The following is a 288,358-nucleotide window of genomic DNA, read 5'->3' on the forward strand; positions in this document are numbered from 1 at the left end:
AGGCTACGATAAAAAAAGATTTATAGTCAAATTAATTTTCGTAAGGACTGTTTCACCTCTTGCTAATTTCACTAATTTGCCTGAGCATTTATGCTTCATTCAGACGAAGCATTTCAACAAATCAAAAGGACATGTCCATCAAGTACTCACACAGGGTAATGGTTTTAAACATTTTGAACTGAGCGCGCCAGAAGCCGAAGCGCCCTGCGAACGTTCCCTTGCGTAAAGTGGAAACTGAAACCTATGGAAGAACAGAAACAGTCGGGTAAATTATGGAGAAATGTGGGGAGCATAATAAATTGTTTGGTGAAAACTGATATATCAGTATGACGGTATAAAGTACATACTAATTCAAGCTATAAAAAAATCAAAATAATGCTCACACATGCAGTGCATAATTAACAGGCTACTCACCTTCATAATGAAAAAATGGTTCTAGTGGTCCAATGCTTTTCTTTACCGCTATATCTAGTGTAAATGCTAAAGTTTAATTGACTAAAGAGGCGAAGAAGACGGATAAAGTGTCTGGACAGTGTAGTCCAGCTATCCTAAATGTGTCTAATGTCTCTCGGGATAATGAATCATGTGTGGGCTCCTCTATTCTGCAAGGAATATTTTCCCACACAGACTCAAGATTCAACCACACTGAACAAATTAGATTAGTGAGCTTTAGTATTCATTAACATACCCAATTTTCGTCAGAATCAATCATTTCTAACCACTCATTTAGGCTATGACTTTATCCTTCTGGCTATCAGTGCAAGCATTCACTTTTTTCTGTTAAATTTCTATCACTTTATTTACTTGTTTCTGCCTCTTTAACTTTCAAAATCGTAAATTCTGTATAGCAAATGGATAATGCATCACTTACCAAAGATCCAGTCACTCACTCTGACCGGTCTGCCGAGAATCTGGTCTGGTTTTATAGGCTATAGAAATCGAAAGAATTCATGATGGTGATGCATTAAACCACAAAGTTTCCGAGGTTGTCGGCCATGATTGATGTATGCTATGAAAAAAAAGGCACATCTTTATCTCCATCACAGGCCTTTTATTGTGAAGCTATGCCTATAGACAGATTTTTTTTTTTTTTTTTTTTTTTTGCTGTAGACACAGCATATTTATTAATTTTAACCTCATATCCCTCTGTTTCTTGCGGTTAAGATCAAAAGGCTGGTCTATACAAATTCTCCTCTTCCCTCATATCACATGACTTTAGCATTAAAGCTGGAGCCTGTGTGAACATGTCAAGTCTAGTCTGCATCCTGCATGAGATGCTTTTGACCATGCTTGCAAAATGTGTATAGGTAACCTAAAAACCTGTTTCTTCTTTCTTAACTTGGCAAAATACTAAATAATGGTCTTCATCAGGGTGTTAATTATATAATTATAGTCTCGATAAACGTCTTTACTTTATATATATATAAATAGTTATATAAATATATATAACTACACTACACACCTTGATTCTTGTCTACATTCTTGATTCTTGAAAAGTTTTTTTTTTATTATATATATATAATATATATATATATATATACATATATATATAATTTAAAAAAAAACTTTTCAAGAATCAAGAATGTAGACAAGAATCAAGGTGTGTAGTGTAGTTATTGTGTAGGCTATTTTGGTAAATCACGATACGCGAACAGAACTGTCTCGCTTGCCTGAAGTATCCCAGTAGACTGCTCGAGCACTTTTCTAATTTGGACGGTAAATCGACAAAAATAACGCCATATGTCTTTATGTATCCCTGTAGGCTATAGATTTGAATTGTAACAATATAATAATTTATTGTTTAAGATAATTTGGATGAACTGTGTGGAGAGGTTTGTGGCCTATTGTTCTCATAGCACATTTCACATAACGTCTTCACATTTCACACAAAGCACGCTATAACACTATTACTCCTGTCTGTGTGTGTGTGTGTGTGTTTTACTACAATAGCTCTGGCTGAGCTGTTCTTTTTATTTCATCATCAGCAAAGATAATTGTTGTGTAGGCTACAGGTAGCTATGTTTTTGAAGATTATTACCATTATACACTGCTCACATCAAACAACTATTTAATATCAACTTGTATTCAAGGTTTGACTGATGCTTCACAATATTGTTGTTGGGTAGGCCTACTGCAGCTTCTATGAGAAGATCCACATCTGCTGACTGTCAGTCATCATATTCTGTTTCATTGAGCTCTCAATAAACACCCTGACACTGAATGTGCTTCTTGTGGTCTTATATTTTTTTCTCATAAACAGATTCCATTTAGCCGACACTAACCAAGCTTAAGAGCAACAACCACATATCCTGTGCTTGTACCAACCTGCAGATAAACATATCCTGTTTGTTTCTTTCTATATCTCTTTAAGCTTGACATCACCATGGCATATACTGATAATGCAGGTATTTGTTGGTTTCGATGTACAGTTTTTAATTAATTATACACTGAACAAAATTATAAACGCAACACTTTTTTTTGCCCCCATTTTTCATGAGCTGAACTCAAAGATCTAAGACTTTTTCTATGTACACAAAAGGCCTATTTCTCTCAAATATTGTTCACAAATCTGTCTAAATCTGTGTTATGGCGCTTTTCCACTACACAGTACCAGCTCGCCTCGGCTCGGCTCGGCTCGACTCGATTCGACTCGCCTTTGTTTGGTTTTCCACTGTGTAAAAGTTGTACCTGTACCTGCTTTCGGGTACTTTTTTTCGTACCACCTCCGGCGAGGTTCTGAGCGAGCTGAGGCGATACTAAAATGTGACGTGAAAACAATGCCGACTGCTGATTGGTCAGAGAGAATCGTCACTATTCACTGCGTCATCATTGCACGCGCCAGATGGAGTATCCAGAATAACCCCGCACCGCCATTTTTAAATAGTTTGGCCAGAGATAGTTACTAAACTTACTACTATTATTATGGCAACTCGGAAGAATACGCCGTGGTCAAACGAGGAGGTGCAGACATTCCTTTGTTTGGTTGCCGAAGAGAGGATCCAGCGAGAGCTTGATGGGGCAACGAGGAACGAAAGGCGTCGCTATGACGACCGGGTACTATTTGTGGCGGTACTTTCTGCAATGGAAAACGGAGCGAAAAGCGAGCCGAGTCGAGGCGAGCCAAGGCGAGTCGAGTCGAGTCGAGCTGGTACTGTTAATGGAAAAGCGCCATTAGTGAGCACTTCTCCTTTGCCGAGATAATCCGTCCAACTCACAGGTGTGGGATATCAAGATGCTGATTAGACAGCATGATTATTGCACAGGTGTGCCTTAGGCTGGCCACAATAAAAAGGCCACTCTAAAATGTGCAATTTTATCACACAGCACAATGCCACAGATGTCGCAAGTTTTGAGGGATCGTGCAATTGGCATGCTGACAGCAGGAATGTCCACCAGAGCTGTTGCCCTTGAATTGAATGTTCATTTCTCTATCATAAGTCGTCTCCAAAGGCATTTCAAAGAATTTGGCAGTACATCCAACAACCGCAGACTAGAGGTCTGCTACCCGACCCGAGCCCGACGGGTCCCGAAAAATGTGCGGGTTTCGGGTCGGGTTCGGGTTAATGTTAATGAACAGCCTCGGGTTCGGGTCGGGTTCGGGTTTAACTAAGAAAAACTAAATAGGCTAAAGTTTGCGTGCCGTGTGCTTTGCCTGCTTGCTGTGTTGTGGTGACCGGCACGCGAGAGAGAGAAAGTATAGGCTACTTGCGCAGATGTGCAATATGTGCATACAGGGTCTCTCTCTCAAATATAATGATATATAAATATAATTATTTAATTTTTTAATTATTTGTTTTATTTTATCATATCATTTATATCACAAAACTGTTTTGCGCATGTGCTACCGCTCTCGCGCGCTATTTCAGTCACAATACAGACAGCCGACGACAACAAGCAAACCATGAGTCTGATAAAGCAAAAAATTACTTGGTAAGTTTTTTCTCTTACTGCTGTGCTGCCTGCTGATAGGGCCGCTGCGCCATGTATTTGTTTAATATGTCAAGCAATCATTAAATACAACATAGCATATTGCAAAAATGGTATTGCTGTGAGAAACAGAATGGACCTTGGGTTGGGGTCGGGTTCGGGCTTAATATGTAAATGTAATTGTCGGGTCGGGTCGGGTCAGGTTAAATGATCGCGGGTACGGGCTGGGTTCGGGCTTCAGTTTAAAGCCGGTGCAGACCTCTACCGCAGACCACGTATAACCACACCAGCCCAGGACCTCCACATCCAGCATCTTTACCTCCAAGATCGTCTGAGACCAGCCACCCGGACAGCTGCTTCAACAATCAGTTTGCATAACCAGAGAATTTCTGCACAAACTGTCAGAAACCGTCTCAGAGAAGGTCATCTGCATGCTCATCGTCCTCATCGGGGTCTCGACCTGACTGCAGTTCATCGTCGTAGCCGACTTGAGTGGGCAAATGCTCACATTCGATGGCGTCTGTTTTATCAGATCAAATTTCCCAGATCTCAATCTGATTTGAGCATCTGATGTTCTGGCCCAACAAATCGGATCCATGGAGGCCCCACCTTGCAACTTGCAGGACTTAAAGTATGTCAATTGTCAATGCCAATTGACTTAACCCTTTAACTGTCACCCCCCTTTTTGAGCGTTGACGTGAAAATGCACTACCCAAACTTAAACGGTTGTAATTCATGAACCCTTTAAAAATATATAAATTAATATAGGTTTCAGCCTAAAAATGACAGAAAGTCAAAGCCATATATCTAACCAAGTTGTGTTCCAAATTTGAAGTTGATATCCCAAACATTGAAGTTCCCATGAGATTTTGTTTAGGCGTAATACCAAAAATACCCACCGGGTGACATTGAATTTCATTGTCATGATTAGAAAAGGTTTTGATCATAAATTATGAAACATGATGATGCCCAAAAGGGGTGGAGCCTGATAAAATAATTTAGAGTACCGTTTCTATGGTAACGCAACATTCAATTCCAATTACGGGCAGGTGACAGTTAAGGATGTCTTGGTAACAGATACCACTGCAGGACACATTCAGAGGTCTTGTTGAGTGCATGCCTGTTTTGGCAGAACAAGGGGAACTACACAATATTAGGCAGGTGGTTTTAATGTTGTGCATGGCTGATCTGAATTCGAAAGAGAAAGTGTTTCTCTCATATTTTAGGACAGGTTAGTCAACAAGTTTGCATTTCTTGTCAAGGCATGTCAGCAAATTGTTTTACTTCCTTGTTTAGTCTTTGAATATACCTGTTGTCACGGTTGGTAGATCCACGGTCTCTCTCTCGTCTTGTGTGTGTGTAGTGTGTGTGCTGATTGTTTCATGTGGGCGTTACCACTGATTACCTGATTCTCTCATCAGCGCCAGCTGCATTCCATCAGCCAGCTTATTTGATGCCTTATCTTCCGTCTTGTGTTTGTCAGATCGTTGTTGGAGCTTCCCCGTGTTGTTTCCTGTTCCTGTTCTCCTCGTGTGATCCCTCGTCTGCCCAGAGTTCTTGGTGATTTTCTGGATTCCTGTTTCCAGTTCTGTTGCGAATTCTACACGTTGTTCATCACTCTTCACTCCGGGATTCTCCTCGCACTGATCATCACTTGGCACACTGGTTGGCTCATCGAAGTCCCTGCGTCACACTCTCCTGCTGCCTGTGGCGTTCTGGACTTGTGTGCTTGTGTCAAATAAAGAGATAATTTTACTTGCATCTTGCATCCACATATACTTTATGTAACAGAACGTTCTGACCAACATTATGGATGCAGCAAGTTCCGCTTCACTGACTGAGTTCGTCAACCACAGTATCACTCGTATGGATCAGCAGCAGGAGAGTATCATCGGCACGGAGCGCGCCGTGCAAGCGCTCGTGACGCAGGTGTCCGAGCTCACCCAACAGTTCCAACTCCTGAGAAATCCCACTGCGCCACCCACACCGCCAGTTCTCCCCACACCACCGGAGCCGAGCAGTCGACCTGAACCACGCCTACCTGTTCCTGAGAGCTACGCTGGTGAGCCCAATTTTTGCAGAGCCTTTCTTACTAGGTGTTCCATGCATTTCTCCCTTCAGCCCAGGACTGTTGAAAGAGAGGAGTCCAAGGTGGCGTTTGTGCTCACCCTTCTCACGGGTCGAGCAGCTCTATGGGGAACGGTGGTGTGGGAGAACCAAGACCTATGCTGCGCCTCGTTCCAGGCACTCGCTGCCGAGATGAGGAGGGTCTTCGGCCGTGCGGTGGCGGGCAAGGACGCTGCCAGTCTCTAAACGGATCTTAGACAGGGTGATCGTTCGGTCGCCGACTATTCCATCGAGTTACGCACGCTAGCTGCAGAATGCTACTGGAACGAGGAGGCGCAGTGGGACATGTTCCTGCATGGGCTGGCCGATCGTGTCCAACGGGAGATAAACATCTTGGTCGGTCCCGTCGTCAATCACGAACCCATGCAGGTGGGTAGAGCTCGGCTTTTCCGAGAGGAGAGAGAGAGGCGGAGATCCCAAGGACTTTGCGTTTACTGTGGAAGAACGGGCCATTTCATATACTCTTGCCCGGTAAAAGAGCAAGCCCGGTAGTAATGAAGAGGCTACTATCGGGTGGGATCTCCGCCGAGAAGTCCTCACCATCCACTCTCCTCCCGGTAAGACTGAGATGGGCTAACCACACGCACACCTGCCAAGCATTGTTGGACTCCAGAGCTGAAGGTAACTTCATGGACCTCCATTTTGCTCGCAAACTTCAGCTCCCCATCACACCACTCACCCGTCAAATCTCAGTTAATGCTCTTAATGGACAGGAGCTCCCCAACATTTCCCTTACCACCGGTCCCATAACTGTCATTACGTCTGGCAACCACACAGAAATCATCACGTTCCTTCTCATGGACTCCCCGTTAGCACACATAGTTTTAGGTCACCCCTGGCTGGTGCAACACAACCCGAGAGTGGATTGGGGCCTGAACTCCATTTTCAAATGGAGTGAATGATGTTATGAGTCCTGTCTTGTATCTGCTTGTTCATCTGTGTCTGGTTCAGTGTTTCAGGAGAAGGCAGCGGATTTATCAAACATGCTCGTGGAGTACCTCGACCTGAAGGAGGTGTTCAGTAAGTCCCGTGCTGCTTCTCTTCCTCCGCATAGTCCCTATGACTGTGCTATAGATTTACTGCCAGGTACGTCTCCGCCTAAGGGCAAGCTATACTCTCTTTCTGTCCCTGAGAGGGAGGCCATGGAGAAATATATTTCTGATTCTCTAGCAACGGGGTTCATCCAACCTTCCTCTTCTCCAGCGGGGGCGGGGTTCTTTTTTGTGGGGAAGAAGGATGGTTCCCTGCGACCTTCTATTGATTACCGAGGGCTTAACAACATCACGGTAAAAAATACCTATCCTTTGCCATTGATGTCTTCAGCTTTCGAGAGGTTGCAGGGAGCATCGGTCTTCACGAAATTGGATTTACATAATGCCTATCATTTGGTTCGCATCAGGAAGGGGAATGAATGGAAGACCACTTTTAACACTCCCAGGGGGCACTTTGAATATTTGGTTATGCCGTTTGGGCTGTCTAACTGCCCAGTGGTCTTGCAGGCAGTTGTCAACGACGTGCTGCGAGATATGGTAGATCAGTTCATACATGTCTACCTGGACGACATATTGATTTTTTCATCTTCTCTCCAGGAACACGTGCAGCAGGTCCGACGACTACTTCAGAGGTTGCTAGAGAATGGGCTTTTTGTCAAGGCGGAGAAATGCGATTTTTCATGCACAGTCTGTTTCTTTTTTAGGATACATCGTCTCATCTGAGGGAGTACGTATGGATCCTGACAAGGTTAAGGCTGTGGTAGATTGGCCAAGTCCAGATTTCTGTAAGGCCCTACAGAGGTTTCTGGGGATCGGCAATTTCTATAGGCGTTTCAACTACGTTCAGGTGGTCCGATACAGCTGAGGCTGTATTCGCCAAACTGAAAGGTCGCTTCGTTTCGGCTCCCATCTTGATAGCCCCTGATCCCTCACGTCAGTTCGTGGTGGAGGCCGACGCGTCAGAGGTGGGGGTAGGAGCAGTTCTTTCCCAACGTTCTTCCACCGACGACAAGATGCATCGGTGCGCGTTTCTTTCCCACCGTCTATCCCCCGCCGAACATAACTATGACATTGGTAACAGAGAGTTGTTGGCGGTCAAGCTAGCGTTAGAGGAATGGTGTCATTGGTTAGAAGGGTCGGGGGTACCTTTTATCGTCTGGACCGATCACAAGAACTTAGAATATATCAGAACTGCCAAAAGACTCAACTCCAGGCAGGCTCGGTGGGCTCTTTTTTTCGGTCTGTCTTTTTTTTCTTTTTTTTCTCTATCGTACCGCCCAGGTTCCAAGAACATCAAACTCGACTCTTTATCACGTATTTTTGACCATTCAGAACGTCCGTCCACTCCTGAATGCATTTTAGCAGAGACCCTATTTGTCTCCACACTCACATGGGAGATCGAGTCAAAGGGCAAGACGGTCTTAGAAGGGGTAACGCCCCCGCCCGGTGGTCCACCGAATCGGTTATTTGTACCGGAGGGATTACGGTCCGACGTTATTCGATGGGTGCATTGTTCTAACGTGGCTTGTCATCCAGGGGTTAATCGCACCAGTTTTTTGGTTAAGCAATGATTCTGGTGGCCATTAATGTTTTGCGACATCCGCAGTTTTGTTTTGGCTTGCTCGATTTGTGCCACTGGTAAGACTTCCAATCGACCCCCAGATGGGTTACTCCAACCGCTGTCTGTCCCTTCGAGACCCTGGTCCCACATTGCGCTAGATTTTATTACCGCCCTCCCAGGGCAAGACGGTCGTTTTGACCGTAGTGGACCGGTTCTCGATGGCGGCTCATTTCATCCCCTTGCCTAAATTACCCTCTGCCAAGGAAACAGCGGTGACTGTCGTTGACCACGTCTTTCGTTTTCATGGCCTCCCGATGGACATGGTTTCCGACAGGGGGCCCCAATTTGTGTCCAAATTTTGGCGGGAGTTTTGTAGATTACTGGGAGCGAGTGTCAGTCTGTCCTCTGGGTTTCATCCCCAGAGCAATGGCCAAAACCGAGAGAACCAACCAGGATTTGGAGAGAGTGTTGCGATGTTTGGTATCCAAGAATCCTTCCTCCTGGAGTCAGCAGCTCTCGATGGTTGAGTATGCACATAACTCGTTGCCAGAAGACATCCACAGGCCTATCTCCGTTTGAGTGTAGTTTAGGTTACCAGCCACCTTTTTTTCCTAGTCTGGAATCCGAAGTCGCGGTTCCCTCCACTCATGCCTTAGTCCAGAGGTGCCACCGCACATGGACCAGAGCCCATGAGACTCTGCTCCAGGTGGGGGCACACACCAAGGCTGAGGCCAATCGCCACTGGTCGAAGCCTCCCGTATACGTCGTTGGTCAAAAAGTGTGGCTTTCAACTAAGAACATTCCTCTCCGCTCCGTTTCCAATAAATTAATTCCCAAATTCATTGGCTCGTTCACTGTCACCAAGATTATTAGTCCGGTGGCAGTCCGACTCAAACTTCCTCCTGCGTACAGGAGAATTCATCTCGCCTTCCATGTATCTAAATTAAAGGCCGTGTTTCATTCACACATTAATCCGCCGGCCCCCGGTTCCCCTACCGCCGCAACTCGTAAGTGGGGTACCTACTGTTGTGGCAAACTTTCATCTCAAACAAACATCACTGCGTAAGAGACACTCAGAGTCAAATTATATAAAATAGAAGTATTTATTCTTGCAAGAATAGGAGCAGTCTAATACACAGTTGTTACCCTGTGCAGAAGAGTGACACACCCCCAGACAGACTGAACTAGCTTTTATCTTAGGTTCAAGGCCTTCTTCCCCCCAGAGCCTTCCTCCCAGTAGTTTTCCATAGACGTCACTAGTTGGCCCACTAAGCTCCCCTGCACCAAATGGCCTTCTGACATCTAGGTCAGAGGTCCTTGTTCGTCTGTTCTCTGGAGTGTCTCCCTCTTCTGCCTCCCCAGGTACATAAACAGAATATTCTCTCACTACAAGTGAGAGACACACATGTGACATTCTTTGAATCATCTATATTTAACTAAAGATCAATGAATATCATTAAAATTGCCACCACAACTCCTCACTTTTTATCATTCTGATTACCCATAATCACAATAATAAACAAAAAGACAAATTTTAAGTCATATCATCACACTACTCTTCATCTCTGTTTTCCACATAACTGATCACTCTTCTTAAACATTTGTGAAATAACATTTGGAAAAGTAAAAAGCTTAGGCTGTTTTTTTTTGTAAGGATAGGCCCTTAATTTTATAGCAAGCAAAGATAAAGGTTTATTCTGAGACCGGGCTAGACGAATAAGCACTGTTATTGCATCCCCAACCTAGGTCGGACCCTCAGTCATCTCAGAGTAATAAGAAAAGTTTACAGATTAGTAGGAAAACCCATCAGTCAAAATATAATGAATAAAAGTAGAATAAAATCCCTCATTTCAAACCCTGTCCTTGTACGCCACCTCGTAACACGGATGACTGCTGTTTGTAACCTTCCTTAAATCTTTCGCCCTTAATCTTTCTCAGAAAATAAAAATAGAAGAGAAACAAACAAAACATACATACATTTAACACACATCTTACTGTAGCTTCTGCTACCTGTATCGTCGCATAATTTTGTTCATCCTTAGGATAGACTGTCATTTTCACCAATTGAACAGACAGCAGGTTTCACCTGTCTCTGTTATCGTATTCCCCCATGAATAACAAAACTATCATAACACATACAATCCTAACTCCTACCATTAAGCCTTTTCCATTAATCTATGCCCATCTCCATATTTTATTCACCTCTAATTCAATTTAGTAAGCTCTATTGAACGCTGTTTAACAAATCTAACCAGAGAAGTCTTATAATTTTTTTCCCATTCCTCTAACCAAATTAGTTGTTCAAAATTAACTCTAATATCTCCATTACGGTCCGTCTTTTTTGCTTGTTACACATAAATTAACCCTCTGGGGTCTGAGGTGTTTTTGGGGCCATTTGGATGTTCTGTGATGCCCTTACATTTGTGCTTTTTTCAGTTATTTATAAACATGTTAATGGCAAAGGTGTAAATTCACTCTATATAGCACAAACAGGGCTACCATAATCTGTGAGCAACTTGTATGTACATTGTTTGTATTTTTAAGAGAATATTGTTTATGCGTGGTTATTGAAAAAAATTAAAATGAAAGCTGCTGAAATAAGACCACAAAACAAATACTAAATATGTGTCCACAAGACTTTTGACAAATGGATGTTGACGCTTCGAGTTCTGGCTTCAAAATGATCTGAAAATCATCCTTCCTAATCATTCACATAAACCAATAGATTGTTTTAAATTGTGAAAAAATTTTTTTTGTTTGCCAAGGCAATATGCAGATGGGCGGAACGGCCCAACCCCTATCATGAATATTAAGTGGTTCTCAGACAGTGACCCTACATAATAATGAGCCTTTCATTCAGGGGTGTCACACAAGAAATAATGCAAGGACAATATATATATATATATATATATATTGTCATTGCATTCTTTCTTGTATATATATAGCCTAAATATATATATATATATATATATATATACACACACACACACACACATATATATATATATATATATATATATATATATATATATATATATATATATATATATATATATATATATATACAAACAATCAAAATATAAATGAAAGCCAAAAGCACATTTTTAGTCATACCTGGAAACAAATTCTAGTCAAATGCTATATGGGCCATTCTACAGAATCTTGAAAAGAAAATAGTCTTTTTCCATAAATGTCTTATAAAGTATTATTTTTTAAAGTAGACCAATACAATAAAAATAAACCAGTCGCATTTCAAAGTCGTTCGCGAAATGACCGCCAGGTGGCGCAAAGGGACATTTATCAAAACGTAAGTGGGGCTAATGTCAATTAACAGTAAGGATGAAATTCTACAAGTTATGGTAATTTGCAAATAAGCCTACAACAAACATTTATTTTTAAACAAATATTTTTAAATATGCAACATGCACGTTTAAACAACAAACAATACAATCTGAACCAGCGCTTCTGCTCCTGTATTGAGACATGCAGCGCGTTGCAGTTACGATCCGGGTTCCAGTGGCCTTAATACATTCACGGCTTTTTAAAATGTCACAAAGCGTTTTGAGATGGTTTTGAATGAAATATTGAAGTTTATAATTAGGGTATTTTGGCACACCACGCCGAGTGGCTATGCATTATTCTAAAATCTGGCTTTATTCTGGCATGTTGAATTAGAGTTTGACAAACGCGGCGGCGCGTTCATTTGAATTTATTTTTCTCATAACAGCTAAAAGAACTTACTGCGTAATTGTTGGTCATACAGATAAGATATCATCTTTTAAAACTGTAAAAGGTCTACTTTTATTCATGTAGGCTAAAGTAGGCCTACACTCACAGGCTAACGACAAAACGTTTTCTCGCTCATGACAAACAAACGTTTGGGCATTTCTCAGTGAGAAAATTCATAGCCGAGTGGTAGAACTTACGGTTCGATCATCAAGATGACACGGGTTCAAATCCCGAACAAACATGGTCTATTGTAAATTTTATATTTATTAATGCAGAGAGATTTGTGTAGCTCTAAAACTCTGGTACACCATACAGTTTTTTGCTTATATTTATAAAATAAAATTACCATGCATTTCCATTTTACACTAAGGAACAATAGTATCCAACAGAACGACTTTGCATCTGTACCAATCGTATGAGGCCAATCGTAATTTCAAAAGCAGTTCTGTAAAAAAAGTAATTTTATATATATAGCCAATATATATATATATATATTTTATTAGGCCTATTATTATTATTTTTTTTGATTCCCTACAACCTAGAGTTTTTAAAAACATGGTTTTAAGTAAAGTGTGATTTGCCAGGGGGACGGGGATTTCCTTCTGGTCTAAACATCCCTGCTTCTGCTGAATTATTTGAATCCCCACACCCCTCCCTCCACAGTAATCAATGCTATAGGCTACTTCACCAATAGACCATATCAAATATAAAATAGAGATATGCAACAGAACAAGCACGTTTAAACAACGATAAACAATAAAATCAAAACCAGCGTTTCAGTTGTCCATAGTTCAAGTGGCCTTAATGCATGCACGGCTTTTCAAAATTTCACAAAGCGTTTTGAGATTATTTTGAATGAAATATTGAAGTTTATAATTAAGTGTTTTGGCAGACCACGCCGAGTGGCCCTATGCATTTTTCTAAAATCGGGTTTTATTCGAACTTTTGCTAACGACAAAAGTTTATCTGTCGTCTCTGTCTCCGGGAACTGCGCGTCACAAAAATGAACCGAAAGCCACTTCAGCTCAGTCACTATAAGAAATCGGCTCTGTCTAATGCCTTTAAATGTCTAAATATTCAGGCTAATAAATGTTATCTGATTATGTAATCCATATGAAAACGAGAGGTACAGAGGATCTACTCAAACATGTAGCCTATGTAAGCGCTTCCCAATGAGAAAATGACAAGGGTGAAAATCTCGCTCTAATGAAATGTAGCAGGCTAAATCGCCCTGAATTAAAATGTAAAAACAGATCAAATAATGTATTTGTCGAAATGTTGCGATATTGTTTCATTTAAGTTCATAATTATTCTATAGGCCTACATGTTATTTAATTTAGCAGCATTACCACGAAGCACCGTGGTTCGATATTTATTTGAATAATAAAAAAAATAATAAAAACTTAATTCACAAATTGCATGCCTGGTTGAAAGGACACAAAGATCCCTGTAGAATTTAATATTAAGTTGAACATTTTGTTCATGACAACAAATGAACATGCGTTTTTTCAGATTATATTTAGTTTTGCTTGGAAAAAGCTGGCCCAAACCAGTTTTATTTCATCAATTATTGAAATAATGAAATATTTAGTAATAAACTTTTATGACAGAAATTTCACTAGGCTACATGTAACTTAAATCATTTAATTCCTTCATTATCAACACTGTCTAGAATAGCGATTTAAGTGTGAATTACGACTTCTCTTTGTGTTAAATCAGCCTCAGACTCCGATAGCCTGTGGGGGGTTGGGGGACAGTTCAGTGCTGTGCGCGCAGGACAATAGGCCTAGGTGTTAATGTTCCTCTTTCATATGGAGAGCGAGGGAGACTAAATAAACTTGTTAAAAAGAGATTCAGCGCGAGAGAGGCAAAGAAAAACGCATGTTTTAATTTAATTATGTTGCTTTGGACAATTTTCGTTTTGTAGGCCTACTGTTTTAATTGTTTAATGTCATTTATTTGGCAATACAAATTTAAAATGTCGCAAGAATAATATTAGCCTAGTGTTTCTTATTTTGCATCGCAAAAGAAATAAACTCTAAACCCGATGCAACCCTGTTTTAAATAAAAAAAAACACTTTATTTAAACCTTGAAATGTTCGAACTTGGTTTCAAACTTAAGTAATTTTAGTGTTCTTTTATATTACACAATAATTTAGCAGACTAAAGACGAGCTTCTTCATTTTCATTTTCTGATGCAATCGGCTGACAATCTTCCTTCATCAGTTTGTGTCCTTTGTGCAGCGGCTGCGGTTCTACTGGAATGTAGCAAATTTATGTTGTAATGATAATTAAACAAAACTCTTGACTTTAAATAAGTAAACAGTTATAAACAGTTAGCTATTTAAGCATCAAGAAGGTAAAATATAAACGCTGTTGGCCAACATCGGTTAACAACATGTATGCCACATTGAGATTCGATCTCGGGTCGATTGAAGCTCCCTGAAGCTCGTGTTGATGCGTTGATCACTGAGCCACCGTTTGTACGCTGTTAGAGTTAAAGTCTTATGCTTTTGTAAAGCTTCATTGATGTAGCCTAAATGTTTTTATTGCAATGTTTTATGTTTTCATTATTTATTCAATTTCATTTCAGTATTTCAGCCTAATTTCAGTATTGTGGTAATGAATTATTTTAACTACGTTTCACTTGTTGAATTCATCTGCTACCAGCTTTCAATCGCTCTGAATGAGCAGCAGATTACGCATTAGAGAGAATAAACGAACACTTTTCAGAGTCTATGATTGTAGCGCCTCTTAGCGGTAAAAGGTAGCAAATACACCCCACATTTTACCGCCGCGGTGGAACAGCTGATGTGGGCGTTGTCATGGCTTTCCTCTACATTTGCGTTTGAATAGCGCGCGTTCTCCGTGGGCGTGTCAGATTAACGCGTAATGAAGTGTAATGAGCTGGGGAAAAAAATTCTGACAGCACTCTCTTTTCATACAGATTACATAAACTGAGAATATTTGTTTTTTATATAAATTACTTCATTGAAAAGAAGAGAATTCAAGCTTCATAAAGAAAAATCTCTCGTGCCTGTGTGACAAGTATTTGCAGAGTTAGAGTTAATTTTTCGGACGCGTTTCAGAATGGACTGCACTGACAGAGAGAAGGCAAAACTCGCATCATGTTTATTTTTCTTCATTTGACAAAAAGCACAACACTTTGTTTTTATTGTGAGTATACAGAAAAATAATATACACTAAACAGGATCGACTGATGTATAACACTTACATGTAAGATTAAAATCAACAGAGTATTTTGAGTCTCTTTTGCACTGATAAGAAAAAAAGTCTGCCTATCGCGCCGGCGCGATAGCCGACCCCAGGGGGTTAATAGATTTTCTACATTTGCACCAATCAAATCAATACCTAGTTTGATTCAATCAAACAAAATCATCAAAATCATCACAAAAACAGATTCTTCTGTTAAACTTAAACCATCAGTTGGTTCCTCCAGGTGTGTTGATCATCTCGTTCGCCCCACGGACGTTTCGTGTTCGCCAGGGTGACACTTTGCGTGCCGTTGCAATCAGGGGCGCCGCTAAGGGGGGAAAAGTTAGGACGATTCTAAGGGCCCACACACTTTTAGGGGCCCCAGAAATCGATTTTATTAATTGAACGGGTGCAGCAGTACCTATTTTTTCATGGGGCCCAAAATCCCTGGCCGCACCCCTGGTTGCAATGGTCTTTCCCTCGTAGGTTCGGGAGGTACGTTACTAGCACGTCCTTGAATCCCTCACTTTGTGCTCTATTGGATGGTCGAGGCCTGTTGTTGTTGTCTAAGGTGAGAGGCTTGGACCCAGGTGACACATTCTCCAACCATTTTCTGATCCTTATAAGGTTTTCCCTTAAGTCACGACCGCACCCCCACTGGAGTGAACCATTTCTTGCCTGCTTTCACCTGTGAATGGAGAATGGAGACCTAAAGTATTTTGTTAGTGACCGCTTGTCTAGTCGCTCGTCCCTTTTGGTGTGACCTGTGGAATCAACAACCTGAAACATTATCACCGGATAATCTCTTGCTCACTTAATAGCACTCAGGGTCCTTTTCCCCAGAAAAAACTTTGGTCATGTCCACAACACAATATTTATACATTTGGAACAGAATCAGTTCTGTTTGATCCAATCCATCCTGACATTCTGTAAAAGGAAAATTTAAGTTATGCGCTGCGCAGGTGTGGCACCTTTCTGCTACAATAATAACCCAGGCCAGGATAGTTAGCCAAATTCATCCATAGCCATCATTTTATTGGGCACATTTTGCCCTGTCTCCCAATCCTGCATGCTCTCTGTAAAGAGAAACAAATTTCGAGGTTATTGTCAGATAGTAAAGTACGTAGTTTCTTTTGTCTACTGTTCTCCCGTGGCCTTCGCTGCCCTGGCGTTTCCTGTTGAAACAATCTTTGTTATTGGTGTGTGCGGCACACTCACAGACATCAATTTTGTTAGGCAGAAAAATGGCTTCTTTCAGGGCTTTTATCCAATTACCCCTAGTGTTCTCCCAACATTTATTCAGCAAATGTGAACCCCTTAATAAACCATATTTGGCAATTGTTATACCATCTCCCTCTTGATGCACGACACAACTCGAGCATCAATTTAACATAACATTTAACATAGTGTTTTTTATAAAGTTTGCCATCAACACTAACCCAAACGTTGTCCTTCAGACAAATTTCCTCCAGACATCTTTCTCTGCCTCTGAAACAAAAATATTACATTCTTCACTTAAAGCCACAATCTCATCTTCTTATCGAAGTATTTGAAAGGCAACGGCCCTCAGTCTCACAGCGTATCCTGCTTTTCAGGCCTGTTGTTTGGTCTCTCAAGTCAGTCATCTACAAACATTTCCAAAGTCATCAATTTTCCCTAACAGGTCAGGTCGTGCTGTACAGACTTGGTCAATGTCAGTCAATCATTTTTCCCCCTTTGTTCACAATAATCATAAATCTGAGGGGCTCTCTTGATAATTTCATGTTGACTTAGCCAATATGTCACTTTGTTGTTGCCATCAAATCTACAACATTTTCATTTATCTCAGCCCATGCCAGATGGTGATCTACAACTACACAATTCCAATTTACACAAATACTTAAAGTGATCCAGAACGTAATTCAAATCAACATCATAAAAGACAAAAATAATTAATATCAGACAGAGCTTGATGGCCAATCAACTTAAAGCTCGTCCCATGTTCTGTATCATCTTTTCATCAGATTCACTCAGCATTTGCCTTCTTTAAAATTTGTCATTTGCCTTAACCCATCTGTAATGATAAACTCATTCCAGAGGTTAATGACGCAATATACACACTAGTCAGGCGGAATATTAGTGCCCCAAACTAATACATACAAGACATAAAGTGCTGTCACCATCACACGCACTCACACTAGACACACATATGTTAACTGCTCATTCTCAATGTTCACTTTTCTTTATATTATTGCTAAAATATTTAAATTTTAAATAAGATTTTAAACTTCCCATTTTCCTGTAGCTTCTACCTAATTTTACATGGTCTCTTAACCAATTTCAAAGCATGTCTGTTCATTATTCATTAGATTTTCAGACAAGTCAGCTGGGTTGTTTTGGTTCCCTATCATTATTTTTCTTCAGCTTGCTCAGGCAGGCCGATAACAGAAAGACAGACACAGTTACCATCCCTTCCTCCAACTCAGGCAGTCTCTCTCACTATAAACAAATAATTTTTCCACCAGCCTCCTAAGGCTGTAACTTAGACAAAATTTGTATTCATTACAATAACCTTTGACCATTCACCTTTGTCATCCAGACTTTCCTTAAATCAAAAGCTGTCTTCATCTTTAGCCACCACCATGTCTAACGACCTTCAAGAGTTAAAACTATGTCATAGACCTATTAGTTCAAAATCAACACTATGATTTTCCTTTCCCATAAGGCAACCAGTACATAAAAAGTTTTGCTACTGTCTCCACAACAACTAATGGGAATCACTTCATGGCCTCAGCTGGCTCTTGAAAGCCCACTCCTGTTAGCCCTTTATCTATAATCTCCATCAGGGTGTTTTCCCCTGGCATATTTGCAGACGCTTGTCACAATAAAAACAAGCCATACAACTAATGCGCTTTCTTCTGGCGAGTGGTATATAGAGGAGCTTTGCTTTATGGGGCAGACATGCCGTGACTCGTCACAGCTTCATCTCCCTGTAACGGCATAAGGACGCTGCTGGCCTCACAGCTCCTGCTCAACCCTCATACCTGTCTCACATAACACACTTCCATTCAGGAGATGCCCAATGACTTTACGTGACCCCTCTGCCTTAGGTTGCCCCCTGTCTGGCCAAAGAAGGTCTTACCCGTCATAGAGATGGTCACTCGTGCCCACTGGTGACCGCTCTTTCCCATCACACAATCAGTTCTCTTCAACAGAACTCAGCTGTTTTCTGGAGCTCAGGAAAGGCACGTTCAAGAGTCACCAGAGCCATTCCGATTGCCTAATAGTGTTCACACAGGGAGACAGGTTAATAACAGCAGTATTTAATCACTTAAATCCATTAACCATCTTAAAAGCAGAAACCTAGCTGCTTAGATTATACTCAGTGAATTTAGATCACAACCCTACATTCAGTGTACTTCATAGCCGGAGCCATCGGTCCTGAATGGTGGAGACTAAATGAGACAAAGAAGTTACTGGTCCTAAAATAAAATAAAATGTCTTCTATCGTTTAAGATCTGCATTATTATTTTAAAGACTTCTTTAAAGTCATTCAGTTTTACTTTTAAAGCAAATTGCTCTCTAAATGGTTTCTTTTAACATCTCTCTGTCTATGATTCTTCAACTGAAACACTGTGCTTTACTTATTATCACAGATAACAGCTTTTAGCTGACTCATTGAATGAGAGAGACTCTGAGACTCTATTGGATGGTACACTGCTCTCTCATATACTTCTAACATCAAACTTTTATCTATCATCTTTTAACTCTATCCCAGCTTAAGGCATCTTTGCCAGAAATTACATACGGTTTCAAATAAACATATTATTTATATTTGTCTTTTGCCCACCTCAGGGAATTTAGACATTACAAATTTCCACTCAGATTGAGTCTCTGTCGCACTGGCAGTTTCAGGCACAGCACACATCAGATTTAGATAAGCAAACTGTTTCATTACAGCCAATAGCAAACTTATCTTTTGAAAGCAAAACTTCCAGCTTCTAGTTCTTTCATGGCCAACTTTTCAAGCTGTTTGTTTAATCAGCATTTAGCAACTGTTAATCCAGTACTGCTTCTGCTTATTTGTTCTTACATTCCTCAATCTCAATTACCATAGTTTAATCTCTGACTTCAAAGTTTTCTCTTCTAGGAGTTTATCAGTCTCCAATCAGGATTCACACTAACTTTGACAAGGCTACTCTGCATCTTTTGCAGTTATTATAAATCATCTTTGAGATCTGTCTCTCTATATTACCTGAACCCTTTTAAAAATCTTTAATTAAAACACAATCATCCTTCTAGTTACCTCTACATATTTTGCAACTCACATTTGTTGGAGTCACAAAAGGATTCACTTTAAGACTTCAATCTTTTGACCTTGTTTTTTATCTCTTATTTCTCAGACAAAATGTTAATGTCGTCATTTAAACACTGATCTACTTTCAAACCCACATTATTATCAGAAATGTGTCATTTCATCACATTTTTAAACACCTTCTCGGTGGGCATTTACAGTTGGGTCATTATCCGACAACGTGCCATTTCCCACTTTTAATGTTTGATTTTCAAAGTACTGTTTTGAAAATCTTTAAGCCCCTTTTTGGATGAAGTAGATCCTTACCTCTCAGGAAAATATGCCGTGCCATCTCAGGCTATCTTATTTTTTTTACTTTTTTCATATAACCAACGTAAATGTGTGTGTTTGGTCAACCCTGTTACCGACATAATAATTACTTTTTGAAAAGGTTTTAAATACATAAATAGAACAAATCTGATATACCGTGAAAGATAAACCCCCCCTTGTTACATTAAGAGTTTTTGTGAATTGAGAATATTGAAAGTTTTATTCTTTTTAGTGGATGAATACGTTCGTTTGAAAATGACACTCTCCCAGCATCTTCTGTTTTAAGAAAAATGTATGGAAACAAAAATAAAACACCTCAATTCAACTTTGAGTGGATTATTAGCCTCTCTTACTAAACATATACAATTAGTTGATTACATTTTTATTTTCATTTTTTAAATGATATTAGAATATTATACAAGTAACAGGGTTGACACATCACTAACAGGGTTGACAAGAGTTACCGTATTGGTTCTACTGCTTGTTTGAGTTACAGTTATGGGTGTAATGGAGTCTTAATTGGACATTCATAAACCTTTAATTCAACATGACTAATCAGCATATTTTGGAGACAGATCTATTGAGATATTTTAGCATAAAAACCAATTGTTTTATTAAAACATTAAAATTACATTGCAATTAAATGATCAATTGAACATGTTTGGCCTTAACAGAATAAGCAAAAACCACTAACGATCACTTACTAAAGGCCACTATAAAAAAGTATTAAAAAAACAAAATGCAGATCATATAATGATTATGTAGGCATTTGGTGAGTGTGTTGTAAAATAGAGGAAGTAAACAGGTTAAAAATCTTATGTCTAGAGAAATTGGGTTTAAAGATTAGACACATTTCATAGTGGCCATTTCCTGCTTCTATCCTGAGGGTGAGTGGTGATGCAGCGATTTATTTTGTTAAAAGGATAGTTCACCCCAGAATGTAAATTCTGTCAGTAATTACTCACCCTCATGTTGTTCCAGACCCGTAAGACTTTTGTTCATCTTCGGAACACAAATTAATATATTTTGATTAAATCTGAGAGCTGGATCACTCCTCCATAGGCTTCTAAGGGATCGAAACTTGCCGGCCAAGAAAAGTTATGAAAACATCGTTAAAATAGTCCAAGTGACTGCAGTGGCTCAACCTTAAGTTTATCAAGCGATTTTTGTGCATAAAAAAACAAACAAAAATAACGAATTTATTTAACTATTAATTTCCTTCTCTGTGGGCCTCGAGTGAGTTCACGTAGTGTAACAGCGCAACGCTTCTGTGCTGCTGTACGTCACACGCAGGCTCACTATTGGCCGACGCTGGTCATGTGTGTGATGCGTGTGACGTTCAACCAGAAGCGCTGCGCAGTTCCACTACGTGAACTGACTCAAGGCCCACAGAGTCTTACGGGGTTGGAACAACATGAGGGTGAGTAATTACTGACAGAATTTTCATTTTGGGGTGAACTAACCCTTTAACCATTCCCGCCCAGCAGACAGTCGTTAGTCCTCAACTACGTCCACAACAACGTTTTAAGTACTGGCGCTTAGGACGGGGAGAAAAAGGACTCGGTAAAGGAAAAACTAACTGTTGAAGATGTTTGGCCTTAACAGAATAAACAAAAGCCACTAATAATCACTTAATTTAACATTCCTGTCTGCCTACCCAACAAGTTGACCAGATGTCTTTCCATATTTCTACGTGCCGTGCTGTCACATTAAGAGGAGCAGGAATCATTCTTAAAATTTCATCACCAGATGCAGTCCTCACGGGCTGGCCAGAAATATCTATTCGGGCCGCTTTTTCCCTGTGTCTCTGTCCTTTCTCCATTTTGCCCTCTCTTTTCCTAAATATGCTTCTTGTCTCTCAGGATCAGCATCTCTACGTTGTCTGTATCTGCGATGTTTCTCCAACCCGATCTCACGGCAATTCGTACGAATTTTACGAGGTGGCTAATTCGTAACAATGCGTACGACCTCACTCGTACGAATTAGTAAGATTTTTGCTAAATCGTACATATTTTACGAGTTGCCAAATTCGTACGAATGACCTACCCCTGACCCCGCCCCTGAACCTACCCATCACGTGAGGTCGTATGAATTCTTACGAATTAGCCACCTTTTAATGACTCGTACAAATTCGTACGAATTGGTCGTCAGATAGCGTTGGTTTCTCAGCTGCAGAAAGAGGCATCCTAACAAAATCAAATCAAATACATAAAACACTTAAACAGCAACCTTGTTCATTTATTGACTTCTCATAATAAAAATAATAATGACTTTTGCTTTATAAAGCACATTTATAAAACCCAATGCACTTGTGTGTATCAGTATAGATCAGTAACCTCAACACATTTTAGCCTACCTATCAGTAGAATAAATAAAAAACATGATTTTTAGGGATGAAACCTGTAAAAACATGTAGAAACACATAAAAACATATATTATGTAAATACTATTAGTAAGAAAAGTACGTCTGTGAAAATTCTCAGTCATCCAGGTCATAGTTATCCAAGAAGGGTTGGCTCAGGGGTGACAACCCCACAGAGGTTCAAAAACCTGGCACTCCCCATCAGTCATTTAGAACTGAAGAAACCCTTTGGATGAGAGGCAAAATATCTTCAAATATGGAAGTACCAAGTCCAGTTGCCCTTGATTTAACCCGTCTTGGGTATACAACATGGGTAAGACACACAAAGCATATACTTTCGTCAACCCTGTTACCCTAGAATGGTAACAGGGTTGACGGTAACAGGGTTGACGGAAAATGTTATTGGCGGCCATTACTAGCCATGAGGTATAGGTAATAAGAATACATTATGTGCCTTAATGAGAGGCTTAAATGTTGTTATATATGTACATTTTTAAATATGTACAAATAACGTTTTAACGTATGCTTTTCTGGTAACAGGGCTGACACAATGAGCGTGTCCCCATCTTTCAGACGTTACATAAACTAAAAAAAAATCATTAAAAGAAGAGAACACTTGTCTTCTACAATCAACTTCATGAAAGGCAGATGATGTCATTTCCTGGAACTGATGCAACTTTTGGAATAGTCCATTATCTTTAAAGAGGTGTTTTCATAAAAAGTAACAGGGTTGACGCGAACCTAGGTACCCGACTAAATTGTGTTTTTTTTCTAAATTTGACACGTTAAGAATAAAATCCATTCATAACTAATGAACTGACACTTAAGGCTTTATATAAGTATGTGTTTTTTTATAATAGTTTGACTTTTTTGGCCTTGATAGCAAGTAGAAGTAGAAAAATCATACTGAGGGACAGGCCATTTTCAACATTTCTGCAAGATGCTTTGCACAAAAATGTGATTAAAATCCTATAAAAACAAAAGAAGCAGAAATTTATTTATTCTTATATTATGAGACATATTATGGAAACTAAATTATAAAATATTTTACTTGTTTTATGGTTTATTGAGATTTACAGAGCTTTTTTTTCTGAGGGACACAAAATGGCACGTTTTCGTATAATGACCCAGTTACGTATTAAATGGTCCTGATGACCACCATTAAAACACTCTCTGTCATCTAGTGGGTTCATGTGTCAGGCTCAACTACAGCATCAGACACCATGTCCTTGACTATAGTTTGATCACTGTGAGCTTGCAAACGGCTCCAACTAACTGCACACCCTTGAAGCAGTGTGTGTCCCATTCAGGAATGTAAACAGAGCCACTGATTAAGCAGTTCTCTGTATTCTTTTACAGTCCACCAGTGGCGGATTTAATCACAATAGCCAAATCATAATCTTCATCATTATCATTTGGCAGCACATTCATTTTCATGAGCAGCACAGAAAATGCTCAAAATATTCGAATTTGTTTTCTGTCTTTACCTTACTAATTTGGTATTATCATCAACAACACTAATTACAAGTACATGTTTAACATCCGGAAGCCGGGCGAATAAGCAAGCACTGTTGCTGTTATCCCAGCTTATCTTTTACAAAACATCATCTGCAAATCTCTTCAAAGTGAGATCTTCAGAGCAGAGCTGTTTACAGCATTTGCTCTCTTCTGTCTCACTATTTATTTATTTATTTATTTATTTTCCCGGACTGTTCAGTTACTCTTCATAAAGTGTAACAATTTGTACATCATTATTTTCATTACAACTGGTTTGAAGCCTTTTTTCTTCCATCACATGGTTAGTCTGCAGATTCAACTTAATATTATCATTATTGTCTCAGTCTTATCTCTACTGTTTCTCCAAAACAGATTAGATTACTCAGTCCGTAAATTACACAGACAACCATTATAGCTACTTGCTTCAATACCCTTATTTTCTTAACATTAATAAAATAAAGCAGATATATCATCATTTCAATCTGTAACGAAGGGTTGAAGACGTTCGGATCCATGTGCAGTAACTTTATTCACAATAAGTAGACAGAGAGAATGCAGTAAACACAAACTGGTAAACAGGGAAGATCCAGGCTCAGCAACAATATCAGGCAGGGGTCGAGGCAGGCAGCAGACAGAAACACGGAGACCAGGAAAACAGGCAGGGATCAGGAAACCAGGAAAACTAAGGAATATAAACGCTCAGAGATGTAGGCCGTGGCAAATACAAGACTTCACAATGGTGTAGTGAGTGGAAGTGGTTTATATGTGTGTGTGAATGAGATGCAGGTGTGTGTAATCAGCACAGTGCAGGTGTATGGTGTAATCAGTCCAGGGAGATGCATGATGGGAAATGTAGTCCGTGATAAGCCAGGGAGTGCATGGCCAAGCGTGACACAATCATTATTTTATCAAAATCTAGAATTGTTCCCCATTCTGCTTAAAACATTCTTCATATCATGTTAATCCCTGTCAATCATACAATGCCTTATTTTATTCTAAAACTTTTCATATCATTTAAACAGTTAATTTGACTTCCATAAATTCTGTCAGACCATGTCTATTTTCATCACATATAGCTTTCTACTATATTTCTCCTTTCTTTTCCCTACATGCCAGTTCCTTCATTATCCTCTCCTTTCTTTTCTCAAACATGCCAGTTCCTTCATTATCTAACCAGTACATGATTGTTTGCGCAATCCCCCCACACACATGTCTCACACACCAACCTTTTTGTTTTTTCACTTCCCTCTTCCACCAAGTCTCACTTACAGTTCCCTCTATTTCACAAAGACTTGCTTCTTGCTACTTCAATCCTTGTCATATAAATTTAAGTTCTATAGACATCTAATGTCATGCATCCATTTACTGGATGAAGAAGTAAAAAACATTATTTCTCCTGGCAGTTCGACATTTTATCTTCAAGCCAACAATCCATTATCTGTTCACATTTTTTACACACATGTTGAACGCAGCCACAACAACCTTTTGTCCCGCTGCCCTGTTCCACTGATTCTCGCACACTCTTAGTCATTTTGTGCTCAGTGTTTCCTCCCTGGGGAAATCATGGTATTTTCTCAGTTTTTTCAATATCTAAAACATACATTTCCCCCCATACTTTCCTAGTTCTACAGAAAACCGGTGTATCAAATTTGGCATGCTTACTCTGAGATTTTCCCATACTGGCTGTTTTCTGTTCCCTGTGGATTTCTCTTCAACGCGCGTTTTCTCTAATCTGTTAGGCGTCCCCAACAGACCCGATTCTTTCTTTTAACCCAAATCGGTCGGGTTGCACTATTAGTGCCCTCCTAATTATGGTTTACCAAAAACAACTGTTCTGGTTCCCCCTAATTAGCCTCAGCACCTAAAAACAATTTGCTCCGTGGTGGAACAACTAATTTTCAGGTTACCTATCTGTTTGAAATCTCTTGATCTGTCACAGTTCTCACTTAATCCCAGATTATTTATCTGCTTGAAATTTCTTGTTCTGTTACAGACTTCAATTAATCTCAGATCATTTTCCCTCGTATCTGTTTGAAATTTCTTGATCTATATAGATCTCAATTAATCTCAGATTACGTACCACAGAAACAGCCTTCAGCCAATATGGTTCAATTTCACTCTTCTCCCCAATTAAACTGAATTTAATTAACTTACCCAAAAGAAAATAAATTGAACGGTCTCTTACCAGAGATGCTTCTGTTGCCACCGGGTTCTTTCAATTGATTCCAGTGGAGTTTCTCCTGGCCCTGATAGCGGTCGGCCCCTCTCTCTGAAATTTACGAGGTAGAGCTGGAACTGCTCAGTCCAGGTGGCCAAACACCGTCCGCTCTCAGGTCCAGAAGGCACTTCCAAGGAATCCCACTATTCTGACACCAAATTGTTGTGGCAAACTTTCATCTCAAACAAACATCACTGCGTAAGAGACACTCAGAGTCAAATTATATAAAATAGAAGTATTTATTCTTGCAAGAATAGGAGCAGTCTAATACACAGTTGTTACCCTGTGCAGAAGAGTGACACACCCCCAGACAGACTGAACTAGCTTTTATCTTAGTTTCAAGGCCTTCTTCCCCCCAGAGCCTTCCTCCCAGTAGTTTTCCATAGACGTCACTAGTTGGCCCACTAAGCTCCCCTGCACCAAATGGCCTTCTGACATCTAGGTCAGAGGTCCTTGTTCGTCTGTTCTCTGGAGTGTCTCCCTCTTCTGCCTCCCCAGGTACATAAACAGAATATTCTCTCACTACAAGTGAGAGACACACATGTGACATTCTTTGAATCATCTATATTTAAATAAAGATCAATGAATATCATTAAAATTGCCACCACACTACATATTCGGTAAACCGTATTCTGGACTCGAGAAGAAAGGGGACGCGGATTCCAGTATTTGGTGGACTGGGAGTCTGGGAAGGTTACGGTCCGGAGGAGAGAAGTTGGGTACCTGCTAGGGACATCCTGGATCACTCCCTTATCGATGATTACAATCGCCAGGAGGCGTTTCTAGGAGGGGGGGGTACTGTCACAGTTGGTAGATCCACTGTCTCTCTCTCGTCTTGTGTGTGTGTGTAGTGTGTGTGCTGATTGTTTCATGTGGGCGTTACCACCGATTACCTGATTCTCTCATCAGCGCCAGCTGCATTCCATCAGCCAGCTTATTTAATGCCTTGTCTTCCATCTTGTGTTTGTCAGATCGTTGTTGGAGCTTCCCCGTGTTGTTTCCTGTTCCTGTTCTCTTTGTGTGATCCCTCGTCTGCCCAGAGTTCTCTGTGATTTTCTGGATTCCTGTTTCCAGTTCTGTTGCGGATTCTACCCGTTGTTCATCACTCTTCATTCCGGGATTCTCCACGCACTGATCATCACTCAGCACAGTGTTGGGCGATCATTTTACTTCCATCTTGCATCCGCGTATACTTTACGTAACACCTGTAGTCTCATGTTTTTGTTTCCAGATTTCAATAAATGTTTATGTCTACTCCATGTATATCTTGTTTTTTGCATTTGTTTTAAAATTAATAGATATTACAAATTATATATACGATATTGATCCTTGTTTTATTTCTCCGTTTTTCCCAAAGCCTGCTTGCCTAAGTTGACCTATGTTTATGTTTTTTTTTCATTTTCTGTACTCGCCAATCTATAATCGTGAACCATGATGACTGAACGACACAACAGCGGTGTGCAAGATATTGTATCATAGATATGCACATAGATTCCTCATTAGCGGCTTTCAGCGGCCCATTAAAACCATAGACAGTAAAAGAAATGGACACAGCGACCCCATAGACTTCAACGGAGAAAAGTGAAGTCAATTAGAAGCACCCACTTCCTGATTGCCAAGCGCACTGTGCAGGCTCAAACTGAGCTTGATGACGTAGATGTGACGTGAGCAACCTGACTCACAGTTGTACGTCTTCTAGTAGCTGTGCCAAGAGGAATCTGAATCATTCCCTTCCGAATCTTGCAAAGCCGGAGATCGTGAGTATTAGCTGTCCATGAGCTAGCAGCAGAAGCAACTTTACAACTCTCTATGGGCTTGTCCCACTTATGCCTCAACGTCCCTCCGATTGCACGCAAGCTTCTACGTAAGATAGGGGGCCATAACGTAAGATACAAGGTTATGGAGCTTTTATACATTGTCGTGTTTCTTTAGAAATAAACAATGGACAAATGGAGTCTTTAAACGCCTCAGATGTAAAGTTATTCGCTGTCAAAGTGACGCCAAAATGAATGGGAGTCAATGGAATGCTAACAGCATGTGAAGGCTTGTTAGCCAAAGGCGGCCCCCGGGGAGACTTCAGTTTCCGGCTGGTGGATTACCCCCTTGATTAAAATGGCCGCCAATGAGATATCTATGTATTGTCTATGGTTTTTACAAGCGGAAACCGAGGATAGTGCGGATATTACGTCATTGGCGACAATGACCAGGGACGAGCATTATTAAAAACTGGAATTTCTCTGGATTTACAAACTTTTGGTATAATGTAACTGAACACAACTGCATGAAATATATCACACTGTGAAAGTGGTTTTTGAATATTTTATTTAAAAAATAGTGCGTATTGTACCTTTAATTACTCACCCTCATGTCATTTTAAACCCGTAAGACAGAAATCTCTCAGGTTTCATCAAAAAGATCTTCTTTTGTGTCCCGAAGATGAGGACGAGTAAAAAATTACAGAATTTAAATTTTTGGGTAAACTATCCCTTTATATCGTGAATATAGGTGTGTTTGCATTAGTGCAAAATATAAATGAGCTGAGAGGTAAATTCTTTTTCTTCAGTCTCAAGGAAGTAGGGTAAGGAAAAAGCATCAGAAACGGTTTGGGGGATTCCAGTGTAATCAAAATCTTTATGCTTTACTTAAAAATTACTTTTAGTTCAAGTTTTATTTTCTCTTTTGTGGCCTTGCTAAAATGCAGTTTCCACTGGATGAGGATGTGGAGTGATGTATTTCATCATCATGGGTATTATGCCATTGTCACACGAGACATGTTATGCACCTAAAACCTACAAATCAAATAAAATTTTTGAATTTCCATAATATTTTGCTAATGTGTGTCATTTTTGTTTATCATAGATGTTTATCATAGAATCAAAACACTTAGTTAAAAACGTACGTATACAAGTTTTCTTTAAACCTTTAAAAAATATATTTTCAGGTTAAAGATGACTAAAATAGTTTTCATTTAGATCATGTGTATATGAGTATAATAACGACTTTTATTATGAAAGTCGCTTATTCACGACTTGTATTTTGAAGCAACTCACTTGCGTAGGCAGTGCAGGAAGTTCTACTTGTTTTTGATGCCACGTTCACGTCGCTCACTACAATTCAAATTCATTTATTAATAGAAAGGTCAGTTCATCCCTTACTTTGTTTTGAAACGTAATGTTATGGACAATTTTCTTTTCTTTTTTTACTGTACTTTTACTAAAGCCTTTAATTAAACAGAACGGTTGTGATAGCTAACTTAGTAACGTTAGTAGGAAAACAACGCCAATAGTGAATGTCAATAGAGCTGCTGCCATACTCATGTTTAAAAGACAAACCGTGACTAGTCTACTGTTTATTTTGACATTATTTAGCTTATTTCTTCATATCCAGCTCATTTGCTTGGCCCTTTGAATTTAGAAAAACTGAAAGCCAATAAGCTTCATATATTAGCCTAACAGACATAGTCGTGTTTCTAATCGTAGCTTGTATATGGAGCTTTTGAAACATTAAACTCTGCTGTGGTATGTTGTTTAAAGGTTTGACATCATGTCGAAGGTGTCTATGGGTAAAGTGCTGCTCCGAAATGTCATCAGACACACAGATGCCCATAACAAGGTGTGAACCTTTATGAACCATTTTTATTTCAGATGTATATCAGCTGAAATCTATCATGAAATTAATCATGGAATGATTAAACTTCTAACTGCAGATTCAAGAGGAGTCTGAGATGTGGAAATTGAGGGATCTTGAACGACAAGCCACGTCCACTCATTTCCCAAAGCACAGGTGATGATTGATGGCTACAGGCATCACAACCTTTGTTTTTTGCTCCTGATGTCTTTTTCTCTTTAGTGACAAATGTAATTCTCACTTAGGGGCCGCATGCACTGTGACCGCAATTTGGACGACTCGGAGGGATCCATGCGAGACCGGCTTGGAGACAGGAAAGATGTGATGTCCGAAAGAGATGAGAGGAAGGCACAATACTGGACGCGAAAACTATATGAGTTTGAAGCCAATGATCCTGACAGGTATTGCTGCTTGCTTTTGTTCTAGTGGTGTTTTCATTATTTTGTATGTTTGAAACATGAAACAAGAGGCTGTGATCACAAAGCTATGTTCTGTCTCCTCAGGTGGGGCCACAGTGGCTTTAAGGAGCTTTATCCTGAGGAATTTCATTCTGATGGGTAAGGAGAAGCTGTCCTTCCACCTCATAAATGTTTAGCATATTGTTGTGGGGTTTTTAAATAGCAGGGGTCCTTAACGTGGTCTGTGGTGTTATTGCAGGGGGTCCATTGTTGTTTGATTATTACATTGGCATACATTGTTGATCTTGGATTAAAATTTGTGAAACGATTGTACTTTCTTTTTTTTAAATCAATTAAATTTAATTGAAAGTACAATTAAAATGCAATGTACAAATATCTCTTTACATCTGTCATTATTTTCTCACCCTCATGTCGTTTCAAACCTGCAAGACATCGTTCATCTTCGGAACACAAATGAAGATATTTTTAATAAAATCTGAGCAATTTCTGTCCCTCCATTGACAGCCTACACAACTACCAATTTTAAAGCCCAGAAAGGTAGTAAAGACATCATTAAAGTGATCCATGTGACTCCAGCGGTTTAACCTCAATTTTATGAAGCGACACCAGTGCATTGTTTGCACAAAAAAAAACAACTTAATTTACCACTTTATTTACAAAATATTATTATCCAATGAAAGCACCATGCATGTTGTTTTGACGCGAGAGCAGACGCTGTTGCGTGATCGTGCATCAGAGATTAATATTTTGTAAATAAAGTGGTAAATTAGGTTTGTTTTTTGCCTTGAAAGTGGTAGTTACATACATTTTATTAAAAATATCTTCATTTGTTTTCCGAAGATGAATGAAAGTCTTACGGGTTTAGAACGACATGAGGGTGAGTTATTAATCCCTGTTATAGTCATTCATTTTCACTTGATCTTAAAAATAAATAATTTTCCTAGCAGTAAAATTAAAATGTAGTATACAAATATATGTACATTCTTAATGATTGTTTTTGATGGATTTCCAATACAACCATCATGATAAAGCATTTAAATACAAAGGTTAAAGACCCCTGTTTTCATTCTGATGTTACATAATTTGCATCTATAATCTAAAGAATTAAATTATCTTAAATAATGAAATATAATTGAATTATTGATTTATAATAATTTTAATAATATAGATATAAAATCAAATTATTATAGAATTAAATTATTTAATAATCTAAATATATTAATTCTTGAAATATTCTAGCATCATATTTTTTTGTTTAATAATATATTATATTCATTTATTCCAGAAAAAAAGCCTGCAGCGATGGTAAACACAGAAGGAAAAAACACAAGAACAAACTACACGATGATATAGAGAAATCTTCCAAGAAGTCATCTAAGAAGAAGAAAAAGAAAAAAGAGAAGAAGAGTAGTAGGAGAACTGTGGCCTCGGGCTCTGAGATCTGCAGCGATGCGGAGGACACCGCGAGGAGGAAACAGAGGAAGGGAGGTAAAAGCAAGCGTAGGAAAAAGGAGCACAAAGACAGAACAGAAGACAGCAGCACGGAGGACAGCCGTTCAGACATCAGGACGAGAACGAGCAGGAAGAGAGACTGCCCTGAAATAGACACACTGGCCGAGCCTCAGCGGAAAAAGCGGAAAAACTGGAAAGTGGCGAACGAGGAGAGATCAGAGGAGAGCTCTGATGCTTGACTTTTCAATCCACCTGGCTGAACAGCTAGGCTTACTGTAGACACATTTTTGTAATCGTGCATCTCATTCATATTTAGGAGACTCTGATCATGGGTCTGGAGTCAATAACTTCTCCAAACAGACACTTGATGGCTTTTTCACCATGTTTGCATTCGTGCAAATTTGTCTAATTTTATAAGGTTATATTTTCTGAACATTTTAAATATCTTTGATTGTTTTTTATTCCTTGTGAGACTGAACGATTTTTATTGCCTTTGAAAAAACTCAGGTATTTTTCTGCCATGTGTGAAATTGAATTAAGTGAAAAGATATTTTTTTAATATACTTGTATTTTATCATACCTTATTCTTGAACCTACCAGTTACAACAATCTTAAAGATTTTTTGTTGTTGTTGCCAAACAGCATTTGTGTGTTAAGTGCAAAGTTGCCCAGAAGGTGGCACGTTTGCACTATCTATCAGAGGACAATCTCAAAGCGTATAGCAAGCCATTTTAACATTTAATCCTTAATATGTACTAGTATCTATTTTCATGCTACTAGTACTTAATGGAATAGATACTAGTATCTAAAAATTAAAAAAATAAGTTTTCGTACTGATTCATTAGCTACTAGTGTTTATTCTTTAGGTACTAGTACCTTTTTAAAAGATAGTACTTATTCATTAGATACTAGTGCCTATTAAATTGGTACTAGTACTTATTAGATACCAGTACTTATTCATTTGATACTACTTATTTCGATAGTGACTATTACTATTCTATTGTGACTAATAACACATTTCAAATGTTTGCTATTGACTTATATGGGAATCTGTCATTCAGATATCAACTATTCAGTTTTGACTAGTATGTATTCCAATTATGACTAACGAAATAATAGTCGTAAGGTAAGTTACTAGTACTAATTAATAAGCAACTAAAGAATAGGCATTAGTACCTAAAGAATAAGCACTAGGCCTACCTAAAGAAATAAATACTCGTATCCTTTCTAAAAATCAAGTAGGCTACTAGCATGAACATAGATTTGATTACGTATTAAGGATTAAATGTTAAAACGGCTTGCCATACAAAGCGAGGCTGCCTGATTGTCCTTTAACGACTTGTTTTGCGCGTTCGCTTGTAAACACCTAGCTACAGTAAATGGAATTTCACTAGGCTACTGTTTACTTCCGACATTTACGGATAATGGCTACTTCCCCTTGCTAATGTGTTTGCATTAACTGATTAATTTGCACTAAACTACCAAAGGTCAAGCATTCATATATTAATGAAATTATATAATTAAAGTTGCCTTTGGAAGCAACGGTTATATTAACCAGTAGGCTAGTAAGTAGAGTTCACTTGTTGTTTCAGTGTTTACCGTTATTGTTGCTCACTTACACCGAGTCCACGTGCGTTGTTAGAGAGGTGTGTGTGTGCGTTTTTTATGTATATGTATGGGTTCAGTCAGTGACCGCTCATTATTCTGATCACCGGCTGCTATCTTCCGCTGTAAACATGGAGCAGTCGCCGTAAAGAACATTGCGTCTCTATGGCAATGAACAGCGCCCTTTCCTATCAGCCTGGCTGCTGGCACGACGACTCAAAACAACTCTGAAAATGATCAAACACTTCCAAGCTGCCAAGCTTCATAATTAAATCAAATTAATTGTGGCTAGTCTAGCTTTCATCAGCCGAGATTAAGCTGTTCCGTGTCTTCGGTATAAACGACCACTAACACGCAGCTCAGGGGAACACGCTGTTCTGACAGTTCATTTTGCTGAGGGGAATTTCATTCAGGCTAATCCGTAAAGGTTGTGCCGTGCCCTTTTGGTCTCTTCCGATTTTACTGCGATGTGTTTTTTTGTCCAATTTAATGCCCCTTTGACATTAAACCAGAAATATATCAGATATTAGGATGGTAATAAAAAAAATTACTGTGGAAGGAAAAACAGACTAATCAAGCAGTTTCAAACTGCAGCAGTTTAAATTGTTTTTCTATTAGTTTAATCATTTTTAACATTTGATGGGGTGAAAATGGGAAGGAATGTTGTTAAAGCTGTTGAAAAAAGTGTCATCGTCTATAAAAATTAATGGTAACACTTTAGAATACAGTTCCTTCGTTAATTAATAACTACACAGGAACAAATGAGTAACACAATATTAACAATCTAGGAACTACTATTAACTAACAAGAAATTCTGATTAACGAATTAGTAAGTAACAGTGCACAGATGAAAGTGGTAGTTCACTATTAACTAATTGATAACTACTTTTTTTTAATGCTTCCCAGATAACTACTGAAGAAGATTAATAGTTCATGCAAAACTAATCAATAACTAATGCAGGACAAATGACTAGCACTACATTAACATTAATAACTGCTGTAAACAAATACACAAGGTTTATCAATATGTAATAGCATAGCAGACTTATGATTTGGGAAATAATTAGCATATGCTCTCTCCTAGAGAACTATTTATCAACTGAATAATTTTAAAGAAATGGCTTTTTAAATGCAGTTGTCGGGACCTTACTTGTCCTGTAGTGATTCAATGCCAGTCCAGAGGAATGCCAGAAAATTGGCCAGAGTCACGGTGACGGCTGGAACATATTGAGTTATCGGCCATCCAAATACCATATACAGTGATTTTATTATTTAACCTATACCTCGCAAAAAAAAAAAAAAGATTTTATTAATGTCTCCTACCTCATACGTGTGTGCAAATATCTTGTGAAGGATTAGAAGATTCTACACTTTAGGATTGGCTTTTCATGTAAGAATCATGATAACTAACTAGTATGACTCAAGTGTTACTACATACTTCTAAAGGAATGACTAATTATTTGGATCCGTATTCTAAAGTGAAGATCATGGTAACTAACTAGTAATTACTCAAGTGTTACTACATACTTCTATGGGAATTACTAATTATTTGGATCCGTATTCTAAAGTGAAGATCATGGTAACTAACTAGTAATTACTCAAGTGTTACTACATACTTCTATGGGAATTACTATCTAAAACTTCACCAAAAACCTCAAAAGCTTAAAAGAATTAGTAATTCCTTTAGAAGTATGTAGTAACACTTGAGTAATTACTAGTTAGTTACCGTGATCTTCACTTTAGAATACAGATCCAAATAATTAGTCATTCCTTTAGAAGTATGTAGTAACACTTGAGTCATTACTAGTTAGTTACCATGATTCTTACAGTAGTTCTCTGGGAAGCATTAAAAAAAAGTAGTTATTGATTAGTTAATAGTGAACTACCACTTTCATCAGTGCGCTGTTACTTACTAATTTGTTAATCAGAGTTTCTTGTTAGTTAATAGTAGTTACTAGATTGTTAATATTGTGTTACTCATTTGTTCCTGTGTAGTTATTCATTAACGAAGGAACCGTATTCTAAAGTGTTACCAAATTAATAAATAAAATTAAAGCACATTGAAATATTTCACAAAAACAAATGTTTTCATAATGGATAATAGCCAAGAAATGTGTTTCTTAAAGGTTCTCTAAGCGATCCTGGGTGACGTCACTTCTTGTTGACGTTCGAACTATTGTCAAACAAAACGGAGGCTAGCTAGACCCTCCCTCCTCCTCATCCGCACACTAACCCCCCAAACCACACCCCCAAACCCTTCTTGTCGGTCATTGGCTGGAATAGTTTATTATGTTTCAGGGAGCGGGTCGCTGCAGTTTGCTTTTGTTGCTGTTTGTGGAGCCTGGGCTGTCTACAGAGATCGCGTTTCTTTACAGTGTGTTCAGGGGGCAGGCAGCCAGCGGTTAGTGAGGAGATGTTTGCTGTATGTGACAAAAAAATTTTTGCCCTAAAAACGCGTGACATCGCTTAGAGCACCTTTAAGCAGCAAATAAGCATATTACAATGATTTCTGAAGGATCATGCACTGAAGATTGGAGTAATGAAGCTGAAAATGTAGCTTTGCATCACAGGAATAAATTACATTTTCAAATATATTAAAATAGAAAACTGTATATTACTGTCTTTACTGTATCAAATAAATCCAGGTGAACATTTTAAACAGTATAAAAACATGTTCAATCTTTTGACATAGCTAATGTTTTGATTAGTAAATAATTGATCTTTAAGTTTAACAAAGAAAAATCTTCCCCTGGGGGATCACTTGCATGCTTTCTGTTTGTTCAGTAAAAGTCTGCACAGTTGAGGAAGAACCTCAGTAAGTTTGCCTAGAAGGAAGAACACTGATCTCACATGTTTTTATTTGATACATTTCACATTACTCTTCAATTACACAATTGGGGTATATTCCTTCTTTAGGTTAACAATGTCAAAACCATCTTAGCCATGCAGGTAAATCTAATAGGCCTAATCATTCTTTATTGAGTTCTGCCGGCAGAGTATTTCATATTTACGTCATTTGGCGTAGAAAGAGATAAGGTGGCATTACCAGACATTAGGTTGCATTATGTCAAGCTATTCCTTGCAACACTTTTGAGTTATATATGTATGATTGGTTTGACAGGGATTATGTGACGTTAGTTTCCAGAGGATCTACTGTGTGCATCACTGTGTAAATTAGATTCAACTAAAGTGTGCATCTGATTTTAGCTCTTCGCCTCTTCCTTGACATCATATCTGTGAGTCACCAGTCATGTGATAAAATCCCATTCAGGTTCGTTGTTTGGCGGCGGCTGATAAGTATAGGCTATCATTTTTCAGACCTAGAAAAAGATCACATGACTACAATAGGCCAAACAGAGGAAGTGTGATACATCCTCAAAGTTGGTATTGAAATGTGTTGATTCCCTCCAGTAAGTTTCATTATGAATGAAAACCGTTTGAAAACGACTCGGTTACTAACGTAACCTCGGTTCCCTGAGAGGAGGGAACGAGTATTGCGTAAGCTTACGCTATGGAAAAACTCCTTTTCTCGAGAAATATTGAAGTCTTTATGTAAAACGCATTGCAGCTGCACAGCATACAGCAATGAGCGAGGCAGCTCGGTCATTGGCTGTGCTGCGGCAACTTGCACGAACCAATGACGGGGCGACTCTGAACCCGCTTCCAATGAGCGTGCTTCGCGCCCACGCGCGTCAGAGCCCGCCAAGATGGGCGTGGCCAAGGGCTATATATTGGGCGCCCCGTCGTCTGAGTTCTTTAGGTTCAATCGACTGAAGCAAACTGACCAAGCACAAGCACGGCAGATTACGCAATACTCGTTCCCTCCTCTCAGGGAACCGAGGTTACGTTAGTAACCGAGTCGTTCCCTTTCGAGAGGTTCCTCTTATTGCGTAAGCTTACGCTATGGGAACGCCATGTAAAACGCCGTGCGTGCTGACTTCGCTTCTATTAAGCCGGAGGCCGGTGCCTGAGCCTTTGAGCGAAGTAATTATCCAACGAGCCAGCCGAAGGCGGGCTTTATAAAAGGACAACGTGGAACGGCCCGATGGGCGTCCAGAGACACACACAAGCACATTTTCATGTACTGTCATGTATGAAAAATCCTCCACATCAGTTTCAAAGATGTGATTCTATGAGGGAGGAGACAGTGCTCAGCATATACACACCCCAGCCTATGCATAGTTAGACCGACAGTATGTTAGAGTGCAATGAGGGGACCTGTAGGTTATAAAACCTGATAAATGTGGACGGTGAGGCCCAGCCTGCAGCCGCACAAATATCTTGAATGGGTATCCCACTCGACCACGCCCACGAGGAGGCCATGCCTCTCGTAGAGTGAGCTCTGATGCCCAAGGGGCACTGAAGGCCCTTGGCTTCATAAGCCAGCGCTATAGCATCAACTATCCAGCGCGATATTCTTTGCTTTGACACAGCCAGACCTTTAGTGCGGCCGCCAAAGCATACGAACAACTGCTCTGTCTGTCTGAACAGGGCAGAACGTTCCAAATATACTCTGAGTGCCCTGACCGGGCAGAGTAAATTAGCGTCACTTTCGTCTGCTGGGGACGATAGCGCGGCCAAAGATATCACCTGTGCTCTGAAAGGAGTAGAGAGCACCTTAGGAATATACCCGTGTTTTGGCCTGAGGACAACCCTGCTGTCGTTAGGTCCAAACTCCAGGCAGGTAGCGCTTGATGACAGCGCGTGCAGGTCGCCCACTCTCTTGACCGAGGCGAGAGCCAGCAAGAGAGCAGTTTTGAGCGAGAGCTGTTTAAGGTGCACAGTTCGGAGGGGTTCGAACGGGGCACGCTTAAGTGCGTCCAGGACTGTGGCCAGGTCCCAAATCGGCACCGAGGGGGGGCGTGGGGGATTTATCCTCCTGGCGCCCCTCAGGAAACGAACAACTAGGTAGTTTTTCCCTAGTGTGCGTCCTTCGACCGGTTCATGTGATGCCGCTATGGCAGCCACATATACTTTGAGCGTGGAGGGGGTGCGGCCTGCCTCCAACAGCTCTTGTAAGAAAACGAGCACACTCGGTACTTCGCATGTCTCAGGATTCAGGTTCCTGGATTTACACCAGTCACTGAACACCTTCCATTTCTGGGCATATAAGCGCCTCGTAGAGGGCGCTCGCGCCTCAGTGATGGTTCTCAACACTCCACTGGGGAGGTTCCCGGGAATCCGTTGAGGGGCCACGCATGGAGGGCCCACAGATCGGGGCGGGGATGGAGGATCATCCCGTTGGCCTGCCTGAGGAGATCTAGCCTCAGTGGAATCGGCCATGGGGCAGATTGCATCATCTGCATCAGTTCTGGGAACCACGTCTGGTTCTTCCAGAGTGGGGCTACCAGGAGCAGTGCACATTTCTCCTCCCTGATCCGACTGATGACCTGAGGTAGCATCGCGACCGGAGGGAAGGCATACAGCGGGCGGCTCGGCCAGACTTGGGTGAGCGCGTCTGTGCTCTTTGAAAAGAAGAGAGGGCAGTGCGCATTTTCCTTGGAGGCAAAGAGGTCGACCTCTGCTCTGCCAAAGGTTTGCCATAACCACTGAATCGTCAGGGGGTGGAGAGACCATTCTCCTGGGAGAACTTTGTCTCTGGACAGCATGTCCGCTCCCTGGTTCAGAACACCTGGCACATGCGCTGCTCTCAGCGAGCGCAGGTTGCGCTGGGACCATAGGAGGAGCTCCCTGGCCATCGAGTGCAGGGAGCTCGATCTGAGTCCACCCTGACGATTTATATGCGAGACTACCGTCATGTTGTCCGTTCGGACTAGGACGTGCTCGTCCTTCAGGTACGGGAGCAGGGCTCTGAGAGCCAAAGCGACCGCTTTCAATTCCAGACAGTTTATATGTAGGCGCTTCTCCGGGTTTGACCACAAGCCGGAGACAGGCCTGCCCTCGTAAAGGGCCCCCCAGCCTATTTTGGAGGCATCTGTCGTGATCATTTTTCTCCTTGTGTTCACGCCCAAACTCACGCCGGACTGATACCAGTCGACAGCTTTCCAGGGCGTCAGGGCTTTTATGCAGCCGTGATTTGCTCTGATTAAAAAGTGGCCCGAGCGCCACGCGTGAGTGGGGACAAGGCTTTTGAGCCAGCGTTGGAGAGGACGCATGTGCAACAATCCTAGCTGGAGTACAGCTGATGCTGAGGCCATGAGACCGAGCATCCTCTGAAATCGCTTGACGGGGGCGCGCGCACCCGCTCTGAACGATGTTGCAAGGCGCCGGATAGTGAGCGCGCGCTCTGATGAGAGGCGCGCCGTCATCTGCACTGAGTCTAGCACTATTCCCAGAAAAGAAATATTCTGGCTGGGGGATAGCATGCTCTTTGCAAAATTGATTTTTAGACCCAGGCACTCTAGATGACTGATAATCCAAGACCTGTGTGTCACTAACTGGCTCCTGATTGTGCTAGGATTAGCCAATCGTCGAGATAATTTAGTATTCGCACTCCCCGCTGTCTCAGGGGGGAAAGTGCTGCATCCATACATTTCGTAAATGTACGGGGTGCCAGTGACAGGCCGAATGGTAGTACTGTGTACTAGTATGACTGTCCCTCAAAAGCGAATCTCAGAAATGGCCTGTGATGAGGCGCTATTGGAATGTGAAAGTAAGCGTCTTTCAGATCCACTGACAGAAACCAATCCCCCGGGCGAACTTGCGCGAGGATATGCTTGGCTGTTAACATTCTGAACGAGCCATTCATTAAAGCTTTGTTCAGATGTCTGAGATCTAGAATGGGGCGGAGACCGCCATCCTTTTTCGGGACGAGAAAATAGCGGCTGTAAAAACCTGCCTCGCTCATAGAGGGAGGGACTCTCTCTATAGCGCCTTTCTCTATCAGTTTGAGCATCTCGGTGCGTAGAACATGTGAAACATCTTTTCTCACTTTCGTCTCTACTACTGCTGTGAAGCGGGGCGGTCTGCGAGCGAATTGAAGCGAGTAACCGTGTTTTATTATGTTCAAAACCCATTTCGGCATGCCGGGGATATTTTCCCAAGCTTTCGCTCGCACAGATATGGGCTGAATGCTGGCCGGGGGCGTGTCGCAGTGACGTATGGCTCCCGCCAGCGAATCGTTCTGTGTTAATACCGAGCTTACAGCTCTCAGCGGCGCGGGCGCGCGCTGAGCAGCTCTGTTGAATGCCGAGTGCAGGGGTGCGTGTGAGATTACAGGCACGCTCGCTGTAATGCTCACAGAGTGAGATGGGGAAATGTTTAACACTGTGTGTATAGTGCTTATGGGTGGGGGTGCATAGACTGTGGTAGGCACGCGCGCCACTTTCATAGGAGGAGGTTTTTGGCCATATAAACAGTGTTTGTGAGTTGGGGTGCGTGCATAACAGCGGGCACACGTGCTACTCTTATACAACTTCCCGCTTTTACTGGGGAAGTGTTTATAACTGTGGGAACAGTGCTTGTGTGTAGTGGTGCATACGTGACAGTTGGCACACAATCTACATTTATGGCGCGTCCAGCCTGAGCTGGGAAAACATTTGGCACTGCGTTGACAGTTTTGATATGTGGGAATGCGCACTTTGGTGTGGACACGTGACCCTTTAATGACACAGGCAGAAAATAGCTCTTTATGTGATTTCTGTGTGTCGCCGTAAAAACGGCGTTTGTTTGCAGGTGGGCGAGCTGTGTGGCTGGCACATTGGCTGCTGTATAGACATTTCCGGCCGCCTGTAAGGGGACTGGGTAATGCTTTAAACGTTTTGGAGAGAACGGTCCGGCTCTTGCGAGACACGCGCTCTCCCTTTTTCTCCCTGTAGCTAGGAGGACTTACGAGGCTCTGGGTTCAGCACAATCCTGGGCCGAGGTCCCCGTCGCTCGGGCGGTTGTTTCCTGTTGGCAGAGCGCGAGCGGCGTCGAAAATCCGTTTCAGGTTTGGGCTGAGAGACGGGGGGCGCCGTCTTAGCTCGCTGCTGCTGAGGCGGCCGTTGGCGGCTCTGCGATGAGCTAGATCGCTTGGGCAGGAAGTGACGCATAGCCTGTGAGTCCTTACGGGCTTCGGTGAAGCGCTCGGCGAACTCCTTCACCGCTGGTCCAAACAGGCCGCTTTGGGAGATAGGCGCGTCGAGAAATGACGCCTTATCTGCATCCTTCATATCTGTTAGCGTCAGCCACAGATGGCGCTCAAGGACAGTCAGGTTAGCCATAGCACGGCCGATGGATTGGGCGGTGGCTTTTGTAGCTCGCAGCGCTATGTCAGTGGCGCTGCGTAGGTCCTTAAATGCCTCAGGATCGGGTCCAGACTCGTCCATACTGCGGAGAAGTTTGGCTTGAAACACCTGGAGGACAGCCATAGAGTGAAGCGCTGATGCAGCTTGGCTGGCGGCGGCGTATGCGCGACCGGCGAGAGCTGAAGTAGACCGGCAAGGCTTCGAGGGATGAGAAGCTTTAGCTTTCCATCCAGCGTTGGAGGGTGGACACAGATGATTGGCCACAGCCTCCTCGAGGGGCGGAGTCCCCTCATAGCCTCTTTCTTTCGCGCCGTCCACAGAGGAGAGCGACAAAGAAAAAGAAGGCTTCAGGCGAGCGGAGTGCGGGGCTTTCCACGACTTCGTGAGTTCGTCGTGAACTTCCGGGAAGAAGGGGGAGGGTCTTTGTCGAGGGGCCTGTCGGCGCCCCTGCAGGAACCACTCGTCCAGTCGGCTGCGGGCGGGTTCTTCCGGGGAAGACCAATCGAGCCCGAGGTCTTCCACGGCCTTAGAGAGAATGCGGACGATCTCCGAGTCCATGCTGGAGCCCGCGGACGAAGGACGAGCCCGGCCAGTCGTCGGATGCAGCATCACAAGAAAAACTGTCATCCTTATCCTCGTCATCCCCTGACGCGCCAAACGAGACGAGCCCCATCGCTCCGCTGGAGGGGTGCTGGTCCGCCTGTGTGAACTGGATTGGTGGCGGGGAGTCTTCGGGTGGTGGTGAAGCACGCGGGGATTGGCCCGGCGTGACATCACTGCAAACCGCGTGCTCCGGCGGCCTCTGTGAGCTGCGTTTTTTCTTTCGCGGCTCGACTAGAGGAGACGGCAGCACGGAAGAGGTGGGCTCTTTCGCGGTGAAAACGGCGAAGCGAGCGCACAGCTCGGTGAGGCCCAGGGCGTCACACTCGGGACATCCGCCTCGAGTGAGGGCAGCCTCTGCGTGGTCCGGTCCCAGGCAGCGGGCGCAGATGATGTGACGGTCCCCGTCCTGAAGAGGGCCTCGACACGAGGCGCAGGAAGGCATTTGAAACAACGCCTTGTTAAATTTGCTCTTTTAGAAAAGTGTCGCGGGGGCGAACACTGATAGCTTTGAAAGGATATTAGATGATGCGCGCCGGATGGCTTAGCAGAAGGGCGATCGAAGGCGGCTGAAGGCGCCGGCGTCCTCGAAGCAGTCCTGCTGTAGGCTTGTCGACGGCGGCGGCGAAAAGACTCCAACAAATCCGGAGGATCCAGCGAAGAGAAGGTTCTTTGCTGAAGGAGATTAAATCTAAAGAACTCAGACGACGGGGCGCCCAATATATAGCCCTTGGCCACGCCCATCTTGGCGGGCTCTGACGCGCGTGGGCGCGAAGCACGCTCATTGGAAGCGGGTTCAGAGTCGCCCCGTCATTGGTTCGTGCAAGTTGCCGCAGCACAGCCAATGACCGAGCTGCCTCGCTCATTGCTGTATGCTGTGCAGCTGCAATGCGTTTTACATAAAGACTTCAATATTTCTCGAGAAAAGGAGTTTTCCCATAGCGTAAGCTTACGCAATAAGAGGAACCTCTCGAAAGGGAACCGCGGACTTGGCAACAATGCAGACAATGCAGACCTTTTTTTGCTCGCAAAAGTTCGCTACTGTGACCAGACCAAACAACGGTAAATGTGACCGCAATTTAATACCTACTTATTAACTTACTATGTGCTACGTCCGACTGATTGCACTGTATTTGATTTTTGCATTCTTATTCTAAACTTTTTAAATATATATTATATATTTTTTTAATTCTCACCATGTTATTTTTTTATTACTTTAATTCCTTCTATGTAAAGCACTTTGAATTTATATAGCACATTTCCAGTGTGAAATGTGCTATATAAACTTGCCTTGCCTTGCCTTTCCTAATACTATTAGTATCAAGATGGTCATAAGTAGGCTTTCTAAAGTGCAGTAGTGAATGCAGATAGTTTAGTATAGAAAACCCATTCAGACTCTTATTATACTGTTTAAAATACCACATTTATAGCGAATATATTTCAAGGTGAAGTCAAATGACGTGGTTTAAGCATGTTGGACCCCATGGTGCTCATTAACATGCCCCTCTGCTGAGAACCTTTCAAGGTTAATCGACAGCTCCTGCAGCCAGTGCTCTGAACATACGCTATTTCCCGGATTGCTCTCCAAATCAGTTGTGCATCCAGGCTGACCCTCTCACAGACTTTACTTCAATTAGCCACCAAGTGAATCATGGGTCAATCTGCTCCCGTTGCCATGGCAACCTGACGTAAAGGATTTGGATTCTCTTGACACTACTGGAGGCTACACCTCTTTTACTGTCTATGGGCTACACCAACATCTCTGCTGAGGATGTGCATATTATGTGGGCACGCGTTCAAATGAAGCATTCTCAAAATGATAATATTTTGAAATACTCAAAATGAGTGGCATTTATCTATAGCAAAACTAGAAAAAGAGCACTCACTCAAGTGTCCTCAAGTATTCATCATTAGATGTGGATAAATATTGAGCGTTAAACACACAATAACTTGACCCTGACATCAGTTAGAAGCTCCTTCATATAATTTCTTCAAATTTGATTATAGTAACTAACCTAATTCTGAAAAAAAACTGATGGTAGAATATTTAGGTTGCCCTATGTGGTTGCTAAAGTGCTCTAAGTGTTTGTTTTTTTAAATGTTACTATCCAGTTGCTTGGGTGTTCTGGGTGGTTACTAGGGTGTTCTGACTGTTTTTACCTTTTTTTATGCAGCTACAGTGTTCTGAGTGGCTAAGATGTTGCTAGGGGATTGCTAAGGAGTTCTGACTGGTTTTTGGCATGTTGATGTGCAGTAGCTAGGAAGTTCTGGGTGATTGTGAAGGTGTTCTGAGTGTTTTTTAGTATGTTTCTACGTGGTTTCTACAGTGTTGAGTGGTTAGTGTATTGTTAGGTGGTTATTGAGGTGTTCTGACTGAGTGTTTTTTTGTCTTTACTATGTTGTTAGGGTGCTTGTTAAAGCATGGGTGGTTGATAACATATTTTGAGTGGTTTTAGCATGTTGCAGTTGCTGTAGTGTTCTGGGTGGTTAATTCGTTGCTAGGGGGTTGCTAAGGAGTTGCTAATTGTTGATGTGCTGTAGCTAGGGTATTCTGGGTGATTACCAAGGTGTTTCTGAGCATTTTTTTGCATGTGGTTGCTTTGGTGTTCTGGGTGGTAAACACGTTGCTACTAGGGCTGGGTAAAAAATATCGGTTTCTTGATTTTAATCGATTCTCATTTTTGAAGAACAAATAAAAAAAAAAAAAATCTCAGTCTATGCTGTTTTCAGTTGATAATGAACAAAACTTTGCAGTGCACATCCCATCTAATCAGTCACAATAAGCTTTGTGCTTCGTTACTTTTGATATGAAACAACGTCTTAACTTTCAAACTCTGTACATTTTATTACAAAATTCAAACAATAAATACCTTTTTGGCGTTAATGTGGCGCGACAGATAACGGTCACACCAGCATGGACTCCGGCAGCGGCACGGACACGAACTTTACTTCTCTCATAATAGCTTTGGATTGACCATGCCGTGGTTTCCCTTGTACACTTTGTCACTTATCTAAAGTAACATTAAATTAAAACAGAGAGACACACCCAGATTTAGGTTGGTCAAGCAGCACTTTTGCTGCCCTAAACGGAAATTAAATTCTTGTCTTTGCAAAACCAAGTATAGGCCTACTTGAATTAGTGCCAAATATTAGTCGTGACTAATCTGACGCAAAAATTGCGGTAACATACGAATTCGTTTAATCTACTTGGGAAAACAATTTCAGAGTCAGTCGGAATAAAATCAAATGTAACAATTTATAATGTCAGGTAAATGTATCATGCCAATTTCATAATCAGTTCAAATGTAATAAATACTAAACATCAAATGCTCTGGAATAAAGAGAGAAGATGTGTATCTGACATTATAAAATACATGATGCGGATTGCTCACTCTGCATCACGGGCTAATTTAAGTTACAAATCGCCACGAGCCTTCTTCAGCATCTCCCTAAATACTCAGACCAAGGCAGAAACATCTTTTTAAATGTAAACATGAGTTCACAGTGGGAATTTGCATTAATCACCGTCCCAGACTTACTGGGGGCAGAAGTTGCTTTACATGGGGGCACACCCACAGCAGTTAACAAGATATCTCTAAATCTCCACACCTTATTACCTTTTCGGTTTACTTCTGTTGGAATGAGACCTTTGTACCAGTCGCACTGAGACATTTTAAATGATACCAAACATGTATAATACTGTATGATAATTGTTCATATTAAACCATATAGATTTTTGGGTGAATTCAGGTAGGGATGGGTGAAGGGAATGATGTGTAAATTGGGAGGTGATCAATTCAAGTGTGATCGTGTCTCGAATGGGGATGGTAATATAACAAGAGAGTTCAAATGTTAATTTCCTTTGTTTTCTCAGAGAGTAGCCCTCTCTTCCAGTTTTTCCAGTCTTACACTTGTTAAGGCTGGCTAATATAAATGTTTTAAATTGTGTAATGAAGGTCTACTGTAAAAATTGGACCAGACCGATAACCTCATTACAGCATGGGTTTCATAACAGCACTTGCATGACCTTTGCCTCAAAGATCACACTCAGCTGTGTTGTTTCGTAACATAAAAGGTTTTTGAGCAAGCAGTCCCTTGTGTTCAGACAGTTCAAAGTAATCCAGGGCACATTCAGGCCCAAAAAACACCATCAGCACCATGCTTCTTTATCGTTCACCTTTGTTGAACACTCATAGGCCTCACGCCGTGACGTCAGTGCAAGTCTTTGCCATACTCAGAAAAAGGAGGAGGAAATGGATGTATGATCCAGGGGGGAAAACAGCTTTCAGAGCTTTCAAGAAGGTTTGATTTGAGCAGTCAACCCCCTGCCCTCCCTCACATTCACATCCCTGCTATCACACCTCCGCCTGCACAGCCTTATGGGACGCAGGTTTGACGTCAGCGAGTGTCAGCTCAGCCCATAGTTTGCCTCTGCTGCTAAATGACTGCAGTAATTGATTCAGAAGAGCAGAACGAGCCTCAGCTAATTGGTCTGTGCAGCAGCTGCTCCGTTTCTGGTCTCTCCTCAAATCTTCCCCCAGTTCGCGTCAAACATAGCAACGCACTTTTATAAGCTTTGCAAATATGAGGGGGAGGTTGGCCGTACATCATCTGATGGATGATTGAAAAGTGCTTTGCTCTGGAAGGTTCTGCAGTTTCTGTTATCAGCACGTCACTGCGGAGAAGTGACATTTTTCTCAAAAATCCTGTTGTTAAGTCACAAAATAGTTGCAGAATGGTTTGTGTTACCACTAGTGGAACATTCTTTTCAAAAAACCTTTTCTGGTTAACCAAAAATTGTACATGGTAGGCCTACACTGAATTTAATTTGCAACCTTGTGTCTTTTTTATAAACACCTCTTTTTTTTCTTCTTTTTTTTAGTGCCGTTGAAAGGCCATAATATGGATTAAAGGCCTGTTCACACCAAGAACAACTATAATGATATATTAGCATCCACACCAGCGGGCGATATCGTTTTGTTTATTCTACGTGAGTGCTTGTCTGCCGCTTTAAAGGGTCAAGCTTGTTACAGCAGGATGGCTTCTGATTGGCTGTCAATGTTTTTATTGTTCATCAGCTGAATAAAATCGTCCTGAAAGTGATTCCAAAAATATCGTTTCTCTGTGCCGTTATAGATGTGGTGTGAACTCTGACAAAACCTTTAGACAAAATTAATTTGCTTAATAATATTTGTTGCTATCAACGAGTTTCAACTAGCTGTTGCATTCTTGAAAATGGTTATCTTACGACGTAAAAAATGACATAGTGAATCTTACTAGTTTGCTGTTAACATTACAAATGAAAACGTTTAAAACTATTGTTGTTTTACATAAAATAGAAATAATATACTAACCTTGGTGAGTTACCGGTAGGCTACACAATTTCTTGTTGTGTCCTTTAACCGCCACTTCCACCAAACAGTAAAAAAAGAAATCTCTCTTGCTATTGGTCAGTTATTCGCGGCCAGGTTCACTACTGTAAAATAATTACTGTAGTGACCATATATTTTTACATAATCCTCTGTTTACACTACCTATTGTACATATTACAGTTTAAATTTAAAAAATCTTTTCCTAAATTCTTTTTTGTAAAAAGTTGCAAAATTACAGAATGGTTAAGGGAACTCTCTTCTTAATTTCTGTGAACATTCTGTTCCCCCAAAAAATTACAGTGGGATAAATTTACTGTGGAACTGTGTCTCAAAAAGACCATTTTCAAATCTGTACATCGGAGCTGGATGCTCAGGATTTGGTCTAGAATGAAGAAGGGTTGCAACAGCAAAGGTTATTTAGAATAAGTACTACCACTAACTCCAAATGTTTTGTTCATTTCACAAACGGACCATGTGGCAAGTCAAGCATCCTCTTGCCTGAATCTGTCCTTCTTTTTCTGTGACCCTGAGCCACCGATCTCTTCCTTTGCTTTGTTTTTTCCTCACTGTGCCTACATCCGTGTGCTATTTGAATGGTGATCTCCAGCACCATTCACTCTAAATTGTAACCTGTCACCAGCCCACATCTTCAGGCATGAGTCATTCATTCTAAGTTGGTGGTCCGTGGTCTAGAAGTTGAGCGAACAGTGATGGCTGTGGTTGAGGTGTGAGACTAAATGTATTTCCACTGGATGAACATTCATCCAATTACCTGCTGACATCATACCCACCGGATAGGTTCATCTGCTTGCAGTTAATATGTTTATGCCAGTTTGGCACATGTACTGTGTTTTTAGCAATCTTTTTACTTTCAAGGTCATCAGTGTATATATGTGGTAATTTCCCATACACTAAATGAAATCTTAGCTGTGAAAATTGAAATGTAAAATTGCAGAAAATTGCATGTTAGGAATGGATTCTCCCATGTATTTTTGGAAGAATACATCAGGGAACAAGACAGCAAACGGAGATTAATTCAAAGAACAAATGTTCTTTTCCAGGTAATGACTATACTTTTGAAGCAACAGTACAAGTATAACATCTAATCAGACATGGTGAAGTAATTTATGCAAATGCAGCTTAGCCAAGGCGCTGATATATCCTCATATAGAGAGAAGTAAAAATGGAAATACATTAACAGATTGTCATGTAGGCGTAATGTAATGCTGCTCATTAAATATAATATCAGTAATAATTTATTGCACAATACAGATCCTTTGCTAAAATTCAAGGTGCCCAGTACCAATTTATTATTATTTTTTTAAAATAAAATTTTAGTCCTAGATATAGCCAAATATTTTCTGAATAAATTTGCAAAAACAAGATAGTGTCATTATCCCTGCTATCCTGTATAAAGTTATATTCTGGTTTTCTCATACAGGTATGTGAAACAGGCACCGACACTATGCACACAGGCGTAAGTAAGTACTTCAAGATCATGTTTATCCTTGAGATGAGGGTGTAGGGGGTGCAGGCTGAATCTCTTTCTTCTTGGGGCTTCCTAAAAAGCGTGGAGTACATGAAAGAGCTTAGCCTGATGTTATATAAACAGCAAGGGCCAAGGGTGGTCTGCACACACCTGGAGGGGCCTGGAGCTTTGAGGAGAGAGTACAGGAATCATGTTCTAACATTAATAAGCTCAGAGTGGAAAATATGAGGGAGGCATCTGAGGAAAGAGTATACAGGCGATCGGAGGCAGGGCTGGATCTGAGAGAGCCTGATGTGAGCGAGGAATGCTTGACGTCATTCGGAGTGGCCTCCAGCTACTTGATTATTAACAGCTGACAGCCCCCCTCTGCATGTTCTTTAGGGTCATATACCGAACCAAACAGAATGTAGATTGCCCAGAATGTGGATATTTAATAATATTTTTGTTTTAATATCATTGGACTGGATGGAAATAATAAAGCTTTGTCAAAATAAAGAATTCCTGATTTTATTTTTGTATAAATAAATAACACCAATATATTTGTGTTTTGGAAAATATTAAATCAACAATAATGATGTGTTTCCCCCTAAGATTTCCTGGCACTATTTAACAATAACCTTGAAACCTTTCAATCAATTTCTTGTAAATTTTTAGCAATTCACACACACACACAAAAAAGACATTCTGTCACATTCTTTACTCAACTTCATTATAAAAGTAAGCTATTCTAAAAATACTACTACAATAGTAGGCTACATTTGATTCATGCACTTGTACATTCCAATTATTCTGAATCCTTCCCGTCAAGACCAGAAGCGCATCGGAATTTCAAAGCTGTATTTTTTATACAGTCTATGGTATTTAGTTGCTTACAAGTTTCTACAAAAGATGACAACTACCACATGAATTTAATTGTATGTGCTTCGGGAATCAGATGAACGTTTTAGACCTAACCAATTTATTAATAACATAGGATTTTAAGTAGGCCTAAACACTGATTTCAGAATTTACCTTTGAAGTAGCCTATGACTATCTGAAATTAATGTTGTAAATCAGCTCCATATTATGTTACTCATCATAAATCCAAAACTGCCTTTCTAAAAACCTAATGGAAATTCCAGAAGGAACCCAATATTAATTTGCCTCTGACTTTAAATATATATGAATCAATATTATTTATTATATTACAACCAATATAGGCTTTTTTGTTATTTTTATTTTTGAGGGTTTATTTTTATGTAGGCCTATGCATATGTGGTTATAATTCGTTCTCACTCTGTAACTGGACTTTAAATTTGTAGGGTGTTTTCCCATCAGCCTTTGTTTCGAGCGGAAGCTTCTCTGAGTCTGAGGTGATCATCATCATCATCCAAGTCTAAAATGGCAGGAGCAGACGGAGACGATTCGCTTTATCCCATCGCGGTTTTAATCGATGAACTGAGGAATGAAGATGTTCAGGTAGACATCACTCTAAGAAAATTTGTGTTTGATTCATATTTATATATAAATCGCGCTTTATTAGCATCCTCTATCATTACGCTAACCGAGTTTCTCATACAGCGAATCATTTACAAAAGAACTCGCTTTTTCTTCTCCTTATTGTTTCCTCCTTGTCTTGTAGTATTTTGTTTTTGTGGAGAAAATGCTCAAATTGAATGAGACAGAATGAAACCTGTGTGTGGATAGAAGTTGGCCTTCATAATAATCATGAAATTGACCGGCTGTGTTTCAAAACGTAGTGGGCTGCCTGCATACTATGCGTTTTTGGCGGCCTGTTAAAAGGTGTACACTAGGATGCGAGTTTGACACCAATTTTTTTACAGTCTATGGTTTGACATGATCCAGACTATGGGTCTAGATACTGAACCGACAGACCCCAGGCACTGTATATTTTTTATGTCCCCCTTACCTGACACACCCAAGGCAGGTCTTGAAGCCTTAATGTGAGTGAAGGAGTCATCCAAAATGTGCAGTGTTGAGGTCCTCAACTGTCCTCCAGTACTATGAATTAGAGCCACTGAACTAGATCTCTATGCTTAAAGCAATGAAACATAATGTAAGGCAGGGTTGCATCTTTTTTGTGTGACTATTAATGTAATTCTGTGCACATCCTCAGTTGCGGTTGAACAGTATTAAGAAGTTGTCCACTATTGCTCTGGCACTGGGTGTGGAGAGAACACGGACTGAACTACTGCCCTTCCTCACTGGTAAGAATTCAATTCATCCATCTGCATTTGCTCTGATTCAGAATTTTTATAAAAAATAGTATTTATGATACAAATTAACTGCTAAATAGCTTTTGTTTTTTAATCATTGCACACATTTTTTCTTCTGATCTGCTATTTTTTTTTACTATTAGATGGAATATATATTTAATATTTTTTTGCTATATAATTTTTTTAACAAATATTGTAAAATGCACAAAAAAAATTAAATTTGCAACAATAGTCATGATGTAGCGGAAGTAGTGACAAACGTTTTCTTCCATAATCCGAGTGAAACGGATTATCAAAAAAGACTTTTTTTTTCATATTAGATTTTAGAATATATTTATATTCTTCATGTTTTTTTGCTATATAAATTATTAAATTAATATTGTATCAAATTATAGGGTTTTTAGTTTGCAATAATAATCGTAATGTAAGTAGCGACATCTTTTCTTTTGTATTGTGAAATGGTTTATCGAAAAAGAAAAAAATGATTGGATGGAGGGAGATGTGAATGTAAACTTGCAGCAGATTGTAAGAAAGAGACGGGATTCAAAAGTATTTGAAATGAATGGTGTACTAAATACGTCACCAGACCCGAGTCTGTTTCACCAGATCAAGTTATGACATTTTAATTATATTACTAGTTAATGTTATATTCAGTGCATGAATGAATAACTATAACTGTATTATTATTATTATTATTTATTTAAAATGGAAAATTAATTTTATACTAAAATATCATACTGGATTTTCTTTTGGTTCACAAGCAAACTTTTGTTATATTAATTGTGGTTTTATGTTTGTTTTTTATAAAACTACTCTTGCATCCAAAAAACAAACAAACCCGTACAACCAAATATAATGAAATGCACAGGAAGAGAAAAGCTAGAAAAATAACTTCTTCTTTTTTTTTTTTTATGATTGATACTTTATTAATCCTGAAGGAAATTCAAGGATTGTACTACGTACTGTTATTTATTTACCATTTGATGTTCTTTCAAAGATCTTGACATCAGTTACACTTGCTTTTGGTTAGTATTACTTGCCAAAATAGCTAACTGACATCCCTTCATCTGTAGACACCATATATGATGAGGATGAAGTTCTTCTTGCCTTGGCTGAGCAGCTCGGGAGCTTCACTGTACTTGTTGGAGGTCCAGAGTTTGTGCACTGTCTCTTGGTAAGTGATAAGAGGCAAATGAATCGGTTAAATAATTAGATGAGATGAGACCAGATGAGATTTTAGCCATGGGTTATCTGGTGTGGAGACGCACCTTACTGCATGTTTTCATCCTGCACTTTTCCTCCTCAGCCTCCCCTGGAGAGTTTGGCCACAGTGGAGGAAACGGTTGTGCGGGACAAGGCCGTGGAGTCTCTGCGAAAGATCTCTCAGGAACATTCCCCCGTAGACCTAGAGGTGCATTTTGTGCCACTTATGAAGCGTTTGGCCAGCGGCGACTGGTTCACCTCCCGAACGTCTGCGTGCGGGCTGTTTAGCGTCTGCTACCCTCGTGTGTCCAGTACTGTTAAAGCGGAAATCCGTCAGTAAGTTCAAATGATGCCTTGTTTTTATGACATATTCTTTCAACATCACCTTGATCACTGTGGTCATGTTCAGTATTGATATGGTTGTCTTCACAGGCACTTCCGCACACTTTGCTCAGACGACACTCCCATGGTGCGCCGTGCCGCCGCCTCTAAGCTAGGCGAGTTTGCTAAGGTTCTGGAGCTGGACTATGTTAAGAGTGACATCATTCCTCTCTTTACAGCACTAGCATCTGATGAGCAGGTACGCTGGTACACATTTGCTTACAGAAAGACTGTTTATTGGGGCTATTGGTTGGTCAATGGCATGATGCTTGCTCTTTTTTTTTTTTTGTCCAGATCTATTAATTTATTTTAAAGTGCGATTCAATTTAATACATACTTAAACTATACATAACTATTTAATAATTTTTTTTAAATTATATAAATATATTTATTGAATTTATTCATGTAATTGTGGTCATGTGTGTTTATAATATATATGTATAATAATATATTTTGCCTGAAGACCCACAAAAATGTCCCCATTGCATTATTAAACATTATATTCAGCATATAGTAGTTTAATGTAGTAATGTCACTGAAACTCCGTAAACGTTAATTTTGTTCCTCACACAGTACTCGCGCTACTTCAATGCAGGCATTCGTTGGGTCTTTTACACCGATAAGCCGCGCACACATACTCTCCTGGTGCTCGGTATGCTATTAAAACGTGTCATTACCTTTTTACTTGGTTTACACCACACATGACATTTTTAGAGTTATTAAATCAAAACTTTTCCTAATGGTATATGCACTTTTCAAACCCAACATGAATATAAAGATACAATTTTCAAGAACTTGGCACATATGTTTGAAACAAGATTTTTAAAAGATTGTTTTTTTCTTTCCTTCCTGTGGGTGGAAATAGCATTCTTATGTCATTAACTCAGACGTTTACTTTTCTCTGCAGGACTCTGTGCGTCTTTTGGCGGTAGAAGCTGGTGTCAGCATTGCCACTCTCCTGCCGCAGGATGACTTGGAGGCTCTGGTCATGCCCACTTTACGTCAGGCAGCCGAGGACAAGTCCTGGAGGGTGCGCTACATGGTGGCAGACAAATTCTCAGAAGTGGGTACTTATGAAACGCATATTTGGCCGTTATCCACATTTCCTCTGAGACTTAGACTAAGTGGATGTTTTTGTGTTTGTGTAAAGTTGCAAAAAGCAGTTGGCCCAGAGATCACCAAGAATGATCTGGTCCCGGCCTTCCAGAACTTGTTGAAAGACTGCGAGGCAGAGGTCCGGGCTGCTTCTGCCAACAAGGTGAAAGGTGAGGTGTCCCTCTGCCAACTTCCCAAAGCTTGATTTCTCTATGAAAACAGCCACACAAAAACAACATTATTTCATGGCCTGTTTATCTCTGCAGTATTCTGTGAAAATTTGCCTGAAGACAGCAGGGAGACCATCATCATGACTCATATTCTGCCATGCGTCAAGGTACACATTTTAATCTCGCCCACTTGTTTATGAAATTGCGTGTGGCTGAACAGTTATGCTGCACGGTGCTGGCCAAGTTCTCAGGAGGGGGTACTTCGAAAACTCAAGCTTGTTTTTTGATAATGTGATATCAGATCTGGGAAGGTGTCCAGGTTGTCTCTGCAAGAGATCTTGCAGTAGGTCTGGTTGTTTTTGTGTTATTTTGGGGGTGTTTAGATATTTGCCATAAACAAGTGATAGATTTCTTAATTAATGACAAAATAATTGCAGTAAAGTAGCTCATACTTCAAACTTGCATGCATATATACTATGAGTTTAACGGTTATCTGTAAAAAACTGAACCATTCTCCACCCACGGTTCGGCACGCACTTGTCATTAGGGCTGTGACTTTTGTGAAAAAATCCTGATCGATTTTTGAGACATAAATGTTCTTTGAATCGATTGTAAAATCGATTTTCCATGTCTAAAGACGTTTCCATTTTCAACGCCAAATATAGGCAAATCCACGGACAACTAACAGGCGTTAGGACGAGGGTAAAGAGTGCGCTTGAGACGCGCACAAGTCAGCAATATTTCTGATGATTTATTGGCATGAAGTTTCATGCACAATGACAAAGACAAACAGGAGTGCAAGATTCTCGAAAAACAATAAGCAGAGTGGACTGCCATAACATCAATGAAAAACATTACTGCAGGCTTCAACATATCTGTGTTTACGATTAGAAATGTCAAACAAGTTTCGCCTACGTAGGCGATTGTAGGCTGAATCTGTATGCATGGGACTGTCTGAATACCGGCAGAATTCACATTTTTGTTGTAAAAAGAGACACATTATGCAGAAGGATAGTATAGTTTGTATGCGTGTTTGTCAGAGCCTGCAGTTGCTGTGTGACGCGCGTTCGCTGCGGGCGTGTCGTGACGAGCTGGACACGCTCCGAGAGAAGGCCGTTAAAATCGCTTCCCTATTTTCGTTTTCGATACTTGTGTTGGTTGGTCGGATCGATTGTGCAATCGATTTTCGAACGTAAAGTGACAGCCCTACTTGTCATCAGATTTAAGATGAACCGTGGTACATCTATAATATGGATTGTTGAAAATAACAACGTGTAAAACAGACTAATGTATGCTTCTGTTGATGGATACGTATTCTGCCTTCCCAATACATTACAACAACGATGGTAAAAAAAAAAAAACCTTTAACAAAACAGTCACTCTTTGTAAACTTTGTTCAATACAAGTGCTGTATGCTTTAACCCTTAAAGACCTAAACGGCCGCCGGCGGCATAAAAATAACTGTTGTTCTTAACCCGTTTAATCCCAAATTTTTTCTTGCAACTTGAGTACATGCATTTTACTCCTTAGACCTCCCTAACACTCAAACATTATGCCTTTTTTGATTTTATGTTGGTTAAGTTAGTGAAATATTAGGTTTTATACTCGGTCACAATAGTGACCGGTGGGAAACAACATAGTCAGAATTCATTCAAATTCTTCAATTAGACCTATTGACACAATTCATTCCAAGACATCCAATATCTCGTTTTGTCATTTCGTGAAGAAGGCTTAGTGAGGTGAAAAGGTTGTCATGTACAAAGTTACACCCTGGAGGAACTTCTGCTTGTTCGGCTAGACCCGTATGGGCTAGACCATGACTACACTTGGGCCCTGTCCTAGGCCAATTTCAGGAAGATGTGTGTTCACTCATTCAGTGCACTGAAGATGGGCCGTACGTTGTAGAAAGGGTTGTTTGTGGTCATGTGTGGGGCACACCATTTGGTTCTCATGAACATCTGCCCAATCCTCCAGATAATTCACCTCTGCGTCGCCATTCAATAGTCTACTTGGCAAATGGGCTGTTTCACCCTGGTACTCCCTATCTGAGCCATCACTATCACAGTCACTTTCAATTTGGGGTGGGGGTGGGGGGGAAGGGGGTCACGTACGTCAAGAAGGTCCAGCACATTGACCGTTTCTGGGACACTCATCACTACACTGAACAAAATTATAAACGCAATACTTTTGTTTTTGCCCCCATTTTTCATGAGCTGAACTCAAAGATCTAAGACCTTTTCTATGTACACAAAAGGCCTATTTCTCTCAAATATTCTTCACAAATCTGTCTAAATCTGTGTTAGTGAGCACTTCTCTTTTGCCAAGATCATCCATCCCCCTCACATCCATCCATTCAGTGTAGGATTGCCAAAACCTGCCAATACCAGCCAATACCTCTGTTTTCAATTGAAGCACTGTGTTATACTACCGGTCACAATTGTGACCGTAAACAAATTTACAAGTCTTACGAGCAAAATATATATGCAGGAGTATAATTCTCAAAATATATCAGTAGTAGACCCTTTAAAGAATACATGTACAAAATATGATAGTTCTATATGTAAATTAAGATGTTTTATATACTACTTTTTGTAGTAGTCTGAGGAAGACATCTTCTTCTAGATGTGCAAGCAGAAAGTGAACTGATCTGGTCATGTGACCTTTCACACTAGTCACATGACATTAATTGATTTTAATCAAGACAATCTATTTTGTCATTTAAAAGTTGAATTTCTTGCCCAAAGTCAATAAAAACATTTTTAGAGCTTCCAGAAATAAGAAAAAAGCTGCGGTCACAATTGTGACCGGTGGGATTAAACGGGTTAAATGTTTAATAACTTTTGAACCACTAATCCAATTTGTATGCTTTAAAAAGTCCCATAAAGAGGAGATTCGCGGCTTTATTTTGGTATCGGGTTCATCGCGATTGGACATTCAGATGCTCCGTAGTGAATGTGATTACATCAAGTTTTGATCAGCATTGATTCGTCAAAGAAACCCATGTGATTTGTTCCTCTGAGCCAAACGAGCAGTTTGTTGATGCTTAGTCCCACCCCCAAGCCCAGATCGGTTGAAACTACATAAATATATATAAAGTCACATTTGCTTCAGTGCTCTATTACAATGTTTCTATTTATTTTTCTTCCTGAACTTTTTTGGACACATCTACATTGTAAATAACACCAGATTTTATAGAATGGCTATAACTTGCTCAGGGATTGTTACATGTAGTAAAAATTTCATCTGGAAATCTAGAATATCCAAGTACAACTTTCTAAAGGAAAAAATCCAAACTTCAGGAGGATTTGTTTGACCTGAGTAAAAAAAACCCACAAGAAATCTGCTGCCGTTTTTCTTAAATCTGGTAAATTTATCCATTCTAAGACAAAATAAATGTCAAATTGGTCATTTAAATGAGCTAGATTGAAACATCAAGTTCTCTTGTTTAAAATGATATATGGTACTTGATGCTGACTGCTATAATGGGTTAGAAAAACAAAGAAAAGAGCAGGCGAGTCATGTGCTCCAAAAATGGTCTAGGTCTTTAAGGGTTAAAGGGACACTTCACCCATTTGCATTAAGCTTTCCATTGTTAGAAACCCAGTCATACTATTGAATGGTCGTGCAACACTCTCATTTTCCCCTGAGACGAGAGAAATCCACTATTTACCTTTTTCACTTCCTCCTACAATGACGCAAAAATCGTCATTTTACGTCATTGTAGGAGGAAGTGTAAGAGGGGGGGATTTCTGTAAAGACTACAGCACTAGATCCCACCCTTTCAAACCCGCCCATAGGGGGTTGGACCTAATGCGCTAACAGAGCTATCACAGATCAGTGGGTGGGACCTATCTTGTAGATACTGAAATCAAAATCAGCCATCTTGTTTATAAGCTAAGCTAACAAGCGCTGTGGAGATAGGAAGTTATGACAATGACGGAAGAAACTAAACATGATATGGAAGAAGAGGATTTTGAAATTCTGCTGCTCGAATCCGCTGTTCGTGGCTATTTTTACGAGCCGCAATATAGTGAAGAGAAGCTGAGGCTGATGGAGGAACAGGAGGCGGCTGCTGCGGCTTCTGCAGCCGAGTCAGAAGACCTGCCTGTCGTGGACGAGCCCGGACTGGCTCGAGCTGGTGCCTGTGCTCTCGCTGTGCGCTACGGACACAGATAGAGTCCGTCTGCTGCAGAGAATTTCAACGATGGCAATTTCTCCTGGACTAAATCTCTGAATCAGACGAGCACACGGACGTTTGTGTTGTGATGTGAACCATCCTAGTTTCGCACCGCATATGTTCTGACTGGAACATCCAGGTATCATGCAATAATTCACCATATAGAAAGAAATACAAACGAGGAGTAATTCGCTAATGAGTTTGCCAATGTAACGGGTTCGTTGTTGTGGGAAGAAGGGGGCGGGAACGGGCGAACATTTAAACATTTAATAGTAAAATAAACAAATACAAAACAAAAGTATAAGCCAGCTGGCCACACACAACAGAAACAAACAAAACATAACATAAAATCAGCCCTGTTCCTTTTATGCCTCCGCTCCTCCGTGAGAGATATGAGACCGCTGCGTCTCACAGGTGTCATTCATTATCACTCACGCCACCGGCCTCGCGCCGTCCTCTTACGTCCCTCGCCCTCGTCCTGCTCGCCACAGCCAACTAACTAGACATTTTGTGTGAAATGAATTTCAAACTCTTTTGGCAGCTAGCCTTGTAGACGGAAGAGTGATTTCTTTTCTCTGATGTTTGCGCTGTTCTGGATTAGTGGGAGTGGCTTGCGGAGCTGTGCAATGTGGTGCATTGTGGGAGTTGTGATCATTAGAATGATCAGCCCGAGTCCGACCCGAGCCCGTAAAAAAAAAAAAAAAAAAAATTCACAGCCTGCCCTATGTTGCAGTCAGTAAAACTGATATTTTTTTCTTCTCAATGGCAAAGTATTTACCAGTAAGTTTATTTTCATTTCTTTATAAAGTTAATTTAGAAAAATGTTTTTTTTTTTTTTTATGACGACCAAGCAGCCGACAGTGAGTTAAACATGTTTGATCCATTTATAGCCTCTCAAATCAACACTTTACTTGGCTACAATACAATCCATATATATAAAACAACTTAAGCATATCACACAGACAGTTAACGTTTGTTTAAACGTTTATTGTCATTTTTGAAAAGCTGAGGCAAACTGCTCTGCTGCTCAGTCGCAACAGCGCTCGCAAACTAAATGAGTTTACAATACAGAGAATGCAATCTAAACAAATCAAATAAATTACATTAAAAACAAACATGCAGGTTATCTTACCTCAAAAATCAAGTCTTCACTACAGAACATGGCCATTCTTATTTCCAATAGTTTTCAACAGACTCATGAAAATAAAGTCCAATCAAACAAAAAACAACCTCCTAACATGGCTAAGAACAGTCTCAGAGCATCGTGAAGAAAAAGCACAGCATCCACAGTGGAAGGTTTTAATCCAGTCGTACTTTTTCCAGCTGCGCTGAAGTCACGCTCGCCACCGGGACACTAAACACAGAACGAGCCGGTCGCACGAATCTCAGATCGCGCCGCCGGGAAACCTGTGCGTGTGCGTGAGCAGACTGTCATGTGTCAGTCATGTCAGTGTGATAGGTTATAAAACGTCTTTCTATGTTTGCTTTTCAATCGTCATCTTCTCATATTTTATTTTAATTAATGTCTAAAATAGGCTATAAAAAAAGATAAGCCTAAAACAGGCCCGAGGCCCGGCCCGCGTGTGAACTATGACGTGAAAATTGGCCCGAAGCCCGGCCCTAGAAGCGTAAATAAGTCGGGGCCCGTCGGGCTCGGGCTGAAATGCAGGCCTCTATTATGTCTTAAGTGAATGTAAGCAGTCAAGACAGACAACGCGTGTGTCAGTATTTTGGATCTGTGCATTTTCTTAAAGTGACAGCAGCCTAATATTCCTGCTGTCTGTGTTTTTAATGTTAATGAAACAACAAAAGTCAAGAATCACTTATTGCTCTTGACTGAATAGCTTTTGTAACTTTAATAATGATTAATCCTTATTTCATTTATACTGTGAAGATTATGTGGGTATTTTACTTTTTATTACTTTATTCAATTTCTGTACCTGAAAACCACTGTTAGTAGTGTTGCTTTCGTCAACGAAAATTATGACTAAATGTCGTCGTCAACGAACCTTTATCACGTGACGAAAACGAGACGAGACGCAACGTAAATGCTGGTCATGTGACGATGACTATAATTAAATGTATAATGCATTTTCGTTGACCAAAACGAGACGAAATGTTAACGTTATTTCGTCTCGTTTACTTGCATTATTATCATTATGCAGCATTTCTGTTTCCTGTGTCACTTCAGGGGCTGCATCAGATCGCACTGCGTAGACGCAGGCGACTTCACATCCTCAAGCCCCACTCGCGGCATTATTTAGAAGATGCAGCTGCGTGAGTTACGCCTGTTTCACACATATTCCGTGTGTAGTGCGTATGCGGTGCGTGTTGCGGTGTGTATGCAGGAGCAGCGCGCGCTATTGTGCTATTCGCGCTGTTGAGGTACTGTGTAGATCTCTGCTCTGCTGTTATGCACGCACCGCTCCTGGAGCGCATTGCCGGACCGCATCCGCGTGCGGTGTGAGCGCCTCTAACCATAGGCTCTACATGGCCATGGGTGCGGGAAAAAATACGCACCACATACGCACTGCAAACGGAGTATGTGTGAAACAGGCGTTAGCATAAACGACAACAAACAAAGTTAAGGCTGACACAGAGAAAGGGATTCGTCTTTGGGAGAAAAAGAAGAAATGACATTTGGTAACTTTCATTTCATCATGTGTGTAGGCTACTTCTAACATGTTTGGTTCGTAAAATAAATATGTTAAATTCAAATCAGAGCGTATTCCGTGTCTAGAATTGATGTATTCTTGAGTCTATAAGGTAACAATAATATAATAAGATAACTATAAGAAGATAAGATTGTTTGAAATGGGTTTGGCTAAAAGAAAATTTTGGTTTCGTCTATACTACTAGGTACTTATACTATATTGACTGGGTTAAATAGAATTGCATTACTAAAAAGAGACTAAAATACAATTTGCATTGACTAAAACTAGACTATGTCGTTCGTCGACTAAAACTAGACTAAAATGTCATCAGTTTTCGTCGACTAAAACTAGACTAGACTAAAAAGAGTATGAACGTGACTAAAACTAATAAAAACTAAAATGACAGCTTGACACAAAGACTAGACTAAAACAAAAATTAAAACAGGCTGCCAAAAACAACACTAACTGTTAGATGCCTAAACCTGATAAGCACCATTTATTTTATTTGTATATTTTCTCTATTGTATTTATTTATGCTGTTCCTTGTAGTTTGATTATTTGTTCTTATTTTTTATTTTTTTTGACAGTAGTCCTTTTTTTTCCCTGAACATAGCACATATCGAACCTTACCGAAACCGTGACCCTAAAACGGTTTAATTACGGTTCGGTTTTTATTACTGTTACACCCCTAATATATACAGACTATTATATATTATGCCCCATCTATACAGATTATCAGTTCACTCATATATTTAGGTCATCATCAGCAGGTGTCTTTGAACTGTCCATCCTTTCTGAGGTCATGGGCAGCAGGGGTCACTGTTGTTATCCGTTACACCCATTAGTGATCCCATGTCAGCAGTCTGTCTCTAGGTTTACTGTAGCATCAGGCTAGGATTAGGTTTTTGTTATCTTTATTTCCTGGTATATGCATGTGACTGACTAAATCATGGTTCTAGAGGGAGTGAGATGGCATTTTATAAATGCTGCAAGCCTTTTAACAAAAGCGTGAAAGAGGGACCATATTACCCCTGTACTGCAGTCCTTACATTGGCTTCCTGTTAAATTCAGGAATGATTTCAAAATGATCCTGTTTGTTTACAAGGCACGATCAGGTCTTGCCCCCCAGTATTTTAGTCATCATCTTATTTTCTACTCTTCTTCTAGAGTTCTCAGGTCTTCATATCAACTACTTTTAAAGGTACCTTTCTGTAATTTTAAATAGAAAGGAGATTGTGCTTTTTCCGTGGTAGGTCCCAAACTCTCCCATTCCACGTAAGGTCAGCTCCATCAATTGCCACTTAAGTCTTATTTAAAAACGTATTTATTTTCTTCAGCTTTTGTCGTGTTTGCTATGTTGAATATAATATTAAATGTTGCTTTTAATGGCATCATTGTTGTAAAGCACTTTGGGGAAATGTCTGTTGTTTGAAAATGTGCTATATAAATAAAGTTGCTTGCTTGCAGTTCAGTACAGTTTTACTGAATTAAGCCTGAATTTACCAGGCTGAGTCTACCAGAAGAATTAAACTAAAAATGTGTTTTACTGCTAAATAGAATTTGTAAAAATGCTGTATTGTCTGGAGAAACAAATGAATCAAAGAAATTCTAATTTAAATATTTGTCTTTCTTCCCTAAACCAATTCACTTAATTAAGACTAATACAGCAAGTCAAGATGAATCAAATTTAGCAAACAAACAACTAAACAGGTAAAAATGATCTGATATATTAACTTGATTCATTTGGACCTTTTGAAATTATTCTTTTATTTCCCAGAAGTCCTTAATAGCAGGGCCTGAATTTCGTTTTGGAGAATGGGGGGGAAATCCCCCCCTTAGATGATTCTCATGGGGGGGATTTTTCTTGTTTGAGGGGGAGAAAGGGGGGGCATTTTTTTCCAAACAAAATTATTACATTTATCTTGCCTAAATGTTTGCGCTCATTGTATTTTTACAATGGGGTAATATTGTTGTTAAGAATTTACGTCATCACAAGGAAGCTTGATTTAAATTGTTTAATTAAATTGAAAAAAGTAGCACAAATAAATACAATAGAATAAACATACAAATAAAGAAAATTAAAGAGAAAAGTTTTTCAATGGGTCTAACACTAGTCATCATATACAGAAACTGAATAAAGTAATCAAATGGAAAATAACACTGGGTAGTATTTTAGTCCAGCTAAATTAAATACATAGGCTATTAATCCTGATTCCTTTAACTTAAAGCTATCTTTTGTTGTTTTGACAACAAAATTAATGAGACACATATGTCTGCCGTCACTTTAAGAGCTAGTGCGCGGATCCTGTGTTCATTATAGTACTGGCATGCGTTTTATGCTTAGGCCTATTAAAGACAAAACCGACTATGTTTAGAGTATACTCACAAAGACCGAAATTGACAATTTTGCGTGTTAAAGCAATATAATCCAGCTGTTTTTGAGGCAGATTTTCTATGAATGTGCGCATAGAAAATAATCTCTCAGAGAGCGCGCGAGCACTGATTAGTTTTAAAATCGCTTGAATGTTTAAACTGGTAAGACTTTAAAAGACTTCAGTCACGATGCACTGCTGGCCCGATTGTGCAAGTGAATATTCCGTCATGTCCCGACCTTACAGTCTATGGTCCCGACTCCAAAACGCGAGTGTGTATTATCGCTGCAGCGCTTGATGCCTGCCTTGCACAACACATTATGAGAGAAGAGATAGAAGACGCACGGCACCGCTGAACACTCACGCTGTTGTGAAATTGCGTCTGGAAGATAGTTGTTAAAAGAATGATTTAATTTTATTATCTGTGTGGATTACGATTGCGGGAATTTCCCGCATTATAAATGGGAGACCTGCGGGAATGATTAGAATTATGCGCAATACCCACAATCCCGCACCGAAATTCGAGCCCTGCTTAATAGGCATTTTTATCTGTGCCACATGTAGTTAAATACATTTGTGGCTAAATACTGCTGTTTATCATGGTTCTAATTAAGGGATAATCATGGTATAAGCGGTATAATCCACAGCTAGCTGTGCATTAAACGATTTGAACTCCGCTTCATGTCGGGTGGTTCTTTGCTTCCATGTCGTGCATTAACATCATTTAAAGGGTTAGTTCACCCAAAAATGAAAATTATGTCATTAATGACTCACCCTCATGTCGTTCCAAGCCCGTAAGACCTCCGTTCATCTTCAGAACACAGTTTAAGATATTTTAGATTTAGTCCGAGAGATTTCTGTCCCTCCATTGAAAATGTATACACGGTATACTGTCCTTGTCCAGAAAGGAAATAAAGACATCATCAAAGTAGTCCATGTGACTTCAATTCAATTCAAAATTATTTGTATAGCGCTTTTCACAATACATATTGTTTCAAAGCAGCTTTACAGAAAGTGCATTTCAGAAATGTACATAGAAAAATACAGTTAGTTAATCATGTATTAATTTAGGGCATAACATATTGCCGGCGTTGAGTCGTCTCTTCACAGGCGTCGAGTCGTCTCATCGCAGGTGTTGGGGCATCTGAAGTCTCCGTGAGAGGCTGGATACAAACTGGAGCTGACGAACGCTATTTACCTCGGGACTAGCGTCCCGAGATAACAGCAGAAAAGCAGATGGGAAATAATTAGCATAGCTGCTGTTCATAATATTAATGCATTCGATCTGATTCAACAGTAGTATAAAAGGTAAGCATTATGTAAATGCTTGGCTAAAGAGATGCGTCTTTAATCTAGTTTTAAACTGGGACAGCGAGTCTGAGCCTCGAACAATATCAGGAAGGCTATTCCAGAGTTTAGGAGCTAAATGTGAGAACGCCCTCCCTCCTTTAGTGGACTTCGATATCCTAGGCATGACCAGAAGCCTCGAATTTAGTGATCTTAAAGAACGCGATAGATTGTAGGGTGATAGAAGGTCCATTAAATACACAGGAGATCAGTGGGTTAGTTAGAATTTTTTGAAGCATCGAAAATACATTTTGGTCCAAAAATAACAAAAACTACGACTTTATTCAGCATTGTATTGTCTTCCGGTTCTGTTGTCAATCCGCCTTCATGAGTCCGCAGTGACGCTGATGACGTAAGACGCTGCTGACGTGTATCTGGTGCGTCCGTGTATTCGGGTTCAAATAAATATGGCTGAGCAAAAAAAAAAGTCTACCTCTGTGTCAAAATCCTTAGACATGTTTGCGAAGATTGTTTTGTTTACAGCGTGCGTCTCCCTCAGACTGTAAACGAAGCTAGGGCGCACCAGAACGTCAGCAGTGTCTTACGTCAGCAGCGTCAATGAACGCGGCTCAACAACAGAACCGGAAGACAATACAATGCTGAATAAAGTCGTAGTTTTTGTTATTTTTGGACCAAAATGTATTTTCGATGCCTCAAAAAATTCTAACTAACCCACTGATGTCACATAACCCTTAATGTGTACCCTGTACCCTTAATTTATACATTAAATAAGCTACCATTGTTCACAGTTTATGAAATGAACACCCGCCATCCCGCGGTAATTTGTGTGTTGCGCAGTGGCGTGCGAAATCGTCTTGGAAACGAATGCCTTTGTTCTGCCTTAGACACAGTTAACCAGTTTAAACATGCTTGCAGAAATATACAATTGATTACATTTTGGAGAACAGACGGAAGAAGATCTGTCGATGTGCATTTGATCGTTGTTTGTATTCAGTTGCGGTCATGAGCGCGAGCACATGTGAAGAGTTTTAACTTTCTTCTGTCATTGTTCCCTGCCTTTGAATGCAAAACTCTGCAGATTCACTTTATATCAACATTGTCATTGTTTAATAATCCAAATATAGTTGTATAAGTTACTATTATACAAACCAAAGGACAGGCAATGATTTTCGGGCTACAGATGGCATAATAGTAATTTAAAAATATCTAAATAATATCATTATTATTATGTATGCATGTATGTATGTATGTGTATATATATATATATATATATATATATATATATATATATATATATATATATACCAATACCAGAGTTTCTGCTAGAAAAAAATGGTGCCGGTCAAAGTGACCGGCAGAGTTTCCGTTTTACGGACATTTTGATGATATGCCGGTCAAATATCGCCCCTTAATTAGTCAAGTTGAGGAAAACTGGAGGCAGGCTATGTAACTTAAAAAATGCAACATGTTTATTAGCCCAACTTTCAAATAGACAGAAAAAAACATGAACGTCCGATTGGTGTCAATCAACGGCAATTGTTTTTACTATGGTTTCACATTCATAGTTTAACAAACCAATTCCCCTTCCCCACATAAAATATCTGAATAGTAGCCTATTGTTTTTACTCAAGCGAACTTAATTATACACTCTCAGTATGTCTCATTAGCTGGTAACATTTAAATTGGTCACCGTGAAATGACTCCTTGTCAAATGAACTGGAACAAACAAATGACTAGGCCTAAAACATTGTCTCGCGTCATTTTAGGCTACTTTATACGCTGTTTTGCAGTGCTGAATTGTGCAGCTGCCGACTTAAAATCAAAACTTCCCAGTGTCTCTCCACAACTTGCAATGCGCATAAGCCGCGTAAGGGCCTGTTCACATATGGCGTCTTTTGCGCGCTCAAGTTCGTTATTTCAAATGTAGGCGCGCGGTATGCACGCTCATAATGGAAACGAAGCTTTCAAAAACCGGCAATTTTTTCCCGTTAGACTAAGATTTTTCGTTAAATAAAAATGGCAGCCCTACCTCAATCCACACCGAGATGTTTTTATCTCGATGCGGCGCGGACGTGCTTGGAAAAAACTAGCGCGTCACACCACGACCGCGCCGCATCGAGATAAAAACATCTCGGTGTGGATTGAGGTAGGGCTGCCATTTTTATTTAACGAAAAATCTTAGTCTAACGGGAAAAAATTGCCGGTTTTTGAAAGCTTCGTTCAAACGGATTCAGTGTTTTCTTTTTGTCATCTTAATTTGTTAGTTAAAAAATATATATTTAGTGTTGGCCAATTTTATGTTTTTTATTTGTATTTTATTCTGTTTTTCTCTGTTGTCACTGTCAGAAATGCTGCAAGTGTGTGAATTTGATCTGAATCCAGGTTTTGTTGTTGATCTGTTCTGTATGCTGCTGTTTGCACTTTGCACGTTAAAATAAATTATCTAATATTTTTTCTAATTTATCTAAGAATTTCTGAAAAACAGCGACGTTACCACCTCCTTGCTGAGTAATAAAATGGGGCAATTCAATAGCGAAGTTAATTTAAGTCGCTGGACAGCGTTGACAAGTTTCTGTGTACCTCTGTGTGTGCTAATGAAAGCTACGCATTAATATAGAACTGTGATTTAAACATTTGAATTGGCTGGAAGGTGTGCAATAAGCCTGAGTATTCAGACAGGCCATGGTATAATTAAAATATTAGATCAAATGTACAGTTTAACTATTTTCCGCCAAAAATACTTTGAAACTGGTATCCCCCTACCAAAAAAGTTTAAACAAAAAAATGACGACAAAGCTTCTTATACATTTTAAAGATGCCATATTAATGTATCAAGATTTTACTGTAGTAACTATTGCTGCCATGGTATATTTTGTAAGGCTGTAGTTCAGGCAATTTGTGAATTTAATCAATCAGTTTGTCCAGAGTTCTGGTTCAATGATTCACCTGCCACATTTACATTTATTTATTTATTTAGCAGACACCTTTATCCAAAGCGACTTACAAATGAGAACAATAGAAACAGTTAAACTAACAATAGGACAACAATGTGCAAGTGCTATGACCCTTCCCAGTTTAATCTAACGCAGTACAAATAGAAGAGAAAGTGTTAGTATTAATGGATCAAGTGTTGCCAAAAAAAAATGTTGATGTTTCTGCGAGTGGCTTGTATGGATCACATATGGTGTAATAATAATGATTGGCCCTTAATTTTTCTATTTGTAGTTAGTGTCTTATGGAAATAGAACTTGAGACTAAGCAGTCAGTTTAGGACAAGCCTTTTTTCTGATTTGGACTACAAAGAACAGTGAAACAGCCTTCGGTGTGCTTGCTTGGGCTGCACAAGGCGTTCTTTGCTATTAAGTGGCCTGAGAGTCTCATGACCTGATGTCTGTTAATAAGCTTATGCAAACGGATTCTTCCTCACAGATACAAACAGCTTTCTGCTTACTTTGTCAGCTGGTGTGATCGGCAATTAGCTTATCCATACAAGGCAAGCCACTCGCTGAAACATCAGATCAAAGATAATTCAGGTTTTTTGACCCTCTGCAACGTTTTACAAGCAAATAAATGTCCAGGTTTGCAGGCTCAAATGGATCCCACCCTGGTGCTGCCTTTCTTCAAAGACTCCAGTGATTGGGTTGGAAATGTTAGGCACCAAATGAGAATCAGTATAGGGAGCCATGGTATGATTCTAAAACAATTTTAGATGCATTTTTTCAGCAATAGTGTAGGTGAGTAGTATGATTGACTTGTTGCCAGATTGTCTGTAAAGTAGACATAATTAATTATAAAATGTTTTGATTGATTTGTATTTTCTGAAGATTTATTCCGAATTGAATATTTTTATTTTTCCCCTATCCTACAATCACCATCTCTCTGATTACAGCTTCTTGTAAAAGATTAGCTTGATTTCAAAGCCCTCAAGCCTCGTTCTCTTCCCTTAACAGGAGCTGGTGTCTGACACAAACCAGCATGTGAAGTCTGCCCTGGCTTCTGTCATCATGGGTCTCTCTACCATCTTGGGCAAGGACAACACCGTAGAACATCTGTTGCCTCTTTTCCTGGCCCAACTGAAGGACGAGGTAACCAACCTGGAGCTCGGCCCAGTCTCTCATCTGTTTGTCTCTCTTACTCCTGTGGTCAAAGCTCCTTTTGATTTTTCTAGAGCAGAGACAGACAACAGATGTTAATTTTCCAGGTCTGATAGGTCACCTTGTGTTGAGCTTAAGGGATGTTTCCTAAATGATCTTCACTAAAGTCCTTGATTGATGTTCCTTTTATTGGGCTCTCATCCATGAGCACTCTCTGAGACGTATTAGCTTTTAAATTGTAGTAATAAACTCTTAGTCTGTTTTTAAATGAAGTTGAACTTTGGCCTCAGCCTTCATCTAGGCCATGCCAAAACCAAAACCCATCCAAACGCTTTCCTCCTGTGTTTGTGTTCCCTTCTGTTTTATTGGACTCCTCTCGATTGTCAAACACACAATCTGAAAATGTTAAGAGCTGGGTTCTGTGAATTCTGTCCTGAAGTGTATTTCCATTGGCCGCTTCTCCGTCCGGCTCTGTTTGACTAACAAACTTTGTTGTTTGGATTTTAGTCAGTCATCACCAAAGTGCACTTGCTCAAGCAAGTCATCAAATATTTGGCAGCATGTATGCATACGCTGTAACAATATCACATGAGTGTGGCGTCCTCCTGGAGCCTTTTAAGGAAATATAAAAAGAGACCTTTTCCTTTTCAGTAAAATTCATACTTGTGACTTTAATTACAAGAAATAATGACAAGAAATTATGATGACTTTAAAGCCATGAAATGAATGTTGCCTATGTTGACTTTCTTCAAGACATGTTTAATACACCAATCTTATTACTGGTCTTATTGTGCTTGATTCATCTTTCCATGTTATTGTAAAGGGAAATCTTTGACGTTCTGTTACCAGGCTAGCCTTGTTTAATCCTTTTTTGAAAAACAAATGTATTTAAATAGAAATTATTGTATTAATTTAAACCAATTAAATGAATTGATTCATTAAAAAATATATTTAATTTAATTGATTAATTGCTAAATTATTTAAAGATTCATATATTTATTTCATTTGATTTAATCATAAATATATTGTGGTGTACTATTTCCCTGTAGTGCCCTGAGGTGCGTCTGAACATCATTTCTAATCTGGACTGTGTGAATGAGGTGATCGGGATCCGGCAGCTCTCTCAGTCTCTTCTGCCAGCTATAGTGGAGCTGGCTGAGGATGCCAAGTGGAGGGTTCGACTGGCCATCATTGAGTACATGCCATTGCTGGCTGGCCAACTGGTGAGTCTGCGCCACTCTCGCACTTGCTTAGAGATTAATTAGATGGATCTGGACTGAAGACTAGTCTGCTCTCTTCCTTGGACTCAAAAATAAATATTCTGTAATTTACTGACTCTCATGTTTCAAACCTGTTAATGTTCTTTTACTCTGTCCTACTTTGTTGCTAGGGAGTGGAGTTTTTCGACGAGAAGTTGAATTCCCTGTGCATGGCGTGGCTCATTGATCACGGTAGGTCTTCTGGGTCCTCGTTTTCCAGTGTATGATGTAAAAAGATGTATTGAGTTATTGACAACAATGAACCAAAACCGTTAAACTGTAAGTTCAAGCAGATGCATTTGCTTACATTTGAAGACAGCACAGCCAAGACGTGAAACAGTTGTCTCTGCCTCTCTTCTGTCCTGCTCCTTCCGCAAAAGGAGAAAAAGAAACGCGCATGTATCTCTAGACTTTTCTGCTCTGCTCTCTTGGACAATTACAAGAGATTGATAAGACTCTATAACTCTTACCCTTCTCTCTCTTTTAATTATGTGTGTCTGTCTGTCTTTATTAGGGGCCTTTCTTTTTATTATTATTCTGCTTTTGAGTGTATGGCAACCCATAAAACAGCTTGTGGGAAAGTTATACAATTTGGCACATAGGTAGAGGACAGTCTGAACATTAACCACATTTTGGAGTCTTTAACTCAATCTCTAATGCATGCCACCAACTGTCCATAGTTGCGGTCATGTTTATGCTAATAACTTTTGAACCATAAGGGATAGAAACAAAATTATTTTGCCCTGAAGGTACTGTTTCGAGACAGCGCCACCTTACGGTCAAAAATGATAATGAAATTTAAAAAACAATTTATAGCTTTTGATTTAAATGTTCCTATTGTAATGAAATGGGGTCTTAAATGGGTGGTTGACTGATTTCACTTTTCTAAATTTAGTTAGTGTGCAGACTGATCTCATGAAATGGCGTATGTATGACACGCCAATTCGTATTTCCATTTTTGGCGTGCTATCAACACGCATAATCGCTTTTCAGCGTGTTTATCAACGCCTTTGACTTAACGTTATATTACTGTATTATGTATATATAAATATATGACCTACCCCAACCCCGTCCCTAAACCTACCCGTCACTGGGGTTAATACCATTTATGAGTCTTCTCCTACCATCCTAGGAAAAGAAATATCGCTCCACAGATGTAGATATAGATTTTGCTTCGTTTCGCTCGGACATTTAACGGCGTACGCATACACGCGGAATCACTCGGACATTTAATGGCGTAGACATACACGCAAAAGATTTCGGCGTGGACATACACGCGGATAGCTCAAAATGCGTATAGATAACACGCCACTTGAATTGAAAGTGGCGTGTATGTTTACGCAAAGTCATGATGTCATGTTGTAGTGTGTAATGTTGCTGTTTGAGCATAAACAACATCTATAAAGTTACAATGCTCAAAGTTCAAAGCAAAGGAAGATATTTGCTTTTAAAGAAATCAAACGGCTGGTAGGGACTACACGACATTCCTCCCGGGTTAGTGACATCACTAACCCTAAAATGTACATAAACCCCGCCCCCGGGAACATGCAGTCCATGTTGAGAAGAGGAAGAGTTGTTGTAGTACAGCACATTTGTGAGTCTGCTCAAGCCGTCGCATCCGTAACACAATGTCATTTTGTAGGCATCTTACAACAGTTCCCACACGAGCGATTTATAGATTTTCATGACAAAATATGCTAATTGAAGATAGTTAACTCATCAACTAACCATTCAGAAACGTCCTGTTGCATTCTACATGTTGTCACTTCTTGATTCTCTCCATCATTGTCCGACTCCAGTGTAAACATAAAGGCAGAACAGTTTCTGACATTTTAGTGCTTGTCTGCCTGAGGTTATTAGAGCTGCTAACACACACACACACACACACACACACACACACGAGCTCTTGCAGCTCCGCCCTCTGTGCCGGGAGCAGCAGCTCATTTGCATTTAAAGGGACACACATGAAATGACGCGTTTTTACTGAACCTCAAAAAGGGACAATTTTAACATGTTGTAAATTATCTGTGGGGTATTTTGAGCTAAAACTTCACATACACACTCTGGGGACAACAGAGACTTATTTTACATATTGTAAAAAGGGGCATTATTCTACTCCTTTAATAGTTTCCTTGGGTAATGCCGAGAACATAGATACCAATTTCGGTTGAACTTCCTGTCCGCCATTTTGTTTTTCTTTAAAAACCTTCTTTTTCAAACTCTTACCGTTTGTCTGGTTTTCACCAAATTCGAGTCAGGTCATCTTCAGAACATGCTGGCAAAAAGGTAGGGATTTCATGTTGATAGACAAAACCTTTTTCGTATACCGCATCAACGAATTTGACTGCATAATGCCAAACTGCATCTGAGGCTGTATAGATTTGACATTGCCACCAAACTTTGTTTGTAATTGCCACCCAACACAGACCACATCAGATCAATTTGTTTTCAGTGCCACGTATTGGGTCAAAAATAATAAGCAATTATCACATTACAAGTGATTGTATTGATGGGCTTTCAACTATTTTGCTTAAAATCGCCTCAATGTCTTTACTAGTGCTGTCAAAATTAATGCCTTAACGTATGCGATTAAATATTTTTAACGCATTAAACTGAAAAAAATTAATGTAACGCAGCATCTGTTTTTTCCTGGCATCCTTTGGCTGGCGTTACATTATATGATCACGCCATCATTCGTTTAAGGCGAGACACTACAGGTGAATAGGGTAATTTTTTTAACTAGCAGATATCACCATGAATCTTTCCCAGTTGATTACCTACATTAAGATGAGAAGAAAATGTACAGTTTTCTGTAATTTAATGTTGAAATATGCAAATTATGCATTATCTAATTAAAGTATGTGCTAATTTGCATATATTTTAAAAAGTCATTTTGAGAAAACGGGCTTTAAAGATTTAGCATCAGCCAATGAGATTGCGCATTTAGAGTTAAATTCCCCCTTTTACTTTCACGATTGTTTGCTGATAAAAAGGAAATGACCACATTTGGATCTGACAGCATTGTACAGGAGAGAGAGAGCTTTCTAATGGTGTATGTGATGACAGGGTGCAGACAGCGATCGCGGAGCAGCGGGATGATTTAGAACGCCAATTTTTGATGAATTTATGAGAAATCTACAGACACAAACGGACATTGTAGTAAAATAAAGACCTAAATGTGTATTTCAGACTTTTTTTCACCACAAGTCTGAAAGAAGACATGTTATTGAAGACAAATATCCCAAAATTGACCAGTGGAAAAAAAACAACGTTGTTTTTGCCTGCCGTGTCTCGCCTTAAGTGCCATTAAACAATTCAAGCACGATAAGATGCAAAAAAAGAACTCAATAATCTGTACTAGTGCGCTGTCTGTGAAGCGGCTCTCTGTGAACAAATGCTTGAAACGCGCACACAGAATGCTGCTTCAGACAGCACGGCAGTGCCGCATCGAGTTCTCTTTCGCACTTGAATGGACAAAAATGCACATGATTATGCTGAGATGCCCGTTATTGGCTAGTATCCTCGTAAGCATGGTCTTAAATTGGTTAAGAAAGTGTTAAATGAATATAAAGAGTTGTGAGAAAATGGAATGTGCATCAGATCCGGATCATGTGCAGGTCTTAAAGTGACAGCAGCCTAAAAAACCTACTGCTGTCTGTGACTTTAATGTTAATCAAAGAACAAAAGACTGAAAAAATCACTCACTGCTCTTGACTGAATCACTTTTGTAGCTTTAAAAAGGATTAATCTATTTTCAATTTATAATTTATGCAGCGAAGACTGTGCTGTGTTTATTAACTGCACAGATGTACCTATACCTGTTAGACCTAAAAACTTAAAGCACTGTTTACAATGGTACATGGGTCAAAAACAATGAAAACAATAACCTTTTTTTTGTGCATTTTAGCAGGGAAAAAATCTGAACCGGTCTGACTGGGCCAATAAAAAAAAAAAACTCTTAGCGTTGAACCTTGATATATTTAAAAACATTTATTACAATGGGTTTACGTAAAGAAGTTTACTTTAAATGTTTTTAAAAGCCTATGAAATGTTACAAATTATAGCTTTCTGTTATACTGTAATGTTGATTGGCTATAATTAATGGCTATATTATTTATTATTATTTTAGTATTATTATTAGTATTATTATTTTGAAGTAGAAAAGGTAAATTGCACAAAGATCTGAATCCACTTGTTAGTCCAATTAAAGGTGAACTAAGTAACTTTTTTTACGTTAACCAAACAGCTTTGGAGTCATTGTAATGTTTATATTACTGATTTCGTGTTGAATGGTGGTTGTCTCGCACCCCCCTGGTGCCTGTGAGCCGCAAAACCACCCTTGCAACTTTGGGTCGGCGAGCCGCCGGCCTCAGTGTTAGGAAGTATCGTGTGATATCAGGTCTCAGATCTGATAAAATGAGCATCAAACAGAAATAACCCGGCGCCGTATAGGTAGGGCGCGCGCAGCTCTTAAAGGGGCCATACCTTATTTCCACTCGTTACAGCGTCCATCCTACTGAACAGGTACAGGTGTACAGGGGGAGGGGATCCGGCCGTGAGTGCGAGCCATCTCTGCGTGAGTGCTATTCACGACAGTACAAGTGCTCCACAGCGACTCTAGGGGTCGCTGTTTGACAAAAACGGAATTCCTACTTAGTGCTGCTTTAAGTACAGTCTATACATACAGTAATAATAGACTGCAAGTTATTGAGATTCTGTTTTTCATGTATTAATTAAAATTACACATTACATATACACTACCTTACGAAAGTTTGGGGTCAGAAATAATCTTATACAACAAAGGTGCATTGAATTAATCAAATTGACAATAAAGTAAAGAATTCTGAAAAAAGCACTAAATCTGCATATGTGACCCTAAAGATTGGAGTAATGGTTGCTGAAAATTCAGTTTTGCCATCACAATATCTAATATACAGCTTCGTAGCTTCTTTTTTTTTTTAACAGATATGAATTTTAAACTGCCTGCTGATCTTGAGTGGCATGTCGATGGTAATGAATGTTTCAGATTGATGAGCCTCTTAGTAAATCTTCAATTTAATGGTTGTCAGAATGGTTATGATCTTACTCTGAACCATGCGCTGAGTAGATCCAGCTGTTGAGGTGTTTTGCATGGTGATTTTCAGTGAGGAACTTGACCACACACGCACACGCGCGCACACACACAATTAAACTCTGACACAGTTGTAGACAAAGGGCCAGATGGGTTACATCACTGGAATGTTCTTGTATATCCTGTGCTGCTGGGCCAGTGCTGTCGTCTTGCATAAGAGCTCAGAGCCGAAGCGGCGCTATTATAGGTTCTGTCATGTGTAAATATGAACTCATCTTTCTGACAAATACACACAGGCACATATGCAGAAGGTACGCAGTGTCAAATGGATTGTCTCATTTTGTGTGTTTTATAATCCCCTTTTTAAAGGTTGACCTACTTCGTGAAAGTGCTCGTCACATTTTGGCTGACTTGAAGCATTTCCTTTTTTTCTTTCATAAGCTCTGTGGGGACTATGGGTGGGGGATTTGTCATGAATTTTAAACTTTAAATAGGATTGTCTCAGGCAAATTCCCAGCCTTTTGAGAAAGGGGGTTATGTCATCGTCAGACTGATTTGAAAGAGCCGCCCGTCTGATGTTAAGTAGATTTGTGATGCACAATTTCACAGGATGTTTGTAGATATTTACTAAGGTAAAATGGCTTAGATTGTGATCTCTATTGGGGTTATTGTGAAGTCTGGTGGAATGTAATCTGTGGAGGTAATGCTGAGCACCAAAACAACGTTGATTTAACCCCACTTAGGTCCAAATCTCACGCCAGAAATCTGATCAAACAAGCGGGGAAAGCTGAAAATAGCAAAGTAAATATTACAGAAGTAAACATTTCAGAAGTATTTATTTCATGTCAATTCGTCTTTGAGGTGAAAAACAAGGGAAATGATGGACCTCTGTTGGATAAATTGTGTGGTGTACTTTAGCGGATAAAAGCTGGACTGGTAAGGTAAAGATTGTTGTCTTCAACCCTTAAAGGGACAATCCATAAATCACTCTTGTGATTTTAAATGGGGATTTAAGTTGTACATGAAATAAAATTTCACATACTTTACTTAGAATTTCTTAATAAAAGTTCTTGCTTTTATTGTGTGAAATTAATGCTAGCAGGATACTGGTGAATCTTGCTCAGTTTAAAAACAAATCTAGTTTTCACAATCTATTCAATATACATTGTAAAAAGTCCCATTTTATTTATGTATACGTGTGTGTTGTGTATGTATTTATGTTGTTTTATTTATTTGATCAAATTTATTTAATGTATGTATTTTTAATTAAATTTAATACATTAATTCATTTGTTTTTAAAAATATATATTTTTACATGTAATTTTATTTGGGGGGGTTTTTCCTTCTTTTTCTCAATTATTCTGTTTAATGTCACATTTTGGAAGGAAAATGGTTTGTTAATGCTATTTTATATTAAATTTAAGTACCTAGACATAAGAGTTGTGGTGTAGTGATAGTAAGGTTTTGCAATAAGATTTTTGTTCTGTCACTTTAATGAGTGAATTGTAAGTCACTATTTGGATAAATGTCTAATGGATAAGTGACTACTTGCTCACAACACTAAGGAATGTGTGTTTTCAGGTTGTATGGCAGTGGACTAAATCTGGCAGCATGGACTGAAATATTTGTGATTGCAAAGTATCTAAATGGCGTTGGCCCACAGCATTGATTTTAGTATGCGCGTTAACAGAAGTATCTTTGCCGTGTTTTGCAGTGTATGCCATTCGAGAGGCTGCCACCTGTAACCTAATGAAGCTGGTGGAGAAGTTTGGAGCAGAATGGGCCGAGAACACCATTGTGCCCAAAGTCCTTGGCATGGCCATTGATTCCAACTACCTGCACAGGATGACCACTCTTTTCTGCATCAATGTAAGTATGGACGGTGCCTGCTCCAAGTGCTCATCCAGTTGCTAGTCATTTCATCAGTACCTGGTGTGGCAAGATGGGAATAACTGGAAGCCTTTTTTTCCTTTTCTTATTTTGGGTCAGGCTCTGTCTGAAGCATGTGGGCAGGAAATCACTACCAAGCACATGTTGCCTGTAGTCCTCAAGATGTCCACTGACCAAGTGGCCAATGTGCGCTTCAATGTAGCCAAGTCCTTACAGAAGATCGGGCCAGTTCTGGACAGCAGGTTTGTTTAAATAATAGCTGCAGCCTATACCCTATTGTTGTTCATGGTGTAAGCAAACATACAGCAATACTAACATTGATGTATCCCATAGTGCTCTGCAGGCAGAAGTCAAACCAGTCCTGGAGAAACTAGCCACGGACCAAGATATGGATGTGAAGTACTTTGCTCAGGAGGCTTTAAGTGGTACATATCCCTTAATCTCTTTAACCTTAAGCATACATTTACTTAGATCATTTTCATTCTCTTTTTTTTTTCTTCTTCTCTCTCCGTAGTTCTTGCATTGGCTTGACTGACTTCCTCTCCACATCCAGTGAAAAACTGACAACACAAAACCTGTTGCATTCTATTTATTGTTCTTTTTGAATGATTAAGTATTGTCTGTTACTTTGTTTACTCTCAAAGATATTGAATGTTCAAAGGATGGACTTTTGGTTAAGTTTTACTTCTCAAACACTGTTAGAGCAGCTCTCAGTTCTGCATGCTTGTACAGTTTGAGCTTAGATCTTCTCAAACATCACCCGTGAGCCATTCCTGTACATTCGTATCATAATCTGTACATGCCTGCTTCAGCATGCCTTTTGCTTTTCTTAGACCGGAGCTCATCCTGCCAGTAGCAGATGGTGCAAAATGCCTGTTTATTTGCTTTAGTAGAATTGCTAGCGCACAGCACATTGTTTACATGTGTTCCCTCTCCAGAGGGGAAAAAAAATCTCATGTGCTCACACGGTTTAACCGCAGAATCCTCTTTGTGCACAGGGTGAATGGTTAATTACTGGCTCTCTTGAAATTTGCTTTACGCAATGATGTCACACCTTTATCACAAGCTTTTTCCATCTAGGGACCATGTAATTGAATCAGTTGTGCTCTAACACAGGATACACGTCTTAAACGGCATCACTCATTTAATTCACAGTTTTGCCTGCAGGTTTGTGCCCATGTTGGTCCTGAATATCCCCCTTTATTGACTTGTAGACTTGCTCTAACTTTTGTGCCAATGAAATGCCTAGTTCTAGTACAATTTCTAGGTTTGTAAGTTTTCTTTTATTATCTTCTTTTTATTTAAGTGGAGGGTGTTAAAAGTGTGGTCATGTAATCATTAGGCTGGCAAGGAGGAACTTTGTCTCTCGTGGAAGGTTATAGACTTAAATGAACACTATTCATTGCTCCAAACAACTTTCACCTACTGCATTCTGAGGAAACCCTTCGTTCATGGTCAATATCATGAGAACTTGTAGCTCTGTTTTTGTTTAATTAGTTTGGGATATTGGTGTACCTTTAGGACTAAATAAAGTCATTTAAACCACGCATCTTGCTGTTGTCATCTTTTGACGCACTCTCACAGACTAATCGTCGCATGATTCTAACTGGAACTGGGTGTGCGTCACACCTGTTAGATCAAAGAGTAAACTCTAAGAGTTTGTCATCCTATATAATTTTAAAGATTAATGTGGAATCAGGTTTTTGGTCTCCTGATGAACCGTTTTCTACAGTTACCTGGATAGTGATCTTATCGACCGCATTGGATTGCGTGCTTTCGTCACTGAATTTGGCAGGAACTGGTGGTGCCGCACTTCTCCTGAAGTATCAGGTGGCTTATTTAACCCGCATTCTTTTGAAGACTGTGACAAAGACTGGATTTCTGAATAGATCTTAAAATTTGAACCAACTGCATAGTTTAGAAGGGTAACACTATCCTGTATCATTTGAATTTAAACCCTTGCAACTCTGAGGGCATGTAGTTGTAGATCAGGCAGACTTTAGCTCAATGGTTTGCATGGGTATTTAATACAGTCTCATTACCTGAACCTAAATGTGGAGACAGTGGACCATTAGTGAGCTGTCTGAACCTCAAAATAATGCCTTCGGCAATTATGAGAGAAATGACCACATGGAATATCCTAGCATATAGAGCAGAAATAAATGTGATCTGTGGACCTCTGTTTTGAAGAAAGAGGATGTGTTCAATTCACTCATCTCTGTTGTGATAAGTCTCTACTAGTTGGAAAGGGTCATGTGGCCAATTGTTTTCAGATGTTCCTGCTTTTGCTTGAACAGGATTATGCAACGGCAGCTGTGCTGGAGATGGATAATAATCACTTTGTTTAGTTAGGCATATCAAGCTGAATTTCAAAGACTGATGTCATGGTCATCTACTCACAATATACTGTTACGTCTTGTGTTTAAAGTGTCCAAAAATATGACCTCGTTCAAATGCTTCTGATGGGTCTTTGATGAAAGGACAGATCTACCACTTCTCTCCTCTTACATAAGATGTTCCCCAGGGTTCAGTACGTGGCCCACTTTTCTTCACTTGCATTGATATCAACTCTAATTACTATGCTGATGATGAAATTCAGATCTCACCACCGGCTCTGAAACGCTACTTCCTTACAGCATCTATCTAGACATCAAGTACTGGATGGGCTCTAACTTCCTGAAACTCAACTTTAATAAAATGAGGTGATGCTAATTGGACAAAAACAATGCATGATTTTTTTTGTTCATCAGCAGTTGAGTTTAAGTCCTCTGAAACTGTCTGTAATTTAGGTGTCTCGTTAGGGTGATTCATCCCTCCCTCTTTTTGATGTTACATTCTTTGAATCTACATGCCATTGTCTCACTCACCTAACTGCAGCATCAATAATATACTCTAGGCCCTAGGGTTTCTAAATTCTGTCCCTCAAGATCTACAGTCTTGCAGAGTTTAGCCAACCCTGATCAAACATACCTGAACAAGCTTCCTGCATCAATGTACCATTGCTTGTTTAAGGACATGTGCAGTGTATCTCTGGATACACTGCACATGTGTCTATAAATAGAAACATTTGCTAATTTAGTTGTTATAGCAAAATGTACAATATTAAAAGAGGGCTAAGATGGCCCCTGGGATTAACTTTTGTAGAATGTATAAATTACTTGATATCATTATCATTAATATTTATTAATAAAATATTTTTTTAAAGTGTCAAAAAATGTTATTTTGACAATTTAGTTAAATAATTGAATAACCAATGACAGACAAAGCAGTAAAAGATTCCTCTAAAAGGTCCAATTAATTTTTGCATATTAAATTGCCCATATTTAAATTGAAGATATGTCATAATAGCAACACTATGGATGCAAATTTAAAGATTTCATTTTAACCTATAGGTTTCAATGAAAGCAAAGATGTCTGAACTGTACATCTAATTCATGGAAGAATGAAATAATAACCCCATTAATTACAATAAGCATTAAATTGAAAATAATAACACTATAACAAGATGCCACTTGGGGCCTTCTGTGCCAATTCTGAAGGGGTCATCTTACCCCAAGGGTCATATTTGATCGTTTTACTTCAAACTTCAACTTTTACTCCACACATCTACAAACATGAATGTGTCCACAAATCCCTCATTAACAAACAGACACAAAAACTTTGATATTCAAAATAATACAATGTCATAGATCACTATTTTCCAGAGACAAAATTGGATCAGTTAACCTGTTAAACTGTTTCAACTGACTAAATCTCACAAATGTTGATATTCAGATGATTCGAGATTAAAAATAGTGTAGCCATCAAAAGTGATGTGAGATGAGATTTTGTGGCATTTATGGTCAGGAGAAAAAATTAAGTTGGTACTCTGAGTAACAATTCCACCGTAAACCTGGCTGCCATTGCAAGACATCAACAATATGGATGGTGTTTATGCTTTATGGAAGTTGATCAGTAACCCAAACAGAGATTTTATATACCTTAGTTTTACACTTGCTCATTGTTCCAGATAATAATGAAAAGAAACAGATTCAACTGAACAGAACTGCAGTGGGCACTTGTGAAATAGACATTTTCCTAACAGCTGGAACCCCCTTTCACCCACAAAAAGTTGGGTAAGAGAAATATTTAGTGGTTGTTGATTTCGAGAACAGTGGAAAAAAAAACAGCAGTTTCTCCGCTTGTGTAATTTGTGAGCATTCTTCTGTGGTGAGCTGTCTGGAAATCGGGCTTTTGCCTCATCTGTGATCAGAATGAGTGAATGAGAGTGAGAGGGCGAGAGTGTACATGGAAGTGTGAATGAGAGCGAGTGAGCTCGGGGTCATGTGAAAATCACAGCTGAAGAGGAACCTTCCTTTGGGAGCGAGCTCTGAACGCTCTGCTGAACGCATTAATTGAAATGTTCTAATAGATAATTGAAAGTTTGGTGAGCATAGATGCACATAATTAAAGCCATGACCTGTCTCAGACACAAAAACTACTTTCATTTGTTTCATAGTCTGAAATACTCTATCCCCAGCTTCACAGACAAGGATTAAGCCTAGTCTTGGACTAAAATGCATGTTTGAGCTTTAAAAAAATTCTTAAAATATGTCAGTGCCATTGTTTTGTCTCAAGATGCACCTTAGTAATGTTTTTTTCTAAGGCACATTTATAAAAGCTACTTATGTCCTTATTAAACTAAGAGCTAATTCTGGCTTAATCTAAACCTCGTCTGTGAAACCAGGCCTATATGATATTTAATGTAAACACGACGATTTAACATTTTCCAGGGTGTTCACAGTTTTTGATCATTTTCACAAAAATGTCATGGCCCCCAGAATATTTAGTTGTATAAATATCTGAATATGCAATATATCAAAAGAACAGACACACACACACACACACACAAAAACGTTTTTTTTTTCTAGTTTCATTCAACACTTGAATATGTTTCATAAAAAAGCAACATTTTGAGCAAAAAGGTGAGAAACACGCATGCACGGGCGCGATTACCTATTAGGCCTACATTATCCAAATTATATTATTTTATAAAATCTGTATGACATGCCATAATGGCTATAGTGGATGAATTTAAAAATTTTACATTATGGCCCATAACATGTTTTTCCCCCTATACTGGCAGCTTCAAAGATTTGCAATAGCCTGGATATGCATTTTGTAGCCTATTTTATCTCCAATGACACTGCCCAAATTAGTGCTATTATCATCCATTATAGTATTATTGTAATCCATACATTTCACGAAGCACTGTAGAAGATATGCAGAAGTTGCAATAGCCTAATATCCATCACTCTGACGGAGTTAGTTGAGTTTAAAAACAACTCTCTTTTTGTCTGTTTTTATCCGTCATGTAATTTCCCATACGTAGCCTAATGCCATTCCATTTTGTGTCGTTTTTATATCATTCTAATAGCTAAAGATAAACATTTTTATCAATTAAAATTACAATTAAAATTAAACAAAAGACGGATTCACATGACTAATAACGCCTCAGTCAAGTAAAATAAATTGTATTAATATTATTACCTGACATTGTCCCCAACAGTTTGTGAATTTGTTGGACATTGGGATGCTTTAACAGATCGGATACAGAACACTTGAAGACTATATAAGACAGACTATGAGTGGAAAAAATAAAGACAATAGTTATATATATATTTTCAGTCTATTTGTATTAATAAAGGACCAAATTAAACAAATAATAATAGGTTATAGGCTATTCAAAACACTATGCCTTAGTTTTAAAAAATGTAAATACTTTATAGCTAGTAGTGTCTAACGAAACAACCAATCTTTAACTCGGGATTACAGTTTAAATTACATTAAATATGAGATTAATACATGCGTGTTAAACACATCCTATTCCGCGCATGCGTGTCGAACATCAACTACATTTTGATTAATCAAGTAGCCTACGTCATGTTCGCGCTACAGTCAGGCTGCTGCAGCGAGGACAGTCTAGAAAATTCCGTGTTTGGCAGGGAAGCGTTTTCTCAAAAACGGAAAATTCAGGTTTGGCGGCCATAGAGTTTAAAAATAATCTAAATTTTTAATTCATGGTGACTAACTTAAGCACCGCATTTTTAGAACATGCGTGCGAAGCCAAAAAGGCGCGTTTGAGTTTCGAAATGCGCTGTTCACACAGCAGCAGCTGGAATAACTGTCTGAACGAGTAACCGATGTGACTAAACTACAGTTTTATAGACGTTACCATCTTTGATATTAACGTTAAAGTCTTAAGACATTTGGAACGCATTGAGTCGCGCAGACCACGAAAGTGGCGGGAACTCCGTTGGCTATGGCAGTGTCAAAAACCTTCAGATGACACAGCTCGGTGACTGCGACTCTGCAAGTTACCGTGAAAATATGCTAGACACGCGTCTTTGTCTTATGACGCAACAGACGAATAGTCCAGTGGTTCCGTTCACACAGCAGGACTTCGTCGAAATCAAGTTGTGAGTTCGGTTCTAGAATGCGGTTGTCACTCCAGTAAATAACCGAGCTGTGTGTGAATTGTATTCTGCTGTTGTGTGAACGAACAGCCCCTAAGAATGTGATTTTTGATTGTGAACATCCCACCAGGAAATAAAGACACAAAACGCGAGTTCAATAAACCTTTTTTAATCTTAATAACACATTAGCTTATGTGTGGTCAACAACCATGTTGAAGGTATATGTCGAATAGTAGAATGTCCATGGAATGGTGTTTGCCAGCAGGTGTGATTATGATATGGCAACACATCCACTAATCTGTTCTTTCTGAACTATTCATAAGAACTATTGCTATTAATACTTTTCAACGGCATATACTGATTGACAAAAAGAAAAAGCACATTTACGAAGCAGTCCAAGAAGCTCCAAACTCCACATGGTGGGGTTATACAGGAACATTTCTGAGGGGACTTTGGTTTTGTACCTTTGTAAAACCTGGGTCTACATATGTCCTGTAACAATACAAACAGAAACAGAATCAAACTGAAAAACAAAGTTATTAAAGAATAATTCACCCAAAAAAGAAAATTTTACTCGCATTATTGTCATTATTTACTCGCCCTCGGGTCGTTCCAAACTCATATGGGCCACTTTCATGATAGTTATATGTCCTTTTTGACGCTTGTGAAGTGTTTCATGGAAGAAAGTCAGCCATTCAAGTTTGGATCAAGTGAGTAGAGAGTAAATTCACACAGAATGTTCATTTTTAGGTGAACTATCCCTTTAAGATCCTAACTTAAAAGAACGAAGAAAAAGGCACACGGAACACTATCACATTAAATACAAAATTTGTTGCATTTTGAAAGCACTTCCAAAGTTTCTAACCCCTATGTTACACAAAACAATCGCTAAGTCGCACTCTCTCGGAATCCTTCTTTGAGAGAGCGCCAGCTTGCGGGGAGCAAGTTATTGGAAAGAGATGAATTTTTATTTGACAAAACTAGCAGAGCAGGTTTATCTTACCAATCTGCCGTCTCCTCAGCTACATTAGCTTTAGCTTCCATGACAAAGTGCTCCAGTATATTATCTGCCTTAATGCGTGTTCTGTTAAAAGTCCCGAACCTTGCGATCAATTTGCTTCATGATCGTTCTCTGTAGAGTATCTGATATCTGGGTTTAGTCACAGACTGTCATTTCAAGTAGAACAGATTTACTAAGTGCTGCTAACAAAAACAATCTTTGTTTTGTCTGTCGTAAATGCAATGAATTGGCCGAACAATCCAGTGTCTTGTGAATAAACGTGAATGCCGATGTATTCTTTAGTGTAAAGGGGTAAATACCACCAAAATAATAATTGAAATCTCTAAATCATTAAAATGCATGCCGACATCGCCCATGGAGGTGATAATGTCACCTGACATACAAGAGTCATGATGACACATCCCTTCACAGTGCACCAATTTGAGTGCAGATTCTGAAGAACTGCAATATTAGCAAACAAAATAACACTGTTGTGGTTTGAGGAGAACAGTTTGTTATTTTCAGGGCCTTTAGGATGAGCGTGAGGAGGAAATCCAGTGAAAAAAATAATCGAAAATCACAGCTTCCTCCACAAGTATCTGTGGATTTAGACTTGAGCCGTTTAGAAGTTGAGAAACATCCGGTGGTAGCAGTTTTGGGTGGTGCAGTTCCTACTTGTGGCTTCATTTTTTTGTTGTTTTTTGTTTTTTCAGTTCTAAATGAATTAGTATATTGCTTCAATATTGCCATGTGTTTTAAACTAACATTGCACTTATCGAGTGTGCACGACTAGTCTTTCGTAATCAAAGTCAGTCGCTTCGATTGACTTTGTTCAGTACAAAACTTGTCAATATTAAGTTGTGCTGTCGATCAGGCTCTGTATTGCAGATCTAGGCTGTCTTTGTGCTACATATGGCGCGTAGCGAGCAGCTCCTATCCTGCGGTCAGCTTGGAGGCGACGAGGTGAGCCTCCGACGCAACTGGCCCGAACGCCACGCCATCCGGCACTCTATTGTGAGAGAGCAGCAGGTGGGACCACTGGAGAACGAGGAGGGAGGTAGGGAGGAGTTTCGTTAAGTATAAAGATCACAGCTCACGTTCGCAACAACCTAAACGTCGAACGTACAAAACTCAATCCGTCCCTGTGACGTCATCTCATCCGTCAATTCATCCGTAGTGAGTCAGATATCAAGGTAATACTGGTTATTCGAGTCTCAGCCTAGTTCACCAGTACGAAACCGTGCTGGGGGTCCACGGTCTCCATCATTTCGCTGTCCAGAAATGGGTCGGCCAATGCCAACCCTTCGTACCCAGCCGCGCCGCCCTCCGCGGGTGGAGGCGGCTGCCCGGGATCAAGCGGATAGTCGTATTGCTCCGGGTACAGTGCTTCTCCTGAGGGGGAGTGGCTTGGATCGCAGGCTGAGTAGGTGTAGTTGAGGGGTTCGGGCTGTTGGGGCTGCAGCTGAGCGGAGAAGCTTTGTGGTAGAGGCTGCATCTGAGAGTAATGTCCCAGGTAGGGTTCATATGCTAGGGCTTCTGGGTTGGGCTCCATTAGGTGACCAAGTGGCTGTGCATGTGCAAACAGAGGTGAGGTCTGGGGGTTCTGCGGCTGCTGATGTGCTGCTGCGATCAAACCCGGTGGCTGAGGTGGGGCTCCGGAGTCCTGGTGGCCCATGGTTGCACAGGGAGCGTAAAGGTCCTCCACAATATGCATCTGGTTAAAGTATGTCTGCATTTGAGATTGTTTATGAAGATATAGACGTTTTTGTTGCAGCCTGCGTATCGAACAGAAGGGGTTTAATAGACGGAACACTTGTTTGACATCAAGAAAGACCGCAGTAAAGGGTAGTACCTGTGTTCCTGCAGCTGCTGCTCCAGACTGCGAGGAGTTTCTTTGCAGAACATCTGACAACTGCTGGGGCTGTTGGCCATCAGTGTGGCTTTCTGTGTAGAGATGCACAACATCAAGGATTGTGAAATGCAGAGCTCTAACAATCTTTCAGCACTGCCATGAAAATCTTGAGAAATACTGCAGTGAACTTTTGGTCTTTTATCACTTTTATTGATAGAGATAGCAGAAACAGGAAATGGAAAGAACAGAGCTAAGCACCAACAGCAGAGAAGTATTAAATAATATATTTAAGCATCTTTGCAAACGTCAAGGCTTACAGCAAAACTTATTGGCCAAAGGTATTGTGTGGCTGCTAACATGTTTTTATGTGGTTGCAAGCATTTTGGAATATATTTGCTAGGGGTGGGAATATTTTGGTACCTCACGGTTAGATTCAAATCGATTTTTAATCAAATTTTGATATGTGCATACTGCATAGATTTGATTGTTATTTACTGTTTTGTGTTTCTTTTCTTATTTGACTGCGGTAGACAGTTTAATAGGTCTAGAAAAAAAATCCAACTGAATTTAGTTTTTCTTTCCATTTTAGTCAATCCAATATTATAAAACAAATGCCCTTTAAGCTGACTTCAATCATTACACAGTCTTTTGTAATAAAGCAAGGCAGGCAATTTTATTTCATTTTTTTTTATATTAAAAATAGGAACAACGCAGCAAATTACAAACAATAGGACAAATCCAATAGAAAAAAAATATACAAATTAAACAAAACTTTTCCAGGTACAGTAGGATGGATTACTACTTTGTCTTCACTGTATGAATTGTATGAATATAAATTGATTCATATTAAAGAAAAAAGTGATTCAGTCAAAAGCAGTGAGTTTTTTTTTAATTGACTTTAATGAAACTGATGGCAACAGTTTATGAGGCTGCTGTCCCTTTAAGAATGAATGCACGGATCTAATAAACTGTTACACATCCGATTCTCGTAGGAAAAATAGACTCTGTTTACAGTAAATACTCCACAGTCCACAGAATGTGCATTTTGACAATTATTTGTAGCTGTGAAAAAGAACTGAATGAGCCTTGTTCGCCGCTTATTGTGATTAACGTCAATAACTAAGTAGTCAAGTGCGGTAACTTTAAGTAGTACTGCAAAGTCAAAGAAGTGTAGCACTTTAGAAAAAACGATTTTTGACATTTGTGAATCGATGCAAATCGATTTTTTTAATATATGAATAGATTTTTTCCCCGAAAATTGATTTTCTGGATGGTTGCTAGCATCTTGCCATGTTGTTCATCAAGGTAAGAATGTCTGAGCAGTAGTAATATTTATGCTTGTCTTAAACTATCATTACTAAGCAACTATTGTAGACCATGAAGCCTAAAAAAATGTGCTTTGTAAGTGTACACGCATCTCAGATGGGCTATAATGTTCATTAGCTGGATGACGTTGGCAGAAATAAAGGTGCGTCACCTGTATTCTGTGAGAGAGGTACTGCGGCTCCAGACTCTGTCTCCTTGACAACAGTGCGGGGTGTGTTCCACCTGAGCATAGAGCCATGTCATGCTGGTGACCTCTTTCCTCCTGCACAAACCATACATACACACAGAAAACATGTCAGCGCCTCAAATGTCACCTCAGCTGTGGACTCAAATGCATACATTCATTACTTGGTTATGAAAAGGCTGAATAGCTGTCCGGTGACCCAGAGGAAAAAACATGTTGGGAAAAACATGCCAGTCTGCTCCAGTAGCTGATCCTACTCAATGGCACATGCTTCTAATGGAAGATCATTTTTCACTGTTCTTTTTTCTACTATATTAGCTCAGTAAAATGAACATGATTTAGAGCAGATTTTCTTCTTGGACTTCATCTAGACACTGGCGCCTGCCCTGTGCGGTACCCCTACTAGTTATTCCCATAAGTGTTTATTCATGGATTCATACTAAATCTCTGTCTTCAGCTCGCATGGAGCAATGGGCACCAGCCACCAGCCTGTTACTCAACAATGCCCGCATTCAGCGGGCTTACCGGATGGACAGTAAACAACTGACAATTGGCTGCTTCTTCTCCAGTCATTACATAAGCGGGCTGTCTGTGTGTCAGTAGGGAGGTTAGAAGGGTAGAAGAGTTCAAGTCAGGGTGTTCTGGAACTTTTTAACCAAAGTAACTCGCAGTGCTTCTCGGAGTAATACATTTCACAATAACGTTTTAACGCGACACTCATGGTTCAACTATTTCAACTGTGACCTTTTTGCCACCGATGGAATGCAGACAATGATTACTGAGGGTCTCTTCATGAAAACAACATGGGAAAAAAAACGTTAAAAAATTGTTTGTATGTTGTTTGTTAATATAATTGTTAATATAATTAATGTAATTGTTGTAATTGTAATGTAATTGTAAAATAAAATATAATTAATGTAATTGTTTGTTAATATATGTTTGGATTTAAATAGGCAAATGCTTAAGAGTCTATGATTGGATCATTATAGCAGTGATGATTACGTTTCTAGCATGTTTGGCAACAGTTCTTTTCTAACCCTAATTGATAAAGTGTGTAGCTTTTCATTTCTTAATCAACCATGTAGGAAGACACATCATGCCCATATTTCCAGGATGACAATGTCAAGATTCATTAGGCTCAAACTGTGGAAGAATGGTTGACAGGGAGCATGAAGAATCATTTTCACACATTAATTGATACACCTCTGAGTCCAGACCTTAAATTAATTGAAAGTCTTTGGGATGTGCTGAAGTAGACTTAATAGAGTGCTTGACTCTAGCATTGTCAGTACAAGACCTTGAACAAAAATGAATGCACCTCTTGATGGAAAAAAATGTTGTGATGTTATTTCTATTCTATTCTTGTCAAGATCTTGCATTGACAATGCACGTGTACCAGTGTATCTTTTTTCTAAACAATATTAGAAGAGTATAAGATGTATAAATCAAATATAGAATTGTTTATCATTTCTTGTTTAATATCTTATTGTGAATAATAATTTTGCCCAGTTTTGAAGGCAGAATGAAACCGTAATATCATCTAATTTGGTAACTGCTTAAAAAACCAAAACAAGTTACTGTTAATTTTGATAGCCTTAATTTGTTTTTGGTTGCAATTTTCTGCAGACTCCAGTTTGAAAACTTCTGCATTGGTCCTTCCAAATTGTAATGCCCAGTTCAGACTACAGGATTTTAGCATGATACATTTGACGTAGGGTGTTACAACAATGGGCGTCAGGACACAAGAATCCATCGTTTTATCTCGTATAGTAGACGACAACTGATGCCACATCTGTGATGCTTCACGACATCACGAGTCACGACAGAAAGACTAGCATGTTTCATTTTTTCCGGTCTTCCAAGACGGGTTCCATCACATCTGTGACATTGACCAATAGGAGCACAGAAGCTCTTCTGTACACAGCTTTCAAACATGCCGAAACGAAAGAGAGACGACAGTATTGGTGCAATGGAGGAAAGATTCGTGGAGCTATTGCAGTACTCCTGTCTTTATGGCCCTGTTTAAACCTGATATTAAAGGCCCCCTGAAATCAAAATGTAAGTTTTTCAGATTTTAGCATGAATAGGTTAGCCTCAAGGTTATGAATAAGCTGGTGTGATCCAAAACAATGACAAAATTCGCATTTAGGAGATGTAAGCATTCAAAACTTACAGTCTCTCACTTCTGCTAGAATGAAATCACGGATTTTTATGACATCACCACGGACTTCAGCTTCTCATCGCATCTTCTGTCCAATCAAATGCTATCTAGAATCTTAAGCGTCCCGACTCCTATGCTATAAATACCACCTGGCCAAAGCGACCGTGGCTGTACCTGTACGTTCGGTAGTACACGCATCAGCTGCTTGTGCTCATCAGTTCTCTCACCACAACATGTCTCAGTTAGTGAACTGTTGGAGTTACTGGAGTGACATATACTCCGGGATATTGGTTTATTTTGAGTCGGAGGGACTGTCAGGCACGTCCGAAAGCGAGTAACTTTAGAAAACTGTGGATCAGCGCTGACTCAAGACGCGAACTGTTTTGAACGATTCAGTTCGATTTGGTGAACTGGTTCGACACGTTCACTAAAAAGAATGGGAAGCGAGCTAGCCAGACAGATTTTAAACTTTGTCGGGCTGAAGACTCAAGTTTGGTTTGAAGATGAAAAACGCACGAAGCACAATGATGTCTCACCATTCCTTATTTCTAACACCCACTCACAGCATTTGTCATGGTCTTGCGCTGTCAGAGCATGTGTTTTCCCGTTGTCTCCGGGCACGTTCTTATGTAAATTGCGTGAGCTTATTTTATCCTTTATATCGAAATATCTGAAAAAGCCCATACATTTACCCACCCATAGACCATCCCCTCGAAGAAATCAGGACAGAAGTGGTTGAAAGTGGACAAAATAGACGGATTCAAACACCAGGTTTAAACGGGTATGCGTCTGCCTCGTCTACTTGTGATCCGATAGACCAAAACGCATCTTAATACCAGGTGTAAACAGGGCCTAAGATGTTTCCTTGAGGGACTAACACGACAGAGTGAAAAAAGATCAATGCTGGCGAACGATAGCGGAGGTGCTTCAGCAACCCGGTGAGTACATTTATTTTTACTACTGGCTAAAAATAAAAATCGACATTTTACCTAAAGTTCTCTTTAGAGTATTCCATACTGTCCTCTTCGTGCAATCTAGAAACATGTCCACTGTCATGCTTTCTTTTTGGGGCTTTTCTGATGACAAGACATCCCGTTCAAAACACTGCGCTTCGGTAGCCATTGTTTGTACGCTCACAACACGTCAGTCGATAGCTCCTCAATCTCAATGACATTACACATGTTGTTAAAGACAGCAAGCAATAATTGGTCGGGAAGCAACGTGTCTGACATGTTTTTTGTCCACAACATGATTTTAGGAGTCAAAATTGCATATCTGACACAGTATTATCGTGTAGTCTGAAACCGGCATTAGAGATACTACAAAAACAATTTTAGGCTAGCTCAAATCTGTGCTTTCTAGTAGCTCCCCTGGTGGACTGACCTGAAGTGCAGGGTCCAATAAGCCATGTAGATGTGCCTGAGGGCTCAGCAGCCCCAGGGAAGGGGTTTCTCCAGAGCCCATCTGCTCATACACCTTATTTAGCTCCAGGATACCTTTAGTCCGTGCCAGATTCTGTAGGTGCTGTCTAAAGGCCACCAAGCCTACATGGAGAGAGGAGTAAGATTATGAATAATAGCACTGTTATTTCCAAATGATTTACAGATCATCAGATGATATTCCACCCCCTGTGTCATCATGAATTCTTACATGGGAGTGTCAGAACAGAGGAAGTGACACACATTCCCTCAAGCCCACGCCACCTCTGCCTGCTCCTGTGAGGTTCTACCATGTGACCTCTATTAAAGTTGCTAATCAGTCTATTTCAGGAGAAGATATGTTCAGGCATGGGTGCAAATGCTTTATTCATCGTTCAAGTGTACATTAAAATGCTGTTTAGTGGCTCTTGACTTCTCTGCAGCTAAACGGAAGAGGGTAGATGGGTTGAAAAAAGGGACTCTCAGGTTATTTTAGGGCTTCAAGTGATTAAGGGTAATTATTCAGGCCACAGGATGAGAGAACTCAATAGGACAGAGTTGGCCTAATCTTCAAAGCGTTCCCTGATTCACTCAATGAATCATCTGACGGGGGGTGGGGGGTGCATTTAGAGGAGGAAAACAAGAGAGAAACAGGGAGAGAGTGTGTGAAAAGAACAATAAGTGCGAGAGAAGACAAGAAAGAGCAGAGAAATGTTTTAATCTAATGCATGTACCACAGTGCGGTTCAGACGTCTGAGACCACTTGTAAAAACTTGTGCACCTTTTTAAATTATTTAATATTTTAGTTTGTTTTATTTTTTAAAAAAAAATGTATTGAAATGATATCATCAGCATAACAAATTCAAGTGTCACATGATCCTTCAGAAGTCATTCTAATATGCTGATTTGATGCTCAAGAAACATTTCTTGTTATTATCAATGTTGAAAGCAGTTGTGCTGCTCATTAATTTTGTGGAGACTTTTGTGTAGATTTGTTTCAGGATTCTCTATGAATAGAAAGTTTTTTGTAACAATGTCACTTCTAATCAATTTAACGTCTTTGTTGAATAAACCTATTAATTTCGTAAAACACAAAAGTGTAGGGACAATAAGAATTTTGTTTATTTATTCTCATGGACAGCACAGGATGCTGCTCACCTTGTGTGAGTGAGGTGTCTGACGCCCTGCGGCCCTCGCGGAAGCTGATGGGAGAGCGGTTGTGTGTCTCTCTCCTCTGGGTGCTCAGCGCTTGCATGGTGGGGTTAGCGGGACGAGCGCTGATGAAGGGCGGAGTCAGGCGGGTGACGGGTGTGTTGGCCAGGACCACCTCGTTAAGAGAGGGCGCATCCTCCAGCAGACTGAAGTCACTGTGCCCAGAGCCCATGTCATACTCTGTGTCCACGCTACCCAGAGAGGGGTTATGACCCATGCTGAACAGTTTACCTGGGTAAAGAGAATGAGATGACAATCATTTATATTCTTAATTATATTATATTCTTATATATTCTATATTCTATTTATATTCTTATCCCTGTGGTGAAAATCAAGCTTTTAATGTTGTTTATATGTCTATGTGGTGTTTTAATATGCATTAAGACAAACCATGTGCAAATGCATAAGTCAACACCATTGCTGAGTATTTTCTCCTTAAAACTGCAGTGAACCAAAGACAGTCTCAAAAACGCGGTTTGAAATCGCTGGTGATTCTGACGCCACAGACTACCTTGTAACCAATTACGACAACGTGTGATCGTCAACGAGTGGATCTCTGAGCTGGTGTGAGTGAGTGGAGGCAGGGCTAATTTGCAAACTCATAGAACCGCGTTTACTAAATGAGGCAAGGGTGTAGTTACATTTAAGCTATTTTAAAGCATGAAGAATTTTTTGTCAAAGAAAAAACGTTTAAATATGTAATTTTTGTGATCAAAGATGAATTTTAAGGGATAAAATTATTGACTACAGGGGGCCTTTAACAGTTTTGAAATAGTAGATTATTGTGAATTCATTGTCATTTTTATTCAAATTGATTTATTGACAATGAAGTGGGGTTTGAACCTATAACCATAGCCACAACCACCTCCACTGGTCACGATTCCTGGCTGGTTGGTGACCTCAGACAGCGTGTGTCTGCGCTGACCAAAGCGGGCAGTCTGATAGGCGTTGAAGACATGGGTATGATCATCCTCAGTGTCCAGCTCCTCCGTCTCGATGCCCTCGTCTATAGACATCTCCATCATGTTGCTGGGAGACGAGGCGCTGGATTTGCGAACGGCCACGGGGGGCAAGGGGTCCAGCATGCAGCCGTTGACCTGGAAAACAATGTAAAGATCTCTAAATAAAATGTGGCGAACAGTATTTGAATGATGCTACTGCCATCAGCCATGTTGGTACATCTAACACCTGGTACACATTGTAGGATTTTGGGCCATCCCAGATGAAAGATGACCAATCGTGGTGATTTCTGTGATAGTGGGTCCTAAACAGTGGTCCTACATCGTACAGTGACGATGTTGCGACCAAATATTGCCTGTGATAATTTTCTGACACTGTCAGAAATTTAGCATTATCATCTCACAGTGTGTTTGCTGCTGCGACCTACGTCTACTGACTAGCCAATCAAAATGCAACATAAAATGGTGTATTGATCATGGCGCTAAAACTTAAAACTACTTGCCTCAAACATCATTTGCAAAATTGGCATGCCAAGTTGTTCTCTTTTCCCAAGCCATGACAGTGTCCTCTTTCACTTCCTCCTCTTTTTTTTCACCGAACATCAAAACAACAATTGCCAAAGTGCGATTCATCTGCTTTCATTTGTTTACCACAGGCGTATGCTGACGACGTTTTATTCTTCTATACTAACTTGTGTCGTAGCCTACAATTCAATAGGTGTCATCATTGTACAGTCTACATACATGTCGTACCCAAGTTTATTACATCCATGTCACATAATGTGAAATCACACAGTCTGTAGAAGGCATTATGGAAAGCCTTCCCTGAAGATTTGATACTGCAACTGGCAGGTACATTTTTTTTTAATGAAAAATAAAATGTAAACTGTGAAATATATTAAGCCACATTGTGAGACATAAAGTTGTTTCTTTATTACTCTGAAGTGGAAGTGGAGTATATTCAACACTAAACCGACTTGAGCTGAATGATGACACTATTATCTTGCTATAGCTGTTTTACAGCAGAATTTGAATCTCATATTTGATTAAATTTACATTATTAGTTATTTTATATTCCTGCTTATTACTGTAAAGCTGCTTTGAAACCATTTTCATTGTATCAAGCGCTATAAAAAATAAAGGTGACTTGACTAGTATATTTGCAATTTATATATTTCCTTTAAAATATTTGGGAGATGACAACTTTTCAGGATGTTTCTTTCTAATACTTTGCATGAACTCTCAATTACACTGGTGTTGTAGATAAGACATTTCACCCACATGCCTCCCAGCACTGTATTTCCTGTAAACTTGTTCTAATCTCCCATCAGCCCTAACAAGTCACCCACAGTCCTGAGGCACATTTCCACTCAGTCAGCACCATGCACATGTACTTTTACGTGCTGTACGACAGGCAGAACTTGATGAACACATTCCCTAATGATTTGGGGACTTAGTGAGAGTAAACAAAAGCTCTGCAGTCTCTCCCTTTTTGCCTCTTTTTATTGCTCCCTCTCTTTCACTCCTGCATTTCGTTCAAACGAATGAGTGAGCTGAAGAGGAGGGGGTGGAAGTCTGGAATGCAGGGACAGGAAGTGTGTTTTGGCTGAGAGGGCTGTCAGAGCCTCATGCAGACAGAGTACACTGAGAGAGACATGCCATCAAACACACACACACACACACACACACACACTCAACCAACATGGATCATCTGGATGAGTTGAGTTTCCTGCAGCATGCTGGGCCAGGAATGCTGTTATCCCAACATATGGTTAAAGAACAGCCACAGATCCTCTTTTATTATTTCTTCTTTTTGCATTTCAGCCCATCTTTGTGCCCGGCCCCTCTGTTATTCACACACAAACAGTGTGATCATTCGGACTCTGAACAAATTATGTAATCTCAGCCGTTCCCTCCCCACCAGCGGTTGTGTTGTACTTTTTGAGATCAAGCTTCAGATTTGATGATCTCGTACAGGAGAGAGTGCCACAATTCCCCCTCTGATCTTTTAGGGGCCGAGTGTCATTTTTTTCAATGCTAAAATATTGAATTCGATCTCATGTGGAGAAAGTGGAGACTACTATAAATAAGCCATTTGTAGGTTGATTTCTCCAAAAAGTGTTAAGACAATCGCTTATTGACTATCTCAAGTAGTACGTTTGGGTGGGGGCTATCTGTTTGTTCAGCCAATGGCACACAGGGACATGTTTAAGAAACCTGTGTGGAAACATACATTATTATTATTATTTTATGCAATTATGTTTTGTAATCTTTCAACACAATGTTGAAAAACGACTTTTTTTGTTGATGTCACAAAAAGTTCTCCCATCCATCCTCCAATCATATGGACTCACAAAGATTTTTTTTATGACCTGAACAATTCTTGAACAGGGTTAATATCATTAACTAAAACTAAAACCATAAAAAAACATTTACTTGAAACAAAAATGTTACCTGAAATAAAATAAAATAAAAACAAACTTATTTCCAAGGCAAAAATTCTCATGTTCATTTAGTTTAACTTAAAGTAACAAAATAACTTAAAACTAAAACTAAGAAATAAAAAGGAATAAAAACTATAAAATAAAAACAAAAACACAACAAAATGACTAAAACTAAATTTAAACAAGAGGATTTTTTTTACATTGTTTATCAAACACAATGTTAAAGAGAGGAATTAGCTAATGCAATGTTCAGTATGAAAGCCATGAACGCTCAATTACTCCACATTTCCGAAGATGGTAAAATACCGAAACACACAAAGCCAGATAGTCTGTGGTGCGCAAGTGTATGAGAGTGAAAGAGAGAGAGAAGAAAGAGTGGAATGACTAAGCCGGAGCGAATGGACAGCTGTCACGTCCAATGTGTGTCACTGCCAGAGACGTCTACAGTCTGACCCCGCTTATGTAAGCCAAACAGCTGTGGACGGCCTCAAGGGGAAACACTCACAGAGTACGTCTCACCTCACCATCAGATACATAAAGACAAAAATGACTAAGGCTACTAAAAACCACCAGCTTTTCCCTCATCGACACAAAATGCAATACAAACAGTGCGAGTGTGAGTGAAAGAAGAGTCTTTGAAAGAACAGATTACTCCTCCTCAAAGAGACAGATAAAAATGAAGACAGCGCAACTAGGTCTCGAGTGAGTGAAGTAGATACGAGTGGCAGAGCTGGCCGGCTCCTGTGCTGTTATTCCTGTTCTGTATGCCAAGCTGGCAGCCGATCTGGCCGTCTGTCAGGATGGTTCTGAACAAAAGCTCCTCGGGGAGCGGGCGTGATGAGAAGGCCTGAGCAAACAGCCAGGCCCACTGCCTGACCTTGGAAGGACTAACGTTGCTTAACAGCAATGTAGGGAAGGAGTGTAAGAGCACTCAGCGTGCAGAAGTCAGATTCAACTCTGTAACAACAGCTGTTTGTATCAGCGTCTCAACAGCCCTGCAGCTCGCTGCACATCAATGTAGAAAGAATGTCTCAGAAGAATGGGCTTATGGGAGATTTTGTTAAAATGCATTTATTTATTTATAAATATATTATCTATATCTATCTATCTTCTAATATATGGCTTGCTTAGTTGGGGTCACTTAGTATTCAACAATGTTATTGATCTGACTGTACTGACGCTGCTGTATGAGAACTGAACAGAGCTGGACAATGACATCACTGTTTTCTGCAGAACTGCTTTGTAGATGAAATTAACTAATTAAATAATTGATGATCTTTACAATGGAACTGAATCAACGCTGAACTGACTTCAGCTGAACAACAGCCGAAATTCAAAAATTTTCTGTTATCACTGTAAAGCTGCTTTGAAATCATCAGTATTATATAAAGTGCTATATAAATAAAGGTGACTATATCTACCTCTAGCTACCTACCTACCCATCTATTTTAAACATTTGCTACGCTTCAGTGAAAACTCTAGTTTTCATAGAAAAATCAATGCCTAAACAAGCAACAGAGAGAAACACGAGCTTCCTTCCCCTATAATTGAACATCTAATCCATTTCTCACTCACTTTGGGAGTCCCAACCTCCTCCTCCATGAGGCTGTGCTCAGTAGCACAGGTGGACTGTGGGAATGTGAAGGAGTCCGCAGAGGCTTGAGGCATAGCTGGGGATCGCAGGAGACGCATGTTCTGAGGCAGGAGGCTCACCTGAGGAGCAGCGCTGCTCGCCTGCGGTGCAGAGAAAAAGATCCGGAAACAGTCAACAGTTTGGCCAACATCATACTTGCACTGCTGATAACATTTTAATTTTTGGAGGCAATTTGAAGAGTTTTACCTTAACGACGGTCTGCTCTGCAATCGTACTGGGGCGTCTCTGGCGAGCGTCGAGTCGGGGCTCAACTGGGAAACTGCATCGGTGGGCCTTTAGCCTCTCAACCAGCAAGTAGTAGATAGCAGCAAAATGATTGTAACTCTTATTCTGAAGAGACTGCAGAACATATGGAGAAATTATTAAAAAGAAGGGCCATTAGTCAAGCTTGTATGAACATTAAGAGCGCAATTTCATTTCTTAAAATCAGTGTAATTTCTCACCTCTATGGTCTTGTGCTGGTCGATGCCTAGGCTGTGCATCAACCTGAGCACCTGTTCACTGTATTCTCCCACACCAGCCTCCCCCTCTGCAGTCTGCTGATATAATATCGGCCGCTGCACAGGCACCTCCATCAACATCCACTTGTGCTCCTTTATTTGTCCTATAGACAGGCGTTTAGAGGGGTCTAACACCAACATCCGCCTGATCAGATGCTCACAGTCTGCACATGAAAAGAGAGGAAAAGAAAAAGATAAACATGACACGTCCCGTACCCAGGAATTGATGGGGAACTTTTTTTTTAATAAAGTTTGGGGTCATTAAGATTTTTTTTTAAAGAGATTAATACTGTAATAAAAACGCATTTGAATGATCAAAAGTGACTGATAGTGTTACAAAAAGATTTATATTGAAAAGAAATGCTTTTCTTTTTGACGTTCTTTAATTAAAAGATGAACATGACATGAACAGTGGTGTATGTTGGAGGGGAAAAAGTCTTGGGGGAAGAACTGTTTATTCTGATAACAGTTATAAGTAAATTATTATTATTATTGGTCAAGTATTATCATAATTGTGGGAGCAGTAAGAAAGTTCTGTGCTTGTGTCAGCAGTGAGAACAGCAGCTCTGTACAATCTCAACCTGAAAAGGTCACAGTTTGTTTGCTTCACAGTAAACACTACTGCATCTGAGACATACACTCAGCAATGGTGACAGCCTGTACCCTCCACTGCTTAGGACAAGATTTGTCTACAGTCCCTGCCGAAAACTGCCCAACAAATGCTGCACTGTCAGACCAACACAAACCTTAATTACATTATCTCATCCGAGAACGCACAAGGTCTTCGGTCTGTCCCTGTGTCCTTGACTATTGACCATGTCTGACTCACCCGGGCTGAATGAAACTGACGTCACAGGGCTGGTGGTGATGCGGGCGTGCTTAATGCTCCTGTTGCTCATTGCTGACTATTTTTTTCGAGACTTGTTCATCCTGTTAATTTGTCGCATTTATGGTTGCTGGAGAGCCTGTGAGACACGAGAGCAAACAGAGGGAGTCGCACGGCTACAGTAACACTCCTTGTGCTAAAACAGTGGGATGTGTGCTTGCTGGAAACATCCTCCTCCCGACGGCTCCCTCACTTCAGCAGGGGGAATCAGAGAATCTTATTAATATATTCATGTAGAAATCATAAGCATAAATACAACTGTGAAGAACTCTGGCTATACCTTGATTTTAGGATGAATGGTTCTGCAGATGCAAACTGATCTGAGATTTTACACCATTATCTTTACTGACCATTCAATTTAAGCTAGATTTTTATACTGATATTAATAGATTTTTACTATTATTATCACTGCTTGCTTTAAAGACAAAACTTAAGACAAATTGTATGAATTAAAAATTTTAATTCGGTCATCATTTACTCGGGAACCGGAACTGTCTAGCACCAAAAAGCATCCTTAAAGTAGTCCATTTGACTCGGGCACTACAGCAAGTTTTCTGAAACTAAACAATAGCTTTGTGGAAGGAATAGACAAAATGTAAGTTTTTATTCACTGAAAAACTCAACAGATTATTGGGAGAAAGGGAAATTCACATTAATTTGTATACGCCTGGCTCCAGAACAAGACATCTACAAAGAATAGTTTTATATCACACCATAGGCCCGCCTACTGTGTCATGATTCTGCCCTTGATTTTCCCTAGTCGTGAGGCAGGATCATGACAGAATCATGTTTTGTGTGCAAGCACATGGCTTAGTGTTCGGCCGTGTGCTTGTGTTGTCTCGTTATGTTACTCCGCCCCCTTGTTACCCTCGTCTTGTCATTATTGTCTAGTCAGTTTCACCTGTCCTCGTCATTAGTGTTCCCTATTTAATCCCCTTGTGTTTGCTGTCTTGTGCCGGTTCATTGTTTGATGTTGAGACATACTTTGTGTGTGTTCAAACTGTGAGTTACTTGTTGGAAGTCTTGTTAAGAGAAGTGTTTGTTCCTGTCTTAGTTGTTTGTTTATTGTCTTAGTCTATCCTGTCTTGTTTTGCCCCATCGTGGGTTTTGTTTTCTGTTTTGTCTTTAATAAACCCCTTGTTTAAGTTATCTGCTGTCTGCAATTGGGTTCATCTGCTATCCACATAACAGAATGAACCGGCCAGTTCAGGACTCAGCAGAATGAGCATCAAGATCCTGCCACCTGCTAACATCCAGGAGAGAATGTCTCGTCATCGTGGTCTCACTGCTCTTCGCCAGGATGGCTTTGAGGTGGGGGGTTTTGCCCAATTCTTTTGGACCATGTCTGTGGGGCTAGATTATAATGATGCTGCTCTCAAGGACATTTTTAACTCCTGCCTGGATGACCCCTTGCCTGCATGGGAGATGGATTCTCTCCGTATTCTGGATTTCTGGGGTTTCTCTAGGTACCTTGGTAATCGCAGTAAGTGGGGAATGCCGCCAAGTCCACCGGAATCTGCTTTCAACAACCACCCTGCCCTTCCTCGCCTGTCTCGTCACATTTATGATCCTCCTCTGGCTTCCACTAAGAAACTAAGATTCAGACGGAATAGGACAGTTCAGTCCACCACAGCTACCCCAGAGTCAGTCAAACCTATCACCATCTCTCAGACATCCAGGTCAGTCCCAGTCACTTTAAGAACTGAGTCAATATCTGTTATTCAAGACACAGTCAAATCAACCGCTGTCTTCCCTCAGACCATTACGTCAGTTCCAGCCATCTCTGAGTCTGCCGACTTAACCTCTGTTTTCCCAGTGACAACCCAGACTGTTCCTGTTACCTCAGAGTCTGCTAGGTCTGTTTCAGTCACTGCTGAGTCGACGGTCACTGCTATTCTGCCTGGTTTGGCTGAGTTAGCTGTAGATTCTACAGAGGCTGTCCACCACACAGTATCAGCCCGTCGAAGGAGGAAGAAGAGAAAGGCCTGTGCAGAACAGTCTACAATTCTCCATTCTCAAGCTCCAGGTCCAGTCGTTCCTGAGGTATCAATTCCAGTAGAACCATTTTCTAAGTCATTGACTAGTAATGTCATTCCCTCAGAGACAATTTCTCCCAGTCCTGTCATGTTCACAGAGCTCATTCCCAAGCTGCCTGTTGTCATTGCCGCAGAGGCCTTCTCTGAATGTCTTACAAGTCTTGTCAAGTCCCTAGACATTTCTGCCAAGCCTGTCAAGACTGCAGAATGCGAGCCCGCTGCTGTGAAGGCGGTCCCCGAGCCCGCTGCTGTGAAGGCGGTCCCCGAGCCCGCTGCTGTGAAGGCGGTCCCCGAGCCCGCTGCTGTGAAGGCGGTCCCCGAGCCCGCTGCTGTGAAGCCGGTCCCCAAGCCCGCTGCTGTGAAGGTGGTCCCCGAGGTGAGCGTTGCTCCAGAGAGCGCAGTCCCTGTGCAAGCCAGCGCAGCCCAGGAGGGCGCTCCTGAGTCAGTCCCCGCACCTGATTCCAAGACCTTCACCAATCCTGCTAGTCATGTCTTTGCCCCCAAGTCTGTCAAGCCCAGTTGGAAGTCCAGACCAGTTAGGCCAGTTCCTGTGTCCAAGAGTACCTCCTATCAAGTTCCCACTCCCCCCATCCCTCCCTCTGTGTTTCCTGGTCAGTTTGGGACTTCTATGTTTATGCCCCACCCGCCTCCCCAGTTGTTGCCTCCTTGGACTTCTATGCCTGTTTTGGACGCCTGGAGGCGTCCATTAGATGGGGGGTACTGTCAGGGTCTTGCCCTGGCAGCTTTGTCTGTGTTGTCTTTGTTTCATGTCTCTATGTTTGTGTTGTGCTTGAACATATGGTTGTGTTTGTGTTGGCCATGTGCTCCTCTGTTCCTGCCTCCTTGTTTCTCTGTACCACGCCCTCTTGTCTAGTTGAGTCCTCGTTTGTCTGAGTGTTGTCACCTGTTCCTCATGTTCTCTGCTCCCTTGTTTCAGTCCTCGTTTACGTGAGTGTTCACCTGTTCCTTGTCTAAGTGTTCTCACCTGTTACTCTTGTTAACTCCCTTTATGTGTGCTCTTTCCCTCATGTGTTGCCAGTTCGTTGAATGTTGTGCTACTGTTTAGATCTGTGCTACTTAGCTAGTTTCTTGTTACCTAAGTCTATTGTGTTTTATTTGTAGAAGTTTGTTAGTGCTTTAGTTCTGCCATTGGTCCTGTCTGTCTTGTCTTCTGAGTCTCTAGTTCCAGTCCTGCTAGCAGAGCGTCCCTGGCTGCTTGCACTCTGTGCTTTGGTGCAAGCCTGGTGCTTAGCCTGAGATCCCTGAGTGCCTTGCTGTTGTCCTTGGAGGTTCCTGTCTGGCTATTGCTAGTACTCTCAGGTCTCTTTCTGCTCTGCAAACACTACTCTCCAGCCTACAGTCTTCTTGTGCTAGCTACAGCTGCTGCTCTGCAAGTTTTGCTGCAACGGCTGTCTTTGTGTCTGATCCCTGCCTTTTGTCTGGACTGTTCACCTCTCCCACCACATCTTGTCTACTGTTTGTCAATAAACCTGTTAACACTCGTTCTGCATTTGAGTCCTCCTTCATAGACCCGTGACATACTGGCGTTCAGTCACTTAAAGGTAGGGTAGGCAATTTTTGGAGAGGCTAGCAATAGCAAGCTAGCTTTGAAAGCATAAGATCCCACCCTCCCTTTAGAGCGCTTACTAAAGCCACGCCTCCTTCAAAACACATGAACACACCCTGCCAGAACAGTCTGCAGAGAAAGAGAGACGGCGTTAAATTGCCTCATATCTCAAAGTACATAACATTACAATAATAATAACCATAAACAACTTAGAGCTTTGACTTGTACCACCCGACTGCTACAGATTCATTTTGGCATTGATAGTGTTGCCACAGAAATGCATAATTCCGAGTCCGAGGACGTGAACAGCTCTAAGTACGAATGTCACGGGTTGCCGTCTCATAACTACGGTTATGACATAGCGTGAACGCAGCATAAGCTAATTTTTTATGGTTTTAATTTTAGTTATTAACCCTGGAGTAAATTCAAAGACATTGCATTAATAAATTTGATCTAGCCTTAGTTTTGTTAAGTCAGCACAGAAGACTATTTTCAAGGCAATAACAAGGAAGAATAAAATGTAACGCGGTATGTTGTTCATGGAAGGAGGCGGGAACCGGCGAACATTCAAACACTTTAATTATACCAAAACGAAAGTAAAAGCGTCAGCCCCTCACGGACGACTGCCGCACACACATAAATAAAATATAACGTAAAGACTCTCTTGTCCTTCACTGTCGTCGCTCCTCCTTTAATGCTTCTGTAGCTCTTTCGTGAGATATGAGGCTGGTGCGGCGCACAGGTGACGCTCTATTAAATCACGTCACCGGCCTCGCACCAGTCTCTCACGGCTCTCGGTCCCGCCCTTCTTGCCACAAATAATAATAATCTTAATTAAAAAAAATAAAAAGATTTTTTTTAAAAGACTTTCAAATGTACTTGTGATAGAAATTCTAAAATTCTCTCTAGTCACACCTCACTAAACACATTCTCCTAATTTATAGTAAAGGTAAATCTTCCTCAATCATACTTTTATTTCACCTCAAAGTATCAAAGGGCAGAGAACTTGCAGAGTAATGGCATTATCTTCTAGGACATGTAGGACAAGTTCCTGAATGTTCCATGTCATCTTGAGTTCTCATTAAAGCTACCAGGATAATTCTGGAAAAGTGCTTTTCCTTCACTGAGAAATAAGCCAAAGTTCCCTGTATAGCACACCAGGCTCTCGTAATCTTCACTGTTTGACGTAGTGTGAAGCATGTTGTGTGTGGTGTGTGCAAGCAGTCTTGGCTGAGAGCAGACTGAGGTGGGGTGAAATCCTGTGTGATGAGAGCATTTGAAAACAAAATGTAAAAGGAAACCCACACACTGTTCTCATTTTGGGGAGTAACAGTTTCACTTGGGGACCCGCAAGGACATGAGTTTTGGGCTAACATTCTCAACATGGCTTAATTGTCTTGAACAAAGTCAACTGACCCCCTACTACCGGCCCCCCTCCCCCCAAATCAGGGGCCATCCCGGAAAGACAGGCAGGTTAACATGCGTTCGCTCTTCCTCGGGTTACCCGATCCGTGCTTAATCACAGTGAGCAACGCTTTTGAAAAATGAACAAATGTGACATTATGACTCTTACGTCAAAAGCGGACCACCCCTCCCTCTCTCAGAGTCTGGCATGAACTGGCTCCCTGCCATCAGAATAGTCTGAACTGTCTTGCGTCTCAACCTTTGCCCTATCACTTTATCTCTTTCTTTTCTTGCTCTCCTTTTTTTCCTCAAACACAATCCTGCCCTTCACGGCTTGCGTTATTCTGTCTAAAAAAAAAAGAAGAGTGGAGCGAACGTTGACTGCTTTGATTTTACTCTGCGTAGGACAACAAATCAGGTTTAAAGAAGCCCTGTATAACTAGATGGCTTTCTGGGTCACCTGACCCTGATTGGAATGGTTTGATTAGGAGCATTTGACAAGTGGGCTCATTTAGCAAGCATGTTCTAGAGATGCATTTCCTAAGTACTATTTATTATTTGACACACTTAAAAAAAAACAATGGTGGAACCAGTGATAAAAATATAACAAAAAAAATTCTAATAAACTTGTCAGTAGGTATGCTTGATAATCAGCACCATATTAGTGATATTAAAGACTTTGTTTAATAGATTTATGAATTGCTAATTTACCATATTTTTACATTACATTTTTACACTACTATTCAAAAGTTTTTAATAGTAAAAATATTAAGCAGCACAATTGTTTTCAACATTGATACTAATAATAATTTCTTGAGCACCAAATCAGCATATAAGAATGATTTCTGAAGGATCATGGGAGACTAAAGACTGGAGTGATGATGCAGAAAATTCAGCTTTGCCATCACAGGAATAAATTACATTTTAAAATACATTAAAATAGAAAACAGTTATTTTTAATTGTAATAATATTTCACAATAACTGCAAATAAATGCAGCCTTGGTGAGCATAAAAGACTTCTTTCAAAAACATTAATCAATCTTGCCCAACCCAAACTTCTGAACGGTAGTGTAGATGACCTTTTTTGGCGTTGTCTAACATTCACTTAAATTTTACTTTTAAAAACAAAAAGAAATTAATAACACTGTTAAATGTAATTTAGCAAATCTCAAAATTAATATACACATTATAATGTTGTGATGCCAAAATTCACTTGTAGCATTTAAAATGTATTGGATATATTTGGACAAAAACAGTAATTAATGGTTTATCATCAATAGAATGAAAATAATTAATCGGCTTATTGGTATCGACCAGAATTGTAATATCAGTGCAACAACCCTACCAGTCAACCTCACTAATAGGCTATGATGACTAGTTTACAAGTGGACCCTCATAACTAATTTCAAAGGGATATGTTCCACTGCTCAATGTCTCTGAGCAGTTAGAGCCATTCCTCTTTATCCAGTCCAGACACACAAACTGTAGCCAAGCACTTATGGAATGTTTTAATTGACCAGGCTTGAATTTCATGACAAAAAAAAAACAAAAAAACCAGCAACTGCCGCCAGAAAACCTCTCCTGGTGGCGGCTTCGTGCACTAGGAGAGCGTCTCACCTTCTGTCATGAAGTAAGGGATACGGAAACGGCCCTCCAGAACACGCTGCCGCAGGACTGGGAGAGAGGGCCCATCGAAGGGCAGGGCACCACACACCAGCACGTACAGAACCACCCCCATACTCTGCAGGAACACACACACAGCGTCAGCTCAATGGTGAAAAACAAGATTATAATGTGCAAATGTACAGGTGGCATGTGGCATCACTTACTTCCCCTCATGTCGTTCCAAACCTGTATGACTTTCTATTTTGTGGAACACAGAGTGAGATGTTTAACAGGAGGTATATGCTGCTCTTTTTTTTCCATTGTATGTGAAAATTTCACCTAATTAAAAAGCCATATGGGTTTGGAAACGACTTGAGGGTGAGTAAATGACTTCCAATTTTTGGGTGAACTCTTCCTTTAATGGCAGTAAAAAGCGAGCAAGAGAGATTTCACATGATCTGATCTCTATCTCTCTCACACGAACCGCAGGGTGTTTGGTTTACGCTTTGACGTCAGTCGAGTTCTCAAAGGTTGAATAGGTGGTAACACAAACAACTGTCAGCTGACTTACTAATCATTTACTGTCAAACACACTGCAGTGTGGACATGCACGGATACATTGGCAGTGCAGAGTGCCATTACCCAGATGTCTAGCTGAGGTCCCTCATACTGCTGTCCCTCAAACACCTCCGGGGCTGCATATGGAGGACTCCCACACCATGTGGCCAGGGGCTTTCCCGACTGGAAGAAATTTCCAAAGCCAAAATCTGCAAAGATGGAAAAAAAAGAAAAAAGAGAACGGTGAAATAAGAATGAAACTGACAGGCTTGGCTATGGCTGTGCTCAATATTGATTGTACTATCAAGGTTCCCACACCAAGTGACCGTTGAACTTTTCCAGTTAATCATGACTGGTGTGTTTAAAAAAGCATTTAATAAAGACTAAACTCACTAAAAAGAGATATTTCTAGCTGATTTTCTAACTTATTGAATTAAAAAATATATATATTATTACAATTTAAAATAGCTGTTTTCTAATATATTTTAAAATGTAAATTATTCCTGTGATGGCAAAGCTGAATTTTCAGCAGCCATTACTCTAGTCTTTAGTGTCAAATGAATAGAAATGTATTTATTTGAAAAATAATAATAATAATTATTTATATATATATATAACATTATAAATAGCTTTACTTTTTATCAATTTAATGTATCGTTGCAGAATAAAAGTATTTAGTTCAAACAGAAAAAAACACTGACCCCAAACTTTTGAATAGGACATTTCCATGACTTTACCAGGGCTAGAAATTACAACTTTAAAATTCTTATATGAATAAATACATTTATTCATAAAAATAATGCCAAATACAGTTTCATGACCAAGACGTTAATGGCGGTTAAATGTTCTCATTTTACCTGATTTTGGCAAGTGTGGAAAAAGGTGAATAATGGATCCTGTAAGTGTGTGGATCATTTGTCATCAATTGTCAAGAGTTGAGAAATATAATATCCTTCCAACTACATACCATAATTTCTGTGCAAAATCAGTTTTCTAATGAAACAGAGGTGCAATGTTTGCCTTAAATTACCCATGCCCCTGACAATACAGACACTGCAAAAACATCCTTCTCCAATATCCTAAGCCAAAAACACATTTCCTCCACACATCCTCAAAGCTCACAGAATTATGCTTTTGCAGCCCACTTCTTTCTACTTTGATGACTAATATTAGTGTTCTACTTACTGAGAGGCCATTACAAAAACAACAAATAATCATTCCCACACAAACTTTGCTGTTAGAGTTTAATTTGCCTGTAGTACAGTCAGACAGCATTTATATATATTTTTAGATCCCATTAAATCAAAAATAGAGTTTTGTGACTTAGCCCATGTGTGTTATGTATGAGATCAGCTAGATACAAGTGAAAATTAGGTAAAGCATTTCAAATTTAGTCTTCCTCAGAGAAACAGAGCAAAAATACAGATGACTCATTCTGCACTACACAGATTTTTGTCCAATCAAATGCCTTCTAGAATAAATATATCAGTTTATCTAATACCGCCTGCAACTGACTAGAAGATTATGTTCATGGCTGTGACTTAACTAATACCTAGTGCCTATTTTGTAAAAGCGACAAGCCCTTTAAAATGTTTCATCTGAACTTCCTGTTTCAATAGGAAATACATCAACACAGAAACAAAAACAATTTCTTGATGAAAGGAATAAAACATGATTCTGTGATTTGATTTACACTTTGCCTAACAAGCTGTAACACTGTGTGAATGACCAGAAAATCAGACTGCATTACATAAGGTCACTTAAATTTTCAAAGCGACTAAGTTGACATTATACCACACTATGTCAAATTTGAATAACCTGGTATGCTGACAACATTCAATGAAGGAACAGAAGGATGCTAAGCCAACACACAGGCTGAGCAGCAACTGTAACAGGGCTTAGTGGATCATGCCGTGCAAACCTTGAAGACGGAAACCGTCATCACCACCTCACCCTTGCTTTAATGGGCTGGAAAAGCTTTATAAAGTGCTCTGAGATTAGATACAATGGCCACCACTGCCAGAAATCTAAGACAGTGGTGCAAGATGGCCAAATATGGCTTCAAATATGGCTCCAAATATGGCTCTAAGATCTGATACTACTTGTGTATAATGGTCAAAATTCCTTTAAAGCATAGATCACAAGTCAGTATTTGTTCATAACATTGTACAAATTCAAAAGCACAAACCCGAGTAAGTTGTTTATAACAAATAAGCTTATAAACAGAATAACAGATCTAACTTAAAACCGGGGGGAAAAAAACAATCATAATTGTATTATGATAATTTCACCCTGAATTACTAAATCCACCCTTATAATTATCCAACACAGCACAAATTTTCTTAATATACGTGTATGTGTGTGTATATATATATATATATATATATATATATATATATATATATATATATATATATATATATATATATATATATATATAATTATTGTATATAATTGTATTAATTATATAACCTTACATTTATAAAAAATTTAATTTTTTACTGTGTAGGATTAGCCTGGTTAAAACCAGACCATTCTCAGTTGTAACTGAGAATGGTCTGGCAAAGCTTCATAGACCAATCATTTCCAAAGGGGCGTCACCAACGGACATAGCTTAAATGCCTCTAGGCAATTGGATAGACCTAAAACCAATCAGAATGATGAAAGAGATGACATATGCAGAGCGACGTTCGTCTGTTATAGAACAACTTGAATCAAGGAATAAACGAGCAGACACTGATTAGCTACTTGCTCTACGTTTATTTAAAATTAACAGCAAGACAACTAGAAGTGAATGTACTTTCCATTAAATAAATCACACACAGTAAACAAAGCCTTAACAAAAAAACTTTGCAATGAACTTTGAAATTTTGACGCGCAAACTGGGTGCTGGTGCGATGAGACGTACATGCTCGGGCAGATTCGGCTTGAAGTCGTTCATCCTCGGACGCGGCGCTATTACAAAAAAAGCCGTGCACACAGCCAAGCGAAATGGGGTCTTGCCGGTGTTGTGCCAAATTTCGACCCCCGCCAAATTATTACCCCCCTTGCATTGGTAGGTTTAGGATTAGTTGTGGGGGAGGGGGTATGATTAGGGGCGGGGTTGGGATTAGGCAATCAGGTACTGACTTCAACGAGGGGGGTAATAATTTGGCAGGGGGTCGAAATTAGGCATAACACCGGTCTTGCGCACCGAACGCGTCATTTTTGCCGCGCGCACCTTCGCGCTCGTGCAGACGCGTCGAGTATATAAACCATAGGTATAAACAAGGCTTTACTCCGTGTCAGCGTGTAAGCTGATATTAGTATTTAAACATTCTCTATGATAAAACATTTTTGTGAAAAAAATATTTTTATAACATGGTTTTGGCGGTTATAGAGTTCTAATGAAGGTGTTCAACTATAACCGTCACACCCCTAGTTCCACGGCGGCATCCATCTTTGTAAATGTAACGTTACAAAATCTGCTTCACCGTTGCTGTGCTGTCGTCATCGTGTAAAGCCCCGGCCCCAACGTTTCTGATTGGTGCCGCGATTTCGACGGATTAGAAATGGGCTTGAATGAGCTCTTTGCCAGACTAACTTGCAGAGCAAATCTAAATTTGCCGGAAGTTGTCTGGGTTTTCCCAGGCTAGTGTAGGATGTCAAATCATCTGATTTCATTTAAATTCCGGTGAGTATTGAGAGTTTGTCTAGTTTGTCTAGAATCTGAGCTTCAGGTACCTCATAAAATGAAAATGTGAACCTTAAGGACAGATAAAAAGCAGCCGTGGTTACATTACACTGTGACTGTGATGTAAGAAGCCGGTATGATGAGTCCATATCAGTTGAGCTGACCCACTTCATGAGTTGAATGCTGAGCAGGAGGAATTGACGTCAATGCTCTAGGCAGTACAGCGGCAGACATTGCAGGAGTGAGCCTCAACATTCAATACAGGAATCACTCAATATCATCCGGCCCCAGAGCTTAACTCCTGCAGCTTGGAAAACAGTGGCTAGTGCCATATTTACATGCAGGCAGACCTGATCTTTTTGTTACTTTAAATAAAAGCTTTTATTGAGGTCAATAGCTCTGGCTCTCATAATATTGTTAAGCAGTGGATATGCGTAACACACTGTGCATTGGATTTGTGCTGGAGGTTGGTTGTGTAAAGGTCTCTAGGGATCCAATCCTAACCATTTTTTATCCGGTTTCCCAATCATTGGCCTACCCCAGGAAGTCTCCCACTCCCACAGGTTTTCTCATTCAACACGAATTAACGTAAAAACAGATGTACACTCTTTTCTTGCTTCAAGCGTTGACATTTTAATCTGTCATATAATCACAATGCAAAATCACTGTGAAATGAAATGTATATATTGCTTTGTATATCTATACAGTATGGGGAAGGGTCTTCATGGTTAAAAGATTAGAGTTTCACAGTGTCTTCTGTTTCATCAAAATGTCTTTTTTTAAATCATGATGAGACAGGTACAAAAATGTTTGAAGTGGAACATAAAAGGCTGATGACCTTTCTTTGAGTGACCCAGCCCCGGCCATCTTCTAAGAGGCTGACTGTGCATCAGTGTGAGGGCTAAAGGAAAAAGGACCTTTAACAAAGCCTTGTGGGACACCCCTCTGTGACTGGCCACTGCATTACTTGCTGTGCAAAACATCACAATCTACCATCATGACAGTGGAGTTTGGGCAGAAAGCAGGTTGAGGTGTCAGAAAAAACTGACAGTGTTTGAATATGTGTGCACATATGTGTGTGGGAAGCTCTCCTTTCACGGAGAGCCTTGGATGGCTGCGATACTCAGCGTCTGGCTCACTTTATATTGCAAATTGCAAATGAACCTTGGTCTGCATGTATGGCTCAGCACAGAATGCACCTGTGTCCTCTAGACGCAAGTCATGGCTTTGCCAACTGAGCAGTACCTGAGTCATCATCCTGAGCATTACAGCTTTGATTATATAAACTGTCCATCACACCCTATAATTAACTATAACTATTAACTCACAAAAATGTAGGTGACAATTTTTTAAGGCAAGGAAAACTCCCCCCAAAAAAGTACCAAACCATTTTGATGAAAAATTTCAGCTGTTTTGTGGTGTTACAAACTTCTAGAAACAATCTAGTCTCCAAGTCAGTGTTGCTGACACGCACATTTTTTTTTTAATTTGTGCTTGTTATTTGTGCATTTACTCAGTTGCACAAATAAAAAGCATTGATAAAACAAACCAAACTAAATTTAATATATTTTATTTGTGCATTTATTATATTATATAAAATTATACAATATATAGTAAAATATAATTCATTATAGCCGTAAAAAATAAATAAATTATATATATAAAAATATAATATAATAAATATAATATATAGCAGATAGCAGTTGTTTTTTTGTATCAGACTAGTAATGGTCCAAACGCAACTTTTGGATAGTGTAACTATGAACTATTACCAGCAATCTTGATGTTCATGTGTCCGTCTAGCAGTAGGTTCTCCGCCTTTAAGTCCCGGTGAACGATGTTACGATTGTGGCAGTACTCAACAGCAGACAGAATTTGCCAGAACTTGCGTCGTGCCTCTGGTTCGCTCAGCCGTCCATGCTTGGCTAGGTAGTCTAAATAAAGAGGAAGTGGGGTTAACTAAACATCACAAAATACACAATCAATTAAACATTCTGCATGGGTACTGTAGTGTAATATGGGTCATAATAAAATGTGACTGGACAAAAAAAAAAAAGAGCAATAATTTGAAAGCCATGACCACACGTTGTACCGGGAAAGGCTCTGGTGGTGTGGTGTGGCTAGTGGCAGAAATTGATGAGCCACAATAAGGAGGCTCTGCGGTGTGTGAGTAGGGTAAACATCCCCCGGATGGTGTAATCATGTGGTCACCACACCCTAGAGTGCTGGGTCAGCCCCTGGGCCTTGGCCCGTGGCCAAACCTACAGTCCTCACACATTCCATTCCATACTCGCCCTGGGATTATTCTGAGGTGGGTTGGCAGAGCGACTGTGTGTACATGGCAACATGTTTAAGGCGTCATTCTCTGCACAAGTTGTTTTTCTAATAGCAGGGGAAAAACAATTTTCAAAAACAGACAGTTACTTATGATTGCAGAATTACCTTGCATAACCTAGTCTAAAGAATAGAGAAGAAAAACATGGGTAACTAAAACAAGTTATATACTTCATTCTATTTACGTCATAAATTTGCTGTGTGATGCATGCATTTTAAAGAATGTATTGTGTGCAAAGAATGCATATTAGATAGCTACTAACTAATTGCATTTGTACAGGGTTCACGTTTTAAATAAATATATATTAATGATATATGATATTTGTATAATATACTTATAATAATATAATACTATTAATAATGATATAATAATAGGGAAGAATTTATTTTAAGGGGGCGTAGTTACACGTTACTACATGCACTTACTATAGTAATAACAGTAAATTATGCATAATTACGCATACGCATTATGCATAAGTAAGTAACTAACCCTAAACCAAACCCTAACCGTAATTCTATAGTAAGTACATGTAGTTCAGAAACTCATTCATTACCAAGTACTTATTTGAGGAAGTACAATTTAACTACTGTATGTCACCTTAAAATAAAGTGTAACCTAATACATTATATACATTGTAATACTACAATAATAATAATACATTTACAGTAATACCAAATGTAAAATTCATTGAGCAAACCAATTAGATAACAGATGCAACATTCTGAAATTGTGCTCCGTTTAAAAAGAATTTTTTAGGAGTATGTTGCTAATCAAAAAGCACACCTGATATAGGAATGTCTCATATTTGTGTCAACTGGCCGGTGGGAATCTTCTCCGAGATAAGGTGTACATACACTCTGCTCTATACCCCTCAACCGTCTGTAATCAACCCCAATAAAGCACAGACTGTGGACTTTGGCCAACAGAACACAATATCAGTCTGGTGCCAGCATACCAGGTACATTGGTGCTTGTTATCCTTGCATTTCTCTTCTTCTGATTAGCCATGTGAGCATGAACAAGATAGACCTGAAAGAGCCTGAGTTGGCCAGCTGACCTAATAAAAGTTGCTTCGACTTTATAAGTTCTACAACTGAATTTTTTCTCCACTGAACCTTACAAACCAGAGAAGCAGTCACACCACAGTTGCATGACAGACTGACTAACTGAAGAGGCACACGAAGAGGAGAAAAAGCATTTCTTCTTCCCAGCAAGATGCATTATCTGAAGGGCTTGTGTACCAGGGGTTTTATAACATGAACTAGCTGAACCTTGTCCTAGCAGTATTGTCACTTACAGATAGGGAATATTAGGTTCAACCTCTTTAATTCCCTGAAATAAAATATCTAAAATATTTTAATAACAACATGTTAGTTTAATAAACAAGGTATTTTAATAATAAAAATCAAATATTTCATATAGTCTGCATATATGCATTACAATAGTTTAAAAGATTTAGAAAAAAAAGCTAAGGACAATACTCCAAAGAATACCATGGTATTTTCTAATTCTTCTTTACTTAGATTTCCATTTATTTTAAGCTTTTTACCATCTTTCTTTTGCTGTGTGAATTTTTTTAAATATAAAAAAATCTATAAACTAATTAAAAAAGATTTCAAAGAGTCTCTCAATTAATGAGGTCATACTAACTACATATATAATAATTTAAAAAATAATTAAGAGTATTAAAAAAATACTATGGTATTACTACTACGGTAAATTGTGGTCATTTTCCGTAAGTGGATTCCTGCACACATATTAAAATAAATTAGACTTTTTACAACATACAGAATACATTTCTTCTGGTCTTGAAACACAAGTATACTCTTTCTAGTGTCATACATTATCTAGACAGGATTTATGAATTTTCCTATACCAGCATTACTAACGCTAAAACCTAAAATTGACAGACTAGGAATAGAGCCTATTACACATATTGAGATTGAGGGTAAAAGGCAGGGATTGAGACGCTGAGGGCAGACACGGGTGTCAAGACTGATCAGCTGACATGTTGAAAAAGAACCTTTTCTCCAGCTCTGTATTTTTCTAAAATATGCATGGCCTACATTTCTCCTCTCCACTTCCAAAATTCAAATCAATGTCCCTTAGCTTTCCCTCTCTCTCTCTCTCCTGCTTTGCCTGTGCGTTTTGCAGCTCCTGCTTATTCGAAGTTGACCCAGTTTCCAGGTCCCTCTAAAGCTTCGGCTCTGATCTGCGGTGCTGGTGGAGCAGACAGGCTCTCGTGGTGGGCTTCTGCACTGCTAAGCTCCACCACGGGGGACCGAACCCAGCACTTCACAACACCAAATGCTGCTCTATCTCTCTCCTCTCTTTTATCCTTGTGAAGATTATCTGATGGAAGTGAGTGCCTGTGTTATGTTAGGATAGCTTAGGTTTAGTGTGAACTAATCACTAATCGGGTTCTGTTTTGTGGGATGCAAGCACACATCACTCGGTCTTAATTTAAAAAAAAAGTATCTTTCATAACTTTGTCTTTATAGCAATGGAACATGCTGCAAATAATTTGCATAATTATATTGTGCAATCAGAGAATCACAAAAGCTGGACAACATGGCCTCTCAGTACTACCAGTAATTATAGGGTAATCTGGACAAAAACTGTCATGCAAGTATTTGTCATGCTATGTTGACAGATCATTTTATGTGTTTTTAGTTTTTTATTTGCTTGACCTCTGCAATCTCATTTCAAGTCTCTATGGGAGTTTTGGCTGTTATCTCACCCTGTAGCACACTTGGGCAGGAACAAGTAATTTGGTTTGCCTCAGCCACGACATTCCTCTTTATATCTCTTTCAAAACAGACGCTGTTGTCACATCCAACACCAGGGTCATGGTGTCCACACAACGTACACCACAACCGCGAGATGGATTTAGCATCACGCTAAATGTCTGTTTGTTGTCTAGTAATAAAGCACAACGTGCTGATTGGTGGCTGGACAAGCAGAATTTCCATGACAAATACATTTATAAAAAACAACATATATCCGAAGCAAAGTCGTAATTTGTCTGTCTACAATGAAAGCAGACATGTTGCACAATGCAGAACAACAGCCAATCTGAACATATTTGATGTTGAATATACAGTTTTGGACTAATAGGATTTAGCTTTGGGTGGGGCTATATATACAGGCTATTTCCTGTAAAGTGCATCAAAAAAAAAAAAAAACTGAATCCTTAGGGTAGGAACAATTTCTTGGTAGCCTCATAGGTAGGTTTCTTCATATCACATTGCCGTGTACTGTGAAACAGACACTGTTATGTAAGAATAATGTGTGAGGATTATGTGAGTTTTCACAGGTGGTGAACAGCAACTGCTGCTACAAAGTCAAAAGGATCAGTCAGTGGAAGTGATGTAGTCTGCTCTTAGAACACTTTCAAGAATCGCCAACAAGGGATTTTTAAATAGTTCAACTAAAAAAATTCTGTAATCATTTACATCCATGTTGTTCCAAACCCACATCACTCTCTTCTGCGTGAACAGGATTCTCCTGCCTACTCTTTTCAATATAATAAAAGTGAATCACTATAGTGATGACAATCACTATTTGCTGTTTGTTAGCTCTATAACAGGCAAACCACAGCATTTTAATCACAATCTAAACAAAGATGCTACATTCATGTAGCATGAGCAGTTGTTTTTGATTTAGAGCAAAAACAGACTTCATATTTGTGAAATTATGCAACATTAAAACATACCTGAACAAAACAAAAACAGCAGACAGATTGAATGAAAACAAATTCACTCTCTGACAGTAGGTGGGGCTTATGGAACAACAGCTGTTTTTTATAATCACTACTTTATACAGAGGTAAGAGGAAAAAAAAGAAAAGAAAAGACAATCAGTTCCCTTAAAGGATTAGTTCACTTTAAAAAAAACTTTTGCTGATAATTTACTCACCCCCATGTCATCCAAGATGTCCATGTCTTTCTTTCTTCAGTCGAAAAAAATTAAGGTTTTTGATGAAAACATTCCAGGATTTTCTCCATATAATGCACTTTGCTGGGCACCAAACGGTTCAAGGTCCAAAAGACAGTTTCAGTGCAAACTGCAAACTGTTCAAATGGCTTTAAACGACACCAGACGATGAATAAGGGTCTTATCAAGCGAAACGATCGCTAATTTAAAAAAGAAATAACAAAGTTTAAGTTTTATAAGCTCAAATGCTCGCCTTGCTCTGTTCTGTGTGACTCTCCTGTTCGAACTCGTTCATCAAAATGAACGAATCTTTTTCCGAGTCAATTTGTTCATTTCGTTCATTAAATGAACCAAATGACTCGAAAAAAGATTTGTTCATTTTGATGAACGAGTTCGAACAGGAGAGTCACGAACGTGCATCACAGAACAGAGCAAGGCGAGCATTTGACATTATTAAACTTAAACTTTGTTATTTATATTTGAAATGACCGATCGTTTCGCTTGATAAGACCCTTATTCATCGTCTGGAATCGTTTAAAGCCCTTTAAACAGTTTGCCTTTTGCACTGAAACTGTCTTTTGGACCTTGAACCGTTTGGTGCCCAGCAAAGTGCATCATATGGAGAGAAATCCTGGAATGTTTTCATCAAAAACCTTAATTTCTTTTCGACTGAAGAAAGAAAGACATGGACATCTTGGATGACATGGGGATGAGTAAATTATCAGCAAAAGTTTTTTTAAAAGTGAACTAATCCTTTAAGAGATACATTCATATAAACCCCCAATTCAATATTTATATTTTTCTTCCTAGATTTCAAGCATCACGAACCGTGAGCTTGTTGTATCTGGAACAGTATTTTCTTTGCTGGCGTGTCTGTGTTCTCCTCTTTGCGTCCGTCTTCAGAGTGTCCCGTCTCTGGCCTGTGTTAATGTCCTGTTTACAGACTTCTTAATATTTCCACACAAATTACATTTTGGGAAATGATTGCAATGCAGTTTGTGTGCAAGTCCGGAATAGAATTCGGTCAAAATAAAACTAAAAACCGGTTGCCGATCATGTGTTTGCAGCAAAAACAGCCCGGTTCTGATTTAGGCTGTAGCGGGTCATAGGCCATGTCTACACTAAAAAATATCATAAAAGTGATCTATATAACTCCTTCCCTGTTTTCCAATTCTTATAAAATCCTACAATAGTTTTGTAGGAAGAAGAGACTGTCCTAAATTTCTGTCCTAGCTTTCATTGGCATGTTCATGAGAGAAGCAGCAATGTCCGATTTGGGAACAAACTGTTCATTTAAAATGATATTTTTTCCATTTTTGCTATGATAGGGCATTAGAAGCAGTGACAGGAAGTGATAGGAAAGAGGGAAACAGTATTGGAAAAGAACCATGGGCCACTTCCCACAAGGCTATGTTCTTTTCAAATCAGATCTTTTCTAAGATTCGGTTGATCTAAGTTACCTCACTGACTCAATGATTGGTATCAACAGTTAACAGGTCACTTGGAATAGAAGATTAACAGTGAATAATGACCTAAATTTCAGTGTGTTTGTCACACAAATGATCATATGACTTTGAATATAGCAGATATGGACTGTTTTTTGTTAAGCTTTTGCATTTTTTTTGAAGCATTAACACTTCAGTCCCCATTCACTGTAAAAGAAAAGGTGGACCAGTACCTTCATATTTTGCATGAAATTTTCCTTTAATTTTCTTTGACCTTCAGTTTTGCTCTTAGCTTCCAGCTTGTGTGTCAGACACAACAGAACTCCAACGCAACGGAAAGACAGACAGCTGACCCGTCAGAATATGATCATCATTCACTGACACATTTGTTGCTTGTGACCATGATGGTTATTCACACAGTCTGTGTTTGTCACGCCTGAGCTAATCTCAGCCTGACCTTTGTCACTATCATCTGAAACCAAGATGTTAGTCTGAATACACACTTTCTCCATGTCAGTGATATGTGGAATTAGGATATTTCAGTGAAATAAGGGGTAGATCTGGCTGTCATCCTGAATCAACAACAAGAGCAACAACGACGACAACAACAACACTATTGAGTAGTTATGCCCATCCCAAAGTGATAGTCAGCTTTGTGCAAAAAAACAACAACCAAATAAAAACATAAATAAATCGTACAGATTGTAAATTATGTAAATCATCTCATGTAATGCTTTGCTAACCATCTTTTATGCAACATTCAGCCAATAATTTATAGATACTGTGAGTGTTAAGATTTGTTTTTATAGTAACAATTATTCATAATGAGATATTCAATGCATTTGATTTTTATTCTCAAATCATGCATTGTTGCACTTGTGTACTTTGCTTTCACACTTCACGCCACTGAAATTTGCGAAACAATTGTATTGTACCATTGTAAATGTTTGGTACCACAACATTTTTGTGCCAATATACCATGCAACTCCCAATATGAACAAACAATTTTTACAAACGAAATAACATACAAATCAATTGTAATTTGGTCAGTGATGGCTGGTGTGTCATTAATACTAAAAACACTTACCAAAGATTTCACCGTTCTTGGCGTATTCCGTCACAAGGTACAGCATATTCTTGGTCTCCATGACCTGCGTAGGGATGAAAAATAAAATGCATGTTACATGTAAAATCCTCTATACGTCTGTGACACTATGGTAGATGGCCTACATAACTCCAAAATATACATGAAGCACTTAGAGAGTGCAAAAACCATTGAGAGATAAAATGACTGCTACATTAAGATGAAATCTGAAGTATCCCACTGAGTTCACAGTATTATAGTGAAACACACATGAATCAGAGTGGGACGGTAGTTTACTCGTAGCCTCGATTCATAGTGCAGTGTCAGAGCCAACGATGTGTGGGAGGACTCCAGAATTAGCCAAAGCAAACAAAAAGATGAATAGACCTAAATGTAGTGAAGAGAAGTGGCATGCTATAATTCAGAAACATTCAAAGAGTCCCACATAAACACTACCATCGGCCAATTAAACAGTCAGTTAGTTTAGGGTTTACTGATACATCAGCCTCATCTGTACCAAGAGGCTTTTGTGTAAATCAGCCTTATCTGGGCTCAACTTGTAGGGGATTTTCTGCTCTTGCCATTTAAAGGCATTATAGGGTTGACTAATAAAATCAGCAACTAGGCCAGAATATGAATCATCTTTTAAACTCCTCAACTAATTCTCCTTTCCAGAAACTTGTTTTAATGGAAGCTGTGATCTCAGAGCTGTTCAGAACACAATGATCACAAAGCACGTCTTATCCCAATCAGCTGCCAAATAAGCAAATAACTGGAAATAACTCAAATTATCTCATGCGAATAGTTGATTCTATACTAGTTGGCTGTCGGTTTATGTGACAAACTGCCAGTAGTAGTGAGTCACATTAAGTCAAGGGATGGGTCACACTGTGGTCAAAGATAACCGCAAACAAAGTAGGGCTATCATCAATCAATTAGAAATGACATAATATGCCTATTCGAATGTATGGTGTGTAGATTTAGTGCAGTTTGTTTAATTAATTGCACTACATTTATGCATCAACTATTTATCTATTAATATTAATAAAGAAATCACAGTATAGAATACTACAAAATAATATATTTTTTGTCTCATTCTGTGATAAGAAGCCACATAGGATCACAGAAGTGACAGTATTTCAAACACTCGAACTGACGTTATACGGTAACTTGAAATAAAACATGGTATTTAAGCTCATACATTTTTGCATTAATGCTATGCTAAGATAACATGTTATAAATGTAGAAAAATAGAATTTAATAAATATGAAGTATTTAGTATTGAGTATTTAGTGTATATTTGAATATATTAGATATTTAGTGCATTTTTTAATTAAATGCACAACATTTGCACATTAGTTATTCTATTACATTTAATAATGAAACGATATGTGTGTGTTCATATAAACTACAATATATACGCAAATTTAAAGAAAATGTTCGCACTAAATTTTCGTGTTAAATTGACACTGCTTAAAGTTTCAACCAACAAATCATGCTACCTAGAAACCTACATGAATGATGCTTGAAGAATTGATGGCAGTGTGCTTGAAACGCATGTGCACTGCATATGCTCCATCTGATAGGTCCAAAGAAAAAGCTGACATGTAATGCTGCTGATGAATGACGTGTGAATAGAGCCAGATTACCGCAGTAAATATGGAGCATTTGCTGCTGCGTTACATGTACGTGAGGGTGCATGTGCGGAGCAGCTGCTTGGTGTTAGGACCCTGAGCCGTGGCAGATGGGGCAGAGGGAAACCGGGGGTTAGAGATGAGATGGCAGGGCCTGCAGAGCTGCCCTCTGTTTATGATGACTGAAAGGAAATGACTAATTGACCCATGCAGTTTGAGTGGAGTAACCATTGGAAATAATGATACACTATGATTACACGGCAAGGGGCTTGGACTGGTGCCGGTACGTTCTATAATAAGGAAGCGCTATTCACATTCCCAAAAGCCAAAGTGACCTAAAGTCTTACATAATGCTGCAGTGAAGTCACATTGAGGGAGAAGTTATCTCATCATCTAAGTGTTTGTTTGACTTTGAGTCCAGAGTGTGAATGATCCCCTGTTAAAAACAGGCTTTTTCCAGCTGGACAACTTTAATGTTGATCATGTGAAAGTGTACAGTGAAAAGTAGTTAGCCATTAACTTTAGACAAATGGCTGGAGGTAATCTGGCGAAATTTGCTCAGGTAAAATGAGAGAAGTGCATGATATATCATATAATATATGATATATCATGTTTGCTTTGGATAAAAGCATCTAAATGTAAATGATGGCATTTTTTTGTACTATAACCAGTCTTGTGTGTCAATGTCACCTGCGGTATATGTGTGAAGCTGCCTTTCCACTATCTCTGAAATTCACAAATGTTTGTCACATTTTGCCTCTCTAGTGGCATTTGCATGGATCTTTCAAATTAGTTGTTAAACAGCCATTACCCTCTGCTTATTCACCATGGCAAAATGAATGAATAATGAATGTATGATTATCCACTCAAAACAACTGACCACCAATAGCTCTGAAACTTATTTAACGTAAATAATAATTTAACACTTATAAAATAATTATTTCTGAGATAATTATTCATAAGAAATAGTGTTTAAAGAATAACTTGTTCTTCACTAATCTCATAGTTTTGATTAGAATACATCACATCCGGTCTGGTTGTTGCATTCTATATAGTTGTTACAAAAGTTCAAATATTTCAACCCACCCGAAGCTCAGATTGGATCCAAAAATTATATGTGGGCATATGATCGGAACTCCATGCAGGTTAAAATATTTTGAAATAATGGTTTTCTATTTTAATATACTTTAAAGTATAATTTATTAAAGCTGAATTTTCATCAGCCTTTACTCCAGTCTCACAGGATCCTTCAGAAATCATTCTAATATGCTGATTTAGTATCAAATTTTGCATGGAGTACATCAGAAACTGAATGCGCATATTTGTACTGTATCCAGTGTAGACAGCATCTGTGATTAAAATGGGTTCTATTGCATTTGACGTGACGCTCACATCCAGTGTGGGCAAATCTCAGCCATTAAGCGACTGAATGCCAGTGGGTCCTATGGTGCGGTGATGTAAAACTATTCGTCAATGTCTTGTTCTGGAGGAAGTCATATATATAAATGCATTTGCCCGTGTGACATCCCAAATCCCACAATATTCAAACGAGACTTTTTTGGAGCTTGATTAAATCAATTAGGGCTGCCCCTGAACTGATTTTTTTTCTAGTCAACTAGTAGTTGCTCATTTAAGCCATTAGTCGACTAAATTGCACGTTTATATTCATTTAAATACTTAAATATACTGTATACGGAGGAGAATACTAAACCATAATGAGCGTTTAATATAGGAATAGGCGTAATATATCATATTCCACACTCAAGGACAAGCACGCATAAAGCTTGGAGCAAAAGTAAAAATATCAAGGAGACTTTATAATTATTTATTAATAAACTAGTGTTTTCTGTGTCAGTATTGGCTGCAAAGATTATGTTGAGGATGCTGACTCATCTCCACAGTGTAATGTATGCGCTTATATAGAGAGAAATGCAACTTTCATACGGATTACATTAGCAGAGAGTATTTCTTTTTAATTTGAATTGGTTTGTTGTATGAATTGTTTAGAATTGGTTAGACATTTCAAGCATTCTATAGATATATTTCTCATGTCTGTGAGGCAAGTAGCCTATGCTGAGTTTTGGTTCATATGTGACATACTTCAGTTTACGGAAACTGAGACGGCAGAAAGCGCATCCTGTATTTTTTCTTTATTTTACAAAGGCACAATGTTTTTGTGTTATTGTGAGTTTACACAAATACAAGTAGACAGTTTCAAATGATGTATTACTCTTATCTGTATGAGCAAAAATGCCAGAGTATTTTAAGTCGTTTACGCTGTTGTCAGGGAAAAAGGCAAGTGATCGCGTCTGCGCCTCCATGTCATGCAGTAAAGCACGCTATACTTTAGCTTCTACACTCCGCAAAAAAAACTTGAGCTGCTAATTTCGAAGGCTGCGTCCTCTGCAGGTTGCATTTGTCGGCCGCATACGTCATAAAGGATGTCTTATTTCACAATAGTAACAATTATTAAATTGATTGTTATTCCTAGTGAAGCATAAATTGTTGTACTTTCTTAATGACTTTGGAATGTAGTGGTCAGTTTACTGGAATTAAGCAGCCTCAATGACATATGCAGGACACAGGCGAACGTTTGGATTTCCTGCCCAACATACTGTAATTACCAAAAAGAACCACCACAAGGTTTTTTGTTGTTGTTGTTGTTCTCCGACTCTTCTAGTCGACTAACGTTTAGTCAACAATTAGGGGGCAGCCCTAAAATAAATGCTTTCTTTATAATGAGGAGGATATTTTGAGCTATGAAACTAGCGGGATGTTTTAATGATACAAAGACCTCTTAAATGTCAGCAGATCAAGGCAAATTTGATTTCTCATGTCATGATGACCCCTTTAAAGTAAAATCATTGATCATTGTACCAGCTGTTGATTGTCGGTTATCAGCCCAGAAATCCCATATCGGTACATCCTTCTTAAAACCTTACTATTATATCAAGTATTTTATACATTTAGAAGATGCTTTTATTCAAATAAACTTACAAATGTCAAACGTCAACTTAAAAAATCATATAAGAGCCAACAATAATGGAAGCAAATGGCCTGGGCAGGCATTACCTGGTACAGTTTAATTATGTGCGGATGGTCCAGCATTTTCATGATCTGTACTTCACGATAGATCTTCTCCAGGTTTACAGCATCTAGCTGGGTCTTATCAATGATCTTTATAGCCACCTGTAGAATTAAGGGCACAGAGACACACTTTCATTGGTACGGAGCCTAATGCCTCAAGCTACTCAGTGAAATTCATTAGTCTTGTTGCTGTCAGCAGTTTAAGTTGATCCAGTCTTCACAAGCCCCAGCGCTGATCAAAGGCACAATACACACGAGCAAAGCTAATACACACTTAAGTGTCTGGTTAACAGCTTAACTACTGAAGTAGGCTAATGATCCAAATTATCATTTTCATCTTTTGCCAGACAAATGGGAGAAGAACACAAGTAATTCACCATTTCATAACAACTCATACTTTAATCCCCCTTTTGACTGTATAGTAATAATAATGTTCAGGTAAGTACACAGAAGCAGAGAAACCAGAACATATATTCCACAGTTAAAGCTGAAGTCCGGCATTTTTCCTCTTTGTCGCCATCTCTGTTCGAAATCTGCAATTGCAGTCATTCGCGGAATTATCAACTTTACGTGGGTTGTAGTTCAACACCCTCGACACGGCACAGCGCGGATGAACACAGTGTTTGAGGAGAGTGTGCAGCTGTCAGTCACCGCGCCGATGTGGATATTGTCATTCAGAATCACAGATTATTCTTTTTGGAAGTATGACCAACATAAGAATTTTCACCGGGAAATGTCATCTGAACTAGTAAGAAAAATTCACTTTTGTTCTGGTTCTGACATTGCAGTAAATCGCGCTGATTAAATCTAACAATTGCTTATAAGTTATCATTTCACGCAAAACCGTGCAAAGTAGCTATACTATGTTCTCTAATTGTTAATGTTAACAACGTCAGCAAGCATTGCGTGACTACATCATGTAATGTCCTTCCGATATTATCCTTGTTTTCGCATGGGTCCGGTTGCAGTCTCTTTTTTTCTGTAGCCACTCCGAAGTCCGAACGAAGTCTTCTGCATTTTACAGCGGGTGAGTCTCTAGTTGTCACTGATGATGATCGTCGTTTGAACCTTTCTGGATCCGCCATCAAATTGATAAGTTTAATGATATCAAGTGCTGTGAGAAAAGGCTATAAATCTCTACCTCCAACATCCTCACACGCAATATAGCTTATACTAGCCGAGACTCCTTCTTTATGTGTACAGATGTGACGTAATGACGCAAAGACATGCTTGAATCTCCCGCGGAAATCCACCAGTACCACTAAAATTAAAAACATTATTACAAGCTTACCGTTTTGCATCGAGCTAAGGCAAGCAGATAGTTTTGAACACTGGCTGGTTATGTATTTTATCAAATATGTATTTTGGATAATTTTTAACCCAAAAAAAGCTACGGACAGCAGCTTTAAAGACTTTGACCTTTATTTTATATTATTACAATGATATAAAACATTTTTGTTTTGAAGATTTATGGTACCATGGTGGTACTTTAGCATGCTTCCTGCAGTTAGTATAAGTAATATTTACAATGCCAAAGTAAGGCTCAACAATAAGGATTCTTTTGTGTGTGTGTGTGTGTGTGTGTGTGTGTGTGTGTGTGTGTGTGTGTGTGTGTGTGTGTGTGTGTGTGTGTGTGTGTGTGTATAAAACACACAAACAAAATTACATTAATATAATATACAATAATTTAGCACAGTTATAATCAAAAGTTCATTAACACTTGAAAAGATGGCATATGGTGCCAAAAAATTGAATATAATTTATAAAACTGATGCTTTCTTTCACACAATTTCAGAAAGACTACATTATCTTACTGAGATCGGAATCAGCAGAACTTGCAAAACAACAATCAGTATTTCACAGAAATCCAAATGTTTATGTTTGCAAGGCATTAAAACATATGTGCATGATAAATGCATGTAAGAAAATTGGAATGTATTGGACAAGTGACAGTTCTGTCTCCTGGCCTGAAACGCTGACTCCGGGCCAAAATAATGGTAACTGACTGAAAACATTACAGCACATCGCCCCTTATGAATCAGCTGTCATATGTGAATGTGGTTAGTCATTCTCATCGGCAGTAACAGTGATCCAACTGTCCGTTGAAACCATGAACAATGCAGGCAAGAGGCAATAGTGGAGCAAAAACACAAAGCGGTAGACACATGGTACCAGAGCATGTGTATTCTGAAGAGAGCTCAGAGGGAGAACAGAGAAATCACAAAACACAAGAGAGGCTGATGAGAAGCTCTGGGAGCCGAGACGGTGTCGTCCCCACAGAAATGAAGCCGCCTCAAGGCAGCCACTGCAGAGATGCATCAACTCTGTACAACATAATCCTGTTACATATCTTAATTCCCTCACATTCTGCTCCAATGCTCAACTCTACATCTGCACACTTGCAGACAGTTGGACAACCACAGCTCTCAGAGCAAGCATAAATTACAGCTCGACGCTTCGCACCTATAACATCCTGGACCAAAACTTCACTGCAAAGCAACACATTCACAGTGACACAATGTCACCAGAGGTCATGAACCTAGGATTTTTAAAAATCATTTGATAAAGACTGCACTCAAAGAGCAAACATTTTAGAACTTAGTGTAACTAGGAAAATGCTAAATCATTTTTAAAAATAATTTTCTTGACATTTCCCTGATTTCCGTGACCTGTGTCATGCATTTGGTGCTCAGCAGGTTTTCTTTGCAAGGAATGCGAGACTAACATCAGCTCAGGTTTTGTGATGAGACGACATCCATTATCACAAAATCACCCATGTTGCTTATGCAACCACTGCACAACAGCATGGCCCATAAAAGGGCACCAAACCAGCATAATTTCTTGCTATTGTACACAGCCTTTGGCTTTGTCTTTCTTTGACAACTAGTTTCAGACACAATTAGAGCTGACAATGCTTGAATACTCTGCATATTTCCATTGAGGCATTAGGCTGCTGGACGTGCATTTATCAGTGCATGCAAAGCTGCACAAAGACTTCATCTAATTGTAGACTGTAACACTTTGGATCAGAAAAAAAAAACTACAATTTAACTGAAAATGACAAAAATGCTATAAACATGTTATAAACATTCATATTTTCTAGATATAGGTTTGATAATGATTTTATTTTATAATGAAAAACAAATAATTATTCATTTTAATTAATTGAAATATTTTACATAAATGTTGACAAAATGGTTTAAACATTTTTTTAATCAAAAATCAGCCCAGATGAAGTTATAAAACATTCCAGGTGGTTCCTTTAGCAAAACAATGCTGATACAGCTTCAGACAAACAGGTTGTTTGTTTATTACCCACAGATAATAAGTTCTCACATAACTAGTGTCGACCATAAAATAATATTATCAAGCCAGTGTGAGTAAAGCTTCAGAGACTGTAACTTTGTATCCAGTAGTTTTGCAGTGCATACACAAGGGTTAGTTCATATATTTAGGTTAGCTCATATATTCTCAACTCACCTCTGTCTTGGTTATACGATGTCTTGCTAGTTTTACAACAGCGAAATTCCCCTTTCCAAGAGTCCGCTCGATATCGTAGAAGCCCACTCGGACAGGACCCCTGAGCACTGGCTTTTGGTGACAGTCAGCCATGACCATGCTGTTTGTGAAACACTAGGGTTTGGGGTGAGAAGATAGAGACCTGCCACTTGAGCCTCAAGATAACGAGGTCGGCAGAGGCTAACGCGTGTAGAAATGCCAGTGTGCCGGCCACGGTGCTCGCTGACGGTCCGCTCCAGTCTTACCAGGAGAAGCAGAGTGTTTCGGAGCGCGGCGAAGTGTCACGCCACCTCCTCCAATACAATAGAGCTCTAATATTTCATCTGTGTTTGCGAGAGTACACGAGTTGACTGGCAGGAGGCATCATGTTCTCTGGTTGACGTGCATTGACGTCAGAGCCTATGGGGGTATTTGTACAGGGGGCGGGGCTTCGAAGCGCTTCCACACAGTGCCAATTCGTTTCCAAGACGACCAGACCCACCTCTTACGTCAACGGCCAGAGCGCGTCGCTCTCTTTGCTCGAGCGCTGGCTGTGAGTGTGAGGCAACTTTGATAAAGTCTCTCGAGTACTTCAATTTAGTCGAGGAATGAGAGCCTAGGGGGGACGTGCTCGGTATTTGAAGGCTGTGCGTTTTGTTTTTCTCTCTTTATTGTATCTTAATATCAAGTCAGGGCAGGGGTTTCAATCTTTTTAAATTTAGACTGTGTCGCTGACCCCCGATGTGACGATCCTCGTGCGAGGGAGTTTCTATAAATACTGAAAAATCAATATTATAAACAAAATTACATAATTAGGAAAATATTTTCTGTTTAGTTAAAAAATGTTCTACTCATTGTGCTGTACTATAAGATGGATTATTTATGTATTCACACGATTATTTACCTATTTAAAGATATTACATATTCATTTAAAGCTAACATATTATTTATTTTAATCTTCTTATTTATTTAATGTTTTTTTTTATTCTAAACATTTCCACGAACACCCTTTAAGTAGAACCCCACGAACTAAAGGCTTAGTTCACCCAAAAATGAAATCCTGTCATAATTACCCTTTTCCAATTACTCACCGTTTCAAACCCGTAAGACTTTAGTTCATCTTCGTAACACAAATGAAGATCTTTTTGGTGAAATCTGAGAGCTTTCTGTAGGCTACTCTCCATAGACATCTGCTATGGAGCTACCATTTGATGCTCCAAAATGTTCATAAAGAAATCGTAAAACTAATCCATGAGTTGAGCGGTTTAGTCCAAAGTTTCTAAAGAGACACGATCGCTTTATATGATGAACAGATTGAATTTAGGCATTTATTCACAAATAAACATTCATCAACTCACACATCAGTTGTGGTAAATGAAAGCTCAAGCATGTTCACTTGATGTACAAGAAGTAACCAATGAGGTTCATTCTCTTAGTTTGTTCAATCTCGCGCATCAAGCAGGTTCGGTTGAGCTTCTGTTTATGTTCGCTGATTAATATTTAAATGTGAATAAAAGCCTAAACTAAATCTATTCATCAAATAAAGCAATCGAGTCTCTTCAGAAAATTTTGACTAACCGCTCAACCCATATGGACTAGTTTTACAATCTCTTTGTGAACTTTTTGAAGAGTTAGTTGTGTAGCTGTCAATGGAAATTACAGAAAGCTCTCAGATTTCATCAAAAAGAGCTTCATTTGTGTTCCGAAGATGAACGAAAGTCTTACGGGTTTGGAACGACCTGAGGGTGAGTACGTTAATTAATGACAGAATTTTTATTTTTAGGTGTACTATCCCTTTAAATTATCACATTCAGAAACATGACATGACATCTAGGACAAGTCAAGGGTTTGCAACCCGGCCCTGTAGACATCAAAGCAGTCGTAGCCTACCACATATTTGGTCAATTACATCATCATATAGGCCTAAAGCAGATTTTCGTTACAAACTTTGCATGTGTCTAGAATCAGATGAGCGAGAGTGGTATATGTACTACACTGAACATTTTATACAACAGTTCAATAAACAGGTTAATATCAAGTAAGGGTAAAAAAGCACTAAAGACAGCGTACGATTTGTATTGGAATTTTTATTTTAAACAATATGTATCAACGCTGCAAGCGATTCAGCCTATCATATGGCGACATCTCCTGGACACATGCTGTACTGCAGTACTAATAATACTTCACTGCTCCTGCAGCTCTGGCGTCGGAGAATTCAGCAGAATAATAATGCATTTTCAAATAGGGTCAGACCTTTTAATCAATCCATTTCCATGTCTTTTGTAGTCATTACGATTTTATAGAATTAAAATCTAGACTAGAAGTAACTAGAAGAAAAAATGTATATTCACTATAGAAATAATACTCTCCTTTTCCATGCCTGATTTTAAAATTACCAGGCTTTCCATGAGTGTGGAAACAATGTAGATTAACCCCAAACAGCTATTCTGTTTAAGAAAAAGACCAAATAATGCGACAGAGTTATTATTATTATTATAAGGACAGAGAGAACATATAATCATTTACAATCCAAATACATTTTTCTCACAATTTCATACCATACCCAAAAGAAAAATACATAATCAATATGTTACAATAATGTTTTATGCATACAAATCCTTTAGCTAATACCTTTAATTCTGTTTTTTTTTTTTTTACACAATGGAGCTTACAAAGCAACTACATATCCTTCAAAAACAAAGGAACATCAGTAGATATCCTTTAGAGAGGCCATTTTCAGAGACAGAAGGATGTTTTTGAGATGGGCTGAGAGGTCAGCGTGTTTTGTGGATTTCCAAAAGGGAAGGTCCTGTTCCAGGATACCAGCTTCCACAGAGGAAGCTCTCACAAGCCGATGACACCTTTATGCTTCTTTGTATAGTCAGTTATGGGAATTTGAGCTTCACTGTGCTGTACACCCCTGCATTAGACCCCACTGGCTTCCCAATCCTTCACACTAGATCACAGAGGGCACATCAAAGAGCAGGCATACAGACTGGAGAAGAGATCAAACATGGTGCCACACTAGTGGGAGAGAGATCAGTATATACTGTATAGTGTTTTAGTATCCATATATGTCATTGTCCACCCATCCGGCCTCCCCTGCCGAGGGGCTCCGGCAGGTCTCGTAGATGTCATTAGTGACAAAACCACACCGTGTGGGGCGGCTCGGAACGTTCTCGTAGTCCTCAAACTGACTGTTTGTGGATGTCACGCTAAATGTTCTGTCGATTTCAGAGCTCATGTACTCCAGGTGAGCTCCGGGCTGGTTGAATTTGTTGGCGTGTTCATAACTATTTTGACTTTTTGGAGCTACTGGACGCACCCACTGTCCTGGCACGGCATAGATTTCATTCTGTTCTTTTCTCCTTCAAAGACAGTCACAAAGTATATTATATGGCAGGGTGACAGACAAAATAGTTCATGAAGATAATCAAAGTATGAATTGATGAAAATGTTTGCACTGCATTACACACCTCCTTGACATGACTCTGAAACAGAACACCCCTGACACCACCAATATCAACAGCAGCATCACAGGTAGAATGGCCAGGAGGATGTAGTAAATATTAATCGTGTCATCTGAAATAGAAACTAAGAAAGGCTTTAGTTATTGAATGTTAAAAATAGAATTATTAATAAAATATTATAAAATAATAATCATAAAAAGAAATTATATATATTGAATATAATTATTTTTCCTTAAAAAAATTGGGATCATGAATTGTAAGGGTTTTTGCTGTATTTATTCCTGTATTACCAGATGACTCTGAGAGTTCAGTTTTTATCCTGTCATTGTCCACAGTAATGGGCGGGTGCTTTGGCACCAGAGTCAGGTCATCAATACCTAAAAACAAGAATGACAGCGAATGAGAAATAAGCGCTTATAATATTTGGTCTTAAAGAGATAGTTCACCCAAAAATTCATTTACTCACCCTCAAGTTGTTCCAAAACTGTATGCATTTCTTTCTGAAGAATGTTGGTAAGCAAACAGTTGATCGGACCCAATGACTATAATAGTATGGGAGAAAAATACTATGGAAGTCAATGGGGCCCAACAACTGTTTGCTTACCCATATTTAGCTAAATATCTTATTTTGTTTTCAGCAGAAATAAGAAATCCATACAGATTTGGAACAACTTGAGGCTGAGTAAAAGATGACATATTTTTTTGGGTGAACTATCCCTTTAAAGATGATGACTGACCTATTATGTTTGTGAAAGTATTATTCCACTTCCACCTCTAGAGGTCATCATCAGCATTATTATCCATACAAAGTTGGAATGTCTTTTTAAAGGAAGAATTCAACAAAAATTCATATTCTGTCCTTTTATTGTGTCCACATTTACACACCCTTGTGTCGTTTTAAACTTATATAATTTTCTTTCCTCAATGTGGAGCACCAAAGAATTTTAGCAGAATGTTAACACAGTTTTTTTCTTTTTTTTTCAATTAAAGCGAACAGGTGATTATTATTTTAGTATTTTTAAATACTATTATAGCATTTATTAATATCTTGAATAATTTATTTATTTATTTTTATTATTATTTTTACTTTTAAGTTTTGGTCATTTTGTTATGTCCTTTTTTCATTTTTATGAATTTTTGTTTTTAAATAAATATTTTTTATTTATTTAATTTCAGTTTTAGTTTGAGTCATTTTAGAACTTCAACTTAAACTTGTGAATCTCATTTAGTTGTTTTGGTTTCAGTTAATGACAGCAGCACTGGTATAATTATGAGAGAATATTAATTTTTTTGAGGAACTATCCCATTAATCTAATTTTATCTGAGATTAAAGGTACTATAAAAATGCTAATATCTCACACCAATTTAGACACTCTCACTTATTAATATACTGTATATTATTATTAATAAGTAAAATATATAAAAATTATTTAACACACCAGATAAAACTTATGGATTTGTTTACCTGTATGTGTGGTGATATTTCCTGCTGGAGTGGGGACAGGATGCTTCTCTAAACACATACAGGAGTTTATATTTGAAGTCCTTTTACATAATATGTTTACACCAAAAGATGCTTGACTGATATTTGTTCGCTATTAAACATCTTAATGTGACAGCTAACCTTAACATAAGCAAAAGCTTACCGTCTGAGTACTTGCAGATGAAATTATTCTTGGAATTGCAATTGTAGTCCATCCACTTGAACAGGTTGCGTTTCTTCTGGACAGCAGAAGACGAGGGCCGGTAGAATAACGCCACACACTGATCAAGGCCACAAGAAGGCTCCGTCACCAGCCAGTTCCTAAACACACCGCACATTCACTGAAAATTCTCACATTTTACATTCACTTAAAGGGACAGTTTACCATATATTGAAAATTATGTCATCATTTACTCACTATTATGATTCATAAGACTTATGATCTTATGATAATATCAATTAGCTATTCTTTTTATTATTATTACTTTAATTCTAGTTTAAACTATTTCTATAGCCTAGCTTTAATTAATTTTTATTTCTGTTTTAGTCATTTTAGTACTCCAACTTATTTATTTCAGTCAGTTGCCAAGTTGCCAAATTTCTTAGTTCCGTTAAATTTTTCTTTAAGTTTTTCATCTAATATTTATATTGTATTTTATTTCAGCTTTATCTCAATTGCCGGATACAATTTTGGTACTTCGATAGTTTGGAGTTTTAGTATAACAGCACTGGTATATAGAGGACTTTTATTAATCTTTTGTGCCCATTTTGAAGCTTGAAAACTTCAGTCCCCATCTATTGTAATTGCAACCAGAACAATATTTAAAATATCTCATTTAATGAAGAAATAAGAATGACATGAGGATTAGAAAAAGATGACAGAATCTCTAAAACCAAACATACAGGGGGGGATCATCAGAAAATTTCAGAATGTTGTTACTGCAAATATCTTACCTAAATGTGGCCTGACTGTAATCCAGCCAGTAATACTGTGCTGAACAATCAACATTATATTGTGGGCTCCTTCGTAGCCCAATCCAGAAGTCTCCATCCGAGGCCCTGAGCTCCTGAACAATCCTCTCCACCAGACGCTGCTCATTTTCGGTCTCAATACTAAGCAGCTCCCCATCATCCTCCCTGCATTTCTCTCTGGCTGCCTCAAAGCTCGCTCTGAGCCTGCTGTCCTGGAAGCTTGTGATCTTATAGCAGGGCTTCTCTGTCCCTCTCCGGCATATCCTGTGTTCTGCAAACCACATCACCAAAAAAACTGATGAGAGTGTTGAACCTAAAGCACTATTATGGAAACATTGTGGGAACCGTTATAGGAAAGTTGGCGCAGGGAATTCAGTGAGCTAAGTGAGGAAGAAACCAGGAGAACTTCCACATTTGTCAGGCGCAAAATCCTCTCAAGCAAAGTCATGTGTGCTACAGCCATCAGCCATGTCCTCTCTGACTAAAAAACAGCTGTGACCCAAATTTAAAACGCTTCTTGTCCGAAAACTGAACATAATCACACCACTTTAACATAAAAAGAAAACTCAATGAAGCTGTAGTTGAACGTTTTGTTGTATTATCAGAAGTATATTCGTTAAATGGTTCTGCCAAAACGCTTCAGAAATCTTTATTTGAAGACACTCCAGTTCGTTAACCGAAACTATCGTTAATATTTTGACTGTCAGTGTTGCATATTGTGCACTCGAACTGGACACTAAGGTTTATTTCAACGCATGTAAGAGGCAACCACAATCTAGCGGAGTCCTTTCGTTTGAATATCACTGTGCATGAACCGACATTTTATATAAATAAGCACAAACTCACCACCGAACGCGCTTGATGCGCAGCTGGGATGGAAACAAACTGCCAAAACAGTTCCGATCAGTTTCATGAACTCCATCTCTACATAGTTTCTAAAGGCGTGTGATTGCCACGACACGACTGTTTCTAGATCCTGGTAAAACGTCCCGCTGTCAGACGAAACAAACACAGGCAAAGTTTTCGCTCAACTCAAGAAAGGCTGCTCGGGTCTCCGAATGAATGTGCTTGCCAGCAGTAACTGTTGTAGCTGTTTTTGTGCTGACACTCTTTGTGTAAATGTAAACAGTGTTCCGAAGAATTTTCCCACGATGTCGTTTCTTGTTAGCTACTTTTTAAATAAATAAGCTAATAATAAATTAGTGAAATGTAAGAGTAGGCTACACAATTTTCTAGATTGAATACTTTTCGATGCTTTAAACTTTTAGTCACCATAACATCAGAATTGACCATTTTTATTTTTGTGCAATATTGCAGTAGTATAATAAATTATTTACGCACATCATTATTTTATTAATGCAGGCGCCATCATAATATTTAGTCAAGCTAACTTCCCTTCCCTTTTGCAGTGACATCTCATCTCTTCTCTGATGACGTGTTTACTGGCGTGAGGGCGGGACAACCTGTCACTCACATGAGATCACAGCAATAGTAAACCACAACCATCCAATCAATTCCCTATGGACAAAATCAAGTCCCGCCCAGCGCCCTAATTTTTTTCTTGTTCGAGAAGCTGTTTTACACCACAATAGGTAAGAAAAGACTAGCAAATTCCAAACATGCAACCAAAAAATTATTGTGCTTTTATATAATGGATAGGCCTACCATAATTTAATTTTTGGGGGGTTAGACTCCAAAATAAAAATATGCAAAATTAGTATTATTTTCTTTCTTTTTTTCTCTAAATTGTTTTATGATGTAGTGCTTTTGTATTGTAAATATGTTGCAGGAGATAAGTGATGAGTAACCGTGTTCTTCATCTTTTAGCACAATTTTCTACTTTTAGTGTATGTTAGTGTAACACATTGCATCAATCACTGTAGTTTCTAATTCACATAAAATCAGTACAGAGACATGTGCAGAGGGACCAGTGTTGTTTGGCTCACAAGCAAACTGAGAGAGGAAGTAAGATGGGTGACTGGTTTGTGCAAGTCAAAGGAGCTCAGTCACTGCTGCTGACCCTGCCAGCTCACAGTCAGACACACACTATCCCCAGGAATAGGAAGCCAGTCAGGAAAGAAAGCAGTTTTCCAACAGGCAGTTTCCTCTTCATCTTAGTGGGGTTTAAAAAAAAAAAAAAAAAAAAAATTCCAGACATTTTCCCCTTGCCCTGACAAAGAAAATAAATTCATTTTACAGAGCTTCAGTTGGGAAATATAAACTGTAAAACTTATTCTGGTGTTCGTGACAAGAAGCCCAGTTACAACTTGGGTTAAATTCATGGAAGAGGAAAACTCCTACTGTGTAATCATATATGCAGTGAAATCTGGTATTATGAACAGATCCTGCAGATGTCATGAGGTTTTGGAGAAGTAAGGGTGAGGCCGTGAGGCCATTAGACCAGTGGCATTGCATGTGCAGTTTGTTTGTGCTGATCTCTGGCAGGCTGCCCGGACTCATTGCCCCTCCTCTGTCATGTCCCTTTTATTAGGCTCAAGTCACATCTTTTGAGAACCACTAACCACTGAATTTATGCTTGACATTTGTATTGAAAGCGTTCGAAAACAGCATGATTGTGAGTGTGTTATTGCTTTAATTTTTGTTATATTTACATTATTGAGTGTTTAAATGATTTACATTGTTATTTATATATATTGTATTGAGTAACTTATATTTTAGATTTACATTTCATTGCAGTTAATTTGTCTGTTTTTGCTCCACCACAAACAAAGCCACAGCACAATCCCTGTGTTCCTGAATGAATCATTTGTAAGTTAATGATGACTAACTCATAAAGACGGAGGCTAAATTCAGAATAGAATACTCGCCATTAAAAGATATTGAAGAAATAAGAAGTATGCTAGTGCGCTATTCCAGTGCCGTAGATAGGGTATACGGGGCCCTGGTGCGGGTTGTTGCTGTGGGCCCCCTTGGTTCAAATCACTGGGGCCCTCTAGCTACGACCCTGTGATATTCTGTGTTTTTGAATGAATTGATTGAATGAATGATTCAATGACTCATTCATAAAGACCTGTTCATCCAGGTACTTTTTGCTTACTCTTTTCTGAGTACTGTGAATTCTGACATTTTGTCACATACTGTTTTTTCGTCTAGTATAGGCTATAGCAGGGAACCATTCTATTTCAGATGCAGCCAAAGTAACCGGTGTTGTCGGCACAACATTGGTACTCCGGTAGGCTTAGGCTATATCAGCTCTTCTGGGCAATGTCCAAAAGCTTAGGCAATGAAGCAGCTTTTGCGCATGAAGGTATAGCGTATCTCTCAAAACTAATTTTGCACTGGCTTCTGAGGCAGAATAATGCTTTATTGATCAACAATAGAGAGAGCTTTGGTGATAACTAAGCTAATATTTAATTACTACTATACTTTTCACGCTAGAAATGACATAAAAAATGAAGAAAGTTGGTCACGTTTGCACACAAACTGACCACTTGTGCAAGTTGTTTAGGTATGTTCGGCTTGTGTCACCTTGTGTGGATGGCTGTTGCCGTATATTTATTGCGCATGCATATAGAATGGACATTAAAGTTTATCTCACTGAATGCAATGCATTTTCTATAACCTGGATGCAGGAAAGTATTTATGTAGCAGCAGGCAGATAGGCCTACGCATACTTAAAAAGTACAGACTGACTCTTGTAATAATAATAACTGAGTTTGAGAAGACACCAGATCTACTGCCACTACTTTCAATCTCATCATAGATAGATACAGTATGAGAATAGATTGAAAGTCAATATCTGTTAAGAATTGTTTTGCGATCGGACGCTCATGTATTATTTGGGTTATATTATTCTGTCTGCTTATTTTGTGCTCTGAACCATTAGCAATAGTAAGATAATAATATTTTTGGCATTAAAGCTAACATAAATTATGATTATTATGATTATAACTATTATCTGGTATTAAGACGACTGTCAATAATCATTGCTCATTTACTGGCAAAATATTTGTGTAAACTTTTGAACCAGCAGGTGGTAGTGTTGTACTATAGTATTGTTCTGGTTTTCTGAACCGGCTCCACTGTTCCTTGGGTCTGTTCTGATGTTAGGTACACTACTCTAATCCGGTCACAATTGTCCTTTAAAGGGAATCTTCTTCTTTTTTCCAGTGGTAAAATTTCCTATATGATTATGAATCGCATGATGAAAGAAGCAGAACACCAACAACAGTAGGAAACAAATTTTCAAGCAATGTGATTGTATCTTACAGGGCTTTAGGCCATTAATCATGAAGGAGTCATAAATCATGATTTGACAACAGAGTTCTGTTCTTCAAAATGGTCTTCCCTCACTGTATGTGAATTCCCAGTATATATTTTTACATAATCGAACAGGGATGTTAAATTAGAATCTAATAACCACTATTTTGTTCCCCACAAAAATATGATTAAATTACAATATTAGTATTGCTGGCACATGAGATAGGACACAACACACAATGACAAATTGTTTTGTTTGGTTCTCTTTCTGTTCTTCTTATTATAAAAAATAGAGGAGAATTGTGTGGCTTTTATTCTGTAGTTACAGGATCAGAATGTGAAGTTGTGGAAAATTCATATTTATAGAGATGTTGCCATGCAAATGTATGAATTTTGGCTTATGAATAAATAATACAATCCAAATAACCTCACTGTGCAGGTGGTTTGACTTCTTGAACAAGTATGGTTCTCATACTTCATACTATGCATTTTACCTCCTCTCTGAATCAGATAGTGACCACTGCAATATGAATTAAACTGTGAATACAATGGAAGAACACAGGGATTAAAATTTATATCACTGTTAAGTTGTTTTGTCCAGTGGAGAACAACTGAAAATCATCAAGGTGTGACACATTGAAGCATAATGTGAAATATGTTCTCTGACCAAGGGGCTTTTTGGCACAAACAAGTGTACCTGCTTCATTCAAAGTTCTTTGTCATATATCACCATCACTCAGTCAAAACCGACCCTTTAGCCTTTAGCAGGGGTGTCTTGAGCTAGTCTTGAGATAACTGCTCTTAGAATACAATAGACGATGCTTGCATGCGAGCCAGACGAACAAAAGCTATTTTTGGCGTCCTGTGTTTCATACCTTGTGGCAAATTATCACATTTCTCATATTCTCATATATACATGTTCTATTCCCTGCAGGAGATGATGCAACATTTTCATGTTTCAAATGATTTATACGTAATAGACTCTTAATTTATTTTACAAAGCTTTGAGATTCAATACTGTTGGATAACAGAATGCAAGAATACAGAACTGTTTTTACTGCTGGTTCACACAGACAACAACACATTTAAAAGTTTGAAGATATGGTTTGTCATGTTAATTTACAACATTATAATAATAACATCAGTCTCACAATAACCCTGTAATAATGTGTATGAGTATACGTTGTTTCAAATATTTTACCCCTGAAGCCGGCTAATCAACCAACACTATTTAAAATTAATATATTGGCCAACAGGATTTCATTTTTAGATTGTGTGCTATTCAAGACTTTATTTTATTAAAAGAAAATATCAGTGAACAGATTAACTGAATGCATTTCATGTTATACATATAAATGACAGATGTCAATATCCTTTCCAGCTTATACAAAATCAATCATAAAACCAATTCTAATTACAACAGTACAGTGGGTATAATTGTAAAAATATAAAAACCGTGTAAAGGTAAGATACTTTATTGTTATTGAAGTACAACAACATTTAGAATGGCAGCTCTCAGAAGCAAGAAACATTTACCCATAAAATATTAACATACACATTAAATTACATAAAAGCCCCTGATGGCATATTGCACATTATATTAAAAATTAAATTAAAAATGCATTTGATTATAAAACGATATAAACATAAACTTGTTAACATCTACATATTATATTCATGGTCATTATCACAGTTTTATTAGGATTCATTTATATGGACTTATCTGAAAAGTGTCTATTGGATATGTGTCAAATCCCGCTGTCACTGTCATTGTTAACCAGAGCCAGAGGATTAATGTTATAATCTGTGAAGGAAGGAACTGTTCGGTAATGTAGGAGGAGGAGGGATGAGACACTCCCTGCACCTATTGAATCACGCCTGGGGTCTAACGCTATATAAGAAGCATCATCTCATCACCTTCTTCAAACAGTGTCCATTCAACTCCCTGGGAGTTAAACAGGTATGCTGTACTGTTTCTTTACACTGATATCTTCTGCGTTTTTCCCTAAATTACTATAAAATTACAATTAATTCTAAATAATTACCTTCACTGTTATTGTAACTGTTACAGAGGTTAAGGTTGTGATGTTGGATGACTTGGCTTTTAAATAGGTGACTTTTGGTCATGTTCTGCCTTTGCTCTACAGCAGGAATGATGCTGTGCTTCTGCTTATGTGCACTGGCTCTCGTCCTGCAGCCCATTCACTCGGCCTATAACTGCTCCTCGGTGTATAACAGGGTTCCAGGTGAGTCTGTGACCTTTCAGATTTTACGACAGTCCTCCATTCTCTGCAGTTTGCTTGACAGTAAGACCTCCCTTTTTGTTTAGACAACAAAGATCTGGTGGTACACTGTGGCACCAGCATGATCACTCTGGAGGTAAACCTGTGCACCGCTGAGTGGGCGGGCTTTGACCCCAATGGCCTGGCTCTTAACGGGGAGCGCAATAACGCCCAGTGCAAGGGCACCATTGACCCCACTGTGGACCCACCTGTCATCCGCTACCTGCTGGCAGTCAACCACAGCCAGGAGAACCCATGTAGACAGTCTCTGCAGGTGCAAAGAAAAAAACAATCTTTGTTATCATTCTCGATGTTTAACCTTGAAAACATAATTTTCCTCCTCTTTTTTTAATCACAGTTGTGATGTGGCAAATTCAAACTAAAACATTATTAAAAGCTGCATACATATAGCTACATTTTAAAAAAAAATAGTTAAACATAAAAAATGGAGGAAAATGTGTAAAAAATTATATATTTGAAACCATTTTTATACCACTTGCCTAGTGATTAAATGGTGTTAGAAAATACTAAATGTAATTAAAATAAAAAATGAATAATTTAATATTATACAAAAATAGTAAGATATGTTAAAATGCTAAAATGTAATATATAAAATATGTATTATAGTAAAAAGTTAATGAAGTATAAATATTTAAAATGTTTTAGATGTATAGCATTTTTGTGTAGCATTTTATTGAAAAAATTAATAAGGTCAAATGTGATACATTATATTGTAATTATAAAAATGTACAATGAATAGGTGACAAAAGCTGAATACATACTTTTACCAATTATAAAAATTGTCAAATGAAAAAAAAAATTCGAATTTGTTTTAAATTTGTTTTAAAAAAGTAAGGATAAAAAGGTATTTAAAAAAATGTTTATATATATAAGGTTATAAGGTCATAAAAGCTACAGACATAATAATTATTTAAAAAGTTAAAAGTTGTTTTATAATTATTTTAATTATGTTTAATAATTAAAAGTAGTGAAAATACTGTAAATGTATCAAAAATATATTTTAAAATATATTATAATTATTAAAAGTATATAAAGTATATATATAAAAGTAAAATAGTTGAAATTTCCCCTTGTGCATTTTTAGATTGTGGATGAGGTGCCCAGCTCCTCTGGTCCATTCAGCATGTTTTCCAGCATTCAGGCCGTCATTATCACAGGATATATTGATACGCCCAGCTCGGCAGAGGGCATCATCAGTTACTCCACAGACCTCTACTATCACTTCTCTTGCCGTTATCCACTGGAATACCTCATCAACAACACTCAGATCGTAGCGTGAGCATTAAGACATTCACCCTCCACTGCATACTTCACCAACTACAGTGTGACAACAAGAGGATTGACTTGATTTATATTTTCTTCATGCAGATCATCAGTGTCAGTGGCCACTAGTGACAACAATGGAACTTTCATTGACACTCTCAGCATGAGTGTCTTCAATGTAAGTGTAGATTTGTGTTAAAATTCTTTACTCTGAATCCAAAATATGCCACATTTTTAAAGATATTTTTGATTATTTTCATGTCAGAACACAGATTATACCAGCCCTTTGGTGGTTCCGCCTACTGGATTAGATCTGCGCACTAAAGTCTATGTTGAAGTAAAGGCTGTAAATCTCACTGGAAAGTAAGAAAACTGCAGTTTCACTGACAGCGAATAGCATGTTTCTCAAGGGTTTTATTGAGGAATGAAAAATAATTTTCTGCCTTTAGTTTTCATCTGTTGTTGGACCACTGTTTTGCAACCCCATCTCCCTATAATCACACCAACAACAACCAGTACAACTTTTTCACAGGGTGAGTTACTCCTGATTCAGAATTCATGGTAACACTTTACAATAAGGTTCCATTTGTTAACATCAGTTAACTACTTAAAGTTAAAGTCAGCATGAAACGGAAGTTGCTATCATCTTTTCTTCCCTATTGTGACATATATCCTAATGAAGTGGTTTCTCAAACAAGAAGAAAAAATGTAGGGCTGTGATGTCATGTGCAGCCGTCACGTCAGTGCAACTACATCAATGTCTCTCTATTGTTTCATCACAGGTGCATTGTAGAGAATCGGACAACGGTGCTTTATAATGGGTTTTCCAAGTTTTCACGATTTTCATTTGAAGCCTTCCGCTTCGTGGAGCACCGTAATCAAGAAAAGTCTACTATATACCTGCACTGTATACTGCGACTTTGCGAGCCAAACAAGTGCCAAGAATTACTTAATGTAGGAGTCTTTTACCGTTCGAATAGAATGAATTGAATAGAGTACCAGTACTGGCAATGTCAGCCAATTAACATGTCACTTTATTTTACTTATGCAGTCTTGCAACTCTAATAGAACACGACGGCGAAGGGCCCAAGAACCTTACGGATCTCAAGCCAAAGAATCTGCCACGGTGTCTGTGGGTCCTCTGTACACCACAGCTCTGAGTGAGTCAGTCACGTTCACACATGAATCCAGAATGAGACCGATCTGAAACCCAGCTTGTTGAGAAACACACTGAATTCCAAATGAGAGCCATGCCTGACTGTTTCTTTTTGATCCTGTAGAGAATGATGTTCCCACTGCATCGGCCTATGGTATGAGACTCTTTTTGAAAACTTTATTTCAATCTAAATATTGCACTTTGATGTGTCTGAAATTCAGATGAAAGTACTTACAAATGAATAAAAGCTAGACAGTAACAGCACAGCTTGTTTTCTATTTTGAATCAGGAGGCAGTGAGCCATTGGACAGGGACGATATGAACGTGGCTGGAGTGGTGGTGGGGGTCATTTTTGCCACCGGCGGTGCTGTGTTGATGGTTATGGCTGGACGGTTTGTGCTGAAGAAGTTTTTCTGGGCCGGTGGGCTGCCTCAGGCTTTCCACTAAGAGATCCATCAACTCGCCATCTGTTTTGCGTTGAATGAAGCTTAATTTGATATGCCCGATAAGACGTCTGATCACATCACGGCATCTGCACAAACCAGCAAAGAACCACTTTGCATAATGCCTATTTAGCATATTTTAATCTATTTAGACAGCACTGTGTAGACCAGTCACCATGCGCTTGGAAGAAAATGCGAATGCTTATTTGTTTGATGTAAATGCAAATACTGCATTGTCTCATGTGTTTTAGATGTTCATTATCTGAGTTATACTGTATTATTGAGAGGAACAAACTGTGGATGTAATCGTTTTGATCAAACTTTGCTTCTTATACACATTGCTTGTATATAGCCCAGGGGTTTTCAAACATTTTGATGGACCCTCTTCCTAAAAAATAAAGGCAGCTATTTTGTCATGTTTAAAGACCTGTTTAAATTGAGTGAAAAAATATTTTAAGCAATGTTGTTTTCTGAATTAAATAATTGGCTTTTAATTTGAATATTAAAAGTAAATCAATTATTAAAATATTATGTGGAAATATTTGTAAAGTTTTCTACCTACCTATATTTAGATGTATGAAATTAATAACAATAAATATTTTCAATTCAATTCAGATTTATTTGTAAAGCACTTTTTTATATTTTGTGTTAAAAAATATTTTAGTTAGTTAAACATATTTGATACATAAGTTAACTTTGACAGCCCTAAAAAAAATATTTAGTAAAATAGTTTTCTTTTACAGTTTCTTTGTGTATAATTCCTCAAATTTTCAACAGAACCCTTTGCGGGCCGCAAGCCTTAGGGGCCCTAACCAGTTTGAAAACCCCTGTATTAGCCAATAACTTGCTGCTTCTCTATAATTTAATATGATATAACAATGGTCTAGATGTGATGTATTTAGAAAGGAATAATTTTATTAATATACTGTAGTTGAGGCAATAATCAATGAACAACATTCATTTCAAATTTGTACAAATTTTTTTATTTACATGCTTTTGTCTGTTTATGAAACAGTATATCCACACATTACACAACATATCTTTAGTAAAATGAAGAAAGGCATTATTTTCTGTCTTTCACTTCAATGGATTGCGCAGTACATAATATAAAGTTCTTTTTGAAAACTGTACAAACAACAATATTGTTCTACAAAAGTTACAAGTCACAATGTACAATCCAAATATAAGAGTGGTTATTTACATTACAGTTGTATTTCTGATAGGACTGGAGGTGTGTTTAATTGAGAGTGTGTACGATGTCTTGTAACAGGGCTGTGAGTCTAGTGGAGAAATCCTCCTGTATGGACTCTATGTTTGTCTGATGGAAACCAGATGACTCACCATGACTCTGGTTTTCTTGGAGAGCTATCATCTGTAGGTCTAAGTTAGAAATAAACTGTTGATTCCGAGCTGAGGAATTCTGGCAGAACTGATCCACTTTTGATGCCATCACATCCCTTGGAGGCTGTGCTGAGGCAAGATGGCCTGCCAAAGCTATCTTCAGTGCTGCCACCTTCCCTTGTACCTCTAAACTGAAGGTACACAATTCCTGTCCCAGTCTGGCAGTGACTTCCTCCCAAAGTTCCTTTCCACTGCTGTCTCTTTCCTCCTCTACCGCCTCAAATGCTTTTGTTTTAAAGTCCTCAAAGGCTGCTGTCCTTTTCTGGTGGCTTTCATCCAGAGCTTGTGTGATCCTCTGCACTGCCTCCTGGTAGAGTGTGGCTTCCTCTGGGTTCAGTTCCTGGAGGTTCAGATTGAGCTTCTCACAGAGTTCCTGAGTATTTGACTGGAGGGCGGTCTGGAGCTGCTTAGTGAAGGGGGCCAGGAACTCCTTGACACTGGCCATGGTGTGTTTTGGGTGGCTGGGGTAAGGAGAGAGTCTCTCCCTCAACTCAGCAAGCTCCTGCTTTAGACGAGCCCTCAGCCGCTCAGACTCCATGCTCAGCTTGCGTCTCAGTTCAGCTGCCATGGGGTTGTAAGAGTCCTGGGAGTAAAGGTCACTGCTCACCACATGGTTCTTCCACATACCACTGCAAAACAGTATCAGGGGTCAATGACTTACAAGAGCCTTCATGATAAAGAACTCTTTGTACTCATGTTAATAAAATAAAAAAACATATTCAAGAAAAACTCTGTGGTATAACCATCAAGTAAAATATAAATAATATTTTCCTTACACCTTAAAAACATATGAGAGTACACATCTTAATAATTACTTTGAAAATTGTTTTTTTGTGTTGTTATGTTTCAATGTAAAAAGCATTTTTTATATAATAATTCATAAATATCATTAGTACGTTTTTGGGGAGTATGTGACATGACATGAAAACGATATTTTCTATGAAATAATAATTTTTATTAAGGCTTTTTTAAATTTTAGACCAGGCTTTTTGACTATATGTCCCTGCCCCAAATTCTGTTTTTAATAAATGAAAGTAAACAAAATATCTTATGAGAGTAAACTTACTTTGAGTCTTTGCCAACATTTTTCTTGTCAGTGGCCTGATTGTCTCTCGGTAAACTAAATGCTTCTCGACTGATCTCATCATTGAGTGGAAATGCTGAAAAGGAGGATAGTTGCATTAGATCAATGTAATAAAAGATCAAAATAACCGTTTTAGATTAAATTGAATTTGATAATAGAAATTGGAGAGGCAACAAACCTGTTGTGGTAGCAAAGGCCAGAGCCAATGTAACAAACTGCAGATTCATTTTCTTTTCTTTTTTTTTTTTTACTGATGAAGGTTATTCTCTGTAAAAAAAAAAAAAAAAGATACAAAGATTTATGCAATCAGATACATTTAAATGTTATTAGCTATCAATATATTAAACAGGACAACTCAAACGCCATTAAGTAATTAATCTATGCAAGTGGACATCTGGCCCTTACCTGTTGAAGACAAAAAATGAGAAATTCTTCCACTGAGTCCACATTTAAAGCAGTTCCTTATCAGATGTTGTCGTGCTTTTCACCTGTGTCAACACAAACCACGTAGAGGGTCAGTTTGATAACGATGGGCGTCAGGAACATATAGGTATTTTGCTGATCGCCTCTTCAAAGCTACTCTTTTCCAACAACGCAGATTCAGAGTAGCCACTGTGATGTCACACCAAGGCCAATTTTGACGTCATTTTCGATGTCAATACTGGGATATGTTTACTACTAACCAGAAGTGTTTGGACAGCTCTTACTTAGTGAACAGGGTTGAACTTCGATAAATGACCTCTATTTAAATTACAAAAGCGCATTTTAACATTACGATATGGACTTCATACTTGATACTCTGTCCCAGGACTTATGTTGCCTGTGAAGTTCACTCAGTGAACCGAACTGCATGAAATTTGGCTTAGTTTTATCAGTCGTGTTGAGTCCTACTTGGCTTTCCAACAGAAATGACATAAGTCACAGAGAATGAGCCCTCCAGCCTGTGCTTGCTTCATTATCTCTGACTCTGTGAACAAAGGTGCTGTTTGTTTTTACTTTACTGAATGGATCCTCTTAGATTTGCTTTGAGTCTACATGGCCAAAGCTAGTGATAAACAAAGCCAATAGCGGGATACTTTGAACATTTGATTATTTCAGTTTAGACCTGGCCTACTTTCTGGCAGCTGCATGTATAAGCGAGTATTAGACTTGCAAAGGGAATTGTGCCATAAAAATATGCACCATTTTAGTTACCAAATATGCTATTTTGTTCCGGGTAATGTGTTGCTGTTGTGCAAATCTCATAGCACTAACGTTACATCATTGTAACTTGCCCCATTGATTTTACACCAGTGCAGTCTGAGCAATAACATGATTTAACAAGAGATGTTATATAATCGTTCAATTCTGGTGACTTTGGGAGCAGCATTTTTACATTTTGTTGACTATTATTGGCATTTGAGTTACCTAGTCAACTAACATATAATTGTATATATAACTTAATATAACTTTACTTAATATAAATATTATACTTCACTGACCGCAAAATAAACGGAAACTAAACAGAACAGGCTTTCTACACTTTGCAGAACTGGATCTAACTTAGGCCTACTGCATTAATTCACAAATTTAGCAACCACTGGCGTCGAAAAGGCATTGCATTTTAAAGGTAATTACATTGTTTGTTTAAACGGACCATTGATAAATATCCAGTAAGCTTTTGTTGTCTGTGTTCTAATGTTGGCTTTGAGCGATTCAGTTCGTGAGTGAACTGTTCGAATGCCGTATTCATTGAAAATTAATAGAGCCGACTCTGGGCGATTCATTAATTCGCGCTTCAGTTCAGAATTCATGCTGTAAAATTAGCCTACCAGGTAAAATGCTTCTCGGGCAATCCATTCTCAGACAATGATTTACCACAGCAGTATTTTATCGTGTCTCGAGCCCCAGGAAAAAAAGCCTAGCGAGTCGTAGCGACTAGCGACGCTTTTTTTTTTTTTTTTACAAATGCGTCACTACTGAATAGATCTCTAAAGACGGTCAGACACAGTAGTTATAAGAGTTCAGTTCTAATGAAGGAATTGCAGGACAACTCTCCATGTTTGGAAACATGATATTGCAAGGTGTCTTACGGATAAGAGTAAATGTGCAATAAAAAATTTGCAAAAGGGTGTTTTGTGGACTTGGGTATCAGTTAGGTTAGGCCTACTAAATAAATGTAATTCAAATGTCTTTATTAGTATATTAGTTTTTATCAGACATTTTGCATTATTGCAACACTAAAACTACTTTGTCATTTGAGTTCATACTTACGTAGGCCTAAAAGTGTGTGAAATGTCAAAATATAAGTCACCATGAGGTCAAAGTCCACACAAACTCTGCTAAGTAGCCTAATTCAGGGTCCAAGTTCATTGATTTTGAAGCACTATAAAAAAATCTGAGGTCATTATAGCATGTGTGTAATGTGTACAGATTCATGCTTTTAAAATTTTATAAAGTTTTATGACCCGTTTACATAATATTATATTTTATTCAGTTGCACAGTTCAAAGATTGTAACAATTTTAGCTTATGTAAGCGTTTTGTGTTAATTCACCCTTGTGTAGTGATTTAGGGCTCTGGATCCTGCAGATTCAACTTTAACCCAGATAAAGCAATTGGTTTACTAGGCTGACCATGACCTTCTCGCCTATGGGGTGCATCAAAGGAATGAAGCCAAGGGATGTGAAAAACAAGGTTTGTTGTTTTAGTGACCCTTTGCTTGTTTGAATACAGAGTGCCTGCAATGTTCACTTCTCCTGCCAAACTATTTGAGAAAGTGTACACTAGTAGAAACTGTCTGATGGGACTTGGATTTTTCTCATAAACCTGCAACTTGTGAATGATTGCTGAAAGACATTTAAAGCACAGCCAAAATTAATCAGTTTCATGGTTTCACTGTGGCCTGGCCTGTAATCTAAACTGGCAGCATCAGGTTGCATCTTTCTACCTATTGGCATGTGTGATACTTTATCTCTAGACGGTTCATGAATCATTCAGCATGGCAGGGAAAGAGCTTCCTGTATGCCTTCAGGCTGTCTCTGAGCCCTGGACAGCATAATGAAATGATGTGCTCTTTCAGGGTTTGCCTCTGCTGGCCTTCCCTACTTTGCTGGTTCTTCACCCTAAGACTGAGCCCTGCTGATGGATCAAACATTACTCTAAGACTTCCTGAAAGATCTTCCTGCAAACCAGGTAACTTGCACTTTTCTGGGACATGACGAGGTGAAAGTTCATCAAGTGGGTGTCTAGTCCCAGAGGTTATTTATTTATTTTAATGAACATTACATTAACTGTCTTAAATTCTTTACCATGCTTTGATCAACGTGTTTTGGCTACTTTTTAAATACCATTTATGTATATGTTTTATTATTATTATTAATATTTTATCCTTGTTCTAAACCCAATCTTTCAATGTTAAACTGTAAAAATGCATTGTAAAAATTATTACTGAAATTACGATGATATAAAAATAGTGAAATAATTATAAACCATTTCAATATTTATTGTTAAAATTATGCAAAAAATGTCCCACCTCAATTGTGGCTTTATTTCCACCATAAATGCATTTTTCCCTAAAATGGGTTATAAAAAAAGTTTGTTTACTTGTTCACCAAGATGAAATATTAGATATGTACTGTATGAAGAAAATCAAGGTAAATATCACCTTTTAACAGAATATTTATTATGGTAAGCCATTTCCAACCAGGCTGTAATTATGTGAAATTATGGAAAAAGTGTACAAATATTATTTTATTTTGTATTTATACAGTACTAGTTATGAAATTAATCAAGACAAAAAAGTGCTTTTATCCCAAATTATTTTACATGTTATTCCACCACGGTAGACAATGTCAGAAGACAAATTAAACTAGTTGGAGTGCAAAATGTGTTTAAAAAAACTCATTGTCTAGAAGTCCACTGGGTCCAATTTACATAGTTGAAGAAAACCTTAAATATGAAATGTAGGAGTATTGGTTGGAGAACCTTCTACTTTTATGCACTGTGAAGGCTTTTACTGCCCGGAGGGAGATGAGGGTCCAGTTCCCTGTCCCAAAGGAACATTTGGACCGAGTTTCTGGGCCACAACCATAAACAGCTGTATCAGCTGCCCACCACATCACTATGGACCTAGAGAAGGCATGAGCAGTTGCCAGCCTTGTGGGCCATGGTCACAGCAGCCTCTGCCTGGACATGACAGCTGTACTTGTCAGCGAGAGGGTCAAATCTTCCAGGTAAGAACTTATTGCATTGTTTACATAAGTTCCCAAGCATTTCTAGCTAATTGCATCCATGTAGAAAACAATCTGCAGACCTCTGCTCAGACAGAAGCTCATGTTTCAGCCCAGTGGGAATCTAGTTACCACTCTCACTGACTGTTGAATGATCTTTTCATCAGTTACTACCCTAGGGAAATGAGTCAGGATTTGTTGTCTCTAACGGCTGACATCTTCCCAATCCTGAATGTAGGCCAGTGACGGACAGTGTCCTTGTAGTTTAGGATACACACAGAAAGGAGAAGCCTGTGTGTTGAAGGTCTATGAGATCTGCAAGGATGGAAGAACACGTAACCAGCATGGAGAATGTCTGGACCACAAGCAATGGAAGCAGTATTGCTCACAGCAGGTGAGCGTCCACATAAACTGAGAAATTTGTACTACAATCATGCTGTTTGCACAAAGATGATGACATACATGCTTATTCGGTCAATAGCATTGAAAATTTTATGAATGGTGCGTGACGACATTCTTATTTTGCTCATGAAGGCCATCCAATATGGGATGTTTTCTTAGTGTTGAATGGTTGACCAGTTGCCTCTAAAGTATAAAATACCTTTCTCCGTGAACTCTTACTATGCACATAAGGGGCCTCACATGTACTGTACCTCTGAACGTGACATGTGACTCACCCTTGGACTCTTGCAGCCCAATGACCCCGTTGATCAGTAGGTCAAATTTTGTACCTGCTTGCAGGTGTGTCCATCTCCTGAGCTGTATGAGGGCTATGATGGGTCTCTGGGCCTGTGTGTGTGCAGAGGTCTGTCCAGGCCTGAGCCAGACAGGGTTGAGTGTGTGGGCTGGTGCCGGAACATCCCGAGTCCAGTTCTGCAGCTGGTTTGCACTGGAAGCCTTTACCTGCTCTACACAGAGTCTAATCAACAGGTCAGGTCATCTACATCATGATTTGGTGTAAGGAGGCCCAAAACATGATAGTAGTGTCTAGTCTTGGGGCTAAAAGGCCTGTTCACACCAATGACTATAACTACAACGATAAAGATAGTTCTAAAAATCATTCTAAATATAAAAGAATATCCACACCACAACTATAAGGATATCGCACAGAGAAACAATATAGTTGGAATCACTTTCAGAATGATTTTTTGCAGCTGATGACTGATAAAAACATTGAAAGCCAATCAGAATCCATCCCGCTGTAACAAGCTTGAGCATTTAAAGTGACAGACGACCAAACTGCAGTGCACGCATATCGCCCGTTGTTGTGGATGCTAATATAGTTATCGTTAGTTCCCTATCAGTCGGTCACTCTCGACGTAAGTCGTTACCGACGAATAGGAATCTCGCTAGAGAGGCCAATCTACTTCGAGTGAAACTAAACGAGCCAATCCTGCCCCGTGGAACCAGGTAAGTGTTGCAAAGCACACTCAGACCCCGTTATGGGCTTCCTCCCAGAGAGAGACTCCCGAGCCGCGTCCCTGCGTTCCACCTCGCGGGTACTGCGGGTACGCCTATGGTCCCTCTGGTCCCGCTTGTACGGTCTCTGCGAGCCTGGTTAGCACTCCCCAGTCCGTCTCCCTGGCTCATTCGGACCATAAGGCTTGGCTATGCGATTCAGTTCACCTGGCGTCCCCCCAAGTTTCGGGCCATCCACTCCACTACAGTGAGAGCAGCCGATGTCTTGCGGGCAGAGGTCGCAGTCCTACTGGCGAAGGTCGCGATAGAGTTCGAGGGTCGAGCACATCAGTACAAGGTCCTGCCCTTCGGGCTGTCCCTGTCTCCCCGTGTCTTCACGAAAGTCACGGAGGGGGCCCTTGTTCCCATGAGAGAACAGGGCGTTCGCATACTCAACTATTTTGATGACTGACTCATACTAGCACACTCTCGAGATCAGTTATGCGAACACAGGGACCTCGTGCTCAGGCACCTCAGCCAGTTGGGTCTTCATGTCAACTAGGAAAAGAGCAAACTCTCCCCTGTGCAGAGGATCTCTTTTCTCGGTATGAAGTTGGATTCGGTCGCACAGACAGCACACCTCACAGAGGAAAGCGCTCAGTCGGTGCTGAACTGCTTGAACACGTTCAAAGGGAGGACGGCGGTCCCACTGAAATATTTTCAGAGGCTCCTTGTTCCTTGGAACAGGTGTCCAGGCATGCTGTGGTGTTCACAGATGCCTCTGCCACCGGCTGAGGTGCCACGTACAACGGGCATGCAGTGTCAGGGGTGTTGACGGGCCCCCAACTGCATTGGCACATCAACTGCCTCTAGTTGCTAGCAGTACGTCTCGCTCTGAGCCGGTTAAAAAGGCCGCTACTGGGCAGGGACGTACTGATCCGTAGCGACAACACTGTGACCGTTGCTTACATCAAACGACAAGGTGGTCTACGCTCCCGTCGCATGTCGCAACTCGCCCGCCATCTCCTCCTCTGGAGTCAGAAGCATCTGAGGCCACTTCACGCCATGTATGTCCCCGGTCTGTTCAACCGCGTCGCCGACGTGCTATCACAAGCTGTGCTCCCAGGAGAATGGGTACTCCACCCCCAGGCGGTTCAGCTGATCTGGAGAGAGTTCGGGGAGGCTCAGGTAGACCTGTTTGCCTCCTCAGAGACCTCCCATTGCCAGCTGTTTTACTCCCTGACTGAGGGAACACTTGGCACGGACGCACTGGCACACAGCTGGCCCCAGGGCCTCCGCAAATATGTGTTTCCCCCAGTGAGCCTACTTACACAGACCCTGTGCAAAGTCAGGGAGGACGAGGAGCAGATCCTTCTGGTGGCTCCCTATCCCGGACTTGGTTCCCAGAACTCATGCTCCTCGTGACAGTCCCTCCCTGGCCCATTCCTCTGAGGAAGGACCTTCTGACTCAGAGACGGGGCACCTTATGGCACCCGCGTCCGGACCTCTGGAAACTCCATGTGTGGTGAACCTGCTAGCGCTACCCCTGGAGGAGGCAGACCCAGCCCTGGCTTTGCTCCGTCCCATCCGCACTCTGCGTCTGTACGTGGACAGAACTCAAAGTCTCAGGACCTTAGACCAGCCCTTTGTCTGTTACAGAGGCCAGCAGAAGGGAAAGGCTGTCTGCAAGCAGAGAATGGCCCACTGGATAGTGGATGCCATCGCCTTGGCTTACCAAGTACAAGGCGTGCCCTGCCCGCTCAGGTTGCATGCTCACCCCACGAGAGGCGTTGCATCCTCCTGGGCGCTGACACATGGCTCCTCGCTAACAGATATCTGTAGAGCTGCGGGCTGGGCGACACCTAACACGTTCGCTAGATATTATAGCCTACGTGTAGAGCTGGTCTCCTCCCGTGTTCTCACCCTAAACGGGTAGAAGCACTGAGAGGCCCGGCTCTGTCGGCTTGCTGCACCCTACTGTGCACCCTTATTGCTCCAGAGTGAAAAACCTGTTGAGTCCTCCAACACCCTCGGCCCGGACGTAGCGGAGCGTCCGGGGCCAGGCCTTTATCCGTTGAATCCTTGAGAACCGGGTCTAGGCTGGGTCCCATATGTGTGACCCTGCGGGGATCCCATATGTGTATTTCTTCCATGGCTGCTCCTAAACGGAAGCCCGTGTCTTTGCCTTGGGCTAAGTCACCCAGTATTTCATATGCAGTACAACCTTCGGGTTAGTCCATTATGTACATCTCCGCATAACTCATTCGGGGAAGAATGTGGGTTCCGCAGCGTTCTCCTTCCTAACAGAAAGGGCACGCTTTCCTAGTGTTATCCAATAATCTCACTGTATGGGTTATCACGGAACAACAGTGACAGATACACTCTGTGTAAGCCCTCTCCTATCGTCCTTCCAGGCAAGAAGGGGCAAGAGGCTCGCACAGGGCGCTGGATGGGGTTACGTATGGTAACCCTCGTTCCCTGAAGGAGGGAACGGATACGTTCGTCCCGTCGCCAAATCTGCTGCGACCCGCCCGGCCAGCCAGCTCATCGGCTCGGCTCCTCAGTAAAAAAACACCTGCTGCTCATTATATACCCGCGCTGCGTGGCTGAACAGTTGATGCAAATGATTGCACGCCAATATGCATTGGCTTGATTAGTTTCACTCGAAGTAGATTGGCCTCTCTAGCGAGATTCCTATTCGTCGGTCACGACGTACGTATCCGTTCCCTCCTTTAGGGAACGAGAGTTACCATACGTAACCGAGATGTTATCGTTAGTTATCTTTATAGTTATCGTTCTTGGTGGGAACGAACACATTACAAGCAATATGCAAAATTATTTTTTTCAAAAAGAAAAACCGCATGTATCCATAATATCTTTATTTACTGACAAATACAACTGAAAAGCTCTCCCTTTTTCATGTTACAAGAAATATGGGTTTATTTAAGGTGCATGCATTTAAGTACTGTTAAAAATACAGCAAAGTAAAATTGTTTTGTTAAAATTGTAAAATTGAGTGGTTGTTTAATGTAATTGTTTTTTCAGTATAAAAACAAATTTGGCGCATAAATAGCCTATATTTATATGTAGAATTTTTATAATTTTATGCAAACTGTGCAGTTATTTTATTTTTATTTTATATACAATTATGTATTTATTACAAATTTTGATATTTTATTAAAAAAACTTTCACGTTTTTGTCTTTTTTTAATTATTTTTTAGTGTTTTTTAAACATATTTCTATTTAGCTTTATTTTTTATTTTTTATTTCCATTTTAGTTTTAGTATTTTATTACCAATATTTTTCCAGTTAATTTTTCATCTAATATTTACATATTATTTCAAATGAAAACGATTTTGAATAATTTAATTTATTGTGATGTTTATCCAAGTTAAACAGCTTCTTGAACAAGAACAAATGTAGGGCGGGACTTGATTTTGTCCTTCAGAAATTGATTGGATTGTAGAAAGTTGGACGTTGCTAACTAAATGGAGGCAGATCTGAATGCCAGTTTGCAGTTAGTTGTGGAAAATATTTAGTCCCACTCTCCGCCGCGTCATGCGTCATGAAGAGAGCATTCACCGCTTCGAGAGGGAGGGGATGTTAACGCTTTTGATGAAAGATTATGATTTCAGATTAATTTTTAAAACAACAATGTTGTGCATTGATAAATCATTTATAATAAACACTACACATTCTGTAAAAATTAAGAATTGCTCATTTTGATTTCATGGTGACTTTTACAACACTGCTGTGTCTGGGTATAAACATATGCAAAAAAACAAAACAAAAAAAAAGTTGAGCAAAAAGTTACTTAATACATTGCTTCTCATAAAAAGTAACAATAATTAAGTAACATAATTTAAAGGTGCAGTGTGTATTTTTATCGACATCTAGTGGTTCGGTTGAGTTGCACTAAGGGCTCAGCCCACTGCTCACCCCTCCCTTTCGAAGAAGCTACTGTGGCTAAAACGGGACAAAGATATCGTCGTCTGAGGCCCCGTCCACACTACTTCGTTTTCGTTTAAAAACGGAGACCTTTTGCTACGTTTGCACCTCCCGTCCACACTAAAACAGCAAAAACGGAGACCCAAAACGGAGAAGTTTAGAAACGCTGCCGATCCGTTTTTCGTTTTGAATCTCCGGAGGGCGTTTTAGTGAAGACGGGTCAAAATGGAGGACTTTAGAAACGATGACGTAGTAGAGGCTCACGCTCGGCTCGATGATTGGGTGTCATCAGTCATGGCGTATATCTTTGCTAGCAGCTGTTGTACAAGTAAATTCTGCATTTTACAACGCTATAACTGCCTACATGCGCCGGAGTCAAGCTATTATTCGAGCGATCTGTGATTAATTCCCGTGTGCAGCGGCGGCGTTGACCGTACATGGAGCGTCGGTTTGGGGTTAACCCAGAGCATGGTGGGATAATTTTATCAATGAAGTTGTGTTTACACCGGCACGCGCATGCCCAGTGTTGGTGAATGGTCACGTGATCCGCGTTTTCAGTCGTTTTAATGTGGACGGAGATCAATTCTAATACGCAGCTAAAACGCTGGTGTGGACGGAGATCATATTCGTTTTAATTATCCGTTTCTAAACTAAAACGCAGTAGTGTGGATGGGGCCTGAGACAGCAGAGAATAGCCAGAGTAAGCCAAGAGTGTGTAATATTGTCACTGTTTCTGCACCACAGTCCATTATAAACCACATCATGGATTAAGTTTACAAAGCCATAGTCAGGTGAGGATCAAGGGTCTTAATATATAATATAATAATAGTAATCAGCTGATTGTCTCACAAACGTAACCAGCACATTTCTCCCCACATAGCAAACTATACCGAGGGAGAAGAACCACATGAAACTATGCAACTATATATTTTTTTCTAACAGGGTAGTAAAAGTTTAGTTGGCTAAATATGAGCTGTTACTGTGGCTGAGCTGGTTAAATCGTGAAGTCTTGTTTATACTCGACGCGTCTGCATGAGCCCAAAGGTGCGCGCGGCAAAAGTGACATGATTGTGACGGTACTGATCCACTTGTCCGTGCAACACTTCAGTCGCGCCGCGCTCCGCTTTAAGGCCAATTTATACTTCTGCGTCGGGTGCGCGCAGTAGGTACGGCGTAGCATACGCACAGACGCGTACCATTCGCCGTACCCTTCGCCGTAACCTGACGCGCACCTCCTCAAAAATGTAACTACACGTCGCGACGACGCGGACCGCAAGATCTGTGATTGGTCGGCTTGTAGCATCGCGTTTCCTCCTATGCATTTCCGGCGTGTTCTTCTGCACCGCCCGCCATTTTTAAATTCTAAGTACAGCGAAACTGTTAAAAAAACTAAAAATTTACCTTTTCCACCTCGATAAGCTCCAACTCCAACATGATCTGCTCTCTTTCAGTCGCCATTGCTTGTAGTAACCTAAACTCAAAACAGCCGTGAGGAATCTTCTTCTTGCCGCGAGGAATCTAAACACAGTGGAACATTAAAACCCTCCGCCGCCAACTAGCGTTTCGGCGCTGTACTGCAGAGCAACGCAGACCTAAACGCAGAAGTATAAATGCTCATGACGGCGTCGCCTACGTGCGTAGCCTACGCCGTACACTACGGCGTACACTCGACGCAGAAGTATAAATTGGCCTTTATTCCTATGGGTGACATCACGCGACTTTAACGCGCCCGCAAAGCATCCCGGGAAGGCAGCGCTTCATTTGAAAAAATGCTGCGCGTCCAAAAGCTGGCTGATGCCCAGCTTTATGCAAATGAATCCGTCAAACGCGAAGCGTCTATCCAATAGAAGCAGAGCATATGTAGACGGGGGGAAGTCTCTCGCAGGTCCTCTGTTCTAGACTGGCCGCTGGCTCAAAACCACGCCCATAGCGGTAAACACGAGGAACGCCCATCAAAGTACAAATGTGGGGAGGCGTCGCGACACCACGCTTCAGTCGTGTCGCACAAGTGGATCAGTCCCGCCGCACTCCACTTTATTCCTATGGGTGACGTCACGCGACTATAACGCGCCCGCAAAGCATCCCGGGAAGGCGGCGCTTCATTTGGAAAAATGCTGCGCGTCAAAAAGCTGGCCGATGCCCAGCTTTATGCAAATGAATCCGTCAAACGCGACGCGTCTATCCAATAGAAGTAGTCTCTCGAGGGGCCTTTGTTCTAGACTGGCCGCTGGGTCAAAACCACGCCCATAGCGGTAAACTTGAGGAACGCGCATCAACTTACAAATGTGGAGAGGGTGCGACACCATGCTTCAGTCGTGTCGCAAAAGTGGATCAGGAGCGCGCGCGCCTCCGCATCCCCTAGACACCATTTACTACACACAATAGGCATTTTTTCTCTGATTTTGAAAACTCTTCGCGATCGACTTAAAATGCTTCCAAGATCGACTTGTCGACCGCGATCGACGGGTTGGTGATTCCTGTAACATACTGTTTTACGGTCAATGACAAGAGTACAAATCAGCTGTCTCACGAACGTAACCAGCTCATTTATCCCCACATAGCAAAGCCATAACACAGCGAGGGAGAAGAACTAAGTTACATGAAACAATACAACTACATATTTTACACCACTGACAAGGGAAAAGTGAAAGTCACTACTCACTTTGGCTAGCTTCTAGCTTTCTGCTGCTTCTCTTTCAAGGTAGTGACGAAACGCGCTCTGTAGGGCTGTTTGTTCGCTGTCGGCTACGGTAGAAACATGACGTCACAATATGTCAACCTTCATAGGGGGTGACCGCGGTTATGTAGATATAAATGTCTCATTCTAAGGTAATAAAAAAAACATTACGGTTTATTAAGTAAGTTCTTTATACACCACTGAACACATAGTTATGGATGTCATATTGCATTTCTGTTAATAGATACTCGAAATTTTTACATATGGCACCTTTAAAATATAAATGTCATAATTATTACTAATAAAAAAAATATTGTAAATATTTCGATTTTTTTTTTATAAAGAGTAACATAATGGAAACACCAAATGTACTGTCACAGTATAATATGACTGTGTATAGATCCTCAACAACAAGCGAAAAGTTGATCTAGTTCTTTTAGTATCATAATTCATAGGATGATTAACAGCAAAAAAGGAAGGAAACACTGGATAACTTTAACAAAGTACACAATGTGAGGGACTTGCACAGGACATTGAGAGTGTAATACAGCCCTAAATACACAAGTGAGAGCTCAGCACAAACAGCGGTAAGATAACACTCTGACCTATTTGCCATTAAACTATCCTTGTGTTTTCTTAAAAGGTGAGCATGTCGGGAAGCATGCTGGAGACCGTCCTGAAGCACTGGGACTCCAGTGGGAGCTTGGAATGCAACGTACAGCTCAATTTCTCCAGGCCTGTGTACACGGTGCAAACAGGGGGTGAGTGGCCAGAGACAAGGGCAGGAAGTACAGAGGGTTTCATGACCACGGTTTATCAGCAGCCTGCTGTTTGTTTGCTGTGGTACAGAGGCGGGCTTCTTTGGTCTGCTCAATGCTGTCCCCATCGAGGTCCGGAGGTTGATTCTGGCCCACAGCCAGGAAACCAACAGCCATTTTGAGCCACTAGATACAGACAGAGGTATCTAATACATCAATATGTATATACTGTATATATTCCAGGCAGATACCGTATTGGACATCTAATGAGATTTGTTTTGTTAGGAAACATCAAAGACAAAGAGGAAGATTGGGACTCTCACTGGTCCAGCAAATCATCAGCGTTCGGTACATCCGACATGCGGCCTGGAGGAGTCTTGAACCCAACAGCATGTCTACATCCTGGGGATATTCTTCTCTTTACTGTGACCCAGCAGCACTACCCTCAGTATGATGTGTAAGTACATGCTGACATGTGATTCATGTGCTGCCCATTCATTTTCACTGTCCCAGATTGTCACAGAGGGAATCTTGCTTTTTTCACAGAGACAGCTTGTACAACACTAATGCTGCGTTTGACTGGGGACCCTTCAGATTACTGGCACAGGACCAAGAACTGGCAAGATCTGCACACTCCCTTTTCTCCATAAGTCTCCATGAGCCTGGGGTGTACGCCTTCAAACTCAGCAGCCACCAACATAGGCACATGGTATTGTGATCTGTTTTTATGTTGTGGCCGATAACCACTAAATATCCTATAATTCTATACTATTCACTCTAAATAACTTTAAAAAATAAAATACTAAAATCAATTGTTTTAAATGCTACAAGTGAAATAGGTATCACAATTTGCTTGGGCTAATTTCAAAGTTCATTTTATGTACATAAATAAAATACAGTAAAACTGTAATATTTTTGAAAATGTATTACAATTGTTTTCTATGTTAGTATATTTTAAAATATAATTTATTGCTTTGATGGCAAATCTGAATTTTCAGCAGCCATTACTCCAGTCTTCAGTGTCACATACATAATCCTCCTGAAATCATTCATTCTAATATGCTGATATGGTACTCATGAAACATATAAAAAATATTATTGCTAAGATAATACACTCAGCTGAAAATTGCATTTTTAAGTTCACTTATCCGTTCAAAAAATGTGATGACGTCATATATTTTCATACTGCCTGAGGTGCTGCTTTACGGCAATTCACTTCAGCACTTATATAACGATATGAAAATAAAAGTGCCCGCAGGAAAATATAAATACAGTACACAAAAATGAACGTCGACAGAAAGTCCTCCTTAAGATAATGTTTCTGATTCTGCTTTAGCTTCAGGTGCCATCAAACGGGGTCTCTGGTCGTAGTCAGTCGCAAATCCGTCTAGCACAGGAGTCACCAACCCGTCGATCGCGAAGCGATCACAAAAGCGATCTTCTTGGAAGCATTTTAAGTCGATCGCGAAGAGTTTTCAAAATCAGAGAAAAAACACCAATATTTGTATTCATTATTATTTATTACTTAAAAATGCACCATGTGTGAGCCTACTGTGTGTAGTAAATGGTGTCTAGGGGATCCAGAGGCGCGCGCGCCGTTACAATGACGTCATTTTGGGCTCATGCGGACGCGTCGAGTATAAACAAGGCTTCACGCTTTAACCAGCTCAGCCACTTCACACTACGCTCACATCAAGCTCTTCAAGCTAACGATACGCAAGCTAACGAAACGATGGCACAACGGTGAGGGAGTAGGCTATTGCTAGTTTGAAATCTGCAGGGGTTTTCCTGCATAAACAATTATGAGGCGGCCACCTCCGTCAAATTTATAGTTAAGAAACAATATAACGTTATAGACTACACACGACCAGAGTGCTGTTTTCCTGAATGCAAGCACGATTGAAACCAAGATATTGATTTCACAACAGTTCAATAAACAAATAGCCTAGTTAAAATTAAGTTACTTACATTTTTAGACGCAATTACTGTTTTTGTTCTGTTTCAGCAGCGAAAATAGTTCCAAACAACAGAACCAGCGCATCTCACAGCAACACTCATCCATTATTCATCAATCATCACTGAATGATTCAGCGTTTTGACCTAATCGCTCGAGTCAAAGATTCAATTAACGTTACCCATTATTAAACCGCCTCATTCTGAATCAATCAGCCGTTTGAACGAATCGTTTGAATGAATGACTCAATGACTCGCTCATTAAGACGGCCGCCTGCCACTTCTACTGGCGGTTTAGTTTCAAAGTATCATTCTTTTCAGCATTCCTTATTTGTATATTCAAAAAATATTCAAAACAATCTCATAATCTCATTTAATACAGTTATAATTTTTCAATGTAAATTATTTAATTTGATTGGTAACAGCCTTGTCTTATTATTTTAATTGAATGTATTGATAAAATGTAAGAATTTGAAATGAAATTTAGAGCATACCAGTACATTAAATAAAATTAGGGGGAAAATGCCCTTTATAAAGGTACAAAAAATTATTCCGATAAGAGTGTTTTCAAAAATGAAACATTGACAATTTAAGTTTAAAGGGATAGGCTAAAGCCTCTGTTTAGGCTATAAAGGAAATGTAATTTTGCCAAAAGAAGAACTTTTAATTTAAATAAATGTTAATTTTAAATCAGCCTACTTCAGTGTGATATGTTACCATATTATCATGCTTAATTGAATAATTGTAATGTGATGATCAGATGCAGATATCTAAATCAAAGAATATGGGTGGTTGGCAGGTGGATTATTTTTTATTTTTAACAACAGATTCGAGTGACTCAAAGTGCACCAGATTAATGAATTTATCTTTAAAATGTACAAATTTTTCTCACGGGGGGGGGCATGCCCCCGGACCCCCCTAGTGTTACGATTTTACCAACTCCGCCTCATTTTGAGCCAGGAAAAACCCTTTATTGGCTATTGTTAAAAGGAGATCTGTGTTTTATGTTGTTGGAAAAGGGACAGAGAAGTGCTGTACATGACTGTTTTAGGCCTGTAATTGATTGATTATTGAGGTAATGAATAGTAGTAGGTCTGTAATTTGTGTGAAAATATTTTTGAAGAATTGAAGGATGACTGTTGTTATAATATTTTGTATGCTAGTTGCACTTACCATTTTGATTTGAAATAGCCTATGTTTTAAAAGGGAAAATGAAACAGTACATTATTGGCTTAGGCCTGTTATTGACTGATTATTGTGTTTATATATGAGTAATAAGCCTGTGGATATATACTTAACAATGTTATATTACTGTTGAAAATGTTGAATTATAGTTGACAGTTTGTATAGTTATATATACTATTTGTATAGTTAAATAAATATTTTGCTAGTGACTAACAGGCAACAAAGAATGTCAAAGTAGAACTACATTGTGGCCTTGTTTTTTCATAATTTTCTGCAAGTGGTAGATCTTGGTTTACATTTGGACTTGGGATGTGATCTTAGGCTTGAAAAGGTTGGTGACCACTGGTCTAGCAGAAGGCTAGCGTGTTCCGGCCAACAATGGCCCAACCTGTAAGAAATCGAAATGACATAAGTACTCATTCATTCGACTTTTGGCCTATAATCTATATTGAACTTGTGGAATCAACAATAAAATCTACGTTAATTCAACGAAAAGCAGGAGAAAGAGATACATTTAGCTGTCTAGCTCCATAGACTCCCATTCAGTCTGCACTCGCCCGCGATCACCTCCAGTGGAATTCTAATGGAACTGCAACCAAGATGATAAAACGGGGCTAAAAGGAAGTGCCAAGGCTCTCCATAGACGGGCTCTGCTATTGCACATAATTTTACTTATTCCCGCAGATTTTGTGCTCACACACCCAAAGTGCGTGCACATAGAGCTGCCTCAGCGCTTAAACAGTCAAATACACACAAAATAATGTCAAAAGGCCCGTCTTGGCGAGTATTCACCATAGAGGTATTCACGTAAACGCAGTCAGTTATGCTGAGAAAGAAAACACAAGTGTAACAGTACAATTATCCGTGCGTCAGGTCTTAAAGTGACAGCACCCTAATATACCTGCTACCAAATTATGAGAAAATATTTTAAAAATCTATCCCCATAGTATCGATGCCAAAATTGTGGCCAGTGAAAATGCTGAGTGGTTAGTAACTTTGGAAAACCACTAGCCACTGTAGCTGATGGGCAAACATTTTTTAATGTCAAGCCCTGGTTGTAATAAAATAAATCAACCTCCATGTCTATTTATTGGTAGATGTTGTTGTTTGGTTCTTTCAGTATGTGAAGGTAGTGCCTGCAGGTGGAGAATGTTATGACACTGGAACCTTCTTCCCATCTGACCCACATCATTTGACTCGCATGGGCATCGCGCAGAGGCGCCAACTGTTGCTCCGCCCCGACTGGGTGATGATCGGTGGGCTTTTAGCTGGAGCTGTGGTAGTCTTGTGCATGTGCGTGACAATATTGGTAAGTGATAACGGAGGCTTAAACAAAAACTTTGGGGTTAACAAAGCTTGACTTATTGAAGTGACTTGTCCTCACAGATCCTGTTCAGGGAGTACGGCTGGCCTGAGAAACTGCCAGCTCAGGCCAGGTACCGTCATCTGCAGCTCAGGTACAACATGGATGACTATTCATCGAAGGGCTCCAGGGTGGTGGCTGTGAAAAAAACACACCGAAACCTGCAGGTGGGGTTGACAGAGGATTCAGTGCAGAGAGGTAACCTACTATAGACACAAGTAAACATGCCACATTTTCACACAAATAGACCTGTTATCTCTATCACCTCTGAGCCTGTACATCCCGGGATCCTTGTCCATAATGCCAATATCATATTATGAGTTGAAAGATTACAGACTTCACATAATCTATAACAAACATTGCTAACTACAATAATGAACTAACAATGAACTGTACTCTAGGTTATTGTTCATTTTACATAAACTACAGATTTAAAAAAAAAAAAAAAATGTTTTGAAAGAAGTCTCATGCTCACCAAGGCTGCATTTATTTGCTAAAAAATACAGTATATTTATTAATATTGTGAAATATTATTTCAATTTAAAGGAACAGTTTTCTAATTTTGTATATTTAAAAATGTCTTTGGTGTCACGTGATCCTTCAGAAATCATTCTAATATGCTAATTTGCTGCTCAAGAAACATTTCTTATTATTATCAATGTTAAAAACAGTTGTGCTGCTTCACTTTTTTGTGGAAACTGATAAAAAAATCAGGATTCTTTGATTAATAGAAAATGTAAAAGAACAGCATTTATTTGAAATATAATGTTTGTAAAACTATATACACTCCCCGGCCAATTTATTAGGTACACCTGTCCAACTGCTCGTTAACACTTAATTTCTAAGCAGCCAATCACATGGCGGCAACTCAGTGCATTTAGGCATGTAGACATGGTCAAGACAATCTCCTGCAGTTCAAACCGAGCATCAGTATGGGGAAGAAAGTTGATTTGAGTGACTTTGAACGTGGCATGATTGTTGGTGCCAGAAGGGCTGGTCTGAGTATTTCAGAAACTGCTAATCTACTGGGATTTTCACGCACAACCATCTCTAGGGTTTACAGAGAATGGTCCGAAAAAGAAAAAACATCCAGTGAGCGGCAGTTCTGTGGGCGGAAATGCCTTGTTGATGCCAGAGGTCAGAGGAGAATGGCCAGACTGGTTCGAGCTGATAGAAGGGCAACAGTGACTGAAATAACCACTCGTTACAACCGAGGTATGCAGCAAAGCATTTGTGAAGCCACAACACGCACAACCTTGAGGCGGATGGGCTACAACAGCAGAAGACTCCACCGGGTACCACTCATCTCCACTACAAATAGGAAAAAGAGGCTACAATTTGCAAGAGCTCACCAAAATTGAACAGTTGAAGACTGGAAAAATGTTGCCTGGTCTGATGAGTCTCGATTTCTGTTGAGACATTCAGATGTTAGAGTCAGAATTTGGCGTAAACAGAATGAGAACATGGAACCATCATGCCTTGTTACCACTGTGCAGGCTGGTGGTGGTGGTGTAATGGTGTGGGGGATGTTTTCCTGGCACACTTTAGGCCCCTTAGTGCCAATTGGGCATCGTTTAAATGCCACGGCCTACCTGAGCATTGTTTCTGACCATGTCCATCCCTTTATGGCCACCATGTACCCATCCTCTGATGGCTACTTCCACCATGTCACAAAGCTCTAATCATTTCAAATTGGTTTCTTGAACATGACAATGAGTTCACTGTACTAAAATGGCCTCCACAGTCACCAGATCTCAACCCAATAGAGCATCTTTGGGATGTGGTGGAACGGGAGATTCGCATCATGGATGTGCAGCCGACAAATCTGCGGCAACTGTGTGATGCCATCATGTCAATATGGACCAAACTCCCTGAGGAATGCTTCCAGCACCTTGTTGAATCTATGCCACGAAGAATTGAGGCAGTTCTGAAGGCAAAAGGGGGTCCAACCCGTTACTAGCATGGGGTACCTAATAAAGTGGCCGGTGAGTGTATGTATTTACTGTAATTTATGATCAATATAATGCATTCCTGCTGCATAAAAGTGTTAATTAAAAACAATCTTACTGACCCCATACTTTTGATTAGTAGTTTAGAACCTTATTGTAAAATGTTACCCAAACATAGATTTGAAATGTTCTGATTAGATTAAAAATATTTGTATTATTATTAGATGCATACGTACATTTTTATATTTTAATTTTCCCCCAAGTACAAACATGCAATTTGGTAGCAGGTAATAACACATTTTATATTAATGTTATATTATAAAATAGACAATTGTTGTATTTAGAATTTAGAAATTAAAAAAGACATTTGTAATGGGTGCCCAACAACCAGAAAAAAGGAAATGTTTTATTAATGAAAGTTTTCCTATAGATTCCATGTTAGAAAATAAACAAACATGACATCTACAGTATTGTTTATTGACCATTATTAAATTGCAAGGAATCCCCATATGCTTCACAACAAAGGAGAAAACAATTACACCAAGATGTCAAAAGCTCTTTTATTTGCTCCAAGTAGCATTTGAACATCCATTGACAAGATTCTTCTTAAGATCTGCTTAAGATAACCATGATATCAGGCTACATTTGTGACGGCAGTAGTAAACTGACTCATTTTACACTGATGTCAAGTTTTTAGGATATCCCTGCTGTTTTGGCAGAACTACATCTCTGTTTGACAACCACTAAAAGTCTTTGACAGCATCGTACACAGTTACCAAAGATTACTCTTTGCTTTCAAAGCAGTAATTGTCAAGACTTATTGGGCTTGACACATTTGGCTTTCTATCAGCTCCAGAGTCCAGAGTTAGAATTCCCACAGATTGTGCTCGCATTGTCCACAGCGGTGGCTCTGGTGTCGAATGAGTTCTGGGACTATGAAGAACAAGTGGATCTTGAAGCCTTCAGTTCCAGCACCTTCTACGACATCCTGCTCAAGCACAGCGTGTCTGTCACAGTACGCCTCGGACAGCTCAGAGGAGAGGTGAGACTCCATGAGAACAAGTCTTAATTCCCACCCCTCAGAGCTTCAAATATCACCCTCGTAAAGTTCAAACATATTTATAACATATTTTGAATAGCATCACCGAGATTCTCGGTTGCAATTAACAGTCTCTCTTGGTTTACTGTTTAGTATGATACTATGTTAGGATACAGAAGTGAATTGTTACTTCCCTGGGGCGAAAAGTGCCTGGGTTAAGTTGTAAAATGAGTTGTAAGTAGCGTTCCTTTGTAAGCTTGTTTCATTGAAGGAAACGTGCACCCTGTCTAGGTGAAGCAGCTCTACCAGGGGGTGCTGGGGAAGTTGAGAGAGCTCCACCCTGGCTGGAGGATGTTTGGAGGGAAAACTGAAGGTTTGGAGAGACAGGTGGAGCAGGAGATGCTGCGACGAAGAGCGCTGGGGAATCAGCTGACACAGCTACTGGACAGTCAGCTGCAGATCCTGCGGGAGGAGATGAGAGCGCAGCAGGCCATGCAGAAGACCTTCAGAGCGCGAGTCAGGGAGAGCGCCAGGCTTCTAAGACTGCTGGCTGAGGGTCAGACCTCGCTCTGGGAAAAACACATCAAGCAACAGTATGTCATGGAGAGGCATATGTATCTGTCTGGTTTTATCTCTGCTTGAAAAAAAAAAAAACCTCTTCAAACAAAAATTGGTTCATAAATGCTTTTCTGTTGATTAAAATCTGCACACAATTGTGATCGTTTTTCAGATCCGATCTTTAGGATTGATTGTACTGTGATGATATTGGACCTGTATTTTAGAATGTGCTGTCTATATCCGATATATATGCCTGGCTGTAGTAAGATTTATACGTTATCATGATATGAAGAGAGTTTAAAGAAAGTAGGTTTTATTGGAGATAGAGAGGACTGGAAACTAGACATTTAGCCTTAGTTCATGTCTATGACCTCAGTGTTGAACTCATGAGGCACATCAGATAACATAAGCATCAGAGACAGCAGCATGGTGTCCTTGAATCCATGAACTGCATGACACTGCCAGGCCACCACAAAACCAGTGTTTGTCTGACTTCTTATCTCTGGATCTACCCAGCCTCTGCACAACCCTTCAATTCCCTCAGCACCTCCATGTTTTCACAGTACATATCACATGGGCACTTCAAAGCCCAAATCCTCTCATCCCTGTGTGTTGGCATTCCTTAACCTTAGTTTTTGCAAAAAAAATATAGTATAGTATTGCATATGGTATACAATAGTAAAACCATAATAAAATAAGCTTTATTTGATTATGATTTTACTATTTAAGTAAATTAATTATAAAATGTGTAAATTATATACTTTTACAAGTAAAAAGCCTCTTTATGGTATTTTCATTTATTTTTTGGTAGCTTATATATGTTACAATAGTTTTACTATGTGTGTGTTTAAACAACTGAATACAATATTTTAAATAATACTTATATTACTTCCTTAGAATCTTTCTTCATCAGTTTCCTTGGGTATATGTTGTGCATTGCAGTGTTCTGGAGCGAGTAGCTGTGCTGGCTGATGAGATGACTGAGATGGTATCAGTGGAGAGCCAGAGGCTGGGAGCCTGGGTTGTGCTTAAAGAAGGCACTGGAGCACAGCTGTTATGCCCTGCTACTGGATCGGTCCTCAGTAGGGAAGACGCCATTGGTAAGAGAACTATTTAAAACATTTGTGTGAGAATGGACAGATACCAAATGTTATTGTATATGGTGAGCATGCATTCAGTCAGTGACTGTGCAATCACGCCCCCTAGTGGAATTCTAACAGAAAATAGTCAGCTACACCACTAGGTGGAAGTATTTTACAACATAGCACACGTTTGGCTGGTCAAATCCTGACAAATATCCTCTGAGGCTCAATTTGGCATGTATGTGGCATGACTGATTGATTAAGATTGCACTCCTTTTCCCTCCACAGCTCCTGACGGATCTGTTAGGGCTTGTGATGCCGTTCATGTAGACCCCCTCACAGGCCTCATTCAACCCAACTCTAATGCCCATATGTTACTGGCCAGTGGGCACAGCATGCCAGTGCCCCCAGACTTCTTCCTGCACCCCCAGACAGGCAAACTACTGCCTGTGGCGGGAAATGTGGGCTTTGATCCTGCTTCCTCCACCCTTGTCTTTACAGCTGATGCTTGTGTGGGTGAGTCACTTAATATGCTAGTTAGTATGTTTAAATAAATATTCTCAGTCAGCAGCACTTGATTACCAAAAAAAAGAGAGAAGACTTGTTTACTTTAAATAAACCAAAATTGAGGTGACACTGACAGTGAGGCACTTGAAAGTAAATAGGAGACATAAAAGCAAAAAATGTGAAGCTTATTATTTTACAAAAGTACTTGCATACATTTAAAAAAAAAGAGTATATATGGCTATTTTAGCTGTACTGTAGAGTTGTTCTTGTAATTTTATGGTCATTTTAGGTGTTATGTTGTCATAGCAATGAAGAAAAATGGTAAGGAAGTAATATAAATATAAAATTTAAAATATTTTTTTCATTAGTTGTAATGGTTATTAGTTATACAATTTTTAAAAACGTTTTTTCACATTTTTATTTTTATTTGTAATATATTATTTAGATGTATAAAAGGTTTTTTTTTGTAAGTTTAACGTTTACAGTAGTCTGATTAAAACTTTTTTTTACTGCTTTTTGCTAAATCAAGTTTACGGTGAGGCACTTGCAATGGTTTTCTCTTCTTAGGTGAGGTGGGAAAATGGGAATCACCCCTGCTGCCTTTCATTCCTTACCCTCCATCCCGGCATGCTGAAATCCATGCTGCTTCCAAACTACGGGGGCTTCGTTCAGGCCAAAGGCTGGTGCTTGGAGGACCCATGTGTGACTATGACACTGGTGTTCTGGTGCCTATTCTGGCAGTCACCATCCATCCACAAACTGGACTGGTTTATCCTTTGGGCGGCGTGCACATGTGCCCCATCTTGCGCCTGCGGCTGCCCATTCAGATTAGCTCTCCCATGCTGGACCCACGTACAGGCAACCTGGTGCTCATCACGGGGGTCAGTCTTGATCCCCACACAGGTCCGTTTTTTGTATGTTGAAAAAATCTCAGCATGTTCAAACAGCCTGATTGATGATTGTGTCTGTTCAGGGGCTGTACTTCCAGTTGGGGGGCTTCTCCTGTGCGAGTCCTTCATCGAGCCCTTGAGCGGCCGGATGGTGCGGGTTGGTGGAGGCAGCGTGCGAGGAGGGAAGGTGGTGCCTCATGCTGGGGGTTTCCAGGCTCTGTTGGACAGCCAGGCTCTGGGCGCCTGCTTGCGGGTGGCAGAGCTCATGCAAGGTTGCTGTGATGAGTGGAGCTCAACAGCCGCAGATCTACAAGGTGACCTCGATAGACTCTCGGCAGGAACATCTGAGCTGGAACAGGCCTGGAAAAGCAGCCAACATTGTATGTTGCAGCTGCTGTGTCGTCTGGAAGCCGTACAGGACCAGGCCAGGGATGTGGCGGAGAATGGTGGTACTGTGGGTGGGTAGGAGCTGTTTACTACAAAAGATCTGTACAAAATCTGTATATTAATATTAAGGTTAGGTCAGTACAAAAATGTTCCATTCTGCCAAATGGTTACTGTTGATACTTTGGTAAAATCATGATCGATTTACCCTGCGCTGAGCCCCGCCTTAAAAACATTAATAAACAGTTGTAGATAAGCATCTGACTATTTTTTAGTTCACAGATTTAGTGGAAATTATCCAAAAATGTTATGTCCAAAGTAACTTCACAGAGTTCACAGTACCAAGATGTTAGAAATATTAGCAATATTTGTAAATTCCTTTATACTAATGCAATCTGTTTTAATCTAAAAAAAAATTCTTATCTGTTGACTGTGAGTGTGTGCTGAAGTGTTTTCCTTCATTCTGATTTGCAGTCTTTGAAGTTTTAAATCAAGTTACTGCGTAACTGAACAATTTCTTTAAAGTAAAATGGCAAATAAAAATACTTTTCTATGTCACAATGTATTCCAGTCCATGTAATAATAATATCCAATAGATTTTTACCACTTTATGAGCAAATTTTACTGAAAACCATGCTGTTCACAGACATCTCCAGTTCATTCTTAACCAAGGGGGCAGAGCTTAGTGAAGGGTAATTTAATATGGGATGGGATCTCATTCAAACAGTGCAAGATCTTTCAGAATGATCTTTTATGATTACAGTCGTGTTTAATAACTGTCAATAACTTTAGGTAATGTAAAGAAGTGTTAATAATATTATGAGATACACTACCATTCAAAAGTCTTTTATTTAAGATATATCAAGGCAGAAATTATTTGATAAAAAATACAGTAAAATAGATAACTGTTTTCTATTTTAATATATTTTAAAATGTAATTTATACTGTGATAGAAAAGCTGAACCTTTTATTTAAACTTTTTATTATTTTTGCATTTTATTTATTTTTATAAAATATTTTTTGTATAATTTTTTGGTATTTTATTTGTATGCTTAACATTTACACTAATCTGATTAAAGCAGAAATTCTACTGCATTTTTTCAAATGGTTTAACTTTGCCTCCTTGCTGCTTGTGCTCTTTTAGGGGAGATCAAGCTGCCTGGCATTGAGCTCTCCTTGCCAGCTCTAGCCGGGTTGGAGTATCCTGACCCCGGAGGCTCGGGTTTGCATGTCCCAGTTCTCGGAGCTCAGTTGGACTGGGTGTCAGGCTGCATGGTGCCTCTGGCAGGAACCATGGAGGATGCAGATGGAAAAGGTAATGGAGGTTACTAGGAATGTCCAAATCCTGTTACATTAATCTCCAGGTGTTAACCTATTACGACTCTCAGGGATGGTTCCCATACGTTTTGGATCACAGACGGTGGACCCAGTGACAGGGGTGCTGGCTCCAGTTGTTGGGGCCAATCTGGATGTTTGGAAGCGGACTGTGATTCCTGTAACTGTGTCCCAGATTCTGACATTAGGAGAAAACCCAGACAGTGTAATGGTGAGCGAAGTCGAACTAAATCACAGCCACATAAAAGCTCATTTGGCTTGGGGGTATTTATATGTTTGCAAAATGTATTTTTTTGCCTCAGGTGGAAACCCTCCAGAAGGAGAGCAGTGCACGGGGCAATTACTGGCGTGAACAGACACTGAAGGAAGAAGAGATGGTTGGAGATTTTGAGAGAGCCGTTAAACGCTATCTATCCACGTCCATACATGAGCCTGACTGTGTGAGTTGACTCCACAGAGATGGCACTTCACTCTGTGGCCTATTTAAAATGCAAGTCTTTTGACCAAGTGTCTGTTTTTATTTCTGTTAGTGTCAGAGTGATAGAAAGCGTTTCCACCATCCTTGCATCCTAAATGAGATGCTGCACATGTTCGTGTGTGTGTGTGAAACAGATAGACTGGATGGACACCGACAGGCAGCAAAGGGAAAAGCTAAGGGAGACTGCCGCTGAAGTTCAGGAAAGCGCTCAGTGTGAGGCCCAGAGAAAAGCTCTCCAGAACTCAGAGTTATCTCTGCTTCTACCTGCCCATGTGTTACATGCTCTCACAGGAGGTCAGTCCTCACGCTCATACTCCCACTGTGAGCGCAAACGGTCAAGCTTTAAAAGATTCAAAAAATAGCATTCATGATTCTTGGTCGGTAAGTGTCTTTTTTAATGTTTTTTTTTATTTTTTTAAAGAAGTCTCTTATCCTCACCAAGGCTGTATTTATTTGATTAAAAATACAGTAAAACACTAATATTGTGAAATACAATTTAAAATAACTATTTTCAATTTTATTATATTTTAAAATGTAATTTATTTCTGTAATTGCAAAGCTGAATTTTCAGCATCTTTACTACAGTCTTCATTGTCTGTCACATGATCCTTCAGAAGTCATTCTAATATGCTGGGTGCTCAAGAAACATTTCTTAAAGTACAGTACTAACAATTGTGCTTCAGTTTTTTTTGTGGAAATTGTGATTTTTTTTTTTTTTTTCAGGTTTGATGGATAAATAGTTGAAAATCATTTATTTGAAATAGAAATGTTTTTTAATAAAACATAAACGTATTTACTGGAACTTTTAAAAAAAAAAATTCAATGCAAAATTTAAAGCATAATGCATGTATTACTGTGTATGTATTAATGTATGTATTACAGTGTATAATAATGTAATACATAATTGCTAAATGTATTCATTTCTTTAAAAAAAAAAAAAAAAAACTTAATAATCCCAAACTTTTGAAGGTAGTGTATAATATATAGACGAATAACAGACTGCTTTTGACAACTTACTTAAAATCTGCGTTAAAGAGATTCACTCAACAATAACAGTTCTGTTTTTATTTACTCACCTTCTTGTTGCCCTAATATGTCTGTCTTGCTTAAGTGGGAAAAAAGTAATAATTGTAAGAATCGTCTTTACACAGGTCTTTTCCATACAGTGACAGGTCATAGTGACTATGGGTGCTCAAATCAAATCCCCCCCCCCCCTGTAAAATATATGTAAATGTTGTCTAAACTCCCTGTGCAGTATATTCCAAGTCCTCTGAAGTCATACGATAAAGTATATTTGTTTGAGGAACAGACCCAGATTTAGGTAATTATTCACTGATAATCTTCCCCTCCAGTTAGCAGTTAACTCAAGAATCAAATCATTGAACCAGTGAGTCGAACTCTGATTTTTGAGGAAATCAATCTAATTTGTTCATCAGTTGTGAAAAAATGGTTCAGTCCCAATATTGAACAAGGATCAGGATCACAAATCAGTTCAAAATAATGATTCAGACCTTTACTTATTCAGTTTTTGAGTTCAACCCGCTGATTTCAGTGAGCTGTTCGCAGCGGTTCTCGAGTGAATGACTCACTGGAAGAGAAAATGATCAATGAGTAACATAACTTTAAGAATGTTCCTCACATAAAGCTATCATATGACTTCAGAAGAATTGAAAAAGTCACCAGTTTGCCAAAATGTTAAAAAGTTACAAATTGCCTTGAGAGTTTGTTGGCTTGATGTCACTGTCATTTTTTGGAAAACCATATTGCCCTCAATTTTATTTCATAAAACAGCTTTGTTTCATAAAAGGTTTCATCTCTGTGTGAACTCTTCCTTTAAGGAGACGAGGAGGAGTGGGAGCAGCAGTGTTACTGGCAGACCGGGCTTAAAGCCGTGCTAAACCGTGCGAGTGTGTCCATGGAGAGATTGCGGACGGACCGGGATCAGCTATCAGTACAGGAAATGCAGCATTTGGTCAGCTTGTTTTCACATCGAAACTCTCACCCTCAAACAGAAACATACAAATCTGCTGAGCTTATTACTACGTTGTTAAACAGTTGAATGAGCAGATCAATACACTGGAAGCTTAATATCCTTCGTGTGACTATTGGTGTGATTGTCAATACTCTGGCTTTGCACTGTCCATTTTCCAGTTTAATGGAGTCTGCTCTAGGATATATAACTCAATATCTCGTGATTATCACAGGGTGAGAAACTGAGGGAGCAGGAACTGTGGGAGCAATTAATGCAGAGACAAGCAGAGCTGGACGCTGTGCTTTCGTCTCTCCACAGTGCTCGTCTGGTATGCCAGCTGCGTGCTGACACCGCGCAGGTAACACGTGCCAGAGGCTAGATGTGTAATGCATGCTCGTGGCACTGACCGATAATTGTGCAGCGATGTCCTTGGTTTATCCTTAGAGCTGTTTTGTATATACACTGCTTGGCAAAAAAAAAGTCGCTGTTTGGATTTAAATAGGCAAATGTTTAAGAGTCCATGATTGGATCATTATTGCAGTGATTATTATGTTTCTGGCATGTATATGTTTGGCAACAGTTTTTCTAACCCTAATTGATGGAGTGTGTTGCTTTTCATTTCTTAAACCACCATGTAGGAAGAGACATCATGGCCATATTCCAGGATGACAATGTTAAGAATCATCAGGCTCAAATTGTGAAAGAAAACAAAAATGGATGCACCTCTTGATAGAAATAAATGTTGTGATGTTATTTTCATCAAGAGTTGCATCGGTTTTTGTTCAAGGTCTTGTACTGACACTGCAAGAGTCAAGCACTCTGTAAAGTCTACTCCAGCACATCATAAAGACTTTCAATGAATTTAAGGTCTGGACTCAGAGGTACCAATTCATGTGTAAAAAATGATTCTTCATGCTCCCTGTCAACCATTCTTTCACAATTTGAGCCTAATGAATCTTGACATTGTCATCCTGGAAATATGGCCATGATGTGTCTTCCTACATGGTTGTTTAAGAAATGAAAAGCAACAAACTCCATCAATTAGGGTTAGAAGAACTGTTGCCAAACATGCAACATTCTAGAAACATAATAATCACTGCAATAATGATCCAATCATAGACTCGTTTGCTCATTTAAGCATTTGCCTATTTGAATCCAAACTGCGAAAATGCTTAATGAGACTTTATTCCGTCTTTTCCCTTGACAGTCTACTAAATTGATTCTCTTCCTCCAGTCTTTGGTGTCTGGCACATTCTGGTTTAAAGATTTTGGTGTGCTGAAGCCCAAGGGTGTCAGGAACCCTCTGAAAGTAATTGCCATGACTCAGCAGAAAATCCTTCCTCGGCTTGAACGACTTATTCAGCTGTTGGAGGAAAGCAAAGCACTTGGCCAGACTACCAGCACACAGCCACAACAGAGCTCTGGTACAATATCCTCATTTATGCCTTATTATAGAAAAGTTAATCATGTTTTTGTCTCAGTTGTGAAACCTATCTCAAAAGGGAAACGGGCGTTTGGCCGGGAAAGCGTTTCCAGAGCATGGACCGAATCTGTGTCTGTTATGAAAGGTATATTTGAATACACAGAATAAATAGCAAGATTCTGGTTGTCAAGACTGTAGAATTTCACCGCTGTGTTTGTGTCTCCTGCTACGCCAGGTGTCTCGACTCAATCCCTTAAAGATCAAATGAAGACTCCGTCTGCGAGTGAACAGAATGCCACGGTGCCCTCTCTTTCTCTGTCAAACCCATCTTACACTCAGAAAAACCAGGAAAAACCACATCTAAACCGCAGCCAGGGTGAGGTTGTCTTAAGTCAGAGATGTTACCGGCATCCTCATTTCAGATCGCGACATGATGTTCTCTCTTGTTTCATTCAGATGTCCAATCTCTCCAGGAACCTGGTCTGTCCGCATACATCAGTATCCCAAAGCTAGCAGGTCAGAGCGTTTTACTGGAGCACTTTGAGTGAAACTTGCAGTTTGTGTTCAAGAAAAGTTTCCTTGACCTTGAAGCCAAGTTTTAAAAAGAGGAGAACAGTGAAGCAAAAATGTGATTTGTTACATTGCTTTGGCACATGACCCAAGTAGTTATTGAGGCTATTCGCGTGTTTGCTAAGGCAGGCAACACAAAAATACTTAAGGTATAAACCATACTTAATACTTATATTATCTATACTTGCTCACACTTACAGTTTTAAGTTTGTTCACATCCCTAACCCTAAGTATTAAACTTCAACACATAACTGCACCAATTGTTAGTGTTGTAGTACTCAAGTCCGGAAAAGAACAGACTCAGACTCAAGTCCGAGTCAAAGACCATTTTTTTCTATGACTAGTTGAGACCAGCTCGCTTCCAGGCCGAAGTCCAAATGCTCCTGAAAAGAGTCTTGGACTCTAACTTGAGACAGACTAAAGTCAGAGTCCGGTTATGTCCGTGCTTTAGTACCACATCACTGCCATTTATTCTATAGATATGAATTATACCTCAAATAGTGGTGTTTATTGAGGAGAGGTGTGCTATTACTTTTTTTGAGGTTTCAGACCAATTTTAATCCCGCAGGGTTATTAACAGAACTGTTTTTGTTGGAGTAGGTTTCATCACTGAAAATTGTATCATACTTTGTCTACAGTTTAAACAACAATGTTAAAAATGGAACACTATGGCAATTCAATTCATGTATCTTTTTTTCATTCATTTTTTGTTTTCATATTGAAAGCAGAAAAAGTAGAAAATGGCACCATTTCAATTTTTCCAATTAAAAACAGAAAATCAAGATTTCGGCTTGATTTTTGTTTTGTTTTTTTGCATTCAGGGGTAGAAAATGATTAAACAGCTTGAATATTCGAATATTCGATCTGTGGCGTGAATGAAAAGCGTTAGATCTCTGGTTTTCCAATCAGTGGAAAGGGGCATTCCAAGCTAAATTCTTGTTTTGTTTTGTTTCTTTGTTTTTTTTTTGTGGAAAAAAATGAAAAAGGTGCCATTTTCTAATTTTTCTACTTTCAATATTTAATAAAAAAAAACTAACGAACTAATGATACACGGATTCAACAACTTTCTTATCTGTACGTGATGACATTTTGTTTTTGGGGGTTGGGCGGAACTGACGGAACTGCAGTTCCTTTCAGTTTTCCCCCTGCTTTTGGCCTAAAACACTGTTCGTAGTCATCCTGTTTGAAATGAAGTCTACAAACACAGAGGTATTTCAGATTTTTTGTTGCTGTGTTCTCTCCGTATTTACGATTCTTTGCAGCCTTTAGCCTGGAAACAGAAAATAATGCACTCCCGTTAAACGTTTATTCTTTCATTCTTACCATTATGACTAAATTGTTAGTGTTGTAGTACTCAAGTCCGGAAAAGAACAGACTCAGACTCAGACTCAAGTCCGAGTCAAAGACCATTTTTTCTATGACTAGTTGAGACCAGCTCGCTTCCAGGCTGAAGTCCAAATGCTCCTGAAAAGAGTCTTGGACTCTAACTTGAGACAGACTAAAGTCAGAGTCCGGTTATGCCCGTGCTTTAGTACCACATCACTGCCATTTATTCTATAGATATGAATTATTCCTCAAATAGTGGTGTTTATTGAGGAGAGGTAGTATTTCCTAAAGTATTTTAAAGTATTTCCTATTAAAGCAAGCTTAGGCAATATTTGACTCTGGTCAAGCATATCCATAGCAGACTGGTAGTGGATTTGAACGGCAACATGCCCTGTACATTATGAGTGTGGAAGTTTTCCTATCTGTTTGGAAAAAGGTCAGATAGCACCAATTTATGTCAGGACCACTATCGTCAAATACGATTTACAATTAGCATACAGCATATTAGCACACTTATATGTGATTGGCGGTATAGTTCTGTTCTGGGCAAGAACTTCCTGCGCATCCATGCAGCCTAAGGGCAGGGAGAGCAGCAATAACCCCCCTTAGGGTAAACAAAATTCTCTAATGTGATCGCACCTTTACATTTTTGACTGCAGTCAATAAAATGGCCAAAAAAAAAATCCTAAACTTACACTGAAAAGAAGAGTCAAGTCATGTAGTGTCCAGAGTATTAAAGTGACTTGGGAAACAAAAAGTAATTATTTTCCTGTTCTGTATTTGTTTTACGGTGTTGCAGGGGAAGAGTGGTCCAGACTAGTAGCGCTATCTCCTCTCTTCCAGCTGATGAAGGAAGTGGAGCAGCAGCTCAGGGATAGTGCCAGAGATAGAGGCCTGCTGAAGATCCAGCCCTTGGGTCAGGCTCTAATTATCACCACTGAAACGTGCAAAGTCATTAGTGTAGCAACAGATGACTTAAAGCCATGAGAACCATCAACATGTCAGTCGAAATATAACTTGAGCTTTATTTTAGCATCTTCTTAAAGGTTAAAGGGATGTGAGAATGTAATTAATTAACAACTTTATTTTGTGTTAAAGTTTGCAAAGATGCAGAGTGATCAACGTGTGACACATTAAATGGTGTGTGTTGGTACATGCATTCAGGTGCAGGCCGGTCGTTCATGGATTTCATGGATGCCCAGTGGGAGTGCGAAGGAGAGCTGATTCTAGTGAGCTCTGAAACACTCAACCCACGAGAGCTTCTGCTCTGCCAGCATGGACAGTTTCTCCTCCAGCACCTTCACTTATATAAAATGGTCTGGATTTGTCTGTCTTTCTCTCACTTGCTTTTAGAGTATGTGTGATTCTCATAGACTGTGTTGGGGAGTAACTAACAAAACGTTACTAACTTCATTTTTTTTAGTGACAGTAGGTATTTTAACGTTCTTGGGTTGCACATGCAGCTTATCTTTGATTTGTTCAGGTAGATAATTTAACTGAACCAGTAAAAAAAACAAAAAACATTTGAGTCTCCACATGGTTAGTTATGACATTTTACGAATGTATTTTTCTATGGCGATAATCAAAATAATATTAATTAATATTAATATTAATGTAAATGAGAGGTCTTTTTTAATGTTTTGAATGAAGTCTAGTATGCCCACTAAGGCATACATAAATAAAAACAGTAATATTGTGAACTATTATTACACATTTTTTATTTGAATATATTTTAAAATGTGATGGCAAAGCTGAATTTTCAAAACTCCAGTCTTCAGTCACATGATCCATCAGAAATACGAATATGCTGATTTTTTTCCAGAATTAATTGATTAATAAAAAGTTTAAAAGAACAGCATTTATTTGAAACTTTTGTAACATTATAAATGCCGTTACTGTAACTTTTGGTTTCATGTAAATAGCCTAAAAAATAGTTTGTTCACAGCTTTGATTTCTTCATTCTAGATACCAGCAGTAACACTTCAACTGGCTTCTAGTCTTCCTTTCAACAACTATAATAACAATGCTTTCCGCAACTCTTTCTATTATCAGGTATTTCTAAAATTATGCATGTACATATTGAACCAGCGAAATATAGAACATATGGAAAGTTATTAATAATATACAACACTTTGAGAAGTGAGAATTAGCACCACTTTCCATGTGATATAATTGGTTTCCCAGCTAGTTTGGTTGCCGTAAGGTTAAATGCCCTTATTTGTCAGTCACCAAGTGAGCTATAATTTATTCATGTTAAGCACACTTAGAGCTCTGTCATACAAACCCCTGTGCACTTAGCACTTCCTGTGTCTTCAGGAGGGAGAGAGGACTCTGTTTGTTCGCCGTCTGAGGTTGCAGTCAGTGGGTGGCCTTTCTCTGCTGCTCATGCACTGTGCTGCACACATTTCCACCAGTCAGATGAGAACAGACTCCGATCCTGCCTTCCAAAGGGCCTTTTTCAAGGTGCCATTTACAACCGCCCCACACCAGCACAGCTTGAAAAAGACAAGAATGAATGTGCTAATGACCTCATGTCCTGTCCCTACTTCCAGGTTTTACAGGTGGGCCTAAGTGAGCTGTTCCATGCCAGACTGGGACAAACTGATAGTCCAGATGACGAGAGGACGAAAGATTTGGCGTCAGATGCAGCTCTCGATGGTCTTCTGCTGGAAAGAGTGCAGAAGCCAAGTCCTGGGATTTTCACAGAGGATGTAAGTTTGATTTATTTTGCCATATTCGCCCCTTACGTTCTCAGTAGCTGTTGCCAAGTAATTCACTGGGATGCAGCAGATGCCGTTGGATAGGACTAATCTTGAATGTGTGTTGTTTTCTGGGCAGGAGGTTTTGGGGCATTTGCACAAATACAGAGAGGCTTCAGTGTTCCGCCAGGTCGAGAGTCTCCTGAAAGAGTCTCCTAAGAGCCTGGAGATCAACCACATCAACACCGACCCGTCAGTCAGCGACGGCCCTGACAGCCAAGATGCCGCTCCTACATGAACTGACATTTTAGCTTTGAACAGCACTGTCTTTCTGACAGCGATAAATCCAGCTTTCAAAGGCATGCTATATACTGCAGGACATCTCTCAGCCTTATCGTCTTGGACAGTAACAGCCCTTGGACCAAGTTCAAGTACCTAGTTTTGCTTCAGGACCATCTAGTGGTGACCCAACACAGCTAGCAACTATAGCTGTGACTGAAAAACTTGCCTTAACGAAAAAATTATCTGAAATTCTGAAATGGTTAATATTACCATAAATTGCATAGGTCCAACAACTTGACAATGTTACACAATTTAACATTGTTGGCATCTACCTAATCTGACTAGCTTCTGCCAAAAGATGCAAATTTGCACCAAAATATACAGTTTGTTTGGACACACAAAATTTGATGATAACCAGGGTGCAATTTGTTAAAAATTGGGAGAGGGATATTTGAATGGGAATATCATGATGACATTTTTATGAAGAAATTCAGAAATAAATGTAGAAATATAAAATATAATTCATATAAATTTAGAAAAAATAAACAGGAAAAATACAGGAAATAATAGTTCAAACTATTTTTTAAACAAATATTAAATATAACTTTATATTTATAGTATATCTATAATTATAGTACATTTCCAATAGCAGAAAACAACCATGATGGTGTTTCCACGCCTATCTAAAAAATTAAAAATATATAGATAGGTATTAATCCCGGCAGTCAGAAAAGACAAAAGATAGATGTCAAATTTAAGTAACACTATCAGCCGGTGTAATCAAATTTTAAAATACAACCTCGCAGCAATTTTTTTTTGGATTTAATGCCAAGATAGTAGTGTTATAAATGTAACTTACATTTTTTTTAAAGATGAAAATATAAAAAACCTGGCTACATTTATGACTTTAATAACTCTGGAAATGATGTTAAAACGGTCCATACACAATTATGATTTTTCCCATTCAATTTATCTGTGTTTAGAACGGTCATTTCCTCACGGTATCAAAACAGACCTGCAAACAATTTTAGGGTCATGACCCACCAGATGAGACCAGTATTAGATTGACTAAAATAAAAAGAAAGACAAGCATATGCAGCATACATGAATATAGCAAAATAATAAGCTTTGAGTTTAAAATAGATTTAACTTTGCAAAATGCTCAGGGCAGAATTGCAATGATGAAAGTTTAAAGCTGCAACAATTAAACCATTTCTGTCTTGTTCTGTTTACTATAAAATGTAAACCCGTTAGCACTTCGGATGTCTCAGAATGCAGCTTCACAATCTTGTTTACCAAATACTTATGCATTTATGCCATTGTACTCAAGTTTTGTCTTGCACTGTCTTGTTTGATTGTATTGCATTGCATTATTTATAGTGACGTTTTTCTGCTATCTACATTTAATACAGCTGCTATTTTGTGACTGAATGTCACTCTAGGGATCAATAAAGTATGTTTTAAAGTAACAACCAGAAAAAGAAAGGCACAATAAAACATTTGTATCTGTGTAAGTATGCATGTTTTTTTAATTACATCTCAGTCGTTGGCTTGCTTATATTCACGAATTGGAGCACCTTCATCTGCCCTAAAAGATATTTTGTGACAGAATGAGTGTGTGGTTGTCATTGTACAGGGGAAAGGGTGGTGTTTTCACGTTGCTAAACATTCGTTATAACAAAACAAAGTTTAAATTGATATAAGATCGTCACAGATCTTTTGACCGCGTAATGTAGTTATACGCATTTACCAGCAGGAGCAAACTATTCATTTACACATGGCTGCTGTTGCTATGCTTACGGATACACTTCCGTAAACAAAACTGCCTCACTTCTCTTCAGTAAATTCCTTTTGTTTTGTGAATTCGTTTTGAAGCATGGCTTTGCAAGATAGCGACGATATCGAACGGTTTTTGAGGAATGTTGACCAGATAGGTAAGTGCTGTTTGTTTACAACCCATCTTCATTGATGATAGCGACATAGACAGTAAAGGATAGCGACGCGACGCGACTGTTATAACGGAATGTAATTATACAACGCCACGTTAAGCCGATGTAGACGGGACTCTCAGTAAATGTGGAATTAACATAACATGAAATAAATGTAATTCGATTTTTATTTTATTTTATTGAATTTTGTTGATATCTGATTGCAGATGAGTTGGTAAAAGAGTTAAATTCCAATATGTCGTGTCAAGAGAAAACACTTGCGAAGGCAGATCAATTCATCTCATCTTTGGAGCAGGTGGAACAATGTAAAACCACAATCAATAAGACTGTTATTAAAAAACATCCCTCATCTGAAAATTTGCCCCAGGTAACGTTACAGTATTCAGTCTGTATTAAAAATGTAATATAACAATGTGAATAAAAACACCCTTTATTGCATTTTAAATACATGTTACAGACTCGGGATTATCAATAATAATTGACTTATTTCATGCTTTGTATTCATACCTAATATTTGAAAAAAAACCATGTCTTTTTTTCTTCAAAACTAGCCTACAGTAACACTGCTTTTCTCCTTCTTTTCAGAACATCCAGTATGAATCAAGTCAAAATCCAGGTAGGCCTGGGTTTGTGTATTTGAGTCTCTTATCCGTTCTGTGTTCAGCAGTTGACAAGACTTCTCTGTCTCTGTTGAATAATTTGGTTTCAGGTATAAAACATGAATGTCTGCCCTTGAAGTCTTGTAAATGATTCATAAATCAATACAAACTTGCTAACCTTTATCTTCACTTCTTGTCTTTTTATTATAAATCTTGCAACGGTTTGTTTTACCCTTCGATTCGTCAGAGAATTTCTTGAGGACATTAGAGAAAGATGCCGAAGAGAGACGTCATAGAAGAAAGATGAAAGAGGAAAAAGCCAACGGTGTGTATGCTGAAGCCTGAGAGCGAAATGGGCAGTTTTTGGGCCGTTTTGCACTGTCAGTTTGCAACGTCTAGATTTCCTTTGTCCTCGTTTGACCCGCAGCGTTAAGGGAGCAGGGGAATGAGGCTTTCACTCAAGGTGACTACGAAACGGCTGTCAAGTTTTATACCGAAGGCTTGGAGCAGCTGCGTGACATGCAGGCTCTCTATACAAACAGAGCTCAGGTACTTCTACATTTCAGAACAAGTTCTTCTACAATAATCAGATGAGCCGTATAATAACTGATATTCCCGTGAGACTTCTCCTCTTGTGATTTTACTGTCTCACATTCATGTATTATGTAGGCCTTTATCAAGTTGAAGAGATATAAGGAGGCCATAAGTGACTGTGAGTGGGCTCTGAGGGTGAGTAAATCAGTAGGAAAGAGGTCAGAGAAATGACCCCTCATTTTTCAGTGTCAGCTGAAGCGGAGAGTTTTTTATTATTCTACCTTGTCTGGTGAGAACTGCAGGGCCCATAGAGTGGGTTTGTATTGAACTGGATAGTTGCTCAGCATTAGAAAATTGGGTTGAAGTTCCTTCTGGTCTGTGCCGAATAGTCTTTGCTTTTGGAAAACTTTTAGAAAGTTAAGTAAGAACTAGCTATATCTATGTATTCTTATTCTAAAGTGTGTGCACACATCTTTATCATATAATTAATAAAAAGTAGTGCTGCCAAATCAATTAATTGCGGTTAATCGATTAATTGCGATGTTTAATCAATTAATTAAACAAAAGTTTATAAATATAAAAATATATATGTATATACACACACATATATATATATACACACACACACATATATATACACTTTATACATTTATGTTAGATGTGATAAATCGCAATTAATCGATTTGACAGCACTATCTTTTTTAGTTTTTCAGAGGGTCGCATCTTGTCACACAGTAATGAAGATCTACAGGGGGTCTCTCTGATATTATTTTTGGTTTTATGTGTTTTTTCCCTCTTTTTTCCTCTTTTTATAAATAATAAAAGATTACACTACTTAAGGTTTTCTTTCACATATTTCATTTCTTTGAAGAGGATGATTTTTAATGCCCCCTAAAAGATATCAAAATGAGTTTTAATTATAAGAAATGAAAAACATGTTCATTATAGAACAGCGTTTTCAACTCTAAATTTCTAATAATTTTTTTTTTTGGGATAAAATAATAGTTTATTTTTGATAAAATAAACAAGTGGCTAATTAAAATTTAAAACTTTCATTCACAGTGCAATAAGAAGTGTATTAAAGCGTATATACACATGGGGAAATCTCACCTAGCACTCAAGGATTTCCCACAGGTATGTATCGTTCAATAGAAGTCCTTCTGTCCTTTCAAGCCTAAAGCTGGATTACACTTATATTTCTCACCTTATTTGACACCTGTCCTTTTATCATGTTTTTTTTTTTTTGCTTCACTTTCAGTCCAGGATTTGCTATCGAAAGATTTTGGAGATAGAGCCACAGCGGGAGACCATGGTCAAAGGTATGATTAAAAAATGCTGTGAAGATCTGAGGCAAGGCAAAGTCAATATTTTGGACTTTAGATCCATTCTTTAGCAGCAGAAGTAGGACTAACGTTGTTATTAGCTTTTAGCATCTGCCTGAATATGTAGTTGCTGTCAAGCATCTCTCAGCAGTACCAGAATAAACTGCGTTCATTTGTAGTTTTTACACGATTCTCTCTCTACATTTTCTTGTAGAAAGCGTCACATGCTTACACCAGCAGTTTTTAGAACATTAGTTTGCTCATTTACATTCATTTTGAACTTTTCCAGAGGAGTAATGGCATTATGGATTTCCGTTCTATGCATTTTAATAGAGTATTTCCACATGAATTTGCAAAAAAAGATATATGTTCATGGAGCAGTCACAATACATTACATTGAAATAGCTTATCTGAGACAAGTGGATTTGGAAGAGAAGGTGGCTCTCCAGGAAAAGGCAGCTTGGGAAGAGTTACAAGCGGGAACGGGACAGGCCATGGCAGTACCAGAGCTGCTGAAGAAGCTCGACAGACCCAATGAGATCCATCTTTACTACTGTGGTGGATTGGAGCTGCTCTCACAGGCTATTAAAGACTGTAAGTTCACATGATTAATTCAGAGTCCTTTTTTAATAGATCCTGCTGTTGTTTCTTGTTTATTTAATTAATTATCACTAAACTCCTGCAGTTTTTTGGTAGGACGAACACATTTTTAAGGCATTGTTGAACCTCAGATTTGTCTGAAATATGCCTTCGGTTTACCCAGTGTTGTTCCAGCAACCAGGGCGATATTTCTTGCACTCGGGATCGATACGGAGAGGAGAGCAGTGAGGAATTTTGTGCGGAGGGCTCATTGATTCTGCTCTGCAGTTCATTTGCAGTTCATGATGAGGAAACTAATCCTCATGATCAGCCACAGAGGACAGACACAGTCCTATCACAAGCACACGCGCAAGCTTTTTAGACTTTGTTAGTGAACGCGTGAATTACCTGTCAGTTTTTGTCTGCTCGATTCTGATCTTTTGTCAAAATATCACTGCACAGATCATATATTTAGATTGTGACAAAATATACTATATATAAGGGAAACCAGGGCTACTTGTCACACCTCACAAAAGAAGAGAATATTGAAGTGAATATTTTTCAATTATATTTAAGTTACATTTAAAACTCAATTTCTATTCATATACAAAAACAATACAAACAGCAGATGTTTTTAAATACAGCAGATGTAGAGATTTCAAAAGTTATTCTTTTTTGAAAGAAGTCTCTTATGCTCACCAAAGCCTCATTTATTCGATCAAAAATGCAGATTATTACATAAATATTAGGGATGCACGATGATATCGGTACAACATCGGTATCGGCCGATAAAAGCTTAAAATGACCATCATCGGCATCGGCCGATGAATATTTCTGCCGATGAGTCTTGCCGATAGGGTGGCGTGTTTCCTATGCGCACGTGACGACCGTGAACGAAGCATGAGCGCCAGCAACTTAAACTTCCAACTAGGGGTGTGCCGTGCGTCTCACGGTTTTTGATCGTGGACGATTAAAATGTCTCCACGATCTGCTTTTGAAGAAAAATCATAGTATCGTGCATTCTATCAGTTCAATTCTGGCGCCTTCATCTCAACATACTGTACAACGCGACGTACATTCACATCACATGTAAACGCAGAGGTAGAGTTACACTCACGGTCACGGGACACCGCAATTCACAAAAGTTCATTGTTTGCATGTGCGTCAAAGTCTTGCTAGGTAAACATGTCATTCACGTGCTGATGCGCTGTTCTAACATGCGCTTTTCTGAGCGCGTTACACCGGACGCTCACAGGAACTAAAGCCTGTCACAGCGCCTGCATACTGGACTAATCTTTCGAGTCTTATTGCGCTGATACTGTCAAATACACACAAGGTTTACATAAACAAAGTTGGTTATGTCTAAAGTGAAAGCAAACAGAGAAAATCTGCTTGTCAAATGCGTGTATATTAGACGCGTCGCGTTACTCGCGTGCAGTTCTTAAAGAGACAGTAATAATATTCTGCCGCTTGTCTTTAAAGAGATACTGCACCCAGAAATAAAAATTCTGTCTATCTAATGTTGTTTCAAACCTGGATTCATTTCTTTCTTGTGCTTAAATATACTATGGAAGTCACTGGAGTACAGCAACTGTTTGGTTAGCCACATTCTTCCAAATAACTTTTATAATTTCAACAGAAGAAAGAAACTTGAGAGAGTAAATGATGACAATTTAAATTTTTGGGAGAACTATCCCGTTAATGTTAATAAAACAACAAAACACAGAGGAAATCACTCACTGCTCTTGACTGAGAACATTAATAGCAGCTTTAATAAGCTTTTTTTGCACTTAAAAAAAATACAAATATATCGGTATCGGCATCGGGCAAAATTAGTTTGAAAATATCGGCATATCGAATATCGGCCAAAATCCTATATCGTGCATCCCTAATAAATATTATTACAATTTAAAATTCAGTTTTATTTCAGCATCATTACTCCGGTCTTCAGTCTCACATACTCCTTCAGAAATCATTCTAATGCTGATTTGGTGCTCAAGAAACAATTGAGTTGTGCTGCTTCATTTTTTGTGGAAACCATAATACATTTTTTTTCAGGACTGCATGCATGTTTGAATCAAACTTTCAATTGAACTTCATACTTTACATACTGCAGTCCTTTCTAACAGAAATACTAAGCAATTTAAAGTGTCAGAAGTATTCCGCAAGGGTAAAATATGGGCCTGCGCAATGTGAAGCATAATCTTGAAAGTTCTCCAAGTTTGAAAGCTTTGTGCCAATGTTTTGTTCAGGTGAGATACCTGAATGGCTCTTTGTGAACTCATTTCTAGTATTTCCTCAGAATGAACACTGCTTTTGTGTAGATAAGGCAGCGCTCTCTTATTCTTGATGAGCTTTTGTTTATTCTCCTTGTACGCTCTTTTGCCCTTGAACGGAGCATATTGTGTGTCTGGGGCTGGCTACTGTGATTTACTGTTGATATATGGCTCTCACTACACACCTACTAACACTGACCTTATCTGGTGTCCCTCACAGGTACTGGGCAGACATTATTCAGATTAAACAATGGCTTCATTATCATTAATGGCATTGTAAGAAGGTAAGGTTGCTAAAGAAGTAAACCTGACAGTTTGTGGTCAGAATGTACTTTAAACATTTGAAAATGGCTGTGTAAAGCTCTCTAGAAGTTGTATTTTAATTAATTGAATTTTAGGCTTTGTGCATATACTTACTGTAGTATTATAAAGTGTGCATGCATAATCCGCGTATGATTGATTGCATCTTCATCATTTATCAAGCAGCTTTCTCTCCCCTTATCGGTTGTCTTGCACCAACCAAATATGCTATTAAAATTAATTGACTAATTTAAATACATTTAAACAACAGATGTGTAATCTGGTTCTGCTGTGTGATCATGTCTTGTGTTGGAATTGAACTTTCCACACCAGAATGAAATTGAAAGGGTTTATCCGTGTTTGACAATGATTGATTGGTTTGTTTGGGAGATTCGCTGTGTTAGCTTCATACAGTTTGCACTCGTGTGGTCTCTAATCTATAAAACATGTTTGTTGAAACGGGATAGTTAAGCCAAAAAAAAAAGATTATGCCATTTATTTCATCAGTCTCATGTCATTCCCAGTGTTGGGTGTAACGCATTACAAGTAACGTGAGTTACATAATCAGTTTTTTTTTTAAGTAACAAGTAAAGTAAAAAATTTACAACAAAAAATCCGAGTTACATTTTCTTTGTTAGTTATATGTTTTCCTATTTATTGACTGACACCTCTCAGTCCCCATGTTGAGGAGTTATTGTAACATGATAGTTATTGTAGTTCTAGACTAAATGTGAGCATGCATTTACTTATTTCACTTGCACAAAAACAGATTCAGTATTTCTAAAAATGAATAAAAACAGTGAAATGTCAACTCAGAATATTACACAAACATGCAATAATTAAATATGTTGAATAATACAAATATATTTTATGTATTTAAAGTAAGGAAATTAGTTTAGTTTAGTTATTTTAGTTTAGTTAAAAAGGATGCTTTTTTTGGAGGGGGGGGGGGGGGGGGGTGAACTATCCCTCTAACTCCATTTGGTCTACAGTGCGTGACTGAAGTGTGTTTACTGTATTACAGTTTTTTCCTTTCTGTTTTTAGCTGCCCCTCACAGAATTCAAAAGATCCATATGCAGTGGATCTATGCATGTCCGTAGTCAAACTATGGAGGACAGTTTGCAGTGGAAACGGTAAGATAAGCCTTGAAAATGAAAGGTGCTATTGCTGAGGGAAAAATAGCAATCCCATTTGCAAATTCCTTTTTTATCCTTTTAAACGGTCTCTCTCTGGAAAATGGAAAATGTATCGACACCACTTGGTCTGGTTCTGCTTCCCCCTATTTTTAAAGTAATGAGGATTCGTGAAATGTCTGAATTCAGGTCAATATCAATTTATCCTGTTCTTGCCTGCTAGCAGTGAAATTGTTATTGCCTCCCACATTAAAAGTCTCTTTAGTAAGTACTTTGTGCCCTTCAGTGGTAATCTCATTAACTGGTCATTTAAATTTGCATTTGTCTTTATTAAACCCTCTCCACACATGTGCTCCTTCCAGAGCAGAACCAACAGCTGTTGATGGAGTGTCCCGTTACTAGACAACACATAGTCCAGATGTTGGCATCACCGGAATGTGAAATACAGAGGGAAAGCCTGGAATTGATCAGCTTGTACTCACAAACTCAGCGCGGAAGGGACGTTCTCATCGACAACCTTGATTTATGCCAGTATGTACAGTATTTTTGGTGTCATATTGAATGCATTGCAATTGCAGTCTACAAAATGATGTGCCAATAATTAATTACTTACAACATAACACGTATGAGGTCAAATTAGCCATTTAGACAGGACTAATTATGTGAAACAAAATGGATTGGCGTGCCACACTGCTAAGAAATACTGTGATGGTTTTAGATCAGGGGTAAAGATAAAAATACATTCTCGTAGAACATAATTAATAAGTAATACATCACATCATTAATTACTGAGCATTTAGGTGCTAGTTTAAAGACACCATGTTTATACTGATACATTTTTTTATCTCTTAAAAGTAATGCTTTTTTCTTTTATCTTCTGTTAGAATAATAATTGTTTGTGTCACTTAATTGAATATTTAAACAGCATAATTAATTAATCATATCAAAAAGTGCATATTATATGTTTAAAATAAATATATGTATTGCTTTTACTAATAATTATTTGAATCCACTTTGATGTCAATTTCATCCCAACCTTCTGTTTTTTCTACAAACCAGAGCAGGAGACAGATTTAAGTGGTGTGTTGCTACGTTATCTGTGATTCATCTCATTAGCTAGCATGCAGAATGCCTACTACTGTTATAGCATGTTTTATTAAAGTCCTTTTGGCTTTTAATGAGCCCATAACGAATGCGATCTGTCTCCTGTAGAACGGCTGAGAACCTGATGAGCTGTGTTTGCCGTGATACGAGCTCCGCGTTGGCGCTGACAGTTCTGGAGTACTTGGCTGCAGAAAATAAGTATGCACAATCAATATAGTCGCCCTTACCATCTGAATGCCTGTGAGAGAAACAGCGAAACTGACTCTTTTTACAAAATCTTGGGCACAACCCACCTGAGAGTCTAGTAGATTCCCATACATCATAGTCGCTTGCACGTATTAAATCGAGACACATTCAAATTCATTCAGCTCAACAGCCCAGGTCCCTTGAGAACGCAAAGTGAACACATTTAAGACAAAACAATCCATCACATTCACGAATCCCTCCATTTATCTCTGTGAGAGAGTGACGTTTCTAGTCATTCACCACCTTACAGATAGAGAAAGGTGTTCCCGGTGACCAGGAGATGGAATTAAGCAGCCACTTCATGCACAAAAGGAAATGAGAATGGCGTAACAGTTTGATAGATAGTCAATGAAAAGTGTTCAGTGAATTCAAGCCGCTCTCTTGTTTCTAGATAAGGGTGGTTAGCCATATTGGTCTTGTCTCGTGTTGTACGTGGGATTTGAAACCATAGATCTGCTTGGATCAGTGCCCACCACATTATAACGCATTTTAATCTTTTGCCTCCATTGCTCTTTGCGCATTACAACAAGAGGGTTATCTGAGGATTTTAGTCAGTTAAGCTTTATCCTAGTTAAGTAGCTAATTTCTTTATTTATTACTTTTTTGTTGCTGTTTATCTTTTTCAGATTTAAGATTCAGTCAAGGGAGATCTTCACAGCAGTTTTTGCCCTTCCTCTTGAACATCTGCTGGTAATGTATTATGAAACATCATTTATAATCATCCTCTTAATAATTATAATATTCTAAATCATAATATCATATTCTAATGCTTTATTGTCTGATTTATCAGACATTTTGGCACTGGATTGTACATTGCTGGCTTTACAACTAGAAGACATATGACTATATACCTTGTAGGACTTGTTATAACATACAGTCACATAATTACTAAAGAAACCTTTTCTTATTTTTCAAAGTCCCTTTATGCATCTTAGCTTTGAAATGTCTTCCGTCTGACTCTGTATTATGCCATCCAAAACCCTCTTCCTGAAGGTTGACTCCACATGCTAAGCAGTGTATTTAGTTTTGGTTTAAGCTGTACAAATATATTATTTTACCATACTGCAGCATGCAAATATGCTACATGCAACATAGATTACAGTCCATGTAGACATCCAATTACTGATATGATTAGTATTAGTACTCATCATATGAATACTAGTATGATGAGAGCTGTTTCTTGTGTCTTATTATAAAGGTACTTTATAATATTTATCCTGTTATACTGAAAAACTTTCAGTCACACTTTAGTTTAGGGTCCAATTCTCACTATTAACTAACTATTAACTACGACTTTTGCCTCAATAAACTCCTGATACTGCTTATTAATAATTAGTAAGGTAGTTATTAAGTTTAGGTATTGGGAAGGATTAAGGAATGTAGAATATGGTCATGCAGAATAAAGGCCCTTTTCACACCGGACGCGTAACGAAAAAGCGAAACGGAAAAGCAAATAGTTCGCGTGCGAATAGTTCGCTTCAAAACCATTCACATCAGCCGCGACGCGAATTTGCGACGTTCAGAGCTTCAACATTCCAAAACTTTTGCGCCGACAGCTGAGAAAACACGGACACTTCATCATCATCATCATCATCATCATCCAGTGAAGACGAGCTTTTCGTTTTCTTTAAAAGACAGAAAAGAAGGTTTTGTGTGCACCCAATCTTAAAGAACAGAGAGTCTGAAGGGGAGTATGCTAATCTTGTAAAGTAGCTAAAACTTTGCCACAAAGAACCATCCAAAGTAAGGATTATGCATTAAACATTTGAATTGTTTATTAATAAACTAGTGTTTTCTGTCAGTTTTCGGTATGAGACACGCTCAAGTTCACGCGCCGGCGCCTCCGTGTCCTATTGTCTACTATATTTGCTTCTTATTCCTATTAATCCAGGCAATTTGTTGATGAAACATTGATTAAAATTAAGATACAATTTATACAAAACGAAATTCACTTTAAAGAAAGGCTTTCTACAAAACAAAACTTAATAAGTGGCCAAAATTATGTCTGACCCATTCCAAATGTTTTCGATATATTGGGCATCTTATGATCCTTACTCATCTCATGCGGTTCCCTTTTCATATAGCTATCAACATAGATGAAATAAAAAAAAATAGCATTATATTATTTAAACGTATATATGAAACGTACACTCACCGGCCACTTTATTAGGTACCCCATGCTAGTAACGGGTTGGACCCCCTTTTGCCTTCAGAACTGCCTCAATTCTTCGTGGCATAGATTCAACAAGGTGCTGGAAGCATTCCTCAGGGAGTTTGGTCCATATTGACATGATGGCATCACACAGTTGCCGCAGATTTGTCGGCTGCACATCCATGATGCGAATCTCCCGTTCCACCACATCCCAAAGATGCTCTATTGGGTTGAGATCTGGTGACTGTGGAGGCCATTTTAGTACAGTGAACTCATTGTCATGTTCAAGAAACCAATTTGAAATGATTAGAGCTTTGTGACATGGTGGAAGTAGCTATCAGAGGATGGGTACATGGTGGCCATAAAGGGATGGACATGGTCAGAAACAATGCTCAGGTAGGCCGTGGCATTTAAACGATGCCCAATTGGCACTAAGGGGCCTAAAGTGTGCCAGGAAAACATCCCCCACACCATTACACCACCACCACCAGCCTGCACAGTGGTAACAAGGCATGATGGTTCCATGTTCTCATTCTGTTTACGCCAAATTCTGACTCTAACATCTGAATGTCTCAACAGAAATCGAGACTCATCAGACCAGGCAACATTTTTCCAGTCTTCAACTGTTCAATTTTGGTGAGCTCTTGCAAATTGTAGCCTCTTTTTCCTATTTGTAGTGGAGATGAGTGGTACCCGGTGGAGTCTTCTGCTGTTGTAGCCCATCCGCCTCAAGGTTGTGCGTGTTGTGGCTTCACAAATGCTTTGCTGCATACCTCGGTTGTAACGAGTGGTTATTTCAGTCACTGTTGCCCTTCTATCAGCTCGAACCAGTCTGGCCATTCTCCTCTGACCTCTGGCATCAACAAGGCATTTCCGCCCACAGAACTGCCGCTCACTGGATGTTTTTTCTTTTTCGGACCATTCTCTGTAAACCCTAGAGATGGTTGTGCGTGAAAATCCCAGTAGATTAGCAGTTTCTGAAATACTCAGACCAGCCCTTCTGGCACCAACAATCATGCCACGTTCAAAGTCACTCAAATCAACTTTCTTCCCCATACTGATGCTCGGTTTGAACTGCAGGAGATTGTCTTGACCATGTCTACATGCCTAAATGCACTGAGTTGCCGCCATGTGATTGGCTGCTTAGAAATTAAGTGTTAACGAGCAGTTGGACAGGTGTACCTAATAAAGTGGCCGGTGAGTGTATGTTTGAGTTTTTTAACTTATAGGCCTATTTAAGCGTCACCCCGCTCCGCTTTATTTACGCACATGCTCTGGTGTGTGGCCTACATGCATGCAAAAATAATATGAAACACAAAACCATGAATGTTGAAAATATTCTACATCAATTATTTCCCTCCTAGTCAAAAATATTATAAATCATCAGCAGCTATATATCCCAGGTATTTTATCCCATGCCTCGTTCTTTTGCTGGTAAGAAACAACGTCATGTCATAAATGATAGGGTATGCGTGCGTTGAGATGCGGAATAGGCAATATAAAAATGCTGTCATTATAAAAAGTTTCTAGTTTCAATGTATTGCTTGTTTTTAGTTTACATTTCATGTTGTGACACTTCTCTTCTCTCGCACATAATGCTGCCACGTCAGAGCGGCCAAAGCGTCAACAAGCTTCACCGTTGTTTCCTTGTGTGTGATTGGCTGAAGCCTTTTCTGTCGCCGCAAAAGTAAAAAAAAATCGACATCGAAGCGAAAAAAATAAAAGTCGTTTTTTCGCTGCAGCACATTTGCGTTCGGTGTGGAAGCACTCATTACACAAACAGCTGATCAAAAAATAAAGCTATCGCGCGAATTATTCGTGCGTCAAAATCGCGTCCAGTGTGAAAGGACCTTAAGGCATTAATATGTGCTTTATAAGTACTAATAAACAGCCAATATTCAGTAATATGCATGCTAATAAGCAACTAGTCAATAGTGAGAATGCGACCCTAAACTAAAATGTTATCAAACTTTCTTCTTTCCTAATTTGAATATGCGGATTTCACCAAGAAACATTTCTTTACTGTCAGTGTGAATAAAAGTATTATTATTTTTTTCCCCAAAAAATGTTAGTGCACGTAATTAAAATAGTCCAAAATTTGGCTAATGCTGTTTTTCCCATGTAGTCAAATATGACAGCTGACTACAAGATCCTGGCTTCTGTGATTTCTGTGATCGGGAGCATGGCTCTGGATGATGTCATCAATAAAAATCTGGCAGGACGTGAAGAATTTTGGAGATGCTCTCTTCAAGCAATGGTAATCTTGGAGATGATAACCCTTTACATCACGACCAAGCTCCCATATACTCCGTCCTTGAAAATTGCTGAATTATGTATGACGTCTTGCACTGGGAATTTTGCGCAGGGTTTGTTTTTAAGCTCCTTTTGCTATCTTGCTACATGAGCTGTGAAACCGGCATTTCCCACAGACGCTAAAACTGAGAAAAGGACATGAATTTAATTTCCGGCACTGTCAAGATAAAGCTCTGTTTTGGTTACAGGAGCGGTGCGTCGCCTGTGAATGTAGAGGTGTCCTCTATCCCCTTCTGGGTTTGATGATCAACTTAGCCTCAAATCCCTCTCAAGTTGTGCAGGTAAAGCAGGAAGTTTAATATTCTGGGCTTTTGGCCAGCCCTCATCCAACACATCAAGCGCTTTTGTAGCTAAAGGGCCTTGGCTAGGCAGAATGTTCTTCTAGTGCCTTTTCTCTCCATATGTTGCAATCATGTCTGAAACAGCAAAGGAAAATTGGAGAGAATGCTTTTTGGCTCTCTTTCAACACACAGGAGTACGCTGTTCTGGCCAGCAGCAGGTGCTTGGACCTGCTGAGCGATTCCTCTGGAGGCGTCATCACAGTGAGTTGAATTCGTTTTACCAAGGCCAAAGCGTGCTTCAACCCACCCTCTGATGATGGGAGCCGCCAGAACGTTTGAACTGTAGATTTCTGCTCATTAATTATTAAAATGTTCATCCTGCAGGATGTGGGGGGTTGCATCTCTAGAGGATCTCTACAAAACATTTACACATGTGGGTTTTACAAGATCAAAAATGGAAGTTTAAATATATGGATGTCCTTAGATGGCTAACATCCCCAAGAGAAGGATTTTGCATTCACGGAAGCATTTACATAGTGATTACCGTAGCAGCCCCAGGCCCTATTGGGGACTATTTTCTCTGACTATGTAAATCAGGTTCCAGGTTGTTTGCTTGGGTTTTGCTGCCTTAGCGCTTCATATCTCTCCAGTCAGGCTGTTGCACTGAGTACAGTTAAGGTGAAAGGGTTTTATTATGGATTTGACTGAGTTTTACTGCTGTGATACAGCTTGAACTGCCTTTTTGACAAGCCGCCTTGAAATACATCGGAGTACAGCCTTATCCTGTTGAAATGTCCTATCTGTCCTAATGATGGGAGTTCTGGTATTAAACATATTGTTTTGTCTTCGGCTTCAGAGAGGTGCAGGTTTGCTGAGCGTTCTCCTCCCGATGTCTTCTGATGCCACTCAGGAAGTTGTGCGGAATGGAATAGTGAAGAAGTTGCTGAAGATTCTGAAGGTGGAGCCTATATCAGGTTTTAGTAGTTGAAATAGAGTCTGTTAGGAAATAAAGTCAAATGAAATTGGATATAATATATTGGAGATGGTAGAGATTATGCCCCTTGCATTTAATTGGCAATGTAAATCACTACCGAAAAGACCTCCAAAAGCCAAATTTCCAAAATTACCCAAATTGAATTTAAATAACTAGTTAACCCTTTAAAACCATATTTACTGTTTCATATCTTTCTTTCTTTCTTTCTTTCTTTCTTTCTTTCTTTCTTTGTAGCCTGGTTCATCCTTTATTGGCATCGGATCTGTCTGTCTGTCTGTCTGTTGTTCCATCTATCTGTCTGTCTATCTATCTATCTATCTATCTATCTATCTATCTATCTATCTATCTATCTATCTATCTATCTATCTATCTATCTATCTATCTATCTATCTATCTATCTATCTATCTATCTATCTGTCTGTCTGTCTGTCTGTCTGTCTGTCTGTCTGTCTGTCACTCTATCTATCTATCTATCTATCTATCTATCTATCTATCTATCTATCTATCTATCTATCTATCTATCTATCTATCTATCTATCTATCTATCTATCTATCTATCTATCTATCTATCTATCTATCTATCTATCTATCTATCTGTCGTTCTGTCTATCTAGTTTTGCTCACATTGAAACTGTTAATAACCACAAAGCAAAATAAAAAAGTTTCCTTTTTAAAATTAGATCAATATAAATGTTTCAAAGAACATAACGAAAGAACGAAACCTAAATACAATGCATATTTTAATATTAATTATTTATTTCAAAATATTTTTTAAAATAGCAGGCTTTACAGGGTTAAAGAGTTTAACTTTGCGGGCTGCCTCCATTACACATTTTCGTATTCTGGTGATCAGCTGTATTGTTTTTTGGGGGGGTTTTTACATTTGCGGTGGCAATTGTAGAGATTTAAATGAAACTTGCGTGTGTGTCTGTCCGGTCAGGTTGGAGGAGAGATGAGCTCCAGATACTCCATTAAAGCCCTGACAGTCTGTACTGCCTCAATCCCACAGGCTTGTGAGGAGCTGGTTAAGCTTGACAAACGTGAGTTCTAAGGGCCAGGGAGGCAGAGGATTGGATTCAATAAGATGTCTTAAGCTCTATGGCCTTACGGTGACTTTGTGTGCTACAAACATTTATTCATTCAGGACTGCACACTTTGAGAAAACTCCTGGGCGGCATTGACGAGTTGGTGGTGGGAAACGCAGCTTTGTGTATGGGGCATTGCTTGGAAGTGGATGGGGCTGCCAGTGGCCTCCTGGGTACAGCCTGCGTGCCGTTGCTGCTACGCCACACCGCTGGAGATGCCAAAAGAGCAGCCGTTCGGCAGAACGCAGCCATCACCCTTGGGAAGCTGTGCAAAATAGAGCCCAGGTATAATTAAGTCCGACTTGCCTTTTGCAGTCAGCTGCATTATATTGATTAACATTCATGCTGATGTTCTTATATACAGCAGTGATACTCTGGGAAACATCAAGGTGAAAAGATAATGCCTCTTCATAATTAACCTCAACAAGATGATGAACTTTCTGAATGAATAATGAATTAAAAATGTCAGATCCACAGTTTAAGGGCATAAACAAGGCATCCTAATTGATGTGATTCAGATATAAACATGTTTGTTTGTCGCATTTGACATTTGTTTATATTCTAGTCTCATTTTACGGCTGTTAACAAGCACTTTTACAGATGTGAGAGAGTTTCTTTTAAATATTTACCGATTGCACCTTTATACTTTTATTGACCTAAAGAACTATCAAGTTTTTTCCCTTCATCTTTAATTTATGAAGGGTTCATAAGCTCAACCCTGAGAAAAGTAGCTCTGTTAGTTAAGTGTTTTTGAGGCGTCTTATTCTCACAGTCAGCATCTAACAAGGACAGTCCTCCAAAGAGGAGTCAGAATCTTATGGCATTCAACTTTGATGAGCTTTCAACTTCTCAGAGGTAATGCTGCCCCGAGCATGAGTCTTTACTGTGAGAATTCAAACCTTTGAGATCAGAGTGCAGCCTAAAAAAGACATTCTAGACAGAAACAGCGGAGGGTACAGACACTGCCAAAAATATTACACATTAACCGATGAACCTACTTTATATGCAGAGCAAACTGGCTGACGGTTTCATTCTTCTTTGCACTTCATATTCTTAGCTCTGGTTTTATATTTGGTTGTTCAGAATACATTGTGTGGTCAAAATGAGAAAAAAAACGAATTCTGTTGGTTTGATAAATCTGTTTTGATTTTTTTTTTCTTCAGGCACATGAAGAAACTCAGGGAGCTTCATGGTTTAGAAATCCTTCATTCCTGTGTGAGATTGATCACGTGAGCCACTACCCACATTCGGTTCCTCAATAATTGACCCCATAACTCAGGACACGCATGCAAACGCGCACACACACACATACAGATGAATGCTGTCCTTTGGTTCACAGCTTAAGATGCTCATCTTAAGTGAGGCCACAAATTACTGTCATGCCTTAAGGCCTATCTTGATTATACAGCTGTTTCCTGTGTTCATTTTAATTAGAGAGAATTCACATTGACATGTGATTCCGTTATCTGCTGTTGTAGAGAACATGTTGCCCCGGGACGATATTCGAAACGTTTCAATATCCTTTCATCCCAAATGACTCACTTGGGAAGTGTGTTGCCTTGATTACATTTTGTTCCCTGTTTGTTGATATATGGATTAATGCTAGCTTTCATGTGTTGAATAAAAAGATTAATAAATCTGCATTTGAAGATTATTATGGTTAATGCCTGCTCATCTTTGCAGACTTGATAGCTTTAGAAAGCATTTGATGATGTACTGAGAAAAAGTTAAATTGTCACAGTTCAAATAGGTTTAGCAGAAATGAGTCTGACAGTGTAATCCAGGGTTTGGGATAGGATTTGACAAACAGACTGCAATATGGAACCTTAACACTTAAGGTTTGTCCCAGAGCATATTTTGTTTCAGATGGTGCACCACTATCCTTAAATGTGATGTAAGCTATTTTTTTTTTTTAAACTTGTGTTAAACTATCTACATTAAATTAAAGGGGTAGTTCACCAAAACATTTAAATACTGTCATCATTTACCCCTCATGTTGTTCCAAATCTGTATGACTGACTTTCTTTTGTGGAACACAAAAGAAGCCAACGTTGATGACAACTGACTTCAAACAAAATTGTTTTTTGCAAGCCTATCGCTAATGATTTTTTAGATAATAGTATAGTATTTAGTATTTTAATAATATTAACAATAGTATTTTACCAGTTCCCAGTTTTATTTTTGAAGGCTCTTAAATTGTGTCCTTGGGACCCCATTCCATTGGCTGAAACAGCTTTGTTTATGGAAATTCTGTTTGGTGCCTATATTATCAAATCTGATATGAAATGAAACCCCTTCCTTTTGGTTTTCTTAAAAGCCTAAATTCAATCTGTTCATCATTTAAAGCTACCGTATCTCTTCAGAAAATTTGGACTAAACAACTCAATTCATATGGATTAGTTTTACGATCTCTTTATGAACTTTTGAAGAGTCCAAGTAGTTGCGTGTACTGTCAGTGGAGGGACAGAAATCTCTCATATTTTAATTAAAATATCTTCTTTTGTGTTCCGAAGATGAACGAAAGTTTTACAGGTTTGGAATGACATGAGGGTGAGTGAATTATGACAAAATTTTCATTTTTTTGTGTGAACTAAACCTTTAATGTTTCCGTTGTTGCATTTCTTAAAAAAGTAACAAATGATTTTCCTCATCGTTCAAATTTTTTAATGTTTAAATAGGGGTCTCCTTGTAAAAAGGTTGGGAACCACTGCTCTACAGTTTATTTGAGTCTTATCTGAATCTGTTTAATAATGGATGACTCGGATACTAGCTTATCATAGCAGCTCACGCAAGCCGACATGCGCATGAAAAATTATACACAGTCAAACACGATGAGGATGATGAGGGATTCTACTGACGCAGAAATCCGTTTCATTTTCTCAGCTTCCTTTTTTTCACGTGTCAGTAATCTAATCTACTTATAAATGACAAGAGAGGAAGGTAAAGCTCACAGTAAGTTCCTTCAGAGAGTGTGGTGTGAGCTCTGTTGGAACAGTATTCTGTGTTGTGCATCTCAATGTAGTTTTATTATAATGTTATGTATGTGTAGCTTAAAAGAAACCAAGAGAGAAGATTAAGCATGGGGATTGGTTACATATTTTTCATTTTTGGACTCACAGGTATGTACACTAAGTTTGTCTTCAATAACTGCTGTGATCAGCACATAAATGTCAAGTTAGAGACATGATTTATTAAAGATATTATAGTTTAAAAATATAGTTGTAGTTTACAAACTATAAAATTAACTAATTTTTATATATTTTTTCTGACTAAATATGTAATAAATGAATATAATGTTTGTATATATATATATATATATATATATATATATATATATATATATGCATAATTACAATTGAAAAATTTTTCAAAAATTCATAACAAAGTAATGATCAATTTTGTAATTTATAATTTTATATATAGTAGTTGATATTTTTATATAATTATAATTTTTTTAAGGCTTACCCATTATACCCACCGATTAGGTATCAAAAAAAATATAAAAAAATTCTCTAATATATTTAATTGTGATATAAGAGCACTATTGATTAGATTCAAAGTAAATGTTTCAATTCAATACAGTGTTATGGACCCGTTCTTATGTGTTCAGTTTTGTGCTTCTACATTTTCCTGTCCAGCTGTTGCAAATATTCAGAGATCACTTAATTTCCCAAAACATTTAACACATTTCTGTCTAATAAATAACACTGAATTATTCATTAGAAATGGCAAATGCTGCAACTCACTCGTTTGTACTGTTACGGAACCACCCTTATGCATGCAATAATTTTAACTGTATCTATATTTTTCCGTGTATTCGGTCGTAAAATTTTAATGCCTCTCGAATTGTTTATACTATAGGTATTTATGTGTATTTTATGAGCCATCTCACAAGCAATATTGCAACTCTACTACTTTTCAGTGAGTGCTAAGAAGGAGGACCTGCAAGGCTTTCAGTCCCTGCAAACCGAGAGCACAACCTTCATAATAACTATCCCATCAGAAGAGCAAAACACCTCCAGTGACAACAGTGGAAAAGTTTCCACCGAAAGCCCTGCTCGCCTGACTCTGCCTGTAATCAGTTCTCCAGGGACAGATTTGTTCCATACACCACATGAGAGGCAGCACTCAAGTACAATAAATGCAACCACAACCACTGATAAAGATGCAATTACCTCAAATGGGCCAATTGTCTTGGCTTATGGTACAGGTTCACATTTCACGGGTAAGGATGGCACTGCAGTGAAGCCGTTTCAGTCCAAAGGAGACCTCTCATTGATCTCCAATGATGAGGGAAGGCTTCATCCCTCAGCTGAGGCTGAATTTGAGTCAATGATGAATGACACCATGATGCCTGCTGCTCATCTGTCCAGAGCCAGGGAAAAGATCTCAGCTTTTTTTCACGCTTCACTGGAAAGCAAGAATCAAAGAGTCTTGGAGTCTATTACTCCTTTGCCCGCAAATGACATTCCCATGGTATCAGCCTCTGATCCAGCAGTAATTGATAACCTTAGGGAGTCAAACGAGAGTGTGGAAAGACAGGGCGAAAACAAGAATGAAAATTGGACCCTGGAGTCGTTTGGAGCTGATAATCCTCTGAATCGTTCTGAAGAGGCTTCTTTAAATAAGAATCATTCGACCATTATGCATTTTACAGTTTTGCAGGGTTTAGGGCTTTTAACCACTGAGCTTGGTCAAAATCCAAAAAGTGGATCTGAGCATGAGCCAAAAGAACAGAAGAATCTGCTTTCACCAAGTTCAGTGATCCTTGACACTCCATTACAAGTGAAATCAACCAGCCAAGTAATAGTTAATAAAATGATAGAAAGCAGCAAATATCCCAACACCAATGGACCAAAACCCTTCGGGGTGTCACTAAAGCACCCAGACTCAATCTTTTTATTCTCTGCTTCAAAGCTGACCCCTACAAAGATTCCAGACGCAACCACGCTGAATTATTTTTCAAACATGGAAACAGCTGCTGGCGAAATCCACACGACAAAACAATTTGTGGACTCTCGGTTGATATCTGACTCCGTGCATAGAATTGTCTCAGCAAGGGATGGACTAGAAAGCAAATCAATTTTTTACACCAAATCAAGTAAAGAGCGTCAAATTAAACCAACGCTCCAAACCTCACCAAACAGTTTCGTTCATCGCCTGAATAAAAGTGACCTTTCTTTGGTCGCTCAAAACTCTTCTCTACTCAAAACGTCAGATCTTTGTACCAAAGAAGCCAGAACATCTAATTTCTCTGTGACAGAGAAACGTAACAGAATGGATAATTTTCCAGTTCATCCGAGTGAATTGATAGCCTTTAGTACTGCCTCATTTACCAACGCTGAGGAAGCAACTATAGCAAATAAGCGAATGTTCATGAAACAGACTCAAAGTTCACTTGCCGCTCTCCGAACCATTTCAACTCAAGAAGACACTCTCAAACACTTCAATCAGTTTCAATTATCTACTGCAGTGCCTCTTCCACCTTTGACAAAGGTTAAGAATGTGTTTCATGTCTTCAAAGTGAACGATCATCACCCTCAACAGCCACTAAATCTTTTCCCCACAGAGAAATTAAAGCCTTTTGTATCAGTTCAAGCTCATGAATCTATTCCACCTTCAGTTACGTCTGCAACTGTGAAGAGATTTACAAATATGGAAAACCTCTCTAAGTTCGAATTTACTAACCAAAACCAAGAGTACGGTGGGTCACAAAACGTCCCATTCATCATATCCGAGAGGCCAAACATGAACTCAAGTACATTGGACACAGGACACGAAACAGTAAATGCAACCACAATCAACAAAAAGATGTCACATTTTAGGGTCCCACTTTCTAACAGCAACATATCCACAACAAAGACCTTCATTACAACAACTATGTTTTTAAAACCACGGGTGTCTTTTCCCAACATCTCCCATCTTGCTCGTGCAGTTCCACAAAATAAGTCCTTTCTGCTACCAACACCTTTTGGTAAGTCACAAAATACTGTGACAACAGATGCCAAAGTTCTCTTAAAACTTTTGTCCATCTCTAAGAAAAGTAATGGCAAGGACGTCTTTTTAAATCACTCGTTGACAACTGGAAAGATTGCTTTGCCGTTAGACGACAAACAAAAAGATCTTAAAAACCCAAGAGGGACTGTGATGCTGTTTTCCGGCAGCTACACGCTTAGCAGTATCCCATCAGTCCAGCAGCTTATTGAAGCTCACCCTGGAGAGATATTTCTCACAGAAACACCGCAAACACAATCTGTACTTCAGATTGAGTCATACTTAAAAAAGAGAGATGACATGGTTAAACCAACAACTCTGAAACCCCATGATCAGAACAGTCGTTCAGTTGGAGGCGCGAATCAAACCTTGTTGACGCCAATTCCGCACAAGATTGTTTTACACCCAATTCACACATCTGTTTCCCCCAATGTTCACTTGATTACAGAGTTTAAACAACATTTGATCCTCTCTGCTTCACCTTCTGTGTCTATTGGGCCAGCAATAGTGCATAAAAGTGGACAAGACAACCACAAAAATTCACTTTTATCACATCACATGTTTGTAAATTTATCAGATGTTAAGGAGCATCCTCAGAACATGACATCCAGCCAAATTTCTGGCATCAGTTGGCACACAACAGCTGCAGCACGTCCAGAAGGGGCCCTGAACACGTCACCCCTTGAATCATCCAATGGAACAACTTTTCCTCTGTTTCCTTTTCAAATGCAGAATGTGTTTCATAAAGAGCATTTGACTTTAACTGAGGACCAGACAGATTTTTCCTCAACAGTAAATCAGGATTCACAAACGACACAATCGAACTTTCCATCTGATGAAATGTCCAGTTTAGGCGCAACAGATGATGTACAAAAGCACATTGGGCGGACTGCGCTGTCTGCTGTTACTGGGGAAAAGTTCTCTCCTCTTCTCCACAAGGATTTGAGTTTCTCAAGTACAGAGAAACAATCGCTCCCCAATGGTTCATCAGCCTCCAGGGGAGGGAATGAAGATATTTCACATGCCACCACCTCATTTGCTGAAAGTGACTCATGGAGATCTACTGAGTTTGTGTCAGACCTACCTGTAATAAACAGGAAGAGGACGGCTATATCATCCGATTCTCTCAGTGGGTAATGACTCAGAACTCTTCAATCACTTTTAATGTGGAACAGAAACAATTGTATTAGCATTTGTGCTGTGCTAGATCAATAAGCAGATAGAGAGGTTGATTGATTGATTGATTGATTGATTGATTGATTGATTAAAAACAAAATAAAATATCTGAAATTATCTGATTAATTGGACTATTTTGTTTAATGGGATTAATGAGACACAAAATGGCAAACACAACCACAATGAAAAAATCATGTCACATTTTAGTGTCCCACTTGCATCAGTATTATCTGGTGAACTACTTTTGTTTGTTTAGATAATTACATTCGTTTTTTTTATTATTATTATTTTTTATTTAAATTTGACAAAGAAGTATGGCTGCTGTTGTTGTGGATGGAACGGTACTGAATAAACTTTAGCTCTACAAGTACAGATGCAATCTATAGAGATGCCAGCATGGTGATAAACTGTAGTCAACATGATTAATTTTCACTGCACTCAATTGGATTTTGACCGTCTGATTGTCTTCTTCCAGTCAGGCGCAAATCTCTGATGATATCTGCGGCACTGGCAACTACACAGCAGAGATGAGTCTGAACTTGGAGAGAGATATCATGCCCGGAGATCTCATCCCTGCCCTAGGAAACCTGCGTGTCGTCATCAGCCTCAAAACAAATAACAGCCAGGTCAACCTAGAGATAAAATCCTGCTGCCTCTCGCCTACTGGCAGACTAGATGAATTTAACACCACCTGCTGCATTTTTTCCAGGTAATGTGCTCCTCTCAGGTTATTTTAGATTAACTCAAATCACATGGTGCCCTTGAACCAGGCCACATTTCACATTATGGTACCAAATCAGCTACGTGGTTCGAGCATGGCTGGATTATACGGATCCCATCTCCCTCGTTTTTATGTGAAGGTTTAATACATCAGCATTAGTTCCTGTTTACATGACTCAGCTACGTTTTAACTGGTCACCTTATCACAGGGGAACAGCATTATAACGACTGGCTAAGAAACATTCCCTCAAACTGTTTAACTTGGGAAAGCTATAAATATCCTGGGCGAAGCATGTACTTATATCGAGCTGAAAGTTGTGTGGTTAGAGCAGTACAGTAAACTGCTGATGTCTGTTTCCCTACTGGTGTGTGAAGTATTTACTTTCTGTGAGTGTCTCGGCTCTGTTGCCAATAGCACTCTGACACTAATATCCAGAGACAGCACAGTGTGTACTTTCAGTAGAGTCGTGTTATCAAAACAATAATCTATGAGGTAAATTCTTTCAAAATTCTATATTTTGGAAGTACAGTAATGTACTTTTGTTTAGCAAAATTGTCTCTCAATCAGGGAGACGAGAGGTAGGATTTCCTCAAATATAATGTACAAAACACATTATAAAACATAACAAAAGTGTATAAACCACTCATTTTTGTAAATTGCTCTGGGGAACATCAACAACAGCTGATAAAGGTTCAGAGGGAGGAAACCGGGGCTTCCCATTTTGCATACCTCTGCACTATATACTGTTTATAGTACATAAGTACAAGTAGTGTTCTCTCACTGACATATACAGTACAGCGAGGCTTAGTGCAAGAATCTTAGACACTGACACAGGCACACTGTAAAAAGTGATCATTTGACTTAAATAAAAAAGTGAGGAAACCTGTCACCTTAAAATTATTAGGTAAATAAACTTCATGTGTAACTGAAAAAATTAAGTTTTAATTTACGCATGAAGTTTATTTTTATCCGGCGGGGGGCGGGAACTTGATTCTATACATCGGGTGTTGATCGGATCCGGATGGAGGCAGATCTAAATGCGAGCTTTCAGTCGATTAACAGGAAGGGGCATGGTTTATGAGGACCAAATAATTGGAGAAGTCCGGCATACATCACCAGAGAGAAGTCTGTCATTTCACTGCAAGATCCAGTTATGACATTTTGATTTTGAGGTCTTTTTTTTTTAAATGTTGATGAATGCATGAATGAAATCTTTCACAATAACATCAATAAGACGAATATCATAACATAGAACTATCACAAATCTACATACAGCAATCCATCCACAGGATTTAATTGTCATGCTTTCACGTTCAAGTTCATTATTTTAGCAATGTGCGTGCCATCAGAGCTAATGCTTCTCTTTGATTTGTTCTCCCTCAGGCTGCCTATAGAACCTCATGGCATTAGACTGCTTCCTAGCGTCCTGTCAAAGAGGGCTAGCTTCACCATCAGTCTTTTCCAGATGATCAATTACTCCACCGCTTACCTGCACTGTGACCTGAGTGTGTGCTTGAGGAACCATTCTGAGTGCGAGAGGGTGAGTCTCAACCCGGCCTCACAGATGAAAACTCGGGGATCATTTATCACTGTTGAAGAGGTCTCAATATTTCTCCTGAAAAATGTTCTGCTTTTCATTACTCTCCCTCTTTTGATGACAGCATCTGCAGTTTCTAAATAAATGATCTTCTGCAGCTTGTTACTCTGTCACTGCAAGACAGAAAGTGAAGTGGTCGGCAGTTCGTAGGCTAACAGAATAACTCGCCGAGTCTGTAAACAAGTTTAAAGTATGCAGAAGTTCAGGGAATTTATTTCTGCGTTGTATAATGGCTAGATTTCAGGATGATGACATTATTGGTTATCCATTTCACATCTCAGCAGTGTGTGCAGCGTCTCGGAGAGGAATCGAGGGCCATCTTCAGCAGCACAGGAAACCGCATTTCTTTCGGCCCTGTTTTGAAAGGAGCAGACAATTCATCAGCCTCTGAAACAGCAGGTAACGTACTATATTACCAAGTTGTTCTGGTGGAGTAATAAAACAAACTAATGGGAAGATATTTCAGCCCAACTGTCGGTCTGATTTGGTTTGTTAATACAGATGACACTGAAGCCATGGTGGTGATTATCAGCTCAGTGGCCGGCTGTTTGCTGGCGTGTTTGGCTCTCTTGCTTGTCTGGATTGGGAACAGACGTTGTTTGCAAAGGTCTGCCTACTGCTGGTCCAGGGGCCTTTGTGAATGCTAACAGAACAGAGCTCACTGCAAGCCAGCCAACCGGACTGAAATCTGCATCGAGCACTCAATCATTATCTGACAGGTTTTGAATTGCTCATCATTATGTTTAGTTGTTGCACTGGGAAACTAATGCAACTTTTAACATTGTTAAAAGTAACCCAAAGTTCTTCTGAATATTCATTTATTCTGCATCATAGTGTCAAGCTTTGAGTATTACAATAGAGATGTTAAAAATACAAGCCAATTAACCATTTCAATGTGAATACTTTTGTCACACAGCTATTTAAAGGGATAATACGCATAACTCACCGTCATGTCGTTTCAGAACCTTAAAAGTGCAGTCACGTTTACCTTTGTTCTGCAAATTTTCTCAGACCAAATCCAGTCATTTCAGTTGGAATCCATGTGAATGGGAATTTCGTTTGAGGGCAAAAGTTTTACCCACACAAATTTCACAACAGTTTCCAGTTGCTCATGCAGATTGTCCAACAGAATGCTGACCTTTGAAATTTGACCGCATCTTATGAAGAATGTATATAAACATCTGTCAAGTCCTACACAGGATTGGACCCCATTGACTTTCATTGTATTGATAAAAAACAATATACAGTATATATAAAAAATTCTCAAAATATATTTTTTTATGTGCGTGTGTGTTCTGCAGAAGAAAGGTTTTGAATGACATGAGGGTGAGGGTGAACTGTCCCTCTAACGCTCGGTTGGGTTGTTCATCCTACCACTGTCTACTTTCTAAGCTGTTTTGACATTTACCATTCTTTAATGCAGGATGTGCTGATGTCAAAGATATACATGAATGCTTCTCGTTATGTGTCACTACCCCAGCGCTCACAAAAGTTAGATATGTTGTTCAGCTGGTATTAGATTTCACTCCATGTGTTTCCTTCTCAAGTAATCGCCGTTGGATGAAAAAAGAAGCAATTAAGTAGTAACAAGCAGACATTGCCTTTGAGATGCATCTCTATGTAAATCCCACCGTCAGGCTGGGACAACCTAGGGGCGCATCAGATTTACTGTCTATGAAGATCACTTAATAAAAAACATAATAGCTTCTTGTAATTGAAAGTACAATCAAAATGGGCCCAACAGGACACGAAGCGAATATGTCACAGAACTGGAAAGAAACTAGTTTCAATATTAAATCTTTGAAAGTGCAGAACTAGGCCGTTAGAAACACTTGAGGTTGTTTAATGCGTAATTACTCCCTCAATAATTAAGGTAATTAGCTTATTGATTGCATTACCTTTAGTGGTAAAAGGTCATTTATAACAGTTTCAATTGCTTTGCGCACTGTACACTGAAAATTACAGACAACTTCATAGTATTATTTCAAATTAGAACATTATGGCATGTCTTGACTGTGAATCTGGTCCATCAAGAAGAAAATCAACAGATTCTGTATTCACGTTGAAACGTGGTGGCTGGCTTTGTGCACCTTTTAAAGGATGAAGTGTCTCTTCGAGTGGAGGACAAAGCCTGAATCGCAGCGGCTGCATGCCAAGTCTCTCCTTCGAAGCCTTACAAGAACGCTGAAGAGGCATGGCATTGTCCCCTCGGTTCAAAAGTGCTGCTCGCCGCTTGATTTTTAATTACTGTTATTAATATTATTACTTTATTTTTGAAAACCTGCCATTAAAGGTTCATTTGCATCACACTTTGACTTAGAATAACATTCACTTCACAGGTTTTTGCTAATGTGTGCCAAGAAATTCAAGAGGCAGTGCTTGAGAGATTAATGAACAGTGGGAAAACTTCCAGAGAACAATAGTAATTATAATGAAAATGTGCCATGCATTTTTTTTTGCACTAAATTGTGTGTTGATAAAACAGTGTTGATCTGTAAGATAATTAATCATAAAACCCTTTAATTATATATTTAGCATAAAATATCTTTGGACATGTCACTAAATTAGGCTATATTAAATAAAATGCTGCTTCTTCCCTAACAACAAACCACAAACATGCCTTATGAGGCAATCCCTTCTGTAAAAACATGAACCTGTATATCCAGTTATCAGGTGTCTCGCATAAATCTCTCAACCTCACCTGTGTGTAACTCATTCAAAACTGGTTGTGTTGCATTTCTATTCTAATAATCAGTGCTCTGACGCCTCCCACCAAAACCAGCTGTCCTTTTTGTTTAATATGCATTTCCTCGACCTGGTTTCTGAGTGCCAAGAAGAAATGTTGAAGGACAGAGTCTTCATTTCCTGAGCCTGGAAAACAAAATGACAGCAGATAATTCCAGTGTAAAGGATTCTTTCAGAGATGGCTGCCAGGAGAGAATTACTCATTTTAAAAAAGACGAGTTCGAAAATGACTGGGAGAAAGTGGCCGAGCGCAAGTTTGGTCGAGTCTATAAGGTGAAGCTGAAAGTCTGGCGGGAAACGTGTGCCCTAAAGACTACAACCAATGATGATTACAGGTACAATTACACGTGAAAGTAGGAAATGATATACTATTATTTGTAAGTAGTTGGCAGTTACCATAATGACAGAAGTATTATAAACTGACAGTTTTATTGAAAGCTAACTACAGTAAATTTAAATATGGATATATTAAACTGTATGTTATTGTCTGTATTTTTGTAGTTCTCATTATATTTGTATTTTGTATTGTTCTTTTTATTGTCTGCTCTTTATATAAAATATTTGCATGTACTATATATATTATTTTATTATCAATTATTTTACATTTTATGACCCAATAGGAACATGATAGAGATGTCCAAAATTGGAAGAATGAAGTTCAATTATTTAATCTCCATTTATGGAATAAGCAAAGATCCGCCTGCTTTAGTGATGGAATATATGAGAAAGGGATCCTTGGATAACCTTCTCAGCAATTATTTCTTAATGTGGCCCAAGAAGTTCCAAATGATCCATGAGATGACGATGGGCATGAATTTTCTGCACAGCATGAAACCGCCCATCCTTCATTTAAACTTGAAACCAGCTAACATTCTTCTTGATGATCATCTTCACGTAAAGGTGAGTCAGACGCTATGTCATGTTTTAAACTGTATCTGAAGTAATTTCTGGTAAAAAAAAAAAGGGGGGGAAAAAAAGCGACTCTACAAGAAAGAGAGCTAGTGGTTTTGCTAACTCTTTAAAATAAGGTTGTTTATATGATAACATTAGTTACAGCTTTTATTATTCTTGGTTAATGTTACTTTCTACATATATGCAATATGTTACGTTAAAATATACAACCTCATAGTGTTGTTGCAGTTTTAGGATATATTTTCTCTTTAAAGATTTCAGATTTTGGCCTCATTAAATGGGAGGAGTTCTCTAGTAAGACTGAGTTTATTGAACACCTGACAGCTCGAGGGAACATAAACTATGTGCCTCCAGAGACCTTTACCCAGAATCCTGAACCTCCCGGAACGAAGTATGACGTGTACAGGTGAGAGTTCATAACTTAAAGAACATTACGTTATGTGCATATATTGATAATTTGACAATGAGTTATGATATGCCCATGAAATAATCATCTAACCATACTCACTTTGCAGCATTTCTATTATTATGTGGGAAATTCTCACTCAACAGCGCTCGTATCAAGGTAAATATGGTTCCTAATTTTGGCACTTTCCACAGATTTTCACACAAATTGTAATGTTGCATTTGTCATACAACCCAAGTCATTGTAAGAAAATAGCGTTGATAACAGGATTGCAAAAAAAAATATATATAAAATGAATCCAAAACAAAACAGCTCGTATAATATTTATTTTGACCACCTGAGGTTGATTTCTGAAGCACCTTTCACCTACCATTTATTGAAGAACCCATTTATTTGTTATGAGAGTGCTTGAAGGAAGCACAAGCTGTGTTTGTATTGTTAAACTCAAAATAAAATATATTTGTAAAGTTAATATAACACTCCAAGCAATTTGTTCTATTTTTCTTGCCACAGGTTTGACTATGACAGAAATATTAATCAAAGTGTCATCTGGCAAAAGGCCTGGTATAGAGAAGATCCCTGAAGTCAAGCCCCCTGAGTGCGAGGACATGATCGGTGTCATGCAGCAATGCTGGCACCAAGACTGCAGCCGGCGACCTGCTTTCTGTGGTAACAAACCTCGTTTTTTCTTCCTTCTGTTTAATGAAGAATAGTGCTCGATTACAAACAGACGAAATGCATTCCTGAAGCCTCAGTAGAAGTTTGCACGGTTGTCTCTCTGGTCTTATTCCTTCTGAAATAACAATGAGCAATGAACCAACATTGTTGCACCTCTTATCAACCTCCCTGTTCCTCTGCAATTGTATCTTCATCAGGTCACCTTCAGTAAAATGTCTAATTAAATTAGTGATAATACTTTTGAATTTTAATATTCAATGTTTGTGTTCAAGCATTAGTTTAATAATAAGCTTCTGCTAATTGTGTTGCAGTGTTGAATTGTATAATGAGCTAAATATGATTAATCGTGTAGTAGGGCCTACATCAGCAGTGTGATTAGACCAGTTATGACCCCTGAGCTACAATTTTATCACTGCCAATTTAGATGCTCCATAAGAGTAGCTAAAAGGCTGTCAATCATTGGCTGGCCATTTGCAAATTCTTTTCCCAAATGATCACTCTTGTGTGGAAACCCCTAAAAAAGGCGAGAGCAAAAACGTTTCCCAAATTGACATTCAGCTGCATCATCTCCATTTTTCTGCAGAGATCGTTCGGGTAACTGAAGTCCTCAGTGAAGTCTTGAAAATACCAGAGACGGTTTCAGGGGGTGAGATAAGAAAGCGTCTGCCTGAACAGGTATTGAACGTAAGTGACTCCTCCAGTGCATGTTTAGACCACACTACACCATCAGCACATAAGGTGTTAGCATGAGTTATATTAAACAGTCCAAAATATTCATATGCAAAACTTTTTACACCAAACTGAAAAAAAAAAATCAAACTAAAGCAATCATTTGTCTTTTTTTAAATGTCATAACCACATTAGTCCGAAATTGGACTAACACTCGGACAAACAGACCTAGACTTAATGCGACTGCAGCTTGGCTTCGTTCAGCATTTATACACGTTAATCAAACTACAATTGGGGTCAGTGTTGTATGCTTGCTCCAAACATCAGTAATGATGCACAACGTGTATTATACATAAAGATTATCTAGCAAGACTGCAACCGGCGACCTGCATTCTCTGGTAACAAACATCAGTTTTGTTCTTGTTTCTGTTTAATGAAGACTAGCAGTGCTTGATTATAAGCGTTTTAGTCTGACTGAAATCGTATCATTCCGGTTTCTGCAAAGTAACAGACCTAGATAATGCGATAGCAGCTAGGCTTTGTCCACCATTTATATACGTTAATCGTACTTCAGTGTGCCTTAGTGTTGTGTATATTTTCATTAATTTCAACTTTTTAGAGATTATGGATCAGATTTACTAAACAGGGCAAATTAGTGTGAGAGCGCAATTCCAAAAAAGTGCCGATGGGAGTGGAATTGTTCTGTGCGTGATCTACTGACGACGCGCAAATTAAAGAACACAGATACAGCCGGATCATTTCCATAATGACCAATGCAATCTACCAAGAGCAGCGCAACTTAGTGTCTGGTTTAAGACATGCTTTTTTGGGGTGGTAAATAATGGTGCAAATACCAGTAAATTGACTAGTGCAAACCACCTTACACGATTCATTTAAATACTCTCCTCCCATAAATTTTGCGTCTGAAAGGGAAACTCTTACAAATGTATATGCAATAAGGTCAGCCGCAAAAATAACTGTCCACGCCTTTAGTAAATCCTGACAGTAGTTTTTAACGCCAAAAGAGGGTTTGCGCTTGCGCAATCAGTTAGTAAATCTGGCCCAAAGACTATAGCTCAAGTACGCAAAAGAAAGCACTGTAGTTCAATTATAACTGCGCATGTAAACGTACTGCCAGATCGATCAGCACAACAAAAACTGCACACAGACACATTTTTTTTTTAAATCCATGACAACAACTATATATTTGCTAGTCACACAATAGATGTAACATGAATTTAATTTTGCTTTCTCTCCATTAGCCAAAGAAAACAGCTGACGCTTCAGGCAAGTATTTTGTTCTCACAATCAATGTCTTTCTTACTTTCTGTACAAACTGTACAAACGCACTCTTACTGTATATAAAACTGTCCACCGTCCCATTTTGTTCCTATTCATTACAGATGATTCTAGCATTCACTCTCTGCTTATAAGAAAAGACTTTGAGAGCTTTAAGAATGTTCTGCAAAAAGAGGATGTATCGACGCTCTTCCAAGACAACAACACTCTCCTTCATCACACCGTTGCAAGCGGGGACAAAGAAAGCGTGCGGATGGTCCTCGATCTAGGAGCCTCTGTGAACTGCCAGAGTGTAAAAGGCTACACCCCACTCATTGTTGCAGTTCTCCACAAGTTTTACGACATCTACAGCTTGCTGACAGAGCGCGGGGCTGACGTCAACCTCAGCGATGGCGACCAGTGGACTGCCCTGCATTTTGCCGTACAGACTGGCGATGACAGAGCCGCTCGCCTTTTGTTGGAAAATAAGGCGAGAGCCTGTGCCAAGGAGAAGGACGGCTGGACGCCTCTGCATCTAGCTGCTCAGAATGGCCACGAGAACATTGTGAGAATCTTGTTCCCGCGTCTGGATGCCGTGGATGAGCAGGAGCACCAGTCTGGGCGTACGCCACTTCACGTGGCTTGCATGTACGGACATTTAGAGATCGTCAAGCTCTTGCTCAAAAAGGGAGCTGATGTCAACAAACAGGATAACCTTCAGTCCAGTTCCCTACACTTAGCGGCAGATGAGGGGCACTTCAGGGTGGTCCGTTTGCTGGTTAATAGTGGGGCTGATCTGAAAACAGTCGATAAGCAAAGCTACAGTCCCCTTCATTTTGCCGCTCTGAAGGGTCACACGGGTATCTGCAGACTTCTATTGAGTAACGGACTCGAGCCCAACATCAGAACCTATCAAAATTGGACAGCCATGCACCTGGCAGCCTTGAAAGGCCATCCGGAGACTATCCTTGTGTTGGAAGAGCACCATGGCTTAGTCAACGTCCAAGGGAAAGACGGCTGGACGCCTCTGCACCTTGCCTGCCATCATGGACAGGAGGGGGTGGTGATGGTGCTGCTAACAGCAGGTGCTGACCCTAACCTGGCCGAGGATAACGGCTGGACACCCCTCCACTTAGCCTGTAATATTAGCTGCTTCCCTAGTGTGCTGCAGCTGATATCCCATCAAGCCAATGTGAACGCACAGAATAACAGCCAGTCAACTCCGTTGCATTTAGCCGTCCAGCTCAGCAACATCCCCATCATCAAAGCCCTGCTGATGAATAATGCACAGCGGGGTATAAAGGACTCGAAAGGATGTACCGCTTTAACCTTGGCTCAGCGGTGCAACAATACAGAAGCTGTGGAGCTACTGAACAGCTAGCACACTGGTTGAGACTCTGGCGGAGAGCGAGCCGTGTTCAGTGACAGATAACTCTACCATTAGAGGGAGTCCAGCATTGATTTCTGCTATCGATTTCCCTCCTCCTGCAAAGCCTGTTCTTATAAACACTCTCGCTGTTGTTTTGATTTAGATTCCTAGAATTTAACGCCTTTGTTTTGGTTTGGTTTGGAGCTCAGGTGTGTTCTGGGAATGGAAGTGTTATGAATGAAGGATTTTGACTAGCAGCATGTAGTGAAAGTCAACAAAATCATAATTGCGTCAGTTTATTTATAGTGAATAATTCATCAGAGCATTTTATTCCTACAAAATCAGTTGTTTGTTTGTTTGTAATATTTAATCAAAACATAATAACTTGCTCCATCCCTGAAACTACTTTCCTTGTCTGTTGATGACACTTTGTGGACCTTACATAACCAAATATAACCTATAGTTTGCACAGGTTATTGAATAATGTTAAAGGGATAGTTTACTCAAAAATGAAAATTCTGTCATCATTTACAGTCCCTTATGTTGTTCCAAACCTGTACGATGTACTTTCTTCTGCGGAAAACAAAATAAGATATTTTGAAGAATGTTGGTAACCAAACAGTTTTGGTCACAAGTGACTTCCATTGTATGGACAAAAAAAATCTCGAAATATATTCTCTTATGTTCCACAGAAGAAAGAAAACCATGCATGATTGTAACATGAGGGAGAGAAATTTTTGAGTGAACAATCCCTTTAACTACGTAGCCAGATTGCAATACCTTTATCAAACTCACATCAGTCTGGCTCCATTCTGGTCTGTAACACCCACATTTTTTCACAATCTATTTGCACACTTTGTTTTTGTGCTGAATATCCCATTCAACTTTAAAACACATCATATTAGAGGAATACAATAAGTTGTAAATTAATGCACAGTAAAACAAAAGAGAGAAAAAAGGTCAACCACAACATGATTCAATGCATTCATGCTAGTATGAATTGAATTCCAACAATGTCAAACATACACATGTGTACTACAGTAATATTATGGGGGGGAAAAATCACAACCATTTGTGGCATTCAAATGGCATGTTACATTCACAGACAAAAGCCAAAAAAAACCTGTTTGACAACATGCTTATCACTTCCCAGCAGGCTTCCGCTCCCGTTCGACAGCTTTGTCCTAAATACAAAGGGCAAAAAAAAAAAGCTTTCGGTAACGCTTCCTTTTACAGTACAGCACTTACGGTACGTGTACTTACAGTGTACTTACCTAGAAAGTACTGGCTAATATAAGGTAAGTACATGGGTTAGGGGTAGGTTTAGGGGTAGGTTCAGGGTTAGTACCTAGTTATTACCCAGTAATTGTAATTACTATAATAAGTACATAGTATGTACATGGGTAACAGGACTGTAAAAGGAAGCGTTACCAGGCTTTCTATGTTATTATATTGGTGCATTTCAGTCATAAGTTGACGCATTTCAGTCATAAGTTGACATCAGTTTACACATAATATATATATATATATATATATATATATAGTATTTGTGAACTGGTGTCAACTGACTTTAACTCAAGTGAATATGTTAATTAAACATCAATGGCTTTTGACGGAATCAGAACACATACAGACCATTATCACAGACTGTGGTTTGCTCTGCAGCCTCTCAACTGTATTGTACATAACACTTTAAATATCTCATTAATGTCAGCATAATAACTAAAGCTTTGAGAATATCTACAGCATCGATTGATGCAACCCTCATTGATATGCAGTAATATGAAAATAAATGATCTTTTTTATGTAACAGCATGTTGTCAGGCGTTTTTCTCTTGGAGAGAGATTTTACATAAGTTTTGAAAATGGATTGATAATTTCAATTTATGTACAGTATCTAATTCCAAGTGAGTAAAATAGTAATTTATAAATAATTCTGCTCAGTATTGTATGTGTGTGTGTGCTTGCCTGTGTGCACATTTTTAAAGTCAAAACAAAAGCAGATTAAGAGAGGGCTTCCCATTGTGTGATTTATACTTGTCAGATATCCTCAATTTAATGTAATTAAATAGTTGGTAGTGTTTGGATCCTGAGAGGAATTTGTGCGGGGGCATTTTTCTTCAAAGCTTCAAAACAAAATATCCCCTGTGGACTATTGCTAATGCAACAAAGAGCTTCATATGCGGATTAGGTTTAAATCTCCACAGCAAATTTGATAAAAATGAATTTATACACAAGACTGCACATCCAGAGAAATGTGCTGAAAAATACAGTACCATCTCAAAGAGAAGATTTCTAGTGAAGTGTGACTAATTATTGCTCTGTCTGGCTTTCATTTCATTACTTTTGGGTCCTTCATGCAATAGATAGCTCTACTAATGAGTGGTTGATTACGTTTCACCCAGCATGCACTGAAACCCACTTCCAGAGAATGACACCATGGTCTCAGTGTCAACGCATTATCTGTTGCCATAATAATTATTTTGTTTACATTACATTGCTAAAGTAAGGCACACTGTGTGTCTTTTTCCACCCCATTAATTATGGTTTTGTGGATTTCAGTCCATGTATGTTATATGTTTAAGCTATTTATCATTCATTTAGTAAGCATAAACTGAATATGTCATGAATTGTTAAAAAAAAAAAGACAATCTCACAAAAGACTGAAAGGAATCATTTGGCATTGGAAAGCAAAAAAAATTACCATTATATTTATTATTTTATGAAAACTTCAATAAATTCAATGCCAAAGGAAAATATATACTTGCTTCATATTTTATTAAAGATCCTTTTTGTTGCCAAGAACCGGGCAGTTCAGAACATTTTTATTGATCCCAAGAGATCCAAAAGAAGTTTTTTCTTCTACCTAATACCATCCGTCATCCAAAAAACCTCTGAATCACCTTTTTGGGAGTGTAGTGGTGAACAAAGGTGCTGATGCAGGGTTCCTTCCCAAATGAGAATGAAATAGTGGTTTACAGATTAATCGTCATGTTGATTGAAACTGGCTTTGCGGAAGATAAGGAACTTCTGCATATGATTCAGAATTCCACAGAGATGTGCGTATTGTCAGATTTCGTGCCACTGTTGTTTATTCAACATTGAAGTATGATAGAATGAGGTTAATGTCAAATTTCATGACAAAGCCATGTTAATAATATAAGAGGGAGTTTGTCATTGTGACATCAACATGGATGCTTCCTCTTTACCTTAAACTGAACCTTGACAAGACTCCTGTACAAGACCTTAATCACTCACTTCCTGATGTTTGGAACACCAAAGAGTTTCCCCTAGACAACCAATTGTCCTTCACTAATCTTGTCACATGCTGGACAAAATAATGACAATCACCTTTCATTCACTTTTCCCCCTAGATCTGATATCTATTCAATAAATTGTTGTAACTCACTCTGAACTGGTTGCATCTGTCTGAGTGTATACAAAATTTGGTGGAATTCCTCTAAATCTAAAAATTCTTCCATTCAGGTCTGTCCATCATATTTGCCACAATCAAATTATTGCTTTTGACATTTATCACATCCAGAGGGCTGGCTTACTGTCAGAAGTGTCATGCCCAACCTAATTTGCTCTCTCTGGTGTGTATTTTAAATGCAACTTCAAACAAAATGTCAAAAAGAAATGTCTTTCTAAAATGTCATAAATCACCCTGTCACATGAACAATCGCCATGTATTTTCTGCAGACTGTTTGCTTTAGTTTAAGCTGAAAATGTTGTCCTTTGCCCAACCTCATTCTGTGTGAAATCTATAGGCCTAACTCTTGTTTGGACCACAATAAGAGTTATCAAACTTTCTATTTTAGACACAACAGAAATTATCACTAGCTGTCAGGTGTAATTTTAGTGGTCATAACTTGTAATTTAACATAATTTTAAGTTTTGTCATGACAACTCTCGGGAGATTGGTATGGTAATAGAGATTGGCATGATATGGCAATGTTAATGTATTTGGTCTTGGCGGAATAGATCTGCTACGCTGCTACTGCAGAGCAAGTACCGAGACAATGGCAAGTATTTGAATGTGAGCAGCAAGCTCATTGGCCGCTGATGCAACAGCAACCAATCAGCTGTGCTATGTAGAAAACGACATGATTGCTACCAATAAGTTAAAGACCTATCGCCCTGCACCATTTCCTGAGTTTCATGCCAGAACTATGTAATTGTTTTAATCCAGAACAGGTGGAAATGGACCTTTATCTATCCCAAAACTTTTTTGTGATTTGTGACTTACTCAAACAAACTTTAAATAACAAATAGAAGTTTTCCACAGTTGAAACACTGACTGGACATGAGAGATAAAACATTTCAGTAAGTTGTGTTGTTTTTTTCAACATACCCTCAGATGTTCATTCATATTTATTTCCTGCTGAAACTTAGTAGTAAAGCGGAAGAGGTCGATTGGGGCTTCCACAGCGATCTGTCACGCCACATCAAAGAGCGTCAAAACGACATTGTTAGACTTTTGCGGTAAAATGAACACGATTTGAAAGCTGAGACGTTTTATCAAATATAACAAAACACAAATCGTTGAAAATTTAAGTTTAGCGCTTATAATAGCGTTTCTCCACGTCTCGTACCGACTCAATGAGACCATTTCTGTGTGCATCAAAAAAAAAAGTATTTATACATAATTCTAAACTTATGGGACTTTAACATTGTAATCAGTTTGTAGCAGAGAAGGGTATATGACCCCCATTAATTTTTTTTTCCCTCTTGATCATACAGATCATAGCACAAAATCACAACTCAACACATTTAATGAATCGCTACAAGAAGTACTACTTATTTTTGTCATTTTATCTGAATATTAACATTTGTGAGATTTAGTGTCTCTAAAAATTAGTGACACTGTATTATGCTGAATATCAGTTTTTTCCCCTATTTGTTAATGACGATCTGTGGACACATTAAAATGGACTACTAAAGTAGTGGGACATCACATTTTGTGCAATGACAACTAGTAGATTAGCACATTTTTCCTTAACTCATTGGCTGATGCATCATCAGTTAAACTTATATCTCTATATGTTACAATTTAAAAGTAAATGGGCATTATTCTTAAGGGGGCATCTTCCCATCTTACCCTACTGAAGTAATTACATTTAACCTTCTTTCCTGTAAAGTGCTTTAGTAGAAATGTGTTTACTTAGAAATGAATGTAAATGTGGTGGCTCTAGTCGATCAAAAATCCCCTCAAATCAAAACAAGGTTTTACTTTGAGCCGAAGGGATAGGAAAGCCTCGGTTCAATGCTATTTCCTCAAATAATTACATAATTGTGTGGACAAATGACTTCTATTTGCAATTCCTGACAGCATTGCCCTGTTAAATGAATCAGCGCTGTGTGGTTTGACTGGGTGGGGTGTGTGGCGTATGGTCCAGTAGGCAGCTGAAGCACTCTTATTAACACATCAGAAAAACAAACACAGCACCTGCCTGTGCTCAGCTGGTCCAGCTTAATTCTCTTTAGTTGGGCTCATAGGAGTGGGGGTTACCGTGCCAAGCAAGTGATTATAGCTTCAGCGCTTTGGGAGCCATCACACACCCTCCCACCTTTCTCTCTCTCTCTCTCTCTCTCTCTCTCTCTCTCTCTCTCTCTCTCTCTCTCTCTCTCTCTCTCTCTCTCTCTCTCTCTCTCTCTCTCTCTCTCTATACTTAATAACTAACTCAACTGCTAGAAAATAAAGCCATAAATCTAAACAAGTTGTGTTCCAAACGTGAGGTTGATATCTCAAAAAATGTGCTTTCAGTAAGATAATTTTTTTGGGCAAAGTACCAAATTTTCCCCATTAGATGCCAGCAAAGCTCCACTGGTGCACACAGTGGTTGGATTTGTGATTTTCGGTAGAGTCTTTCTCTCTCAAATATTACACACGCCCCCAAACATACAAACCACATACAAACCTGACATCCATCCCAAAAAAACGTCTCGGTTACGTATGGTAACCCTCGTTCCCCGAGGAGGGAACGGAGACGTGAGTCAGAAGTAATTCTGACGAATGCGGATCGCTTGCGAAAGCCTATCTACTTCGAGTGAAATAAAACGAGCCAATGCACATTGGCATGCGATAATTGCACCAGCTGCTATGCATCGCGGCGCGAGCATATAACAAGCAGCAGGTGCGTTCGCATCTTTGTTTTTCCTCTGAGGAGCCGGACCTGTGACTGTGAAGCTCAGCAACTGTGGCGAGGGGACTCACGTCTCCGTTCCCTCCTCTCGGGGAACGAGGGTTACCATACGTAACCGAGACGTTCCCCTTCGTCAGATCACCACAATGTGAGTCAGAAGTGATTCTGACGAATGGGGATATCTACCAAAACGCCACAGCTGCTGGCCCTCCCAGCTTGAGCCTCCTGGCCTGACCGAGTGTTGGGCAGAAGTAGGAGCTCTAAGCAGAGAAGGTCAGTCACTGCTGTTCCACTGCTGCACACCCACTCAGTGTGACTTATTGGATAACACTGGGAAAGCGTGCCCTTGGGGAAGGGAACGCTGCGAAAGCCACATCCTACCCTGGAGGGAGGCACTGTGACGGATACACATATGAACTAGCCAAGCAGGGTAGTACAACATATGGCAGTCTCTGGGGTGGTTCCAGCCTAATTATAGGGGGGAAAGAACACCAGGGAAAGACACGGGCTTGTCCGCAGAGGAGCTGATCGTGGAGGAATACACATATGGGGTCGCCGCAGGGATCACTACATATGGACACCCAGCCAAACACAGGTTCCACAAGCATACGAGTGTAGGCTTGGGGTCAGACGCTCCGCAACGTCTGACTGCCGGAGGGGTGAAGGAGGAACTCACAGGGTTAGCCATTTCTGGGGAACATTACTGGAGCAAAAAAGACGCACGTTTCCGGCCCATGGGGGCGGGAGTGGCGTTGCAAGCCGACACTAAGAACGGGTCCCTTGCGCTACTCGCCACTGGGGGCGATTACACGGGAAGATACAGGCTCTACACGGAGGCTATAGAATTTATCGAACGTGTTAGGTGTCGCCCAGCCCACAGCTCTACATATATCTGTCAGTGAGGTGCCTTGAGCCAGCGCCCAGGAGGAAGCAACACTTCTAGTTGAGTGTGCTCGCAACCCAAACGGGCAATGCACGCCTTGGGCTTAGTAAGCCAAGGCGATGGCATCCACTATCCAGTGGGCCATCCTCTGCTTGGAGACAGCCTTTCCCTTCTGCTGGCCTCCGTAACAGACGAAGAGCTGATCTGAGGTCCTGAAGCTTTGCGTTCTGTCCACGTAAAATCGCAAACAGCGGACGGGACAGAGAAAAGCCAGGGCTGGGTCTGCCTCCTCCGAAGGCAGCGCTTGCAGGTTCACTACCTGGTCCCTAAAGGGAGTGGTAGGAACCTTGGGCATATATCCAAGCCAGGGTCTCAAGACAATGTGAGAGTTAGCCGGCCCGAATTCTAGGCACGATTCGTCGACCGAAAATGCTGTCAGGTCCCCTACCCTTTTGATGGAAGCCAGAGCAGTCAGGAGCACTGTCTTTAGTGACAGGATCTTTAACTCAGCTGACTGCAGTGGTTCAAAGGGAGGTCTCTGCAGTGCGCTGAGCACCAGAGACAGGTCCCAAGAGGGTATAGAGGGGGGGGGAACCTGACGATCAGGTCATGCTTTCCCAACGACTTACCTTCAACTGCATCATGATGTGCGGCGATAGCGGCAACATACACTTTGAGGTATACGACTCTGATCGGACATCATCGGGGGTCTTCCAGTTGGGAAGAACACCATTCAACAAACAGGTTCCACTTCAGAGCATAGAGGCGCCTCGTTGAGGAGGCTCTAGCAGAAGTGATGGTGTCTACCACCGCTTGGGGTAGGTCACCTAGAACCTCCGCGTCCCATCCAGGGACCAGACATGGAGTTTCCAGAGGTCTGGACGCGGGTGCCATAGAGTGCCCCATCTCTGAGAAAGTAGGTCCTTTCTCAGAGGAATGGACCAATGAGGTGCTGTCGCGAGGAGCACGAGTTCTGGAAACCAGGTCCGGTTGGGCCAGTACAGCGCAACTAACAAAACCTGCTCCTCGTCCTCCCTGACTTTGTGAGAGGGCTCACTGGGGGAAACGTATACTTGCGCAGTGGGCCAGTGTTGTCCGTACGGACCAGTATGTGCTTGACCTGTAGCGGCCCTTTGAGGCGCCCAGCGCAAGGCGTACTGTGAGCAACTCGAGGCAATTGATGTGCCAATGCAGTTGAGGCCCCGTCCACAGACCTGAAACTGCATGCCCGTTGTACGTGGCCCCCCAGCCAGTGGCAGAGGCATCCGTGAAGACCACAGCATGCCTGGACACTTGTTCTAGGGGAACACCTGCCCGTAGAAATGAAGGGTCCGACCACAGGCTGAAGGTTTGGAGGCAGTGCGGGGTGACATGAACCCGGTACGTGCCGCTCTGCCACGCCCATCTCGGGACTCGGCCGTGAAACCAGTGCTGAAGCGGTCTCATATGAAGCAACCCGAGCGGCGTTACTGCGGCTGCGGATGCCATATGCCCCAGGAGCCTCTGAAAAAGTTTCAGTGGGACCGCTGTTCTGCTCTTGATTGTACTCAAGCAGTTCAACACTGATCGCACGCGCCCCTTTGTGAGTCGCGCTGTCTGGTTGACCAAGTCCAACTCCATACCGAGATAAGAGATCCTCTGCACAGGGGAGAGTTTGCTCTTGTCCCAGTTGACCCGAAGGCCCAACAGGCTGAGGTGACGGAGCACCATGTCCCTGTGTTCGCACAACTGATCCCGAGACTGAGCCAGAATCAGCCAGTCGTCGAGATAGTTGAGAATACGAACACCGCGTTCTCGGAGTGGAACAATGGCTGCCTACGCGACGTTCTTGAAGACGCGGGGTGACAGGGACAGCCCGAAGGGCAGGACTTTGTACTGATATGCCCGTCCCTCGAACGCAAACCGCAGGAACGGTCTGTGTCGAGGAAAAATCGAGACATGAAAGTACGCGTCCTTCAGGTCGATCGCTGCAAACCAATGCTGGGGACGGATGCACTCGAAAATGCATTTCTGCGTGAGCATCTTGAACGGGAGCTTGAGAAGGGCCCGATTCAAGGTTCGCAGGTCCAAGATCGGCCGTAACCCACTGCCTTTCTTGGGTACAATGAAGTAGGGGCTGTAGAACCCTTTCCTCATATCGGCTGGAGGAACCGGCTCAATCGCGTCTTGACATCGATCTCTGCCTGCAAGACTCCGCACAGAGGTGAAGTGGATGCCCCTGAACTTGGGAGGGCGCCGGGTGAACTGAATCGCATAGAGAGTCTGATGGTACGGATGAGCCAGCGTGATGGGCTGGGAAGCGCTAACCAGGCTCCCAGACACCGTACAAGCGGGACTAACTGGACCACAGACATACCCGGGGTGGGGTAGCGAGGTTGAACACAGGGACTCGGCATGGGAGGGGAGGGGCAGATTTTCCCGCCAGGAGGTAGCGGTCTTGGGACACAGCTGCATCGCCACAGACCGCTCCACCAGGGGGGATCTCCACGTAACCCTTAGTTGCTCCGCCATCGAGGGTATGAGGGAGGAAGAGGCACCAGAATGGTTTCGGGCAGAAAAAGGTGCCGTCCATGTTCTGGTAACCTCCTCATGCACTTCCGGGAAGAAGGGCACTGGTGCAGGGCGCTGAGAACCAGCACGGGCCGCCCCGAGATTCCAATCTTCCAGCTGCGAAGATCCGGGACACGGTGGAGGGTTCCACTCGAGCCTGACACTTGCCCAGGAAAACATAGCCGTGAGTTCTGGGTCTGACTCGTAAAAAGCTTGCACACCCGAAGGAGGCAGCGCAGCCGAGTCGTCATCCCCAGAGGACATTAGCTCACCCTCCGATGCAGCGACCGACATTTGATCTTTCAGTGGAGCTCCAAAAGAAATGACTGGGACGGCCGGGGACGGCCCAGCGCGCTCTCTTGGAGGCTCCGCGGGAAGCGTTATAGAGGAGTGAGGGGCCCGAGGAGACTGGCTCGGCGGGTTACCTCTCGCTGTGATCCTCAGGTCACCAAAACTATTACTCTCAGTGTCACGCCCACCGAACCAACAAAGCAGTGAAAACAGCTGTTTTTGCTCTCAACTGTTGACACGGAGAGATCGCGACCACCACTGTTCGCATCGTCACACCAACACCACACACAGAGGCTTCCTCGCAGAGACTCGATAAACACCGTGTAGAAATCTTGCAGGAGACAGGAACAGCATTCACCGTCTGGCTCCGAAGCGAAAGACAAAGATGCGAACGCACCAGCTGCTTGTTATATGCTCGCGCCGCGATGCACAGCAGCTGGTGCAATTAAGGAAAAATGGGGTGAGATAATAAAAATTCAATAAGAATACACACTTGTGGCAATGTTTTTTTTCAGTTGGCATTAATACGGGCAAAAGTATCCCAAAAAAAAAAACTAAACAAAACTGAAAAAGACAAAAATGTACATAAGGACACACAAGGGTTACATTTTCAGCTGTTTTAGAATAGCTTAAAATGATTCGTAAATGTTTCCCTTCCTCCTTGTCACTTTCTGTCACCTTTCACATTTCCAAAATGACTTGATTTCCCATCCACATGACCCCTTTCTTGTTAAGTGCCGACAGCAATCAAGGGCTGTTGAATGCCTCGTCTAATGATGAGACCTGTCTTTGCATTTGTTCTTCATTGACTCGCAACAAAAGTAGACCTGATTGCAGGGTATCAAAGGAGCAATTTAGTTAATTAGAAACTGTCCAGATTCATGACGTTTCTTATACGGAATGTCGTAGTTTTCTTTCAGAAATATTTAGAGCAATTTACCAAGCTGACGCTATTTTTCACAGGTAATTTAGCCAGCTAATGAGGCTTGAAGACTTGTGAGTTCTTAATCTATGTCTATTGAAAAGTCAAGTGTGGAGTTTACTTTGCTCAAGTGTTTCTCATTTGTCAGAGCAAAATCATTATTCACAGACTTCATATACAGCATGTCCACATCCATCCGCATTTGTGATTGGAATGCAAGCAAGTGGTGAAAAATGTTCTTGGCAGATTTTATTTAGAAATGTGCAATGAATGATTAGTGCCTTACACCCTGTCGTTGAGGGTCAAGCACCACAGATTTAATCTCATCTTAAGGCCTTCAATGCATGTCTATACGGATGACCCTGGGAGTTCTGACAGTGATTTGTTTTTCACAATCAATGCAGGATGATGATTTATAATGTCCCTTTACCTTACACACTGACGTTTACTTTGTGATACATTTATTGTTATGTTATAAGATTACCAAAATAAATAATGTTACTTTTTTTAAATTAAGATTTTACGAGAATTGAAAAGTGTAAAGTGGAGAATCGGTATTGAAAAACTCTGGCTACATAGTTTTCCTCTGCTAGTAAATGCTGTAACTGGACCGTAATGTTTCTCCACTGACAGCCATTCAGAAGGCTTTGTGGAGGCATTTGAAAGAATGCAGTGGATATTTTTCTCTTTCTGCTGTATTTCGACGTCACGGCTCAGGGTGGTTGTGGGCTGATTGAGGGCTTTGGAGTTTAACATTGTTTTCAGGGATTTTGAATTCAAAATGCACATCTGAAGTTCTGAACCACACAAAGTTTAGCAGTGTAGTGGTGTGTGTATAACCAACAAAAAGCAGTGTGTTGATCATCAGCTGTGTCCACAGATGGCTGCCATGGGGCTAATGTCATTGTGCTGTCCACAGAACATGCATTCATATCAAACGTTCTGTGCCACATCATTTGAATCAACCCTCAGGACAGAGAAGAACTTCGTTTAAGCTCCAGTGTTCTTTTACTCCATAAAGTTCACCGGAAAGTCTTTCCCCAAAGTTCTCGCAAGGTTTACGATGATGAACAAACAAAGATTTTGGTATCGGATAGCAGATATTGTAGATTCATATCACTAAAACATCTGTCATGATACGGTAAACCACCAGTGCACAATTACTTTATTCATATAATCCTATATAACTGTGCAACATACATCTCATGAGAACATGCATTACATTGCAACGGCAGGCCCATCACATTCAAGGTGTGTCATATAAAGCATGAAAAGCTACGTATATAAACATAATAAATAGTCAAATGGAACCTTAAATTAAATTTACACTCATTTTGCTGACACATTTGGCTGATGCTCTCGTCAATCCACACAAACCAATCATCAGGGACTGCATGCAGTTCATCCTTATTCTCCCCTTTTACTCCGTCAGTATTATCTTATCTTCCACCAAGACAAAAAAGGAACCGAAATGGTAAATGCTTCCATCGGAAAGGTTGACAAACGACGGTCAAGGTTATGTTTGAAAATCTCAGCATTTTACTGAAATTATATACTTTGCTTTTTTCTTTTTTAAAAATGTTAAATCCACTTTGCTGTAGGCGTGGCACAAATTCTTTGATATTTGTACAGAAATGACCTGGCTGAATGTATTAAGGTTTCTGCCTGCTGTTAGTTGCTGAGAGAACATCTAACAAACATTTTATAAATGTGGGACATAACATAACGTTGCAGAAATGACTGGCATCAATAAGCTTTTCAACAGAAATAAATTACAACCTCCATGCAATGCATGGCCTATTGGCTACTACAAAGCATCTGTTTGTATCACAGTACTGCATGTCCTACCACGATTTAAAATTTCAACCTACTGTAGCTGCATTTAGTTTATGAGCAAATAATCAAATCAAAAAAATAATACTTACAAACAGATAAGCAAAGGCATTGCTTGAAGTTGTATTCCAAACAAGAATCTTTGTCTGTGCTGAAGATACTGCTTGAAAAGCCATCTCCCCCAGGGATTTTATATGCATTTTTCTTTTCTTTTTTGGGCGATATGATCTTGGAACAAAATCATTTTTATAATACAGACAATTTATATACATTCCTTTAGTTTTAATCTCAGTGAAATGCAAGCGATGTCGCCCCCAGGCCATAGTCCGCATGGGATCTGATTTTGATTCTTTAAATAAAGTTTTACAGTGTTTCCACTGTAGATGAGGTATTATTTCCATCCCTTCTGCTCCATTGAAGCGAGTTCTCTCTCAACAGTGTAGAATCTTAATAAAAGCTTTGCGAAACTCAATGTTGAAAGTGGTGTATATGATGGGATTGACTGCACTGTTCACGTAGCCCAACCACGTAAAGGCAGTGTAGAGTTCAGGAGGGACTTGCCAGTAAGTGTTCACAATGTGTGTGATGAAGAACGGCAGCCAGCAGATGATGAATACACCTGAAAATAAAGAAAGAAGATGTTGAAGAAAATATTTGGGTGGGCAATGTTAAGAAACTGTGCTTTATATATAAACTGTTTCATTCAGGGGTTTTGCAGAGGCATGTTTTTAATGTCATGTAGTATTGTGCAGCTCACTAAAACAAATAGAAGATGAAATGTCATGTCTTACTTAATGATAAATGAAAACAAACAGTGTTGTTAAAGCTGAAGTGTCTAATTTTTGCACCATTATCTTTGTATCACCAAACCAAACAGCAAAACTTAAAACAGAACACTCTGTCTGCTATTGGTTAGGCAATCAGATAGTACCAACCCCAGAGTCACACCATTGGCTGAGACAGTGTTGCTGTTGTCAGGCTGGTCATTTCACTCAGCGGCCATCTTTGAAATGCAAGCTTACGAATACATTTTACATTTGAAATCACCATTGAAAATTTGAAATCTGACAACTTTCTCATTAATTTTGTAATACTACTTAACTACATGTACTTACAATAGAGTTATGGTTAGGGTTTGGTTTAGGGTTAGTTACTTGTAATTATGCATAATTTACTGTTATTACTATAATAAGTACATGTAGTAATGTCACCTAAAATAAAGTTTTACTGCACTTTCTCCCATTCATAATAAGTAATATGAGTGCATCATCTTTCTATATCTAAAGTCTTTGGTGATGATCAAATAAACAGCAATGTTTTCGAAGTGCCACAGATCCAAATTGTTTACACTTTACAAGCAAATCAACCAACAAATGTTTTAAAGGGGACCTATTTTGGAAGATTTATTTTTATATTGTCATTTAACATAATTATGTGTCCGCAGTGGGTATTGTGGTAAATATCCATTCATAAATCGGAAACAGAGTCTGCGTCCAAAAACAAATACTTCTCTACTATATAGTATGCGATAAACAAGTGGCAAAGAGTCCCAGGATGACCTACTAAACTTCTGCCGAGATTCTGAAGTGCACATTTGATGGACACTTTACGATCCCGTGAGGCCACTGAAGAGGATTTATGACTGTAAGTGGAGCGACGCAACTGACCCTGTAGGTCACGTGACAATAACAACATGGCAGATATATTGTGTCCTGATTTCATACATACTACCCATATTCATACTATATGAAGCATATGTTTTTAACGGTCATGAAGTAAATTCAAATTCAAACAGTGCGTGATTTCGGACACAGCGAATGTCTCAAAATGAGCCGTTCAGAAAATTACTCCAATGTCGCCTCACATTGGAACAAGCCCCGCTCATGCACAATGTCACCGTGATAGAGATGATAATCAAAACCAAACAGGTGTTTTGTTAGTTTTTGGCAGATTAGGCACATCGAGGCACGAGCTGTAAAAGCACAGCACTATTCTGGAAAGCGGGTGGGGAGCAGCAGCTCATTTGCATTTACAGATTACAGCATGTTTTTGCTTCCACTCAAAAATGGATATTGACAACATGGAATAATAAATGTATAATAAATGATCAGTGTTGTTTGGAGCTGAAACTTCACAGACACATTCTGGGGACACTTGAGACTTATATCATGTAACAAAGGGCATAATAGGTCCCATTTAAAGTATGTTAACATCAAATAACATCACACACTTACCAAGGACAATAGCTAACATCTGAGTGGCCTTCTTCTCCTTCTGCTGGGAGATTTTACGTTTGTTAAGAGTTTTGACCGATGTCTGTGTTTTGCCAGTGGGGGAGACCTGGATCTCAAATGCTTTGGTCACTTTTGTGATATTGCTGGTGTTGCCATTTCTTTCAGGTTTGACACCAGCTTCAGGCGATGGGGGTGATATGTCAGTCTCTCTCACATTAGAGCTAACCAGCCTGCTGTGTTGTTGACCTGCAGCGGACTGATCCTGCTTCTTCTGTTTCGGAGGGTTTAAGTTTGTGATCTCATCCATTTGGATGTCGTCCCCATTGTTTACCACCTCCTTTATGAAGATCTAACAAAAAAGAGGTGAAAAATAAGTCATTTTGGCTAAATGTATAGCTGGAGTGCACATGATCAAGCCTTGATATAAAAAGAAACGAATCCCCTACAAACCAAAAATGGTTTACTCTATCAAACAGTTCATTTCATAACAACTTGTTTATCGTTTCAGTCAATAAAACTTCATATAAAGTAAACCGTGGGTGCAGCCAGAGATTAACATTTAATATTTGCTGACACATTGTCATTTCTCAAATGTCATCTGTCATCAATACTTCTGGTGGTACAACAAGCAGCAGCAGCTCAAAAATCATGTGAGCGATATTTTGAAAGCAAGAGTAAAATTGGCTGTACCACGTTTTTGTTGTTCACAGGAAAATTCCCGCTGGACTTGACGATCACAGTGCACAGTTTCACATCATCAGGGTGAGTGCATTTCTGAAACACACATGGGAGAAACACCAGACTGTTTTGACAGATTTAGACCAGAAAGGAATTAGTTGTCCAGCCCCAGGTTCGGTTTAAATGTATTTGTAATTATAAAAATCGGAGGAAAATGCAACTGCAAGGTTAGTAATTCCATTCGGTTACAGTGATATGTTTTGTGTGTGCAAATGTCAGCTTATAGATCATGTTTCCAAATCCTTTAACATTTTAAATTACCTGCTCGACATAAGGATGATTGCTAAAGCTTTGCATTCTCTGTCTATATACAAAGCATTCGTTTTGGATGCAGATGTGGCAAATCTAAAGATCATTTTAGATCTAAACCCAAAAGTTCAGTGTTCTGAAAACAAGAAACTTGCTATATAGATGGATACGGATGAGTTTTGCACTTCAAAATGAAAGCATTCCTGAAAAAAAAACAAGATGTTGATCTAAAGCCTGTTTTCACATCAGAATACTTTGGAGGAGTCACAACAAACCACTGATAGGAGAAGCGATGTTTACTTATGCCGTCAGGACACAGCATGAGAACTCCCTAAACACAAATGGCTCTCAATAATGCACTGATGCCCTTGAAGAAGCTTAGGATGGGTAGATAAGCTATCAGTTTCTTTGAATAATGCTATATTGAATTTATTCTGCTGCGGCATGCGCTCCATGGAGAAGCCTGGATGTCACTGCACTGTGTAAAACAATGTAAAGACTAACAATGTATTATAATAACAGTGTTATGAAGCAGTGGTCATTTCCTGCATTGATTTGTAGTATGTCGGGAGAATCAATACAAGCAGAAAACAAGGAAAAGGTCATTCTAGACAAGCTATGATCACAGATGCACAACCTGAAATATATGTACTACTATTCATTACTTTCCAACTGCTAATCACTGATACACTGCTAATGGGAATTACAGTGCTGATGAATTACTATGAGATTCATTTGACACTGCAGTTTTTTAACAATCCCAATTCACTAAACTATACTGGAGTGCTGAGTAAGTCGAAACTTTCACAACTCGTCATCAAGCAGCTGTTCTCACCTTTAAAGTCGAGCTCATATCCATGTCCGTTACTGGGCATGTGCGTTTAGTGTTGACACGTTTCCGTCTCTTTCGCAGTACCACGTAGATCTGCACATATACTAGCAGCGTTATTATGAAAGGAACATAGAAGGATACGATGGAGGAGTACACTACAAAGGCAGGGTTTGCGATAACACACAGAGCATCGTCATGGGTGTCTGTAACAGAAAATACAATGAAAATGAGCTAGTTTAGAAGATTCCAACATTGTTACATTATTTATAAGTCTTTGTCTAGTTTTTCAAACAATCAGTACATTTGTTTCAACACATTTTATATACACACACACACACATATATATATATATATATATATATAATGGTATTGTCTGCCACATGATAGCTAGCACAGATGTCTGGGTCAATGGTTTCATATGGTTTTGAAAAACATTTTATACAACTTTCAAGAAAAGATTCATTTTAATTGCCCTTGATACACTGGTGCTCTGTAGGATTTATCTCTATGCTATAATGTCCAGTTTAATGTTTTTATTTTATTTTTGTTGGTGACACCACAGGACTTTGATTTGGGTACAAAAATTATTCAAATATTAATAATCATTAATAAACATAATACGTGTATCTAACAGAGCAGAGTAAAGCGCCCAACTTATCTTCCAGTGTGATTTGTTTTGTTCATGCCCACGAGTACCTGACCCCCATCCTCCCACTACAAGCAGTCAAGCAGAAGAATGCTGATTATATTACTTCCTCTAATATAACTTTCAAATGAAGCCGTGACCTAACTTATTTTAGCTGCCCTTAACACCAGTGTACATGCAAGATTATGACACTAATACTCTGTAAATTCAGCTCTTTAAGTGCAAGCTGTTACATTGTACCATAATAATATTTCTAAGCAGAAGCCAATTTTTCAAGCTTAAGACAAGGTGATCCACTTGCACAGAGTTTAGCTATCATATTCCTTATGGTTATTAATTCACATGTAGAATATAAATTGCTGCAAAGTGGACAGTTACGCACAGTAGGAAAGAAACTTACAGATATAAAACAGTATATTGGCTTCTAAGGGTTCTTTTTATAATGTCTATTCAATCATTTACTCGTCTTCTACAATAATTCAATGTCTTTATCTTCATTTAAAGACATTTCTCAGCAGATACATACAATTAATTACACTGATTAATTAATCAGATATGATTAATTGGATTACAAAGTTTAATTGTACACTACTGTTCAAAAGTTTGGGGACGGTAATGCTTTTGAAAGAAGTCTCTTATGCTCAACAGGGCTGCATTTATTTGATCAAAAATACAGTATAAACAGTAATGTTGTGAAATATTTTTACAGTTTAAATGTATTTAAATTACAATTTAATTTGAAATGTAATTTATTTCTGTAATGTCAAAGCTTCAGTGTCATTATCATGAATGTTGGAACAGCGTTTTTTGAAATATTATAAAAAAATGTGTTTGATGCATCTTTACAGAATAAAAGTTCATTTCTTTCTTTCTTTCTTTCTTTCTTTCTTTCTTTCTTTCTTTCTTTCTTTCTTTCTTTCTTTCTTTCTTTCTTTTAAAAAAAAAAATCTTACTGATCCCAAACATTTGAATGGTGATAGACTCCCAGTCCAGGTAAAGTGAAATCCCCCCCCCCATATTTACCAGTATTATTGAGTCCAAACAGCAGTGGACATGATATAGCAAAAGACAGAATCCAAACGACAGAAATCATGACTGTGACCCTCCTCTTGGAGCTGTAGCGTGTGTTGTATAACATAGGCATGGCTACAGCTGTGTACCTGTGGGAGATACCAGACAAAAATGGATTCATTATTGTTTTAATATATGACCTGTTTCATATTCTTACATGTCTCTGGACATGATTTTCCTAATATATCTGTAATCATGTGACTATTATTCTTGGGTATTCCCATGACCTCTGTACTCCCTTCTATTCTTTCTTTCTAATATCGGATTACTTACTGTATAAATAGAGACGTTTCGTATAAACCGCTATTGATCTAACAAGTATTCCTTACTATTCTGAGCTCATGTAAGTGACGATGTACAATGAAGTTCTCATTGTCTGTCTATATATAACAATCTCAGCACAAAATGTAGTTTATTTTCAGGTGTGTAAAAGCTGAGGTTGGTCCCTCTGAGCAACCAAATTATGTCTTGGTCAGCATTAGACGACTCTTGTAATGGTAGTGGACCTACCTGTCGATACTGATGGCACATAGATTGAGTATGCTTGCTGTACACATCATCACGTCCAGGGTGACAAAGATGTCACAATGGATTGTGCTGAATCGCCACTCTCCCACCACCTATGAGGACAGACATGCAGCTTATTTTTAAAACAATACATCGGAATGCAAACCTATGCTGTTTACCTGTAAATGTGCAATAGTTAGTTACTTGCTAGAAGCACTTTATATTACTAATACAGTATCTTTAGAGTATAAATATCCATGGTAACACCACAGTCACTTGCTATACTCGTCTGAAAGTCTGGGAGTCGATTTGCAACAGCTTCAACCACTATAATAATGTTTAAAGCAATAAAATATTGGCATTTTCGCTGGTTTAATCGACAAAACTGGCAGAGAGAAGCAATATAGCACAGGTCAGCCTCATCCACAGTTTGCATCTCCTGAGTTGGCTGGCAGAGCTTTCTGAGCCTCCTCTGATTAATGCGTGTCCTCAGGCAAGCCGAGGGACTCAGAAAGCTCTTGATGGTCTTAGGGCCCTGCCTCTGGAGTTTGCATCGCTGTCATTGATTAAAGAATTATTTGACACCTCTAATGAAAGCGGCTGTGAGTTGCCGGAATCAGTTCATCACCATATCTCTAAACTCAGATGAAATGAGCCTCACCGCTATCATTCTCAGGCATCGCTAGTGATCAAAACATGTCCTTGCACTAATAGAGGGAGAGAGAGGGGTCTGCTCAATAAGCATGGAGTCGGGAGAGAAATGTACACTTTTTAAATTGCTGTGCACAGATAGAGTTGTGTGGCATTCAGACATGAACGGAGAATGCATTTAAATTCCAATTTAATTTCGTAATTTAAGGAGAAAAGATTTAATAGAGTATAATGTATTCAGCATCCAGCATCCCCGTCACGCTAAAGGACATGTGGTTTGGAGAATGGATGGATGGATATGCTATATTAACAAACTGATGTCAGATGTATGTTTCTTTTAGAATTAATTTAGAATGTCTGTCAGTCAGGGACGTGCACAGACATTTTGAGGGGCAGGGGCTCAAGTGAAAAAAAGGGCACTTTTCATAATTACGTTTTTTTTTTTTTTTTTTTTTTTAACAAAAAAGTATATATATATATATATATTAACACAACTCTTACTTTTTAAAAAATGTATTAAAATAGTTTGTTAATAAAATAGCAATTGTTTCATTTTCAAAAGATGTCTACAAAATAATCAGTTCACACAGAAACCATGGTCTCCTTAGTATTCATATTTATAGAGCAGCAAAGGAAACCATGCCACAATGTGCATGTTTTCTATGCTACTAGTTTCAATCAAGTATATATTTGATACACCTGATGGTGACATGGACTTAGTTTCACATTTGAGAGAGGACTGTATCATCATCATCAAATAAAACCTTCAAAATCCACATTTAGATGGAGTTTGTTTTAAACCTAGGCTACTATCCTCCATCTGTTTGCATCTGTAGATTTCTTCTAAATTCACAAATTTAGATTTCAACATTTCAGGGGGAAAGACTCTTAAGGCTACGTCCCAATACCTCCCCTTACCCTAGATTTCTGCCCTAACCCTTGTTTTTGCGCGTTCTCGTGTAGGGGTGTCCCAATACTCCAAAGAGCAAGGGGGAGTGCTATTCTCCCCTTAAAATCAACCCTTAAAACATAGTGCGGTCCGATGCAGGCTTAAAACGAAGTGGAAGATGAAATTACCCAGGATACCTTGCGAACTCAGCGAGCCGGTGTGGTGAATAATCCGGTTACTCGGTGTGAATAGTCCGGGCGTAGGACCCCATTAGTATGCCAGTAGTATGCCTGATCTGAATCTGTTCTCGCGATAACTTGTAGCTAACGTGAGCTGTTTTAGTGTTATTATGTGGTAGCTTTATGTAGAACGCTAACTCCCGTTGCTATATGCAAGGTAAGATGAAATTAAATTGCATATTGTATATGTAAATTGTGTATATTCTATATCTAATATTTAAAATCTCAAGTTGCGTCAATAGCAGAGGAGAAAGACCGCGAAATTTAAAAATTACTGTTATTGTGTATGAAATGTAGTTTTAAGAGTTTTTCAGTGGACAATGTAGTTGTTTCAATCTCAAATATGTTGTTTGTTTATACAGATAGCGCCTATTTAAAATTATGATGTGACGTTTTCGAAGATGTGAGATCCAAGGGATCACCGGACGCTCAGCGCTCAAGTACCCCGCCTGGACCAGCCCACCTCGGCTAGTCCAACCATTCCTTCTTTCCTAGGAGACTCTTGTAGATAAAAACATATTGCAGCATCAAGCAATATCTAATGAATCATATCACAGTTACATTGTCCAAGTTTTGATTTTAGATTGGGAGAAAAATCTGATTAATCATCTGTCCACAGTGGACCTCGTGCATCAATGCCATGGCTATATTTCAGCTATAGTTCATACTTATACTGTGAATATTGTTTATGAAAATACTTAATCTGCAGTGACATTTATGTAAATAAATGTATTTGTATTATTAGAATGTAACGTGGGAACAGAGAACATTACTCACTGCTCCTAACTAAAGAACTTTTGTAGCTTTAAAAAGGATTCATATATCTAATTTATATATTATGCAGTGCAGAGTGTTGTACGCTTTATTCAATTTCTTTTTATTTCCCATATTTATCAAGACATCAGTAGCCTTATTAGTATCAGTGATACTGGCCTTCATGTACATATTAAAAAAATATGTAATTAAACAAGTAGTTAAAATATAATGTCCCTATTTAGTTATTTTATGTTTTTCTACATTAATCTGGAGATTAAATGTGAAGTGATTAAATGATAAAATATAGTAAAAATGTATAGAGACTTGGGTAACACTTAATAATAATGTTCAGTTGTAGGCCATTAATAAGTGGTTAGTTAATGATGAACTAATCATTTACAAAACATGCATAAATGATTAACAAGTGATATACTAACATTTTATGTATGTTTTTTGTAATTTCCATTGCACGTGATTAGTAAATGATTACCTAATTATTTATGAAACATGACTATGCGTTCATAAATGATTAATAAGTGATATACTAACATTTTATGTATGTTTTGTACATTTCGTTACAAGTCATTTACAATTGATTAGTTAATGATTAACTAATAATTTACAAAATATGACTATGCGTCTCATAAATGTTCATTATGTTAAATTTTTTGTATGTTTTGCTCACACGTATAATTTAAAATACATTAAATACATTAATGACTCGTTATACCGTAGTACAAACGTCTTCTATAATAAAGTGATTTTGTATGATTTGTAACCAGGCACCAAAGCGATTACCTATAAAACGTGCTTTGAACCAATCGGATTGCTTGTGTCCTACACCCGGACTATTTACACCGAGTGACCGGATTATTCACCACACCGGTCAAATTTTTCAACTAAGATGGTGGACACCGCTGGAAAGGAACAATTTTATTTTAAGTATATTTTCGCAAATACGCATGTTAAAATGTCGAAATATGTTGGAATATGTTAGTTTGATGCACATCCAATGGACTGTTGAGTTTTCAACACTAATGTTAGAAAATATTTCACGAAGCTATCTGACGATGTTCATATGATATCTGCCGAGTGCTTCAAAAGCAAATCAAATATACATCTGATCTGGGTAAGTTAGTTAATCTAATTTTATTTTCGATTTTGGCTTCCAAGGATTATAAAAAGAAGATATGTGAGGTAAAATTATTCAAAACTAGCCGCGTTCGTCTAGCCTAGCGCATCATCTTCCCTTCACAGCGCGCTGTCATTTCTCTCTAAACCCAAACCTAACGTCAGAATCAGCACTGAGCACAATCGGTGATTGTTGTAAAGTGCAGTGTCTGCGGTTTCTAAATTGCGGGACGTTGGTGGTAAAAACAGCTACTAAAAGCACAATGATCCGCGCAAGAGACGTTGCCCCGGTTCCCATGGCGGCGCGCGCGCGTTCGGAAACGGATTGCAACTAACGTTAGACAAGCAAACTTTGGGTTTTGTGTGCGCTTCTAAACGATCAGATATAAACAAATATATGGCAAAATTACCGGAAATGCGTCTTCTATATTCCACATGTCTTCTCTGTTGATTCATCAGATGTAGATAAACGAAAACAGCCCACACAACAGGCAACACAACAACTGGAACCGGCAATTTTATGAATGAAAATAGTAGTAGAAGTAGTAGACACTTTGACGCTGCGCGTGACGTATTGAGGATTGCCGCGCTAATTTGCATATAGTGGTGTCCCATTTCATAGGGAAAGATCTTCAACTCCACTTCCCTCGTTGAGGGGACTTTACTTTCGAGGGCACTCAAAACCAAGTGGAAGTTTTAAGGGGGGAGAAATGGGACAGGGCCTTGATGTATGTAAGTCATTAACTTTAATAATAAGAATTTTTTAGGCCACAAAAACGTCCGGATTTTCCTTACAAGATCATAAATTACATTTAGCCTCGTCTTAAATTGATATGCTCATTTATTCATTATCGCGATATAATTTTTCTCTATAAAACGATATCAAGTTCGAGTTAATATCGTCAATACTCGATATCAATACCAATATCGAGTTCGATAAATGTTCGATGATGTTTATGTGCCAAAAGCGGAACGAAACTCATTTGAACCGCACGCGCCTCACGTAGCCTACTTTTTATCCGCTCGGCTCAAAGTCCAAACGGCAGCGCAGCGCGAGCTCACTAGAGCAGACGCGTTTACTCTGATCGGCGCTTCAGAACTCCTGACCTGATATTTAGATACACTATTCAATAAATATATTTGTTTGACAGGGAAGCTGTGCGCAAACAGGAATATATATTATTTTTCAAAAATAAAAAAAAAGCCCCCCTGAAAAAAGGGCACTTTCTCTCCAGGAATAAAAAGGGCAGGTGCTCAAGCCCCTTTTGATGTCTATGTGTGCACGTGCCTGCTGTCAGTTACATCGTTGTGCTGGTAGGTGGTGGCAAATAACTGTTTTTATGAGTGAGAGTCATTGAATCAATTCAAACAATTCATTCTTTACACACCACTGATTCATTCAGGAATGAAACACTATTGAGATGCACAACAGTTGATTCTGCTTTTTTAAAATAATTTAGTTTTTTGGAGGAAAAATAGACAAAGTAACTTGCAATATTGTAATTAATTCTAAGTTATTCATATACACGTGATTTCAAACCTCTGTAGTCTGATTGTGTTGAATTGCAAATCAGTAAATTCATCCTGCCATTACTATTCAAATTCGTTTGAATTACTGTCCAATTCAAATTCATATTTAAGAGTTAGTTCACCCCAAAAATGAAAATTCTGTCATTAATTACTCACCCTCATGTCATTCCAAACCCTTAAGACCTTCGTTCATCTTCAGAACACAAATGAAGATCTTTTTGATGAGATCCGTGCCATGTGACTACAATGGTTCAATCTTAATATTATGAAGCAACGAGAATACTTTTTGTGCGCAAAAAACAAACAAAAATAATGACTTTATTGAAGAATTTCATCTTCAGTCTCCTACGCTGTTTACGTTGCAGCGCTTCCGGGTTCTACGTCAGAACGCCGACGCCAATTGGTCGACGCTGTTCACGTGAGCACCACAACACATGCGTGTGATGCTGATGCAGGAGCTGGCCAATACAAAGCCAGCGTTCTGACATAGAACCCGGAAGCACTGCACTGTAGTTACAACGTAAACAGCGTGAACCATGGACTATTTTAACTATGTCTTTACTACCTTTCTGGGCCTTGAAAGTGGTCGTTGCGTTGCTGTCTATGGAGGAGTCAGAAACCTCTCAGATCAAAAATATCTTCATTTGTATTCCGAAGATGAACGAAAGTCTTACGGGTTTGGAACGACATGAGGGTGAGTTATTAATGACAGAATTTTCATTTTTGGGTGAACTATCCCTTTAATGATCGGAAAGGGGGACATTTCTTAAACTGCATTTGGCCCAACCCTAAAGCACTTGATTCGATTGGTCATTTCTTGCTAGCATATAGTTGGGTTCTTTTTCATCACACATTTTCATCATGTTCTGAAGATATTTTAAAGTTGTTTACGAAAAACGTCTTTTGGAATGATGATCTCATCTGTCCTAATAATAATATTGAGGACTTTCATTTAGCAACGCACCAACAGCAATTTTTATTTAGCCAATAATCAGAAATTTCATTTCATCCATCTCACAGTAGCGCTCCTTAATGTTCTGTTCACGCGTACAAATGATTCAAGCAAAATAAATTATGACCTTCATTTATTAACTGAGAATGCAGTTACTCAGTGCTGCCCTTTAAGAGAAAAACAACACATCACAAGATATCAAAAGGCTAATTTGATACAGGGAGTTATAATAAGGCTGTAAATTGAATGTGCTACATATATAGTGTCACATTGTTTCAACCCATTGATCAGAGCTCAATTTAAAATCACACAATCAACCTGCTTGCATTTATCTCAGAAGAACATGAGTCAAGATTATGATCTTTATGCACATTTCAACCTATGGATTTTGCTTGCAATCTGATAGCTTTGCTAATATGTTTGGCTCAATGACATACCACAAGGGAGGCTTCTCTTGGTTGAAAATAACTACTAACCCGTGGCTAGGATCAGACATCCTAGAACTAGACATGTGCTAGTGGCTACTGCAAATTGATTGGCTTAAATGAGGTTTAAGACAATGTTGCCTGCAGCTCTTTTTAGTTAATTCTTGCCCAGATTGACTCTAATGAGTTATGAAATTACAATCTAATCAGTATCTGTACTTGCATTATTACAAACTACATATGGTTCATGGTTAAAATCATTTTAGCATTCCCAACAAGGAAGGATCCGATCACGCTGAAACCTACCTCGAGGTAAACCACCCATGGCATCACAAGTGTGGCGACTAGCAGATCAGCCACAGCCAGGCTGACTATCAGGTAGTTGGTGGTGGTCTGCAGGGCTTTCTCCCTAGAGACGGCTATACACACCAGCACGTTGCCGAAGACAATGACGAAAATGAGCAGCGTGAGAAGCATGGCGTAATAATTGTACTGATGCCGCCCCCCTTCTTCCGTGGCATTGAAGTCCCGGGATCCATTTTCAAAGAAGCTCTCATTATAGGCATACTCCGTGAAGACTTCCATCAGATGGTTGAAGCCAAGCTGAGACTCTAAAACCGAAGGCAAGAAACTTTTTTATAAAAGAAATCCAGCATTTTACTTTTTTAAGTCACGTGTTTTGTATCACGGGGAGTGTCGTATCACATCAACTAGATTACACAGCATGTCTCACTAAGTTTTGGCACGAAACATCAATTTCTTATTGGAACACCTGAGCAGAAGCTTTCATTAGAAAGCTCAGGGATGTGGCCTTGCGCTGCGCGGTACACTGTGTAAAGTCTATGCTTTATTTATGGGTGATAGTTCGCTTAGCTGCCCTGAAAAGCCTGTGTTTGAACTCTAGATGTGACTTGACTAACTAGGACAGAAGTCTCCTCCCTCCCTACTGTTTCCCTTGAACGATGTCCAAGAATACATACAGAAACATAAGCAGTATCAGCTCAATAATAAGTGGACAAGGGGAGGTGAGAGCGTTTCATTAAATATCACAACAAAGGGGCTTGTAGTTTATACTGTCTCTGCAAATTGAGAAGAAAAAGGAAACCGCACAATGAGCAGTTGTTATTTGTTCCATATTTAGCAGATTTTGCAGAATTCGTGACAGCTCCGAAATTTATTATAGCCCATAACGAGGAAATGGATGAAATTAATTTGCATTTCATGACATTTTAACCTATTGTGGCCATCTCAATGATATCAAACTCAGAAGAAAAGTATACTTGTCTTCTTAAGTTATTTTGTATGTTATTAATTATGGCTTTGAGATGGAAGGGACAAGGTGCAGCTTAAATAGACTTTTTTTAAAATTCAAAAGTCAATGGGGTCCAAAACAACAACTGGATGCCATTGACTTTCACTGTATGGACAAACAAGATTTTTCTCCTCGAAATATCTTTTTATCTGTGTTCCACAGATAAAAGAAAGTCACACAGGTTTCGAGCGTTGTGATATATTTATCATATCAAAGTTTTATAAGTGCCTGGCTACATATTAAAATGTGGCAAAATCCATTTTGAACACATCACACCTGTCAATTTGCACTGCCTTGGCCCATGTTACATAAATCAGAAAGATATGTAAGAGAAAAGACAGAGGCAAGAACGCTTGAACCTTGCCGCACCCTGAATGTAACATCACTCAGGGTCTCAGCAGCGCCTCGTCGGCAATTGTGCAATGTAAATGAGCAAATGCTATAGGCAGAACTGCAATAGCAATATGTTGTCACTTAAACAGTTCAATATAGTAAAAAAAGCATTTTGCTGGGGGAAAAAACCCATTCAAAAACACCACAATCACAGACGTAACCCACTCTTGTGTGAAGGGACCACCCCTTATTGGTTTTTCCACATAATTGCCTCTTTAGCTCTCTCAGTGTCAGTTTTGATCATGAATGCTGTCTCAGAATTGACACTCCCTGCAGAAGTAGAAATTATGTTTTTTCATGCTTTCTCATATCAGCCATTGGACTTTTTATATTAATGTGCGATTGTGTTTGTTTGTTGGGTTTTGAATGGGATTTTGAATCAACAATTCAGGATGTGTATTTATCTTTAGATAAGTGTTCATTAACAACTGAATCAAACCTAAAAGAAAGCCTCACACACTTCCCTGCAGCTGTTTTGTTTATGTTCATTAGAATAAAATTGTTTACAGGAGGAACTTCTACATATGTATTTAGATTAGAATGTAACAAATTTTAAACATTTGATACTGTGTAGGCTACTTATTGTGAACATCTATCTATCTATCTATCTATCTATCTATCTATCTATCTATCTATCTATCTATCTATCTATCTATCTATCTATCTATCTATCTATCTATCTATCTATCCCTGAGTGATGTATTGCATATGGTGAGAAGTTTAGTATAATATGCAGATACTGCATATGCAGTATATATACAGTATATATATATATATATTGCAAATAGTGAGACGTTTGATTACTTTAACATAAATGCATTCATAGTGCAGTTTGTAGTGTTTACAGTAGTACTATAATTGTCCCAAACATAAAAACTACTAAAATTAAACGATTCTAAGTTAAGGTTAATTGAAAACAACAGTGACAATGTCTATATTAAACATGGGTTAGATCCCTATTTTTTCTCCCTTACCCTCTTATTCCCTCTCTCTCTCTATCGCTCTCTGTAACAAACACCCGCGCACACAGTGTCAGTGTGCCCGCAGACCCCGCACACACAGAGCATTACAGCAATTACAGCAATTTAGTTTCTTTGAAAAAGGTTGAATTAATTGGACAAGATAACAACCCGATTTTACACACAGTCGTCAGCAACAAAGGCTTGTTTTTCCACACGCAGTGGAGTAAAGTTTGTCTGAAAGTGTCAGCATCAGCGAATATCTGTTAATTAGCAGCTCAACTGTTTCCTAATTATTCATTTGCAGAAATAACTAGTTCACGAACAAAAGAAGATGCCGTTCTGTACCTCAAACCGCAGCTTTCATCCAAAGAGCGGAAGTATTCCGTTTCTTATATTTTAAATCCACTTTTCTCCATCGGATACACTTGTCCATCCGAGCGACTGTAACTGTATTTCTCTTCTGTCTCAATTACAGCTCCACGGGTGGATACAACCACTGTAAACCGGCGAGCACGAACACTAGGCTACTTCCACGGGGTGATTTCATTTTGGTGATTAAAAGAAGGTGAACATGATGTAAATATGCCTTTCTTGATTTTGTGGAGGTTTTAAACTGCACTTAGCAGGAGCAACCCATATCCGTTTGAGAGTCCAAGCGGAGTGTGAGCAATGCGCGTGTGAGCGCAGCATCCGAGCGCGCGCTTTACGCACGCGGTAACCTTCAGCATCCACTGAGGGACAATCTCAGTCCTTACAACAGAGATTGAGAAGGTTGGAAAACGAGGCGGGGCTGTTACATAAACATCAGTGAGAATAAAATACAAGCGTTGCATTCTTTAATAACAATCTTTTTCTTTTCAAAACCCTGTAACCGATCTTATAGTAGGCCTACTGATTCCTTTCTTTCTTTCAAGAAATTAATAACGATTCATCTTTAAACTGCAAACTATCTATTAGTGAATAGTTACTTATATGTTTTATATTTTGGGTTTAATTAAAAATTAGTTTGGAATTCAAATGATAAAATAAAGGAGGTGATTTGGATTTATTTAGCTTTTTCTTTTTCATCCCCAACCTTGGGCAAAAAAATTGATCAAGTCAAAAATGGCAAAAATATTTAGTGGTCTTTTAATGGTCTTAACCATTTTAATCACAAATCACTGGTCAGGAAATTAGCAAGAATTGTACAAATACTGCATATAAAGTAAATTAGCACGGAATAGCCTTCCCCTTTGTTTTCTTTAAATGTTTAAGCCGTGTAAACTTGCAGACAGCTTTTTACAGGACGAAGAGTCAGCGTTGTTCCACTCAACGTTAATGGTTTCAAACAAGTCATAATTTGTGGAAATTGTGTCCCAGTTCGTTTGAGTTTAATGTGAGACCAAATATTCATTATAGGGTTCAAATCTAGACTCTGAGCAGGCCAAAACATGAGCCTGATGGACATGAGTCACTTCTTGGTTGTCTTTGCAGTTTGGGCAGGGGAATTGTCTTGTTGAAAAATAGCATCTGATCATTCCTCTTTAGATAACAACTTTTCCTTTATGGGAAGCAAGCCATTCTGCAATGTTCTCCTGTACTCCAAAGCATTAAAAGACTTTTCACAGTGAAGTAGCTCACCGATACTAGCAGCTAAAAAGGCTCCCCACACAATGACAGCTCTTCTTTCATGCTTTGCTGTGATAAAGATGCATCTATTATTATATTTCTCAGCAGATTTTTTTAAGACACCGCTCTGGAGCATCACCATGCAACTCGTGTTTCATTGCAATTCATCACTCCACACAACTTTCCATTTTCTGCCAAAACCATTATTCTGTCTTTGATGTTTTTCTGAGACAGCAATGGCTTTTTAAGAAATGCATTTGCTTAAATGTTCCTGTGGTTAAGACAATTTAAAAGCTTAGTGTTTAGCCAATTCGGGCGTGGCCTCGGTAGTGTATGTCAATAAATGTGTTTTCTTCTCTTAAAGTGCCCCTGTGGTGAAGTTTTTAATGTGCTTTTAGACAAACCATGTGCAAATTCATAAGTCAACACCATTGCTGAGTATTTTCTCCTTAAAACTTGTGAAGAAAAAAAGACAGTCTCAAAAACCTTGTAACCAATCACGACAACATGCTGGCTTTAGCATATCATTAACAGCGAACTAGCAGGGGAGTCTTGAGAGATGCCAGGTTATCCCGGTATATTTTTTTGCTGATATGAAAAATGGGGTAGATTTAGCAATATAAGAGGTGTATGATGTATTTGACGATGTTATGTTATGATGAACTATATGCCTTTCTCCACTGACGTTCTGAGTTGTTCAAAGTGTTTCTGATGACTGGCAAAGGCAGCTGTCTGACTCTGAGATGGCAAACGGGAACATGGTTTGTGTAACATTAGCAACATATTATTAGCTGTTTTATAACATAGTCAAGCAAACGGCTAATCATATTAATTACCGTTGTGTGTCAAGTCAAGTCAAGGCGTTTATTGTCATGCACAGTGAGGAAAAACAAGTTTCCCTGTACAATGAAATTCTTTCTTTGCTGTCCACAGTGAATGGCAAGTGCAAAGTACTTAAAAAGAAAACACACACACACAAACAAAACAAAAAAATGCTGTAGAATAAGAATTAGACCGTATAAAAAAAAAATATATAGGACATCTATGTAAGCAAATGTGCAATATTGACTATGTGCAATACAATAATACATTAAAGTGCAATTTGAGAGCAGCTCCATGATAATAGCAACAACATAATAGTCCAACGTTGTAAAGAGCGATACCATTGTGCACTGTTTACTACAGTAAGTTGACCGAGTGACTCTGTGAGCTGGCGTGAGTGAATGAAGGTGGGGCTAATTAGCATATTCATGGATACGCATTAAATGAAGCTATTTTAAGGCATGAAGATTTTTTTTGACAGAAAAAAAAACGTTTAAATATGTAATTTTGGTGATCAAAGATGAGTTTTGAGGGATACAATTATTGACTACAGGGGGACTTTAAAAGTCACCACGTAATCAATAGTCAATTCTTATTTTTTTTTTTGGAATATTGCAGTGTTCATAATAAATAGATATCTTTTTTTAATGAATGTGCCCTCGTAGTATTAATTCAAAAACATTAACTTCCCCTTTCAACAACATCACTTCTCTGATGACGTGCATCGGTGCAAGGACTGGGCAGTAAAACCTTCACTCCAGCAACCTGTCAATCATTAAATCGACCACAATTCAACAATCATGCCGCCTTTAAATTGCCTTTATCTGTTATTGCTCAATCCCCTGATTACAAACAGTTGTGACACATTTTCTAAAACTATTATATGGTTCAGCCCGATATAAGCAAGCATCACTGGTACCCACAGAAGATTATTTGTGCTCCTTGTCTTGGGGCAAGGATTGAATTCAATGAATTCATAGACTTTAGACATGGTGCATGTGGAGTTCACAGAAAAATGGATTTGGTGCCATGTGTGCTTGGGCTGTGAGACTATAAGCCAATGGAATGAAACCGTGTTGAGGTTATAAGTGCAAATACTGTGTGCAAGACTGATACAGCTTTAACACCGTATAGGGACTTCAAATATATACATTAATGAATGGAGATGGATTTATAATCACGTTTTCAGATGTATAGCATGTCATATGTGTACTACATTGCCAGAGCCTCACTAGTCAGCCATAAGATAAGCTATTACTTTCCTTAGAGAAGGATGATAAGATGTGGGTGAATCAAAAAACCCTGTTGCCTTAGAAACTGGGGACAACAATTGCCCTTCGGTTTTTTGATATTTCTCATAAAGTAGCACCCTTGAAATGAAAAATCTGTCATCATTTACTCACCCTTATGTCTTTCCAAACCTGACTTCCTTTCTTCTGTTGACGTGACATTCGTTGTACAGTGGTTGTCAAACATATCTCCTTTTGGATTCTGCAGAAGAAAGTAAATAGCATGTAGGTGAGCAAATGATGACAGAATGGCCTTTTTGGGTGAACTATCCCTTTAAGCATAATCCAAAAATAAAACATACTGTAGTTGAACACAGTTCAAGCAGCACTGTGGTTACAGTATAACAAAGCCCTATTTATTTATACCAAAGCCCTATATCTTAAACTATTCAGAAGTGGCTTACAGCTCTCAAGTTAAAAAGTTCAGTGCTCAAAGCCTGGTGGGAAATGCAGGAGGCAGCATTTATTTGGCTCTGAAAGTCAAATGTGAAAGTGACTACTGGTCTCTGCTGTCAGCACGCACTTTCCTTCCAACAAGGTGATTCAGACCAAAAATCTGTCAGTTATTCAAGTAAACAGAGTAGAAAGAAAACCCTTCTTTTGATTGACTTACTTGGAACTCTATGCATAAATTCATGTTGTAAATGAAAAGACGTTTGTCATAAGGGCAAAGTGTCAGAAGTTTGTGTATGAATTAAAGGAATAGTTCACTGAAAAATGGTATTCCTGGTATTTACCCTACTTTCCTGTGTGTTTTAAGCTAGTCCCTTGTCCCTATCCACTTTCATTTTATGCAATAGAGTAGCTCAGACATTTTTCAAAATATTTTATTTTGTGTTTCAAAGAAGAAAGTAAGTAATACAGGTTTGAAACAACATAAGGGCAGCTATCTCTTTAAATCCTCATAATAACTCTAATTGGATGACAGTTCATATACACAGAAGTGATTAGATAATACAATTATAATATTGGATCATGATTGATTGATTTATTGTGGTAGTTTGATGTTCATATACATACACGAAAAGTCACCAGGATGTGCAGAGCTCCATCACGAATGTTAAGGAGTAATCTTTAAAGGTCAGCTTGTTTAAAAACTTTCCAATGGATTGTTTTGGGGACTCAGATCTGAAAATGCCATTCCACAATGATGATAAATCACCATGCTTAACACAAAGTCGCAAAACTTTCAGAGACTAATGTCCTTTAAAGTATGTGAGGGGCGGCCTTACATTACCCAAACGACTTGCTTCCATCCCTCAGGAGATTACTGTACAGTCTGATCAGGAACATTTTCTTCACTTTAAGGGCAGTATCATAACAATAAAAACTTCTCTATTTAAATAACTGACCTTGGGTTCCAGAAAATAGTGGGAGAGAGAGCCACATTATAACCCAACTCAGACTGTGTGGCCTCTATTAACTCCTGCTGATGAGCAGACTTATATAGAATTCAAAACAAATCACGCCGACTTTCATAGCAGCTGCTATGAAATGTGATTTTAAACTCTATGCAGAATTATTGATGGGCAGCGAGCGCTATGAAAAAACTCCTTTAATAAGCAGACTTGTTGATTCTAAAATTCTCAGAGAACAGATGGTACAAAAAGTGTTTTTCTGACTCGGTGGTTGTAAAGACTTGACAATGGCACATGCAGACCTTGAGAGCCGTCTGTTTGGCAGGTTGATGCAATGAGCTTTTGGCCAAGACATCTTTGTAAAAGGTGCACAGAAGCATGATTGCTTTTCCCACCTGTCTTTGAGCAAACTCTCAGTCTAGTTTATCTATGAATGGAACTTCTAAGCACCCTTTTCCAGTTCAGTGCCTAACATTACACCAGAAAAAGCACTTTAAATAAATCGAATTCATTACATATTCATATATTTAATACATTTAATTGTCTATTTTTATTAATTTGTTTTGAAACTTTTCCAAAGCATCAATAAAGAGCTCCATACATTTTCAAAATTTATTTTTTTCCTCCCTTTTTCTCCATTAATAATTATTATTAATGATAACAATAATAAAAATTATAATTAAAAATACAAAAAAAACATATCAACATTAAAAAAAAATCCTAATCTCAAATAATATTATGACTACAAACGTCTCGTCTCATTCTAGCTGCACCTGCTAGTGGCATGTGCCTGCATCTGCCCCGCTGTCTCGTGACACAGTTCAGTAGTTGTGGCGTTTAGTATAGGGACCCCAGTGTCTAATTCGTTCGACACAACGGGTGACAGAAAGGGAACGCCTCGGTTACTGTTGTAACCCCCGTTCCCTGATGAAGGTAATGATACGTTGTGTCGAATGAGTTAGACACTGGGGGTCATAAGCCTGCCGGTCTAGGCTGAGGCGTGGCCGGTGCAGCCTTCGCAGGGGGCCGACCTTATTGACGAGCAGGTGGGGCCTGAAACTTTGGGGGTCTGACATTCCTGGAAGCGGACCCACACCAAGGCAGGATATGTTTGATGGCCTCTGTCTGCTTTTTCACTGCTTAGAACTGCTGTGCGAAGTCCTCGACAGTGTCGCCGAAGAGGCCACCTTGGGAGATGGGGGCGTCGAGAAAGCTCACTTTCTCTCCATCCCGCATCTCTGCAAGGTTTAGCCCGACACAGGGCCTGCGCCGTAGGGCCTGAAGGGCATAGTCGGTTGCCGAACACGTTCCTGCATCACTTCTGGGTCAGGAATACCCTCTTGCAGGTCTTTAATGCTTTGGCCTGGAAGACTTACAGGATGGCCATTGCATGCAGGGCGGAGGCCGCCTGGTCAGCGGCGTTGTAAGCCCTCGGCGCGAGCGATGAGGTAAACTTACATGCCTTGGATGGGAGCCTCAGACGATTCCTCCAGGTGGCGGCGTTTTGCGGGCACAAGTGCACCGCAATAGGACGCTCCACCTGTGCAACCTCTGGGTACCCCCAAACTGCCCCACCGTCGAGGGAAGTGAGATCAGAGGAGACAGCAAATCTTGACCGGGCAGAAAACGGTGCCTTCCACGATTTCGTAATCGATGTCAGCTTCACTTCCCAGAAGAAAGGAACTGGGGCAGGGCATGGCTGTGCATCACGCTCTGACCCCAGGAACCAATCGTCCAACTGCGAGCGCTCGGGGCATGGTGGAGGAGTTCACTCCAGCCCAATGCTTGTGGCTGACCGGGCACGCAGCTTCACTCCAACTCCACATCAGCTTCAGACTGGGCCAACACACCGGATGGTGGAAGCCCAGCCGAGTCTCCACCTCGGAAGGCATAAGCCCACCCTTTCGATGCTGCGATGGACAGCTTACCTTCCTCACAAGCTCTGAATGAGATATTAAGCTCACCCTCAGGTGAACTGCCCAACTCATTCAGATACTCACGGGCATGCTGAGGAATGGGAGGCCGCAGGGATTATCCCAGTGGAAACTCCCATTGTTCACCGCAGAGGCCTTGTAGAAGAGGAGGTAGAAGGACCAAGACGGGAAGCAGCTGAGGTGACTCTCAGCCTTTTGTAAAAGTACGAGAGTCATGATCGCTACATTCCCATGCACAAACGCTGTCTGAGCATGAGCGTGGCCCATACACTGAAGACAACGCTTGTATATATATAAATATATAGTGAATCTATCACTTTCAACAGAAGCATTAAATACATTGCTAAACAAGCCTGTTTTGATTGGCATCATTTTAGTTTACTATACTGTTCTTTTCAATTATTTTAGGTGGATGTGGCAATTCATGCTTATTTTAGTCTCAAATATTTTGTGATGGTAATATACATAAAAATTAAAATACATTTAGGCTATTTTACAGGAATAATTGACTCTTGACAGTGTAATAAAGATAAATGACATATACCGGTAGTGTCTAAAAAAATAATTCAATAACTCTAAGGTGACAAATTAATGTTTTAGCTGATTCTCCAAACAGTATTACCCATCTTCATTAAGAAACTGGTCACCACTCAAGGTTGAGGTCCGACAGGGGCAGGGCCATGGGCGTAGATTACGCGGGGGACGGGGGGACGTGTCCCCCCCCCCCCCCCACCCCACTTTTTATAAAATGTAAATTCGTCCCCCGCACTTTTTCATAGGGCAAGTGTGTATACAACAAGCTGAGGTTTTTCGCGGGTGTGTGTAGCCTACATCGAGATTTAAAATCCAAAGAGTCAAGGATAGTCTATCTACATACGTGACTTTCACGTTTCCATGGTAATCATTCACTCGTGCATTAGCCTACATTAGCCCATGCTCGCACCCGCGCCGAATCCATCAGTATCAGTTCAAAACGGCAAAAACTCTTCGAAAAAGTCAAGCACTGCAAGTAAGTTGTCATGTGGTATCCGAATTGTGTTGCACAATGATGAATAACTCTGCCTATTTCTCTTGTTGAATTAAGAAGTTTTGTTGTAAATTGAAAATATTCACTACCCGCAAAAACGTGCACTATTTTCAATCTTTTTTTATTCGTAATGTCTTTTATTTTCACAGATATGTTATCAAAGCCCTTCAATTAGAATAAACATGGTGATTGTTAATGCTGAATTTGTATTTTCATGCAATAACAGCCACGATCTGCTTGAATCAGGCAGCGTTGTAACATTTACATGATGTTTACCATAATTCGGTAACACTTTACATTTAGATAAAAAAGTTATAGACAAACTTTAAGTTCTCTTGAAAAAGCCTAACTAGAAAGTTTTAAGTAGTTTTAAAAGCTTGAAGTTTGAAGGTTTTCAATTGGAAAGTTTAGTAAGACAGACATTGTTTAGGCTTTTAAGGAAATTTAATTTTGCCAAAAGAAGAACTTTTATTCTAAGTAACCTATATGTTATTTTTAAATCAGTCTACTTCAGTGTGATATTTAACCATATTATCATGTTTAACACTGATCATTTTAATAATTGTAATGCGATGATCAAATATAAATCAGAGAATATCATATGTTTGGGCGGTTGACGGGTGGATTATTTATTTTTAACAGTGGATTCGGGGGACTCAAAGTGCACCAGATTAATGAATTTATCTTTAAAAATTACAAAATTTTCTTTCGGGGGGGCACGCCCCCGGACCCCCCTAGAAGTACCGAGATCCACCTACAAAAATAATGTGGGTAACACAGGCTATATGGTGAACCTCAAAAAATAAACATTTTATTATCTAATTTAAATACATGGTCGGGATTTTACCACCTCCGCCTCGTTTTCAACCAAAAACCCTGCATGTGCAATATAAAGTACTGAACATCTGCATTTCTTTCTTTCTGTTTTATTGCTTTAAAAATAAATTGCATATTAAACCAATTAAGCAAAAACCTGTCAACAAAAGTCTGAAGAAAAAAACTTGACATTCTGTCCCCCTCACTTTTGAAATGATGGCTACGCCCCTGGGCAGGGCCGTGGTGACCTTCAGTATTTAGCTAAACCGAAGGATTGCTACATTATTGCAGGAAATGATTCATCATAATGAATGCTCATACCGCAGTTCTTGGTGTTAGACTCTATCATCCTAAGTCACCCATTTCTATCAGTAAGTGCATCTAGAACACTTACCATACAATATTAATGAATGATGCTATATATATTAACTACATGCATCCAGTTCATGGGTTCATTAATTTACATTAACTGTGAGCAGTTTAGATCCTTATTGCCTATTTGCAAAGAAAGGTTATAAGAAGACATTTGATGAAGGCATAGGCTGATATAACATAAATCTTGTTCCTGTCAATTAATCATTCTGCTGACAGAACAGAATAAAATGGGTGTACTGATAGAATGATGAGATTAGAAGCAGAATTAAGTAGGCAAAAATTGATTTTATTTGATTTTTTTCTTGTCTTTTCACATTCACTGATTTAGCTGGTGATGGACTATCTGATAGCTGAGGGAATTTATATTATATTTTAATGTGAATCTAGTTAGCTATTAAAAGTTTATAATGAATTAAAAAAAATGCATTAAAGATGACTTTTACCTTGAGAATTCTTTAATTAATTAGCATCATGGAAACATCAACTTGTATCCTTCAAAACGTCACTCTTGTGCTCATTGTGTTTTGAATGGTGCCATATTAAATATACTATATTATACAACTTGATTAAGATTATTCTATACCCATGGCTAAACCTTTAGAGTTAAAATAAAAAATATAAATCACAAATATCTATAATAATGTAGCCACACACACACACACTGTCACAATCACGTTGGTTTTGGACTCATTATGTTTCGTCATTGTCTGCCTTTGTCACTCATTTGTTGTCACGGCCACAAATTATGTTCAGCTGTGCACTTATCAATCACTATCATTATCACCTGTATATATATATGTTCCGTTCTGTTTCAGTTCAGTGTCAGTTTTGAGAAACACTGATGATATTTGAAATCAAGCCAAACAAACACACTTCTCCCTTCATTGCTCCGCCCCCAAAATGCACAAACACGAAATGCAAGAGTGGATGTCTCTTTATCATAGCTGAAGCAAAGCAAAATAATGCAACAAGGAAGAACAAAAAATGAGCATACAGTACGCAAGAGTATATTCAAGCAAGAGTTTGTTATTAGTCGCCACCAGCACACAAGCTCCAGATAAACAATGACACTCAAAACTGTCCTGTTACTATAGCTAACATTACAATAACAGCATATCTCAGTTCTGTGAAACATAGCAAAGCCAACGTTCCCTATCGGTCAGTCACTACTACGTAGGTCATGACTGACCAATAGGAATCTCGCTAGAGAGGCCAATCTACTTCAAGTGAAACTAAAACAAGCCAATGCACATTGGCGTGGAATCATTTGCATCAGCTGTGCAGCCTCGCAGCAAGGGTATTTAACGAGCAGCTGGTACGATTGCACACTAGTTTTTTGCTGAGGAGCTAAGCCTGAAAAAGCTGGCCACCCCATCGGGCGGCAGCAGATGTGGCGACGGGACCTACGTCTCCATTACCTCCCTCAGGGAACGAGGGTTACCATATGTAACCGAGACATTCCCTATCAGTCAGTCACTACTACGTAGGTCATGACTGACCAATAGGAATCCCTACCAAAGCGCCACAGCTGCTGCACCCCATCCAGCGCCCTGTGGAAGCCTCTACACCTTCTTGCCTGGAAGGACGATAGAAGGAGGCTTACACAGAGTGTATCTGTCACTGTTGTTCCGTAATAACCCATACAGTGAGATTATTGGATAACACTGGGACAGCGTGCCCTTCAGTTAGGAAGGAGGACGCTGCAGAAGCCACTTACTTCAAGGAGTTATGTGGGGAATACATATGGACTAGCCCGAAGGCTGTACTACATATGAGATAGTGGGTGACTTAGCCCAAGGGAAAGACACAGGCTTCCGTTTAGGAGCAGCCGTGGAGAATATAAACATATGGGATCACCTTAGGGTCACACATATGGAATCCAGCCCAGATCCGGTTCTCAAGGATTCAGCGGATAAAGGCCTGGCGCCGGACGCTCCGCCATGTCCGGGCCGAGGGGTTTTGGAGAACTCAACAGGTTTTTACTCTGGAGCAATAAGGGTGCACAGTAGGGTGCAGCAAGCCGACAGAGCCGGACCTCTCGGTCCTTCTACCCGTTTAGGGTGAGAACACGGGAGGAGACCGGCTCTACACGTAGGCTATAATATATAGCGAACGTGTTAGGTGTCGCCCAGCCCACAGCTCTACAGATATCTGTTAGCGAGGAGCCACGTGCCAGCGCCCAGTAGGATGCAACGCCTCTCGTGGAGTGTGCATGCAACCTGAGCAGGCAGGGCACGCCTTGTGCTTGGTAAGCCAAGGCGAAGGCATCCACTATCCAGTGGGCCATCCTCTGCTTAGAGACAGCCTTTCCCTTCTGCTGGCCTCCGTAACAGACAAAGAGCTGATCTGAGCTCCTGACGCTTTGAGTTCTGTCCACGTACATACGCAGGGCGCAAACGGGACAGAGCAAAGATAGGGCTGGGTCTGCCTCCTCCAGGGGCAGCGCTTGCAGGTTCACTACCTGGTCCCTGAAGGGAGTGGTAGGAACCTTGGGCACATAGCCAGGCCGGCTTCTTAATACTACATGGTTGTCAACCGGCCCGAACTCTAGGCCGAACTCCGCTCCAATCCTTGCTGCAAGAAGGAAAGCACAGACCCTATCGAACATCTTCGGGGGTCTTCTCGGCGAGAAGAACACCACTCGACGAACAGGTTCCACTTCAGGGTGTAAACACGTCTCGTGGACGGCGCTCGTGCTGAAGTGATGGTGTTAAGTACCTCTGGGGGTAAGTCACTTAGAACCTCTGCGGGTGCCATAGGGTGCCCCGTCTATGAGTAAGAAGATCCTTCCTCAGAGGAATGGGCCAGGGAGGGACTGTCGTGAGGAGCATGAGTTCTGGGAACCAAGCCCGGATGGGCCAATAGGGAGCCACCAGAAGGACCTGCTCCTCGTCCTCCCTGACTTTGCACAGTGTCTGCGCAAGTAGGCTCACTGGGGGAAATCTGGAGGCCCCGGGGCCAGCTGTGTGCCATTGCGTCCATGCCGAATGTGTTCCCTCGGTCAGGGAGTAAAACAGCTGGCAGTGGGAGGTCTCTGAGGAGGCAAACAGGTCTACCTGAGCCTCCCCAAACTCTCTCCAGATTAGCTGAACCGCCTGGGGGTGGAGTCGCCATTCTCCCGGGAGCACAGCTCGTGATAGCTCGTCGGCCACACGGTTGACCACACCGGGGACATACATGGCTCGAAGCGACCTCAGATGCTTCTGACTCCAGAGGAGGAGATGACGGGCGATTTGCGACATGCGACGGGAGTGTAGACCACCTTGTCGGTTGATGTACGCAACGGTCGCAGTGTTGTCCGTACAGACCAGCACGTCCCTGCCCTGTAGCGGCCTTTTCAAGCGGCTCAGAGCAAGATGTACTGCTAGCAACTCGAGGCAATTGTTGTGCTAATGCAGTTGGGGGTCCGTCCACACCCCTGACACTGCATGCCCGTATCTCGGGTTACCACTGTTGCCGCTGCCATATGCCCCAGGAGCCTCTGCTCTGTCTGTGCGACCGAATTCAACTCCATGCCGAGAAAAGAGATACTCTGCACAGGGGAGAGTTTGCTCTTTTCCCAGTTGACCTGAAGACCCAACTGGCTGAGGTGCCTGAGCACGAGGTCCCTGTGTTCGCTTAGCTGATCTCGAGAGTGTGCTAGTATGAGCCAGTCGTCGAGATAGTTGAGGATGCGAACGCCCTGTTCTCTCATGGGAACAAGGGCCCCCTCCGTGACTTTCGTGAAAACACAGGGGGACAGGGACAGCCTGAAGGGTAGGACTTTGTACTGATATGCTCGACCCTCGAACGCAAAGTGCAGAAACGGCCTGTGTCGAGGGAGAATCGAGACATGAAAGTACGCGTCCTTCAGGCTGATCGCTGCAGACCAATCTCGGGGACGGACGCATTCGAAAATGCGTCTCTGCCTGAGCATTTTGAACGGTAGAAACTTGGGGGGACGCCGGGCGAGCTGAATCTGAGCCTGATGGTCCGAATGAGCCAGCGAGACGGACTGGGGAGCGCTAACCAGGCTCCCGTACAAGCGGGACCAAAGGGACCGTAGGCGTACCCGGAGTGGGGCAGCAAGGTGGAACACAGGGACGCGGCTCGGGAGGCTCTCTCTGGGAGGCGGCCCGTTGCGGGGTCTGAGTGTGCTGTGCAACACTTACCTGGTTCCACGGGGCAGGAGGTGGCTCGGACTGCACACTTCTGCCCGCTGGCGATAGAAGAGGCGGATGAGAGTGGTGAGGATTCTCTCCTCCCACTGCTCTCCAGGCCCTCTTCGGACCCAGAGATGAAGGAAACTGCTCTTTTATTGAAAATTTGGGTACCGCTGGTTTTTGAGGCCAGCGGCGGAACACAAATATACGATTTTTCCACCCGGCCCTCTTCCGTGGGAGGAGCGGTGTGGTCACCGTCTCCTGTAGAGCAGTCCCATCCATCTCCGGGTCGCTTACCTCTGATTTTGCCACCTTTCTTGGCGGGGGCCTGGACTACGGTGGCCGAGAGAGCTCAACGCGCTGCAACTGAAGAAAACGCATGCAAATAGAAGAAAACACATGCAAATAGAAAACAATGCGTGCAAATAGAAAAAAACACATGCAAATAAAATAAAACGCATGCAAATAGAAAAAAACGCATGCAAATTGAAAAAACGCGTGCAAATAAAAAAAACACCTGCAAATTAAGAAAACATCTTCATCAGTTTCACAAGACACGTGTGCTCCAGATACTCACAACACCACCAAATACATAAACGCGCTGCAAATAACACAGAGCACAACGGAAATGTTTCCAGGGGAACCAAATAAGTGACGAACCCGGCTGGGACGTGCCGGCATAGATATCCATAAATCTATGCGTGCTGGTGCTTACAGCTTAAAATTATACTTTATTTATTTGTTTATTTATTTATTTGTTTGTGCAAAACATACAGAGATTAAATTTTTTATGACATACAACTTGTATACAATGTACAAAATGTATTAACAATATGTTCAATGTCATCAGAATACAAATGAGAAAAGAACAATGAGCTGGAAACTAAAATAAATAAATAAAAAAGATAAAGAAGAAAAACATGAAGGAAAGATATTTATCTATACATCAGTTACACTGTACAAAATGTTATTACATTTTCATAAAGAAAAGTTTCGTAAGAAATGTTAGGTAATGTAGGGTCCAAAATTTTAAAGTTGAGACACAGATATATAAGGCATATTTTAAAAGCTTTTTTTGTAAACTAAAAATAAAAATGTATTTGCATCCGTTATGTTAACAGCATCATATTTCTGTCGTAAGACCAGCTGATGGACCCCGTGCTGCGTTGTCATGGGAACATCCCACGTTGTCTTTAGTTGCTCCCTTCATCAAGTGCGTTCCACACGGCTGCCTAACAGCCCACTAGAGCCTTGCTCACTCCAAAAGGGCTCTGCAATCTGCCCTTCGAAGGGAGTATGGCATAGGGAAGCTCACGAGCAATAAGCACGTCTCAGCCGGGTTCGTCACTTATTTGGTTCCCCTGGAAACATTTCCGTTGTGGTCTGTGTTATTTGCAGCGCGTTTTCTGTATTTGGTTGTGTTATGAACTTTTGCAGCGCGTTTCCTTATTTGGAGCACACGTGTGTTGTGAAACTGATGAATATGTTTTTTTTTAATTTGCTGGTGTTTTTTTCTATTTGCACGCGTGTTTTTCTATTTGCATGTGTTTTTTTCTATTTGCATGCGTTTTTTTCTATTTGCACACGTTTTTCTCTATTTGCATGCCTTTTCTTCAGTTGCAGCGCGTTGAGCTGTCTCCGCCACCGTACTGGACAGGCGGGGCGGCCTGCCTGCGAATGGCTCCACGGCGCCGTTTAGGTGGAGGCTGCTGCTGCGGCGTGGGAGCAGGGGCAGACGCAGGAGGACTCCCACGGCGACGAGCAGACTGAGGAGCCGCGGGCGGTGGGGTAGAGGCAGCAGGATGTATTTGATAGCCTATGTCTGCTTTTGTACAGCCGAGAACTGCTGGGCGAAGTTCTCGACCGCGTCACCGAAGAGGCCGGTCTGGGACACAGGGGAGTTAAGGAACCAGACATAGCCAGAGATGGCGTTCCTGGACCACCAAGGTGAACATTGCACGACCCACTGACCGCGCGGTGACCTTCGTCACGCGAAGCGTGAGGTCTGTTGCAGCACGAAGTTCTTGGAGAACTTGTAGATCATGACCACCCTCGTGCAGGTCCTTCAGTGCCTTGGCCTGATGGACCTGCAGCAACGCCATGGCGTGCATGGCAGAGGCAGCTTGCCCAACAAGCCTTGTAAGCATCGTCGAATAGGTCTGACGAGTGCCTACAGGTAGACACGGTTCTCCGCACCAAGTGGATTAGGGCACAGCTGCATTGCAGCGGCCCACTCCACTGGCGGGACATGCGTGTATCCCTTAGCTGGCCCGCCATGAGACGGTATCTGGCAGTAGAAGGTGGCTTCCATGTCCCCATGAGCTCCTCATGCACCTCCGGGAAGAAAGGTACTGGGTGGGTTGCTGAGAACCAGCACGCACCACCCCAAGATACCAATCGTCCAGCCACGAGGGCTCGGGACACGGTGGAGTATTCCACTCGAGCCCGATCCTGTTGGCGGCCCGGGAAAGCATGGCCATCATCTCTGGGTCCGACTCGGGCACCGCTGGCACACGCGAAAGAGGAAGCGGCTTCGTGCCGTCGTCCGCGGAGAAGTCTGACCCACCCTCCGATGCAGAGATCGACATCTGATCGTCGCGGGGAGCACCAAATAAAACGACTGGTACACACCTCAAAGATGGTCCAGCACGTTCCTTTGGTGGCTCAACTGGCTGCGGAGCGTGAGAGGGGTGAGGGTTCCCTGAAGGAAGCGCGCTCACCGTAATCCTCAGGTCTCCCGTGTCACTGCCAGAAGCAACCCTCTGAGGAGGATTGGATCAAGGCAGAGGCACGGGGACTCCGCCTCTTTGCAGGAACGAGAGTCTCGACCACAGCTCCGAGATGGTCATCTTCCCACAATGGGTACATGACTCATCCACGAACGCTGCCTCAGCGTGTTCGAGGCCCAGACACACGAGGCAGCGATCAGTGTTTCTCAAAAATCGGCTACTGCACCTGTAAGTTAAAAGTTCAACTTTGAAAAAATGCATCTTTAGACCGTGCTTTTTTCTTTTATTCCATTGTCTTTCATCTCACATTTTAAAGGCAAAATGACATTTTGTGAGAGCAGCCCTTTAACTTGAACTTACCGTGTCTGCATGATATGAATAGAATATGAGTATATGGTACAGCCATTCACACAGAAAATTATTTTGCATTTAAAAGCACAAAACATGGGCTAAATGTGCAACTGTCAAATACATCTGTCTATAGCGCATGTTTACCTAAAAAGACAATGGATAAGCAGCACACTGGAATGCAAAAATACACAAGTGGTGTTTCTTTTTTTGAGACTGCCTTGATGATTACAGTACTTGCTTTTCTCAAATATACCTGCGACTTTAAATGATCAATTAATCAATCAATCAATCACTCAATCAATCAGTTATTCATTAACCAAATCCATCCATATTCCTTATTATGTTCTCTCATCCCAGACTAAACAGCATTAATTTGCTACGGATGGCTTTCAGAGGGAGATCATGGCTGAGTTTTTGATAAGAGGACATCTGCCAGGCATCCCAGATCTCCCTCATCACATCCAGGTCTTTGACCCAGAACGTGGTGATCTGGCTCTGACTGTGCATCTGCCTTTTTAAGCCTGTTAAGCTGTGCTGTGCTGTCAAGGCTGTGAGCCTGCTGCTGCTAAATGATAAGTAAGAGTTAGATAAAAACTGTGCCGAGGAACCACTTACGAGTCTTATCCTTCTTTTCACTGATATGCAAGAATGAAGGCAGCAAAGCACTTAAAAAACAAAGATGGGGGGTGGGCTGATAAAAAAAAATGCAAACCACGTATAAGATTGATTATTTCCTCTTATTAGTTTGAGACTTTTTTATCTAGATCAACCTGAATGTCTTATTTTTTCCTATTTATAAAGGAACATTAATGCATGCAAATGGGTTGAGTGTGATAAAGCACGCTCAAAGAAATGTTTCTGTTCTGACATTGACAATTTATCTGAGTAAGTCTGAAAACTCCATCTCTGCCACAATGTAAAATTCAACCTGCTGCTAGAATGTCATTATAAAATTCACAACTGACTGACTCACTATTCCCCTCCACCGGTTGGGGTATGGGTGACTGACAGGTGTTGTCATCCATTTTTATAACAAATCAGACAGACTGCTCTATTGAATAACACTTCCCATACATTAAATTATTTTCTCTTTCTCAGCGCCCCTCAGAGCGTTTAATGGTTTGTGTATTAGCAGGAGAACTGCTGACATAGATATTTAGTTTTTGACAGAATAGGAGAAAACTTTCAAGGTTGCTTTTGAAAAACAACAACATCTGAATATTACTCATGTGAGATTAATCATACACTGCTTGTTTTCCTGAAAACAATTCTTTACTTGTCATGAGGAATACAATTTTCCAACATATTTTGACCAATAAGTCACTGTACTACAAAAATTCTCTTTAGTCCAAAAGCTATCCAGCATTTGCCATTTGCACTCTGCAAAAAAAAGAATACTTTTCAAATGTGCCATATGAGTCAGTTTATAACCCCTACACCCCCCGGTTCGACAGAGATCATCACACACCGCATCAAATTAGTTCAGATTTTTTTTGGAGAAAACACTTCCTTTGCACAATTCTACGTACTAAAGTAACATGGTGATAATTTAAAAATTAAATGGGAGGACAATTGATATTTCAATGCTTTTGCGTTCTCTCTGAGAAACGCTTGTGTTCTCTCACTTTTGTGATGGGAAGGTGTGAGGAAAAACTATTTAAGTGCTTTTATGAGCAAATGCCAAATTTGGAGCGCAATAGTATTGCGAAGAATGCAAAAGCAGTGTTGTGGAAAGTTACTTTTAAAAGTAATGCATCACAATATTGCGTTACTCCCCCAAAAAGTTACTAATTGAGTTACTTAGTTACTTTTTATGGAAAGTAATGCATTACATCACTTAGCGCTACTTTTTGTCACCTGGGCTGGGCTTGCTAGTTTGTTTTTTTAATAACGAAAAAAATTGGGCAAACGTAAAGGCCCTTTCCCATCAAAAGGGAAATCAATAAGCCTCAGGCTGAAGGAAATGCAAATTCATGCCTGTCAGCAATAAAAAAATAAATAAAAAATTAAGACAAATGTGCTGTTTATCTAAAGTCATTTTTGCTTATTGGTATGGTTGAATTGGATCATCGAAGGTCAACAGGAAAGACATTGGCTAATAAAGTTAGATTAAATACATTTGTATTATTTCACTTTTAATTATTGTGTAATATATGACTCAGACTGAATCTGTTTTTGTGCAAGTGAAATAAGCAAATGCATGCTCACATTTAGTCTAGAACTACAATAACCATCATGTTTACAAAGCACACACAACACCTCTGATCCTCACTCCTGATTTCTATCAACATGGGGACTGAGAGGTGTCAGTCAATAAATGGGAAAACAAAGTAACTTGCTTTACTTATTTGAAAAAGTAACAGATATTTTGCTGTAAATTTAAAAGTAATGCATTACTTTACTTGAAAATGTAATCTGATTACGTAACTTACATTACTTGTAATACGTTACCCACAACACTACACAAAAGCATTGAAATATATTTTTTTTCCTCCCATCTCATATTTTTCCCATCACCATGGGGCTCCGTATAATTCAGACAGAGACATTCAGGCAGATACAATCAAGTTTTTATTAATTGCATGGACAAAGTGCTTTAGGAGGCATCCATAAAATAATTCGGGATCAGAATCTTTCTCACCTATTGCCATTTGGAGTTTTTTTCCAGACCAATTTTAAAAAAGCAAGATTACAAAAGGTACTGAATAAAGATTTTTCATAAAATAAACCTTGAATTTATTTTTATATTTGGAGGGGGGTGGGGGGTCCAGTTAATGATACTGGTACTCAACCTGCTTTCACACACATCGGTGAAGTCTGGCAGGAGTGTTGCACATTCAGAATATATCAGTGGGATACTGGCAGATGGGAGTGAGAGGGCAGGGTTTGGGATCACCATGACCTTCAGCGTTGTGAAAGCGGGGCGTGTTCAACACTTAATGTCCCAGCATGTGTAATTGGGAGCCAGATGAAGGAGCTGTGTGCCGTGATGTATTCATCAAAAGCTGTTTGAGTTGAATCCCACTTTTCATAGTTCAATGAACCCAGTAATTATTGAGTAGTGAAATGAACTGCTGTGAAAAGCAGGGCAGAAAGCATCAACTCAGCTGTGTCGGAGAAAGGCCAGGCAGTTAAGATCTTGTTTAACATATTGGGGTTCAAGAAGGACTTAAGTATTTAAGTGATGCACGTTTTAAGGTCTGGGGATCAGTTCTGTGTCGTGACATTATGGTTGATGTGGCATGATGACATGAAGACACTTTTGAAGTATTTGATTTATGTCAATTTCTTCCTGACCTTTTTACACAGTGTAATTGTTTAAAGGGGTCATGGTCATGGACTTACGTTGCTTGAGGTTCACTTATAATGTAAATAAAGTTTACACAAACACACGCAGAAAAACAATTAATTTCAACCCTCATTCTAAACCCTGTGTCCTGTTGTCGACAGACTCAATTGCGTGGAGTATGTCAGAAACTGAATGCGCATCTGTGTATCCAGTGTAGACAGCATCAGTGATTAAAGTGAGTTCTATTTGCTTTTGACATGATACGACGCGATGTGACGCTCGCATCTGGTGTTGGCAAATGGTGCGATGATTCGTTGATGTCTTGCTCTTGAGAAAGTCATATGCAAGTGTAATTGCCCATGTGACGTCACAAATCTCACAATATCCAAATGAGGTGTTTTAGAGCTTGATTTAATAAATGCTTTGTTTATAATGAGGAGGATATTTTAAACTATGAAACTTGCAGGATGTTTTAATGGTACAAAGACCTCTTATATGTCAAGGCAATTATGATTTCTCATGCCATTACCCATTTAAAGTAGGTCTACAATACATAGAGAAAGCTATCCATTTATCTGCAGTAGCCCCATCCAGAAGTATGCAAAATGTGAAATCAGCTCCATGGTGAAATTTGTACTTCATCAGAAATTGAAATATTGAATGGCCGCCAGTGGAGAAAGACGCAATTACAACATCTACCAGTAGAGGGTAACCAGGCCGCTTGACCCCTTACACTGCTGTATAACATTTCAGTATAATTTTATGTCCGCATACGCATGACTGTAACTTATATACTCTGGGGATTTTTGTAATTCCTCCAAATGCACAAGTTAGCAACAAATTGAGTGTACATTTTGGGCTAGGATATCCAGTGTGATGATTTTTAGAGCACTTTGGTCTAATTAGAGGTATTTGAGCAAAAGGTGACTGACTGAATGTTTAATGGAACCAAAGGTCACATCCTCAGACGGAATCTTATCTCATAATACCTTGCTGAAGCAATTACAGGACTTCAGCTCTGAAACAGGAATAACCTTTCCTCGGAGGGTGCTTGATCCTTGTTCACTTTTTTGAAATATATTAAATAATCCAATGCAAATTCAATACCTCACTGAATACTGTATTGGACAATCTTGATTTATAGTATGCTGTCAGATTTTTCCAAGACAAGGCAAGTTTTGTGGAAACTGAATGCGACTTTTGGTTATTATACAATGATTTCTGTCCTTGATTAATTCTATCTGTTCCTGTTCAAGGAATACAAATAGAGCTCAGGCACATGATTGAGTTCATACTGAGCAGGGAAAATCGCCTGCTCTGCTAAACCTGCTACTGGGCGACTGTAAAAAGCTAGGATGGAAAGGTTAAAACCAGTGTTGAACCATTGCTTGGGAAGCTTAAGAATAGTTTCCTCCCTGCCAATATCCAAAACTACTTAGTTCTGCACCACAAGGGAATCGGAGGCAAAGCAAAAGGATCCCTGCCAAGTGTTTAAATTGCTTGTACTCTTTTGAATGGATTGAAATCCAACATTTTCATGTTAGTCAAAGTTAATCTCTCAACACTGATCCTTTCAAAGAGAAAACTGGTTTCACATTCACTAGTCACAGTGAGTTTCTCTTAAACTGACTCATTTTGGTTTATGTATTTAGTGAGATTCAGAGGCATTTATAATATATGTAGGTTTTTTTTTCTGTCTCTGCAAGGATTTGGTTTTTGTGGTGTGAATGTGGTAAAAAGTCCTATAGGAGAGAATGTTCTTTTGTTGAAATGCTAATAATTAGACTAATTTCTATATTTGTTTTCTCCTTTTTTAGTCATTTATTTGGCGTTTGGATGGCTATGCATTGTGATTCTAGAGCCATATACTAGAAAACACTGTCTGAGATACCTGTCTGCAAAACCATGTGGATAAAAATGATAAATCTAAATTGTCAAGATACCTTATTGTGACAAATGATGTTTACTGAGTCATCAGTGCAATAATCATAAAAACACTCAACAGGTGATTTACAAAAGAAAACATTATTTCAGTTCTATCAGAAAAAGTACAACATCAGGCCATGAGAAAGAAAACAAACATGGCGTATCATGTTATTTTGTGCTTTTATCCTTCCTTACATGACTGGGAACCTTAAGGTTTGGTGACACCAAAAGGGTGAAGATAAATCACAAATCAAAAATAAACATCTATAGGGTTACATTACTTTTATAGAGCAGGAAAAAAGTCTGCCTCATGCAGGAGGTTCAAGCATGAAAAGTGACACCCAATTTACTGCCAGAAATGAGCAATTAATTGTATTATTTCTACAACAGGATAACATGATTGGACACAAATGAAATGTGCACAGATAATGTTTACTGTAATTGCCCTATTATGCTGAACCAGGTTCAAAACCTGCTGGGCTGTAAACAGATTCAGTTTGTGCCATGAAAAGCCAATAGTTGATACCTGTCATAGATAAAAACTTCAGTCATCAACAGATGGAACAATCTGTCCCAGCCTCTCCACTGTCATTGGTTATGCTGTGAGGATAAGCCTCAGTCTGTCACAGAGTGTTCACAGCCCCAAAAAAGAACCGATGTCCTCGAGAGTTAGTGGTCCTTACACAAACTGATCTAAAATGCTTAAGATAAGCTGAGAAGTGATAATGCGAGCTCTTGGTTTGGGCATCTTGTCCTCTTAAAAACATATTTTTCACAATTTTGCATGCCATTTGGATGACAACCCCAATAATTGAGAGCACTGCACAGAGCAGCACTTCAAAGACACGCTAAAGCCAGCTAGTGTTGTCTGACAGATGTGATCATTATTAACTAATATCTTCCTCTTCACAGCTGACATGCTCATATATTTGATTAGTAATTGAGTAGTTTTCACGTGCACATATATACAGTCGTGCTCAGCATTAATGGTACCCCTGGTAAATATGATCAAAACTGGCTGTAAAAAATAAATCTGCATCGTTTATCCTTTTGATCTTTCATTCAAAAAATTGCCAAAAATCAAACCTTAAATTGAAGTAAAAGAACTGAAAGTGGGGGGGAAATCACATTATGAAATACACTCACCTAAAAGATCATTAGGAACACCTGTTCAATTTCTCATTAATGCAATTATCTAATCAACCAATCACATGGCAGTTGCTTCAATGCATTTAGGGGTGTGATCCTGGTCAAGACAATCTCCTGAACTCCAAACTGAATGTCAGAATGGGAAAGAAAGGTGATTTAAGCAATTTTGAGCGTGGCATGGTTGTTGGTGCCAGACGGGGCGGTCTGAGTATTTCACAATCTGCTCAGTTACTGGGATTTTCACGCACAACCATCTCTAGGGTTTACAAAGAATGGTGTGAAAAGGGAAAAACATCCAGTATGCGGCAGTCCTGTGGGCGAAAATGCCTTGTTGATGCTAGAGGTCAGAGGAGAATAGGCCGACTGATTCAAGCTGATAGAAGAGCAACTTTGACTGAAATAACCACTCGTTACAACCGAGGTATGCAGCAAAGCATTTGTGAAGCCACAACACGCACAACCTTGAGGCGGATGGGCTTCACCAGCAGAAGACCCCACCGGGTACCACTCATCTCCACTACAAATAGGAAAAAGAGGCTACAATTTGCAAGAGCTCACCAAAATTGGAGACTGGAAAAATGTTGCCTGGCCTGATGAGTCTCGATTTCGACGCAGTCTAGACCGGACGCGAGCGGTGCGACGCGACCCGTGAAATTCCCAACAGCACACGGATTCCCCATCCTATTTCTGACCCAGTCCCAGCTCTTTGCAACAGTCGCTTCAAGCACTGTGTTGCGTCGCTCGAGTCCTGTCTGTGTAGTAGACACGGTGGCATTCTAATCAATTTTACACAAAATATACTTTAAAACAAACACCAGAGACCGCTTAGACAAATGTCTCACGTGCTGAGAACGCTAAACTAACATATAAACACAAAATCATTCATGTTTAAGAATCACACCTCCGGGCGATTTATGATCAGAGTCAGAAGCCATGTTTCCATCCACTTGTCAATCGAATTATCTGAAGTTCGGTAAAAAACCTCATGCGAATAAAGCTGGTGAAAGTGTGTTTCCATCAAACGGCTTTAAAGCGGATAAAAACCTGTGCGTAATGACGTCACATGCTGTTTTGCGATCAAATTGGTATATCGAATTGATTTGAGACATGTTAAGGTGTTTCCATTCATTTTCTCACCGAATTGCACAACATTCAAGCCAACATTTGCGAACAAAGTTTTACTAGGCAAAATGGATCGCACCATAATAACGTTTCCATCCGCGTTTATCGCATAAGCCGTATATCGATCAAGATAAAATCCGATGAGACCGATCGTATTTCATTTGAGTCAATATTCATGAAATTCAATCGAATTTTACTGTTTCCATAAGGCATTTTTCATGCGATATCACTTAATGCGGATAAAAACGTGTGGATGGAAACATAGCTAGAGAGTGGCAACCTCTTGAACCACAACCACCACGTTCGCGCTGGAAATCTTCTGCAGTCCCTAATTGGCCAAAATGCTCTGTTCGACTTTTCTGAGATCATCTACTCTTCCCTGTGGATGACCTGTGACCTACTTTCTGTAAGATCTGAATGTTTGAGTTAGAATTTTTGAGATTGAATTTTAGAAAACTGAATTTGAAGTTCCGAATTTCTTCATCTTGAAAACTTGAATCTGTATTTTTTTTAAACTGAATATTTGCAGTATAAGAATTCAGAACAAAAAAAACTAGCTGTTTGAAAATACATGTCTATAAAATTCAGCCATAAAAACATTTCAATTTGTTAAATTTCAAATATTCAATATTCGTTTTAAAAAAATCTAATTCAGAACTATTTAAACTACCACCTAAAATTCAATTTTGTTAGATTACACTTGCAAATAATTCAAATTTACACAATTCAAATTCAAATCATTTTGTCATATTATTAGCTCCATAGGACCACTACTTGGCTCTACATGAAGTATAATAAAATAATCATCAAAGAAGAAACCTTTAGAACTTTCGCTCCTGCTGTGATATCAGCTGCTTGTCTATGAAACTGAAGGCGTAACTGCCTGAAAGTTTCATAACCTTTTATGGATTTTAATTGGTCCCTTCAGTTTGGACGAATTTGCTTCAGCTGCATTTGAATCATAAAACTTGTTACCCATTGCACTGGAATGGACCGCATTCTGACCACTGACTCCCCACTGAATGATCTTAATGAAATGTACCTAGCAGCAATTAATGGAAATTTGTAATCAAGAGCTATATTAGTGTCCCTCAAGGAGAGCTTCTTATTTTTAATCATTGCACTTAATGAAATTCTGGCATGATAAATTATGCACATGCTCCTGCGGTCTCCATTGTGGGAGAAGGGTGTTCTTATGATTTTGAATGTGGCTGATGAAATTTCCAACAATTTTGTTCTGTGTTGTTGTAAGTTAGTCTTTAATGATGGAAAAGTCTTTGCCTTGTTTGTCCAAATCGTCTGTTATATATCCATACAAAGCTGGTCTGTGCAATTGCTGTGATACTGGTGACACCAAACAAAACTGCTAAAATAATGACTGTTTTCAAACAGGCTTCCTAACTACTTCTACCTTTTTACCGTCATTTTGACACCGCATTTTCAGTATACTCATCAGAAAGTGAACCCACAGCTTAATTATTGTAGTAGAGGCATAATAATGGTGCACACATTCAAACATATTTTTGTTGTGCATGGTGCTAAACTTAGAAATAGTTCACCCAAAAATGAAAATTCACTCTTAATTTACTCACCCTTATGCCATCTCCGATGTATATGACTTTCATCCATTCGCTTGCATTATGGATTCACCTTGATGGATTATTTTCTTAAAAATCTTCATTCGTGTTTATCTGAAAAACGAAAGTCATATACATCGGGGGTAGCATAAGGGTGAGTAAATGATGAGTAAAAAAATGATTATGAGGTGAACCCTTTAAGTGTGAGCTAAAATCACCGTGCTGGTTATGTTTCACAGCTTTCGTAACTACAAAGAATTCATTTTTAAAAAGGGAAGCATCTTGCCCTTCACTGCTACAGAACTGAAGAGTATCTGCTACATCTCTGTGTCTGATTTAGCACTACACTGATGTCCAGGTGTTCATTACACTAACAATAGAGCACATACGTCACCATGTGCTGTAGTCCACGCTGATTCTGCCACACTCATTACCAATGCGGCCTGGGTTGTTAATGCTCTTTTTGTTTAAGGCAACACTGGCCTGGATTTTAAATACAGATGAAATAAATTAGAGAAAGGCAGAGTCTGATGTTGATATGAGTGTCTGTGTGTGTTCATGTTTGTGGTTTTTAAACTCACTTTCTAACTTCTGCTGATTCCTGCTTTCTAACGTTTTGAGCCAGTGATTTCACTGTTGCCTTGCGACAAAACCATTTACATACACAATTACTGTGCAGACCAACCAATTCCGAAGGTATTCCAGAGTCACAAACTCCTTCAGGCGTCCACAGAAACAGAGCAACATTGCTCAGAACATTGTTGTTTTCCCACTCTGAGATGTTAGTATGCGGAACATGCTCATATAGGGGTGAAAGCAGGTGAAAGTGCCACAAATAGAAAAATTCGCCACTGTGGCTGGTATAAGCAAGCCGCTCACGATGCTCCTCTTTTAAAAAAAAAAACAGAGTTTCACAACAAAGCCTGAAAATTATCTTTGTGCACAAGCAGAGGACAGTATGAGAGACCGTAACTAACTATCTGTGAAATTGATAGAGTGTGGAATAGTAATGGCAGAGCATCCTAGAGGAACATCCGAGTGAAAAGCATTTCTAAAAGGATCTGACAGATTCTATATTAACTATGCAATTCTGTGGAAGGAGGTTTAAAATGATAACGTTTCTCAGAGCACCGGGAAAAGTCCTCCTGTAGACTTGTCCTTAATTAAATAAAGCAAGAAGAACTCTGTCGTCTCTCACAGCAATATTCTCATTAGCGTAGATTTAAATTGGATTAATTCACTGCTGAGGCTGTAAACTGAATTCAGCTTTCTCTCAGAACACTCTGTTTGCGTGAGAACCAGAGATGTGTTTTAGTGATGAATGTCTTATTTTACGTTTATGGCGATGACAACATGCTGGGCACTGGTGCATGACTGCATTACTGTAATTTAAGCTTATGTAAAGTGAGGCCCAAGGGCAGTCACCATGACGTTGAGCTCCAATTACTCTGAAGTCTAGAAGCCCATTGCCTTGCTGCGGAAGACCTGACATTGACCACAGGCCGTCTGTAATTCACTTTTTATTTAAGCTATACATTGAAAAGTGTTTCATATTTAGATGAAGTTCCATTTGCTGTTAATTAATTACAATTTTTATATTTGATTTTGAAGTACCTGTAGGGGGAGACCTGGGATGAAAGTAACACCTTTTGTTTGAGCATCGATAACTCAGTGGTTGTTTGTGCTAGATCTCTTAAACTTTGGTAGCCACATTTGTCTCCTACAAATAAAACTCACTTGATTCACAGATTATGTTGAGTTAATGTCAAACACAAAGAGTTCCGTTTTTATAACCTTCCGCACTACTGGGATGATTTGTAACACAGGCTGGGAATAGATGTAACAATGAGAGAAATAGGATGCACACAATCTAAATTTATGCAAGAATGGTATCGAAGAACAAAGAAAAATTTGTTTTGAATAATGTGAACATTTTTTTTATTGTATTTCTATTAAGACTTTAAATCTAGTACTAAAACAACTGCTGTGTGTGTTTGTGTCTGTACTGTATTCCTGTCTCATTCAGTCACTGGCTATGTTGCCATCCACCTAATTTTATGTGAATTTTGCAATATTGCATTTGCTGGAAATGGCCAGATGTGCATAAATTCAAAAAATGTGAACAAAATGTGTTCAATGAGGCCGATAATGTTTTTATCCGATAAGAAGACATGCGCATGAACTATGAAACATATTTATCCTGCACATAAATCCCTCAATGTGCAACAAAAAAAAAAATTCACGCGATTTTGTCTTCGCAGCGGACGTGATTGATAACTGAAATCTTCATAAGGGTTTTGTAACATTTTTAATGAACTGGTAAAACTACCCCAAACAGCCATAACATGGCTAACTGTTTTAGCATGTGGGTTTGAAGTTAGCATGAATGCAAAGCATCAGATTAAACTAGAGAAATAGCTACTTTAGATTATGCAGGTGAAATAACAAAAAATAATCTTAATAATTGTTTTTACTTTCTTTCCTGAAAAATCTTTTTTTTTTGGTCATACAATCTCAAACTGACAATTGACCCCCACCCACCCGGTCTCCCCTATAAATATCTGTGTGTGTGTGTTGTATATTTCTAAGCCTGAAAAGTCATAGGCTAATCATTTGTTATTCTTGTAGCAAACTCTTTTCTTTCATGCTGACCTCACTGTCGATAAAATGTACATCATGTTTTTCCTATCACAGTTTATTGTGCGACGAACAGTCCAAAAAGTTATTGAGGTGATTGAGGGTCGAATAAAACCAGAGTGAACTCACTGAGGTGTGTCGGTTTTTCCTCTGGCCTGCTGTGCTGCATCAGATCATCTACGCCCCTCCTTTGATTTTTTGGTTATTTCTTGGTCTTCTCAACTTTAAGGAATAGATTTCTGCCTCTTTCTTATTCTCTACCATTATTCAATCTTACAGATCTCCGAGTTGAAAATGCATTCCACCGCGTAGGCTACTAAAATGAGTTCAGTGGGGATTTGCGCTTTGTAAGGAATGTTCTGAGAGCACTTTAATCAGCGGGACTCTATTTGCCTTTCTTCTGCCCCTAATCTCTGAACTTTGAGAGGCAATTACCAGACAAAACAAAGAATCATTTTTAATTTAAGAGGCGCACTCTCGGAAGCACAGCACTATCATAAGAAGTCCCAGAAGGACATCAAAGGATGTTGACAGGTAGGCGGTTCAAAATGTACAACTCTGAGGTAAGAGACGCCAACTTGCCTTTAGCACCTGAAAATGAACCTAAATCAATTTGTTTTCAGATGTTGTCTCCCGGGACCACTTTACAAATGTAAGCCACGGGAGTTGGTCTCTCTGTATGTGTGGAATAAGTCTATTGGATGGATTTTTGTCCATGAGAGTGACATTCACATACTCACATGTCGCTGTAGATCCATTAAACGTGTCGTTTCACACTAAATCATTGAGAGAAGTCGCTTTACCCGCAATGTTTTACAGTGGTATTTGTTTGTCGTTATCAAAATAAAAGCACTGCACTCTTGTGGTCAAAGAACTCATAGCAGAAATATGTCTGTAGGCCTAGTTGTCACTTGTCAGTTTATAAAGTGCCTAAGTGTTTTGGACACTGCAACAGTTGAAAATTTAGCTTTAAATAGGCTACCAATAAATCATCAAATGTACATTTGTATTAGGGGATAACAATTTGTGTGCTGTTAAAATGTAAATTTTTGTTTTAAAATACATATTTAATTAATTTAGAGACAATTCATGTGTGACAAAATCTGCATAATATTTCCAGTGGAAATATTATGGAAATTTTCCACCATACATTAAAGAGGTAGGCTATCCTGTGATGTAACTGCAACGATATACATTTTTTAACCCAAATAAAGTCAAGTCTCCTTTATTTATATAGCGCTTTATACAATTCATATTGAAAATACACATTTTATTTGACATGTATAATTAAATTAGTCTGTCAAAAATACATATTTTATTATATTTTAAGAAAAAGTTGTCTAGTCTAGTATCTCACTTCCGCCAAAATGGATCAGTGATTTTGATGACATCACTCTGACCCAAGCATACTCATGCAGCACATTGAATTGCATTAAATTTTAATTACAAAATGAATGAATATGGAAAAACATCCACTTGAGTCAACTGCAGATGCACTGTATGAACTACAGAGGGAGACAAAGACCAATTGTTGAAAAAATTTTTTAAATGTATTTATTGATTGATTTTTAAGAATTACAACTACAGTCAGGGGGGTACAATGAGTAAACTAAATAAACAGACAGAAAAAGACATACAGAAACAGTGACGAACTTAAAAGTAAAACAAAAATGCGAAAATGTTTACAGATTGAAACACACTTTCTTATTTTTCAAACTCAATATTGTGTTTGGGTATTGTTGAATTTCTGCTCTTAAAATTAAAAACAAAGGCTTGTTTTCTCCAAATTTACATTTATGAATACTAAATTTAGCTAACAGAAGAAGCAGATTAAGTAATAGGCCTATTCCTTATAAAAAGATTTGTCAAACTGAATGAGGACAACTATAAATAAATGATAAAATGTTTCATCATGTAGATATCAAAATTTATCAATATCACAATTAAATCTGTTCACAAGATAATAATTACATGGGTAATAGTTATAAATGGGTTTAAGTGAAATTTCTTTGATTTTGTTTGTGATTAAATATTTATGAGGAAGTTTCCAGATTTTATTCCATAACAGATTATCAGCACAACCATTCCAAAATGATATAATAGCAGGTCTGGAGCCAATATCCCTTTGAAAAAAAGCCTGTACACATCGATTATTATTTTTAATATAGGAAAGAGAGAAACAGATACGGCCTACTTCAGTATCAGCAGGATCCAACGAGTATGGAGATAGCAGAGGACAAGAGGGACCAATTGTTGACAGTACAGCACGCCCTATTTGTTTAATAACGTCATTACATATTCTATGTATATTATGTAATTGTAAAATATTTGTTCACTGTGTATGTGTGATTATATAGACCGGCGGTGCTATAAGACAAAGTTCTCAATTTTCAAGTAATGCATTATCCTAAAAAAAAGTCCTATTTTTACACTATACATGTGATTTGTTAGTGAACCTATGACATAGTCTGAGAAGTGTGATTGTCTATGGTTTTGAAAATCTTGCATGCTTTTTTTTCTTAGTTTTAATTTAAAATAAATATATTTTAGCACCCAGATGCCATGTGTTAAGGCTGGGGGAGAAATGTCTCTAAATAATAAGCAGTCAGACATGTGTTTTTAAATGCATTGCCTGGTTTAATATACATGACAAGCTTTGACAAGTGATGAGCAGCTCCATTATAACAGGATAGAGCAAGTGTAGTGTTTGTGCGGTGGTAAATGACCTATATAAAACAATGCAAAAGGCAAAGTTAAAAGTGAGTCAAGCCTGCACCACTGGAAATAACAAACAAAAAAACATTTAAATACAAATCTATATATTCATAACAGCAAGAGTGGAAAAAAGGAAATACAAACACATAGTGTTATTTTAACAGCTGAATGGATTTTGTCATTACTTCCAGCCATCTGTCAACAGTCAATCTGAAATAAGTCTGTGGAATTATAAAGCAAATGTTTAAGGTTACGGTATATACTGTATATCCCATCACTGCTGCTGAACACCACTGAACAATAGCAAAAGGTTGCAATGTGGCTTCAGTACAAACTGCCATTGTTGACAAAGCATCCAGTGGAATAATGCAATGACGCATTGATAGTTAAATCTTAATCCCGTAAACTTGCTTTAGTGCTGCAAGAATGTCTGCAATAACCAATGTAAACGCAGATGACAGCATGTGTTCAGTCACACAAAGAGCTTTCACTGCTGTACACAGTATGTCCTCATTACTGCAGTTTACCTGCCACAGTTTCACTTATTATTGATTGCAAAGTGGCAAATCTGAGTGACTCTAAAGTTCTTTTCTTAAATAGAACACTATAAAAAACAAAATACTATAATGCGAATAGAAAACACTACAATAAAAACCAAGTCTAATTGGAATCCAGACTTCATCTATTTCTATCAAAAGAGTAAGAGCAGCGTATACCAAAGAGGGAAAGGCTCACATGGGCATTCTGACGATAATGATTGACATTTGTTTAAGAAAAGTGCGTGTATAGGCAGTATGATAGCTCTTCAGCTCTGGGCTGCTGTATTTGTGTCTCTACTAAGGCAAAAGTTGAGGACAGACACAGACACATACAGATCTTCATCAGTCTGAGATTAGATTCGAGTTACTGCTGCCTTCCACTGAGACAGTGGGAGATAATGGACCAGTCGAGAGTTTGTTCCACACATCACATTATCAAGACGAGAGGGATTTGATTTGGCAGGTCTCCTGGTTTCTCAAAGCAGCTTTCAGAGTGTTAGAACGATATCAGTGCCTGTTCTCCATTTTAAAATGGTTTCTATTAAGACTGGTCAGTACCTGAAACAGAAAGCAATGTCCAGATTTGGTTAGAGTGTATATTTGCAACACAAATCCTATATATAAATTGCAGTTGGGTTCCATGTCATGATCATGATGATAATCATGGAACACAAACACCCCAAAAAGGCAGCTAATATATATACATATATATATATATATATAAAATAAACATGATTTTATTACTTTGGAAATGCAGATGTTTATTCATGTGGAACACAACTGCAAATCTGTATTACTACTATATAAATGTTTATATATATATATATATATATATATATACTGTAGTACTATGATAATACTGTAGTAATACAAATTTGCAGTTGTGTTCCACATGAATAAACATCTACATTTCCATACTAATCATGTTTCTATAACATTCCATACAGTCTTCCATAGGATGTTACATAACCCCCATCGACAACAAAAAGTCGTCCTCAAATTAAAAATCACTCTGGTAACACATATCAGATGACATTGCAGGAAGCTGCTTAGAATAAATAAAATAAATTTAAAAAACAGTGCAAATTAAAATAAATGGATCCATGTCATTTCACAACTATCTATGCATCTCATATTCCAAAACAATTTAAACAATGTAAAATCATCGATCAAGGAGTTTACACAGAGAACAATCCCTGACCTCAGCATTCCCGCTGCTGTACTTTACCTCTCATTGAATTATGTTGAGAGATCAGCTGAGGTTAGTAATTGCTGGACAGATATGGCAGTGAACAGAGGAGTGGCATGAGCTTGAGTGGATGGGAATGGAGATCCAGTGATGTAAAGAGAGGATGTGGACAAGGAAAGAGAGAAACAGACCGTGATGGTGGAGGAGTTCTAGTCAGCTACTCGGGATGAGTGGGGAATTACTAATGACTTTTCTAATTGAGAGGTAAACACAAAAAATACCGTAATGGTGTAAGACTTTTATTCCGTTACAGCAGGGCCCGGGTTTTCTTTATTTTCAGAGGGAATGGCTAAGTAGTCTGTCCTGTAGACACATGGGTACAAAAGAAAAAGGCAAAAACTAAGAGTTGAGGGTGTACTTCTGCACCACCTTGGGTCCCTTCAGCAAAGCAGCAGTCAGGACAATTAACATCACCATATTAAAGGGATAGTTCACCCAAAAATAAAAATTGCATCTTTTGTTTTTCTTTACTCGTCATCATGTTGCTCCAAACCTGTATGGTGTTTTTTCCCCCATGGAACACAAAACTAAACATTTTTGAAAAATCATTATGCAGTGTTAACATGTATTTGTTAGGAGCAATTTCAACCTAATCTAACCCTTAAATGTGTAAGGGAAATCTAGTGTATTTAGGTTGATTCACTAATGTTAAATAATAAAAAATAATATAATATATTTAGTGCTGTCAAATCAATTAATCGCGATTAATCACATCTAACATAAAAGTGTGTGTTTATATAAATATATATATTATATACACACACACACACACATATATTGTATTAACGCAAACTTTTATGTTAGATGCAATTAATCGATTTGACAGCACTACATGCAATATAATATTTTGTCTTCAATAAAATAATTTAATGTACTGTAGATGCTACCAAATGAAGCAAATTTTAGGTTCATATTTTTTTTCAGTGTGCCATATAACAACAGTTCATAGTGACCAGGTGCTCCAAAAAGTACAAATAGACCCTTACAAATAAAATAAAAGTCATAATTTAAGTCCAAATGTAAGTCATTATTCAGTAATATCATTTTTTGGCTAAACTATTCCTATAATACTCAATGACTCTGATTGAATATTCAAAGATGCTGACGTTTGGGGATCTCCATGTTTTCTTCTGCTGGCAGAGTGAGGACAGCAAAATCACATATTCATATGACTGACAAACAAATCAAAAAGAAATGACTGACAACAAAGTAAACGTATGGTAAAGAAAGAGCAGGAAGAGATCAAATGACAGTCAGAGATCGATGAGTATCAGTTTGGAATCTGATTACAACAGGTATGCCTGATGTGCCACCACCTTTTCCCATCTGCTCTACATGACTGATGGAATTAGGTCGCACTAATGCACCCTTTTAAAAGCACTAATGCACACATTACCCATGTGTGTGTGAATGCCTGTGTTTGTGTGTTATGGTAGTCTATCAAGTATCCAAACAACTCAATAATCTCCAGAATACAGTGTTAAATTCATCACTAATGATTGAACTTTCAAGTTAGTCTATAATGATGAATGTCATGTCTGAGTAAGAACATGTTTTATTCAGCTGTCGAACAGGCCGTACTTACGCCTACATTTCCATTATGCTTGGAGTGCACTGAATAATGAAGTAAACTATAGAGACTGGAAGTAACATTTTGATGGACTTAAACGGACCCTTTTCTCAGAAGAAGAGACATAGGCTGCATTTACACTGCAAGTCTTAATGCACAAATCCGATCTTTTGTCCTTATCCGATTTTTTGGCCCGCCTGTTTACATTCACTTTAGACAGCACTGGAATCCGATATCTGTGTTTACATTAATTCCTGCCCAAAATGCACATGGTAGACCCTTGTTTTGAATGGCCGTGCTATTAATTCATGTCGGGTGGTCATGATTATTTGCCAGCATAAACAAGATAACAGCTGTCATGACTCATGATTTTTTTGCAGAGCAAAATCAGACGGAACAGCTAAAGTCCGGAAATAATTTTCGTTTATCTACAGCTCAGATCTAGAATTCTGAAGTGAAATAAAGCCCTGTAATATATATATAAATATTTTATGAATTCGAATTAATTAACCAGAGAGAGCGAGAGCGCACGTACGAGTAAGTAATCTAATAGTGAAGCTTGTTGGTTTAATTACAGCGAAGTTATCACATCAGTGCTGAGAAATATAATAGATATAAACTTATATAAGTTTTGTTTATAAAAGTCACGGGCAGAGGTTGAAATTCAGCTTCTGAATGTTTCTGTGTTCGGGCAATTTCTTTTCTTTACAAAGATACATATAAAGGTCCCACCTCAATAAAAAGCTGTGAGTGAGCGCATACAGGCATGTCTGCCTCATAATACAACATTAAAAATATATCTTTGTGAATAAACGTGTCATCCTAGCCTTGTGGGTGGCTTGGTATTCAAAGGGGAATCGGATATGCGTGTTTAGACGTAGGTCGGATGTCCAGATATCGGATATGTTTCTGATTTAAAACCACATTTAGAAGTGGCTCAGATCGGATGTGGAAAAATTGGATCTCGTGCGGATTTTTGTGTTTACACGTGTGCAACAAATTCTGATCGGTGTCAGATGTGAGTAAAAGATTGGATTTTTTGTGCCAGTGTAAACGCAGCCTGATTGTGGCTGAATGTTATGTTTATTGATATATTTAATATATGTATTTTATATCTTAATTATAAAATTATTAAATATATATACAGGTCCTTCTCAAAAAATTAGCATATTGTGATAAAGTTCATTATTTTCCATAATGTAATGATAAAAATTAAACTTTCATATATTTTAGATTCATTGCACACCAACTGAAATATTTCAGGTCTTTTATTGTTTTAATACTGATGATTTTGGCATACAGCTCATGAAAACCCAAAATTCCTGTCTCAAAAAAATTAGCATATCATGAAAAGGGTCTCTAAACGAGCTATTAACCTAATCATCTGAATCAACTAATTAACTCTAAACACCTGCAAAAGATTCCTGAGACTTTTAAAAACTCCCAGCCTGTTTCATTACTCAAAACCGCAATCATGGGTAAGACTGCCAACCTGACTGCTGTCCAGAAGGCCATCATTGACACCCTCAAGCAAGAGGGTAAGACAGAAAGAAATTTCTGAACAAATAGGCTGTTCCCAGAGTGCTGTATCAAGGCACCTCAGTGGGAAGTCTGTGGGAAGGAAAAAGTGTGGCAAAAACGCTGCACAACGAGAAGAGGTGACCGGACCCTGAGGAAGATTGTGGAGAAGGACCGATTCCAGACCTTGGGGGACCTGCGGAAGCAGTGGACTGAGTCTGGAGTAGAAACATCCAGAGCCACCGTGCACAGGCGTGTGCAGGAAATGGGCTACAGGTGCCGCATTCCCCAGGTCAAGCCACTTTTGAACCAGAAACAGCGGCAGAAGCGCCTGACCTGGGCTACAGAGAAGCAGCACTGGACTGTTGCTCAGTTTTGCATGTCATTCGGAAATCAAGGTGCCAGAGTCTGGAGGAAGACTGGGGAGAAGGAAATGCCAAAATGCCTGAAGTCCAGTGTCAAGTACCCACAGTCAGTGATGGTCTGGGGTGCCATGTCAGCTGCTGGTGTTGGTCCACTGTGTTTTATCAAGGGCAGGGTCAATGCAGCTAGCTATCAGGAGATTTTGGAGCACTTCATGCTTCCATCTGCTGAAAAGCTTTATGGAGATGAAGATTTCATTTTTCAGCACGACCTGGCACCTGCTCACAGTGCCAAAACCACTGGTAAATGGTTTACTGACCATGGTATTACTGTGCTCAATTGGCCTGCCAACTCTCCTGACCTGAACCCCATAGAGAATCTGTGGGATATTGTGAAGAGAAAGTTGAGAGACGCAAGACCCAACACTCTGGATGAGCTTAAGGCCGCTATCGAAGCATCCTGGGCCTCCATAACACCTCAGCAGTGCCACAGGCTGATTGCCTCCATGCCACGCCGTATTGAAGCAGTCATTTCTGCAAAAGGATTCCCGACCAAGTATTGACTATTGAGTGCATAACTGAACATAATTATTTGAAGGTTGACTTTTTTTTTTGTATTAAAAACACTTCTTTTATTGGTCGGATGAAATATGCTAATTTTTTTAGACAGGAATTTTGGGTTTTCATGAGCTGTATGCCAAAATCATCAGTATTAAAACAATAAAAGACCTGAAATATTTCAGTTGGTGTGAAATGAATCTAAAATATATGAAAGTTTAATTTTTATCATTACATTATTGAAAATAATGAACTTTATCACAATATGCTAATTTTTTGAGAAGGACCTGTATATATATATTCTCTGTAAAAAAATTGCACCACTCAGACAGCGCACAAAAATTGAGTCTTGTGCTTGAATGGACAAATTCACACAAAAATGTTGTCAACTTGGCGAGTATCCTAGCAGTTATGTCTTAAAGGGGTGGTTCGGAATTTTGGACATCGGGCCTCATTTACAAGTGAGCCTTAGTGTTATTTATCAGTAGAGACATTTTTAAAAAAAAATCATCCAGTCGTCCCAGTTGCGTAGTTGGCCGGTGCTAGGCTAGCGCGAATCAATGGTACCAGTTTTAGCCTGCCATTAAAACAGTTTTACCCACTCCACAGTACACTAAAAGCACATCAGTTATAACGCCAGACTATCGATGTAAATGTCTGTTGATAGAATAATGTTAGAAATCAAACTACTCAATGTAGTTTGACATATCAAAATATATTTCAATGATCGCATTACATTTACAGGAACTAGTTTCTCAGCAGCGGCGGAATTTTATTTTGCTCCTGGAGTAGTACTGTGCCGGAAAGTAAACAACAGAATCGCAGTCAGAAAGGTACAGTCAGAACGCCAAGTTAGCTAGCTAGTAGTAGCCTCGATTTTGAAACATTCGATCAGAATTGAAAGAATTGGCAAAATGGTTATTCACTGTATTTTTAAAAATTGTACAAAAAAAAAAAATAGATGGTCAACAAAAAGTTTCCACAGATTTCCAGTAAGAGATCCAGAAAGGAACCAACTGTGGCTTCTTGCTGCTGGCTTGGATAAGGAGACACCGACAGAGACACTACTAAAGGCCCGAATTTGTAGCGATCATTTTAGATCAGACGACTTTGTACAAAGTGATCGAAACGATAAAAAGTCACTGAGTTTGAATGCAGTTCCAGCCGTCTTTCCCGATGCACCAACAGCTACAGATGATGAACAGGTAATAACTTTTGTTAGGCTACTCTAACCTCTAGCTAATGAAGCTAGTCTTTCATAACTGATAGATCGACGGAGATAACGTTACAGTTCAATGCATTGTGGAGAGTGACACTATAGTGTAACTAACGGTATAACGTTAGTTATTTTATGAATTGGTCCAACAGTCTGTCAAACATTGTAGGGCTATTGTCTTTACAATCCACTAAAGTTGTTTATTTGTCTTTATGTAATGTGTAGCAATACATTATATTTAAATATATATATATATATCCGGCTCATACATGTATGGTTCGTTGAATAACACACATTCCTCATCTTCATCGTCTTCAAAGTCCGAAACATTGTCATGGCTTTCAAACGTGGCCATAATTATATGTCTTGTTGCTTTATTCTTGAAATAAGCTCTGTTTCTGTAGTGATGACGAGTGTCAGCGGCAGGTAAATACACTTGCGTGATGGTCATGTGGACCGGCTCTCTCGGTTGCCTAGGTAACATATCACTCCGCCGCTGCTGTAGACTATGCTGATAAATACAGGGAACAAAGTATAAAATGCAATGCGATGAAAGGGTAGTTTGATTTCTAACATTATTCTCTCAACAGACATTTACATCGATAGTCTGGCGTTATAACTGATGTGCTTTTAGTGTACTGTGGAGTGGGTAAAACTGTTTTAATGGCAGGCTAAAACTGGTACCATTGATTCGCGCTAGCCTAGCACCGGCCAACTACGCAACTGGGACGACTAAATGATTTTTTTTTTTAAATGTCTCTACTGATAAATAACACTAAGGCTCACTTGTAAATGAGCCCCGATGTCCAAAATTCCGAACCACCCCTTTAAGTGAACGTAAACAGTCGGGGGGGGGGGGGGGGGATTACGCACATATATCAGTTTGGATCCATGCATTATTTCTTTAAAGTGACAGCAGCCTTATATTCCTTCTGTCTGTGTTTTTAATGTTAGTCAAGGAAATAATCACTGCTCTTGACTGAATAGCTGAATAATGATTAATCTTTATTGAATTTATACAGTGAAGATTATATGCAATGGTGTTTAAAAAAAACTATGTTTATTTTATTTGTATCTTTGCTCTATTGTATTTATTTGTGCAGTTGCTTGTAGTTTGATTATTTGTTCTTATTTCCTTTATTTTTACTTTACAGGACTACTTTTCCCCTGAACATAGCACATACCGAACCGTACAGAAACGGTGACCCTAAAACCGTTACACCCACACACATGTATATGTTTTTGTGAACTTGTATCTTAGTGTTAAGTTCACATGAAAATGTAATACTCACGCAGAGTCCTGTGCCTGTTCGTCAGATCTGGAGATCTTCCTATAGCAGTAGATCATCTCCACCAGCAACCAGAATGTGAGGAACACCAGGAGCACATACATCATGATCTCAGAGTACAGCGCTGCGATGTCTTGACTCGCTGAGAAAATGAAAATATGTTATCAGATGGAATTTTGTAGCAATCAGAAGAGGCTTGTCAGACAGATACTGTGCCAATAAGGATGTTTGTGATGAATTCAGTCTCACTCTCAAGTGTACTGGGAATGAGGACAAAAGTGCAGAATGCATGATTGGGCAAGTCACTGCTGTAATGCACTAGAATAGTTTTCAAAGCTATTTTAGGTCACCAGGAACTATAATGGTTAGTAAAAACAAAGTGCAATACGTCACCTCAGAGATGAGCAGTCATGCTTTGCATCCAGGTGATACATTTGTGAGCAACTGGTTTCATATAACAATTTTAACCACGTTGTGTGTCTGTGTTTTTTTATCCATTTTTTTATTGTTATATGAACACAAGCACAAGACTACAACAGCATGCATAGAAGGTCTGTAATCAGAATAAATTGACTGCTGGCAAGAATTCATCTAAATAATTGATGAAACTTCCAATTGATTTTATTTGGTAAATATGATTTTTAAGTGAGTAAGGTAGAAATAGATGGATACATATTTCTGCATGTCCTTTAGAAGACACATTACAGTAAACAATTCACATGCAATTGCAAACACAAAACCACACAATAATACAAACATGCTCAGATACTTCATGTCAACTTTCCCTTGGAGGACAGTGAGACTCAAAAGTTATATTTCATACTATAAGGCATGTAAATAGTCAGAAGAAGATCAACATAGAGTGACTGTGTGATCAGAGGTTCTCAGCTTCATCTTTCAGAGCAGAAGCCCACCCACATAGATCTGATTATATTCATAATGTATCCACCAACTGTTTTGCATTTAAAAACGTTTTTTAAAAGTTGAGAACCACTGTGTATACATAGACAGTAGTGCAGCGCATGTGACATTTTTGAGAAAAAAATTATTTGTACAAAATGATTTTACTAAATCTTGCACGATTGTTAAAAAAAGGATGTGATCACATTATAAAAAGTTTATGTATGTCTCATGCACTGCGGTGAGTAGATCTTAAATGGCATGGAATGTAAAAGCAGAGTTGTACTGTAAGTTTGTGGTTCTGCAATTCAAAATATCCCCAAAAAACCCATCACTTAAATACAACGTTGTATGTTTCTATCTGCGAACCGAGACACTCACAGATAGAGATGCATTAGGGTTGCATGATTAAATATAGACAAATATACATTAGGTAAAGTATATTCGATTGAAGTGAGAGGAACTCTGCATTCAGCAATCTCAGGCATCCAGAGAATAGCATACAAACCAGAATCTTTACATTACCCCTTAAAACAGATAGAGAGGTAAGTGGTTGCTTAGATAAAGCCCTGACAACAACTTCCTGCCTTCCAATAAGAAAGCTTAAATAACAATAAAAAAAAGAACAGAGCACACCATTACTAGAACAACACAAACAACATGTCAGGACATCGTATTGAAGGACCGACTCTGTACTGAGCTCAGTAGTATCTGATTGTCAAGTTACAGGATATTTGAAAATGGCTTACAGTGCAGCCATCCAAATCAAACTGTAGAGAAGAGGTAATCAGATCAATTACTGCTAGACAAGGTACTGTAATTCCAGTGTGAGAAATGTCTAGCGGTGTGTACGCTCACTTACCTTCCTTTTTCACCTCCAGATCGATTGTGGTTGTCTTGGTGGCAGAATGCTTGAATGAATCGAACTCAAAGAAGCGGGACACCTTGCAATTGTATCTGCCAGTGTCATTTAAAGTGACGTTTTTGATACTAATGGAGAGGTCCTGCAGGTCCTTGCTGCCGTTCCACGTCAGGCGGCCCTTCCACTGCACTTCTACGCCCTCGGGCTCCTGCGGCTGGCGGTCATACACATAGATCTGTATTGGAGAGATGATTATGTGTCAGATATATATTCATTTATTAAATACGACATGTATTAAAAAAAAGCTAAGAGGTGACCTCACCAGCATTTGTTCATTATCTGGACTGATGTAGGACCACTCCACTTTGGTCTCGGCAGAGATCTCCTCTCGTTTCATGCAGTAGATGCAGGTTAACTTCATAACACGCCCTACAATGGCCTCTGAGTTGGATGGCACATCCACACACACCAGCCGGACCTCCTGCACTGCAGAAAGCACAGAGAGCATTACTACATACACACATGCAAACTTCATAAAACTATCTGTCGGTCGGTCGGTCGGACGGCCGGTCTATCTATCTAGCTAGCAATCGCTCCAAAGATGGAAAAGAAAGAAAGATCATATCTAACTATCTATCAAACAAAGAGCTCTATGAACTGAACTGGGTGTGTCCGATAAAGGAGACATATAAAACGTGCAGAGCTGTGGGTCCCCAGGACCAGGATTGAAAACCACTGTACTAGAAAATCCTCTAAAAAAGGCCTCGTCGACATGACAGCCATCAGCACAGATCCTCAGCAGAGACCACAAGAACCAGACAGGTCCTCCGCACAGACCCTGTGGTCAACTTGGGCTACATACTGGCGTGATGAATCGCTCTTCAAGCAAAAGAATAGTTGAATGCTACTGATCATCATGAATCATAGTCACACCGTGTCCGTTCGTTGGCCAGAGGAGAACTGGCCCCCCTACTGAGCCTGGTTTCTCCCAAGGTTTTTTTCTCTCCATTCTGTCACCTGATGGAGTTTGGGTTCCTTGCCACTGTCGCTTCTGGCTTGCTTAGTTGGGGACATTTAATATTCAACAATATTATTGATCTTATGAGAACTGAACAGAGCTGGACGATGACATCACTGTTTTTTTGCAGAACTGCTTTAAAGATGAAATTAACTAATTTAATAATTGACGATCTTTAGAATGGAACTGAATCAACACTGAACTGACTTCAGCTGAACAACAGCGAAATACATCATTTTCCTGTTATCACTGTAAAGCTGCTTTGTATCTATCTATCTATCTATCTATCTATCTATCTATCTATCTATCTATCTATCTATCTATCTATCTATCTATCTATCAGTCCAACTATCTTTCTACCTTTCAACCACATGTAGGACAATCATGCTTTTAATGGCCATTGGAGTGAAAAGTTAACATCTTTCCAAAAATGTAGCTTCAATCTGCATATACTTTATGGAGGTCAATTAAATCTGAGGCAGAGTTTTCTCAAGGGAGCACCAGAGAATGAAAAAAAGAGACAGAGATATTATTATCCATTACAAGCTACAATTCCAGAAAGAGCTCACAGCACATTCTTCTCCCGATCAGACAAAAACATACTTTAAAGTGCACCGATTGCTGCAGACACATGTTCAGTATTGACCCCAGAGAACACCCCATTGAGCAGGGGCCGGGCCGAGGCCTCAATGATGTGAAGATTGTTCTGGAGTGTTCACTCGACTGTGAACATAACCTTTCTGCCATTGTTAAAATGGAGACCATCTTACATAACTCACAGCCTCTAGCATAAGCTGTCAACACTGATCGTGCCTTTTCTGTTTGAAGGGTCATATGGGCCAATGGAAACACCAAATGTAGTTGTCCAGCCCACAAGCATACTGTAGATGATGTATAATAAGAACTAGTTGTGACATACTTCGGCACTAGTCAAAGAATGTGAACTTGGTGGTAGATGAAATACAATTCTAAATCTATTTCAGAACTTAATATTCCGATGACACCAGACTGCCACAGTCTGTGAAGAGAGGCTGTCTGAGTCATTGACACTTATGTTACTGTTTACAGCTGAATCAATGCTATCTCTGTATGCATAATGTTCAAGCACCTCACACATCTCAAACACTGTCTATACTAATGCTCTGTTGTTTAATTAACTGGTTAAAATGGTTTCTGTATCCTAGGAGATACAGTCATTTAAAATGCTGGGGGGAGCGAGTTAATGAGAATAATTTCTGATTAAAAAAATATTGAACAGGGTGTCCCTGCAAATACTCAAGTGGATTGACAAAAACATCTTTATCTAAAAGCAACATAATAGCATGCTGTAAACTAACCACACATTGATGTCTTTTACATTTACATGGGAGATACAAACTGTAAAATAAAAATCAAATGCAATAAAAAATAAAACATTGAGAATAAATGTATCTTCAGAGGTCTATTTATGTTTCTGTATTGCATATATGACAACCACACATGTTAGAAATGGCTTACAGGACAAAACCTAGTATGCTTATTTTTAATATGATCAGTTTAATACAATTCAGTTCCTATAAATAATATAAAACTATAATAAAAACTTTTATTATCTCAAACTATACTAATAGTTTGAGGTAATACAAACTATTATTTCTTTTTCTGTAACTCTCTTTTTACTTTTTTAATGACAAAAATATGTGTGTTACAAAAATACTCATTATTTATCGTTCGAATTAGACATTTAAAATATCAAAACACTTACCAGCAAATAGGAACAGCAATAACAAATGCAACACAAGCCTCATGTGAGTTGCCATGCTGGGAGTTGTAATAACAGGGCGGCGTCTCAGATTGAGTCTTCCTGTTAGTACAGGGAGAAAAAAGAAAAACCGACACTGAAACTTAATTTTAAAGAGGTTAAACGCTTATATATATATATATATATATATATATATATACAGTATCAGATCTATGACTGACAGGATATGGGTTTCAGCACCACGGACAGCGACCCATCGCTCGCGATTGTCAAATAGCTACGTTACTCACTATTTACAGCAGATGTTTACATCGCAGAGAGAGGTCTGTAAAGATGACACACTATGACTTTAATAACAAGCTGTGAATGAAACAACTTGGAGCTGAGGTTTACGGGACGGAAAGAACGTTTTTATGTTTCTCAAGAAAAAGTTTGAGGTTTCTTACCGAGATACAAACATCCGTAAACGTCTTAAGCTAGAAGCGGACGCTGCTGTTCCATGGCGATGCTCGTGAATCTAAAGACCTGTGGATCTTAATGATTCCTGTAGAAAATGCGCGCGAAGTAAAGAAATCCAGCGCCTGCAAAACGAGCTGCTTCAGAAGATGTCAGTAACAGAGAAGGATTACTGATTTCCTTTTGCATCCGCAGTACAGATGCTCCATCGTCAAACCCCCGCAGCTGTAGAATAAGAGACGCCTGTCTTTGTTTTCTTACTAAGTAGCCACTTACTCATGACAGACATGCTCAGTGCGCATGCGCCGCTTGATCCACTTTCAAACTGGCTTCGTTGCTTAGCAGTGAATTGCAAAAGTCTTTTAGAACAACAACAAAACTTGTTTCGCTGATAAAAATATGTTTTTAAAAGTAATTTTTCATAAATAAGTTGAAATTGTCACGTATTTTAAATGTTATAATAATTGTATAATATCATTTTTCAATTTTCTTTTTACATTACATAAATTTATTACAAACCAAACAATGGTTTCACATTTTTGCATGTTAGCTCTTGTGTGAATTGTTGACATTCATAGACGAATTGTTTCATGGTTTAATTTAGCTATAAAGCCTATACACTATGGAGTATTTTTTTACTTACTAAAGACTATTTCAGTCTTTCTACTTCAAAAGTCCACGTTTAATTCAATGTGTTACTTCTTTCTTATTACATTGTGAAATTTACTAGCAATATCTAAGTGAAAATTGTTTCGCCAATTTGTTTTCAGTGTAATAGAGTATTTAAGAACAACTTTCAGTATGACAACTTACCCCATACAGTGTGACATGTATTTTCCCACTATTTTTAATATATATTTTGTTATATTACTATCTTAAAATATGTCAGTCCCATTGTTTTGTCACCAGTAATATTTTTTTTAAGACAAATTCATAAAAGCTATTTAAATGTCCTAATTAAACTAATGCCTAATCCTGGCTTAATATAAACCCTGTCTGTGAAACCAGGCAATAGTGTTCAATGAACTGTATAAATGTTCTAGGCAATATCAGTGGAAATGTTCAGTATCTTTTTTGTAGCCGTGTCTACACAAAAATGGACCTTCTAGAATTAACCTAGATTGTTCTATTCAAGGCCCGATGGCGATGCCTAATGTGTGAATTGCTCATACGTGCCAGTGGAGTCCTCATGCGCAACAGAACATGACATATGTGAAGCCGAAGCTTCGTCAGAGCCCACACATTTAACACACATCAGTGAGTTGTACACCAGCATCCATCGTTCAGTCATCAGCTCCTGTCTTCTCTCCCCTCATAAACAACATCCATCAACCCCAGTGAGAACAGCACATCCTGAGCTGTATAAATCTGAAGGCTTCTATTGTATTCGCTCGAGAACAGCATTTCATCATTCAAACCCACACACTGGTCCTACTTAACCTACGCGTGGTCGGGGAAGCGTTTCAGTGCAATAACTGCAATTATTATACTCATACCGAATCTATGACCTTTCCAGCTTTCAGTCATTACATGGATGATGAGTGCTGAAGAAACTGACAAATGCAAAATAGCATTTTGAGCTGAAATGTGCCATATGTTGAAATAGGCGCACAAAATCAAAACACTAGTAGACTGTATGGCTAAGTTACTTTCAGTCATGACTGACAGCACATGTATATAGGTCAAAAGCTTGATGAAAATCATCTGAGAATGAGGATAAATGTGTTTCCTGCACTCCTGCTGTAATCCATACGGTCTGAAATGCATATGTAATATGTTTATGCTCGACGGCTTAGCCATCAGAGTAGCCTACAGTGCATTTATGCCCATCTTGCTTTTCTATACACAAAAAGGACTCATTACGGTACCGTCGGGAAGGATAATTTGTTGGGATTAGATCCCTGTTTGAATATTAACACAAACATAAGAAATGCGTCTAATCTTACAATTAGAATGTCGACGATTTAATCTGGACAAAGTAATGTATGGGAATCCATAGGCTTAGTACAAAGGTCAGAGTTAAGGATTACAGATTTCATCATTGGGATTATGGCTGCTTTATTATGTTGACCTCACAGGAAGACAAAGAGCACATGATTCACAGTCCTAGAACTGCAACAAACGGTCTGATTGTGTGTTCCCACCAGTCGTGTCAAATGCTTTCCAATCTATTCGGACAAACAGGAGATTAATTGTGGAAGGGATTGAAACGGATCTCTCTTAGGGTGGTGTGTCTGTACAGAGCTCTAATACAATGGCAGGAGTGCATTGCTTAAAGAGGGAGATGTTGCCAGCAGGCTTGGTCTCAGCACAGGCTAAAAATGGCAGGCCTGGTGGTTGCTATACCCACGATACAGGGAAACCATGGCAACAGCAACGCAAAACGACAGCATGGAGAGAGCAGGCCAGTGCTGTAATGCTTTCATGTGGAGGATAAAACCCTGTGTGTCTGATTATTAGCTTCAGTAAATGAATAGTTTACACTATAGATAAATAAATAATAATATAATATAATATATTATTAAATAGTTATACAAATATAATAAATATTTGATATTTATATTTGAAAATGTTTTAAACTCAAAGTCCAAAAGTTTGACACCACATTTAAAATCTGCAATTCAAAACTGAAAACAACAACAACAAAAAAACAGTTTTAGGATTTTTAAGAATGTAAAACAAAATTAAGAATAAACATGTCTGAACTATAAAACATTCTCTTTATTAGCTTCAGTACATGAATATTTTATATTTTAAAAAATCTGAGAACATCTGGGATTAAAAAAAATGTAAACTGGAAATAGGAAAAATTTGAGGATTTTGAAAAAATAAAATGTAATGATTTTTTTTTTAAATTTGTGATTAAATTTGTGATTAAACTGAAATGATTATGATAATATCATTTGTGATGAATCAAGTATATTAAATTTGAATAATAATAATAATAATAATACAAATGCAAAGTAGACATTTTCACTAATGGTCCATTTGAGTTCGCCTTGTAGAAGAAAAAAAAAAACCCTGTTTTTGGAAGCTCATAATGGGAGTAGATCAATCCCAGGACAGAGCATCATGACCTGCATGATTCT

The 288,358-nt window shown here is 39.3% G+C and overlaps 12 protein-coding genes across 21 annotated transcripts; 7 read left to right on the forward strand and 5 right to left on the reverse strand.

Moving 5' to 3' along the window:
- The first annotated feature begins 29,280 nt into the window (after positions 1–29,280).
- On the forward strand, positions 29,281–32,074 carry nkapd1 (NKAP domain containing 1). Of its 2 annotated transcripts, XM_056263506.1 has the most exons (6): positions 29,293–29,370; positions 29,766–29,844; positions 29,939–30,015; positions 30,105–30,260; positions 30,363–30,416; positions 31,564–32,074. In XM_056263506.1, exons 2-6 carry the CDS (start codon positions 29,776–29,778, stop codon positions 31,967–31,969), a joined length of 762 nt encoding a protein of 253 aa, XP_056119481.1. In that variant the 5' UTR covers positions 29,293–29,370; positions 29,766–29,775; the 3' UTR covers positions 31,970–32,074. The 2 variants fall into 2 exon arrangements, with proteins under 2 accessions (XP_056119482.1, XP_056119481.1); XM_056263507.1 differs by lacking the exon at positions 29,766–29,844 and having other exon boundaries at positions 29,281–29,370; positions 29,877–30,015.
- Positions 32,075–50,292: 18,218 nt separating this feature from the next.
- ppp2r1bb (protein phosphatase 2, regulatory subunit A, beta b) lies at positions 50,293–78,422 on the forward strand. Its single transcript, XM_056263343.1, has 15 exons — positions 50,293–50,443; positions 51,102–51,192; positions 52,275–52,375; positions 52,508–52,740; positions 52,837–52,984; positions 53,693–53,848; positions 53,936–54,050; positions 54,147–54,217; positions 68,512–68,646; positions 69,705–69,878; positions 70,046–70,106; positions 76,700–76,854; positions 76,975–77,117; positions 77,209–77,300; positions 77,390–78,422. The coding sequence occupies exons 1-15, from the start codon at positions 50,366–50,368 to the stop codon at positions 77,404–77,406; spliced, it is 1,770 nt and encodes a 589-aa protein (XP_056119318.1). The 5' UTR covers positions 50,293–50,365; the 3' UTR covers positions 77,407–78,422.
- A 5,061-nt stretch (positions 78,423–83,483) lies between these two features.
- On the reverse strand, positions 83,484–127,197 carry sik2b (salt-inducible kinase 2b). Of its 3 annotated transcripts, none has more exons than XM_056263345.1 (15): positions 126,770–127,197; positions 123,275–123,391; positions 118,572–118,635; positions 111,543–111,704; positions 106,182–106,306; positions 105,552–105,675; positions 97,984–98,204; positions 97,727–97,879; positions 97,462–97,620; positions 93,349–93,580; positions 92,430–92,714; positions 91,237–91,397; positions 87,660–87,770; positions 86,183–86,262; positions 83,484–86,105 (listed from the first exon to the last, which is right to left on the reverse strand). In XM_056263345.1, the coding sequence occupies exons 1-15, from the start codon at positions 126,905–126,907 to the stop codon at positions 85,550–85,552; spliced, it is 2,688 nt and encodes an 895-aa protein (XP_056119320.1). In that variant the 5' UTR covers positions 126,908–127,197; the 3' UTR covers positions 83,484–85,549. The 3 variants fall into 3 exon arrangements, with proteins under 3 accessions (XP_056119320.1, XP_056119319.1, XP_056119321.1); XM_056263344.1 differs by having other exon boundaries at positions 86,183–86,274; XM_056263346.1 differs by having other exon boundaries at positions 86,183–86,253; positions 87,651–87,770.
- Positions 127,198–129,331: 2,134 nt separating this feature from the next.
- laynb (layilin b) lies at positions 129,332–133,801 on the reverse strand. Of its 3 annotated transcripts, none has more exons than XM_056263348.1 (7): positions 133,559–133,801; positions 132,695–132,983; positions 131,904–132,061; positions 131,723–131,770; positions 130,548–130,634; positions 130,264–130,369; positions 129,332–130,155 (listed from the first exon to the last, which is right to left on the reverse strand). In XM_056263348.1, exons 1-7 carry the CDS (start codon positions 133,632–133,634, stop codon positions 129,849–129,851), a joined length of 1,071 nt encoding a protein of 356 aa, XP_056119323.1. In that variant the 5' UTR covers positions 133,635–133,801; the 3' UTR covers positions 129,332–129,848. The 3 variants fall into 3 exon arrangements, with proteins under 3 accessions (XP_056119323.1, XP_056119322.1, XP_056119324.1); XM_056263347.1 differs by having other exon boundaries at positions 130,264–130,381; XM_056263349.1 differs by lacking the exon at positions 130,548–130,634 and having other exon boundaries at positions 130,264–130,381.
- A 5,051-nt stretch (positions 133,802–138,852) lies between these two features.
- LOC130096820 (zona pellucida-like domain-containing protein 1) lies at positions 138,853–142,370 on the forward strand. Its single transcript, XM_056263508.1, has 11 exons — positions 138,853–138,893; positions 139,081–139,179; positions 139,263–139,489; positions 140,321–140,511; positions 140,605–140,677; positions 140,765–140,862; positions 140,949–141,032; positions 141,282–141,453; positions 141,551–141,659; positions 141,780–141,809; positions 141,945–142,370. Exons 2-11 carry the CDS (start codon positions 139,086–139,088, stop codon positions 142,100–142,102), a joined length of 1,236 nt encoding a protein of 411 aa, XP_056119483.1. The 5' UTR covers positions 138,853–138,893; positions 139,081–139,085; the 3' UTR covers positions 142,103–142,370.
- A 755-nt stretch (positions 142,371–143,125) lies between these two features.
- On the reverse strand, positions 143,126–144,864 carry zgc:162608 (uncharacterized protein LOC100037332 homolog). Its single transcript, XM_056263510.1, has 3 exons — positions 144,762–144,864; positions 144,566–144,659; positions 143,126–144,128 (listed from the first exon to the last, which is right to left on the reverse strand). Exons 1-3 carry the CDS (start codon positions 144,808–144,810, stop codon positions 143,336–143,338), a joined length of 936 nt encoding a protein of 311 aa, XP_056119485.1. The 5' UTR covers positions 144,811–144,864; the 3' UTR covers positions 143,126–143,335.
- A 2,475-nt stretch (positions 144,865–147,339) lies between these two features.
- On the forward strand, positions 147,340–179,142 carry si:dkey-103g5.4 (uncharacterized). 4 transcript variants are annotated; one of them, XM_056263351.1, is made up of 32 exons: positions 147,340–147,756; positions 148,573–148,796; positions 149,032–149,187; positions 149,535–149,723; positions 157,461–157,578; positions 157,667–157,777; positions 157,861–158,032; positions 158,122–158,284; positions 161,834–162,022; positions 162,100–162,274; positions 164,928–165,067; positions 165,356–165,657; positions 166,565–166,722; positions 166,993–167,220; positions 167,779–168,114; positions 168,185–168,559; positions 169,630–169,800; positions 169,874–170,031; positions 170,123–170,260; positions 170,433–170,592; positions 172,137–172,270; positions 172,503–172,628; positions 173,505–173,694; positions 173,773–173,838; positions 173,929–174,069; positions 174,150–174,209; positions 176,389–176,505; positions 176,754–176,905; positions 177,555–177,641; positions 177,906–178,052; positions 178,142–178,300; positions 178,428–179,142. In XM_056263351.1, exons 1-32 carry the CDS (start codon positions 147,549–147,551, stop codon positions 178,584–178,586), a joined length of 5,409 nt encoding a protein of 1,802 aa, XP_056119326.1. In that variant the 5' UTR covers positions 147,340–147,548; the 3' UTR covers positions 178,587–179,142. The 4 variants fall into 4 exon arrangements, with proteins under 4 accessions (XP_056119326.1, XP_056119325.1, XP_056119328.1 ...); XM_056263350.1 differs by having other exon boundaries at positions 173,505–173,838; XM_056263353.1 differs by lacking the exon at positions 149,535–149,723 and having other exon boundaries at positions 173,505–173,838.
- A 1,038-nt stretch (positions 179,143–180,180) lies between these two features.
- Positions 180,181–197,010, forward strand: ttc12 (tetratricopeptide repeat domain 12). Its single transcript, XM_056263497.1, is given in 22 exon segments — positions 180,181–180,184; positions 180,412–180,504; positions 180,726–180,886; positions 181,105–181,135; positions 181,366–181,443; positions 181,546–181,667; positions 181,788–181,847; positions 182,715–182,786; positions 182,911–182,971; positions 183,380–183,568; positions 186,050–186,113; positions 187,175–187,263; positions 187,626–187,794; positions 188,476–188,565; positions 189,240–189,303; positions 192,891–193,022; positions 193,267–193,359; positions 193,552–193,620; positions 194,216–194,317; positions 195,294–195,393; positions 195,498–195,723; positions 196,602–197,010. Coding segments are annotated over 22 exon segments (2,139 nt in total). The 3' UTR covers positions 196,672–197,010.
- Positions 197,011–201,270: 4,260 nt separating this feature from the next.
- Positions 201,271–205,010, forward strand: LOC130096812 (uncharacterized). Its single transcript, XM_056263498.1, has 3 exons — positions 201,271–202,565; positions 203,084–203,317; positions 204,713–205,010. Exons 1-3 carry the CDS (start codon positions 201,319–201,321, stop codon positions 205,008–205,010), a joined length of 1,779 nt encoding a protein of 592 aa, XP_056119473.1. The 5' UTR covers positions 201,271–201,318.
- A 2,671-nt stretch (positions 205,011–207,681) lies between these two features.
- On the forward strand, positions 207,682–213,942 carry ankk1 (ankyrin repeat and kinase domain containing 1). 2 transcript variants are annotated; one of them, XM_056263355.1, is made up of 8 exons: positions 207,682–208,006; positions 208,292–208,571; positions 208,838–208,989; positions 209,099–209,148; positions 209,503–209,658; positions 210,251–210,351; positions 211,599–211,623; positions 211,740–213,942. In XM_056263355.1, exons 1-8 carry the CDS (start codon positions 207,810–207,812, stop codon positions 212,993–212,995), a joined length of 2,217 nt encoding a protein of 738 aa, XP_056119330.1. In that variant the 5' UTR covers positions 207,682–207,809; the 3' UTR covers positions 212,996–213,942. The 2 variants fall into 2 exon arrangements, with proteins under 2 accessions (XP_056119330.1, XP_056119331.1); XM_056263356.1 differs by having other exon boundaries at positions 210,251–210,342.
- A 10,970-nt stretch (positions 213,943–224,912) lies between these two features.
- On the reverse strand, positions 224,913–241,878 carry drd2a (dopamine receptor D2a). The gene is made up of 8 exons (XM_056263357.1): positions 241,471–241,878; positions 238,765–239,069; positions 231,889–231,998; positions 231,331–231,467; positions 229,665–229,864; positions 228,533–228,616; positions 227,843–228,191; positions 224,913–226,227 (listed from the first exon to the last, which is right to left on the reverse strand). The coding sequence occupies exons 2-8, from the start codon at positions 239,041–239,043 to the stop codon at positions 226,040–226,042; spliced, it is 1,347 nt and encodes a 448-aa protein (XP_056119332.1). The 5' UTR covers positions 239,044–239,069; positions 241,471–241,878; the 3' UTR covers positions 224,913–226,039.
- A 30,529-nt stretch (positions 241,879–272,407) lies between these two features.
- On the reverse strand, positions 272,408–284,913 carry scn3b (sodium channel, voltage-gated, type III, beta). The gene is made up of 6 exons (XM_056263358.1): positions 284,817–284,913; positions 282,377–282,540; positions 282,055–282,289; positions 280,296–280,434; positions 274,001–274,082; positions 272,408–273,088 (listed from the first exon to the last, which is right to left on the reverse strand). Exons 1-5 carry the CDS (start codon positions 284,869–284,871, stop codon positions 274,019–274,021), a joined length of 657 nt encoding a protein of 218 aa, XP_056119333.1. The 5' UTR covers positions 284,872–284,913; the 3' UTR covers positions 272,408–273,088; positions 274,001–274,018.
- Between the last annotated feature and the right edge of the window lie 3,445 nt (positions 284,914–288,358).

The sequence above is a fragment of the Rhinichthys klamathensis genome, unplaced genomic scaffold, assembly GCF_029890125.1.
Source record: "Rhinichthys klamathensis goyatoka isolate OS25496 unplaced genomic scaffold, OSU_Roscu_1.1 h1tg000206l_1, whole genome shotgun sequence".
NCBI classification, from domain to species: Eukaryota; Metazoa; Chordata; class Actinopteri; order Cypriniformes; family Leuciscidae; genus Rhinichthys; species Rhinichthys klamathensis.

What these genes read in the sequence shown, in the direction of transcription:
- ppp2r1bb (XM_056263343.1), top strand. Translation starts at nt 50,366, where the DNA reads ATGGCAGGAGCAGACGGAGACGATTCGCTTTATCCCATCGCGGTTTTA. An exon ending in TGGCAGACAAATTCTCAGAA is followed by an intron (nt 53,849 to 53,935) that starts GTGGGTACTTAT and finishes GTTTGTGTAAAG; the next exon opens with TTGCAAAAAGCAGTTGGCCC. An exon ending in TGGCCCAACTGAAGGACGAG is followed by an intron (nt 68,647 to 69,704) that starts GTAACCAACCTG and finishes ATTTCCCTGTAG; the next exon opens with TGCCCTGAGGTGCGTCTGAA.
- laynb (XM_056263347.1), bottom strand. Translation starts at nt 133,634, where the DNA reads ATGGAGTTCATGAAACTGATCGGAACTGTTTTGGCAGTTTGTTTCCAT. An exon ending in AAATATCACCACACATACAG is followed by an intron (nt 130,635 to 131,722) that starts GTAAACAAATCC and finishes TCTTGTTTTTAG; the next exon opens with GTATTGATGACCTGACTCTG. An exon ending in TTCAGAGTCATGTCAAGGAG is followed by an intron (nt 130,156 to 130,263) that starts GTGTGTAATGCA and finishes CTGTCTTTGAAG; the next exon opens with GAGAAAAGAACAGAATGAAA.
- LOC130096820 (XM_056263508.1), top strand. Translation starts at nt 139,086, where the DNA reads ATGATGCTGTGCTTCTGCTTATGTGCACTGGCTCTCGTCCTGCAGCCC. An exon ending in TCAGCATGAGTGTCTTCAAT is followed by an intron (nt 140,678 to 140,764) that starts GTAAGTGTAGAT and finishes TTTTCATGTCAG; the next exon opens with AACACAGATTATACCAGCCC. An exon ending in TCCCACTGCATCGGCCTATG is followed by an intron (nt 141,810 to 141,944) that starts GTATGAGACTCT and finishes ATTTTGAATCAG; the next exon opens with GAGGCAGTGAGCCATTGGAC.
- drd2a (XM_056263357.1), bottom strand. Translation starts at nt 239,043, where the DNA reads ATGGAAGTCTTCACGGAGTATGCCTATAATGAGAGCTTCTTTGAAAAT. An exon ending in CTGTGAACAACAAAAACGTG is followed by an intron (nt 228,192 to 228,532) that starts GTACAGCCAATT and finishes CTTTTTTGTTAG; the next exon opens with ATCTTCATAAAGGAGGTGGT. An exon ending in GATGTTAGCTATTGTCCTTG is followed by an intron (nt 226,228 to 227,842) that starts GTAAGTGTGTGA and finishes CTTTATTTTCAG; the next exon opens with GTGTATTCATCATCTGCTGG.
- ankk1 (XM_056263355.1), top strand. Translation starts at nt 207,810, where the DNA reads ATGACAGCAGATAATTCCAGTGTAAAGGATTCTTTCAGAGATGGCTGC. An exon ending in TCAACAGCGCTCGTATCAAG is followed by an intron (nt 209,149 to 209,502) that starts GTAAATATGGTT and finishes TTCTTGCCACAG; the next exon opens with GTTTGACTATGACAGAAATA. An exon ending in TGCCTGAACAGGTATTGAAC is followed by an intron (nt 210,352 to 211,598) that starts GTAAGTGACTCC and finishes TCTCTCCATTAG; the next exon opens with CCAAAGAAAACAGCTGACGC.
- si:dkey-103g5.4 (XM_056263350.1), top strand. Translation starts at nt 147,549, where the DNA reads ATGAATCATTCAGCATGGCAGGGAAAGAGCTTCCTGTATGCCTTCAGG. An exon ending in GAGAGGGTCAAATCTTCCAG is followed by an intron (nt 148,797 to 149,031) that starts GTAAGAACTTAT and finishes TCCTGAATGTAG; the next exon opens with GCCAGTGACGGACAGTGTCC. An exon ending in CAGTATCCCAAAGCTAGCAG is followed by an intron (nt 174,210 to 176,388) that starts GTCAGAGCGTTT and finishes ACGGTGTTGCAG; the next exon opens with GGGAAGAGTGGTCCAGACTA.
- scn3b (XM_056263358.1), bottom strand. Translation starts at nt 284,871, where the DNA reads ATGGCAACTCACATGAGGCTTGTGTTGCATTTGTTATTGCTGTTCCTA. An exon ending in ATTGCTGTTCCTATTTGCTG is followed by an intron (nt 282,541 to 284,816) that starts GTAAGTGTTTTG and finishes TGCTTTCTGCAG; the next exon opens with TGCAGGAGGTCCGGCTGGTG. An exon ending in GAACAGGCACAGGACTCTGC is followed by an intron (nt 274,083 to 280,295) that starts GTGAGTATTACA and finishes ATGTGTCTACAG; the next exon opens with GACAGACTACTTAGCCATTC.
- zgc:162608 (XM_056263510.1), bottom strand. Translation starts at nt 144,810, where the DNA reads ATGAATCTGCAGTTTGTTACATTGGCTCTGGCCTTTGCTACCACAACA. An exon ending in GGCCTTTGCTACCACAACAG is followed by an intron (nt 144,660 to 144,761) that starts GTTTGTTGCCTC and finishes CCTCCTTTTCAG; the next exon opens with CATTTCCACTCAATGATGAG. An exon ending in AATGTTGGCAAAGACTCAAA is followed by an intron (nt 144,129 to 144,565) that starts GTAAGTTTACTC and finishes ACTGTTTTGCAG; the next exon opens with TGGTATGTGGAAGAACCATG.
- sik2b (XM_056263344.1), bottom strand. Translation starts at nt 126,907, where the DNA reads ATGGTCATGGCTGACTGTCACCAAAAGCCAGTGCTCAGGGGTCCTGTC. An exon ending in AGACACCTCACTCACACAAG is followed by an intron (nt 91,398 to 92,429) that starts GTGAGCAGCATC and finishes CTCTCCATGTAG; the next exon opens with GCTTGGTGGCCTTTAGACAG. An exon ending in ACCTCTCTCACAGAATACAG is followed by an intron (nt 86,275 to 87,659) that starts GTGACGCACCTT and finishes ATCTCTACACAG; the next exon opens with AAAGCCACACTGATGGCCAA.
- nkapd1 (XM_056263506.1), top strand. Translation starts at nt 29,776, where the DNA reads ATGTCGAAGGTGTCTATGGGTAAAGTGCTGCTCCGAAATGTCATCAGA. An exon ending in GAAGCCAATGATCCTGACAG is followed by an intron (nt 30,261 to 30,362) that starts GTATTGCTGCTT and finishes CTGTCTCCTCAG; the next exon opens with GTGGGGCCACAGTGGCTTTA. An exon ending in GAGGAATTTCATTCTGATGG is followed by an intron (nt 30,417 to 31,563) that starts GTAAGGAGAAGC and finishes CATTTATTCCAG; the next exon opens with AAAAAAAGCCTGCAGCGATG.
- LOC130096812 (XM_056263498.1), top strand. Translation starts at nt 201,319, where the DNA reads ATGTTTTTAAAACCACGGGTGTCTTTTCCCAACATCTCCCATCTTGCT. An exon ending in TCATCCGATTCTCTCAGTGG is followed by an intron (nt 202,566 to 203,083) that starts GTAATGACTCAG and finishes GTCTTCTTCCAG; the next exon opens with TCAGGCGCAAATCTCTGATG. An exon ending in ACCTGCTGCATTTTTTCCAG is followed by an intron (nt 203,318 to 204,712) that starts GTAATGTGCTCC and finishes GTTCTCCCTCAG; the next exon opens with GCTGCCTATAGAACCTCATG.